Source organism: Takifugu rubripes, chromosome 2 (genome assembly GCF_901000725.2).
Source record: "Takifugu rubripes chromosome 2, fTakRub1.2, whole genome shotgun sequence".
In the NCBI taxonomy this organism is placed as follows: Eukaryota; Metazoa; Chordata; class Actinopteri; order Tetraodontiformes; family Tetraodontidae; genus Takifugu; species Takifugu rubripes.
Window position 1 is genome coordinate 7,242,258 of NC_042286.1, and position 248,817 is coordinate 7,491,074.

The 248,817-nt window shown below is 44.3% G+C and overlaps 18 protein-coding genes and 1 long non-coding RNA gene across 44 annotated transcripts; 10 read left to right on the forward strand and 9 right to left on the reverse strand.

Annotated features, from left to right (window-relative positions):
* Positions 1-799: 799 nt before the first annotated feature.
* On the forward strand, positions 800-8,566 carry e2f2 (E2F transcription factor 2). The gene is made up of 7 exons (XM_003962726.3): positions 800-1,553; positions 4,960-5,059; positions 5,179-5,398; positions 6,151-6,312; positions 6,427-6,541; positions 6,636-6,831; positions 6,969-8,566. The coding sequence occupies exons 1-7, from the start codon at positions 1,281-1,283 to the stop codon at positions 7,223-7,225; spliced, it is 1,323 nt and encodes a 440-aa protein (XP_003962775.3). The 5' UTR covers positions 800-1,280; the 3' UTR covers positions 7,226-8,566.
* A 3,261-nt stretch (positions 8,567-11,827) lies between these two features.
* asap3 (ArfGAP with SH3 domain, ankyrin repeat and PH domain 3) lies at positions 11,828-27,783 on the forward strand. Its single transcript, XM_003962725.3, has 26 exons — positions 11,828-12,194; positions 14,495-14,567; positions 16,399-16,544; positions 17,685-17,759; positions 18,535-18,584; positions 18,839-18,962; positions 19,589-19,674; positions 19,935-20,010; positions 20,550-20,636; positions 20,953-21,062; positions 21,603-21,672; positions 21,774-21,861; positions 22,047-22,095; positions 22,671-22,837; positions 22,958-23,091; positions 23,172-23,263; positions 23,348-23,528; positions 23,957-24,042; positions 24,133-24,248; positions 24,334-24,401; positions 24,796-24,903; positions 24,982-25,204; positions 25,311-25,572; positions 25,664-25,874; positions 25,968-26,099; positions 26,219-27,783. Exons 1-26 carry the CDS (start codon positions 12,069-12,071, stop codon positions 26,291-26,293), a joined length of 3,015 nt encoding a protein of 1,004 aa, XP_003962774.2. The 5' UTR covers positions 11,828-12,068; the 3' UTR covers positions 26,294-27,783.
* A 627-nt stretch (positions 27,784-28,410) lies between these two features.
* Positions 28,411-33,953, reverse strand: LOC105418801 (TMF-regulated nuclear protein 1-like). The gene has a single exon (XM_029827148.1). It carries the CDS (start codon positions 31,600-31,602, stop codon positions 30,970-30,972), a length of 633 nt encoding a protein of 210 aa, XP_029683008.1. The 5' UTR covers positions 31,603-33,953; the 3' UTR covers positions 28,411-30,969.
* A 140-nt stretch (positions 33,954-34,093) lies between these two features.
* rps6ka1 (ribosomal protein S6 kinase a, polypeptide 1) lies at positions 34,094-61,503 on the reverse strand. Of its 4 annotated transcripts, none has more exons than XM_011618279.2 (22): positions 60,871-61,503; positions 56,394-56,438; positions 40,659-40,775; positions 40,044-40,125; positions 39,604-39,684; positions 39,408-39,487; positions 39,225-39,331; positions 38,667-38,704; positions 38,303-38,445; positions 38,132-38,202; positions 37,960-38,048; positions 37,786-37,850; positions 37,592-37,694; positions 37,371-37,501; positions 37,170-37,295; positions 36,986-37,075; positions 36,752-36,910; positions 36,373-36,534; positions 36,213-36,289; positions 36,016-36,133; positions 35,783-35,920; positions 34,094-35,703 (listed from the first exon to the last, which is right to left on the reverse strand). In XM_011618279.2, the coding sequence occupies exons 1-22, from the start codon at positions 60,931-60,933 to the stop codon at positions 35,581-35,583; spliced, it is 2,208 nt and encodes a 735-aa protein (XP_011616581.1). In that variant the 5' UTR covers positions 60,934-61,503; the 3' UTR covers positions 34,094-35,580. The 4 variants fall into 4 exon arrangements, with proteins under 4 accessions (XP_011616581.1, XP_011616575.2, XP_029682999.1 ...); XM_011618273.2 differs by lacking the exons at positions 56,394-56,438; positions 60,871-61,503 and adding exons at positions 42,847-42,930; positions 43,578-43,733; XM_029827139.1 differs by lacking the exons at positions 56,394-56,438; positions 60,871-61,503 and adding an exon at positions 43,578-43,732.
* A 3,581-nt stretch (positions 61,504-65,084) lies between these two features.
* On the forward strand, positions 65,085-81,020 carry cnksr1 (connector enhancer of kinase suppressor of Ras 1). Of its 4 annotated transcripts, none has more exons than XM_011618303.2 (21): positions 65,085-65,340; positions 66,077-66,234; positions 67,847-68,049; positions 68,318-68,402; positions 72,055-72,099; positions 72,173-72,292; positions 73,445-73,504; positions 74,902-74,970; positions 75,066-75,191; positions 75,908-76,011; positions 76,930-77,075; positions 77,154-77,308; positions 77,414-77,447; positions 77,839-78,014; positions 78,095-78,168; positions 78,449-78,520; positions 78,745-78,812; positions 78,975-79,033; positions 79,127-79,214; positions 79,471-79,643; positions 80,058-81,020. In XM_011618303.2, exons 1-21 carry the CDS (start codon positions 65,289-65,291, stop codon positions 80,472-80,474), a joined length of 2,484 nt encoding a protein of 827 aa, XP_011616605.2. In that variant the 5' UTR covers positions 65,085-65,288; the 3' UTR covers positions 80,475-81,020. The 4 variants fall into 4 exon arrangements, with proteins under 4 accessions (XP_011616605.2, XP_011616593.2, XP_003962772.2 ...); XM_011618291.2 differs by having other exon boundaries at positions 65,086-65,340; positions 77,154-77,320; XM_003962723.3 differs by having other exon boundaries at positions 65,086-65,340; positions 72,058-72,099; positions 77,154-77,320.
* Positions 81,021-81,257: 237 nt separating this feature from the next.
* cldn23l (claudin 23-like) lies at positions 81,258-83,795 on the reverse strand. Its single transcript, XM_029832657.1, has 3 exons — positions 83,364-83,795; positions 82,280-82,409; positions 81,258-82,203 (listed from the first exon to the last, which is right to left on the reverse strand). Exon 3 carries the CDS (start codon positions 82,152-82,154, stop codon positions 81,396-81,398), a length of 759 nt encoding a protein of 252 aa, XP_029688517.1. The 5' UTR covers positions 82,155-82,203; positions 82,280-82,409; positions 83,364-83,795; the 3' UTR covers positions 81,258-81,395.
* A 124-nt stretch (positions 83,796-83,919) lies between these two features.
* Positions 83,920-92,181, reverse strand: grhl3 (grainyhead-like transcription factor 3). Its single transcript, XM_011618260.1, has 15 exons — positions 92,041-92,181; positions 90,605-90,779; positions 90,455-90,516; positions 89,424-89,700; positions 89,098-89,337; positions 88,445-88,556; positions 88,269-88,363; positions 87,583-87,741; positions 87,433-87,499; positions 87,221-87,345; positions 86,428-86,453; positions 86,229-86,314; positions 86,045-86,130; positions 85,887-85,951; positions 83,920-84,893 (listed from the first exon to the last, which is right to left on the reverse strand). The coding sequence occupies exons 1-15, from the start codon at positions 92,055-92,057 to the stop codon at positions 84,776-84,778; spliced, it is 1,710 nt and encodes a 569-aa protein (XP_011616562.1). The 5' UTR covers positions 92,058-92,181; the 3' UTR covers positions 83,920-84,775.
* A 10,563-nt stretch (positions 92,182-102,744) lies between these two features.
* nipal3 (NIPA like domain containing 3) lies at positions 102,745-107,505 on the forward strand. The gene is made up of 12 exons (XM_011618250.2): positions 102,745-102,805; positions 102,908-102,961; positions 103,246-103,314; positions 103,689-103,860; positions 103,971-104,030; positions 104,990-105,135; positions 105,578-105,674; positions 105,781-105,916; positions 105,991-106,079; positions 106,166-106,229; positions 106,429-106,523; positions 106,683-107,505. Exons 2-12 carry the CDS (start codon positions 102,926-102,928, stop codon positions 106,859-106,861), a joined length of 1,143 nt encoding a protein of 380 aa, XP_011616552.2. The 5' UTR covers positions 102,745-102,805; positions 102,908-102,925; the 3' UTR covers positions 106,862-107,505.
* A 1,468-nt stretch (positions 107,506-108,973) lies between these two features.
* Positions 108,974-136,209, forward strand: rcan3 (regulator of calcineurin 3). Of its 2 annotated transcripts, XM_011618230.2 has the most exons (5): positions 108,974-109,126; positions 109,814-110,025; positions 131,080-131,253; positions 131,588-131,759; positions 133,704-136,209. In XM_011618230.2, exons 2-5 carry the CDS (start codon positions 109,822-109,824, stop codon positions 133,856-133,858), a joined length of 705 nt encoding a protein of 234 aa, XP_011616532.1. In that variant the 5' UTR covers positions 108,974-109,126; positions 109,814-109,821; the 3' UTR covers positions 133,859-136,209. The 2 variants fall into 2 exon arrangements, with proteins under 2 accessions (XP_011616532.1, XP_003962549.1); XM_003962500.3 differs by lacking the exons at positions 108,974-109,126; positions 109,814-110,025 and adding an exon at positions 119,952-120,209.
* A 3,182-nt stretch (positions 136,210-139,391) lies between these two features.
* On the forward strand, positions 139,392-145,912 carry ncmap (non-compact myelin associated protein). 2 transcript variants are annotated; one of them, XM_029832828.1, is made up of 4 exons: positions 139,392-139,695; positions 143,459-143,558; positions 143,866-143,950; positions 144,720-145,912. In XM_029832828.1, exons 2-4 carry the CDS (start codon positions 143,465-143,467, stop codon positions 144,988-144,990), a joined length of 450 nt encoding a protein of 149 aa, XP_029688688.1. In that variant the 5' UTR covers positions 139,392-139,695; positions 143,459-143,464; the 3' UTR covers positions 144,991-145,912. The 2 variants fall into 2 exon arrangements, with proteins under 2 accessions (XP_029688688.1, XP_011616521.2); XM_011618219.2 differs by having other exon boundaries at positions 139,392-139,627.
* On the forward strand, positions 145,699-147,737 carry tmem234 (transmembrane protein 234). Of its 2 annotated transcripts, none has more exons than XM_029832829.1 (5): positions 145,699-146,021; positions 146,339-146,490; positions 146,599-146,665; positions 146,970-147,038; positions 147,188-147,737. In XM_029832829.1, exons 1-5 carry the CDS (start codon positions 146,009-146,011, stop codon positions 147,295-147,297), a joined length of 411 nt encoding a protein of 136 aa, XP_029688689.1. In that variant the 5' UTR covers positions 145,699-146,008; the 3' UTR covers positions 147,298-147,737. The 2 variants fall into 2 exon arrangements, with proteins under 2 accessions (XP_029688689.1, XP_003962769.1); XM_003962720.3 differs by having other exon boundaries at positions 145,866-146,021; positions 146,946-147,038.
* An 869-nt stretch (positions 147,738-148,606) lies between these two features.
* Positions 148,607-154,731, reverse strand: dcdc2b (doublecortin domain containing 2B). Of its 7 annotated transcripts, none has more exons than XM_029832824.1 (19): positions 154,638-154,731; positions 154,319-154,462; positions 153,920-154,250; positions 153,723-153,844; positions 153,113-153,504; positions 152,232-152,508; positions 152,105-152,156; positions 150,669-150,739; positions 150,454-150,585; positions 150,246-150,380; positions 150,132-150,171; positions 149,983-150,048; positions 149,706-149,871; positions 149,525-149,634; positions 149,382-149,450; positions 149,235-149,306; positions 149,086-149,166; positions 148,940-149,011; positions 148,607-148,833 (listed from the first exon to the last, which is right to left on the reverse strand). In XM_029832824.1, exons 6-19 carry the CDS (start codon positions 152,495-152,497, stop codon positions 148,777-148,779), a joined length of 1,389 nt encoding a protein of 462 aa, XP_029688684.1. In that variant the 5' UTR covers positions 152,498-152,508; positions 153,113-153,504; positions 153,723-153,844; positions 153,920-154,250; positions 154,319-154,462; positions 154,638-154,731; the 3' UTR covers positions 148,607-148,776. The 7 variants fall into 7 exon arrangements, 6 of the variants coding, with proteins under 6 accessions (XP_029688684.1, XP_029688681.1, XP_029688683.1 ...); XM_029832821.1 differs by having other exon boundaries at positions 152,232-152,791; XM_029832823.1 differs by having other exon boundaries at positions 152,628-153,504.
* Positions 154,732-154,935: 204 nt separating this feature from the next.
* fancm (FA complementation group M) lies at positions 154,936-179,098 on the forward strand. Of its 6 annotated transcripts, none has more exons than XM_011618159.2 (23): positions 154,936-155,701; positions 155,777-155,949; positions 156,345-156,422; positions 156,516-156,674; positions 166,347-166,478; positions 166,929-167,061; positions 167,216-167,308; positions 167,420-167,524; positions 167,795-167,973; positions 168,382-168,588; positions 168,677-168,917; positions 169,013-169,326; positions 172,306-173,932; positions 174,020-174,114; positions 175,510-175,572; positions 175,751-175,867; positions 176,094-176,259; positions 176,331-176,437; positions 176,522-176,994; positions 177,113-177,206; positions 177,280-177,604; positions 177,676-177,970; positions 178,043-179,098. In XM_011618159.2, the coding sequence occupies exons 1-23, from the start codon at positions 154,975-154,977 to the stop codon at positions 178,167-178,169; spliced, it is 6,030 nt and encodes a 2,009-aa protein (XP_011616461.2). In that variant the 5' UTR covers positions 154,936-154,974; the 3' UTR covers positions 178,170-179,098. The 6 variants fall into 6 exon arrangements, 5 of the variants coding, with proteins under 5 accessions (XP_011616461.2, XP_011616468.2, XP_029688881.1 ...); XM_011618166.2 differs by having other exon boundaries at positions 174,020-174,105; XM_029833021.1 differs by having other exon boundaries at positions 174,023-174,114.
* On the reverse strand, positions 157,520-163,825 carry soul3 (heme-binding protein soul3). Its single transcript, XM_011618143.2, has 5 exons — positions 163,217-163,825; positions 160,382-160,476; positions 159,745-159,886; positions 159,335-159,518; positions 157,520-159,247 (listed from the first exon to the last, which is right to left on the reverse strand). Exons 1-5 carry the CDS (start codon positions 163,446-163,448, stop codon positions 159,076-159,078), a joined length of 825 nt encoding a protein of 274 aa, XP_011616445.1. The 5' UTR covers positions 163,449-163,825; the 3' UTR covers positions 157,520-159,075.
* Positions 159,873-160,321, forward strand: LOC115248914 (uncharacterized). Its single transcript, XR_003887642.1, has 2 exons — positions 159,873-159,908; positions 160,020-160,321. It is a non-coding gene; the product is annotated as an uncharacterized lncRNA (long non-coding RNA).
* A 350-nt stretch (positions 179,099-179,448) lies between the features above and the next one.
* On the reverse strand, positions 179,449-185,168 carry slc25a29l (solute carrier family 25 member 29-like). Of its 3 annotated transcripts, XM_029833024.1 has the most exons (5): positions 184,676-185,053; positions 183,435-183,478; positions 182,869-182,912; positions 182,469-182,552; positions 179,449-180,777 (listed from the first exon to the last, which is right to left on the reverse strand). In XM_029833024.1, the coding sequence occupies exon 5, from the start codon at positions 180,775-180,777 to the stop codon at positions 179,980-179,982; it is 798 nt and encodes a 265-aa protein (XP_029688884.1). In that variant the 5' UTR covers positions 182,469-182,552; positions 182,869-182,912; positions 183,435-183,478; positions 184,676-185,053; the 3' UTR covers positions 179,449-179,979. The 3 variants fall into 3 exon arrangements, with proteins under 3 accessions (XP_029688884.1, XP_011616496.2, XP_003962766.2); XM_011618194.2 differs by lacking the exons at positions 182,869-182,912; positions 184,676-185,053 and adding an exon at positions 185,061-185,168; XM_003962717.3 differs by lacking the exon at positions 182,869-182,912 and having other exon boundaries at positions 184,676-185,054.
* Positions 185,169-186,151: 983 nt separating this feature from the next.
* wars1 (tryptophanyl-tRNA synthetase 1) lies at positions 186,152-189,793 on the reverse strand. 3 transcript variants are annotated; one of them, XM_003962716.3, is made up of 11 exons: positions 189,707-189,793; positions 189,210-189,334; positions 188,557-188,770; positions 188,350-188,458; positions 188,084-188,203; positions 187,775-187,957; positions 187,593-187,693; positions 187,370-187,482; positions 187,116-187,289; positions 186,897-187,037; positions 186,152-186,753 (listed from the first exon to the last, which is right to left on the reverse strand). In XM_003962716.3, the coding sequence occupies exons 2-11, from the start codon at positions 189,318-189,320 to the stop codon at positions 186,595-186,597; spliced, it is 1,425 nt and encodes a 474-aa protein (XP_003962765.2). In that variant the 5' UTR covers positions 189,321-189,334; positions 189,707-189,793; the 3' UTR covers positions 186,152-186,594. The 3 variants fall into 3 exon arrangements, with proteins under 3 accessions (XP_003962765.2, XP_011616437.1, XP_011616434.1); XM_011618135.2 differs by having other exon boundaries at positions 189,659-189,738; XM_011618132.2 differs by lacking the exon at positions 189,707-189,793 and adding an exon at positions 189,506-189,652.
* Positions 189,794-190,079: 286 nt separating this feature from the next.
* wdr25 (WD repeat domain 25) lies at positions 190,080-205,126 on the forward strand. Its single transcript, XM_003962715.3, has 7 exons — positions 190,080-190,120; positions 190,762-191,494; positions 194,249-194,396; positions 199,968-200,098; positions 201,511-201,681; positions 202,109-202,249; positions 202,689-205,126. Exons 2-7 carry the CDS (start codon positions 190,769-190,771, stop codon positions 202,908-202,910), a joined length of 1,539 nt encoding a protein of 512 aa, XP_003962764.3. The 5' UTR covers positions 190,080-190,120; positions 190,762-190,768; the 3' UTR covers positions 202,911-205,126.
* Positions 205,127-205,542: 416 nt separating this feature from the next.
* On the reverse strand, positions 205,543-227,235 carry begain (brain-enriched guanylate kinase-associated). 2 transcript variants are annotated; one of them, XM_029832603.1, is made up of 7 exons: positions 227,089-227,235; positions 218,705-218,929; positions 217,184-217,345; positions 216,284-216,350; positions 210,675-210,782; positions 208,958-209,041; positions 205,543-207,151 (listed from the first exon to the last, which is right to left on the reverse strand). In XM_029832603.1, the coding sequence occupies exons 2-7, from the start codon at positions 218,773-218,775 to the stop codon at positions 205,622-205,624; spliced, it is 2,022 nt and encodes a 673-aa protein (XP_029688463.1). In that variant the 5' UTR covers positions 218,776-218,929; positions 227,089-227,235; the 3' UTR covers positions 205,543-205,621. The 2 variants fall into 2 exon arrangements, with proteins under 2 accessions (XP_029688463.1, XP_029688464.1); XM_029832604.1 differs by lacking the exons at positions 216,284-216,350; positions 217,184-217,345; positions 218,705-218,929; positions 227,089-227,235 and adding an exon at positions 212,721-212,836.
* Positions 227,236-248,817: the final 21,582 nt, after the last annotated feature.

The window sequence follows — 248,817 nt, forward strand, 5'->3', positions numbered from 1 at the left end:
GTGATTGTTGGGAATATTTGCATTGGCCAGTGGGGGTCAAAGTATATGGCTTGGGTCTGAAAGCATTGTGTGTGGGGGGGAGGGGTTGTTTTCTTTCAATATCTCCTCTGAGCCAATAAGCAAGAGTATGTTCAGACTGAATCCAATTATCATCTACAAACTATCCCCATTAGCGCCTCAGTGGAGGCCACAGTAAACTTTCAACATGTGCAGTAAGACTTAAGTAACATTAAAAAGAAAAAGATCCAGTAATCCCACATACTGTTTAAATTGGTCAACATTCTTTATATTTTCACAGATTTTAACTTTTGCGGGGGTTCCCCTCCCTAGGTTACTGATAGACACATCTATATATTAAGATATCAAAAACAAAAGATATCAAATAAACTGCTAAACTCTATTTTGTGACGTTATTCAACACTTTACATTTCTAAACACCCTTTACTGTATTTTTAAACAGGCAAATAAATAGGAACCAAAATAGATTTTGTTCTTGTTATTGGTGAATAACATATACAAAAATGTGTGTTCGACCGCTTACATTGCATGCAGATGCAAATAGGATCACAAAAAGTGGTTTTAATGCCATTCGCGAAGAAAAAGAGGTCACATTGTCTCCTGCAGTATAAAACTGAAAGGACAAAGGTTGCCGCTGTCTCTTTAAGAGGACCCCTTCCGTCATCAAACAACTGTTTTATGCAAATATGACAAGCCGAGCGTGCCGGCAGCCAATCAGAGGCCGACTTCAACCGCGGGAGATCTAAATTTCGCGGGACCAAGTTTGGCGCTAAAAAGCTGTTCTTCTTCTTCTGCTCCTCTTGTATGGAGCGAGGAGCGCCGAGCTGGACGCGCTGGAGCCGCAGACCCGGTCGGATACCGCATCAGAGGCACGCAATAAAGCTGTAAATCTCAATGAGACCCAGAACTCTCCTGATACCGGATTTTAAAAGAGACTGCGGGACCTTTAGCACTGGTTATTTACTGTATTTTTTAGAGTCAGGCAAGTATATACTTTGCACTTTGTTGCAGGACAAAGGACCAGTCTGCTGATAACTTATGACAAACAGCGCTAATGCTTCCTCTTTCTTGCATACGTGTTGGTTTTAACAGGATGATATCTGTATGAATCTCTCCTCGCTCCTCTATCATTTTACATTTTAAAATAGATTCCACTGCATTGTATTTTAGCAGTAGCGACTAGCCCCCGTTAGCAGCCCATATTAGCCACCTCACTTGGCTCGCTTTAGTTGGGTTCGGTTGAATTTCGTTTACTCAAGAAAATGATGCGGATGCCTAAAGGCGTCTCTCCGGCGTCGGGTCGGCCGGTAGCGGGTCTCTCCTGCTCTCAGCACAAAATGAAGCTCCTATCCGCCGGAGTCAAGACCGAGTTCTTCAGTGCCGGGCTGTGCAGCCCGCTGATGAACGCGGTACCGGCCGGTTACTTCACCCAGATCTGCAACACGACCGCAGCCGAACAAAGAGCCAACAGCCTGTACTCGACCCCCCACGGTCCAGAGGCTAAACCCATCAGAGCATCCTCCGGACGTCTGCCGGTAAAGACCCAAACACACACACTTTGACATAAATGTTGGGGATGGCACTCTTTAGCATGCGGGTTGAATCCTAGCTCACGGTATGTTTGTCCGGAACCCTTTGAGCCACTTATGGATCTGCAAACAAAGCCGCAGGGATGTGCGTGCTGCTGTGTGTTTACAGCCATTTTGACTGGTCTGACACCTTTTATCCCGCAGCCCAGCTGGAGTCACTGGAGCCTGGTCACCATGTCTCTGCAATAGTTTTGTGATGTGTGTGTGCGGGCTGGGAAGTGGTTAATATTGCAGACCCATCAGATGCCAAGAAAGGGGGTATGAGTGACGCTCACAGTTGGGGGTGGTAGCTGGTGTGCCTGCTGAGTAGGCAGCTGAGGGGCATTAATATGTGTACTGTCCTGCTTCTGTGCTGTATGTTAACGACTGTATGCACAGAAATCAGGCTGGAATGGACCTGGACTTGTTATCGTTGCAACCTGTTCACCACCATCCTGTAAGCAGGGTGGACGTGCTGCATTCCTGCCATATTAAAGCTGTCTGACATCCCGTTGGGACAGAAATAAACAAAACATTTGATCAGGTCGTACAGCGCATGTGTTTAGAACTCCACGCCGGCTGCGACGGTTCTATTTTAGAACTTCCAAATGCGGTCTTTTCACTTGAGATACAATATGGCTAAATGGGTTAGGGGTTACAGGGTGTGTCCAAATCTCACACTGACCCCCTGCCCTGGGATTCTGTATTCACTAATAGGCCCCTCAAGAGGATTAGTTAGCTGTAAGCAAAGTGAGGAACAGGCTGCCAACTAGCTTATCATGGCAAGGTGGACGGGACATTCACTGATCTCAGGAAGTGGGGGTGGGGGGGTTAGGTGTCTCAAAGAACACCTACACGTAGCAGTGCTGGTGAGAACCTGGTGGTGAGTCAAAAACTGTCATTTACAAAAACGCCTGAAGTCACAGGCCTGGTTTCACAAGTTACATCAATTGTGAAACTTCCTCAGCAGTTTACAATAAATGAAGTAATTGATTCCGTGGGAACGCCCAGTTAAGTCTTATTCCCCAGCAACTAAAGGAGCTGAATCCTCTTCTGAAAGCCTTCTTCCATTCTAGCTGTCAAATGACTCATTGATACATCTTGTGTGTTTAATCAGAGATTATTATTTCTGTTTATCACCGCACTTAAAGCCAGACTGTTTTTTTTTTTCCCCTTGCACTTTGCTGATGCTGCAAATGGAGCATTTCAGGGGTGTTTGTGTGTACAGACAGGAAGTACTGCTCCTTTGTGTACTGCTCACTTCCTTTAATTTTTGATAACAAACGTGCTTTTCTGATCTACGAGAATTTATTCAAAAATGGTACGAAGGTGATCACCAGCTCACGAGTTTCGTGGTCAACTCGACCCTCTTGGTGAAGGTTAAGAGTCCAGGCCACATCGTCCTCCCTGTGACGGCGCCGCCGCAGATGAAAGATGTCTTCTGTTTCCCATACAGCCAGAGCTGGTGGCATTTTAAACAGTGACTCGAATGCACGTAATGCGGGTCTGAAACAGCGTCCTGCTTATTCGGGGTGCATTCCGCGCTTTTCATCAAACACGCAGTCTGGCATCAGCTTTCTGATTTACATGGTGGCCGGGAGACGCATTGTGTGAATCTGCGTCCCTCTCCGAGCGCCTCTGGTGTGACGTTTGTCACTCGGTCAACTGTATGCATTCTATCCCTTGTTTACCGCTGGCCTGGAGCACAGTTTTGCATTTCAAAGCGGCTTGTTGCTCCCCCATGTCCACCACCTTCTACCTGCGACAGTCTTGGCAACACTGCAGGCCGTGTTTGTCCTCAGACTATGGAGGGTGTGGTAGCGAGTGGGTTTTGTACGGAGATGTTTGCAGGCATACTGTAACATGCCTTTGAATGTGATGTTGTTTCTTAGCCGAGGTCTCGTCTACGAACGCCTTTTGCGTGCCTCTGTGTGTGTGTGTGTGTGTGTGTGTGTGTGTGTGTGTGTAAGTATTGCAGTGGCGGGAACGAGCCAAAGAATGTACAACAATCATAAATGTTCCCCGTGCGGGTCCCGGGTGTTGGCGACAGGCAGGGCGAGGTCACTGCAAACGTGAGCGGTGCGATACTGCGAGTCTTTGAGATAAAACGACAACTGGGAGTGTGTTAAGCCCCCGGCCTCTCCCATTTCCTCACGTAGCTTGTTTGCTCAAGCATTTAAAAAAAAAAAAAAATGCTGACTACGATTGGGGGGAAAACCAGGCTGCAGCATCTGTCCAACAAACAGAACGTTGTTTGCATGCTGTGGTCGAGTCAGCAGAGCGATTTCCCCCCACCCCCCCACCACCCCGGCTCTACAATACAGCTGCACGATGAAGCTGTTGCCGCTGCGCTCAGACAGGTGCAGCTCGCTCTGAATGCTGAGGTCACCGACGCTGGGGTCTCCATTCAGATGTGAAGCCTGTAAAAGTCTCCAGCCAGATGCTCTTTCACTCTATTAACTGGTTTCACTGGGCGCCACCTGGTGTTGAGGGCTCACAAGGCGTCTCAATAAATCTGCAGCAGCATGTGTGCCTTCAAGATTACACCAGCCTCACTAACAGCACGTACACTCGCCACGCCGCTCCAGATGTACGCGGCCAACAGGTGGACGTGTCAGTGAGTCACCCCGGGACAATGACGGCCTTCACCATCCCGTCACGGCGACGTCCGCACGTGGTTGGCTCGTCACATTTGAGAGTTCTTGTGGAGGAACTCATTTACCTTGAGTGTTGGAGAGGGAAAGAAAGTGTTGCTGTTGTTGAATATGGTTTGTGATGGGGAAAATAGATGAAGGGATGACAGACAACAGCACAGGAGGTGATGAGGTCACCGACTGGACGGAATCACGATGATGGTGCAACTAGATATCATTGACAGTTTTAGTTTCACTCTTACGTGTGTGTGGAGATATTTAGGTCAGTCCATAAAAATCACGCAAATTGTTTTATAGTGTAGACCAAAGTGTGTGTGTGTGTGGGGGAGAAACACACACAAAGGGAGATGGAAAAGGGAAAGAGAGGTCATTGAGGAACCCTCAAGATCAACTCTCGCATGCATGCACGCAGCCTCCCCCATTCAGGTCCATTGTTCCTACACTGAGGGGCTGTCGGCACATTTACGACACTTTATTCCAGGCTGCTCTTTAGCAAGGTCACAGTTCCGCAGAAGGGCCGGACTTGTCCTACGCACCTCATTCATATCAATCAGTCTTTAACTGCCCATTATCTGAACTGAATGGATGAAAGATCCCTGCAGAGACTATAAATCTATAGATTCCCAGAATTCAAGGAGTTGATCATTGTGGTGCTTTATTTACCCTTTTCAACTCCTTTTAAACTCCTATTAATTGATATAAATGTTGTTTTTTTTAAGGCCAAAAGGAAGCTGGACCTAGAGGACCCTCTTTATATGCCAGAGTTCCGCACCCCTAAAGGCAAATGCAACATTGCAGCCCGGTTAACAAGTCCGAGGAGTGAGTGAAAGAGTTCCCTGGAAATTCTGTGTCATGATTTAATGTTGACTGGCAGGTCTGGCTTCTTATAAGCCTGGAATGTTGCCACGAGCTTCATCTGTTAACCTGTCGTCCCGCAGCTCCCAAGTCTCCAGGCGAGCGAACACGCTACGACACTTCCTTGGGCCTGCTGACTAAGAAATTTGTGGGCCTGATTGCCGAGTCGCCCGATGGGGTTCTTGATCTGAACTGGGCCACCGAGGTCCTGGAGGTCCAGAAGAGACGCATCTATGATATCACCAACGTCCTGGAGGGAGTGCAGCTCATCCGTAAAAAGTCCAAGAACCACATTCAGTGGCTGTGAGTAGAATAAATGTGACATGTGCAAAAGAAGTAATGCGTTTAAGCTTGTGAACTTGTTGTTTTCCCCTATTGGTTGTTAGTTGTTACTGCACTAGGTATACAATAAACAATCACTAACATGTGCAGTAAGTGGATCATGGTGCACTTGAAGGGTTTACTGTTCTGTGTAAGTAGAATGACAGTGATGTTTTCTTCAAGTGCAATCCACCCCTAGCAACCAGGACATTTAGAGCACCCAGCAGCAGTTGGCAGCAACAACCAACACTGACATCATAAACACTCTCAAAAGTAAAGATGCAATTTTCGCTTTCACACCAAGTAGCAACCAGCAGCAGGAACTGAACTGAGATCCCCAATAGTGATATCTACTTTTGTAACTGAATATAAAGGTTGCCCTATTACTGTAAATAATGCAAACAAAGTACACAGGAAGCATGGATTCTCAGCCATGGCCAGTGGTGGCAGCCTGGAGCTTCTCGTCTCTGTAGAGGCCCCATGAACCCTGAACTCTGCAGACACTGAGGCTAATATTTTTCATCTTACTGGGTGTCTTCCTCCATAGGAGCAGTTTGGGCTTGTAGCTTTGTCAGTCTGGTTAACATGTTGGTGGTAATATTAAGTTACCTCTAAATAGAGGAGCCTTTATTTGAAAGATATTTTTGTGACAACTCTGTGGAATTTTTTTTAAACTATAGTAAGAAATAAAGCTTTTTGTATTTGATAACTTATGCTCATGTGTCTTCTGGTAGGGTCGGCGATGTGTTTGAGGGTGGAGCAGGAGGGGGACAGAAGGCGTGCACTCTTAGGAAGGAGATTGGAGATCTGGAGCAAGCAGAAAAATGTCTGGATGAGCTGATCCTCTCGAGTACCGGGCAGCTCAAACAACTCACCGAACACGGAGACAACCAGAGATATCCTTTACACGCATCGCTGTCTTGATGGCCCTTTGGCGCTCTTCTTGGGGCAGTTGTGCGTGAAAGATCCTAATCTCCGGTGCCGTTCTGACCCTTGACCCCAGTCTCCACGCTGGGCTATGTCACCTATCACGACATCCGCTCCATCGGCAGTCTCCAGGACCAAACAGTCATTGCTGTCAAGGCTCCAGCCGACACCAAACTGGAGGTTCCAGACACAGAAGGGGTGAGACGGCACATCTGGACCTCTGCACGACTGCCTTGAACACCTAAAAAAAAAAGTAATGACTAATTCTGATGTTATGATTTTGCTGCCGCAGGAGTCACTACAGATCTATTTGAAGAGTAAAAACGGCCCCATTGAAGTCTACCTGTGTCCAGAGGACGGGCTGGAAGATGCCAGTCCGGTTAAAAGTGTCTCTACTCCTAAAAAGGAGTTTCCTCCCACTGTCTGTACTTCGCATACGACCTCTACAGCGCCTCCTAGCTGCAGCATCAAGGAGGAGCCTGTTGAATGTAAGCTGAGCTCACTGTAGCATTCTTGTTTACTTACTATTAGAATTCCAGGTTTGTGAGGAAATATTGCTGGAATTTAACATGTATCCATTTTAATTGTGAATAAAAAGCACCTCTTGCTTTTCTCCTCATTTCAGCTCACATTCCTGCAGCAGCCGCAGCGTCCAGTTCCTCCATTCTTGACGTCGAAGGTCTCCTGGGCCTGCCCCCCAGCCTTCTCCAGATCACAGAGGACCAGCTCCCATCGGCGACCTTCACCCCAGACCCCAACACCCCCTTCGTTAGCTTCTCTCCACCTTTAGACCACGACGACTACCTCTGGAGTCTGGATGACGGCGAGGGGGTGTCGGACTTCTTCGACACCTATGATCTCGGGGATCTGTTGTCGAACTAAGGGACAGAGGGGTGGTAAACAGGGGAGGTGGGTATTTAATCTAATGCCTTCAGGAGGTAGGAAATTTACACTATAAAGCCATTACATTGTTTACTATTTTGTGATTTAACAGTAAAATTGTCAACTGTTTTGTTCATTTTAATATGATGAAATTAATTTGTAAATATGTTGACTAAAGAAAAGATTGAAGTGGCTCTGAGATTGCACTGATGTGTTATCTCCAACTGTTTGCAGTTACTAATGAAAATGTCGATTTTTCTATTTTTTTTAAACTTGGAAATGTTCTCAGATTTCACTGAAAATATGACAATTTGGAAAAAAAAAAAGAAAAAAAGTTGCTCGTCCCGTCAGCAGCAGCTAAAATCTGATGGACGGGCAGCAGGCTGTGCTCACAGCGTGACAACTCAGGATTAATGTTTCTTTATTTCCTCTTTTCTAAAGTTTTAACGTTCCTGCCGCTCTTTGGCCTGTAGGGGGCAGCCGTGTATTATGTCAGCTTTAACTGCCACGCGGCTTTTCAGGATACAATCACTGGATACAAAAAGACACCAAATGAAGCTGTGAGTGACCAGTTCATGTAGATTCGCAAGCATCTAATGTTTAAACATACTGTCTCTGCTTTTTAAAGGTGCTCAGGTCATCTGCTCTAAGCTGTGGGCCTCCGCTGGTGCTCTTAACCCTTAGTTGATATGAAAATGAGCAGGATGGGAGTTTTACTCTCATTGGTTTGGCAGCTTTACTTCAAATCCAGGTGCTCTTCTTTCGCTGTGAGTTTGCTGATTTTAATGTGGTTGTGTGAAACTACTATTGTATTTCTGAGGAAATAACCCCTAAAACACATGAAATGCAGCAATGCTGGGGAAGAATCAATGTAATAAAGATTTAGAGTAGAAGTCCCAAAACTGAATCTGTTATTGCAACAGATGTTTGTTTTTTTAAATTTTAGATTTATTGTTCCAATTTGAATTTTGAAACTGTTTCAGCTCAAGTCAGTTGTGGCTTATGTTGTGTTCATCTTTGAAATATTGCTTCGATTGTTGGGGTTTATTTTATTTTTTTTTATTTTTGGCTTTTCCCTCTAAACAGAGATAAGCTAAGTGTCCTGTCCTAACAAAACTTGAACCTTTTGTTTTTGCGTGCATGTTTGTTTCAATTAGATGTGAATTCAGAGTTTCTAGGGTTCTTTGAGGATTATTTTTTTGATGGTATTTGTACATAATTTGTATTTATACCCATTTTTGAAGTCTGATAATTGTTTTGTATGACATACAGCACTTAATATTTTGTAATATTGTGTGGTCTGTTTGGAAATGATTGAATAAATATTGGAGCCATGTTTTACTCTTGGGGCGCTGCTTCATTTTTATGTTCATTCCTTGTCATTGCAATTTAAATGTTTTTTTTAAAATATATTTTCCTCCAAATTCTATGAAAGGCCCCATGAGCGCAGAGTGTGGTGCCTAAAAGCAGGACGGCTGTGATCTAATGAGAAGTGACGTCGCCTGAAGAGGCAAAATTTGGTTGATCTGAAGAGTAACAATGTCGCTGAATTAGCAATTAATAAAACCGGACAGGTAGACAAAAACCACCCCTCATTCCTTGGGGCTCGGTTGCCTCGGAGACTAGCTCACAAAAGAGCTCAGACAAGCAGGAGGTCAAAGTTCAGTGGGTCACATACAAACCATCATGTCGTCTCCCAGAGACCAGTTTTCCTCCCGAACATCTGGTGCCGATTAGCATGAAGTGTCTATTAACAGATGCAACACAACAGCTCGTGTGTTTAACAAGAGGCCGTAAACGAAAACCTCAGACGCCACGTACATACGTGCGCTCGCCAGCTCCGTTGCATCGCACCTCCGGGTACTCGAACAACAGATTTAAGCAAATATAATTACCTGAGCTTTAGCTGGGAGACGTCTGCAGGCCCGGTAGGAGCCAGCTGACAGATCGTGGATGAATGGCATCAACCTGCGGCTAAGCCGCCTTTGTTTTAGCTCATAATGGTGGTGTTATTTTCCACAAGCGTGGCGCAGTTTAGAAGGAATGGTTGGTGTGTTTAGGACCACACACACGTTTATTTAGAGCTGCTCTTTTCTGGTGGAGAAAGGTAAGGTGAAAAGTGTGTGAACGTGAAAGAAGGTAACATGTCGCAGACATAAAACTCCTCAGAGGGGTTTGGAAAATGGACTTCATGAATCAAAGCCACGTTAACTGAAGTCATTTATCCATGAACCACTTGATGCAATTATCAGCTAAATATATATCACAAGCAAGCTTGGGTAGGTGCCGCCAGTCTGGAAAGTCTGTGTTACCTGGTTTTGATAGATGTCAACAAGAGATTGTTCTGCTGGCTCATTGGTGCCATTATACAGATCCTCCACTTGCTCTCTGTGGGGGCCTCACCTCAGTCAAGACATTTTCTCATGTTTATTTCAACCTGAAACTGAAATCTAAAGGGAAAAAAAACCCCAAATCCACTCCCTCTCTTACTCTCCCCACCCTGACCCGCATCATCCAGAAGAGGGTAAGCCTGGGCCTCCTGGCTTGACAGGGGTAGTAAATTGATAGCAGAAGCAGCGGAGCTGAGTCAACAACCAGAGAGCGGAGGGAGATTTTAAAGGGGGGGTCAGCTCCATTTGGGTGCTGGGAAACGGAGAGGAAATACTGGCAGCTGTACTCTTTCCTGGAAGATGTCACTTACAGAACTCTGAGTGTGCGTCAGAGCATTCGGTGCTTCTAACCCCTCTGCAGCCAAAAGGCTTGTGCAACGTGCAGCGACCATCAGAAAGGAGAGAAGAATGGCGATAACGAGGTGCTGCTGAGGAAGGAAAAGGGTGGGGGGTGACGAAAAGGACAATGGAGCACCCAAGCTCAGACAGCAGAGTTCATCATTCTCCCATCCTCTGTCACTCCACCTTCACCATCGAACCTTCCCCCAATCCCACTTCCTGCCAACTTCTAATGATCTTTTTCCTCCTCCCTGGACTTGTGCTCTCCTCCACATGCGAGTGCAGTGCCTGAGCAGACCAGTTTGTTCACTTTCACAAAAGGAGCCAGGCTGGAAGGCTGGAGGACGTACAAAGCCCTTGCTTCTTTACTGCAGGCTGCAAAGGAAACTGAAGGAGGGTATTGTTGCACGCAGAAAGCCCCTGCATTACATCAGCCTGTGCAGGCAAAATAATGAATGCATCAATGCAAAAAAGCATGCAATGACACATTTGTTGCACTTCTGCGCACATTCATATCTTTATCTCCATCTGCACGTTCTCCCTGTCGACACTTTCACACATAGGCCTCCGATAGAACCAGTAAAAGAATGGGAAGCCGATAAAGTGGGTCAGAGGAGCTCTTTCTGTGGCCGTGCATTGTTTGGAGTTTGTCGTGTGCCCCAACTTCCTCAGAAGAGAGGATGCTTTTTTTCTTACTTGGATACGGAGACTTTCCCATTTATTCTTCTGCCATTTCAATGGTGTGTTTCCTCAGCTTGTGCAGATAAAAGTGGGTTTGCTCTTCCAGTGATTTTTTTTGTTTGTTTCTCCGTGTTTCGAGAGGAACATGTTTAAATATTCCTCCTTAATCTTTGGTTGACAGGCCTTGCGTGCGCGTGCACTCGCTCCAAACAAGCCGTGCGCGTACATGTTGGCACGTCAGACTTATTTGTTAAGTGAAAAGCCTCCCGACACAAAAACCAGTTTGTCCGTCTGTGATTATTAAACACTGTCTGACTGTGAATCTGCAACACAAGACGCATTCAGGGACTGGTGGCATTAGGTAATTACAGAGAGCAAATAAATCCACAAAGTGAGTCTGTTTTTTCCACGGATGGATATGATTCAAACAACATGCGGATAGAGCGAAGACCAGTTTTCCTTTTAATTCAAATGTGGACAAATCTGTGGGTTTGTGGTAAAACCAAAGAGGAGCCGCTGCATTTGATGTGGTGCCCTAACATCACCCATCTACACTGTATCCACACTGTGTATTGTATCATGGCCGGAGGCAAAGCTCAGTGATACACCTCTTTCCTCTGTGCTGAGAGACACAACAATGCCAAGCATGCAAGTGATGTTCCGTCTGCAACTCTAGTAGCTTTTTTTTTTTTTTTTTTTAAAGAAATCCTCTCCAGTGCGTGTTCTCTTTTTTTGTTAACTGTGATGTCAGGAGAGGGAGAGAATGGGGAGGGAAAATATCTCATGACATGAAAAGGGAAAAGAAGAAAGCCTTTGGAGGATCAAGCCAGAGGTCCAAACGACTTAAAAGAGATTCTCTGCAAGCACCTGCGGCCCACAACATTTCTGAGCGTCACATTCCATTTTATTAACGGCATTTAAACCTGTAACTTTCGACGCTCAGCGAACGCCTCCTCAACGCAAGGCTAATCTGCTCATCTATTCAAATTCCTCTCCTGGTGCCGAGTGTGTGAAGGAGGCATTCTGTAACCATGGCGACCGCAGCGCGCCCTCGGAGCTCTGCATAGAAACGAGAAAATGAAAAGACTCCGGGAGAGAGGCTCACGAGCACTCTCTCCTCTCGCGCAAACATTCCCACGTGACGCGAAGTTTTGCCCTCCCTCGGTGGGCGGACAATCGCGCGCAGGGGAGGCGCACCTCCACGCGCACACAGACTCGGGGCGGCGTCGAGTGGGAGAGGACGCGGCACCGACTTCGGCCAACTTTATTTCAGTGAAAGGCGACCCGGCGGAGCTTCCTGCGCTTCTGACCCAAACTTCTGGGAGCACAATGGATGAGTGAAACCTCTTCCCTCCGATGGGAATTGCGCGCGCGTCGGAAACTTTGGGTCACGTTTCTCCTCAGTGAGTTTCGGTTCTGTTCGCGCTCCAAACATGCCGGAGAGAATCAGCGTTTCGGAGTTTGTGGTCATGACAAACGAGGACCTGTCGTCCCCCGGGACGTCGGGCTTTCAGTCCAAAATGAGCGACTGTCGGAACACGGTTTCGGTGGTGGAAGAGGTGAGATTTTGGACGCACGGCGCACACGCACACGCACGCACACCTTTCTCTGTTGTTTACCTGTTCGTGTAGCATGCTTCTATTAGCATTACTCGACACATATTGCAGACACGCAGCGAACTTAATAACTTTAATCAATTACTTCATATTTTTGGTTTGAGATTTAAAATAAATACAAATCTGAATCTAGATATCAATCTGCACTCTGGCTTTACCAGATTTTAGTTGAGTGTATTCATTATAATTGTAATTATTTTAACCTATTATCTACTTTAGCACAACTGTGTTGTTACTGTCTTTGTCCAGATTTAATCAGCTTTGCCAGATCTGAAAACAACTGAAGGCCATTGAGGGTTTTTAATGCAGCCAAATAAAATATAGATGCCCTGATTTATGTGGTTTTAAGCTTTTAGGCACTGCTGTTTTCCCAACTATTGCTGTGTTTGTGTGCTCTCATACCGCACACCACAGAAAGGGGGCGCAGCAACACTTGAACGTGCTTGCAGAGGACTAAGGGAGAATGATTGAAGCTGTGTGTGGTCTAGTGACTCAAAGTGTTCAAAAGATAATGGCCTTTTTATTTTTGTGCAACCTATCTCTTTAAGGCCTTTCGAACTCGCACTTTGGACCTGTCACACATCTGAGTGTGTGTGTGTGTGTGTGTGTGTGTATATGCATGCTGGTTAAAAGTTGCTCTTCCGAAAGCTCCCGCAGACAAAGGAGGGAAAAGAAAGGCCGCCATAAAACAAAACATCTGAGCAAACAGTCCTTCCTTCTTGTCTGTCTTCTGACGTAACTGTAAAGTCAAAGATTTGGGTCCAGTTACAGTTTTAAACAGTGCAAATCTTCTGGATAATTTCTCAGATCTATCTGAGAAATTAATCTTCTAAGTTTAGTCTGTGATGATCTGATTGATCCATTACCCGGATGTGTGAAAACACATTCCAAAAGCTGCCATGTTGCAGATTGCTGAGCAGGGATGGAGACAGCAGCTGGAAGATGCATTTATCTTGGCTTAATCACCTAAATATGGCCATGACATACTCAGAAATGCATAGCTGAAATAGCTACTTTGGGGAGGGCCGCGTTGGAATCCCTCACATAGTTAAACCCGAATGTTCCTCTCTCAATCTTTGGTTCTTCTGTCGGCTCTGGTTTGCTGGACCCGGCGTGATGAATGGCCTGGGCAGTGTGTGGGCATGTGTGGACGGTTCATGGACGCAGACAGCAACTCCATTTACCAGCTTGGCTCAACCGCTTGTTACTTATTACTCCCGATTAAAGCAAAGATAAAGGAGAAAAAAAAGGAAAGATAAGCAACGGTTTCATTTCCTTCAGCTGCCACCCAGAATGGGTTTAATTATTGCACAGGCACTTCTTTCCCCCAACTAAATGGGCTTAAATAAAACACTACTGATTACCGCTTTTCTAACAGTGAAACCTGTCATTGTGCTCAGATAAATGAAGGATCGGATGTCTGACGGTGGTGATGACTTTCACCTGTTTGTCGAAGATGTTTGTGTCCATTCTCTGTTTGTGTTTCCAGTGTGTGTGTGTTCCTTAACCTAGAAGCAATTTATTAAGCAAAGAAATGACCTTCCAGTCAGATCAACCACATGTGAAGCCTTTTAATTAGGGAACTAGTACTTAGGGAGTTGACTTGGAAAGACTGGGAGGCACCATCTAACTGGAGCCTCTGTTACTTACTGGCTCATTAAAAAAAAATTTCTGGTGGAGCAAAGGTGGAGCCCAGCCTGATGAAACAAGCGGCCTGTTAGACAAGAATAAACAAGGTGTGTGTGAGTTTCCAGCCTTGGATCAGAAGAGGCGAGTGACCAAAGAAATGTACAAACAATCTAGATTTTTCCATGTCCTGGGGCTGGAAGTCTTGTTTTCCCCACAAAAAAAACCAACCCATTAAAGCCTGGTTTCATTGAGAGATTCGGGCCGCTCGAGCCAGGAAAATGACAGTAGCTGTCAGACAGGTGCAGTGACACCACTCAGGGGTTGCACGTGACTGCAGAACGACCGTGGTGACTCACTGGTTCACCTCTGTCACCTGGCGTGTGAAAATGCTGCCGAGCTGAAACACACTTGCCAGCTCACACCAGTGTCTGTTTTAAACCAGTTACGACAGACACACAGACACACAGACAGAGTGTAGACGTTTGAGTGTTCTTGCATAAGACGGAAGAATGGAAATATCTTCAGTTTCTCACTTGTATTTTCCAAACATGCTTGAAATTGCACTTCCTGTGATCTGGAACCAAAGTTTCTTAAAGGTGGTGCTTTCATTGCAGTCTCTGGAGACGGACCACCTGACGCTACAGAAGATGAAGAAGATGATTAAAAGCATACACACGTCTGGGCTGTGTAAGTCTCCCTCTAATAATCCTCTGGGTAAAGTTCTGCCCATCTCAAAAGTTCTCCTTTAACGTGCACACTCTCATGCACACCCAACCCCCTGCCTCCAGCCTGTATCTTCCTTATTTCCAAACTTTCAGGTCTACTTTGAATAAGCACAAGGAAAAGCTGTTGTAGAAGATTATGGATGTTTGGCTCCAAAAATATGAGGCATGTGATGTTCTAAGCAAAGGTCTTCCTCTGTTATGGAAGGATGAGCTGTTCAGTGCTGGGGGGTGGGGGGTGGGGGGCTCAGCATAATTCACCATAAGGTCTTCTTACGATGACCTCATCCAGCTCATGTGGGCAGTGGTTTTTATGAGTGAGGCCCCTTGTTATGGGACCAGCCTCTGTGGGAGGCAGGCTGATTGTGTTTATATCCGTATTGTGTACAAGTTTTTCCGTGGTGTGTATTAAAATAAGGACTACAAACCTGATTTTGTGGCTGTTTCACACATGAGATGTGAGCGTGCCAGAGGAGCAGACATCCTGAAGTTGTTTTTCTTTTCTTTTTTCAGTGCACACTTGTAAGCCTGCTTCCCATTTTGAGGCATTGACAGTTTTTAGTAAAAGTGAGTCAGAGAAAGCCAGAAACCCAGAATTTGGCACCAGATACCGTCAGGCCCAAGACCGTTAGTGCTCTGTGACAAATCTCCCTATACGTTTTCTCCTGCGTTTAAGCAAAATCATGTGGGTTGGTTCCAGTAAAGCTGCCTCCCTCTACCGTTGTGCTCTTGAACCCCTTAATCAGCCCTCATGAATTTTAACAGACTGACTCAACATGGACCCAGAACTGAGTGCCCCCCTCCCCCCACATGGTCTGATGCTCTATTACTGTGTTGCACATGTAAAAACACACGCAGAGAAATGTTCTCTGCTTTCACTGCATGTTCCCTTAAACCTCAGTCCAACTTTTCTGCCAACACCCTGTTGTGGCCTATAAGACCAGTGTGTGTTCTGGCAGAGATCAGTGAGCAGGGTCGAGGCTCTCAGCTGGTATCTGGTAGTGAGAGGTCAGCTGTGAAATCATCCTTGGAGTTCCCACATCAGTAGCACAATATAAGATAATTATAATTGATTTATCACTCAAAGCGTCTGTAATGAGCGTCTGTAATGAAGGTTAACATTGACATGTGCTGTGCATGTATTTTTATGAACAAAATATCCGTCCTGTACTGCTGATAGTGTTTTCACACCATTTGTGGCTTTGTGAGTGGATGTTTAAGCTGCAGAAGCGCTGCTTAGATTTTCTGGTGGGAGAGTGTGGAATGACACAGCAGCTATAAATTTTATGTTGAGCTAAATTCCAGGAATTTGAATTTAAGGGAAAGGTGAGTTCTTGGCTCTAGATTGCCATGGAATTCTAAAACCTTTAAATTATTTTCCACCACAACTCATTTTTCATTCTTCGTCTCAACTTCAACATCTGTTCTCTAATTCCTTAAGTCATATTAAGTTAATTGTCCTCATGTGTGAAATATCTATTTTTGCATAAATCTCATTTAGATGTCAAAATAAACGGAGGGAATTCCAGTCAGTTAGTTTCCGTCATCTTTTTCCAACTACGGTAAATTCAACAAAGCCCATGACGACACCTGGGGAACTGACCTCTAAGCAGCAGAGAGTTGTGGGCTCCACAATGGGTGGAACCCAGTAATTTATCCCACATGCCTGTCTAGTTAAACTAATCCCGCTCCTCCAGAGCACGTCTCCTTTAAACTATCTGCACATCTCATTTCAAGTGACTTTTCTGCTTATGCTCATTTTGCCTGTGTGTGTGTGTTTGTTTGTTTTTTTTCAGCCCATGTGGAAAACAAAGAACAGTATATCGAGGTTCTGGAGAACTTGGGGAACAGCCACCTGACCCAGGATAATAATGAGGTCTCCACCGGCTTCCTCAATCTGGCCGTGTTCACCAGAGAGGTCACAGCGCTCTTTAAAAATCTGGTGAGGAAAGAGGAGCTCGAACGGTTGAAAATCCACAACCCCAAAAAGATGGAAATAAGAGCTCTAAAGTATTTAGATGTACTAAGCAGAATGTTCACAAAGCACTCTCCCAACATGTTGAGTATATTGCGTGAGCACCCTTATTACACGCATTGTGGAAATGGCTTTTCAGCAGCTGTGCGCTCGTGGAGCTCCAATCTGAAATCTGGGGCAGGCCGGAACCCTCCCACTGACAATTATGGCGCTGATAATTCATCCCAGACCTCCATGCATAACACAACACAACACACAGTCATGCGCTCCCTCCTGCGAGTCAGTCAGACCCTCACAGGGGGGGGACTGGGCCGTGCAGATGGGAAGAGGTGGGTGGTGGTGCAAAAACCACCGCACGCGCTCGCACCCCCCTGCATTTGTAGGTCGTGCACGTTCATCCGTGATGGCGATACGCATGCTGATAATTTGGTTGTAGGGTATTTTCCTGGGTCAATACTCGGGTTGTTTCGGGTGCCAACCAAAGCAGCGTTAGGACTCTGGGTCTTTGTGTCAATATAAATAGGTCAGCTCAGAAGAAATGTTATTTATGTTAACATTTAGGTTGGTTCCAGTCCAACAGGGGTTTAAAAAAGTTGCCTGAGCATATTCTGGGTTTAAAGTTCAGATGTGTAAAGAGGTGATGACGTTAAAAGGCAGAGCGCTACCAGGCTGCATACGGCCGTATTTCTGTGAGGGAAGTTGTGCTAATCGTAAAGCTGCAGCCTCTCCGGGGCCTTGCTGATTGTGCCGTGACTCACATGATAAAATCAGTTCATCTCATTTCCATCCAAACCTCAATTTAATCTCAGGTTCCACTTAAGTGTGCACAAACACTCATTATGTCACAGTCGACTTGGATCAAAAAAATTCCTGTTGGTGCCGCTTATTTTCCCGTTTTTTCTCTCAGTGACTCACCACTTCTCAAAATGACAAAATCGCAGGATTTTTTGGGCTTCCCAGAAACAAGAGTCTGTGGGGGGAAACGGGTGTATGGCAGAGTGCGCGTGCATAAATATTTGCTCAAGCTGCAAGTGATAAGAGCCATCTGTGGCTAATAATGGAACACATTTTCTTTGCTTTTGTAATTTGCTCTTTTTCTTGTTTCAGGTGCAAAACCTCAACAACATCATGGCGTTTCCTTTGGAAAATGTGCTGAAGTCAGAACTCCGAGACAGCCGACTTGTGAGTCTACACTTTGATCATTAAACACCACTATACCTGCTGGTGTGTAACAATGTATTCAGATATTGACATTTACACTATACCTGTCAATATTGTAAAAAAGACAAAAAAAACTATACATATATACATTTTTAGAATTATATTGAATGTATATTTATGAAAACTGCATATACAGTCATAGCTGCTGAAGTTGATATTGCGATTTATAAGCTTTATAGCTTTTGATGATGCATCTCTAAGGGTGGTGCCTGTAAGACCATGTCAAACATGATGTTCCAGTGACTATGGGTGTTTATAATTTTTTTGCAGCTGTAAAAATAAATAAATAAACATGTGTATCAGAGAGGATTCCCCCTTGAATGCATAATGCCTATCTGTCTAGGCTGTAGATGCAGCTGATCTTAGAAAGATTTAGAAAGATTTCAGATAAGACGCATCTGTTTATGCAGAATAATGTGCAAAGTAATGTCCTAAAGCCTAAAACCACAGTCTTGCCGAGAATTGGCCGTGACACCAGACTATTGAGTAAATAGAGGCTAATGCCTCTGTAAGCTCCAGCCCCAGCCCCGTCTCTGAAACAGCCCATCTGAGAGGCGAGTGTTGCTTCACTCGACCTGTGAAGAAAGTGCCAATGTCTGCTCAGATCTTGCTCAGTCGGAGCAAAATGTGAGGATTCGGTGATCATCGGTGAAGGCCTCTGCCAAAACCAGGTCATGTGTGTTTGGGTGTGGTGACTCTTAATTGATGCAGGTTATGTTGTCTTTCTTGTCTACAGGAGCTCAAAAAACAGATGGAGAAGAGTTGGAAGGAGTACGACATAAAAATGTAATGTAACTTTGATGAAGTTATTGCATACAGAGAACCAAATTGAAATTTTATAGCAAGGTCTGGCCTTTAACTGGGCCCCAGTACTTGGTGTAACAGCAGTTTAATCTAATTATAGCTTCCCTCTTGGCCACTCTCCATTAAATGGCCTTCAATAAAACTGATGCATGTCATTTAAAATCACCCAGAAAAAGGGAACAAATGATAAACTAAATCTTTTCCCCATTTTTGCTCGTCCTTCCCTCCCCCATCAGAGGAAAGTTGGAAAAGGAGAGAAAGGAGAAGAGCAGACAGCTGGGTCTGATCAGGACGGAGGGATCGGACGGAGGGGAGGACATGGAGAGAGAGAGGAGGACCTTTCAGCTGCAAATGTGTGAGGTGGGGGATCAGTGCCAGTCTAAACACCAAACCCAGACACCCTTTTTACACAGGCGAGGTGGGCTTGATTTGTGTGGCATGGGTGGTCTTTAAAATATATTATATATATTAGCTTATATTAGCTACAAAGCACGCGAGAACGACGGTGAAGTGCAGGGAAGACTGTTGAGCTATGCTTTTGCATACAGGTGTTGAATTCACAAGGATCTGGACAAAGCTCTGAAAAAACCTTCATCTAACCCCGACTGAGCCCAGCTGCTGAGACAAAGAGGAGAGGCAGGGAAAATGGAATTTCCACTTGCTCCAGACTGTTCCACCCTGCCTCTGCGTGCATGAAAACACAAATATACACCAAACAGAAATGCTCTGCTGCACGCAGCCAGATGGATGCAGACCTTTGTTTTATGGAGCAGTGAGCGTGTAGCTATGACATCCATGCAGGGAATAATCTTCAGTTGGCAAAGTTCACCCACTGTCATCTGTAATTAAATAAGGGATATGATCTTTGGAATCATATAAAAACCAGAGCGAAAACCATTTGTTTGTTTCCTGTCTTTGCTAATCCTGTTGCATGTTTTTGGGCAGAGTGGTTTTGTTAAACTCCAGGTCCATGTTTATGCTTCCAGTATCTGCTGAAGATCCAGGAGCTCAAAGTGCGTCAGGGCCCAGATCTTCTCCAGAGCCTCATTAAATACTTCCAAGCTCAGCTCAGGTCAGTCCCAAACCTTTTTTATTCCCCCTTTTCTTTCCTGCACCTTTGTTTACGGAGTTCTACCTAAACATTTTCACTGAACTTCTGTGGTTTGACTTCTTTTTTACAAGCTATTATTACTGTTGTTTACCTGTTAAATCAGACGTTTCCTGTTGGACTGAGCTGTTTCTACAGTTCAAGCATGTGGTGTTCTAGTTTGCTCGGACCAGGCTGTAGAGTGCCACAGTGACTCAGCAAATGCTGTTTTTTTTCTGGTTCAGTTTCTTTCAGGATGGACTGAAAGCGGCTGAGAATCTCACTCCCTTTATCGAGAAGCTGGCTGCATCTGTTCATACGGTGAGTTCCCAGGAGCTGCTGGTGGTTCGCTGACTACCTGCCTTCTGTCAGTCTGTTTATGTAAAAATCTTAGTCATCCCATGTCTGTATACAGTGTTGTTATTTAGTAACTTCAGGCAGAATATTAGTCAGGGTTAATAAATCAACTCTGTTTCCAAAAGTTAATATTAAAAATATCCCCCATTTCCATCCTTTCTCCATTGCACACCACTCTTGACTGGTTCCCAGTCAGCAGATACTTCTCCTAACTCTTTCTGGAGGGAGTTTTGGAAACCTTGATGTTATGGAAGCGTTAGAGGTTTTTCTGGTTCTGCATGGACAGCGTAGTGATTTGTTCAGGCATGCCAGACCTCAGCCTCTGAGGAGAAAATTCACACAGAAAAGTTCTGTAATGCTTGAGGTTAACTGATTTATGTTCCATTCAGAGCTGCTCACTGGGCTGCTTTAATCCAAACCGTACCTTCTCTCAGAAAAGCACGCCCCCCCACCTCTGTTAGACCTTTATGGAAACCTGGTTTGTGTGTGTGTCTTTGTTTTAGGTGCGCCTGGACCAGGACGAGGAAGTTAAAAAGCTCACACAGTTGAGGGATTCTCTCAGATTACTGCTGCAAGTTGAGGGGAAAGAGGTACGCTCATTCATAACAAACAAGCCCTGTTTACATTCGCAACGTAGTCCAATTACAGTTCAGAATCTAGTTAAAGCAAAGTTTCCAGAAATATGTTTACAGACATAATCTGCTTACATGGCATCCAAAATTTTCCAAATATAATACAATCGACGTGTTATCAGTAACTGTTTTCACAGCTTTCTTAGGCATAGCAGGGGTCATCGGAAACATTATCTTTTCTTGTTAGCTTGCTAGTTGTGGCAATCGGATTACAACCGTTTCACATTTTCATGAGCTTCAGAACTGGAATAAAGAGTTTGATCCTGTATTCCAGGAGTATCTCAACAGGAAGAACTCCGGCAATGGCTACAGCATCCATCAACCACAGGGCAACAAGAAGTACGGAACTGAGAAATCTGGTTTCCTGCTTAAGAAGAGCGACGGGTGAGTGAATGCTGAGTCAGAATTACAGCTTACAGGTTCAAACTTGCATTCCATTATTATAAAGTGATGTAACTCGGGAAAGTAGTTTTGCTAAAACTGAGGACATGAACATCGAATCTAGCGCAGTTGTACCTGGTAAAGATAAAGAACATGCAGCTCTATGTGAACTCCACCTGGTCTTCATTATTGTGAAATGAAAACTCAGGCAGTGCCCCCCTCCTTTCAAACTTTTTGGCAGACTCCACAACTGAGTGGTTCCAAGTTTTGTGTCATGTAGATACACACACACACAAGCACACACACACACACACACACACACACAGACGCACACACGGAGTTAGATTACAGTGCGACACAGGGAGAGGATGTGGTTGTGAGCGGGGAATTGGAGATGGAAGAGGCCACTGACGCATGTTCTGGGTCGTTTCAGTGCTGATCACCATTATTTGGACATTTACACTATCATCACTTAGTCCTGAACCGCCCAAGGTCTCCCTCAAATGATTTTTTCCCTCCCTTTTCTTGTTTGTTGTGCTGCAGGATCAGGAAAGTGTGGCAGAAGAGAAAATGCGGAGTGAAGTTTGGCTGCTTGACTATTTCTCACAGCACGGTGAGGATGTGCGGGCCTGTACTTTTCACCAGGCATGTAAATTCTGATAAAAGTCAGCAGAGATCTATTTATATTTTCCAAAACATGCGCTCGATTTTCAGATCAATCGACCCCCGGCCAAGTTGAACCTACTGACCTGTCAGGTGCGACCGAACCCTGAGGACAAGAAGACCTTTGACCTGGTCACAAGTAGGTTCATTTCTAATGTCTGACCCATGACACTTTCCACTCTGCATAACATCACTCAAGTGTCATCTGGGGTCCAGATGTATGTTTTTCTTCCCGCTGTTCATGTTTTCACCCCTAATGGGGTAAATTGCTCTCTCAAACTGCAGCGGCTGCATTACAACACCCTTTTTTTTGCTTCTCCACAGATAATCGAACATACCATTTCCAGGCAGAGGACGAGCAGGAATGTCTGATGTAAGTGTTGAAACAACTGTCGTTTATAATTTACACTGCCTTATCTTCTGGTTTCAGGCTGTTTTAAGCATGTTGTTACACGTCATTCCCCTAGTTTTTTAGTGCTTGGTTTTAAAAGGGAATGTACACAATGGCTGCAGTGTTATTGCGGTGAAGAAAGGCTGAGGATGTCCTCCAGGCGCCCCCTCTGACCAGCTGGAGTTGGGTGGAACTTTTTCTAGCCACTGACAGCCAGCAGCAGAGCTTGATTGTGTGTTGTGGGGATTGAGGGAAGTAGACGAATGTCTTTCTCTTCCTGCCCTTCCCCTGCGTGTGGGCCTCCGAGCAGCGCTTTTGATGTGAAGTGCTCTGAGTTTGGGGACAGAGAGATGGAAAGAGTTGAAAGGAAAAAAAGTTCAGGGTTCTGGAGATGACAGAGGTCCAGTATGAGGCTGGAAAACAGACAGAGAAAGAAAGCTGAATTATCTCCGGATACAAATTCAAAACACATGTGGGATTCCTTCTGATCCTCTCGGGAATGATGAACTTTTAATATTTATTGAAGTGCTTTTGTACTGTATGTGTGTGTATATTAGCTGGGTGTCCGTGCTGCAGAACAGCAAGGATGAGGCCTTGAACACAGCCTTGGTTGGAGACCAGCTTCACCTCCAGGACAGTGGGCTCCAGGAACTCTCTCGGGCTATCATAAGTGAACTTCGACAGATGCCTGGCAATGACTCCTGCGCTGACTGTGGAGCTCCAGGTTAGAAAAAAAGATAAATCTATTGAATTGAATCTCTTTTACGACCAATTTTCACAACTGTAAACATTCATAAGCTCAGGCAGGTGGACTCATGTCTCCTTTCTGACCTGTGCACCTCAGATCCAACATGGCTGTCGACCAATTTGGGCATCCTGACCTGCATAGAGTGCTCTGGCATCCACCGAGAGCTTGGCGTCCACTACTCGAGGATCCAGTCACTGACTCTGGATCTCCTGAGCACCTCTGAGCTTTTGGTAATACATGCACCAAACATTATATTTGATGTTCATTGAACTGCTTTTGTCTGGAACCCTCTCTTTGTATGTCACTGCAGTTGGCTGTAAGCATCGGCAACTCCAGATTCAATGACATAATGGAGGCATGCCTTCCAAATGACTCAATCAAGCCCCTGCCACAAAGTGACATGTGAGTCTGGCAGGAATTGTGATTGTTTAGCAAATAAGACTTGTCAAATGTTAATCTCTTCTTCCTTGCACACTGAACAACAAGGAATGCCAGAAAAGAGTACATTGTGGCGAAATACGCGGAGCGTCGTTACGTCATGCGTAGAGAAGAAGCAGACCCGAGCCGGCTGTATGACACTGTGAGGAGTCGTGACCTCACCTCTCTCCTACAGCTCTACGCTGAGGGAGCAGACCTCAGCAAACCACTAGTGTTGCCTGACGGTCAGGTAAAGAATAAACATTTCTTAACATGGGACATGAAAAACGGCCCCCTTTGATGTCTGTTTTTAATTTTTCCCTCATCATACTTCCCTCTTTCCTCTGCTCATTTCCATTAAGCTCCATCTTTTCTCCCGGTCCCTCTTCTGGCTCAGAATGAGCTGCACATCTGACAGTGCTGACTCAACCGTGTGTGCTTGTGTGTGTATTTGTTTGTGCTAGTTGTCCTTGGTTTATTATTTCAGCTTTTAGGTCAGAGCTCATGTCTCTAGTGGACAAGTGAGCCAGGCTCATTGAATTACACAGAAACGTCCCATAAACATACCCGTTTTGCTGTGCAAAAGCAAATATTTGGATGTGCATTTAGCCAAATCAAATTATCTTCAATGTACCGTAGATGACAGGGCTCAACTTGCCCTCTTTTTTCCCATTGAAGGGGGTGAAAGAGACGGCTCTCCACCTTGCCGTGCGCCTTGAGGAAAGGAGCTCTCTGGCACTGGTAGATTTCCTCTGTCAGAACAGGTCAGACCCTGCACAAGCAGTCACATGGATCATTCAACTTGCTCAGGAGTTCTGCTGATGCTCATCACCGTCTGTATGTTCACATCACAGCAACTGTCTGGAGAAGAGGACAGCAGAAGGAAACACTGCACTCCACTACAGTGTCCTGCACCACAAGCCAGAGTCTCTAAAGTTGCTGCTCAAATCGAAGGCATCCCTGCACACAGGTGCAATTTTAAAAAATGTTAAAGAACTTTTTTTTTTGCTTGGTGCTAGTTCACCAAACAATCCCATCTTTCTCCTCTACAACAGTGAATTCTGCAGGAGAAACGGCCCTGGATGCTGCTCGGAGGCTTCAGCACTTGCAGTGTGTCGACCTGGTGAGGCGCTTTTTAATCATCTGTACACTTTAGTTTAAAGTCATCTTCAATCTCTTGGGCAACTTAGAGGGGGAAGGGGGGGAGTACTTCCACGATTGGATAGGATTCCTTGTGATCCTTCCTTGTGCAGCTGAAGTCACTCCCAGGATAAGAAACTCTATCCTCATCAGGCCCCGGTGTGCATCATTCATAAACAAGTTTTATTTTCTTACCAGCCATCTGCCTCTCTGAATCAGACCTGTCTTCTATCATATCCTGTCTTTATGGTTTTTGTGTGTAGAGGAAAAGAACAGGAATCTCGTCCATTTACCTCAAAATTTCACATAGAATAGAAATTTTGTAACATTTTGTTTTAAAAGAGAAACTTATTTTTAAGTGTGTGTGTGTGTTTTAGTTGGAGCTTGCTCACAGTGGGAAATTCAACTCTCAGATCCACGTGGAGTTTATGTGGGAGACACATTCTCAGGAGTTTTATGACAGCGAGGATGATCTGGATGAGAGGGTAGGTTTCTGCCTTGCTGCCAGAAATATCTGGAGATTTTAAGTAATTCCACATTTACAGCTTTCCTCTTTGGAGCAGGTTAGCCCATTGCCCAAAAACCGCTCCCCGCTTTCATCTAACGGAGGTGGTGGAAGCTCCTTTGCCTGCTGGAGCACCAACAATTGTCCCAATGGTGGAGCAGGAAGCAGACCTTGTCAAACCTATGAGAATCTAGAGTTCCTGTATAGAAACCCTCCAGCCAGCAGCGCCCTGTCTGGAGCATCAGCACCTCCGCCTCTGCCAGCTAAAATCATTCAGAGAGGTGGGTTGAAATTTAAAAAGAAATCTGTTTTAAGTCAAATTATCTTAAATTCAGTGTAGTGTAAACCTGATATCAATGTCACTCTTTGACTGGGTCTCTTCCACAGGTCGTTCAGACCCCCAGATTTCGGTCACAGCACAGGAATTCACTCCAAATCCACGGCGGTCCTCTAACCCGCCCTCCCACTCTAGTCCACAAACACAAACCAGAAACACATCTTCAACCAGCACAGAAAGCCAAGGCCAAGGGGGAAAACCACCCAAGTCCCCGCATGGACAAGGAGGTCTGTTCAGGGGACAGAAGCAGAGCTGTGAGAGCCACACTGGTTCTCAAAGCTGTATCGCTCAGAACCACATTGGGCCTGTCAGGTGAGACAGCAGTGTAGAAATCTGGCAGCAGGTCGTGGTCAAGTCTGCAGACAATTTGACGGCTTGTGATTTTTGTGTTTAATTTCTGCAGTTCGGAGAAGACGACCTCGTATCGCCGCACCAGTAGCGGCGGAGGCAGCCAGGGTAAATGTAGCACACCGTCTCCAAGCTGTGTGGGCAGTCAGGAGGAGCTCTACTGCAGCTTAGTGGGAAGTGGCTTCACTCAAGCACCGGTTTTGGCACCCGCACAGCCATCCTCACCTGTCCAGGCCTGCATCCCGCGACCCCGCAGGAATGCAATGGTACACGCACACACACAAACTTTTTTTTCCTCTTGTATAGTCTGTTTTGTTTTTCTATGAATAATCAGAAAATTGAAATTGTGTGTGCTCCAGGTTTCTGGCAGCAGGCCTCATCACAAGCTGGTCAAGGCTCTGGTGGACTGCAGAGCAGTCAGTTCTGAGCAGCTCTCCTTTTCAAAGGATGAGATCATCGTGGTTACGGCCACTAGTGACCCCCACTGGTGGGTAAGTGTAACTGCAGCGTCAGGATACCCTAACTCTGCTTCCTGCAGTCTTATAAAGTAAGAAAACAACACTCAGTACGTTTATCGTCACGTGATCATTGCACCCTTCTTTCATGACAGGTTGGTCACATTGAGGGGGACCCGAGCAGGAGCGGAAGCTTTCCTGTCAATTACGTGCACAAACTGACAGACTGAAAGGACACTAAAGAGGAAAATAATTCTATTGCAATAGGATCATAACAATATACCAACTGGAAACTCTGGATATTCCCCATGGAACATGAGTTTGGAACAATACCACAGTAATGGTACAGCACTATGCTGACAAACAACGGGGGAACTGAAGGCTTTCTTGGCTACACGACTTCAAGCTTGCTTGCTCTCTCCGGTGGACTACACTTTAGCTCTAAACGCAGTTCAAATCAAGCCTATAATATCATATAGCCAACTATATAATTTATCATTCTAATATTAGCTCTTTACCTGGTATCAAAAATGGGAAAATGTCTAAGGCACTTTAAAATCTCTAAGAACTGTAAAAATGTATGTAGCAAGCTCCTTTAAAAGGAAGAAGCTTTTTTTATAGTAAAAAGATGTCGGACTGTAGGTGCCTATACCCAGATCTCTGATGAAAAGATTGTTAAAGATGAACCCCAACAGGCCCGAGGACCATCACTGAGGTGCAGGAGCCAAGTCTCGTCAGCAGCCTATGGGCACATATAGACCATCGCATTTGACTCTGGCGCTGCAGTGGTTTTGGGTCACAGTTGCAGGACAGCAGATCAATACCCGAAAGCCCTCCCGACCTGCAATATGATGCATTTTAGTTATTGTGTGAGACGAAGCATGCAGAAAGGAGCAGAGAGAGGTTTGGGTTACTGCAGTGTTCCCTGGTCTCGTCAAGATTTTGACCTGAAGTTCAGACGTCCCCAGTGAATCTGTAACTGGAGTGGCTCCGGGCACAGCTTCCTGGCTGCAACAACAGCGAAGGATCTAATTTCTGTTGGCTCCAGGCATCTGTCTATAGAGAACCTTCAATAATGACTCTGTGGGTTGTTTTTTAAAAAAAGAAACCCCTCTGTTCTACCAGGAAATGGCACTTAAAGTGAGCCTGTTGGTCACCCCTCAGCAATAATGAGTCCAGTGAACACACGCTTACTGTGGACTCACTCACACCGTCATTCACAAGCGCAATTGTACTTAAATTTAGTCTTCAGGATTATTTAGGGAAGTGAGTTCGGACAAGCGTGGCTGTTCCTAATTTTATGTTAATGCGCTCAATAACGCAACCAGGCTGTCGTGTGCACGTTTTTCTATCCACGTTTTTCTATCCATTAGTCATTTTAAAGACCTAATGGATAGAAAAACGTGCACACGACAGCCTGGTAATATGGTTATTCCAGTCCAAAGGACAGTTAGAGGGTCGTAAAAGAGTAAAGAATGGCTGCATAATCAGCTCAGAGTTTTTTTTAGTGAAGGTGAGCGTCTCTTTGTAATGGTTGTTTGCTGGTCACTGTTTCTGCTTATATTTTCACTGATAATTCAACCGGAAGACCCCAACGGGGGACAATGATAACCAGTAGCCACTGTAAAATGTAAATATTAAATTAATTTCAGTAAGTATATTTGTAACATACACATAAACCTGTTCAATAAAGTGGCAGTCATTTTTTTATAGTCTTAAATTATTTGATGTTTTTATTTAGAGTGACTTGTATGTGCTCTGTATGCACTCTCTGTCCCTTTAGGCATTTGTCCATGTCTTTCTCTGTCCCTGCTTCTCCTGGTCTGGACGTTGCTCAGCCCCATTCCAGAACGATGAAATTCCAGCCGGTCGATTACATAACAAGCCGCCTCGTCAGGCCGGTGCACAACGGCCAATACAACCCACCGATGATGTCGTCCACTTTAGTTATATTCCCAGTTGCGTAATTTATAGTAACATACGGATAATCTATTAAAAAACAAAGGTAATCCTGGAATAATCTTCACAATGACATGTTTCCCATTTCAGAGGGTACTTATTAACCATGTCAGGTTGTGATGCATCTGCTGATAGAATAGCTCAGGCTGGATATAATGGAGGCTGCTCTAAGAGCCGTCTGATGTGCCCGTCTAAAAGCTTTCTGCAGGTTTAATGCTTTTCGTTAAGTGGGCAGCAGCAGAAGCATCAGCCTAATGCAACTTCACAAACCCTCCCTGCAATTAGGAGCACTTGGAAGTGAGATGATTTTCCAGTAATTCTGCATTTTCCACCTAAACACTGTTATCTAACCCAAAATAACCCGCTGAGAAAGGAGCTGAGACTCTCTAGTAATTCTGTTCCTTTATTTTAAATTGGTCTATCATACAAAACCTGATCGCGTTAACAAGGAGATCTATTAGTAGACATTTACTGGTGTGTTGTAGCTCTGGAAATCGGAGGGTCATGGGTTTAAAATGTATGCACCGGACAGCAGAACATTCACTTTTGTACTGAGCAGCAGAAAGAAAAGCCTGAGCTGTTTCTAAAAGCACTGACTTTCAGTTCAGATGGTTTCAGTTTTAGTTTCTAATCCTGAAAAACAGCCTAATGGCATGTTGCAAATTAGGATTAAGGCTAGGGAATGATACAAATAACTCATATTAAAGTAACCCTGTGAATGGGTGTAATATTCCACAAATAAAATTAACATCCATAATAGCAGAAAAATGCACGACTTAATCAAAAATGTGTGGTGAATAAAGTACATAAACATTTGGTGTCCATCAGAAATATACATCATACGTAACAACACATCAACAGGGACGAGACAACATTCCTGTCAGTGCAGGGCTGAGAATGCACTCAAGCATTTTTAGATACTTTCTATTGGTCATGTGACCTTAAATCTATTAGCAAACTCCAGAAACGATGGATAAAACTGGATCTAACGTGGGTTTAACGATGCAGCTGCAGTGTGTGTTTTGAAAGAATAAGCAACATTGATTACATTCATTCTGCAAGTGGGCCCAGAAATCTTTGGGATTGTCTTTTTCATTCATGGAAAACAACAATAATGTGCAGTCCAGCGGCGGTGCGCGAGTTCTCCTGCTCAGATATTGGTGCGATAACCTTGGCCTTCCGTGGTTTTGTTACTTCCATTGCTCAAATGCCGTATAAGGCCTACAGAGAGCAGCCTGGCTGGCTGTATAATCAGGTACATTACAAGTGTGTACAGGCTAAACTCTAACACTATCACTAACCTGGGACCAACAGGAGGGCCTTCGAGGCTTTCTAGCTTAGCTGAGCATGTTTGAGATGTGCACAAAGACGGCGAGCAGTGCTTTCCTTGGCCATGTGGAATGCTTGTATACAGTCGAGGTTATGGACATTCAGGTTACCATGGCTATTAGTCATGAGGACATTTCGACAGTAGCGTTTAAAAAAAAAAAAAAAAATCATAGTGATCGTCGAAACTGATCGCCGAAGCCCTTATTGTCAAAACAGGATTAAGCAACTGAAGCTTTATTCTGACCCACATTTAGTCCTAGATTCGCCTCTGTTTTGTTTTTTTACTTTCTAATCAAGCAGCAAAGCCTCAATTTCCCTTTCAGCCTTGTCAGAGAAATCTCAAATCACTTTAAAATAAAGTGGAGAGCCAATAAAAAGAGTAAAAGAAGCGCCAGCCTGAGGTTGTGCAGCCAGAGGGCCCAGTAACTGTTGCACTGCAGAGAACCCACACTGCTGATGCCACACGTGCCTTTGTTCATTAAAACCTGCAGCAGGATTGGACGCGTCCCTCGTCCATCTCCATGTTCATGAGCCAAAAATAGCTATCCCTGGTGTTTTGGCTGAGCTTTTCTACGCACGCACGTATGCGTCTGCAGCACTGAACTGCTGGAATGGGCAGATACAATCAACCACCACAGATCTAAATACAAAATGAACGAAGAAAGGAAGCGAAATTAGGTCAAAAAATTGAAATCTATACACAGTCTTCAGGCACCTACTGCATAAGTGACAGATAATGTGCAACAGCCTCACGCTTATTTGAACTTCTCAGTATTCCACAACAAGTACGATGCTAATGAAGCTGCTTATGTGCATTTTGGACACCATATCTGTGACATTCCATCCAGCAGTGTTTTTCTCTAACGCATGCATGGCTTAATGCTATCTTCCGGAATCAATACTTTCCCCACACATGCAGCCAATTAGTTGTAAAGGGCTGTGTTGTGCTATCAGCACAGCAGTTTCATGCTCCGCTAAACACTCTCTGGTTTGGTGGAGGCAGATTTAGGGCAGAGATGAGCGGTTGCTAGGTGACTAGATCAAGGGAGGCCACAGGTGGGATCATCCCGGCACAAAAGCCTCCATGGCTCCCTCGCTGCCCCACTGCTGGGCTGCCCAACAGCAGCGGTCGTGGCGCCAGAGCGAACGCTCAAAGACGCCAAGGCACATTTTTTGCTACCCCTGCGTCCCCGCACCCTTGCTTTTATGTAAGGATGCGGCAGTCTACCAGAGCTTGACATTCTATCACTCTGCATGCTGCCTCTGAACATAAGAGTTGTCCTCCCACGCCACCTGAAATGACTCATCCATGCACCACGAAGAGAACGATCTCTACGCTGCAAACAGCCGAGCGTCTCTGCAAACCTGGGAGACATCCTGCACGCTTCCACTGGCGCGATGGCCGTGCTGAACAGAACCTTCCTGCAGGAACACACCGGAATCTCTGCCAGCGTGTGTGATGATTATAGGCACTCTAAAGATGTGGAGGACCAGCCTCAGGATATGAGAGCAGAATCTGAAAGCAGCCATGTTGAAAAGCAAAAGCTAGAGAACAGAGATGTGTCCTTATGTTATTATAAAGCACAAAAAGTTAAAATGCAACCCCCTCCCCCGTGATCTATTTGAGTTTCACAGGCCACGGGAGGCATGTGCGGAGTCCCAGCATGGAGGAGAAGACGATGGTGGGTCGATGCTTTTTGAACCTCAGGCCTTTCTTCAGCCGCTGGCTGTTCTCGGCCACGTACGTTTCCCCCTGCTGGACACTGCCGGATATCCGCGACACCAGCTCCCCGTGAACCACCACCTCCTGCTCGGAGCGCACGAACACCTCCCGGAGCTCCTCCAGCCGGCGCTCCATCTCCCGGATGACGCGCTGGCGCTCCTCCACTTCCAGGAGGCGCCGACGAGCCGCCTCGAACTCCATGCTGGAGCTGGGAGTGACGAGCTTGGATGAGGGCGCCGTGGCGGAGGCGGAGGCGGGGTCGGGACGCGCCAGCAGAGCCCCCGACACTCGGCGGAAGTCTCCCATCGAAATGGAGCGTCTGGTGGCCGGAGAGGCCAGGGCGAGGAGGGCGTTGGAGGACGTGGACGGCGACATGGCCGACGGAATCAGAGGAGGGGACGGCGGTGATGGAGTAGGTGAGCCAGGTGGGTGGAGGTTAGGATGCGGGTCCTTGTTTTCGATAGCCGCGGCTGACGCGATGTCGCCGCTCGTGTCCTCACCGCAGGTGTTTCTCTGCAGCCGCTTCATGGCCCTGCTCGCCCTCCTCCTGCTCTCGGTCGTCCCGGCTGTCGGTGGAAATGTTCCCCTCCTGCTGCTCCTGCGTCAGAGCGGCGATGTGCAGCGGTCCGACAGGAACCAGCTCCATTCATTAATAAGAGGTCTGAGCCGGCTGAGTGCTTGTGCGGAGCCAGGGAGGGGCCTGCATGTCTGCAGATGATTGGGCAGCTCGCCTCGTTGCTGCTGATGCTGCTGTCGTCTCTTGTTTTGTTGTCGTCATCTTCATTTTAGGCCTAAACACGCCCGACACTCATCTGCCCCCCTCTCCCTCCCACTCTTAACTCATTTTCTGCCCCCTCTCTCCTTCCACCAGCTGCTAAATTTCCATCTTTCTCCTCTTCTCGTCTGCGGTTGCCCCTAGCAACGCCCTCTCTGCATCAGATGGCGCACACAGGAGGGAGGGTTGATGCTCCAAATTCCCTCTCCCATTTGTCACTGTTGCTCTTTAGCATCCTCACCCTTCTTTGGTGTGCATGCTCTCCCACATTCATTCTGGTTCTGACCCATTTAAAGTTTCCGTTCCTTCAACAAAGCTTTAAGATTCGCAGACTGTTTGTGACTGATGCTAACTCATTAGCTCACAAGGTGGTCATACGTGAATAAGGCTTTTAGGACAGAGGTGTGTGTGTGTGTGTGTGTGTGTGTGTGTGTGCGTGTGCGTGCATCAATACAGACCTTTGAATTTTTTATCCTTCACTTTGCTCTTGGCTGAATTGCACCAACGGTTCCTCGGCTTTTAGCTCCGTAGCTCTGAGCGGAATCACCGAGACAGAAGAATTAGGGCTGCAGATGAGTGAAGCTCATTGATTAATCACTGATCCATGTGCCCGTCCCTGAAAGGTCAAAACTCGAAGACAATCACATCATTTCTTTAGCATAAACTCTGATGTGTGCAGCAGCTCTGTTTTTCAGATGTTTAATCTCCAATTGTGTAATAGATTTTAGAGATCAAACAGGCCTCAGATCAGGGTTGTTTTTTTTCCTCATGATGCCCAAATCTGGAAGATTCCTGCAGTTGCACAACCTTTAAACTTTAGACTAATCCAGTACGCTGTGCACGGATCCGCATGCACAGATCATCGTCACTGAGCTGCCCTGCTCGGCTTTGCTGCAAACAGATGTAACTGAACACGTTTTTAATCACAAACACCACAAAATGTGCAGGCTTTGTTGAATATGCAGACTTCATTTCAAGCACGATTTAATATCTACATAATGCAATGAATCAATTTTTGCTTAAATTTTTTATATATTTACTGCTTATCTGTTTATAGTCATATCTTAATTAACTGGAAGGCAGCACTCAATCTCTTGACCTCAGATTAAAGATAATCTGGGTTGTATGAAGGTATTTGCTGCCTGCACATCTGTGCCTTCACCTTGTCCTGTATAAAAATGTCCCTCGTTCACACACATGTACGTGTGTGTGTATGATCAAGCAATAAGACTATATTAGTTACATATACATTGGAGGCCGTACATAATCACCAACATCTAATTTGTGTGTACACTTGTGCTAATTTAAGGTGAATTATGGGTGACATTTTTTTATTACCAGCGGGTTGATAAAAGATAAATGGGGGCATTTTATGTATGCATTTGCAATTTTAATAAACGCACAGGGATGTTTGTTTGGTTTTTAAATCTACATGTCAAGAATGAAGCATCTGACGACACCGCAGCTGCAATCACATCCACTCTGACATGTAAGAAAAAGAAAATGACGCCTTCACTGGAGCGATGACATCAGTGAAGACAGAGACATCGACTGAACTGTTTCTCTTGTCCTCCTCGGGGACAAATAACGCCCACGATGGGACTCTTCATTTGCGTTGTCTTCAATATCAGTTGCTGCACGCGTCTTTGAAAATACAGGAAGTCATTAATTTTAATGTGAATGACTGGAAGGGGATGACGAAAATACAAAGCAGTATGCCAAAGGGAAATATATGCAAGTCTCAAATGATTAAAAGACAAATAGTTCTGAAGCAGTGTCTGATTAAGATTATGCTGCAGCGTTCAGTGCCGTTAAGTGACTTCTTGATACTATAAGGCAGATTGAGGTCCACGTCAAGACAACACAGTAAAAAGATGATGGAGAACAAGGGGGAGCTGCTTCAGGCAAGAAGACGCAGATGGAGAGGCAGGGAGGGAGTGACATTTTAAATTCAGGTGCGAGTAAATCAGTCAGCTGTGATATAAGTAAGAAATACACCGCTGCATTACAGTGTTTTTTTTTTTTTTAAAAAGATAGAGGGTGTTGCTCTTGGTCAGCTACAGGTTTTATGATCAACGATATTAAATATTGATCTTTGTCTCCCCCGAGCGGACACCTTTGGAAAAACGCATCCGTTCATAGGCCAACCAGTAAATGCTGGTCAGGTAGATTCTTAAGACGCAATTATCCATTAGAGGATATATATTAGTCTAAGACAAACATAAAGATCGAAGAAGCAGGTCATCATAGCAACTGTTTTTTTAATATTCATAAGATATAAAAATCTTCTTTATTATACAACATCTTACCATGAATTTTTTAACAAGGGAGAATTTTGCCATGAAACAAGAATTAGAATATAAGTTTGATCCCTTTTGAGGTAAGACAGCTGGTTCCTTGATGGTTCAGTCACACAGGTCTTCCCCTCCACGCAGTTTATATGAGGTCTGCCTCCTCTGAAGCACATTTATATCTATCGACTTAAATTCAAAAGATGAGTTTTCGAATCATCAACGTCAGTGGATCTCCAAATAGAACAGAAATGAAATGAGCACAGAATATGCCAGGCTGAAGGATGTTTCCCTTCCTTTGCTTATGGAAGCAGGGGGGGACCTGTGCAACTGAAGTCCACAGACTGATGCGTGTGCTCAGCCAATCTTCCATTATTTTCAAGCACGATTTTCTTTCGAAACAAATAAAAATAACTACCGTAAATCAACAACGAAAGCAGCCATTACAGGAAACAGCATTCCAAACACATTATTCAAGGAACAGTGAAAAAAAAAAAACAAGAAACAAAGCCAATACAGAATTTCTAACATGCCACATTGTTCCTTGGGCAAGTTTCCTTTCACAGAAAGCCACCTATGTTACTAGATTTGTAGTAATAAAAATAACAGACGTCTCATCTGGTTGCCAGCAGATCAACCAAGCAAAGAGGAAAAAAAGAGGAAGAAAAACAAGAAAACCACGTGACATCATCACATCACCGGATCATGCACATATGACCCCTGCGGCGTCTCAAAAGACAGTAGAACACACACGGACACGCCCACGTGCACGCTGTCAAACAAAACACAAAGCAGGAGGTCAACCGGAACCGAAACGTTAGCATCAATTAGCATCAACACTTCCTGGAATCCACCTGTTCTGGTTGTTCCAAAGAGGCAGTTATGGCTGAAATGTCTACTACTCATAAAGAAACGTTCAAAAACACTTAACAGCAGTGGGACAGAGGTGGAGCCGATGGCACAGCTCCGCTCGGCGGCACACCTGGTCATATAAAGCTCATCAACTCTACAAAAAGAACAGCAAAGATGGACGACACGGACAGGCAGACGGGCGTGCAGCAAGCTGAATGACAGACCAACCACTGCGAGGATTCGGAGAGAAAAACGGTCATCGCCACGATCAAAAACGGCGTTGTGGTAGTTCCGGCTCACACACACATTCAAGCAGCCACACAGTGCCGATACACCCAAAAACCTGCACCCTCGGATCAGCCCTCGTCCCTCCCATCGACCTTCGCCATCTTTCGCCGTTTCACCGTTGGTTGGCTGACGAGTCGGGACAAGGAGAGCAGGACGACTGGTGCCACAAGATGGGGGTGGGGCGGGGTCACAGTCAGTGTTTCTTGGCTGCGAGACGGACGCGAGGTCCCCGTGCAAGCTGACCGGGCGATGGAGCGGTTTGGGTCAGTCTCCAGTAAGCAGGTCGGTGGTTTCGAGTCTCTACAGGGACGTGGAAGGAAGCTTCCTCACACGTCTTTGGGCCAGGAAGGAGCTCTCGATGGGCTTCAGCTCGGGAGGGGGTTGGGAGTTCTTCAGGGCGGAGTAGGTGGCTGCCATCGCACCCTGAGGAGAGACAGGATCACATTTCGTTACGCAATTTGCAGTTTTACTTTGAAGTGATTTGCTGGTGCAGCTCTGTCACCTTAACCAGTTTGGGATCGTGGTGCGGGAGCTGGCTGTTGGGCAGTTTGTCCCTATGGACGATCCAGGGATGTCTGAGGACCTGCCGGGCCGTCAGTCTTTGGTGGGGGTCCACATGGAGCATCTTGGACACCAGGTCCTGCGGGAACACACCATGAATTTCACACGATGTCACAAGAGGAGCCGTCTGAAGTCGGCTTCTATTGGCACAGACACACATGACGTTTCCCAAACCTTGGCGGCGTCTGACATAGTTTCCCAGTTGCCCCCGCCCAGGCTGAAGTGACCGTTGCCGATCCTGTTCAGGATCTCGTCCGGGGTGTCCTCGGGCCCGTTGGCGAACGGTGTAAAGCTGACGAAGGAAACGAGCGACAAAGTGAGCAAAAAGCGTAGGCGGGAGAGAAGAGAGCAGCTCCAGCCTTGGGTCTCACCCAGCCAGCATGGTGTAGAGCAGAACCCCCAGGCTCCAGATGTCGCAGCCCTCGTCGTAGCCTTGGCGCTTCAGCACCTAAAATCCAGCAAACGCAACCGTTATTTCTGTCCATACCGACTTTGGTGGGAATAACGTTCAGGGAATTTCACGACGCCAACCTCCGGAGCCACAAAGTTAGCAGTGTAGCACGGCGTCATCAGCAGGCCGTTGTTAGCACGCAGCTGCTTAGCGAAGCCGAAGTCACAGATCCGGATGGACTCCGGATTTCCAGAATCGTCTACATAGAGGATGTTGCTAGGCTTCAGGTCTCTGTGCACCACCTGGAAGTCAGAAAATAAGGGGGATAAGGGCATCGATCGCTTTGGAGAGAGATGATTCTTAAATAAATAGATCAAATGGGAAATAAGTACCAGCAACCCAATTCAGGTATTTTGATTTTCATCTTTTAGATTTATGTTTCTTTGCATTTAATCTTGAGAAGAGCTCGTTATTTTTAGCATGCATGAGTGTTGTTGATGACATTTGGGCGACCCTCACCCCCTGCGAGTGCAGGTACTCCACGGTCCTGGTGATGGTGTGAAGAACAGCGCTGGCCTCTCTCTCCGAAAAGAACTTCTGTTTGAGGATCCGATCCAGCAGCTCCCCTCCTCGCATCAGCTCCGTCACCAGGAACACCTGCTTGCCGTTGTCGTACACCTGAGACGCAAACGGTCGCATTAGCCTAAACGTCACGATAGTTACGCAAGTCACGCCGCGCTTCTGTACACTCACGTCCTTCAGCGTTATGATGTTCGGGTGCTGTCCATACCGAAGCAGAATCTCGATCTCTTCAGAAGGATCCGTGCTGGTCTTATCGATCATCTGTGGAGCCCAAAAGGAAAGGTCGTGACCCCGGCCTTGAAAAACGGAACCTTTTCCATTCTCAAACATCCTTCCGTGCCGCTTGCGTTCATACCTTGACGGCGTATTCGGTGTTGGTGGCTTTGTGGATGCAGCGTTTGCAGATGGAGAAGGAGCCCATGCCGATGTCTTCCTTCAGCACGTAGCCGTCGCTGAACAGCAGGTTCTTCCCGTGCAGTTGCTGTGGAGACAGATGTTTCAGTGCTGCTGCACTGCCGCTCGGCTGCACCCGACCTGCGCCCCTGCGCGGACTCACCTGCACCACTGGGTGTGGCTGAGGCTTGGCTTGTTCCTCCGAACCTTCCTCCTCCAGCAGAGTTGATGCTATAAAGCTGAAGCCTCTGAAGAGCTGGTGGGCTCCGGCGCTGGGGGGTACACCCGGGGAGTCTGGGGATAAGGCAGAGGGTTTTTTTTTGTTTTTTTTTTAATGCTTTGATGGCTTCACAGAAGAAAACACCTCTGTATCTCTCTCCTGACCTTTAGGGGTGCGAGATGTGAACTCAGAATCAAAGTAGAAGGTATCATCCGGACGTGCCACTGCTGGCCTGAAAGGAGGCTTCATTTCTCTCCTGAAGAGTTTCTGACAAAATAAAGCAGTTTTAAATATATATAGAGAAATAATGTAACACATAATGAAAGATTTTGCCTATATTCAAGTGTTGCATGCATACATTCCAATCTATGGTGGAGAAGAAGCCATGTCGCTTGATCTCCTCGGCACCATCAGCTCCAGATCCTGCATTTAAAAAAAGATAAAAAGTAGGTTAGCAGCGTTATTCTGCCCCCCCCCCCCCCCCCCCCCCCCCCCCCCAAAGACTGATGCTGGATATGAAAACGGTCCATACCGAGCCTGTTGGCCGGGTTCCTCTTGAACAAAGCCCTGAGCAGTGACTGGGCCTCGGCGCTCAAGAACTGAGGCATTCCCAGACGTGCCCTGCAGGGGGAAAAGGAGGGACAGAGTTTTTGGTCACTTTGTGCAGGGGCAGCACGCCCTAACTGCATTTTCTCAACACCCACTTGAGAATCAGGTTCATGGTTTCTTTACGGTCCTTTCCTTGAAAGGGCAGAGAGCCGGTCAGCATCTCAAACTGGGAAACAGACAAAGTAAACAGAATTAACACTTGTTACGGATCATTTATGCGTACACAAGCCGTGTCTGAAATAACCAAACCGTTACCTCCTGCTTACCATTAGTACTCCAAACGACCACCAGTCGGCGCTGTGCGTGTGTCCCTGCCTGTTGACCACCTCTGGGGCCATGTACTCCACAGTGCCGCAGAAGGAATAGGCTTTTTTCTCGTGGTCGATGGCTTCTTTACACAAGCCAAAATCTGGAAAACAAAACCAGACCTCATCAGAACACTTTTATGAATAAAAGATCATCAGCGCCTCTTCTGTGAGTCACCTGATGCCCCATTAAATTCAAGGCTGGTTAGGGAAGATAAATGGTGGCAATCACTGACGCAGGCAGGGAGAAACTGAAACGTGTAATCAATATCCTGGAAGATGTTTCACCGCTGAGAGGAATGAAGGTCAAGTGTGGGAGACTCACCCGTGAGTTTGATGTGGCCCTCTTCATCGAGGAGAATGCTACGAAACAACAATAAAATAAATTCAAATATTTAAAGGATGGATTCTTTTGAGCTTCACAAAACCTTGCACCACACATCCTGTTCTGCTGAAGGCTAAACAAGGATCTCTTTTGTTTATGTGCAGCACAACATAAACTGCTTTTTTTTTGTTATTTTGGAAGAGTCTTGCTGGATCTCCTAACCATTGAAACCACGGCGAGAGCGTGGAGGCCAGAGACTTCACGCAACTATGGGCAGCGATATGCCACCAACCAAAAGGGGAGCGCCAATCAAAAGTGACGAGGGGTCGGAAATGAAGAAGGGGGCGGTTGGTTTTGTTTAGAAAAGATAGTTCTCACGGTTTCAGGAGGGGCTTCGAACCTCTGCGGTGCAAAACGCTAAACTAAAGACTTCAGAGGTGGCTGCAACACTGACAAATGCATTTTTTTAACAGCAACCAGGTCCAAACTGGAGCATCCATTATTAAAAAGATGCATTTATCCATATGTATAAAGTCTGGGGATTCTGTCGGTCCTTACTTCTCAGGTTTGAGGTCTCTGTATATGATGCCCAGGCTGTGGAGGTGGTCCAGTCCTAATGCCAGCTCTGCCAGATAGAACTTTACATCCTCTTCTGTAAACATCACCTGTGAGGGGGGAAAAGGAGATGATGGTAGCGCCTCATACGTGACGGAATTATTTCAGCAACGCAATCGTGTTCACCTCTTTGGAAAGCCTGGTGAAGAGATCCCCTCCTCTGAGGAAGTCCAGGATCAAGTAGAGCTTCCCTTCGGTCTGGAACGCTGCAAACACAAACGTTCAATAAGGCGGGAACAGCAAGCATGTTCTGGCATTTTCTGGCATTTTCTGGCATTCGGGAAATCGGTCATCCCAGGCTCGGGACGGGAGGCTGACTCACCGTAGTGCAGCTTGACCACAAACGGATGGTTGACGTCGGCAAGGATGTCCCTCTCCATCTTGGTCCTCACGCGGTCCCTCACTGGAGGACAAGCGAGTTTGTAAAAATAAAAAAGGAGCGTCACGGGAGAATCTCAGAGCAGCTGCTTCAAGAGAGACAAAGAAAACGCAGAGTTGTGCATAATCACAGCACATTTACCAAAAACACACCGGCACTGTGGCTTTTTGGTGGTCTTACAAACACACACAGGAAAGGGACACACCCTCCAGCGTTTTCAAAACATCGCCACAAAACTGAAAAAGCAGGTTTCAGCTCTGCGCCGGCGACAAACACAGGACATCTGTTCATCTGGAATATCCACGTTAGCATCAACCCCAGCGTTGGATCGCCAGTTTTGTTCCCGTGGCGACAACCTGTCGCCTCAGGCCAGGCCGCTGTACCTTTCAGCGTCGCCTTCTTCAGGACCTTCATGGCGTAGAGTTGGTTGGCATCTGGAGGCGTCACCTTTCGTACCAGGAACACCTGCAAGACGACAGAAAAACAAGATGATTTTCTCACAGTGGAACACCCCTACCCCTCCCCCCCCGCCCTCCACACACACACACTCCACACAACTCCCCGCGCACACATCTAAGAAGTGACTTCTGTGCACTGTTTGTTCCAGGGTCTCCACGTGACTTCTGGGTTTCACAGCTCATCAAATAACAATGTTCTGGACTCAATGTGAGATGACTCAAGATGACGGATCTGGTTGTTTCTTAATTGTAACCAGGTGACACCAACTCTGACCCCGTCTCCTCCGTCCTGAATTGGTTTTGATCTGCAGAGCTGCAGATTCTCTGTAGGTGGCAACAGCAAAGCTCTTCATTTCGAAATGAAAACTACGAAGAGTTCTTTTGTGAGAAATGATGGTTCTTTTTTTTAGGTAACTGGGGCTCTTCTGAAGTCTTCTGGGAATTACTTACAGTAAAATGGAGCAAAAGTGTGGTGAGAATTTGCATAAACTTAATCTGTAGGAAGTAGTTTAACCCACTGGGCTCGGATAAGCGACTTACTTTGCCAAAGGACCCCTGACCCAAAACTTTGAGGAGCTCAAACTGAGAAGCATCAGCCTTCTCCGAGCCCTCCTTGACCACGTGGGTAATGTTGATCTCCTTGATGTCTCCATCTTCCTAAAGAGAGCAAAACAGTAGATGTGAGAGAGTCGCAAACCCAAGGAAACAGGTTTGTACAGGACGCCGGAGAAAACGTCGCTAGCATCATTAACACTTCACCAGAAAAAGGGGAAACACGCTGAAGAATGATTGAATGCAGTTCCAGGAAGTGATGGCAGCGAACTAATGACCGTAAACTGTCAGTTCTAAAGAAGGTGCTGCTGAACGCCTCTCCAGTGTTCTACCCGCAAGCTGCTGCTGGTTTTGTGACAGCCGCAACAGATCGCTACAGCTGAGCATCAACAGGAACCAAGAAGTGCTTCTCTCTGCTCCATTAATTCACCAGCACCGGCACAATAATCACCGTTGTTTTCTTCAGGCCGTTTCCAGATGAACTGTTCCCCTATTTTCATTGTCCTTATTTTTGTCTTCAGATGGATCAAAGCACTTTAATCAACATGTTGATGCCCAAAATAATAAAAAAGGTTCTTAAACGGTCATTATTTGTCAATTATCACAAATCAGCAAAAGATTTGACTATAAAAGGCAAAAATAGTAAAATACAGCTTATCTGCTCTGAGAAGAGCGTAAAATGAGAGTTGTTTTTTTTTAGTAATTATTACACTCCTCTTTGTCCCAAACATCCAAAATAAGGAACCTATGTCAGCGTTAAACGATCACTCAAAAGAAGAGACTAATTCATCATTAGGTGAGCGCGATGCCCAGAGACAAACCTGCACTGCAGATTTAATTTGACAACAGGAAACCTTTTTCCCCCAGCAAAACAAGCCACAACAGCGCTAATCAGCTGCAGATTCTGGGCTTGTTCACTTGGCAAGTGCCGTCCACGAGTCCACCACAACCTCTCCTGAGGCCAACGCCCGCGACGCCGATGTAAATAAGTTGTGACAACTTTACCGTCCAGTCCCTGCCGGGGGGCGGTGCGGGTTCGGTGCTGGTGTCTGATGCTGGCGGCGGTCTGCAGCTGTGACAGTGAAGGCTTTTCTTATTTTTGCCCAGGTAGATTCTCAGCAAGCTGCTTAGGTTAAACTTTTTCTTCTCTTTCTCCATCTCAACATCGCCCAGACTTCTGATTCTTCATCCCAACCACGGAGCGGCGACCCGGGCGATGCCTCGGATAAATCCTCTCGAACTTCACCTCATCGCTGTCGCGCTGCCCCGATTTGTCCACTCGCGCTAGTATCGACTCTGAGCAAAGCACGTAAATATGGAAAAACCTCTCGGCCTGTTCTCTTTATCTATCCCTCTGCAGAGGCCTTCAGCAGGGGCCCCTCTGCTATAATGTTTTTATTAACTCTTCATCTTCATTTTCTCCTCCGTTATCTCGCCTGGCGTCTCTCCATTCCTCTCTGAGCAGGTCTGATCGGTCCTGCGTGTCCTCAGACACTGACTGCAGCTGAACCCAGAACCCCTGAGCAGAGCAGGAAGGAAGAGTACGCACTTATTCTCAGTCCTGCACCCAACAAGTCACACACGTACACACCAGTGGCAGAGAGAGAGAGAGACAGAGAGCGAGCGAGAGACAGAGAGAGAGAGACAGAGAGAGAACTGAAACGGAACAAAATCTAAAGTTTGAAACAATGATTCAAAACACTTTCTGATGACTCACTCGACCCCTGACCCCTGTTATACCCTATAACTATCCCAACTAGCGTGCAGATCCCTTTTCAAACATAAGCAAACACCCGAGTGCACATGTCACAACATTTCTGATGCAGGACCGCACCTCGCTCCCGCTTCCTCACGCACGATTCGAGCAGTGAGAGGAAGGAGGGAGGCAGATGGGGAGGATGAGGTCTCCCAGAGACCTCTGACAGATGATTAAGACAATCATCAGCCGATGACAGAGATTTTCCCGACTTCCTTCCCATAACAGTCTATTCCTGGCCAAGTTCATCTCCCAATCTGCAGATTTAACACGTCCTTATGAGCAACGTGCAAATTAGACAGAAGAGAAATGCAACACCGCTTTAGCTGGAAGTTACAAAGGCAGCGGTGTGATTGAGCAATCGTAAGCTGAAGCACTGGCTGAGCGGTGGAGGAGGGGGGGGGGGGGGGGTGGACTGACCTGATGAAGAGTAGAGCGGCCGGAGCTCTCCTTTGCTCTAATACTGGAAAAGTCCCGCTCTATCCAGGTGATCTGTGCGTGCCGCTGTGAGGATGGGGGGGGCATGGAGTCTCAATTCATTTACAGACACAGGGGCTGATATTTGCATTTACTTTCCTCTGGACAGAAGCACACACTCTCACAGGGGTGGGAGGGGGGGATGAAAAAGAAAATAAAAAACTCAAGGTGGTTATGGTTGCCACACGGGTGACAGGAAACCTCTCTTTCCTCCTACTTCTTACTTCCTTTTTTCTCTCATGCTGAGCTCACTTCCTTGTCGCTTTTAGCAATCAAACATATGTCAGGGGGAGCTTTAACCCCCATCTAAAAATATAAACTGTCAAAAATTTAAAAAAACAAACCCAAAACAGCACCATCTTTACTCCAGCCTCTAAACTGACATCACTGAACTGAGTTACTGATTCATAGGCTGGCGGCTAATGTAGAAATGAAATCTAGAACTGCAACTTTCTTTTAAGTCCTGAAAAGTAACCACATGCTGTGTGTCACAGGACGGAAGGATATGGAAGTTAAAACACATCCTCCACAATCTAGGATCAGGGTCTCGCATCCGCCCACACAAAGAAAAGCCCCTTGTCTCCTCCCCAAAAGACCACAGCAGCCTCCTGAAGCATCAGGGCCACACACACGGTTATCGACACACACGCGCACGAAACAGAGCGTCCACTTGCCTCTCCTGTCTGGGTTTTGGTGCGAAATAGGAACCTCCACATCTCTTTGCCCCGATGCTTCCATGTGACCTGTGCCAACAGGTGACTCACGGTGCCACAGAAAGACAGCGTCCGAGTCTGAGCGAGCGCACGGTGGGGAAACTACAGCGCGCGCACTCAAATGGGAAGTAAAGGGTGGTTTCGAAAAGACGGACGCGGCTGTGTCGCACCAGGAAGCTGCTCTTTGTGAGTTTTCTGGAGAGTTCAAAACGACCCGGTTGGGGGGATGGAGGGGGGGGATTCACATCTGGAAACTGGAACGAGACACATCGGAGGAAGGTGGGCACAAGCGCATGTGAATAGGGGCGGCCCAAAGGCAATTTCATCACGACGGGCTGGCTGGAGTTCCAGTATATCTAAATTAATGAGGCTGGAAATATACGAGGCTCCGTCCCCCTGCGACAGTCAGTCCGGCAGGTTTTTAAGTGCAGCCGAACATAAATCTGCTTCTGTCACATATTCAATACCTGTACCTAATATCTAGTAAATGGAATTCATCCAGAGCGCTAGTAATATGGGAAGACAGCTAAAAACCATCCATCTCTATTTAATAAGAGAGCATATACCTTTCAAACCTTAGAGAACCAACTCACATTAATTATCTGATTAATGTTTAGAGAACACAGGGAATACATGTGAGCTGTGGAGCTCTGGCTCATCCATCAGCTGGCGTGTTCAAAGGAACATAAATATCCAATCATTAGTCCATTTCTGACAAGTTATCAGATTGTGCAAAATGCGATCTGATTGATCAGGTGCAAATATATAACTCGGTTCCGAAGGTCTGAGAAGTCAACAGGTGAAAAGCAGTCCATGTAATGCTCAGTGGTAACCACACGGGGCCAGTAAAGGTGTGCAGACAGACCAGTGTACATGATTGATAGAAGCTGTGGCCAAGTAAGGACATGTTCCCGGTGTCAGCGCGGCTCTACTGTAAACCTTTGTGTTGGTTCTGTGACCAATTACAGCAAAGCAGAGCAGAAGCTGCCACAGAAAGCTGTGGGTAAAGGCAGAAGGTTTAGAACAAGGAGCCATAAAATGAATGGATGTACTAAAAAGGGAGGAGAAAGAGAGAGAGCTCTTAAAATGGCATGAATGAAAGAAGGATTTCAGTCTGTGTCCACCTGTTTCACTGGAAAATGGCTCCAGTAAGACAGTGAGAGACAGTGAGAGACAGTGAGAGACAGAGACAGTGAGAGACAGAGAGAGAGAGACAGAGAGAGAGAGACAGAGAGAGAGACAGAGAGACAGAGAGAGACAGAGAGACAGAGAGAGACAGACAGAGAGACAGAGAGAGACAGAGAGAGAGAGACAGAGACAGAGAGAGAGAGACAGAGAGAGAGACAGAGAGACAGAGAGAGACAGAGAGAGACAGAGAGAGACAGAGAGAGACAGAGAGACAGAGAGAGAGACGGTAGGAGGGGGGGTGCAGTGGAAGATGACATAAATAAGTAGGATGTACAGAGAGAAACAGCAGCTCCATCATCTAACCAAGCATGGTGGAGTCTTATTACTGTAACAGAGTTTATCTGCATTTGCATGAGTGTGCACACACACACACACACACACACACACACACACACACACACACACACACACACACACACACACACACACACACACACACACACACACACACACCTGGGAATAAGAGAATAATAAACAGGTATTGCATGGTGATAAAAGCAAAGCCAGTGAGCTAAATGCTTCCTTTCTTTTGAAGGCACAATTGTGCTCTCAGTTCTGCGGGCATTTAAAAAGAAAAACTTTTACAGTTTCGAAACTCGCCCAGGAAAACAAACTCATCCAGTGTTCTGCAGTTAAGACAATATTCCTGGTTGCCGAGCCATCGAGTTATATCTACAGTAATATTGCTAACATAAAATGTAGATTATAACTATCCAGCTACTAAAGCTAGTCCACAATAGGAAATGCAGTCTGATCTCAGAGAGAACGACAGGTGACCTGTCTAACACGATCAAAAGTGACTCAGGGCTGGTTAAAGGATATGGGCGTTGTCAGGGGCCATTGTTGGACTTTAGCCTTGCCTTTGACCTAAATGACCGTAAGCTGTTAGGTGATAAAGTGTTAAGGCTTTGGAGTTATGACTGTTCTATCCTTCAGAGTCCAACAACTGACATTCATCAGTCTCTCAGCACTGCAGCGTGCACAGGGCAGCAGTTTTGGACCCTTCGTCTTTCATCATCTCTCATTGTTTCTGTCTTCCCGGCACCCTGCTCATCTTTTACAGGAGCAGGGCTGAGTCATTCACACTTTTGCTTCAGTCCTTAGCTCTCCACATCAGCCACACACCTCTGTCCAACATTTAGCACATTTCCTTTGACTCCTTCTACCCCTTCACCTTACCTTCCATCACAGACGTGTCGGGGTTTCCCGGCAGATGTTCGCCCTCGCGGCTGCGCCATCGCGGTGCGTTCAAGTCTTTGTAAAGGATTGTAACCCTAAACCTCACACTGCTGAACGGCATTACCCCACGTTTGGTTCTATCCCATGAAAAGATGACGGGATGAGCTTTAAGGGATTAGTTTAGCAGTTCGTGATTAGTGCCAAGTCATCCGGCAGGGTCGAGAGGTGACCATCATGTCTTTTGACCTCTGACCAAGGTTAATACCCGTTCTTTAGCAGACGCTGCCATCTGGCTCCTCTGTGACAGCAATGGGATACACAGGCGCACGTTCAATGCATTAAAAACAGATAATGACCAATAACTCAGCCTTTGGTATGCTGAAAATCACCAAATGACACAAGGAAGTGTAAAGAGACACGACCGCTTTAGACAATAGTTCAGGAGGTTAGATTTAGACGTAGCACAGGATTAGCGTGGATGCTACAGGAAATCCCATGTTGGCATCTGTAATATTAATAGCAGCAGTAGTAAGATGATAGGCAGCTCTGCGTTGCACCGGTTGACAGGAGGCCTTGATGGGGTTGTGTATTATCTGCAGTGACGGAGACGGTCAGAGGGGTCACCCAAATGTCAGGAAGAAGCTAAAGGGAAGGAGAATAAGTGGGAGAGATGGATGAGAGAGGGAGGGAAGAAAGATGCCGCTAATGTACAACATGAGGTCATCGCTGTGAAGCTAAGCTGGCCGTCTGCTGGGAAAAAGTGCAGGTCTGCAGCGTACGTGGAGGTTTTCAGGTCATAAACACGCATACAAAAGCTACGCTGGAGCATCATTTCTCTCGCCGTTTATTTTTCCATCATCACGTAATCGCTCCCACTCTCAAACTCTTTACACCAGCCGGAGAGACTTTAAAATAGTAGCTTTGTCTTAGTCAGCTTCCCGCTTTCTCCCTCCTGTGGCTTTGCACTTCGTATAAATATCCAAACTACAACATTTGTGACTCAAAACAACGTTGTAATCCTCCAGGAGTCGGACCACGCGACTCGTCTGACTGTTGTTTACATATGGACTCATGGTAAAGCCACATAATATTCTTCTTTTTTAAACCAATATCACTACTAACTTAGTATTTCTGTGTCACTAATTAGTCAGCGTGGATGTATCATGGCTCATTATGTTGTTATGACAACCGTTACCGTAGTAGAGCATCACCATGCGTTGATATTCACTCGTACCCATTTCAACACTGCTTGACATCAGATGCCCATCCTGCTTTTCTGACTTGTAACCAGAGAGGTCGGGAAAAAAAAAAATCCCATTCCAAGCTTTGACCCGAAACCATCACTAGTGACACCTAGTGGTGAGGTTGCATACTTTACATAAAAAGGGCAAGATGAGGCACCTGCCACCATCAGTAACATAGCATCACACTGATGTATATAATGAATAGTTATCTTAAATGGATTTCAACCTGCTGTTCTGCAGAAAAAAACAGTTTTATATATCCATCCATCCATCCATTCTCTACCGCTTATCCGGGTCGGGTCGCGGGTTTATATATTGATATCTATCTATATATTATTTAAATTACTAAGAAAATGCACATTTTTTAAACTTTCAACAGATCTGCAGCATTATCTGTCATTTGTGAATGTTCCAGAAAATGTTGTAATTTGCATTTACGTTCCCTGTACTGCATCCTAGTGCTACCATGGCAACAGCGGTCAAAGGTTACATGTTCCTACTGTATAGGAAAAAAAGGAAGGGGGGGGGTGAAAATGAAAAAAATAAACCAACAAATGTAGAAAAAGAGAAACCTCCAAGTGGAAATGTGAATCTGAATTGATCAAACATGTCAATGAAGCCGTGCTTGAACGTCTCTCCTTGATCAAAACCGAGACAGGAAAGAGTGAAACTATGGCAACTGTGTTTCTTAATCTCCGTCTCCCAACATCCTTTTATGAGACAAAATCAAGCACCCGTGGCAAGGACGCGCACAAGAATACGGGATGCATTATTTGCATGATGTTTCCAGGTAACATTTCTCCGGCCTTCATTTTAACAATAGGAGGGTTTTTTTATTTTTTATTTTTTTTAACCTTTGAAACACCAGTACAGCATGTGAGTGCATGCCAGAGTCACCACCGTGCACGGGTCTATTTGTATTTCTCCTAGGAAGTAATAATGATGTACTACATCATTGTGGCCTTTAAATCATGGAGCCGGACTAACATCATTTCAGAATGCAGAGATAAGAGGCAGAGCGCATGCATGCGCGCGCCATGATTAACGACGCTGATTTGTCGGAGTAGCCCTGCTCATGTGTGACAGTGTTGGGAAACAAATTGAATTTTAAAAAAAATCTTTAAATTATTAATGAAAACCATGTAGGTGCACAGTCTTCACCAAATACCTTAGTGCTCTCAACAGCACAAGTCACAGTCTTAGCACAGCTTAGCAACACTAGCAAGGGCACAGTAACCATGACAACAAGGGACCACAGCAGACATGAATGGATGGAGGAAGGGAATGAAGTGAATCTACAGATGGACCAACTCTGTACATTCTTCTAGTCAGACTCCTGATGATTTAACCTACAAAAGGAAAGAAGCGAATCAGCTGCAGATGGCAGATTTGTAAACACAGCACAAAAAAGGCAGAAGCACAAGATTTACAGCACCCTTTACACACAGAGGCAGGCTGGGAAATAGGCTGTAAACTATGTCCCCGCCTTGCTGCGTGTGGTGCATGCGTGTTTGGAAGGCAGCCATCACCCCCAAGCCTCCAAACTACCAACTGCCGCCGTTAACGTCGATGATAAACCCAGATAAGGGGACCCTCACTTGGCAGGCACTTCACTCAAACAACCATCTCCCTTAAAAAAAACACACCTCCTGGGTCTGCAGACGTTATCGCTTTGTAACAAGGTCGGCTGGCGACCACGAACAGTTGCGATACGTGCTAAAACCCTTCTGGAGAGGCTCAATTAACGTGCAGAAACACAACCCCCTGACTCACACTACATGCGATCAAGCATTTATGCGCTTTTATTGCACGTGTCCGCGTACAGATAAGCCACCATAATGTCATTTTCTTCTTTGGGCTGTAACCAGAAGCTCATGATTGGGGCGTGCACCTCCGTACATTTGTCAGAGCAAAGTCCAGCCGGCTTGAGTACCAAAGCTAATTTCCCATCTGCCGCTCTTGCTCACTGACTGGACCGGTTGGGTGACATTTAGACAGAACTCCAGCTTTTTAAATGATTTACACGGCAGAAAAGTGAAAGTTTGCTTCAGAAACTTTGAGAGTACAAAAGGTGGAAGATGGTGAAATGTGGTAGGACAGTCAAGGGCGCTCGAACCAACAGAGTTTAACAAATGGTATTAAAGGAAAAAAAATAGCTGGCCTTTATCAGGCCTGCAAGACAGAATGATAAATTAGATTTCTAGGAAAGGTAGTGATGGAAGATTAAGGAAGCAGCTGAAGACGAGAACAGGATGATTTAATGGAATGTTGGGGTGAAATGATGGTGGGCAACCAGAGGAGAGAGGGCATCTTCAAGCCTCGCTGCTTCTCCTCATTTAGAATCCGCATGTGTGCGAGTGTGCACGGGGAAGCGGTTCTCTCGTGGTCCTCGTCAGAAGCGCTGCTGGACCACTGCAGGCCTTTCAATGCAGCGCCTCTGTGGTGTGATCAAACAAAGGCAGTAACTTCCAGCTTCAGTTGTTTCCTACAGTGAGCCACAGTGACACTGAAACAGACACTCGGAAATTTCATTTTGATAGAAAACAAATATTTATCTAAAAGCACAGAGAGTGAGTCTTCTGGGCCTGTTGTAAATGATCTTCTACAGCAACCAGAACTCAAATATAGCCTCAAAACGAGGTGGACAGTCCTGTAGACCCTGCCAGTCATCAAATAAAAGACTACTTGATGTCTTCTGCTGTAGCAGATGCTGTGAGCGAGGACTGTAATTAACTTCCTGAGTGGCAAACACTTCAGATCGACGGTGGCTCTGCCACACACGGCTCCACACAAAAAGAAAGGAGCATTTGGGCAGCTTTTAGCTTCAGCACTTATATGGGTATGAAACAATGAGAGTAAATACTTAAGCAGGGTTCTTGAGCTCACCTGAGCAGTGTCAACCTATCCCCCATATAAAAGACACTTATTTAAAAAGAAGCAGAATTCCTTCTCAAAACCTGGAGCTTCTTTGATGAAAACTGCAGACATTAGGTCGGCTCCTGTAGCCTTCTTGCCATTAAGAATCAATTAAATAGTCCCTAAAATCAGCATCTTGTTTCTGTGCAGGCAGAAAGAACCTTAAATTTTCTGTCCGCTTCATACAGGTTAAGTCAGGTCTGAAGAGGTTACAAATGACCTCATACTATTAGCGTTGATGTGAGGGTGTCATTGCAGAAAATGTCCAGTCATTCTGACTCGGTAACATTATGTTAAGGTGAGACTTGGAGATTTCCTTAAAAAAAAAAAAAAAAAAAAACACTGAAAAACCAAACATGAAACAAAACAGCAATACAAAGGCATAAACAGTAGCGGCGCCATCCTAGAAGTGTTCCCTATCCTAAACACACTTATTGCTATTCTCTTCTCCACACCTGGTGGGGTTTTTTTGAACACTTTCCCTTCTATTAACCAATCCTGACACCAACATGGCTCCCGTGGCCTCAGGTGACACAGGCCGACCGCTAATGCTGAGAAGAAGTGACCAACAAACAAACAGCTGGCCAGAAAATGGGCTTTTTTTGACATGCACAGTTGTTCTGACTGGTCTAATTCCAGGATAACTAATTACTGCCATTAGACAACTGCTGGAGAATAATTACAGTACATTTTGTAGATAGCATTCGTGTGGAAATCAGATTAAACAGGGTTGTTTTGACATTTATTGTGATTACATGCTAGCATGGCCACTGGTTCTGATGAAAGCGGAGCGCAGCAGGCACACTATACGAGACGCCTTCGTGACTCAGTTCGTGCAAAGGATTTCATGATGACTCCAAATACAGGATGTTCAGACACCGAGATCCGATATTCCACACAACAAAATATGATTTCAAAAGAGGCGTAATGTTTAATCAAAAGAAGTGATGAAACAGTGATTAAATATTTAAGAGTAACAGATGTATGCTTCCCAAAGTGGATCCCTAAATATCTCCCTCAGCTAATTAGTGTCATATCTATCTAGGAGCGTAACACACGCAGGAAATTAAGGGAAGTGCTGAGATATTAATGGCACTGTTGCCCAGGAAAGCAAAGGAGGCCAAGACGGAACAGTGAGGCATAATTTGAGGGTACTGCAAAGAGCACCCAAATGTCAACCTCGGAGTGCCTCTCTGCTCACCACCTGAGTCATTTTTGAGCCAGAAAATGGAGGACTTGAGGAAGAATGAGCAGCCTGACAGCAATGAACATTCTTATAGATTGGAGGCAGACGTCCTGAAGACAGCCCGCCGCTCTGCGACATCTAGGACCTGCGACGAGTGCGGATTTGGGATGACTCCCATACGCCGTCACAGGATGTAGTTGTGTAACACCAACCATCTCTGATGCTGTCAAAGCCACCTCAGAGTCTGTGCCGCTGTGCTGGCATCAGCGCAAGCTAGCAGTTTTGATTTCTGCTCCTGTGGCATCAATCAAAGGCAGATTTTTTTTTCATTTTCTAAGGAAAACACTCACGTGGCAGCCTGGTGGTGTGAGACTGCTGTAACGTTGTGCTGCTTATATTTATCTTTACTTTCAGACAACAGTCTCTGGCAATGATTTCATCTCATCTGTCACACGCCATTTGTGAGATTTCTGCTAAAATCTCCTGTGGTTAGATAAACTCAATGGAAACTGTACCTATCGATCGAATTTGGACAAAAAGCGGCGGCAAATGAGAGAGCGGAAGTCTTCTTCAGATGGATCTGGATTCACTCTTCACTTCCTGTCCCTCTGCCGACGTTACAAGCTGCAGTGGAATGTGCAATGTTTAGCTCAGTGAAGCTCCGAGGCACGTCCATAGTTGTTATTACAGGCCCTGTCGAGGGGGCAAGGCCCAGCAGACGCCCGTGTGACGCATTATCTTTTAATAGTTTTTATTCAGTCACAGAGCTGCGAGTCAAAAGATTATGTTGGACGACAGCCCTTTTATAAGAAACGTCAAATTCACAGTTAATTTTCGTCAGCTGCTGGTTTGACCTGAACTCCAACTACATAGAGAGTGCCTACAAACGGCACAGCGAATGCAGCTCGTGTCCACAGAGGTGTGCAAACAAGTAAATATCGCTCTGCTGATGGGAACAGCTTCAGGCAGGAATCAACTCTCAATTCCAAATGTTTTGGCAGAAAAATTGTAGTATTAGCAAACCCAAAGGGACAAAGAAGCACAGTCAGATGCATCTCATCTTCAAAGAGTCTCCAAAGAGAAAAGATAAAAGGAATCTGCAGACACTACGTAAAGAGGTAGGTACATTATTCTGCCTTGAAGCAGAGTTCAGTCAGGTCAAAAGACTGAAAGATTTCTAAAGTGGAGCAAAGTCCATTGAGTGCTATTTGTTCCTTTATCCTCCTCTGTATTCCAGTGTCTTTATGTAAATCATGTGGAAACAATGCGCCAACAACCTTCCCCACATTAGGTCTTAATGGAGCGGTTGCAAGCTGAGGTCGAGGTCACACCAGAGTGACATTGAAAGCATCGTCTCCAAGCTCAAGAAATGAGAAGAAAGCTCAGCTGACAAAGCGTTCAGATGCAGTCACCTTCATCATCATCATCAACATCATCTTTGTGTAACCTTTGTGAAACTGTGAGCTAAACCATAAATAAGCTGATAAATGAGGACAGCTCAGTGTATGTGTGTGTATTTAAATGCAAGTGCTTCTGCATAAATCGACTTCCAGCACGTGACCGCAAAACAAAATGCAGTTGCTATGCCAACACCATGTATGCACACGCGGTTACACGGGCCACAAGGTTGCACTCGCGTCAGCTATACCACTTCCTGATTCGGCAGCCCAGAGGTCAACAAGCTCGTTTGCGAGCCGGCGTACGCACTCTCATCACTGGTAAATATTTAATCGCTCCTGGAAACACTCAACACCAAGGCTGCGACCAGCCTGCCCTCTGATCAACACGAACAAAACGCCGTAGCGGGCGTGAACGCCGACGAACTATCGAATGACCACAGATATCCCTGCAGTGCCACTTTATTCCGCCTCTTCTTTGTCTCAAGTACAACAAGGATTGGACAGCAGTGACACACGGGGACCCCTAATGTTCTCCTACAGTTCCCCTCAACCTTTTGCTCCGCTCCTTCTGTTCCCACCACTCACCGCCCCCCCCCCCCCCCCCCGGGTCAGTGCACACTGCAGCTACTGTAACTCCAGGAAAGAGCCACAATCAACACAGAGAAATGTGACTGACCCTACTGGTAAAAATGTTTAACCCTTTTGGCCCTTGGGCACCACGAGTGGTAGTAGATAATGAAGTGGATGAAACCCGCGGAAACTCTCCACTTTACTCATTTCTGCGATTTCCCCGTGTGGGACAATAAAGGATCTGAATCTGAATTGTTCGGGGATTATTTACTGTGAAGCTTTGCTGCTTTTCTTAAATGTGTCTTAATGACAGTCAATGGAACGTGAAGCTCTTGGGACAAATATGTGTTTATCTCTTATTTTTTAGATGTTAAATGCTACACAAGTATGAGTTTAATAAAGAAGTGCAGCAGCCCTGCTAGGTTTGACTAGTCTGTGAGGGAAACATCAAGGAAACCTTTAAAACATCTACAGATATGTGCAGGAATTGCACAATTCTGCCATAATGAAAACCTCGTTCTTGAATTAAAGAGAACAGAGTAACGTCATCATAACAATACCCTTCTTACATTGTAAGCGAGTGTCCTGTAAATAAAGAAAAAACGGATGAGAAAGACAACATCATCTAGTTTAGTTTGATGTTACTTGTGCGTCACAAGCAGCGCTTTGTAAACAATGGAATAAGATTACATATTTAACCGTAACTCCTGAACCCTCAGCTGTCCATACAACGTTAACGCCTCCAGCTGCTGCTGCTGTCCTCCCAGTTAGCCACTAACTCCGGCTACCTGCCTCCAGAGCTCGAACAGCTCGCCATCCCATTCCCTATAAAACAGCTCATTTGCCACAGTTTCCCCATCACCTCCTATGCAGGAGTGAACCTAGAGACGCTGCCCTCATCATGTCCGTCCAGCAGCTGAGGAGTAAACGTAATTTCCTGCATGAATGAAGACAAAACGAGGGGAATGCGAAGATGTGTTGCACTGCTGAGGCTGCGGGAAATTCACCAGTGTACAAATGGTCATAAACAAAACAAGAAAGCTCGGAGCACTTTTGTCTGGACCGGGTCGATATGCCCCCAACCTTTAGAGTAAATCTAGCAGGTCGCAAGGGCAATGGGGATGATGAAATCGTTGGCTGAAATGGACCAGTTCTCTCACTTGTGTGATTGTCAGCCTGGCCAGAAGGGCAGGGAATAAGGAGCAGGGTAATATCATCCCCCGTCTGCAGAGGGGTCATTCGAGCAGCCTCTTAGGTGAACGCACGAACACGGTCAATACGCCTCACCAGAGGCCATCAGAAGCCAACGACAACAACAACACAAGTTCAAGTTCAATCTCTGTTGAACTGCAAAGCAAACAGAAGTAAAGACGTTGGGCTTTCGTTAGTGAGACACTGTCACGAATTGAGCTCTGCACCGAACTGCCATCCGGTTTGTTTTGACACCTTCTTCTGATCTACCATCAGAGGCAGCACAGCGGCAAGTTCCAACACTGGCATCATTCAGCAAAGCGTGTTTGAACCAGACAGATTCCACAGTTGATCCCGGTAATATTCCGAATCCATTCTGTCACATTAAACCCTCCTTGAATCCAAAGAAGTCGACATGCTTTCTCATCAAAAGTGTGTGATATTTTCGCAGGAGCAGCCGCTCTTTTCCCTTCCTCAAGCATGATGTCCACCACCCCCCCCCCCCCTCCCACTATTAGGTTTTTGGAGCCAGGTAACTCCCATGGCTGGAGTAGATAACAGCATCCATTATCGGATTCCCAGCATTTACACAGCAGCTCCGCATCGATCGCTCCAGCGACAGGTTTCAACGGTGCCGGAGCCTAACTGCATCTGCAGCGAGTGCCACCTAGCGCTCCGCCGGCAGGAGAATATTTATCGTATCAGCCAATGTCTGCGTGTCGTTCCTGCAGCCGCGTGGGGAGAAGCGACGCAAGCTGTCTGAGGACATCTTGATTAACAGCATTACATAAGTCATCTAATTACCAAATTACTCGGCAATCAATTAGGTCAACAGGTAACACGGCACCAACCCGGCCAGACTGATAATTGAATCGAGTCAGATTGCAAAAATGTGATTAGCAAGGTACCAGACCCAGACAATATCTGCATTGATGTGAGCGGATTATCTTGGGTTTCAGTTTCAGAGCAGTTTTCTTCATTATTATGTGTAATCTCAGGATTCAAACTATCTGGCATCAAATATCAAATCTGGTGATAATATATGAGATAACGTTGGAGGAAGGAGTCTATGGTGATGTATACAGCACATCTGAAAGTACCAGTTTTTCTTAAATTAGGCTCACATTATTCTGAAACTGCACACATCTAAAAATAAATAAATCTGATAGACATTGTCCTCATTCACTTTCCCCATCAAACATTAATGCCTTTGACCACTATGCACCCCAAAGACTTCCTTGACTTCACAGCAGAACGCTCAGTTCTTACTCACATTGTCCTCAGCTGAGTGTAATGACGACACGCTCCCCAGACTCCCGTGAGATCGAGGACAGAAAAAAAAAAAGGAGCTAAATGCGGGGGAATGATTCAGTCTCCTCAGCTACACGGCTGCAGCATAATCGCTTACGGGGGGGGATCGGGTTTCGGTGCCGGACAATGAGGCAGGAAAGGAGCCGACTCGACGATTAATGGTGCATGTGCTGCTAGCTGTGTGCGCTATGAGCACATGTGAAGGCGTGCGGCATAATTATCGGAGCCTTTTACCTTGATGCAGGTGAAACACAGGGCCAAACAGGGTGACCATCAGCAACACTCAGACAGCATTCAACACATTAAACTCCAGCCGGCTAATGTCCTCTGAGGGCTTTCGATTCAATTGAAAGAGAATTAAATTTAACAGTAAGTCACACTGTCGTGCATGTGCACCGTCTCTGCTGTGGAAACTGCTAAAAGTGTAGAATAATTTTGTCCTTTCCGTGTTATTTTGCTTTTCTGCCGTTGGCATGAATAATCGCTGGGGTCTCATTTCAAGTGTATGAACAAGTGTGTGTGTGTGTGTGTGTGTGTGTGTGTGTGTGTGTGTGTGTGTGTGTGTGTGTGATGGAGATGCCGTGCACGCTACCTTAACAGCAGGCGTGACTCCATCCTCAGTGGTGCTCTGCCCGTTCTGTCAAGAGAGGAGCACAGGAGAGACATAGTAAGAACGTGCAACAGTGCATTTCTCATGCTTGCGTGCGGCTGGGAGACGCCGATAGAGCAAACATCGGTAAGGCCGCGTGGGCGGCAACGGTCCATTTTCTCGAACACTTTGCTCCTCAGTAAACCTAATAATCTCAGGCTGACACAAAACCCTGCCACCGCCCTTTCTCCACTAAAGCGAGTCTGCCCAAAGAGGAAAATGATTGTTATTTGCGAAACAATGGCGATTTGAAGCAGAGTGTAAACTAGACATGGTTTTCAAAGAGACGCATGCCAGTACAATGACATCATTCAGAGTATAAGTAGGGCTGAGAATATAATTCAAAGCTACTTTGACTCCCCGGAATATAATTTTTGTCCTGCACGTTTGTAAAACCTCCACATATTTCAATGTTATCGTGAGGATTCTACAGTTTGACCATCAACTTCAGCCTATGGTATGATAGCCAGCACCTTCCAAGAGTTCCACACGAGTGTGAGAACAATCTCAGCGACGCAGCCTCTCTTTTTCCGCGCTTTGCTTTGGTTTTCCACTACAGAGAGGCGACCCTGAGGATGTTTACTTCCTCTGTGCCCGCGCTCTTCCCCTCTTCCTGTTCTTTTAGACTGTGAGGGCTGGCAGCACAATGGAAAGCGCTGCCCTTAACCATCAAGCAGCTCAGGCTGTATGTGGCGAACAAATGAAAAAAGCATTTTAACTGAAAGAACTGAGGACGAGTAAAACCTACTGTTACATTCTGCATTTGTGCCAACAGCAATCTGTCTAGCAATGCAGTGGGCTCCCTTTTTGGGGACCTTTATGTCAGTAATAGATATAATGAGATGGGCATTTTTGCAGACCAATAATCAACCCCTGATGCCTCCATATTGTTGGTGTTTAAAGCTACATGATGAAGACCAGCAGTGGGCACACTACTCTGGTGGACCACTGCATGGTCATCTTATGTGGAGCTGCTTTCTCCAAGAGTGTATGATGGTGAGGTAAATGTCTTTATTCCAGCGCTCCTCACTAGCATTTCCCCATCCTTACACAAAAGATGGCCGTCCATGCTACATTGCTACACATGCTAATCACGTGAGAAAACAAGCTCTTACAGGAAGCAAACTGTTGGAAATTAGAAGTGTTTGCTTCCTGTAAGATCTTAATGTTCTGTCTCCACAGTCTACACACCTTTGTCAAAACTGGTCTATTCACTGGTCTCTTCCAGTAAAGGTCATATGACCACAACCTGCCTAATCCGGAAAGAATAGGAGCTGGCTGAGCATATCCAATGTACTGTAACCTATCTAAACGGTGCTGTTTCTCCCCCATTCTAAAACCAAAACTCACAAGGATGGATGTAGCCCGATAAACTGGAAATGTTTGGCAATGATCGTAAAAGCTAACACGTGGTCGGCATGGCATTCCTCGCGATGCAGCTCGACACATTTCAACCTCGTTAGCTCTGCGTGGTCGATCCAAGTGGCCCAGTTAATTGCGTGTTCCCTCCCCTGGGCTTCCTCAATGAGAGCACAGGCATGCACGCATACACAAACAGCCACATAAATATGGCCAAACTTGCCTGGATTTACATGTGGACCCATGCTGGGGCCCAGCAAGGACCCTGCTATGCAAATATAGGCGACAGCGCTTTCACTACATAGGCACTGTTTGAGATAGATCAATCTGTGCTTTAACAGCAACAAGCAGCGCTGCCTTGTAACTAGGCAACTAGGAAATACAATCGCCATTCACTTGTCCGTGCAATCCTACCGGACTGCTTCCTTGTCATTGCAAAATTCAATAAGAACAGAGAGCAGATCATTGCCAGAAAATGGACAACAAGTTGTTTCGGAGCTTCTTTTCGGGGGGGGAGATGAGCTGCGAAAGAGTCACTCGCTGGGCCAGGGTTGTGTTATCACACGCTCACCCAGCCCTCCTCAGGTGTTCCCGCACGTCACGCCCAGATTAGCAGGGGCGAAGCCCATGGGCAAGCGCACACTTTCATGCACGGGCAGACTCGTCTGAATTTGAGCCCACTCACAAGGCTGGTGGAGTTTACACTGGCTTGACCACGCCTGGCCCTCAAACACGATACACATTCCATGGGTTAACCCTACTTTCCCCTCTGCAGGGACAAGTATGTGGTGAGTTAAAGACTCTTTAGCATCTGGAATCACGGGGTTTTGCTCCTAAACTCTCCCCGTGTAAACATGTTTAGGATGACCTCATTATTCATTTTTTGGAGCCAAATAGGTGGAGAAAGAATTTTAGAAGGATATAAAAAGTGACTTTAACACAGCCTCTTAGGAGCAGAGAACGCTAAACATCTGAGCTTGGAATGATTCTCAGAAATAGCAAATGAGGGATGAGGGTGTATAAATTCCCAGAGGGAAGAATTCCTCCGCATTCTTTGAGGATTTTCACTATCCAAGCTGGCAAGGGTTCTCCAGGTGGCAGCGACCCGCCAGGAACAGGATGTAGACAGCCTGTCTGCCATTTATCAGAGGTGATTCACCGAGAGGTTAATTGATAACAGACCTGATTCAGGGATGCGTTAAAGTGATCAATCAAACAAATATTTGCCGAGCAGCTCTCTTGACACATTTACTCCTCACCCGCTTTGTCAAGACAAAAGGCCTTAACCCGATTCCCCTTCATTACACCCTTACAGCGTGCAGCGATCTGAGCAGAATTGGTGTGTTTCATTTCCCCGAATTTAACAAAAAAAGCAGAGTTGCTCCACTCGTCCCATCTGTCCACAGGGTAGAGCAGACTTCCCACTGTTGTGCATCTTCCAAAACATTTCTGATATGGCCTCCAGTTTCCCTCTTTCTGCTCAGTCAGGCTGATCAGGAACCAGAGTGTGCAGCTGGCTGGTAGGTTGGTGAGAAGAAAAATGGCACAGATCCTGCTGTGAAATCACTTACAGACGCTGGGTTCTAACAGCTAACGCGGACCCACGAGGACAAATAAGATGTTTAATGCATGAAAATCTCCATGCACTCTGTAGTGTTAGCGATGATGATCTTGGCTCTGAATAGCCGTAGCTGTTTGAAGCCATAGTAGGTTTTTTTTAGCGTTATAGAGTTATATTTCACAGGTTGTGCAGCTCCATCTGTTATGCTCTAACATGCTTCGTGGTAAATAGCAGCCTGAGGGACAAGAAAAAATGATGTTTTAGCAATTATCACTTCTGTCTCCCATCCAATTAACCCCCGACAATGGGATCTGCACAATCAATACTCTCAAAATACGGTTGTAATAAGCACCTCAGTGCACCGAGTCTCATTAACTTGTCTTTGCTATCCACCTAATGAGCAGATTGATATTCAATAAACGCCTCCATTTTTCGGGTACCTGGAAAGAGACAGGCAACCCAGACTGTGAGACAGGGAAATGAGCCTGGTTTCTGATCTGAATGAGCCTCTCGAGGTCAGCGTGTGATAAAGGTTCTGAAGCACAGCGGCACCAGCCTAATTCACCTGCTGAGGGCTAATTGAAGGGGGAGGGCAGAAGCCTGACGTGCCACAGGTTGCATGCGCGAAAGTCCGAGTGCAAGTAGCTCATCAGCTGCACCGGATCAGAGAACCAGATCTCCTTATTTTTCCTCCATTAAACATGCAGCCTTGCCTCAAACCACCATCATCTCCTGTCATTGATCATAAAGCATCAGACTGGCGCGGTAAAAATATACATTTACTGTTCTTAGTTAGGGCTAAATGAGGTACAACAGAGAGTAAAAAAACGCCCCACCCCTGCAACCCTGCAGCTAAAAATCACAAAAATGTAAGGTTGAATATCTGAATGTTTAAAATGCTCCCTTCTTGAGGCACAGTGGGTTTAAAAAACAAAAGCAGCCTCTGACCCAGGTAAGGAATAAGTCAACAGACAGTGGATGGATGGGTGGACACCAGAGACAAATCTGCAGAGATCAGTCACAGTTCTATGCCTCTCGCCTTCTCTTTTCTGGTTCAGCAGTAAATCTGAGCTGCCCAAGCTTGGTAAAGTACTCTGAATAAATAAATACTATCCGAGACCCTTAAAAATAAGTGTGAGTAATTGAACATTGGTTAAAATGGCCCCTACTGCTCCTCAAGAATATGAAGTATGGGACAAAAATGGCCTTGAAAAATGCCAAGTCATCATATATATTGATTGTCCTGATTTTTTTTTTTTTAAACAAATCCATTAAAGTCACGGCCGTATATTTAGTTATTGTTCTCTCCAATCTTGCAGTTTAAAAAGAAATTGACTGAAATGTATACGTCTAGATCACTTTCCCCCTTCAGTGTTAACACTTAACGGGGCCAAACGAGAGGCACGTTGGTCATTTTATCGCCTATAAATAAAAATCAAAGCAGAATAAGTGATAAACTGATTAAGAAAGACACGCTCAACACATATCAAGTCTCATTACCTCCGTTTCGAGCTGCACTAGTTCCATCGTGGGCCATGGCTCCGCAATCTGTGCCAGAGGCATTTTCGAAGGATTTTCTCTTTCCCCTTCAGCGGATCAAATTCCCTCTCCTGAGATTCCTTTTTTTCCCTTTTGGTGGAGCTCCTGTCAAGTGCCGCTGGTTGGAAACCTCCTTCTCTCGGGTCCGAAGTGCAGCTGGAGAAGAACGATCAGCGCTCCGTTTGGGGGAGACGGAGAAGGAGCGCACGCAGACGCCGCAAGCTTTCCAAACAATTGTAATCCCCTGACTGGACCTCAGCGCCGGCTGACCACCTTGCTTGTTTCCCCTCAAAGTGATTGTCCGACCGAAAGCAGCAAGAACCCCCCTTGTCCTCCCAGGTACGCGCGTTGGACACTCGGAATTTGGGTTTGACAAGCACGCAGAGGAACGAAGCGCCGTGCACACCAGTGTGATCCTTTAATGGGGTTGCGCTTCGGTCTAATACCACCTCAAGGTATTACCAGAGTCCGCGCTGTCTTTGCAACCGACGACGGATTCAGACCTCCCTCCGTGCTCGCTTGCTCTTCCCTCCCTGGTGGACAGGCAGGACTTCTTCACTCCTCACTTCCGACAGTGTGCGATGCGCGCAGGGACCGCGGTTCCGTAGTACGAGCACGCTCCAACTCGGGCTATTATTGGCAGACTCAAGCTGAATTTTATCCGACCACCCCCCCCTTTTTTTCCCCATTGCCAATTCCGCCCAGGTCCAATCGCGCCATCATCCGGCGGAGAGGCGAGCTGCAACTACGTAATGCAGAGAGGTGGAGGCTGCTGCTCGGGAGCCAGCTGCTCTCTGCCATTCAACAGATGCAACTGGGACTGAGATGCGCACGCTGGACAAGCGCACTGGCCGGTGAAAATGAAAAACAAGATATATGGTTGCCAAATATATAGGTATCAACTAGAGTGATTTGTCCTTTCTGTGTGGAATTTCATGGGAATATACCAGCGCCTTGCCACCAGAGCCCCCTCTCAGGCACTAGATGTCTTTGTTTTTTTCAATATTACATAACACATTACACAATAAACACAACGTAAAGAATAGAAGGTTAGAATTTGGACCGTGCCATTCAGACAACAGCCCTTGTGCTGCTGCTTCCAGTCCTCAATATAATGTTCCCCTCCAGCCTTCATGGCCCTCTTCATGCTTCATTCAATTCCGAGTGGATTTCGCAGGGAACTGGTTTGGTTGGCTCAGTAATGAAACCTGGAGTGTGTCAAACTGCCTCAGCCCGGGCCGGCAGACAGCCCTTGAGGACACTGAACGTGGGTGTGACTGACAGCGCAGCTATGGAGCCCTGCCTGGACACGTGAACAGGTGACTTTTGGACTCTGTGTCCTCGAGGCTTGGGAGCATATCTGCAGTAGAAACCCGGTGACATGTTGGTTTAGACCGTGCCTTGGTCGAGTGTAAAGTAACATATTTATAATCCCCCTTTTTTTGCACAAGTCTCTTCAAATGCAGGACAAATAAGCCAATGGAGACAGAAGTCAGCTCATTTCCATACAGACGAGCCAATGGAGGGTGGCAGGAAGGTGAGATGACATCACTGCCATTCGTCCCTCACTCGTGATATTTAAAGTCGCCACCATCCCTGAGCCCACGATGACCGGATAACTGCTTGATGATGGATAAGCAGCTTCCATTGGAAGCCCCCCGATGCGCTGCCTCATCTCTCATCCTCTCTATTTTTTTAACAGAAGCTGCAGATTGTTCCTGATGGTTTATGGCTCCTCCAGTGGGAGCTCATAAATATGTACGTGCTGGGCCACAGTGGGGCCCATCAAAGGCTGTAATGCAGGCAATATCTCATGGCAGGAGATCCTCCAGCTCTTTTAGACAGTAATACATTCTTCCTGTTCTATACGACAGGTCAACATAAGAAAACAACTTGTTTAAAAAGTTAAAAGCGAAGGAATACTGATATTTTGCTGCTGGAAACATTAAGTCGCCCCCCCACCCTCCTCCAACAGCAGGGGGACCTCTGCATCATCAAAGGACCCTCCGGTGACGTCACAGGCAACAGGGATGACTCAGAGGTGTCTCCCATGTGACAGAGACCTCAGGGATACCCTAACACATCTCCCCCAACACGCACACACACACACACACCGAGCTACACAGAAAGCATCCTGGGCAGCGACTCAGTGAGGCGAGACTGCACCGTGCAGCACCTAAAAAGGCGCAAAGGACAGGGCAGAAATGAAATGACGATACGGCTGTGTGGCAGTTTGACTTTGCAGCAGGGGGAGGAGAGGGATGCTGAGTGTGCAAAAGAGGAAGCAATGAATCATGCAATACATAGTGCCGTGCCGTGCTGGGCACACACACACACACACACACACACACGCACACACACGCACACACACACATAGTGTAAATACTGCCACTGTTTTATACATTTTGAAATACCTTCAAATAATCCAGCGTTTAGATGTTTCCCTGCTTTTATTCATTTAGATATTTAAACGAAAAGAAGGTTCACACCTGCATTTGCACATCTCTATATTGATTTTTAGTGTCTGACAGAAGGTTAACTGGAGATCTCTATGAATAAACACTCACCAAAGAAGCAATGTGCCATCATGGCGTTGGATGAGTTGCATAACCTCGGTGTGTTTTTGCTTCCCTGACGCTACGGCAAATGTACAAATTGTGCGTAAAGCAGATTAGATCCGCGAGTGTGCTTTAAATAAAGTTTATTTAATGCAGGGGATTAAAGCGCTGAGGCAGCATGGCCGCTGAGCACTGATTCCACTTAAGTGCATCCTCATGGAATTTCCATACATACTGTAGCGTCAGTCATAATATCCGAGCACACGTCTGCAGTGCATGAAAATTTCGGTGGGGCTGCACTGTGCAACAAATGAATTAGCTCAAGCCTGCCTCTGTGCCGCACGGAGACAAGGAGCAATCTGGATTCTTGTATCCTAGACATTAGTGGCGCTATCGTTTGTCACACAGATTAAATGCTGAAGGACTGGGCCGAGATTAGCCACTGTTAAAGAGAGCAGAGGAGCAGGAGGATGGCAGCTGACATGTGTTTTCCACCCAAGCTTGTCAAATTCAGCCTCATCCCCCTGTTGACACTTTGTTTCGCAGGAAACCTCATAATCCTACATCTGCGGCGGCAAAACAGCATGTTGGGACTTGAGGCTGTTTCTCTGGTATCTGACATTTGGGCTGGGCTGCTGAGAATTTCAGAAAGTAATCTGCTGTCACCGATCGTTTCGTTGGGATGGATTAATCCAGAGGGTTGGACCACTCCAGCACACAAGATGCAGATTATATTAGGTGATTTGACGCGGAATCATCACATCATGGAGGCCCAGAAAGAGTTCTACACAGTTCACCCACATATCCCTGCTGTGTTGCCATGGATGTTCTCTGATTATTGACAAAAATAGCAGGTAGCACGCATACGCAACACGCACGCTGGCGTTTTCTGCCAACCCTGACCTGGCGTTTCGCCCTCTTTCTGCTGGTTCAAAGAGGATAACAGCAGGGGGTGCCAGATATCAGAGGGCAGCTCTTCCGTGGCTCTAAGCTCTCTATCAGCTGCTGCCCTCTGCCTCCCGATTTACTATAAACCCCTGACAAGGATTAGCTCAACATTTCACACCATCAGCAGATGACGTCTGCCGCTGTTATTCATGTTTTTGATTCATGTCTTTTTAAGTGAATAAAGTGATCAAAGACCCTAATGAAGAAATATAAATATGATACGCTTTTGGACCCAATTGCTATATTCTTAAATTGATAAGTACTGTCTAGCCCATTATTAATTTTAAATGCCTGTGTATTATACACAATAAGAGAGTTTGTTTGTGAAACACGGAGCCATTTCCAGAGAGTTTCAGGGCTAAAGAGGATTATACACACACAGGCACAAGCTGATTTCCTTCCCTGGAAGGAATGGACTTTCAAGAAATGCGCACAAACGCACCACGGATCACCGTGGTGATTACAGCGTTATTACCACATGTTGACTACAGCAGACTGCAGTTACTACCGCGTTCAGGTGTTGCCTGACCCCACCCCTTCTGCCTCCACATGTTGCGCTTGTCGTCTTGCGCCGCCTTTGAATTATGAAGGAAGTTATTAAGCACCACCAGCACAACTCCTGCAGGTGAGGGATTGGGGGAGGTGGTGGGGGAGAGCGTGAGGGAGGGGTCTTTGCTCCCGGCCGAGCCTGACATCCCCGCGCCATTGGCTGACAGCAGGGAGACTCTTACCTGTACCTGTGGGTGGAAGAACGATTCGTCATCGTCCGATCCCAAGTCAGCGTCAATTTTTTCTTCCTCCACCAGCCCGGAGAGGTAAAAGTCGGCTAGGACGGCTGGGAACTGAAGGAGCGACTGTAGCAGGACTCCGAGCATGGAGCCTATCACTGCGTGGAGCGAGGAGAGAGTGAGCCAGTGGCTCCAAGGTAAGGAACGCTCTGCGCGTTTTCTCCCCACCCAGCCTGATCGTCTCACGGGGCCTTTTTGATCGGACTGGAGAGGACACAAATAGACACGCCGCACAAATCCTCTTGGAAGTGAAAGGTGAAGGTGGAATGAGGAAGTGGCCCGTGTTGTTGAAGAGAGGAGCCACAACAGTCGAGTGGTTAAGTAAGGTGCAGCGGTAGTGGCAACAACGCAAATGCAGGCAGAATTTTCTCCGTTTCGACATGTTGCGTTCAAGGCCCGAACATTAGACATGTCCTCATGCGGCAGCATATGGAGCATATAGAGAAAAGGCCTAACTTAGTTATAGAGGATATATATCTGGATTAGTTATATCTGGATTTAGACACTTTGGTATTAACTTGATTTAGTTTAGCAATTACCAGTCACTCTACAGAATAGAATCTGCCCTGCATTGTAAATCAGGACACTTTATCACCGTGTATCCAAAGTGAATTAATTGATATACCAATGGGTTCCACATTCATATTAACACTGAAATATTAATGACATGGCAGAATTATGGGTTGCTGATTTATTTAATTGCAATTAGACCTTTCAAGTTACATGCATATTTATGTAACCTAATTTTTGTTTACCACTGATCCCCTCTACTCCCGCTGCATGTCTCCACCTGTACACGTGTGTTCATGTGTGTGTGTGTGTGTGTGTGTGTTTAACCTTCTTTGTTATTAAATCCAGCCTATGCTCTGCCAGGTTTGGACGCCCCCCTCCAGCAGTACCCCACCTCCGCGTGGCATTTAACGGGCATGGATCTGCTGCAACTGACGTCCAAGGACCTGGAGAATCTGGGAGTCAATAAGATCGGGCACCAAGAGCTCATACTGGAAGCTGTGGAGAAGCTCTGCTTTCTGGTGAGTCGTGGCGCGGTCGTGTGCATCCTCCGGTGTACCTATACCTGCGCGTCATGTTTGCGTCTTCCGCCCCGACACTAATGTTGTTGGGTTGTTGCTCTCTTGCAGAGGACAACAGGTCCAGCCAGAGCACACAACCACTTCAACTTTATCACTTCATTTTCCTCCACTTTTACAGCAGGATCACTCTTTGCTTTGGTTGCACTTGAACCATGTCTAGTAATATAATTTTGCTGCAGCCGATTTACAGTTAAAAACGTCAGCCTGATACACTTTACATGCAAATGTCTTTTTGAAAAGCCTCTCCTTGAATGCTCTGCTCTGTTTTTCCTCCGCTGCATTGAAGATTTTCTTCGTTCCAACATTGAAACAGAGTTTTAGAGCACTTACTTTAAGTAGCTGCATATGTCTGTGTGTTGCTCCAGAGTGGATGACTTTTGTTTCTAATTGAAAAGGACAGAACCAGGCAGGGTTCCAGCGTCGGCGGTGCAACAGTCTGTGAGGATAAGGCTAACAGCTCAGGGTGCTTAGACTGCTTGTTGGTTTCCTTTCCTGTTTTTAAAAGAAGAACGGTAGCAAATTTAGAAACCAATATGGACAGAAACGCTCAGAGAAGGTTTAACACTTAGTGCGGAGGCATAAATAAAAGCCAGGAGCATCGAGTTGTGTAAGAAAATAACTCCCCCCCAGCCAAATATAGAGGCATATTTGTATTCAGTGTTTGTGTCTGCCTGCCTTGGTGCACCATGAAGGGCCAACACTGAGTTCATTCATAGAAAACAACCATCAGACACTCACATGGAAGAAAGGAACACGTCTGAGTTCACGTTGCTTACGCAACTAACATCTACCACCTCTGCAAGTGACCATGAAATATTCATGATCGCATGTTGACGCGCAGGTTGATGAGCATAACAACGCCTGCCGGGACTAGAACCTCTTGACCACCGCCGAGTGGGCCACATTCTGTGTAGTGTCGCCATCGGCACAAGGGAGCGATGTGCGTAATATGTGGTATTTAGCTGCTATAAATTAAATATTAAAACCACTTTCCTGTGTAATGCAACACTTGAGGCCTATCAAGGTTGCGAAACCTTTGAAACATTTTATTTGTACATAATAAAGAGGCAGCAGAGTGTAAATAAGGAGATGAAGGACGTACGACTTCGAATTATGTACTTAAGAATTACTGACAGAAAATGGGTGGCTGGATGCGAAAAGCATGTGTTGTGTTGCGCGGACAAGCTGATCTGGATTTTAATCGGGACTGTAGCTCTGGATTAGGTTTCCAACCTGATCAAAACAGGAAACTAGTGGAAGTGCTAATGAGATGTGACGTGAGAGGTGATTTTAGTGCAGCGCCTGTTTGCGCCTCATTCCTGCGTTCATTTCAGAGGCTGCAACAGAACAGGATGTAAAGACGCGGAAAGTAGATAATAAATGCTAATTCATTCATTTTGCATGGTTTTCAGCTGCTTGAATAACCCTCGCTGCCTTTGATTCCGAGGCCACCGGCCAAAGTGGAGCATTTACAGAGATGGCGTCGCTATGCAACAGTAACGGTGGTTTCGGGGCTTGTCCTTTGACCTGTCTCTGTGTCTGTGCTCCCCAGATGTACGGCATAGGCGGCGAGAGCCTGCGCAGTGTAACGGAAAAGCTCCGTGCCGTGTCCCAGTCCCTCCAGATGGGCATCCAGAGCCGCTGGCGCATCAATGGCTACGACGGCGGCAGCACCACCAAGCTGCCGACCGGCGTCCTGCAGCTGGTGGTGGAGCTCATCACCTCCGCCAAGGGACTCTTCTCTTTGCTCAACAGGTGATCGGAGAGGGAGTTATCTAACCGTTACATGTGCACCACTCCAGCTTCTATTTTCTCCGCAGTTGTGTTGATGTCAGGAAGTGATTCTTCACGAAAATAGCCGCGGGTGCTTGTGTTGCTGCAGGTTTAAAGTGTGAAAAGAATAGCGTGGGATTGTTTTGGGGGGTTGGTCAAACCTCCAAAAGTAGCACCGCACTTTTTAGCACTGACATGCTGTTAAAACACAGCGCTCAGTTTCTAACTGGAGTCATTGTTGTCTTTCCAGATATCAGTTTTTCCAGCTGAGTGGGGGCGCTATCAGTAAGACCATATTCAGCTACTGCAAAGAGCTGGGAGACATTGTCAACAAGGTTGGTCCATTGTTTTGAATGTAATGTGGAAGCATATGTGAGGAGTGTTTTTATTTTGGGTGTCACGCATATTTAACTCTCAAAGAGGAACTACGACCTTTTAGGCAGTTAGCGGTTTGTTTTTAACTCCTGTTAAAATACAACAGGTAAAGACACAGACACACACTCACACACACACACACACAGTGCTTCCCTGCTCAGCTTAAGTAACATCTTTATCTTTACATTCCTGGCATAGCTGGAGGAGCTCAGGGAAGCTTTGGGTTCGCCGGAGACGATGGTTTGGGTTTCTTTACCTCTACGTCGCTGTGGAGGCGCGGGAAACTTTCTGCAAGTGGAAAGATGAAGCAATTTTTGTCACTAGGTGAAGTGTGAACTGGGGGGAAATTGCGTTAGCAGGTAGAAGAAGGGACAGGCCTGGATATGTTGTAGCGCCTGAAGGAGGGGCGGAGGGAGTGAGGGAGGAGGGAGGAGAAAGAAGGAGGAGTAGGAGGGATTGTACCATGACTCTTTAATGGCTTGTGACTCCTGGGGGAGTGCACGAACAGACAGTGGGGGAGCAACAGGCACCTTATTGTGGCACCGTTGTGAAGCCGGAGATAAACATCCTCATGGGGACAAAGAAGTCTGAGATAAGAGACGATTAAAGGGAGGTAGAGAGCCCGTCATGGGGAAGCTGTGAGAGAAAGAGGACGCTCAGTGAGAGGCGGTTAAATATAGCAGCTCTGGACACCTGCCCAGCACGACAGGTAAAGTCCTCACCTCACTGCCGGCTTAGCGCTGTACTTTACCTTCACTTTAAACGCTATAAAAATCCTAATATGTTGGTGATATTATTGACATTATTTGAGGTGTATCAGCAAGTTTGAGACACTTTTGGTGAGAAACTTTTCTGTCAAATCACTTGAACCTTGTGGCCTCGTTCCTTTTGACTGCAGGGAACAGATGCACTGTTTGGATTTTTGGCATCAAACCTGAGCCCGGCAGGATGTTTTTACCGCTTCCAAATGAATCAGGTCCGTTTTTATTCACAGCAGCGTGGCGCTGACCGTGCGATTAGCGAGATAAAGCCCTCGCGGCCTTCGTTGTCAGCCTCTCTCTGAGGCTGATCATTTTTTGATGTGGCTGCCGCTCGCTCCGTTCCTGCTTGTACTGTATTTCAAAGACTTGTGTTTTGATCATTTTGACCGTGAAGGCAAAAAGGCCAGACTGTGATTGGCTCATAGTCCACCTGGTGAATCATTGAATTGAATTGAATGATTCACCGCCAGCAACTCAATGACCCCCCACCCCTCTCCCCAGAAACAGACGGGACCCTTTTCTTTCATCGAACCCTGCGCAGTATCTGTTTTTGCAGGTGCGCTCGATGTCATCAGGGGGGGTGGCCGAAAGGTCAGTTTTGATGGGTGCGGAAGGTTTTACACCTGCCTGACTGATGAGAGAGAATGAGAAATATGTCCGGCCTCCCTCCACCGGACCGTCATCACAAAGCCCCGGGCCCAGAGGCGGAACAAGCGGTTTCACAAACGTGTGACTTCACATCCACTCGCAGAATAAAAAAATTGCTCGGCGCAGTCAGTTATGTTGCTGTGATTGTTCTGAGCTTTGTTCACTTTTAAGAGGCAGAGTAATCAGAGGCCTCTGGGAGACATTATTGTTCAATCTAGACATAATAGATGTTCGGTTGCCCATTTTATTCCTTGATTAATCGTTGCGTTAGAAGGAAGTGCAGCTACTGTGACAAATGCAAGCCCTTGAAGCATGAAGAATGCAACAGAAAATAAAATGGCTGAAGCTAAATAAGACATGTACTGATGACAGATCAGTGAAATAATAGAGCGCTTGTGTGCTGAAAGACAATGATGGCACAAAGGGTCGGAAGAAATATTCTATTTGGAGGAAAAAACATGGAGATCAGATGGACAGCGGGTGTCAGAGAGATCCGATGTGTCTTCCAGGCTTTTTATAGCCAGAATTTGACCTGGGGGTAAATAGAAAGCTAGCTGGGGAGTCCAGGTTTATAAACAGGCTGTGACACGAGGACAGTAGACTGTCGCACCAGAACCTGCGGATCACGATAGAAAGGGGTACGGTGCGTTCACGTGTCCGTACGATTCTGCACCAGTGTGCGTTTGTCCAGTATGCACACGTCCATTCGCATTTCTTTAAAGAACGTTACGCCCACGTCACAGCGTGTCCTTTGTTTCCAAGACAACTATTGAGAAAACAGCTTTCGGGTACAGGCCGCTGCAGGAGAATTAGTGCACCGCCTGATCGAGCCACACACCAGTCCTTCACAACACAGCACACAAGAGCTTTCTTCTCATTCAGCAAAGTAGATGGAAATCTTTTCCGCAGAATTTCTGTATGGGCGTCTTCGAGCGTGGGTTTCACACTTTTATTGGCTTCTATACTCCTCTTGCTTGATATAAAAGCACGATCGTGAAAGTCGTAATGTGGCTTTAATCTTTGAAAACATATGACAGCCCTATTTAGAATTGTTTGAAGGCCTTGGGTGCTTCAGTATTTGAACACACCGCACCTGAAGATGTCCTGATGTGACCTTGTTTACAAGGAAGGACACAGAGAATGTCTTATTTCCTGTTCTGTAGAAGTTTTGAAGAAATGTAAAACCGGTAGTGCTGCTGTGGTGAAGAACCCAAAAAAGATGGCTTGGTAGCAGAGCCGCTCAGTTTTACTGTGACAACGCTATAATAACTTCAGCATTATCAACAACGTGGTTGGTGTCAAATGCTAATTAGCGTGATATCAGTTAGCATCGTAGCGCTGTCACAACAGGCCCGCTGACATTAGCGTCAAAGCCTCAGCATGACTCTGTGTCATGCTGACGAATCTGTTGTGCTACTATCATGTGGCACAGACTCTTCCTAATGGCAAAATCTTTTTTTAGACGTTGCTGTGAAATCATAACATGTCGATGGCAATGTTAGCAGTCGGGTCAGGGAGATCAGCTGGCTGGCTTATAATTAGCCCCACCATCACTCCAAGTGTTTTTTTCCAGGTTGAGCGCCATTGCTTGGCTAAGCTTTGTTTTGGGCTAATGCGACGAGATCTGTTTTAAATCTACATCCATCACAGAGGGGAAGATGGCAGCACAGTCACACACAACAAACACCAACCGCCCCCAACCACACGCCTCCCTGCTTCCTCATGCCAGAACCTTTCACTAGCTGTGATTTCTTGTTACATTTCAAAGGGATTAACACTTTGTTTTACTCTGCACACTGACCAGCCACCTAAATGAGCTTCAGTTGTTCCATCTGCTGCTCTCAAGTCTGTTTGATCTTTATCACCCTCTCCCCCTCTCACAGATGAAGCATCTTAGCTCCAGCCTGTTGGTTATTGTGCGTGTGACACTGATAAGCACTTCCTATCTTTGTTTGACATCACCCGCTAAATTAAGTGTAAATGTGTATTTTTAAGAGTCTTCGTCACATGTCTGTGGCCTGGAGTGACGCACAAGTAGAGATTCGAAGATAGTTGTCTTCCATTTCCTGCGAAGAGGAAATAGGATGTATGTGGGGAGGACAATGAGGTCGTCACCATTTCTAAGAAAATAATCAATAGCAAAGTTAAACTGTGTCACAGGCGCCCAGTTCTGTTTAAATTCTGTCATCTTTCGCTCATCCAGCAGGACTCCACTGTCTATGAAAAGGAGAAGGACATCATCTCCGTGGTGAGTGCTCTCTCTTCCGTCACCCGTGCGCTTGTTTTCCAGTACACTCGTGTGTAATTGTCTTCTTCCGCAGTGTCGGCAGGTGACGGCGGCGTGCGACGACATCTTGACCACCAGCCCCGAGGCTATTCTGACCCACACCGCTCAGCTGGAGAGCGTCGATTTGGTGCCCGTGTCGCCCGGCGACAAGCTGGTGAAGCTCTTTATTCTGTCGCTCTATGGTTGACGTATCAGTTTGGACCTAATCTGGACTATCTGGGGATTATAGTCTTTTTTTCTTGTGGGAACATGAAACTTTCCATTTACTCTGCATTTATTTAAGGGCTACTTACTCTTTATTGAAGCTTTTCCTCTCTCATTCTCTCTCCTTTGTGTCATTTTACCAATTTCCTCCTATTTTCTTACTCCTCCATCTTTTTCAGCTCGGCCTGCCCCCATCTTTGCTGGGACGTTTCCATTGCCGCTTTGTTCCACTCACCTCCTCTTCAGTCTAATTCAAGGTCCTCCATTTTCGCTCTCTTTTTTCTTTGTTATTTGCAGACCACCCCCTACCCCTTCTTTCTCATCTCTCTCCTCTTCACAAGGTACATTCAGTCCAGCAATTATGGCCCTCTTCATGTGCATCATCACTGCGTCCTTTTGATTTGATTTCTATGAAACAGGCTGCATCTCCAGCTCCCATCTTGGTGTATTCGTTATAATTCTCAGTTATTTCATAAAGGTGTGGACATTTTCTTCTCCCCTTGAATGTTCTCCAACATTTGATGCTTTGCAGCGATGCACAAAGCAACTGTGGTTGGTTGCAGGAGTGTAAGTGCAGTGCTTCGCCAAAAAATAATGTTTATACAGGGAAGCGTTTATTCTAGATTTGCTGAACACGAAGCAGTAAAGAGAAAAACTGACCGGATCCCTGAATTCTTCTGAATGATTCAAAGAAATAGGAAGTAAAGAGAGGAATGTCACAATAGATGCCCTCATTTCCTCTTCCCTCTTAATTATCCTATCATTCAAGTTGCAGCCACCGCAGGAAAGTCCACAGTTTATCAGCGCATTCATGCACAAGACCTGTCATTAATTGAAAATTCTAAAAAGACCTTCGATCAACTCTTTGTAAGATACACTGTCAGCTATTACTGGCTTTTCCCCCTGGATTTATTGGTGTGTCGGGGCCCGTTCAGCTTTTTTTGACCAGTATTGATCGCAATTGAAGCCTGACCCATTGATGTTCAGACAGGCGCCAGTCTCTGTGCTGACGATAACGAGACAGCGCTGTCACATTGTGCGTTTGCAGCTTTGTCGGCCTGGAAACGTGGTTAACATCTCTGTTTTTTCCCCCCTGTTTCAGGGGATTGAGATAGCATCGACTGACTCCAGTAATCACTACGTGACTGGAGCTGCCGCTGAGGTAAGGCGCGCTCACTTACCCTCCCGCGGCCACCTTTAGCTCGGCTTCAAAGGCCGACCCTGTTACATTCTTTGTTAGTGCTGCTTCACAAAACCCAAGCCCCACAGATGATCAGTCACGACTGTGGTCCTCAACTTTATTTGCTCACTGGGGCTTTTTGGGTCAGTCCCACTGAGATTTGGCAAAAAAAGGACATTTTGTGATTCTGCAGAAGGTGAACTGGCTAAAGAAGTCAGGCTAACGTCAAGTAGCAGTGGTCCAGTCCAGTATTCTTTGATATGATGGGCCTAAGAAGTGCTAATCAGTTCTGGAGGATGTAAAATGAGCTGGACGAGTGTTCATCAGTTGGACGAGTGTTCATCAGTTGGACGAGTGTTCATCAGTTGGACGAGTGTTCATCAGCTGGACGAGTGTTCATCAGTTGGACGAGTGTTCATCATGCGTGTTAAGCAGGGAGGGAAGCTCCAGCTCCCTCCAGGACTGTAAGGGGGAGACGTTATTTTTCCATGATGTCAACAGAGGAGCATCCCCGACTCCTCTGCTACTGCACAGGCATCGCTGAGATTGTCTGCTCCCCAGTTCTGATGATTGTGGAGCTTATCTTAGACGTTACGGGTGGGGGTCAGGATCCAAACTCCTCTGATAACCCTCCGGTGTGGCCCCGTTCACTGAGGAGTGAACTCCTCAGATATTATGGGGAGTCATCATGATGTTAAGTTGCAAACACTGCTAGAACGTGTACTTTTTGCCACTTTAATTCCATCCACTGGGGGCGCTATTTTAAGCTGCAGTCACGAAATCTACCAAAATCACATTTCTTTCTTTGTCGGGTTCACGTAAAATTGCTGTTTGGGAAAATTGTTTCATCACATTGCAACATGTCTGTGGGTTGTCCTGAAAATTGTTGGTGCTGAACAGATTAATGTTGCTATATGAAGAAAAGAACAGTTTTGTAGTTGTACAATGGAAACATCCATTTGCTCCGGGCCACATTTTCCTCTGAACAGCAACTTCCAAAGAAAAACCAGACGACTTCACTAAATGCCGAGGGGCCCAATTGTGTCGTTTAAATGAGCTTTATGGGAAATCAATGTCAACCCATCAACGCTCTATAACCATTATACGTGTTCATCATCATTCATGCATTAAATTACTGGGTCGTTTTAATTATGCATATTCCTGAATCCTGTAAAAAATGTGTAACTCATGATTGCCTTTAATCATGGGAATAAGTAATTCAATAATTAAGTTGTTCACATTTTTTTTTTTTTCACCCAATCCTAAATGTCACCGTAACAGATGTATAATTAACCTGCTCTAGGTAAACGCTAAAGCTGCTCAATCAATGTAATTCACATGGGAAAAGTACAATTTTTGCGTCCTGTTTACCTTCGCAGCCATCCTCCGATGTCTACCTGAAGATTTTGGCTGGCGATGAAGTGATTCAGGTCAACGACCAGATCGTGGTGAGAATGGCTGCTCATGTTCGTGCTGCTTTTACATTTTACAGTGTTGGAAAACCTTCAGATCAGATCCCGGTATCGCTTTCTTTCTTCATCAGGTGGGGTGGAGCAGAGCAAACCTTATAAAGAAGCTGCAGGAGAATCCCAGCGGAGTAACTCTGGTCCTGAAGAAGATCCCAGAGTCGGTCCGACGTACGCATCCACTCCAGGTTTCATCCACACAGGTCAGGCACTTTAAATTAGATTTAACCTGTTGGTAAGGATTGGTTTTTAAGTTTTGTAGCTAATATTATCAGGCTGATTTAAAGGAAAACCCAAACAGTGGTATCCAGTGTCCAGACAGAAAACAATAATAGAAACTGGGCAGCCGATAAGGTTTATGTCTAAAGTATCTACACCTGCTTTCTATTTAATATCACCTGGGATCTGTCTCCACAAACACTGCATGCTGACAGTATATGTCGCTATGGTGATAGCTGTTTTCCTTTTGAACTGTGTGGTTACAAACTGCAGGGGAGCACGCGCGCACACACAAGCATTTATTCCATCAATGTCAGCACTATACAAGTTTGCACAGAATAAGAAAATTTAATAAGGAAAATCTTCAGGGATGGTGTAAGAATCTGGAGGACAGAGGGCTCCCCAAAAATAAAGCTGGAGAACCGAGAGCGCCCTCTGGTGGCTGATCGCTTTTACACGCTTTTTCCCAGAATTGCCAAAATGAGTCTAAAACTTCAAACATTTCTAAACTGTGTCAGCCATGCATCACTCCATTAAATGTGTGTATATACTATGTTTTTTGTTGTTTCTTTTGTCTTGTCTAATCTCCTTAAACCCAAGAAAACACGGAAGGCGTTCATTGCAGTCCTTGTGATATGTTTGCTCATCCTTTTGTGCGCTCCAAACGTGCCTTTATTGATGTCTAATGTTTCTGGTGCAGAGGAAGGCAGAGAGTTCAGAGGAAGAAGAGGAAAAGGATGAAGAGAATCTGAGGCACTCCTTATTTGAGAGGGTCGCGGCTTCTGTCAGGTCGCTGTCTTTTAGGTAAGAGTTATAAAAATGTGCAGACTGTGACAAAACCTCACTAAAAGTAAGGTCAAACACAAGAAAGGAGTGCTGAATCATCTAAAATAAGACAACAATCTGGCAACGGAACCATGGAAACAAGAACTACACATTATTTACATTGGGAAAGGGGCGGAGCCATTGGCATCCAGGTCGGTGTGGGGGGGGGGGGGGGGGGGGGGGGGGGGGTGATGAGACAGGTCAAGGAGGGGAGGACTAAACTTAAAGGAAGGCAGCAGCTGAGAGGAACTCAATACACAAATACACAACATTATGAGTTGTAAATTTGCATTTGTGGTTAGGCGCTGACTGCAGGTACCAGGGATCTATGCAAATGAGTGTCCACTTGTCCCACCATCACTCAAATAAACTCTGATTTTTGAGTCCATGCATCAGCAAACATTGGGCTGCTGTTGCTCAGGAAGCGTAAAAACATTTATCACAGGGAACTGGACTCGACTCTGATCCAATAAACTGTCAAGGCTTTAGAGCAGAACCTCCCAAGAACCCCGCTGACCTCATTAATCCACCGCCAAGTTTTGGATGAGGTCACATTGCGAATGCCTCAAATTCCACGATGGGCAGCCGCAACTCACGACTGACTGGAAATGAGAGAACAGGAGGGCCACGAGGAGGAGATGAATGGGTTGTTGGAGATGAAAAAGACAATGAAAAAAGAACACAGCAACGAAAGAAGCAGAACAGTAATGGCGTTGCATTGTGGGAGTAAAACAAATGGTAGGAGTAGGTGGGAGGCTGAATTAAGTCTGTGTAGAATCCTGGTATAAAAGTCCTATTTCATCTTTTTATCGGTCATTTCCTTTCAAATAGTCAGTTTCAGGAGCTCATTTATTTCAGTTTGTGCTCATTTATGTCTGTTTGTGCTCTGCACCACAGGAGAGCGATCCAGGGGCCAGAGGCACAGCAGCAGCCTATGGGACAGGAGGAGTCAGAGTTGGCCTCTGACTACGATGCAGAGGAAAGTCTAACTCTTACGTCATACCAGGACCACCAGGGTGAGGTGTCACCTCTATCAGCCTCAGGTGAGAGAACCCAAAGCTGCTTTCCTCTTAAACGTCCTGAACATGGTGCGACAATTGATTTGGACTTCATTCCCTCAGGCGTGTTTGACAGCCTAAGAATCTCTCCGAGACCAGGAGAAGGCCGGTCCCCGTCGCCGTCGCCCAGAAGTCCGTCTCCCTTCCGGCCACTCCGAAGTCCTTCTCTGCAGGAACTCAACCAGGACCGGGCGAGCATAAGTTCCTGCCCCGAGATGGTGGGGCACATGGTAGAGAGAAGAAGAGAAGTGAAATATTTTAACTCATGAGCTGATGTTCTGACCACAAACTTGAAACAAAGATGCTTTTCTTTCTGTTTTCAGGGGAAGAAAGACAGAGAGAAGACATCTTTGAAAGGTTTGCTTTGTGTGTGACTTCTTTGTTTTTAGGGCTTTAGTCTCAAACACCACAGGCCGACCACGCTGCTGATATGAAGTTGCTTTTGTTATTATTGCACCCAGTTATTTATGTCATTGAGTAGCCTGTGCAAGGCTGAGTGTAGCAGCTGTGGGAAAAATGATCAGGTTTACCAAAGTCCCTCCAAGCAGTTTCAGGTGGTTCAATTCCCCGTCCCCTGTATAATTATTTAAAGCATTGGTGAGGAAGATAGTTCACCTCCAAAGCGCTCCAGAAGCTGCGTGCTTCATAAATTAAGGATTGGTTGAAGCACTAAGCCACAGCACATTTGTTTTGGACTCCTCTATAAAATCATCACTGCTTTCCTATTCACACATTCTGGGCTTTGCAGGACAGACAACGGCCATGAGCCGACGCCGGGTGTCGTGCCGCGAGCTGGGCAAGCCCGACTGTGACGGCTGGCTGTGGAAGAAGAGAAAAGAAAGCAGCGTCTTCCTCGCCCAGAAGTGGCAGCGTTTCTGGTTTGTCCTGAAGGGGCCGGCTCTGTATTGGTACTCCAGCCAACAGGTGGGACTGTCAGTGTCTCTGACGCCCCCAAATTAATGACCATGATTCACCGAGTTTGCCTAATCAACTTTTCTTTGCAGGATGAGAAGGCAGAAGGTTTTGTCAATATATCCAGCTACAGCATAGAGAGTGCTGGAGAACACAAGAGGAAATAGTAAGAAGGGTCTTTTGTGGTTCGCTTCTACAGTCGTCTGTAATTTAAACTAATGACTAAATACATAAAAACCTAGTGGTGTAGCTGTTGTTTTGTAAAGAGAAGCTTTATTACTCCATGAATGGTGGATTACTCAACCTAATTGGGTTTGCTCTTTGGAAAAATCTTATGAATAAGAATCAAGCTGCAGAGTAAAATAAATAATTTGCAGTGTTTTATTATGCTTCTTCTCTTGTCATTTGTTTTCAACTCATGTTGGTCTGTTTTTCTCTCTCACCAGTGTTTTTAAAATGTGCCACCAGCGGTTTCAGAACTTCTTTTTTGCTGCTGACAATGTCAACGACATGAGCAAGTGAGTTCGGTCCAATCCCTTCTATCTGTTAGCAAAAACGTTAGTGCAGAAAAACGTCAAGTTCTAAAGTCCATCCGGAGGCTCAGGGACATAAATGCAATGTGATCGTTCTTCTCTATACAACACTGCCCCCTGCCGGTAGATTTGCGGTCCGGTTTGTGTGCAGTTTAACGTTCTCCATTGCAGACACATAATTGATACTTTCTGGTTTGTAACTTCTTTAGGTGGATTAATTATTTGATTACAACGATTCAAAAACACAAGAAGCAGAAAGGGCCCGATAGTGAAGAAGGTACGTCAATCATTTGCTCTCCATTACCTTGTTAATAAAACTGTCTTCATTTACTATAAATGATCATATTCATTCTACAAAATGGGTTCATCAAAAACATTCTTACAGATCATGCATTTGCAGTGTATTTGTATATCCAGTGTATTCCTTTCCATCTGACAGAATGTTACAGCGAGACTGAATCTGAAAGCGAGCGATCACCCTCACCCCGCCGAAAAAAGGTCACTGCAAAGTTCACACATTGAGAAATCTGTTAAGATTTGGAAGCGTTGGAAGTAAATCAAGATTATTACGTGTGCGATTGTGTCTCTCAGAAAGTTCAGTCCAACACTTTACCTCGGCAAAAGTGGAAGAACAGGGCGCCGTTACCAAGTCCACTGACAGGGAGCAGCAAAGGAACAGGTAAAACTTTACCAGTTCTATTTCTGCTGTTTCATTCAACACAAGACATATTTCTTTACTCATGGTCCTTCTGACATGTGGTTCATCCAAAATTGGAAATTTGTTTCTTAATTTTCCCCCATGACACTCATTTGTGATCACATGGATAAACACACGTGTGACATCAGCCCAATGTTTTGTTTGTGCTTGGTGCTGTTACGTGATGTTTGCCTCATTAACGGCGTTCTCGTCTGTCCGCGCCATCTTTATCAACCAGTGGATGAGATGGGTGTGATGATGAACAGCATAAAGGAAGGAGGCGTGTCTCTGACGGGACAGGAGCAACCGTTCACTCATGACCACTTCAGGAGATCTTTCATTCGACGCTGCAAGAACCCGGTCATCAATGAGAAGGTTCACACTCTCCGGACCCTGCAGAGCACCCTGAAGGTGAGCACAAACAGAGCAGGTCAAAGGTCAACCACTGTGCCACAGGGTCTGTAGCGGATACCTGAAGATAATTGTCCAACTCCAATATTCCCTCTACATCAAATAAAAATGGTTTATGCTGTCTTATTTTTAAACAAGCATTGCTGCTGGTCCTTATTGAAGCAATGTCTCACTGTAGATTTAATGTGCTGCTTACGGTGCGACAAAACCATTAACCCCTGATTTGCAGAGAAGTACCAGCCCGATAATTACGTGATGTTCCTTGAGAGAAAATGTCAGGCCTCCTGTGACACAGTAGAAGGAAATGACTTGATTAAACAGCCATTGAATATTCATACAGCCAATCGAACATCCATGTTTGGCAAAGCGCGTTCGGTCAATAACCCCCCCCCCCCAACTGCCATTTCTCTTCAGGCGAAAGAGGCGGAGCTGCTGCAGATCAACAAGATCTTAGACGATTCAGAAGTGACGGCATCAAAGTTTCGTCAGTGGAAAGAACAAAATGAGGAACTGGTTCAAGAAATTGAACGAACGACCTCACTCAAAGCCTCCAAAGATGGAGACCCAACAGCAGAGAGCTCGCCCACAGAGGAGCCGCCCTCAGAACCGGGCGAGGCAGGGACAGAAGGCGCCTACAGGTGGAGCCTCAGCGACGGGGAGCAGTTAGTGGATGCAGAACCGTCTGACGTTCTTCTGGAAATGGGTTCTCCAGGTTTAGAGACCAGTCCCATGCTGGAACTGTCACTAGGGTCGCTGCAGGAGTCCATAAACAAGGAGCTGAGTGACATGGCCGTGAGCGGAAACTCGACCGAAAATTATTTCTTTATCTGAGCAACTGTGGTTTTACAATCATGCAAATGGGAAATTGTTCTTGATAGTGTTAGCTAGAAAATATTTGATCGATTTTCCTTGACTGCACTTTAATCACACTGTGTATCGCAAATTTAGCCCTTGAAACAAAGACATTTAACTGGTTTACAACACGGAAAAGATGCAAACAACAATTTGCTAAGTGTCACTGTGACATCAATGTATATTTATATTGATTTTTAGTCTGAATTGTGGATGAAATATCAAACTTTTCTTAGATTAATTAAAGTCTGTTGTAATATATGTACATGTAAATACAGAGCCATTCTCAATACCGTAACAAGGGTATACTTTTGAAGTATTAGGCAGAAGATTTGCCTAAAATTTAGTTCTTATTTAAATCTTTTATGTATTACGCAGCAGAGCCTATTTACAGCTCTACACCGGTGCCCGTTTCTCCTATACGACCTGAATGCAGCACTTAAACAAGAGTGGTGTTTACTTTATTTTATTCAATATACCATCAAATGTCAACACACATAAACAGTAAATAAATGAGAAACAAGATCCCCGCTGTACATCGCCAAGTTAAGTCGTACCACGATTCACCCGGACACGCTCGGAAACGTATACGTTCTCATTCACTCAAAAATACACTGTTTTAATATATGTCTCGACCGGCCTCATGGGTAACAATTCTGTTTTTTGCCAGGATATAAAATAACAGTACAAAGGCATGGCTACAAAGGCAACACAAAAGGACGGTTTCACCACACGTTGCAGCAAGTGTTCCTTCTTCTGAACTAATCTGGGCCTCTGCTCTACCCTTTAATGATAAAAAGTACATCCCTCATCTGGATAATGTAAAAGCCCCTAAATCAGGTGTTTTCCTGTGAGTCAGCATCATTTCTTGAGTTGGAATTCACCTCATGGATCTGACTTTCAACAGCTGACCTCGTATTCATCCGTGTCGGACTTTTTGGTAAACTCTGGACATGAACGACAGGCAGGGTGGGCGTGCTGGCCTGGGCAGGAGGGGCAGATTGAGCATCGTGGCTGTTTGAAACTGAAGAGAAGAGCGCCTCCTCCCAGCATCTGTAAGCACGAGCCCAGCCAGCCAAAGTAGAGCGATCCGGCTGCGTGGAGGCTGAGATGGGGGAATCTGGGGTTATTGATGCCCTGATTCGAAGCCGCCACCCCCAGTTTATCAAGGTTGTGGGTGTACACCCCGAGTGCTGTCAAGCTGAGCAACCCTGACATCACCACCAGGAGACCACCTGTAGCTGCCACCCCTCTCAGGGGTATATCCGTCCAGCAGCGGACTCCAATGCATGCAAGTACAATACCGGTGCCGCAGAGGAACAAAGAAGTGAGGACTAAGCCTTGTGCTAGACGAACTCTCGAATCTTTCTGATACGGACCCGCCACAGGCCAGCACTGCTTCAGCTCCAAGTGCTCCACCTGCAGGCAGCTCTCCCAAAGTCCGTCAGAGCGGCGCAACAGCAGGGCCTCCGCCGACCCAGGACGAACCCCCGTCCCGTGACTTTTCACTCCCGATCGAAGAAGCAAACCCGGGGCTGCCGTGCCCAGGCGTGCCCGTCCCTCTCTCCACTGAGGAGTGATGGCGGCAGTGAAAACAAGGACCAGTCCCAGAGGGGCAAAGACAATCCCCATCACCATGGAGGCGGGGGTGTGCATCATAAGGGGTACAAGCCTGATGCCTTTTCTTGGGGGGCAGTCAGTTGGTTTTCTGTAAAAATAAGAAATTAATGGGCAAAGATCTGGACCACATAAGACATAAACACTCTGTGCAGTTTATTCCTTACCTCTTTATTAAGCATCTCCAGTCCGACTGGCTCAGAAAAGGGGGAGATTCTGTTGGCGTCGGAGTGATGGAGCGGCCCAAGATGAGGAGCAGCGATGAGAAGGAGGACGTCTGACTTCACAGCTCGTGCGCTAGACATGAAAAGACTGAACAGTCAGTGCCTTACTCTGTTGCTAGGAAACCAAAACTTGGCCAGTCTCCCCACAACAGCGCATGTGTGTGTTCACCCATCATGAGACCCAGTTAGGCTCATGCACCAGACTCTGGTGTAGGCTAATTAGGTGTAGTCTGGCTGATGTTTTATTGTGCCGACGCCTGACAATCAATAGTCAACTGTGACCTTGAACAGATTCTGTTGGGGTAGTAATTACGTAAGGGCTGCGTCTGAACCACAGTCTCCGTTCTGAATGTTAAAAGTCCAACTAGCAGCCTCCTGTGTTTCAGGAGGAGGGTGACGAGGAAAAAAAGCCCTCAGGGATGGAAACAAGAAAACCCAAGGATGTATAAACAATATTGTTTCAAGGGGTGTTTTCTTGGTCACACAACAGTCTTTGATAAAACATACTGCATATGGCAATAAAGTCAAACAAAAGCTTCAAAAAAGTAAAAAATGAAGAAATGGATTAAACAGTTTTAGCTGGAACACTGATATTTGCCTGTTTGCTTCACCACCACAACTCTCATGTCTCTCGTCTATTGCATTCTGTCTCACATGTGTGTTATCACACCGGCTCCACTCGCAGCATCCATCTGTTCCTCTTCTGCTCTGAAATGTTTTGATGTGACTGACGTGATGGAGAACAGAGACCTCTCTGCAGTCACCTGCATGCCGAAGTCACGCTTTTTGAAAGCATCTTATTGCATTTGCACGATGTTTCACTGACGGCGACAACAACGAGCAGATTCTTTCAGCTGTGAAGGTGTGGAAGAAGAGAACGTGCCCGGTGGAGAATGAGCCCGGTGGCGGCTGGACGCACTGTGAATCATTCTAGGTCATTAATGAATCCATCAACTACAAACATACACACACGCACCCCCACACACAAAGAGTCCATGTAATCAGCACTCGGGGGACTGGTGCTTACCAATGGCTGGCTCTCGCGTCCCATCTGAATGGCGACAGCGTGTTTCTCTCAGTAGCTGCAAATGGTGCAGCCACCTCTTCATTATTCCTCTCCCCCTCATCAGTCCCTCCTTAACAGATCTCTCTGCCTCCCTTTTTGTCTCTGTCCTTTTGTCTGTCCCTTTCTCCGCCTGCTAGCCTTGCCGCCACATCTCCCTACGTGCCTCTTTATTTGACGTATTGGACGGTGCCTGTGTTTTGTCGAGGACAGAGTGCCTCCCTGCCTTTTTTACCCCCTGAGTTTGTCACCAAATAGGGAAATGCATCAAGCTGCGTGCACGGGTGTGTGCGCGCTCTATTTTTGATGCTGAAGTGCGTTTTGGCTTTTTTTTCTCCGCTTCTTTTATTAAAAATGTACGCTTACCGCATATAAGAGACGCAGAATGTGTGGGATGTCTGCATTTTCCACAGGCACTTTCATTCAAAAGTCTAATTTATCCACTATTGTTTTTGTCCCCTGATGCACACCTGCTAACAGATGTGAATGATTGGCAGAAATAAGTAAAAACCCCACAATCTCCAATACAATTTCTTTATTTTCTTACAAAAAGGGAAGACATGTTAATACAGCCAGACTTGTCATAGCATATTCATGAAATATTACAGGGTTGTTTTGAAATGAGAAGAAAATCCTACACACATACATACAGTCACACATTTATACTATGAAAAACCTCTGGCGGGCCTCGGGATTTGGTGATGTTTCCAGGAAAACTCTGTGGTTACACCATGTAGTCAGGAAATGTCCAGATAGGGCTAAATGATGGCCAATACTCACTCCTGTTGCGGTTTAAACGGTGGAAATGTCTGACTTTGGTTGTGAATTTAACCCATTTTTGGGCTGTTTTACTTCTGAAACAAGCAGGAACCGACTCGTATGAAACGCAAAAGGAGTTTGAAAACAAAACGAATGTTTGCAGGTTGTGGATGGATTAATGCAAACGAGCCTTGCAGAAGAAATGACGAATACGCTGAAAGTTACAAGAGTAGCAACCTCTGGAAATAATGCACACAATGTGCACAGAGCTCTGTAAAGTTAAAAATAAAATAAAATAAAAACAAACTTGAAATACAGAGCTTTTTATGGGGAGAACCAGGTTATAACATGTCGACTTCACAAACACTGTGTTATTAAAATCTATTTACATTATGTATGTACAGGCTATAATTGCTCTATATGTATGTTACAATATTAAATTCAAATAAATTCAGAACCAGTGATAGTGGTATTTACAGAATTGAGAAGCCAACTTTTTTGAGCCAAAGACTCCCTTCAGTTCTCTTTGGTTTTAACCATCTACAGTTGCTGCTGTAGCGACTGGGCAGTGCTCTTAGATGATGCTTCAAACTGGCAGCCGGAGACGGACGAGACTCTCATACTTCAGCCAGAGTGACCTGGAACTGGCCGCCGACGGGCTCAGAGATCTCTATTAGGAAGGCCGACTGGTTGGTGTAGTGTTCAATGATGTTGTCGTCCATGTTGACGAGAATCCTGATTTTAAAAAAAGAAACAAAAAATCATGAAGATGGAGAATGTGGCATCAAGTCAAGCGAAGTTCCACTGTGTATTTGTCATTTTCACTCGAGGATAAGAAACGCAGCAGCGTGCCAGGTTCCTAATCTGCGACTGTATCTCTTAGCCGGGGAAGCAAATAAGGTCACTAATCTCCAGGCATTCATGTATTTAATGACCTAACCAACCACCGTACATGTCTGCAGTGACAAAGCTGACAGAGGACAAAAGCTACAGAGGAGGGAACTGCTGGGAGAATGTAACTCAACCTGTTAGCTCAGCTACACCCCCTGAAGCCCTGGCTGCCAGCGAGCAGCAGTGGAGGAAAAAAAAAAAGCCCAAAGGTGCTACAGTCCCTGACAAAGTTCTCCTTAACATCTACCCTTGGATTGCCTCTGTTATTTCTATTCCAAGTTCTGATCCAGGCCATCATCAATGTGACAGTACCTACTTGCGTGACATTCAGTAGAGGCAGTATATTTTAATTAATACAGGCTGCGATAATGATCACTTTACAAGCAGGTCTTTTATGAATCAGCAAGGACAAGGAGGCGATCGTTTATATCAGCACTCGAAAATGGAACAATCTCATGTGACACCTGCACTTTTAGCCCATGGAAAAGTTTTGGTTGGCTTGAAAGGACAAAACAAGATATATCTCTATCATGTCTCAATGAAAACAAAAACCTGAACAAAAAGACGTCTGTGACGCATCGGCAGCACTTTTGAAATCTTTCCATCCTGCTTCAGTCACCTGTCATGGAGGAGCTACGATTAACGCATTCCTCAACCTACCAACCCAGTCAGTCAACATTAGCTTCCCCAAAGGAGTACGAGATTAAAGCCACAAACTAAGCCCTAAATTTACAGTTAACGTGTTATCTGGTGGTAGACTTTGCAGATTTAACCCAGTTTTCAGATGGTGCAGCTCTGTACGAGTGATTCTGCAGGCAGGCCGAAAACACAACTCACCCTCTTTTGCATCTCTTGTAGATTTTCCCAATTGTGTCTTTGTGCATTCCGTATTTTTCTGAAACCTTTGGGAGGAGAGGAATGACACACGAGTTAACCTCGGCTTCAAGGGAAAACGATACTCGTGCCGATACTTGAATCTCTGAACGTTAACTTACAGCTTCACGGAGGCTTGAAAGTGTCGGCGCGCTGAGCATGAGTGCATCAAAAACCTCTTCAGAGCATGATCTCACGTACAGGAGAACTGAATGAGGACAAGAAACAACTTATTTAGCATAGGAGAACAACAGAAGCATAGAAAAAAAGAGGCGATCATTTGCTCTTTTATGTTTTTTAATCCACCTCTTTGGGTGTCGTCTCTGCGGGCCTGTTTGCTGGGTGGAGAGCTGCTCTGTTCTCTGTCCGGATACAGTCTCTTGTGAGCACTCCTGTTAAAAACAGTCAGACATTTACGTAAGCACAGGAAGCTCGTCATCAATATGTGGAATAAACAAATCCAATTTTTTGGTCTTTTTTTTTTTTAGTAATCATCCAGGCTTACCTATCAGTGTCGTCCATGGGGGTGGCCTGCAGAGACAGAAGGGAAAATAAGATCTGATTAAACACCTTTGCCCTCATAACAGGATTGCCTAATGGTCCCTCCACCCCCACCTCTGTCTCCACCACCTTCCCACCGTGTCTACGCGTACAAAGAAGGAATGTTATCATTACTTTAAGTTGCGTTTTCCCATAACCTCGTAAAGAATTGCAGGCTGATGGACAGATGCTGATAGAAGAATCTCTTACTTAATCTTACTGACCTAACGTGGAAGGGTTAAAGTTAGGGCTGCAGCCACACAGTGAACTGGTGTTTTATTAGTTTATTGTTTATTGTTTTGTCTTTACGTGTACTAAATGGGAAGGCTTGGGGCGTCTATTCCACACTTTCTCAGAGATGTCCCACTTCACTCTGTGGGAACACTGGCCTGTCTGAACAGCACTCCCACCTGGCTGTTTTTGCCCTCACGTGCATGTTTGAGTAATGGGGGGGGGTGAGGGTGGCGCATATTAGTGTGTGTCAGGTATCTGTGTTCACCAGGTGTGTGTCTGCATTCACACAAGCCCCCATAGCCGAAGCTTGGTGTCAGTAGCTGTAGCGGCATGCACATGCGGCTGGTTTCGACTCCAATTAGCTCATCTGATCTTTGTTGCTTAAATCTGCTGACACCATATCCTCCCCTTCCCAGCCCACTTTCCCACCGGTTTTCCCCCATGCCTGTCTCATGCCTGTGGGGATGCAGGAGTCGGAATCACGGCCGACTCAGGAGAGAAAAGTTGTGTAAATTGGGACCTACCATGCGTTGCAGGCTTGAGATGTGTGTTTCTGGGATGAAGAGAACCGGCTGGGTCATATGGTCATCCAGAGTTTGGAAGAAGGTGCATTCGCTGCTGATAGAGCTGCTCACGATGGACTTGTGTACTGGGAAGATACACAGGATGGCCCAAAGTGTTAAACTATTCTCTCCAAAGGCTACTCTTCAGGAATTCATCACCGATGTAAACTTACCAGCATCATTCTTTCCCCTCCTTTTGCTTCTCTTCCTGTCCTCATCTCGCATCTTCCTCTCTGCACCCTGAGAAGAAAACAAAAGTGTGGTTACATTTTGCACCTGCCAGATTTTTAGTTTTGTGCATAGGATACGGTAAAGAGACTTACCTTATCGCAGAAAATCTTGACCTGGCAGGCGGCTCTGTGTATGAGCTGGTTGGTTCCAGAGCTGATATCGTAGGTGTCGATCTGTAAGTTCAGAGGGAGACCTTTCACTCCCTTCTGAGAGGAGAAGTCCGTGCTCAGGGAGTTGATGCCAATGTACACCTGGAGGAAGGGGAAAATGGTCACTCACGTTTTTGTAGAGACTCTGTCAACCTTGGATACAATGACCTGGATGACTGAGAATTTACACAGACATTTTGTAGAGACATTTGAAGGCCAATTCATCCCTTTTCACTCAGCTTTTAGGTGCGTTTCTTTCTACATTTTTTTTTTTTTACTAAATTAAGACTCAGCCTTGGGCCTTCCTGTCCTCACATTCTTTTGAGAATTTCTTCTCTCCCTGCTCCTCCACCTGCAACAAGTTTGGTGGCCCCACCTCGGAGCCCTTGAGCCACATGAATAAGCCATCATAGCTCACTCCTGCTGTTGGTGACAGGAGCCTCGGGGCTAAACACATTTCTGGGATTCTTCCAGTCCCTCTGCCACCACTCCCTTACTTGCCACCACCTCCCTTTTCTGCCTTTCCTCACTACTTCTTTGAAATCCTCCACCTGTTGTGTTCCTTCCTCCTTCAGAGGAACGTCCTTACAGAAAAATTCCCCAACATAGACTGACAGTGATCTGTTTACCTTGGCTTCCTCAGTGGGGTTCCAGATAAAAGAGAGGGCATTGAACGCCACCTCCTCAATATTGCTGATGCCACTGTATACTTCTTTGTAGTCAGCTGTAAGAGAAAATAAAACATTTTAACTCTCTATCTGCCGAACAGGTGAGCAAAGACCTCCTCCATTTACGAAGCATGCACCTATGTCGATGACCCTCTGTTTCACAGTCGGCTGGCGCGCATGCCAGTGATTCCAGAAGCGGAGCTGCATTTCTGGACTCTTTTCATTTTCAAAAACGGCCATGATCACCGTCTGCAGGAGGCAACGAAAGAAGACTGAGCTGAAAGGCATTCGTTAAATTCTGTGACTCCTTTAAGAGCCGTCACATTTCATTTATCACTCCAAATCCCCCTTTTCTCCTCACAGTGTCATAGGTTATTTGCAGTGAGTAGGTGTGTCGTGTGTATTCCTATTTGATATGTCTAACAAAGAAACGGATTGTCACATTTTAAAACTGCGCAGCAGTCCACTCCTTACTCCTCTCTTCTTTCCATGTGCTCGTGTCAGACAAATGGAGTTTGACTGAGTCTTGTCAAACTCTGGCCTCATTACACCACTGTAGGAATAATTTGTGCTCGCAAGACTGTTGATTCAATGGCTGTGGCCCTGCGTGTAGGGTGTCAACGTGGAATTAGTCAGTGTTTCTTAGCTGGTGCCAAGGGAGGGACAGATATTTGGGAAGGGCTGGCTTGGTCACACACAAAGAATTGATGCAACTGGTGACCTTTGTAAATACAACTGTGAGATGAATAGATGGAATCTTTTACCATTAACCCCAAATGTCTAAACTTACCTTGACTTTGGTGACATTGAGGCACACACTGCTGTCCACTCCATGGAGAGTGATGGGGTAGAACTGACCCTTGTTCAGATAGACCATGGGCACCTCATTGGACTTGTAAGGTGAAGCCATGGGAGCTCCCAGGGAGAACTGGAACTCATTCCTGAAACTTTCCGGTGGGGAGCCAGAGTACGAGCCAGAGTAAACCGGGCTGGACTGGTGCTCAGGGAAAGGATTACTGTAGGAGAGCACCTGAAATGCACAAAATGAGAACAGGGGTCATCAAAAAAGACCAGTGAAAAAACCAGAGAGCACAGAACAGGTGGCACCAAACAGACCTCTGAATTGGGATCAGAAAAAGCACCCGTGTCCGGCCACTTTTGCAGCAAGGAGTCAAAGATGATGTTCAGCTCCTGCTTGTCGTAGCTGTCTGTTACAACACTAGTCAGGGTGGCATAGGTGTCCGAGGTGGCAGGAACAGTGCTGGGCAGTGATGTGTGTAGTTTGGAACCCAAGACCTCCTGAGGGTGACTCATGGGAATGTTTTCAGAGAGGATCTTCATGACGCCGGGGGACGTCTCCAAATGCGCAAAGTCATTGGTGCTGGTGGAAGTCCTGTCGAGGTGGGGAAAGTTATTAAAATATCAGGCGGGAGAACAGCTGATCAAATGATGAAATAGACACGTGAGATCAGCACCCAGATAAGAGGAGATTAAGAATACAAACTAACTGTAGTGCATCTTAAGCGGTACAGAAGCCTGCGGGCTGCCAGCGCAAACACACCACCTGCGTAAGAGTACTACTGGTCTATAAACTTTCGGCACACACGGCTACTGCAAGGGTGAACTCACAGAAAGACTGGGGCCGAGTGTGGGTGGCTTTTATTTGTTTACTAATCCACCTTCCTTTCTCAGCCGTGTTTGAGTTTCTCCACTTCAAATGTTTGAAGGGGAAACACTGCACCCCCCAACAATGGCCATCTCTCACCCACCCGGTAAGCAGACAGGGGCGAAGAGAAGAGTGTGCTCAGAGGGAGGGAAAAACGAGTGTCTGTCTGTTGGGAAACTCTTTAAAACCGCGGCAGAGGGGTGATGATGGAGGGAAGATAGATGGATGGAAGCATGTTTGGCTCCAGGATTACCCAATCACCCGTTTATGACCTCGGAAAGGCCAGCCCTTCTCTTTCTAATTGCTTAGTGATTATTAATTGAATTCTACTTTTTTTCTTTTTTTCTTTTTTTTTACTAATTTGTCACTTTTCAAACACAGGAATGTTGTTCCTTGTAAAGGTTAATTCAAGTTTATTTTCCTCGCAATGACACCTACTGTATATTTCTAGTTACAATTTAAAAAAATAAAAAAATCGTACTTTTCTGTTTTGCAGATGTTGCCTATGCGGTTGCATGCAACAAGCTTCTGGTCTTTCTGGCTCTGAAATAATAAAGTAGAAAAGATATTAACAGCTTGTTAAAAAAATAATAATTCACTTTTTAAATATGAGTTATTGAACTTTATATACCTTGCACTGTTCATAGAGCATGGTTAAGGCTGCCAGGTCGTCTCCTGGCTGAAGTCTGGGTTTGGAGTGGTTCTGCTCTGGAACAGGGCTGTCTATGTAGGACCAGGGGTCCATGATGAGGTTACTATAACGGTGAAAGTTGAAGTTCTCGCTCTGAAAAACCAGTCCCAGAGTCCTACAGAAAGGACAGAGTTAAATGACAGGGACAGACAGATTTAGAAATGTGGGATTATACAAGTCAAGTGTGTGGAGGCATAAATAGGAAATAAATCATTCAACTGTAAATATTTCTCAGTAATTGTAAATAGACCCCAGTACACTGCACACACTTGCCCCTGAGCAAGGAAGGTTTCGATTGCAAAATCACAGGGCTGACTAACACCCAACAGAAGCTGTTGTGTCAAATCACTTCAAATGGCCACCCACTGCTAACCCCCTCAACAGGGCCCCCCAGCAGAGGCACAGCTGCAGTGCTGTATAAACTCTCATGTTTGCCCTGATCTTTAAGAAGCTGATTTCAAACATCAGTGCGGATCTTCAGATCACATGTCAGAAATGAAAGAAAATCGGAGGAAAGTCTGGATTTGAGACTGGAGATCTGTTTGCAGAGACGTTGACATTGCATTGTAAATATCCTGCCCACCAGGATAAGACCCTTTTTGAAACGTAGGCCGTGGCAGCTAATGAACAAATAGCTTTTGGCTTACTCTGGGTCAACAGCTAATTAAAAGTGTCGACAGGGAGAGAAAGAACATGTGACAAAATGTCTCAATTTCATACAGGGATAAATAAAAGGTAATTAAGGTTGCATTTAATAAGACGGGGAAACTAGAATCACCACATTTGGGACATGAGCCAAGTAACCTTCATAGACTTACTTTCAAATACACCTGTCTCTACCTTAACATTACATCAGCTACAGGAAGTCAGCACCACTCCGTCCCACCAACAAATCCCCATCTCCCCCTAAAACCACCTGGCTGCATGTATAGAATTTCACCATTATGTAATTCAATGCAATACATGCTGTCATTGCCCCCTGATTGTCTCCTCATGAGCAGATTCTTATTTCCCAAGTCCCCTTTTGTGCTGTGTGGCCTCTAGGTTAGTGATAACACCCGCCGAAACAGACCCGCAACCACCGCCGTCACCTGACCGAGTGTATGTGTGTGTGTTTCAGCTATCCGTATCAGTTTCCTCTGCAAAACACCCCTTTCTTAAAAACCTGGATTTTTCACATGGGGGTCTCATTGCAGCTAAGAAGGATGGGAGTTTCTCTCCAAGAGACTAGACTATAAAGACTATTAAATGGGACCAAAATATGGATGTCAGACAAAGCAATATAAAAGTCTAAGTTCTCATGTGGTTATAAGCACCATTTGATGAGAAAGGATCAGATTTTCAAGGCAAAATAAATTAGAATTCCTCAAACTTACTCAGTCTCCTTGGTCATCTCTCTCGTCCAGGTGAGATGAATAATTTCCTTTAATTTCAGCTTCTTCTCCTGAGTGTCAGTCAGCCGTCAATTTTGGCAGAAGAGAGCGCTGACACACACTCACACACACGCAGATGAGTTGTGTTGTGATTCCTCAGATACGGCCCAGATTTATTTCATGCCAGCAAAGTTTTCCTCTCTCACCTGATTGGCTGACTGAAACAGGTGTCGGATAGGACAGGTGTAGAATCATTAACTCTTCCCAGGCTGGAGAGAAACTGGCTGACATGTGCGTGAGGGTGATCATCCTTTGCAAGACAATCCAAGGCAGGAGGGTTTTGAATCTCATTATCAGCCTGCATAAAAGAGTGAGATCGGGAATCTAAGAGGTGTCAATGGTTTACTAATGACCAGGAACTCAGCTTTAATATGTTAATGGGTTCCAGTATCATTTTTCACTCTACCTCTCGATTTCCATGACATGCAAAGGTTTTGGTCTTTTTATCTTCACTTAAAGATGGAAATGTGAATATTTTAGTGAGACCAGCTGAGACCAGCAGGAATTGGGATTGACATTAAAATGTTTAGTTGGTTTCACAGTTGTTGACAACCATGTAGAGTTTTAAATCAGTGAATTATATAACCTGTAAATTCTTATGATGAATTTTCAATGAAAGTTCCTATTTAATTCATTCCAATTTCTGCCACAAATATTTTCACCCTGAAATTTCCCCCCAAAATGTCAAATTCTAATGTAAAGAAATGTAATTCATCAATTAAATAATTTTTTCACTGTTAATGTTGTACAAATGATTCAGATGCAACATAATTAAAACAATACTATAGTATACTATAAGAATATATAACATTTTAAAATAAATCCAAATTAAGCTCTGTCTGTCTGTCTGTCTGTCCTGAGGCGATCTGGTGTGGTATCTCCCAAAAGTGCATGATCATAGTAGTTTGCCCACACACACTCACACACCCTCTGCAACTAACACGCATGCATTTGCAAGTTTGCACGAACTCAAAGAAAAGTGTGTGTGTCTGTGTGTGTGCCCATGTGTGTGTGTGTGTGTGTGCACCAATCACTGTGTATCCTCACAAGAATGAGTAAAAAAAGTGTCTCTTAAACTTTCCAAATGTGGCTAAATGGAACCAGATTTCCACCGTTGGTCTTCAACTATTTAGATCAGATGCGGCAGATCCGAGACTCTTCTGGTGGCTCGTTTAGGGCGTGAATGCTCCGTCTCACCTGAGGTATCTTTGCTCTCTTCGACTTTCTGACATTTTACCTGGCAGTGGTGTGAAAGCTAACGCTTGAAAACATCCAGCTCCTTTGTTCTCTCCTCAGTCTTATGTCTTTCCAAACCCGCTGATGCACGAGTATGCAAAGAAATTCTGAGTCAATCCAACAGTGTGGGAACGACGGCGAAAGGAGGATAGATGTTCAAACGATTGCCTTTCATGCCCTGAAACTCACTCAGACTGGATAAAAAAACCCAAACCCCAGTGTCATGTGTTTGGGTTGTTGTCTGTGACTGATCTCTCCGTGTGTGTGTGTGTGTGTGCGCCATGCATGGTGGCTAAAGAGGCACCAGCTTCTGCTCCACGCACCACTGCTGCTCAGAAGAACGTCTCTCATCACCTTTTTCCTCCCACTGTGTTTCTCTTTCTCTTTCTCCTTCTCCTGGCTCCTTTCACCATCTTGTCTGGTTCCTTGCTTTGTGTCTTTATGGCTAGAGTCTCACCCCAGAGTTAACAGCTCAAGGACATTTTGATCAAGCCTCAATCTCCAGGAGGCTGCAAGTATAAACAGTTGAACTCAAGTAAACATGTGAAAGGAGTTGAAGAAATAAAGCGGCTACAGCTCTTTTTAAGAAGGCCTATCTGCTCATCTTTCTTTATCTCTAAATCTTCCTGGTGTGTCATGGAGGAATGTGTCATGATTTTGACATAGTTTATGGGCCCCAAGGCACGTTGATCTCTACCTACAGTGCATTGCATTCTGAAAATCCTCCACGGATGCACCTGTTTCCATAAGGCTCCGCCACAGTTATGTAAAGCTGCCGTGCTTCCCCTTTCAGTTTGCTCCGTTTTCTTTCCGTAATATCTCCTTTTTCAACACTGTCGTCGGCATTGTAAAACAATGATTCACGCCTGAACCACCTTATTACAAAAATCTGAATTGTTGAGCGAAAAGGCACAGAAAGGAAACTATTGGCCGGTCAAAAACTGTTTTCCTATTCCTGATCACAATTCTCTTGAAATGCAATAAACAGCATAAAAATGACAAATATGAATAAAGACAGACATCGGACTTTGAGTCAGGTATTTTGCGGGTTTTAGACATTTTACTGATACTGCGAAATACAGATTTAACTTATTCGTATGAAGTCTCAGCACCAGAGTTTTGAGCATGAAAACCTGAAATTTGAAAAATGGAAAAGTGTGCAAGAGTGCCGTTAGCATTCACGTGTGCAAACAGTGCGCACAGCTGCTGTTGGTGCATGTGCGCTTGCATTATTTGTTGACCTCTTCCTGGATCTTTGACCTCACCGGAGCCACGATACTGCTGTGGAGGGGGAGACCTCTCTGGTAGAGTCACTCTTGTTTGGCATAGACTAGAAGAGGCTCCAAGAGTCTGGAGGGACTCTCCGACACCCCCGCCAATAACACCAACACCTCCTTTACCTCCACTCACTTTTTTTAAATTCACCTCATATCAGCCAACAGCAGCCACTCCCAGAAACTGAACATAGCCCAGAGTAAAGGATCAGGCTGGAGGGGGAGGAGTGCAGGTGGTTTAGGAAAAGGGGTGTTGGAAGGAAAGGTAAATTGGAGGGCGTAGGTGGGGTCTGCTTGAAAGAAGAACAGCAGTCACATTGATATTAATGTGAATAGAGGCAGAGAGAGCATGAAGACTTTTGGAGCTCTGCCCCCATTGTCAGAGTTTCTGTGATTTTATATTTGCATAATGGAAGAACTCAGGACGGCACTTACCTGGGGCAAGGGGAACCTGCAATTCTCTTGCCTAGTTTAGCCTGAGAGCCTTGTGTCCTGAGCCAGTAGTTAGAGGGGAATTTGAAGAAACAAAACAAAATGAAGAATCTTCTGGTGTGTCCTGAATATAAAATGGACTATTTATCTATTTACAGCTGCCTGGGTTATTTCTGAAGCAGCAAATGTCCATCCGCTACCTGCTTTGGTCCTCATGACGATGGCTCTTTAATTTCTTTGTCAAACAGTTTGGTATGGAATGACTATGAACAACAGAGCAGGTATGAAAATAACAAATGATGACATGTAAATGCTGCAGGCACAAAAAAAGAAGCACATCTTCAACAAGTGGAAACCTACACATGCTTACAGCGAGACACAAATGCAAACTAATACTGCAGATCTGGAGGTGTCACCATTTTATCTCTGTCTCAGATCGACGAATGATCTGCATCAAAGATAAAGTTATAGAATAACGCCGGCAGTCCAGAAACCCAAAATCCCAATCTTTTCACACCTAATGGGAGAGAAATGTGCTTGACTGCACTGCGACCGGGATTGATGAACCACTGCCAGTATGTCTGTGTGGACATTGAGGTCATTTCACCATCTTTGTGCATTTTGCAATATTTAACTCACATACCATGAAAATGCCACAAAAAGGTTTGCTCTGTTTTGATTGATAACCAGAGCTATTCTCTTCAAAGCATGCACAATTCACAAGAAATAAATGCTCTATTCACCACAGTCAAAAGCAAATCAGGCAAGATGATCGTCCTGAGCAGATAAAAAAAACATTTTCAGAGAGGGCGAAGGAGCATGATAGAACTCCAGATATGGTGAAAATATTCATGGGAAGAAGATTTAATGTTCACTGAGAACATTGTTTAGCTTCACCTCTGAAGGACTTTGGGTTAGCCATGTCACAAACGCTGCCTTTGTAACCAGAATAAAAATGATTGAAAGGCTTAAATGAGTGCTGATGTTGCTTGATTGTCAGTCATAATAAAAGGTCAGTAAGGTGTCTTCAATCCTCCAGAAACATATTAAAGAGGTCTTTACGCTAAGCTCAACAAGCAACAGCTTCACAGCTGAGGCTGCATATCCACATGGGCACACTGGGTTTCAGGATTGGGGAGTTATTATTGACTGAAGAAGGAAAGTGGAGTGTGCACGTTTCCAGTGGAGGTGAAATTTGTGCATCAATTTCACTGCGTAGGACCTGTTCTTTAAAGCTGCATCGGGAACTATAACTCAGAGGAGGTCATGCTCTGTTCTTGTTCCTCAGGGAGTTGTAATAACTTGGATGACACACAATCAGTCTGTCACAGGAGCCTCAAGCCCTCTGTACCCTGGAGAGAATCGGGGACTGAAGAGTTCCTGCAGGCGGTAACACAACACACGCGGGCCGTGAAGCTGAGGCAGATACACTACAGCTCAAATTCCACAGACGACAACGTGAGCATCAGCTTAAATGTTTCAGATGTCTGCGCAACTCTTTGGCTGGAGACTTCAGCTGTGTGACAAAGTGGAAACTGAAGAACATGAGGGCGAGAATATGACACTTAAACATCCCTTCACAAACGATAAACATCTCCCTTCCTTTCCCATCCAACATCCCATCACCACTCTCCTCCTCCTTCAGTTCATCCAGCCTTCATCCCTCGCTTTCCCTCTTTTCAATGGATGAGTGGTGATATTCCCGTGGGATAGTTGAGGAGGAGAACTTTCCAGGAGATGTTGCTTCATCATGCCAAATAAAGGAACATGTTCAGACCACCTCACATTAGGTGCAGCGATGAATCCCTCACACAGAAACCAGGCTCTTGCTTCTAGGCAACACGTTCTTTTCTTCATTTAAAATGAATATTTGATATTTCCCAATTTTTCACTGCGGCTCTTCATCAGCTCCTAATTCATCATGTCTATTTACAAAAATAAATCATGACGCCGCTTTGCCATTCAACTTTTTATTTGGATGGTTCTACAGTTTATTATTTAACCAGTAGCCTTCATATCAAAAAGAAAAAAAAGGAATACATTAAAAAAAAAAAACCTGACAATATATAAGGAAAAAAGGTTCTGGGCTCAGCCCAGTGAAGCGTGAATGAAAGGAAAACACATTTCACCTCTGATACTTCCCCACAACCCTCTCCCTCCCTGTTCCTTTCACCAGCTTGTGCCCAGTTTCAGTCTACGTGTCTCAGCTCGCCCGAGATTTAGAGGAACCACGCACTCTGTTTCTCTTCAGTCCTCCGGAACAGTCACGGCATGCAGTGCTCAAGGGCCGCGACAGGGTGCGCCTCATGGAGGGCCGGTGAATGATAATCCTGCCAAATCCTCATCGCCTCTAGGATTAATCCACCAAAGTAACCAAGTTCAGCATCATTAAAGATGTTCCTTTAAATCTGCTCATTTGTTTGATAGAAGAAAATATTTAGAAATTTTTGTCCTTTTTAATAGTATTACGATTATTATAAACTCTTTTTACATCAATCACAGCCTCCAGATTTTTTCATTAGCACAGATTTGTGACACGATCTTAAATATTTTTATGCACCTGCAGATGCTCTGTGGGTCTCTCGTGTTTTTTTAATGCTTCAGGTGAGTGGTGTTGACATGACAATAAGAAGGTATTTATGATACATTTGAGCTGTAATTATCCGAATAAGATCTTGTGCAACACTTGCCTCAAACCAGATAGCTCGAAGCAGGAAGTAAGTGAGTGAAATGTCAGAACTGCTCCAACAATTTGAGCAGTAGCAGGAATAAAACAGGAGTGCTGCTGTGAAATACAGTCACAACAGAAACATATTCAATAAATCAAAAATGTACATCTTATTCAGGCCTTATTTGCATTAAAGATGCAAAAGTCAGATGCTTGGGCTTAAATCAGTCGATCTCCACTGTAATTCTGCGGTGGTGCACCTGCCGACACGTCTCCTCTCAACCAGAATTCACCTGCTGCCAAAGGAACGTGGGAGGAGAGGAGGAGAGGCGACGATGGAGTGAATGGACGTGACAGTCTCGCCTGCAAGACAAATGCGGCCTGTCACCTGTTAAAAAGAGAGAACGCATATGAAAGTGGGTGCGTGAATGGAAGACGGAGGAAGATGTGAGGAGAAGGAGGGAGGAAGGGTGGGAGGGGATTTGTCTCCTGCAACAAGTCTAACCTGAATCCAAAGCTAACAAGATGCCGTGATTGCAGGGTGCTGAAAATATGAAGGAACTACTAAAGACAACAGAGGAGGGGGAAAAGAAAATTAAACACAGTCTTTTGTTCCCTCTGATCTCCTCGCGCTCTCTCTCCCTCTCTCTCCTCAGATTTCACAGACAGCCAAGCTCTCTCTGTCTCTCACTGGCAGGATTGAGTCCCTTGGTCGTAACGCAGTACATATAGGGACACTTATCACTACGCCCTGTGGAGGGAGCATTCTAAACCACCCTCCACAGGGTCTAAATGGATTATTATTAATGCATGAGCAGCAGGTGATCCCAAATAAAGACTGCAACAGCGTCTGAGTAATAATCTAAAACTGAAACAAAGAAAATTGTCTACCTTGCCTGACACAAGCTCAGAAAATGTATCTTACACCATGACACTGAGATGTGTAATAAATACAGTTCACCGGGGTCGAGAGTTGAGACAAAGTTTTAGTTTACTCGCTTCGTAACTGCGGGTTTAAAACTAAAGAGAGCCGCAGACCGTGAGAAAAGCTGAATGTGGGTTCTCACAACATACTGGGGTCGGGGGGTCAATCACATCAGGATCTATGAAGTCACATTACAGCAATGCATGGTTAAAACACTTTAACATTAGGTGAACTGCATAACAATTCAGTTCCTGTTGACATGTTCGCATCTCCTGGAGCATTTTAATCCCCATCGACTTGCTGTTTCACGTGAACGTACATTGAATGCATGCACGCTCACTAAGGGAAAGGTGACAGAGGGATTAAGCTGCCATGGAGCATTTGAGGGTTCAGTCCCTTGACCAAGAGTATCTTGGCAGTGCCTTGAAAGTGTCCTGGAACCTCTCCTGCGACCAGTCTATTTTCCAACTGGGGCTTGAACCAAAAACCCTATGCCACTAATCATGTTTTCATGATTTTATTGTCCAAAATCTCATTTTGAAGGAGCTTAAATGCAATTTACATCTGTGCAATATATATCTAAAGGCAGAAGGCAGTGCAAGGTCTCGGCTGCTAAAGAAAATGATCACTGTGACATTTATGAAAACAAATAACAGCTTCCATATTAGAGGCCAAGGGCTGCTGTAACAAGGTTATTGGAACCGCTCTGTGCAGCACATATAAGATTTGTCTGTCAGTGGTTGAGATAAAATCCATCCATTCTTTTATTTCATTTAAATTCATTTATTTAGCAGCAACAAGCAATTCAAATTCTAAAACATGTGAGAGCTGAGATGAAATATGAAATGTCACAGTTTCAAATCAGCGTTCCATTAGCGAGACTGTGGGTGCTCCTGGGAGACAGGAAAATGACATCGGTCTCTGGTTATCTTCCTATACAGCCAGAAGCTTTGGTTTCGAGCTGATTCGCCATCAGTCACTATCACACCCACAGTTGTGAGCGCCCATTCATTAATCTCAGCATTAATGTAGACCGGTGTCATTGTCACTCGGTCCCAATGTTCCCAACAAGTCTGGGCCTGCAGAGGGTTTAGGAAAAGCCTGCTCTTCCACCTCCTTTTCATAACCTGTCATAACATTCCTGTAGATGCGGTATCACCTCATGGCTCTGATGACTTCCTGTTGCGCAGCACCATATAATAACGAATGTGTCCCCTTCAATCCCTGCTCCAATCTAACGTACACACATTCTTCAGTCATTACAAACGGCTGCTGGTCTGTTTGGTTTTTTAAAACAGGCCTAGCTGTTTCTTAAATAGACTTCCACATCCTTTACTAACGTCTGCACATTCCTCCATGGCGGGTGGCGCCCACGAGGAGAAAGCCAATTTTGTTGTGTGATATTGAGCGAGTAGAAAATGCGTGATATTTTTCACTGAAAAATTCACCTTTCTATCAACAAAGATAATTATTACAGATGCAAATTACAGGATTTGTTGGCTGTATAAGCCTGCCCCCCCGATTCATCGTTTTCAGTTTGGTGCCAGAGAAATCTAAAAGCGGCTGATAATTACTGCAATCAGATCTGGGGAAATGGTGAGTGAGTCAGGCGATCAGAAGATAATCTACATCTTTGATATGGTTAATTATGTCATCTTTGAAGCAAATAATGGAAAACATTCAGTAGTTTTTGTTTGTAAATTTACTTTGTAAATTTAAATTGTTTAAATTAAATTCACTGCTGTGGTTTAAATTACTGTACAATGTTGCATTTGAAGAAATGTGACAATTTGGTACACATTTGCAAAATCATGTTTTTTGGGTGTTGGCTGGAAATTCATGGGGCATTTTGACAATATCTGGGAGACAACTCTCTTCTCATCCTGACACAAAAACACACAAAAATGCCCGCAAGTGCAGCGGTGGCTGTAAACAGGTCTGTCCACTATGAAGGAGGTCTGGATGTCCTGCAGTGAGGCCCTGGGATGGGACACACCTTCCCACAGAACAATACAATTACTTATAACTGTAAAAGGAAAGAGGTGCATTTGTTCTTGAAATGCTCCATATAAAATTCCATCATCTCATCAGCACTTCAACATTATTAGGAAGTTTTACACTTAGTGAACTGTAAAAAAAACAATTTAAACCTGAATAAAACCAAGCTAACTAAACAAATTAAACCTAAACCTAACTACGTTGAATTAAATCATTTATAGTCTTTGACAACAGTAACAATTCTAATTGAAAGGCCTTTTTTCTTTTTCATTTGTTCATTGGAGGTGTTTTTACTGTCATGCCTCTAAATACAACAGTTAACAGTGTGACAACAACCCTTGTTTGACACTTTTACAGCAGAAGCTACTACGTTATAATCAGAGTATGTCTGATAACTAGCTACAGGCTGTACCACAGGGTTTCATTCCAACATGTCACGAAGGTTGTCAGGCGGGGCCAAAGCTCTGAGGTCAAGAGGGAGATGATGTTTAAATGATAACCCTTTCTGAGCAGCTTCTCCCCTATCGTCACGCATGTAAATAATAATGGTGGGTCATTCTGGACTTTTACAGTCCTTCAGGATTGGTATTTCAGTGCATATGACTCCAAGCCACAAATGTTTCACTGACAACTTGATCCAGCTTCATCAGGTCAAACGTATCAGGCCAAGCAGAAAGTTTATCCGGTAAATAATTTAAAAAAAAAATAAAATAAAAATAAAATAAAATTAGGAAAGTCCGTTGAAAGGAAACAAAGGACCAGAGATAAAGCATCTTATCATCTGTTAGGCCCAGCTGGGCTGCTCATTCCCTGAAAGATTACTTCCCTAAAATACTGTATTACAGCACATTAACACAGATTAACACAGACATTAAATAAGACAACTATTTCTCATGAGGTGAAGTTTATGGGGTGTTTGTTTTGGGTAAACTCACCTGATATGACTGAACAGACTAAAGAATATTTTTTCCTTGAGTTACTGTGAATAGAATTAGTCATCTTTAACAGTTTTTTTGTTGTTTCTTTTTTTTACATCTTAGATCAATGATCCACCCTCATACTTCAGAGAGGCTGACCTCAGCTGTGATGTTTTTAATTACTTTAAGATAATTGCTATGAAATAGAATAATAGAAGTGCTCAGAGCATCCGTCCATGACAGCATATTAAAAATCCAAAAAACCTTCAAAAGTGCCTGGTTAAGTTAAGATTTTAAAAACAATATATAAGGAACTAAAGTAGAAAAATTCGGCGTTCTCTAGTGGTCTACTCTAGTAGAACGTTTAAAATGTCAATTTTAACAAGCTACTTTAGTCAGATGCAATTTGTAAATCACTGAGATGGAGTGAACGTTTATTTGTTTATTTTCTTTTATAAAATATGAATAGTAAACCAATCCTTCAATAAATGCCCATTTATCTATTTTTAATTTGATGGAATTTGAAGAGGTGGTTAATTATCAATTCTACCAATCTTAATCATTTGTTACTGAGGCTGTATTAATCTACGGGTCGCTGGACTCACCGTGACTGTGCCCTTATTTGCTGTTAAGAGTTCATGACTCATTGGTAATAAAAAAAGAGAGAGCTGTGCCAACACACAACACTGACCTTCGGTGAACAATTGTTGCTTGGCTCCTGTTAATAGAAACAATGTTGTTGACGTACTGTGTCACTCCTTTACTGTCGTAATGGCACAAATAATAGGAGAAAAACATTCCATTCCCGTTCGTCATAATATCAATGTGATGTTGGCATAGAATTATTATGGCACCATAGGGACTTCACACGAAATTTAATTTTATGATGATATTTATATACCTTTGTACATATACATGCACAGCTCAAAGGTTTCAACTTGACGATTCGGTCTGAGCCGCTTAAAATCTGTAAAATATGGCTCGATAGCCCAACCTGCTGTTTTTAAGTGGTTCTGCATTTCAAAATAGAAATGAAAATGAAACATAAATTGAATAAAACGAATTAACACGCTTGCGTGACTGTTATCAAACCGCAATGACCTATATTTCGATCCATGCGTCTTATTATTTTGTGATATATTTTATACTTTCTTTTCGGAAAGACAGTGACGCTTACGTCATTCTAACGTATTGCGTCACCACGCAATATCAAAGCGAGGACAACCCGGAAGTGAGGCGCTTCTCTTCATGAAGCAGCGTAAATAATTACCATGAAGTGAACGTTACACATTCTTTACATTAGCGGCGAGGTGAATTACCTGGTCTGTGAACTCATGGCTACAATTTACAATTAAAATAGCGCCGGAAGACAATCGGGATGGACAGCAGCCACAGCGACGCAGGTTCATACACGGTGAGGCACTTTGGTCCACGCTTTCTCCGGAAAATTGTTTGTTTTCTTTTCCAAAAAGATTAAAAAACAACAACTTTATATTTTATGGACGACGCCTGCAAAAGTATAATATAGATTTCTGCTCGTGTCTATAAGATATCCGGGAGGTTTCAAGGCTCTGCTGACAATAGAATAAAATGAAAGATGTTTCATAATCGTAAACATTATAGTGATTTGTATTTTTCTGGTTTTTAACATAAACTAACTTTTTTCTTCCTCTTTCTTTCTTTTTTTCCTTCTTTCAGGATAACCTTATTGGAACTTTACTTGCTATTTTTGGGAATGTGCTTGTCAGCATCTCTCTCTGTATTCAGGTACACAATAAGCTCTCTTTAAATTTTAAAATATTTTGCATTTTTTAATTTCTGCTCATCATTTCATCTGATGTAGTTGTACTGTCAGTGTAGCTTCAGGGTCCCTTCATTAGAATAGGTGTGTTTACATTTCATTACAATAACTACACTGAGTTTTGCATTGGAGACCTGCATTTATCTTTATTAAATCAGCCTGATTTAGAGTTTGGTTTAATACTCGGGTCATTGTATTTGGCTCTGTTGTCTTTCTAACAGCATGTTTACTATGAAACCAACTACCGCTGCATGCATTAGGTGCTTTTATGTTTGTATGAGTTTTAATATGATACTCTGCACTGAACATTTACTCGTGACATTTTCTCTTACCTACACAGAAATATAGCCACTTGAAGTTGGCAGGAGCCAAGGACCCCCGGACGTTCTACCGCACTAAGACCTGGTGGTGCGGCTTTATTCTTACCTGCTTAGGAGAAGGTGCTAACTTTGTTTCTTATGCCTTCGCTCCCCTTTCTCTCATAGCTCCTCTTAATGCGGTGTCTATAGTTGGTGAGTATTGAACCGTTAGTATTATTGATATAATTCTAGACTGTTGCATGAATATTAAAAATGTAAACTTTATTTTTCTCCAAATCTAAATATATTCTTTGTGTCTCCAGCAAGCTCAATTTTAGGCCTTCTTTTTTTGCTTGAGAAGTCAAAGACAAAGGACTTTTTAAGTAAGTTCAGCATGACCGTGTAACTGTACGTTTCTTACTGTGGCTCACAAGTAACACATCACATCATTCACAGTTTTTGCTGATTTCTTCAAGACACTTGAGAAAATACACAGCCAGATGTCAGATTTTGCTTTGAAATTGTCCTCAAAAAAGGTCCACATGACTCCTGTTCTATCTATTGCTTGTTACACATAGGTTTTCCCTTTAAGATATATTGTCCCTGCATGTTTCCTGTCCCTGTATCATAATGTCAAAGTAATCCCAAGTGTTCTGGCTCTGGTGTTATGTGGGATGTAGTTGTAACCCCAGGCTCCTTTTGAACTATACTTAACCCCACCAAACCCAGGAAGTAGTACCCAAACCCAAGAAGATGTAAAAGGACTAAAAATTGAGTAAACCATCTCAATTCCTATGGCCATTCGATAGTATAGTTTAAGGCTTTTTTTTTTTTTTTTTTACTTTGAAAACCACTCAAAGCATCTTGCTGGTTTATTTAAGACTTCCCAGACGCTTCCTCAGCTCATAGTGACAAAACACTCTGGGCTGTGGACACTGATACCTGAATTACAGCAACTTCAGGTTCATCAAACACTCACAACTGTAGGAAACTGTTATTATTTCTCTTCTATTTTGGTACTTGGCTGGTGTTGGGACTTTCAGTGGGTATGTGAGTCTTCTGATAGATCACATTTTAAAATAACTGAATCTTAGGACTACAATAAAAAATATATATATATATAGCCCCTTTTTCACCAACAATTCCAGGAACTTTTATTTCTAGAAATTAGTTTCCCTGGGCTTATGATCTTAATACATGTCTGTCGATGTTTGTTAAAGTACAATTATTTAAATCCACTGTCAGATTCTAACAGTCTCCATGAACCATGCTAATCTGCTTTGTGCATGCACAGCGATGGTGACTATAAAAATCTTGAATCCTGAAACCACTGTCATTTCAGAGCGCTACGGACTGTCTTTCTTTGGCTGCGTGTTAACCATAGGGGCCATTTATCTCTTTGTGACATTTGGACCAAACTCCCATGAACAACTTAAAGCAGAGAACATCGTCAAACACGTTGTAGCATGGCCTGTTCTCCTGTACCTGGTAAGAACATCTGCTCTTTTAGGAAGTGTCCTGTGGAACAGAGTTGCTGTATGTCGAAGGAGAACTGATATAAAGCTGTTATGCTGTTCACTCTGGTGGTGAAAAGGGCACATTTATGACTCCTTTACATGTCTGTCTGTCAGGGGTGTGTGCCAAGTGCCTGATCTGTCACAGGATTGTTCACAAACGAGTCCTCTGAGAGGCATTTGCTGAGCATTTATGAGTGTGCTATGGCTGGGCATCACAAACTCCTTGTTTTATGCTGGTGGTATCATTAAAATTGTTGTGATATTTATAACCCTGCAAGTAGTAAAATGAGTAAAGTCTCAGCTGGAGCCAAAATTTCTGATTTGATAATTTACGTCCATTCTATTGTGTTTAGTCAAATGAAACATGCAGCTTTTTACTGACCGTGTCCCCTATTTATGATTTAATTTGACAGCTAGTGGAGATCATCACATTCTGCTTGCTTTTATACTTCTACAAACAGCATCGGGCAAACTACCTCATCGTTATTGTGCTGCTGGTCTCTCTACTCAGTGAGTCTGTCGATTAAAGCCTGAACCTCTTCAGATTTTCAATAACGTCAAGCTGCTGCTGCCAAAAATATTGACATCCTGTGATTAAACGTGTGTTTGTGCTCAGGCTCTGTCACAGTCATTACAGTCAAGGCACTCTCGAGCATGCTGGTCCTCACCGTCAGGGGCACCATGCAGCTCAACTACCCCATTTTCAGCGTCATGTTAGTGTGCATGGTGGCCTCAATTGTGTTCCAGGCTCGGTAAGTCAGAACAGCAGCACATCACCACCTTACATCTGAGGTTACCTTATAAATATCCACGTCCCTGTTGTCAGATTCCTTTCCCAGGCCTGTAAGCTGTTTGAGCCCTCTCTGATCGCCAGCGTCAACTACATCCTCTCCACGTTCTTTGCTATTGTAGCTGGTGAGTAGTCAGATGCTGCCTCGCAGAGTAAATCGAAAGTGAGGCTCTAAACTGTAAACATCCTGTTGTTGAATTTGTTTTTCCAGGCGCTGTGTTTTACCTGGAGTTTAAAAGTGAAGATGTCCTACACATCTGTTTGTTTTTGCTGGGGTGAGTGAGACATCATTTACATAGGACAACATGCAGCGGCACACCATGACAAATTCCTAGTTTGTGTAATACTGTGTATTACATGAACAATGGCAATAAACCTTCTTCTGATTCTGATTCTGATTCTGATGATTTTCTTTCCTCAGAAAATGATTATAAACAGAGGAATTTCATTGGAACTATTGTGCTTTTTCTACAGATCTGCTCTCTGCTTCCTCGGGGTTTTCCTCATTACCAAAAACCGGAAAAACCCTCAGACCTTTGAACCTTTTGTCACTATGGATATGGCCAGTGGTACGTAAATGCCTGTATATCTTGGATATTAAGTTAGACTGGCTTTAGTTTCAGTCCCTTCTTGTTGTAATTTTTAGTTGTTCTGTTTGGCCAGTTTTTGGAATTGCACTAACAGCACTGTCACATATGAACCAACCAACTTCCCCTTTTCAACAAAAGGTGTCCCAACTATCCACGACAAAGGCCTGGTCGATTTCAACGGCTCCTTCTCCTACGGAACTCTGGTAAACGAGGATGGAGTGGCTCGGACCACGTTACCAGTGAAACTGGACCAGCCACCAATCAGGTCGAGATCCACTGATGCAGCTCGCGGCCCACTTGACTTTAAGACTAATTGAAATCCTCTTCACTTTTTTTGTGAACCACTGAGATGGAGCTTCCACCTCATTTAATATGTTCTCCATACTTTTCCCCTTGGAAAGCAGAATGCAACCATGTCAGACTGTTTATTATGACAACAGAAGCTGCTGTGGGCTTAGGTGGATCCATAATCATGGCTGCAGAGAGCTGGGAGCAGTGATGTGCTGTGCCTTCACTTACTACCTGTTTGTATTTTTAGACTTAAATGATGACTGTTGTACATTTTTCTCTTATCGGAGCTTCCAAGGGGCCTTTTCAACAAGTATGAACTGGGTTATTATTCTTGTCATTGCTCTTCTTAAAGTGACCAAACAACGGGTGCACCTGATTTTATTTATTGTATTTATGAATTTAAATTAATTTTAATTCACTTTACACTGGATAATCTATGAGGAATCCTGCTCGTTTCTTGATATCACTGACTGTAGAACTAGTTCAGTGTTTCCTACTGAGGATATTTTATTTTATTTTCTGCTGAATCAAAGGCCACGAGAATCAGATTCTCTTCACAACTAATGTGTGTATGTGAAATCAAAACTGCTGCAGAATGAAAACGGAGCAATGTTTGCTGTACTGTAAATTTAGTCCAGCTTGGTGATAAAATAAACGCAGTTTATGGTAATTGTCATGTCTTGAGCCCAATCTTGACTTTTTTCTTTGCTTTTTTAACCTTAATGTGTGTAAACCTTGCATTATTTTTATATATAGTTTAAAAACAGTTTTGGTTCTAAGTGGATTCCTCAACAATCAATCCGCACCAAATAATATTAAATATTCACATTCATCACATGACAGTTATTCTATGGCACAATACACGCTCCAACTAACTCATACAGTATATATACTGTATATATAATTTTGGAACAAACTAAATTCCTCTATTATGTACACTATATTGCCAAAAGTATCTGCTCACCTGTCCAAATCATTAAATTTGGGTGTTCCAATCAGTTCCATCGCCACAGGAATAAAATCACGCAGCTTTGCATGCAGACTGCTTCTCGGTCACCCTCAGGATAGGAGCCACTTGAACGACCAACTTGAATGCACAGAGGTCGCGAGCGTCCTGCAGAGTCAGTAACTACAGACCTCCACATTCATGTGGCCTTCGGATCAAGGACAGTGCATAGAGAGTGTCGGAGAATGGGTTTCCATGGCTGAACAGCTGTGTCGTAACCTTCCATCACCAAGCACAATGCAAAGCGTAGGATGCAATGGTGGTGTGCTGCGGTGAAGAAGTGTTCTCTGGAGTGATCTGTACCACTTGTATCACTATTGTGCCGAGTGTAAAGTTTGGGGGGGGGTTATGGTGTGGTGTTGGGATTTTGGCTCGGCCGCTCAGTTCCAGTGAAAGGGAGGCTTAATGCTTCATTATACCAAGGCATCCTCAAACTCCCGACAGTTTGAGGATGGCTCCTCCCCGTTTCAACATGATTGTGCACCAGTACCAAAAGCAGGGTCCATAAAGACATGGATGAGGGAGTTGGTATGGGAGAACTTGACTGTGGTGCACAGAGTCCTGAATTTAAACCAATAGAACACCTTTGGGATGAATTACAGTTAGACCGTGGGCCAAAATCATATTCTTTACTCTAAGGATTGAGAAATGGTGCCACTGAAGTTTCTATGTCGGCATATATCATAAATTCATATTGTTTTTGGCACTTTGGTGTATTTCTGCAACAGGTGTATGCAGACATTTAAAATATATATAATTTAAATCTGTTACATGTCAGATGGCTTTCTGGACAGACTGATACTGTAAAACACGACCTTGTCATGTAAAAACACAAGTGAGACCTTTCATCCTTTGGTTCCCTTTTATATGTTCCAGATGATCCCAATCTGGTGCAGCCAGACAGATGTCTGTGTCGAATTTGTGATGAGTAGAGGTTAAATAATACAAGAGGACGAATTGAGCCTTCTGGGTTTTTATTTTTCTGCATAAAATTTGCATCAAATGATTCAGATCGACAGTGCTATGCATTTGAAGCTTCTTTGAGCACCTCAGGCGTGTGTTCGACAATTTTGTTTACATTCGCCTTGCTCTAAAGATGGCGTCGTGGCCCCACAATGCAACGCGAGTGACGTCACCTTCACGCTCTCTGCAATACCGACGCGTGTGACGTCATTTTCTAAAATAACAACAGGTCCAATAAACGGGATTAAGCGAAATCAAAAGAAAAATCCCGCTTTTTGTGCATTCGTGATGGGTCACTTCCGCCTTCGCTGAAACTTGGGAGGTGAGTAAAACGACTGTCATCGCTTTCACGCAGATTGAAACCGCCAGTCGCTCCTCGTGTCAGCAATTCTGTCTTCGTCACAGCTATTTGACGTGAATTTAGCAGTGTTTCCATAAATAACCATGATCTGACCACAAACTCATGTGATTTATTATTATTATTGCGTTCACGGTTCCATCACGTAACATCCAGCTGTTTCCAAGACGCAAATAATGATGTCGAAATATATCACGCACCCATTATTAATGCTATGGCGTGTTGTGTTTAATTGTGTGGAATTAAATTTGACAGTCAAATGTTGGGATTATTGTCGACAAGTATACTGCATTTCTGTTAAAGGGATTAGTCAGAGTTCTTTTTCGTATCGTCCACTAGATGGCGCGCTGATTCCACTAAAGTGACAGTGACGAGCGAAACCACGTTCAAAAATATATTGTAAATCATAAGATCTAAGTGTGAACAAAATATGTTTAAAGCATGCAGTCTGTGTGGACATTGTACTGTATTGTAACATTGTAATAATCTAGTTCAAATCTAATGAATAACAGGGCCTTTTTGTTCTAAATGACATTTTGAATGATTTCCAAGTGTCACCAAAATCTATATCCTGCAGCCATAAAAGAAAACTTGATTTTTCTCCCTCCTACTATTTTTACACCACCTACCACCACAACTGTCCGCTGAAAGGCTTCAGCATGCTCCGAGAGAGCTCCAAAGCCTGGAGCAACGGCTCCGAGGCCTACAGCAGCGACCCCGATGAAGAGGAGGAGGAGGACATGCTGTTTGGCGAGCCAGACCAGGATGGCATGGCAGACGAGATGATGGACCTGAGCGACCTTCCCACGGCACTGTTTGCATGCAACGTCCACGAGGCTGCGTTCGAAGAGGACGCACACAGGGTGGGGAGCTGGGAGCTGGGGTGGGGGGGCACTCACGGGGTCACGCTCTGCTGCAGTGAGCTCTGTGGTTTGATGTCTTTTTGTTGAGTCATCCTGCTGAATGTGTCACCGCATCCAGGATTGAATGAGCAACAAGTGCATGATGTCATCTGCAGCGCCGGCTCCCGACCTGCACAAATCGACGCTGCCTTTTGTTTCTCGTGGCCATGCGGGCTTTTGGTTTGTGTTTGGATCCATCCATCCATCCTTTATGAAACAGCTCTTTTTATAATACTGCATCACGTTCAGCTGTAAGCGTTGCCCTTGTATGTGTTTACATTTGTTCCTTTCGTGTATGTGGAGGGGCTAAATGCGGCACGTATTCCAAATCCCTTTAAACGGATCGCTCACGCGTTGTCAGGCTGCTGTCGGAACACCCGTTGCTCGTCGCTGTGGACCGCGCACCCCCCCCTTTCTCCCCCCCACCCCCCACTTCCTCACTTCATTACCATGCACGCTGCAGCTTTTAAGTGGAAATGCCTCCCACGCTCCCTTCAGTCACGTCAGTAGACTCCATATGGTTCAATTAAGACGAGCTGCCGCGCTAAAAATAACTTTTGACATTCAGATAAAGTTTTGCCAAATGAGGACAGGAAGAGAAGAGAGATGAAACTTTTTTTTAATGTTTGTAACGTTGTGGAATCACAAACGGGACTGAGGTTGTTTTTCTGGGCTTGTAGCGGTGCTTGTTGTTTCCACGTGCTATTACACATCCTAGCATTTTAGGCTGTACAGACCAGGGACATGGCAACCTACATTTTTCTGTCTCCGGGCTCCCCCTCATCACCGTCTTTTACCTTCTGTTAGTGTTTTCAAAGACCTGCTTGCGGAGAGAGGAAGACGTATTTATAAGAAGCTCTTAGTGAGCTGTAGAAGCCTTCCCCTTTATTCTACATCAGTGAAAGGGAAGTGGAACATTTTATTATCTCATATGAAATGCTTTGCTCTCCCCCCAACCACCAGATTTTAGGTGATATGGAGCGTAAATTAAGTTGAGTGATTAGAATGGAATGTCTTAAGGAAACGAGGCTCTTCTGGAAACTGTTGCATTGGTTTAAAACGCCGTGACAGCGTGCATGCTTTGTTTTAAACGTGCTATTATATGCCTCCAGGTTCAAGTGTTGCACCTGAATACTTGTATTAGGTTTCATAAAAAAACCTGCACTGAATCCGTGCTGAATCATCATGGTTTGAACTTTAAAAGTGCTGAGTCAACCCTACTGCTGACGTGTGAATGGTTCTCCCATTCATCCAGAGCACAATCGACTGCATGTTGGGGAGCGGGGCATCAGCCCGGGTGGCTTTGATTTATTAATTGTGACATGATTTATTATCTAACCCCCTTCTAAGGAAGTTTGACCAAAAGTTGTTAGCTGGTGAGGAGATGGAGACGAGTGGGGTCGGCGGGGCCTCTGTTGGCCCATCTGAGTTGGGCCACAGAGCAAACCTTATTACTGCTCCTGCTGCCGTCTGATGAAGCTGCGTTCAGTCCAGAACCAGACAATAACCCTGATCAAAGAAGCTCTTTTTACTAATGTTTTAGTTTATTTTTGCCCAACTGTCACCATTATAGATTTGCCACTGGAATCAAATGAATATTTCTTCTGGTGAGATCAGAACATCCAAAAATGAAACAGAATGCACATTGATGGTGGACCAAACAAGCACTCTATACTACCTTTATTGAAGTTTTAAAGCAACACCACATCGTATTTAACAAGTGCATTATGCAGCTATAATGGCAGTGTTTTAGAGTTTTAGAAGACATAATTATCACAAAAATGAAACGACCAGAGGCAATTCAGCTAAATGACCAAAGCAACCTGGATGATCCTTTAGGTGAAGACAAATAACTACATTTGAAACCTAAAGCACAACAAGTTATGACTGTATGCACAATTTTTCTGTTACTGTAATAATTCAAACTAGAATCTTGCACCTTTCTTATGACAATCCAGTGCTGCCTTTAATAAAACCATCTTTACCCACAATTCTGCACCTGCCTGCACTTATCATACATATGCATGAATAATGACCCTGACCTAAGAGCGAACTCCGTTTCCATGGACAACTCCACATCCGAATGATTGAACCCATCTAACTGTTGCTGTTGGAGGAGCACTGGTGATACGTTGCTGCAGCTGCAGGTTGGGGAAAACGATAACCGAAGCACTTCTGCTCACTACGAAGAGCTCAAGGCCTGGTGCCTTATCCGAAATGCAGAGTCAAACTGCACAGCCATGAGCAAACATCCCACCGGAGGAGGTTCAGACCTCTTGTCACTTTCAAGGAGACTAATAGTTACTAATTCTGGGGGTTGTTTTGTAGGTCTCCAATAGTGCACTTCCTCTTCCCACAATCCAGCTGTTGGGTTCACGACCATAGCTCTCCCAAGCAGTGGTCTCCTACCGTGTGAGGAAAAGTCGTCAATCCACACAAGCCACCGACTAGATAGAACAGAGAAGAGGTGGAAACAGATGAGAGAAAGAGAGAAGAGACAATGAGACCAGGGTAATGAGCAGAGGTAGCAGGAGGCAATGGAGTTAAAAAAAGATCACTAACAGAAGCCGAAAAGATTGATGGATCCGGAATGAATAAAAGAAACAGATATATAGCTGACGCTTTCATGAATAAGCAATTTTAACGGCGGAGGACAACATCTGAAGGGCTGCCCCTCTTCTGTCTAACACGTCTAATGGTGTGACTCACATGTCTCGGGCCATAGTGTAAGACAGGCCCAGAGCAGAGAGCAGCATTAACTGCATGGGGACTAAAGGTAGTGTAAGAGAGGATGTGAAAACCGAGCCGAGAAGTGACTGCAAGCGGCCGGGCGTGTACATAGAGCGTACTTGCATGCACGCGTGTGTCAGACCGTCTATTTTTGGGCACCACTGCTGGGTGGTGAACGTGAAGGAGCTGGTGCTGAAGGTCAGACATGATGCAGCGTTGCGGTGAATGAGCGCCGTGGGCTCGTGCTCCTGCTGTGGCCTGGATATTATTCTGGTGCGCCGAGCAGGGTCGTCTCGCCGACCTGCTGTGCTTGTTTTTCCTATATCAAGCTGAAATAGTGGAAAGCAGCCGACAGCAATAAAATGTGCAATTTTGTCGCGTCGAGCTGTTGAGGTACAGATATTCAGTAACGAACGGCAAAGTGATTCTGATGTGTTTTGATGCTGAAGTCAAGGGGGAATCTGCCAGTGGTCCACATTTGATTTCAGTCTGGGAAGCAGAACATTCCAATATCACTTTGTCATCCTTTGCATGTTAAAATAGGTCTAATACTTTGACGATTGCTGCAGATGATGTCTGGCAGCATTTGACCGGAGGAAACATTGAGTCCTGGAGCAAAACATCATGCAGATAGTTTTGGACTAAAGCGTGACCTCTTTGCTGTCTGTTGCACAACAGAGGAGGGTTCTTTTTTACATCCACACCATATAAGGGCACTTTTACAACAAGATAGTCTGGGAACTCAGCTTGATCGGCTGAGCAATGCTGAAAAAATCCCACACCTTCACTTTCATGCTGTCCTTTTGAAAGTGCTCGGACATCCTGCAGTTACCACAGTTGTCCATTTGGGGCGACGTTGATCGAAACAATCCAAAAAAAGAAAAACAAATTTCTGGGCATCTAAAGTGGACCAAACAGCTCTGGCTCTGATATGAGGATGTATTAGGTCAGATCTGCTACTCTATTCACACGCAGCTGCTCCCAGAAATATTCTGGCAACAAGGTTGCAGGTTTGAAGCAGAAACAGATTCATCTGAGAAATCTGCTGCGAGCAACAATATAGGCCTGGTTGCACTGTGGGTGGCCAAGCAGTGCCGCGGTCACCTCATCTCTCTGTTCTCTGGTCCACACTGAAAGTTCACTGAAGAGGAGAAGAAGAGTTTGCTGTTGCTGTGGATGGGACTGTGAACAGGTTGACAGCAGCTCTGCTTGGTTTGTGGAGCACATAGAGGTGTTAAATGCACCAGTATGTTTCAGCTAATTAGCCTTGGGTGGGTGCTGTTGGACTCCAGAGTGGCGGTGATGTGCGTGAAGCAGCTGTTGAATCAACCGGTGGATTTTGGCTTTCCAATGTATGTGTGTGTCTCTAGAATGTGTGTATTTTCTACCATATGTTTCGATGTGCCACTCAGAATATTAAATAATATCATCCTTGATGTCCATAAAAATCCCACTGAGCTCTCTTATTGACTTGTGGATTTATTGCTGATTTCAGGATTTTCAGTTTTGTCTCCTGTTACCCACTATTTTAAAATTAATTTGCAATGTTTCAGATTTGAAAACAACCGTACTACCATGACAGTGCTGCTGTGCATTTTCTGTTAGGGCTTCACAGAGATACAGCTTCCCTCATCTGTATGCGAGCCCGATTGGACTCAGAAATGGTTGTTTAACGATAAAAGAGACGTCTCACTCTCTCTCCTCACAGCAGCTGATTACAAAACGCTTCAGAATCCACAGCAGGATGTTATTTGTTGTCTGACTATTCTATTTAAATCACAATTATCCAGTTCAGCCTAAAAATAGAAATGTGGCCACTTTCAAATGCAGCAGTTCCGGCTTCATTGCAGTGAGCCGTCGCTGCATTCACACACTCAGAGATGACAAAACCCAACTTATTATTTGAATCTACTTTCTCACATGGTCCAAACAGTTCACTACAAAAATATTTAATAATGAAATATATACAAACATGTTATGTTTGTAATGCTGAATATTTAAATTCAGTTTAGTTGAACGGAGCAACCATACTAGAAAGGCATCGTCAACACAAGTGAGATTCACAAGATGGGTGAGAAAGAGGGTTTACCCGCTCCCCTCGCCAGGTTTTAGCACCCAGGAAGGGGAGCGGGTATGATTAGGTCTAGGTGAGACACATGAGCATAATTAGGTTTGCTGGAGGAGGGTGGGGGGACACGACCAGGGAATCAGAACACACATCAGGCAGATTCGAACAGCCTAAACTCTCCACGTCAGCAATATGACCAAGTTTGACGATCAACAAGGAAGCAGCTGACTGAAAACAATCATTTTAAATGGCAAAACGCCGATTACATACTGGAATTTCCCCACAATAATAGGGGATTAATAACGTTGCCTGGGCAACATGCTGACTGCTAGAGCTGAGTGAAGCAAACTACTGTAGTGATCATTCTGGTGATTATCTGCTGCTCTAGTTTCCTTTTATTTAAATAACTGTACTGGAGATATTAAGAACATCTCACGCCTTTAACCCCCTTTGTTGTGTCTGCAGTGTGGGCCTATAACCCGTCCCAAGATCTGACCTGATTTTAAAGCCTTTGGCTGAGGGAGATGATGGTCACGTGTCACTCGGTGCCTCCCCGTCCATCCCTCCATACAGGAGCCTCTAAGCTGCTGGATGTGCTTAAAAAACCCAACAACTGCTGCTGTCCCACCAGATGTGGGCCATCCCAAACAATGTCTTTGAGAGGCCATGTGTGCATGTGCATTTACTAGATGTAATGAAACATTGTAGTTCATTAAAAAAAGGCCTACTTTCACATTTCTGATGCACTCATGACACTATTTAAATAAACTGATAATATTGTAGTAGTAATTGTAGTAATATTGTAGCTCAATGTTTTTCTCATATATACATAAAGTTTGCATAAAAAACTTTTTAACAATTTGGGATTATTCTGCTGCATGAATTCTCTCAGGAACAGAGAATCTGCAGCCTCAGCTAGCAAGTAGAGCTAACTGTTCATGCATCCGATCACCTTTTCACCTGAGCTCCCTCGACTACATTGAGACCCCCGCATCATAATAATGGCATGATTTTCATGATTGGTTTTATTGCTCATTCCGCTTGTGCAACAGCGTGCCCACGTAACAACAGGCTTGTTTCTGTTCATTAGGAGGAAAAGGGTAGCTGTTGTAGATGGTCTCAGGGAATTGTCTATTGCAATTAATTACAGCTTAGTTGCCAGAAGTCATGTAAAACATTTGTGATGATCTTTAGTGCACACTCAGGCCACGTGACCTACCGAGACCACGCCTCCTTCCATGTCCCACTCATCCTCTTACTACTTTCTATGCCCTGGACACATCCATCCATCAATCCAGCCATCTTTTTTTGTTTTTGCAAACCCTCCCTCTGAGGGTCTATCTCCTCAGCTTGTAGATGTTCTTTTATCCCCCCTACCCCACCCACACCCTCCGTCTTCCCCTGGCTCCCTGTGCCTGTACTTGGCTGCTTGCTTTTATAAATAGCTTGGCCTAGATTACACCAGCTGCATTGGCGCTGGCACCAGGGTTGGCTTTGGCTGGGCCAACTGAGGTAGCATGAGGTTGAAGGGATGGATTGTGTGTGTTTGTGTGTGTGTGTGTGTGTGTGCATGAGAGAGAAAGATGGGGGGGGAGAGAGAGAGAGGGAGTGAGGGAACAAACCTGATCATGATGATAATGCAGCTGCAGCATGCCTGCAGTGCAGGCGCTTTGGAGTTATTCCCGTCATTTCTATTTTGGTCAAATTTGTGTAAAGTGAATAAATATCTGTATGTGTGTGTGCATGTGTGTGTGTGTTCAGACTGAATTTAGTTTGTGGACTGACTGTACAAACGCACACAGGCAGCAGATTTGCATATTTGGTCACGTGTCTGTTGGTATTTGCTCCGGCTGGACGCTAACCGACACGGACGTGTGCTTTTGAGCCGACCACGATGATCCACTGCCCTGATTCCCTCTGTTCAGCTTCTCTGCAGAGCACTGCTTCAGAATACAAAGTCCGCTCATCACTAATCTGGAGACATGCCGCCATATTGCTCCTCATCTCTGTTTTTAATAAAACAACACTATATTTTGCTTCGTCTATGAAACACCATGTTGTTTCATCACAGTGAGTCATCGATGAAGTAGTTTGTTTTGGAAATGTGACAGATGGGGGTCGTCCAGGCTTTATACTGCTACTATCTCAAATGTAAACTAGTGAAATAGCTTTCGACACAAGGAGGGCAGAATTTGAAACTTCACGATGGAAGTCTTCTCGGCTGCGCCTTCACGCTTCGAATCAATAAAAGACCTGCGTCACATTCCCCTCCGTAGAGTCCTGCGCTGGTGGGTTAGGCGAGATCTAACGCAGGGAACTGTAAATGAGAAAAGGAGAATTGAGAATGAGGTGGATGAGCAGCAGCAGGGGGAGGCGGAGGGCTGCAGAATGAGGACAGAGGAGAAGACAAGTGTTTCATCATGCACAGCCATCCATCTCTGTCAGATCAGATGAGGCAAAGGCGATCAGAGGAACGCATCGGCAACACGCGCGAATGACAAACGTCCGATGTTTGTCAGCGGCTGCAGCAGAGAGGCGTAAGGAGATCAACAGACTAAAACATTGTGACGATTCTTTAAAGGGCTTGTTAATGTATAACATATAAAACAATCATGAGAGGAGCTTAATCTGAAATGATCTAATATCTCTGTGGATGTTGCAGGGATAGTGTAGCATATTAGCATGTTTATAGGTTTCAGCTGTCCTTCCTGTGGGAACTTTGGTGTTTTTGTAGCAAAGGTTCAATTGAATTTGAACTTTATTCATAAAATGCTTGTTACAGTCGAGATTGTCTCTAGGCGCCTCGCAGAATCCCAGAGTCTGACCCCAAAACTCCCTTTAAACAGGAAGAAGCCCTGGGCAGGACCAACCAAGATGATCCTAAATTTCAGACGACCCTGTTCTTACAACGAGCAGTAACTTAGCTACAGTAACAGCTGTAGCTCTTATTACTGACCTCTTCAAAGTACGGTAGATTTTCTTTTAATATTAGCAATCATTGATGAAAAATGTGGAGTAGGAAAAAGATTATTTTGGAAAACATCAAATGCAGTATCTCTTTCTATCTTACAGTGATAAATACTGGATCATATCAAGACTGTATCTCTGCAGCAGAATACCTGAAGTACTGTCAAATTCTTTCTAGTTTTAATGGCTCAAATGAAAGATCTGACATATTTCATAGTTTTCAACTCATATCATGTTTAATAATTATAGTAGTTTAGATTCTTAGAACTGGCGGGCAGCTGAGGCAGTTAAATGAATTTACTTTATACTTTTCATTATATTTTGTTATTAATTTATTTGCCATTCATCTGTTAAATCATCCATCTGCTGCTCCTCTGGTGTGTATCCAGCCCACTGGGTCCAAGTCAGGGTTGAGCTGACAAGCCAGTCAACAAAAAAAGTTGGGACATTATGGAAAAAAGCAAGAACAAAAACAAAAACCCGTTGATCACTATCAGCAAACGAACCTGCTGAATGTGTGCTTCAGTCTGGACTCGGGATTTGAATCAGAGTGGGCGCAGCCTCCGCGCTGCTGATGAAAAACAGCTTCATCGGGTGATTTTGTATCATTTTTACCCCATTTTCAATCCTGAACAATGAGTAAACATCGCCTCAGAGGTAGTGATGGATCAGGTTCAGATGGGTTCAATAAACGTGTGATAACAGAAGGTGCTGAGCTGAGTTTTCCCTCAACAGGACGCTGACTCTCCTGCTGACCAAGACTTTGTAAATAGGGGCAAGTGAACAGAGAATTTTTGAGCGGAGCATAAATAAATCATCATGGTTTGTTTGTTTTTAACCCAGCAACAGCTACATCAGACAGCAGTAAGAAAAGGTGGATGCACTCGGTGCATCCCTCATTTTTAGGGTTGTTTTGGAAAAACCTCAGATCTAGCCGGGCCATCTCTGGCGGTGCCTCTGCATCCCGTCTGTTTAACAGATGAAGCAGCTGATGGTGGCGGGCAGGTTTCAGCAACCTGGACATGGCGTTTTTGGCAGTCAGATGTAGATTCTTCCAGACAGGGAACAGCCTGACCAATGCTATCTGATGGAGGAATGTCAAAAATATCTCCATCTGCACAGCACGGACAATGACTGACACGCAGACAGAAATAGCTTCCGCCGCCTAGAGCCTCAATATTAATGGCTTATGGGGGACTTAGCTGTCTCAGCCCATCAGGCAATTATCGTTATGAAACTGAGAGAGAAAAGATTGATTGGAGGAAGACACTGTGTGATTCGAATGTTGCGCAATGACCCACGAAGCCTGTGGAAATTTCATTTTAATTTAGCTCCTGCTGAAATGGAGACCTTAAGCGCAGCTTCGTGTTTAAGAGAGACCGAGCCGCGGCTGCATTTAGCTCCGGTTTTGTTGCGATAAAGAGCCACGGTACACTTAATCTCCAATCAACTAGTCAGCATTAAAAGTTACATTACAGGCTGCAGCTGGCTTAGAACTTTTTCGGGGGGTAGCTCTCTCCAGTATCAACAAAGCACCCTGCCCAAAGAATCCATTGCCTAAATTAGATATTCATCTCCGCATCTGCCAACTTTGGCGGTGAGCGCATCAGAATGACTGTCGTTTCACCATGTCTGCACCTCAGAGGCCACTGGAGTCAAATAAGCCTGCACATGTCTGACCGACGCTGTTACGCAATTACTGCAGGACCAAAATACAATGATGGGATCTGTCAGGGGTCTGTTTTACATGGTCACAGCTGTGATTCACGAATGACAGCCTCCGCAGGTTCATCCAGATGACCTTTTACCCCCGATGATTGATAAATGAGCTGGCGTCCGTTCATCACAATAGATATTTCTTGGCAAAAACTCCTAATTGCATTAATCCCTGGAGACCCGACCAGCTTCCTACAAGAAACGCGGTGGCGCAGCTGAGGCTTGAAGTTGAAGAGTGACTCCAGAAATAAATCATATGAAGCGGAATGAACTGGAATCAGGCGAATTCTGCAGTGCGCGCTTCATCTGGCCCTGTAGTGGCGTAAAACATGAACGTGAAGATAGAAATGACGTCAATGTGGAGCCACAGGGGGAGGGAGAGCAAGAGAGAGAGAGGGCGAGAGGGAGAGGGAGAGAGGCTGCGGCAGCACTCTTGTCGGCGCAGCGAAGAGTCCGGCAGCAACTCTCTCCTCTGATACAAACCGAACTGAACTGGACCTAACGTCGCCTTTCTGTACAGAATCTTTACCCGACAGAGACTTTTAATCAACCCCATCGTTTCCGACCGCGAGGGGGAATGCCATCGATAAATATGAAACTGGAGATGGTGACCATCATCGCTTGTGAAGTAGACACCGAGGTATTTACGTCAGACAAAATGCAGGTACGCTCTTTCCTCCAGACGATGCCAGTGCACGTTTAAGCCGCATGGATCCGACCCATGCCGCGGCTGCATGCCATGCTTCACACAAGCGCATGCATGGCTGCGTTACGTTGAATGCAGGGTTTTTATCAATGGGAGCCGCCGGATCGCGAAGACGCACGTCCCGCGACGCGCGCAACGCCAAAGGGAAACTGCAGATCTGGAGATGAGATACGCTTGGTTAAATCCCCGAAGTGCAGCAGGCAGAGGTTGGAGCTGGCATGTATGCATTTTTCAGGGAAAGTTAGGAGGAGAGGGGCTCTTTGTGTGGGGGGTGTCGAGATGATGCGCAAGCAAGGGTGGGATGTGTGGCATTGTCCATGCGAAGCACATACAGAGAAAGTGAGGGAGACGCAGTGTGGACAGTCACTTTCTTCATTACAGCTCTCTCCTCATCCCATCAGCACTGTGGGTGCAGGAAAGATGGAAGCACCATAACATGTATGACACGCTCTGATGAGACTCTTTGTGATTATTCTAAACACCAGTCTTTTTTTAGTTCTCCTGAAGGTTTCAAGTGTTTGTCCAAGGGGCAGGACAGCGTAGACTCCTCTTTCCCTTTGCACTGCTTTGGGGGCTTGAAAGCTGCGCAGATATCCTGGCAGAGCTTGACTCACCTTCACCTGCTGCTTGTTTTATTTGACTCATCACCAAAGAGCCAAAGCGAGGCAGCAGAACAGAGAGGGAGGGCACAACAGAGCGACGCAGGAGCTCGACACGAGTTGAATCATCCAGTAATTATAATCAGAGTAGGTGTTCATCACAGTTGGGGTGTACGCACGCCACCCTGGCCTGTCTCCCTCTCTGCTGGTGTGCTCTGCAGACCAAACCGCTGCACCCAAAAATGCAGAGATTTCACCCCAGCAACGATGTAATATTGATCCAACACACAGTTTCTTGCAATTCCACCCAGGTCTTTGCTTACATGTGCAAGACTAAATAAAACTACAATACATTTATGTGCTCTGTTACCACAAACATGATGCTTATTGATGATTTCCAATATTGTACTGTTAAATTGGGCTTCGTAGGTCACACGTGACGGTCGTCAGACACCAGACAGGCCAGTTTTCACACATTCCCTTTAAAAAAGTAGAATATGATCTCCTTGTGTGTCTGTGTGCATAATTAAAAGAGCAGAAGGACATTAGACTTTGGAATGACACAGAGAACACCACTAATCCCGGTTTGTGGCCCACCGAAGGCAACAGAGATCACTGAGAGCACAAGATTAAAGGAAGGCACGTGGGGGATAGGCTCGGACTGAGCTCACCTCCCCAGCAGCCCCCATTCCTTTTCCCCCCTTATATCATTGAACATGATCTTAATCATTTTCTAATAATATCTCTCAAATCTGAAGATGAGAAACAACAATCGCGACATCCTTATTTCCCTCTAAAGCATTTTTTGGGGGGGAGATAACATGTGGATTGCTGCTATTTATAGACCCTTCCGAGGAAAGATTAGGTAATGGCTGTGGTGCTTGGATGGGCAACGCGGAGATAATCAGTGTTTGGTGGGTTTTTAATTAAAGGAGATGCCGCAGCCGTTCTGTCGGAGCTGTTGTTTTGACACTGTTTAAATGGCTGGCCCACGCCTTGGCTTCGTCCCAGCTGGTTACATCATTAATGAGCCAAGCAGGCAGGTTGTTCGAACGCTGTTCGAAGCTTTCACAGAAAACCGCTTTCTAACCAGAAAAGAGAGGCGCCGTCATTTTTTGGTTTGAAAGGTTCCGGCGTGGGCAGGCGCCGCGGAGCGGGAATGTTGTGTCACAGTAATTACCTGGAAGAACTACCGGCAACAGCAGATGACAGCACAGGACACACGCTGAAGGTCACAGAGGCAGTGAATACATTCACAGATCATGATTCAAGGCTTTGCGCTCACCTTGATTTAAGGCCTTCGCCTATAATTTCGCACGCCTCCTGTCTTTACCGGCTGTTTGGTTATTTGCTTTAATATATATACTTTAAAAAAAATTTCAGGCTCTCTTGTGCTATTTCTGTCCAAGAAACGTGTGGAAATAAACAGGATGTTGCGATTCATACTTAATTATAGAGCCTCTGAGACCGCGCCAGAAGCCGCAAAATGATATTTTTCAACTTAATTTCGCCCTCTCACTCCGAGACGCCGCACCGACACGTTCCAGCCGCAGCTGTGAGTCAGCAGATAAGCAAACACCTCCGTCGGCGAGCCGATGGAAAAGTTTCCGCCTCGATGTTTAGCCGTCACCGGTGTCACGTCTCCTCCCAGGACTTAGCGGCTCAGAAACGGCGCCGGTTATGAGGACTCATTTAGCTGTTTCCTTATTCTTTAATGCCACCGTACACAGTGGCGTCATGATTGTCAGCCGCTAAATAAGGCGTAGCGACAACAAGAGCAGGTCACAGTGAAGCTGAAGGGTTTTTCAGGGCCTCACTGCTGAATCTATTAGCTGTGCGGCAACAGAACTTTCCCATTTTTTCTCAGTGTCTTCCTCTGCAGAAGTTACATTTATCATTGCCAGAAAGTTGGCCTTGGCTCTCCTTCACGATTTAGATGTTTATCAGCATATCGTTTTAGTATTTCATCTTTAAAAACGCCATTTTTCTTTGTGTGTTAGAACAGGCAGCGTGCCTTACGCCACAAGCGGTTCCCATTGTCGCAGTTACGGCGCCCTGCAATGCAATGCCGTGGCGAAAATGGTCGTTCCTGCGTTGTGAATACAGACGAGAACGTTCCTTCTGGTAAACGGTTCTCAGAGCTTCCAACGCTTTTGATTTTCAGGCAAGCAGGCAAAGTTTACAGTTCGCTATCGTGACTCATTGTCTGTGTTTTATTATTTAGTCCATTCTCATTAAAGTTTAATCAGGCGTTTGAACTTTCACCTGACTCAGCATTTTTAGACAATATGATGGTGATGAACTCTGACCAGCTGTTGGGGACAAGGCGAGGGGCAGAGGAGCAGAGGCAGGACCAGGACCAGGACGGGGACAGTATCAGGTTCTGAGCTGGACAGAAACTAGATCTACATCCTGGCAAGGTTGAGCGGCTCCAGGCCCGAGCATTGGGCTCAGGTGTGCCTGCCCCCCCCCCCCCCCCCAATCTGGGCACTAAGCAGGGGGAGATGGGCAGCTCACATTGGCCTGAAACCTTAGAGAGGCGGCGGGCTCAGGTGTCAGCTAAAGGTTAACACTGTGTCCATTTGCCTGACGCACAACAAAGGACAGCCGTCTCCCAGGCGGGGGTGTCTGGTTACCACATGGACCAGGGCCGTGTGGTGATAAGATTAGAAACAACACGAGAAAAGAATGCCACTCGCAGTTTTCTTGGCAAGAGGAAAGGTGCAGAAACACTGTCACGCAATAAAGGACCTTTGTCGTCGGATTTGCTGTTGGAACACAATTTCACCCGCAGAATTTCCAGCGCAATTTTCAGCCAAGCAGAACTCTTAACAAAACAATGCGGCGCCTGAAATAGTAATGGCACACCAGCGACCTTTAAAACGATACGGCAGAACTTCGGCCGACTGGGAGCTGACATTCATATGGTACAAAAGCAGGACTATTAATCAAATACGCCTCGTTTCATTTGACGCCATCCATTCGATTTCAATCTCCGACTGAATTTTTGGAAGAAGGAGATTTCGCGATCATCCGCAGAAGCCGACCTGTGAAATGCCGGCGTGCAAAAAGGGTGGCTCCCGCCCCAAACTGCGTGCGGCGCCCGCTGGATTTTGTGACTTACCCGCGCGACCCTCGACCTTTGCTGCGCTAATGCGCGTTCATCGGTCAACTCAGCGGGTGACGCAAGAGTTGCGCATCACCGGCTGAAGAGCGATCTCATCTGTGCATATGGGCCCATGACCTCCAGGAAGAGCCGCGGCATCCTTTCAGCTTCCTTATGTAATATTGACTTGCTCGCTGAAATGTTGTCGTCCCTAAAGTGTCTAAATCTGCGTGGGAGACGTTGTGGTTGCGAGCAGAAGTGGCCTAAGTGCTGTTGACCAGCAAAAGCTCCTGCTTCAATAAAAACCATAAAGACCAGCTTGGCGGTAATAGGATTAATGTGTCCCCATGCTGTAAACTGATTTAAATCTATGTGCCGCGGACAAACTGTCCCGGAGGGAGCCGCGATGTAGCGCCTTTCAGTCGGCCCCCGTCGATACCACTCTGCGCTCAAGTTATTGATCCCACCCCCAACAATTACCCGTCCGCACGGCTTCCCGTCGGTTATACGGCCCTGGTGATCTGTTAAAAAGCTCCCGATCATGTTCTGTTTTTGAGTTTTGAGGTAATGAGGATTTGCGAATGCTAATGGCTGCTTTGCGCGAGGCAGAGGGAGAGTGCCGGGTCACCACACACAACCTTCAGAGTTTATCCACTGGTAATGAGCAGGATTCTCTGAGGCAACCCATAATTACTTCATCAGCTTACAGTCATTATAGTGCTGAACCGCTGGTCCACAGCTAGAAAGATCAGTGAGGTGGCTGCAGCGTTTTCACGGGCAACATTGGAAAAACACAATATCTGACATTTTCACGCATGTGATGAGCATTTGCTGATGACTTGAATAAGCTGAGGAGGACTGGAAAAGAGGCGGAGCATAGAGGTTTTTCGCACGCCGCATGCACAATTGCTATTGGTTGAGTGAGAGTGGAGGTTCACCGGTAGTTCACCGGTCTGGCAATTGATTCATTATTAATTATTTTATCCTTAATCATGCCATCCTAGTTTGTGACTAACTCTAACCCTAGAGGAGGAAGAGCCATTTTTACCACAACTTGTAATTGTTGGTGTTGTTGCTGGATTTTGGATGTCCTTACCCTACCTACTGTATTATTATTATTTTATGTTTGGGCAGCATCTTATAAACGTCATAATGGAACATTGCTTGACCATTTGGCCCGAGGAGGGACTCCCTGGTCAGCACGTTCACCTGCTTTTCAAGAAACACGGTTTGAATCTTGATTTTTTTGCTTAGAAGTCTTGAACATCGGTACTTGAAATGCACCGTCGTGGCTGATGATTGACCCGTGACAGTGTTCTCATTGTACCGGCCCACAATGTGCTCCTCAGTGCATTGTTTAATTAGCTTGATTTAATTTAATTTAAAGTTTAATTTCTATACCTTGCCCTGGGGTCATCTATTTATTCTCCGTCCCTGTTGCCGGGTCACCAAATGATGACGAACGCAGTCGATAAGCATTATTTTAAAAAGGGCTTATCTCTCCTCTGCCTTTTGATTTTTCTGGTTTCTGGCGTCCGCGGCTGCGAGTGAAGCATCTTCACACAGGACCTCTGTTGTCCTTAAACGCATCCCACCATTGCTGGTGACTGCATCGGAAAGTTGGCTCCGTTTTATGGAAAAATCGTGGAATGTGATAAGCCTAAATGTGCTGGAACAAACGTGCACCGGGGTTTGATTCATCATCCAGCTCTGTCTGTTATCACTGTAATCCTTCGCTCTCATTTGACCTCATTAGACTGGTTCCAGTTTGGCCCTTTAGGGAGACGGATAATTAAAAATGACCGTCCTCACACTTAAAGAATTTAATTTTCTTAATTACAGCAACGCGGTCTATTTTTACTGTAATGCTTTCAGTGTCTCACCCGGAGGCTCCGTGGCCCAGTTTGATGGTTTTTCACCCAAATCCCATTCAAGCACGAGGGGTCTAGATTAGAGCGTGCTAAAGCCGCACACGTGTTGTAAGGAAAGCTGAGCGAATCGCGAGACCTTCAGAGAAAAAAACTCCCAAAACCTCGCCCAATGACCGTTTTATTTTACATCCCAATTAGGCTGGGTTAATCTTTTCCTTTTGATCCAAATGGTGTAATTCAGTGTAGAATTGAACTAGCGTGCGGATTACTCTCATGGATTTGAGTATCCAAGTGCAAATCTGATTTAAACACTAGCTTAAATGCAAAGCCGCAGCAAAAATAAAGCATTGTGAGTCGGTCAGTCGGTGTGGAGGAGACAAGTGGTGTGTTTCCATCACAAATCAGCATTTATTCATCCATCAACAGGAGTCGTTACCTTAATTTACCTGCAAAAATTTATGAATATTCCAATCAATTAACTTTGTACCCTGCGATATGTCTACCAATCTATTTTAATTAATCCGGTATTTCTGAGGACAAATCATTATAATGCTAATGGTGTTTTCTGAGTGTGTGTTTGTGGATTTTTCCTTTTTTTTCTTTTTTTCTTCTTCTTCCGTAATGGATGAGGATACAGCAGATATAGATTCTGGTCTGTCCTGAAACACTGCCACCGATCTCTGCGCGTTGCTCTGAAACACAATTCCGTCTTTACATAACACGGAGAAGCACTTAAGTGGCGGTCATCTCTCACGGAGTAACACTCAGGTCCAGCACTTAGCAAATTCATTACCTGAATAAACATGCATTCTCCCAAGCTGCAGCCCTGCACCTCAGAACCTTATCTTCCTGATTGTTGATGATCTTGTCAGGATGGCTCACCACTCGCTCGCTGCCTCCAATCATGTCTGCAGACATGTCCCGCTGCCGCCGCAGCCATGCTCTTTTTATTAGTGTCAAGAACATAACTGCTTCATCCAGCCAGCTGAAAGATGACATTACAGTCACTGCTGCACTGGTAGCATCGCGCTAGCAGCGTTTACATCGCTCACGGCAGGGTTTTACTGCTCCGCTCTTCTTTATGTCTATAGTTTCCCCTTCAGCTTTGTCGCATCTGTCACCAGAAGGAAAGGTGGATTTATTTTACTACTTTCTGTCAGCACCACCAAGGAGGGTGGATGAATAATAGCAGCAGCAATGCTAAAAAAGTCAAAAATATAATATTATTCAAAGTTAAATGCCCATTCTATCCAAATTTAAAGAGCGTCTGTCCATATTTTGACTAAAGGATGCACAAACGCTTAGAAATGGAAAAGCATGTACACAGTTTCAGCTATTACTTCATATCTAATTTTTGTGTGAACAAATGGAACCGGCAACATCTTTTACACGCTACGAATGAGGAAATAATCTGAAATTGACTTTCTTTCCCCCCGGTGGAAGAGTCTGTCTTTATTTCCCCACGGATAAAACAAACTGCTTTGATTAATATAATGTGTCAAATCTAATTTGGGTTGGGTGGAGGGGGGAGCAGGCATACAGGCGTCATGAGACAGTGGAAGGGAACTCAACCTGCAGAGGCTCCTCCTGGCTGTTATGTAAAGGTGACACGGTGAGAGGGGCGAACAGGCGGCCAGCATTAATGGCAGCACTTGGTGCTTCAATCATGGCACCTCTTCACAAGCGTGTCCACCCTAAAACACGTCACTGTCATCGGGGTTTAGACACAAGGGTCGAGTGAAACTGTGGAGAGGTAGATGATTGTTAGCGGTTGGGAAAGATGGATGTTTTGATTGAAATGCACATTCAGTTTCCACATTTTCTGTTGCGTGTCAAATGTTTTGTGTCCCATTTTCGCCCGTCGTCAGAAGTTATTTGGACTGTTGGAAAGGAAGATCACGGTGTTCTTTCTCGCTTGTCCTGGCTCGCTGCAGATACAGTCAGAGCAGGTGCAGGGTGTGTGTGTTTGTGTGTGTGTGTCCCTGGACAGATGAACCACTGTCCTTCAGTTGTGCTCACATTCTGTTCAACATTAATAGGGACTGGGAGATTACCTGACTCATACCATTACACAGACGTGTGTGTGTGTGCGGTCCCAGGCCGTCGGGACGACTGCTGTACATTCTCGCTCCTTGGCATCAACAGAAACCTCCACTCTTACTCTATGTTAGTTAAAACTGACAACGCCGGACTGAAAGAAAGTACCTAAGCGTTCCTTCTGACTTCCAGCTACACTTTGGAGAGGATTTGTGTCCACATTTCATCTCTCAAAGGTTAAAATGTTTGTAAATTATGGACCTTGGCCTCGTGGCTGGCAGCAGTACCAGTTCCCAGACCATTACTGAGAGCTTTTACAGCAAGCAGCTGCCATATAGAGTTCATATTGTAGCCTAATGTAAACCTCTGTTAGAGGTTTTCTGTGAAAAATATACAAGTAAGATTGAGGGGAAAGAAATGCTGTACATGTTTGTGAAACAACATCGCCTTGATGTGTAGACATTTTCATGTCCCTTATTTGTAATGTCTCTTGTAAAACAATAGGGGGCTCTACACCTTCTCCAGTTCACCTAAAACGAATAAATAATTGACTGATCGATATGACCCAGCATGCACCCGATGTGAGTTTAACAGATTATTCCAACAGTCAACAATCCTGTGTTTTACTTTTACTTAATCATTGGTTGATGTTTGTGGGGTCAGTGAAATAGAGCAGAATTTACATAACCACCTCTGCAGCCAACCAGGCTAATAAACCTCCTTTAGAAATAAAAAAAAAAAAAAAAATGCAGCCGACCATTAAAGTCACATTCCACTAGTGTGTTTTATCTCTGAGGACTGATAGAAGATAAAGTCAAACACTCATTACCTTATTTATTGTAACATCTGAGCTTAATAAAGGTAGCTTATTTTGTCAGCTGCAGTATTTGTGCCTTTTAATTAGCACGTAGCCTCAAATCTGTGACAGTATTGTGACTCTAATATATATATGAAGAACTCTGAATCTATTATGCACATACAGCATGACACACATTCATTTATGTAACTCTTGCACACATGAAGGGAACAAAAATAATTGCTCGCTGAAGAGAAAACTGCAATGGCAGCTCTGCGTAACCAAACACCCCTCGACTCCACCTCCTTCCCCCCCAACGCTCGCTCCTGGAGAGCTGTTACATGCCAACGAGATGTGAACCTATCAGCAAAAAAGCATAAGGTGTTAATATGGGATTTGATCTGGGAACCTTTATTACACTGCTCCTCGTGTCTATATTGCTGAATGGTGTGTGTGTGTGTGTGTGTGTGTGTGTGTGTGTGTGTGTGTGTTGTACTTGCTACATATTGAGTACTGAAACGTGCATTCTACCAGCAAAGTGAGGACATTTTTGGGAAGTGAGGAAATTGTTGCTGGTCCTCAAAACTTCAAAGGACTGTTTAATGGTTGGGCTTGGTTTTTAGGGTGAGCTTTCAGTTGGGTTTAGGTTAGGGTTAGGGTTAGGGTTAGGGTTAGGGGGTGTGTATGAGAGAGAGATTGTAGGCCTGTCATCCATAAGGTCATGAGGGATTCAAAATGAAAAATAAATATCTACTGATTCATTTTTCATTTTGCATAAACAAAGTGTCTGTTATGAAATGAAGAACTCTTAATGGCAACTTGTGAAAAAAGGCTTTGAGGTTGTGGGTGCTAACCCCAGCATCATGGAGGCCAGATAAACTATAAAGTCTTCTAAAAAAAAATGCCACAAAGTTTCCCAGCAGTTTATTTCAAGTTGGAAAACAACATGTTGAAATTTGTGAATAAAAATGCCAGAACATTGTGTCTGGTTTTAATGCCATTAAAAGGTCACGTGACATATTCATCGCTGGTCCCAACGGAGGCCCATCACATCACGATTTGAGCGGCAAATCTCAGAGTTTTCCAGAAACGCTGAGTTCTGTCAGAATCCATCAGCTTCTCGTTTGCATCAACAGCACCCCTGAAGTGGTCACTTAAAACAGTAAAACAGAACATTTACGCCATCTATGTAGGAGCAAAGCATCCCAACATGAGCCTCCTCTGCTATCCCACATCATTCACAGCATTTTTTGGCATTCTAGTTAAATCTGCAGTGGGTCGACCTGCCCTCTTTCCCCTGCTGCCTCGTTTCAGTGCACATTTCAAGGTGCCCAACTAAAAATGGAATGCCTGAAAGTCTGAGGGTGGAGTCCAGGCAGCTGCTCCAAGGGGCAGAGTGCACGTGAAAGGATGTGTGGGAGAGGCTGAACTGGGCAGAGACCTACTTGTTCTTACAGTGTGAATTGTTCTGCCATGGCCAGCACCGCGCTGCAGCGACTGTGGGTCACCAGTAGCTCGGTCATTAACCACCCTTTGCATTAGGTGGAGTGAAGATATGAACCCCCCAGAGCACCCACCATTCACCTCTGTGTTTTCACTTTATTTCTGTATAAAACACTGTTATAAACATTTTTTTTAAAAAAACCTAGTTTGTTTCCGTCCAGCCAAAATATTGTATAACAGGTGTGCCCCCATCTTTGAATTGGTGTTTTCGCTCCTCTGACAGTGCTGACCCTGCAGGTTTCACCATTATGAGAGCAGAGACAGGTGTCATAGCCGCTCTTTCCACCCCGTCGAGACTTGCTGTGTCAACCAACCATGGGAGGGGTTGCGGGAGCCTCCCTGCCGCACGTTTCCCACTGATAGAGGACAATAAATAGCTTAGACAGGCTGGAATTGTTGCCACGGGGTGGATAAAATAAGTCTCACGGGGCTGTAAAACTTGATCTCCCACGGTTTCTGACAGTCGCCTCCTCGAGATGGCTGATCCGCTCCGTCTCCGCTGCTGCCAAGATCTTCCCAGAGTCGCGTTTTGTCTCGTGCTGTGAGGTGGTCGGCCGGGAGACAAACAACCACCGATTTTTCCGAAAGCATCTTCATTGTTCCGTCAATGCTCCTGCTGAGCTGTTTGATTGTGCTCACAGCTGAGACGGGCCAATTTGATGCCTGTGGAGACAGGGGGGATAGGGGTATATGATAAAGGGACAGTGTTTTTGAAACGAGAGTGGAAGAAATGAAGCCTGTTATTTGTAATGTCTCCACGTGTCATCAATAAATCTTAAAATAGATAATGTTGTGTGGGAATTTGCTAAATAACGCATTCAAAATGTGCTGTTTGTTGGTGATAAGAAAAAGATGCAGGCTGTTCAAATGTTTGTCAAATGTTTCTCATCTTATTTCCTGTTTTTAACCTGTACAGGAGAGGTTCGAGGCCCTGTTTCGGATCTACGACGAGCACACCACCTTCCAGCTTTTCAAAAGCTTCCGTAGAGTCCGGATAAACTTCAGCACCCCGGAGGCCGCCGCCCGCGCCCGCATCGAGCTGCACGAGTCAGAGTTCAACGGCAGGAAGCTCAAACTGTACTTTGCTCAGGTGAGATTTGAGCACACCTAAGTAAGTAGAACGTCCGTCACTGGCTGCTGCAGCTTCAGACTCAGGATCCAAAAGGTCACATTCCCACATGCTGTAATGAGTCAACTCTGACGGAGGCTTAATTTATCCCAAATATCACCCATCATGACTCCTGCTGCACATCACAGCACGTTGATGTAAGAGGATTACGGATTTCACCCTCACACAGATGGCACATGTTGATTTAGTAATTATGACAATTAGCAGCTATCAAAACCCCCGAATCTCATTGTGAAAAGGAGTGTAAAGGCAGTAAGTCTTCATGTCGCGTTACAGCCTCACGGTCTCTCCACAGATCCAGAATGGAGACGAGGACATTGACAAGTCGTACCTGGCCCCTCCGCAGCCCGTCAAGCAGTTTCTGATCTCGCCACCTGCCTCGCCGCCTGTGGGCTGGAGTCAAAGCGAGGATGCCACGCCAGTCATCAACTACGACCTGCTGTGCGCCGTCGCCAAGCTCGGTCCTGGTCAGTACTCGGAAAAGACGTATTTGCCACGTTACATACAGTTTAACCTGCTCTCAGACACAGACCATCAAAGTCTATGCAGATGCCCAGAGAAGGAAAACATTGGAAAACGTAAAAAAAACAAGATCTTGAGTGAGTCATCCTTGAGTGGCACGCAGCACAGGAAATGATTCTGCTCCTCAGCAGGCAGGCAATTTATCTGAAGAACTCACAATACTTTTATTCTTGAATTTTCCCAAAGTTCATGGATGCATTTTTATTTCGGATAGACATTTTACTGTTTCTATGTGAGCCCTGCAAAGTCGGTACAGAGGTCAGTACGCAGCATGCTTGCATTGCATATTCATTGGGAGGCACCATTAAATAACTGCAATTGTTAACCAACTTATATTTAATAATTCTGTCACATCTGTATTCATTGTCTGCCCATCCAATAATGAGCAAAGGTTTATCATCCATATCTTATCACCGGGGGGCGATAGAGGTGCTTTTAGAGCCTTTTCATGAAGGCCATCTTTAAACATAAATGGTTGTACAATCTGTTGGAAGAACCAAAATACTTTAAATGAGACAAGTCGTTCGATTCATTCATTTATCATACTTAAATTAGATAAAGTCAGTTGGATTTAAATTCAAAGTGAAGAGTACTTTCAGCTTCTCTGCATCGAGATTACCGCCATCGACTTTGGCAAGATTTTAGATTACAGCAACCTTTCTAAAATGCCACCTTGCACACACACTCAGGCACACACACACACACACACACACGCGCGCAGACACACGGGCACGCACACACGCTGAAATGCGTGTCGTGTCTGCAGTGGTTGTTGATGAGGTGGGAAAACAGCGCCTCTCCACTCAAACATCAATAATCTTTTCCTAATATCAACAGAAACATGGTTTGGCTCACGTACACCCACACACTCACGCACAGACACACACAGAGTGGCACGCTCTTGTTGTTCAGCTTCTGTTCCCTAGCAACACGATGCATCAGGAAGCGGCTTTGTTCTCCGCCTGGCGTCTGAGGTCAGAGTGGTGCAGCGCTGCAGCGCGGCGTGCTGACTCCCTCTGTCAGCGCGCCGCAGCAACAGCAGGGCTCCATTCATTGCTTGTCTATCTATTTTGGCACCACGTTGAAACGCAAGCTGACCAATTTCCTCCCCGTCCTTGTTCCGTCTGATTCTCATCTCTGTGGCAACCACGATAACATCTAGCGCGTCTTATCAGCTGCTTTTGGCATTTGGACAAATGAAGGGAAAGTCTGTCCAATCTGTTTTAAGTCAGGATCTTTACAGACGGGCGCTGTTGGTCAGCACAACGGAGGGACACACAGGAGAGAAATTTGTGTGGCAGAAATATCCTCCATCTATCTGGAAACAGGCCAGACTTTGCATTAGCAGGCGCATTTAACCGGAGCATTTCATTTTTTGTTGAGTTCGGCTCAAACTATTCAGCATTATATCTTAAAACTCGCTAGTGGACCATCCACAGCGGCGACACGTCTGCTGCTGAATATTTAAAGGTTTTAATATACCTTACTGAAGTGTCACAGTGTCACAGATCACACCTTAGTGATGCTTTAATAAAAATGTGTGTTAATTGCGATTTGACGCTGGAAATAAGGAATATCTTTCATTTTGTTTTGCAGCACCAACACCTGCAGCTAAAAACGTAGTATGACTGCAACTAACCTTAATTTCCTCTTATCATTATATACATTTTTTAAAACCTGCTGATGATTATCTTGATTAATGGTTTCGTTGACGGCTTTATAAAGTGTCCGGAAATGGCTGGGTTGATTTGGGACCAAGATGACGTCCTCAAATACCCTCTTCTGTCCAAAGAAGTTAGCGGAAAAGTTAGAAATTGTCTGTCTGATCTGTTTTAAAATTTGGTATGGCCTCCTCTGTGACCTCTTTCCACCCATCCTCCACCTTTCAGGTGAGAAATATGAACTCCACGCGGGGACAGAGTCCACGCCCAGCGTGGTCGTCCACGTGTGCGAGAGCGAGACGGAAGAGGACGAGGCGGTGCGGCCAAAGCAGCAGATCGTCCAGACCAGACGTCCCGATGGACCCCCGAAGGTCTTCAACTGAAGACCCCCCCACTCACCTCCACGACAGTGGCGCGGCCTTCTCGACCGCCCTTTTGAACCTGTGACACACCCGCCCTCTCTCTCTCTCTCTATGTCTCTCTCTCTCTCTCTCTCTCCAGTCTCTGCGCTCACGGAGAGCATCTACGCCCATCATTTCAGTTCAACTATAAGCAAAAAAAAAACAAAAAACGACAAGCATTTGCTGAGAGACGGCGTGGGTGGCGAGCATGGCGTTGGAATGAGGCGGCTGGATGCGAACCACAAACGCACCCATCACATTTTGCGGGGTGCGGCGGGGAGCGGCGGGCAAGCTGGGCCTCCATCTCACCACCCTGCTGACACAGACGGGTGGAGATAACTGTCCCAACGCAGGCGCCCGCCACCGAACACACTGTCAGCTCTCATCGGTCCCGCTCCAGTCTCCCAGTTGATTCGCTGGTACCTCTCGACAAAGACATTTCTCACCCCCCTGGTATTTTACTCAGATCCGTCTCTTTGGTCCATCTGTTTTCATATCTGCGGATCGAGCGTGTGCTCACTCTTGTCTGCATGTATATACTGTACTACAATAAAAGAAACATTAATGCAAACAAAGTATATCAAGAAAACGAAGCTACTTAGCATCACGTGCAGCACGAAATGCCATTTGTGACTAACAAAGTTGTGGTGGTGGGCTTTTTGTTCTTGCATTTTTCGGGGTCGTTTTTCTTTTTTTTACTCTTTTGCTAAATTGTAGCCGTGTATTCCTTCTGTGTATTTGATATCCCAACACCTTTTTGCATGCTTAGTTATTTCTGTGGATAAGAAACTAAAGTGTTTTTTTTCCATTTTGTTGAAACTCTTTCATGCGGACAGAGAACGGATCCGTTTCTGAGCGTTGAATTGGACAGCAAGTCCAATTCAGCGCAGGTCGTCTGGGTTTTTAAGGGTTTGGGGGCGTCGATTTCTGTCGTGTCGAACCTCTCGTTCGAGCGTTCTGTTCTTCTGAGTCCTACTGCTTGATGTGCTGCCCCACATCTCATAGCAGTTTCCTGGGGCTCCCTCGCTGCTCCTGACTGTAAATATCTCAGCTGTGGGTTTGTTAAACCTTTTAGATTTTCAAATTTAAAACATTTTGCTACGGTCCCTGGGATGTCAACCAAAGCATTCATTTGCTCTATTGCGACTCTTGCTCTTTTTGGTTTTATTTTCTACAAGCATTTGCGCAGTTCAGCCAGATCTGGAACAGACGTCCAATGAAAATCATGACTTACTTGAATAGTTCCCCCCTTTTTTTTGTTTGATTCTCTCCACTCATATCATACGATGGTTGTACTAGAGTACACAGAGGGCTTTTGGCCGAGTCTGAACCTCATTTGTGATTCGCCAGCACAAAATCCGACACATGTTTTGCGATGTAACAATAAGCAAAAGACAGTTCTGTCTGCATGTGAGCACTTTATTGTTGTTTTTGTTCTTTGTATCAAGGCAAACTTGGAAGCACATTTCTTTGACGTGTACTTGTCTTGAGCTGAACACCTTGTTAGCCTTTTTTCACCAGCATATTGCAGCGAGTGAAACGCTCCACTTCGTTTTTTGCAGCCGAAGCTTTCTGTTGGTGGGTTTTTTTCTTTCTTTTTACGTTTCTGGATCTGCAGAAGAAGGGGAGACGGCCTCAATCTTTGTTTTTCTGTGTCCATCTCATCTTCTGAGAAAAGGTTCCTTTTTTTTTGTATCAGCGTTGCAGCAAAGCTGTCAGAAGAATCTGAGGAGACGGTGTGTTGAGCAGCAGGAGGAATACCTGTAAAGATTTTATACTCTCTGTGGTCATGGAGCTCAAAATACAAATGAAAATGTATATTTATGTACATATGCCAACTTTATTTTACCTGTTATTTTTTGGGTTTTTTGTTTTGTTTTGCTGAGACCAGTGTGCAGTTTGTTACAGCTTCTCTTGGCAATGTTGTAACAGGGGGAAAAATTATATATATTTAAAAAAAAACATGTTATACGTCCTGAAAATGCTCAATCAAGGGAAAGAAAATACAAAAAAGTCATCGTGTTGTGTTCAACATGGACTCTGAATGTTTATTTTACTTCTGGGTCTACAAAAAAAAAGGTCAAAGACACAGTTTTGTCACTGTTGTTCCATTTCTGTTGAATATGAATATTGTGTCTTGTTGGTGGAATCCAGAAAACAACATAGCAAAAAAGAAAAGGAAAAAAAAAGCAATAATTTCCAGTTACCGGTATGTGTATTTTCACGTTCTGTACTGATTTCTCAGAAATGGTCTCTGTCTCATCAACTTTCTGCTTCTATTTGTGTAGTATGCAGCCATTCGTTTCACATACATAAAAAAAATTCTTCCTAAACCTTTTGTTCCCTGTGGTTTATCTGGCAAGTTTCTAATTTTAAAGGCTGAAAATGCAGCCGATGAGACCGATTCATCTATAAACACAATTGCTATTTCATTTATAGGCATATGTTAACAAGGTTGCTCACAAATTATCACAATTTTCCTGCAAAACTGAAGGATTTTACGCTGTAAATTCAAGGTGTTGGCAGGAAAAGCTCCCTTTCAACAGGAAGAAACCTTGAGCTGGACCGGACTCATATGGGGGGGGGCCCTCTTGCTGATAGTTGCCTGAGGAAAAGAGGAGAAGAGGAGATGGGGCAGGGGGGGGAGGATGGAAAAAGGGAGAGGAACAGACACATACATCGTGCATGTAAATACATTAGTTATACTGAAGATTCAGAACAAAACCTGAGCAGGGCAGTGGGGTCAGAGGTCAGCAGGGGTCAGTGTGTAACTAGGGAGTCACACTCGGATGGCTAGAATGTCTTCAGGGTTCACTCAGGTATTGATGTGAGTAGGAAATGGTTAAAGTAAATATTTCAAATATGTTCATAAACATAACTACAAAACAATCCAAAGCAACTAAACAGATGTCAACACTGTTGCTGTGGGCCAGTTAAGTTAATTCAAAGAATATTTAGCACATATCTGACATTTGACTGTGAAAATAGAGAATGACACGCTTGCGTTCAACATAGAATCGCCGGTTGACCTTTGTTCTTCTATTTCCACATGACCTAATGACAGGCGTTTATCTATCCGACACAACAGCAACATCAGGGCCGAGTTAATCATTCCTTTGCTGCGACTGTATGTGAATTTGTCACAGAAAAGGTGAAGCTATTGTGCGGCGCCGGCCTTCAGCACAACAGCTCATTGAGTTCTGCAGCTGCTGCTGCTCAGCCGTGAAGCTGCGCTGGGTGGCTGCTCCTGAAGGAAGCGGCAGCTCACTCTCGTGCAGTTCCCTCAGAAACAGGAGGAAAAGCGAGAAAAAAGGTTCCCGACTGTCAGCACCTTTACCAAATGTGGAGTTGGAGGGCACTAACATGTCTGCAAAGGTTATCCATGTGCGATCAAGGGAAATTCTGCAACCAAACCAGACTATAATGTTAATGTAATCTCATTAGATGACTCTTTTAACTATTTTACCACCATAAAAGGGGGTCAGCATCTAAATCATCCAGCAGCTGAGAGATAAAGCCCACTTTGTGTTGGCCAGTCATCCTCTCCAGGCCACAAAAACCCTCTCTTCATGTTCAGGAGTGAGGAATTCCTCCACAATGACCTTGACTGTTGAATGCAAAGATGCCTGTGCAGCGAAGAAGTAAGGATCAGGTTAACGTGGCCCTGGCTGCTGTTAATGGACCCAGTGTCTCCAAATAGTTTTGCATAAATGGCTCCATCGTAAGCAAGAACTTTAAGTGAGGTATTAGAAGTTTTTAAAGTCAATATGGAGAAAAGTTCAGCCCCAAATGAAATAAATTGGAAAGAGGTCAATTTAAATCTTTTAATATGTTAAAGAAGGAGACATGCAGGTTAATATTAGAAAAATGAGTTAGGTAGCAATGCGATCTTGACAATGGCCTCTGTTCTGGTTTCAATTTAATGTTCATTTAGCATCCACTAGCTTATTATCAACCTTATGTTTTAATTAGCATGCCTATTCATTTCATTTTTGAACGCACAAAAAACTGATAAATGGATGTTGTTTTCAACTGCTAGCAATATTATAGCTCTTATCTTCTCCACTATAAATGGATCACAAATAGAAAAGAGTTCTGTGTACAAATATTGATGACACACTTACATTCAACTCTAACATTGATCAGATACTAAAAAAGGCTCGGTCAAAAGATTGGTTTTCTTTACCACAACAAATTAAATATTCCTTTAGCTTGTAGAAAGAGATTAGTTGAAGCTGTTTTTATGTCTGTTTTAGATTATGGTGATGTATTTTATGCACATGCCTCTGGTTTCAATCCCAAACCTCGAGATACCATTTACCATTCCACCCTTAGATTTATGGTGGCACATCATTGTGCAGCCTGGTGGGGTGGTCCTCCTCAGCTCACAGACACAACTTCTATTTGCTTTTATTCATTTATTTGGCCCTCAGTGGCTTCCCATTTACGTCTCTTCATATACTTGTTCAGTCCATGAATACTTATAGCGCCCGTTCACGCAGCTTGTTACAATAAAAAGCCACGAATTCCATACTGATCTTCAGTTAATTCTTAAACTAAACTCATTTGCATCTCCCAGTCAATTCAAATAAATAACCATCGATTTCCTGGCTTCCATTTGTACTTGTTTCCTCTTTTTTTCATTTCCATGTTTTATTGCATTTTTTTTATTGCTGTTTTATTTATTTTTTTAAATAATTTTTCTGTGATCACTTATTTATTTTGCTTTCTTTTTTATCTTCTTTAGTTTAGATCTGCTCTCATTTGTTCATCTGCACTGTAAACTAGGCTTTCCTCACTGTACTCACAAGTTAAAAAAAAAAACCTTTGAATTTTTCATAATATATTTACAATGTCCATCTCTGCCACAATTGATCCAGAGCACACAGGAACTTAAGAAGCTACAAAGACTCTTCAGAAGAGGAAACAGAAGACGAGCGCTCACGTGGTGAGATCAGGCCCTGACACTGTACACGCGTGTGAAAAAAAACAATAAACCTGATGCTAACCCTTCACTAGCAACTTCACTGCTATTCTCACCATAAACCTGTGTGCTAATCACCTGTAATAACACCCAAAAAAGGTTCTTCTCACAGTTTAGATGATGTCCTTTGAGCAAGTTTTGTAATTTCCTGTTTATTTTCAACCACACACATCTCATTGCAAAGGTTGACAAGTTTGTGATCAGCACGTTCTATGCAGACATTCAATCCTTAAACACACGAAATTTGTGTTGTTTTCATTTCTTTTGACAAAACGCACAGAGCTCCATCCTCTTCAGAATCAGAGGCGTCCGCGCTCTTTTTGATCAGTGCCATGGCACGCCTAGAGGGCCCGAAAGATGGACCTGAAAAACCAGCTGCTTTGGACTTTCAATGACAACAGACTTAGGGAGGGACAATTGAGCAGAGTCTCCGCCTCTGTGCCATCCTCCTGCAGTTTACCTGTGATTCACACACACACACACACACACACACACGCACGCACACACACACACACACACACACACACACACACACACACACACTCACACAAAGTCACTTCTGCTTGTTTTCAGACTATCTTCCTCCTCTGTCCCATCTGTTTGTACCTGTGGGACGGCTACGGCAGCAGCACCTGGGACTTCTAACGCTCTTGGAGGTCAGTCCACCTGTGGACTATGCCCCCCTCCTGCTGAGGGAGGGGGCTCGTGGGCGGCTCAGGCTCCCGTCTGGAGAAAGCTTGAGCTGAAATCAAAGAGAGGCGCGTTGGGTAAGTTTACTTTGGTGTGTGATTTTGAGAGGGACGGGGTTCTCTCAGACGCTCTGGTGGGACGGCAGGTGAGTCTGAGGCGAGAGGGAATAGCTGGCATTCCAGAGAGTTTTCTTAATTCCACAGCAAGGAACTAGTGTGATGACATGTTTTTATGTCTGTGCTATGACAACCAAGGTTTTCCAGTGCTGGCTACCTGTCAGCGGCTGGGAAATGAGCGAAGGAGCCCGCAGCCGCTGATTCACAATGATTCACCTGCGCTAGTTTTCTGATGAGGGACACTCATTTTCTCAACAGTTTCTGTAACTAGTTACACAAAATGTTGCTTTGTTTTAATAATTAAAACATTAATGAGATGACAGAAACCATGTTGTAACTTTTTATAAACCCTCCCACCCATTATTGGGATGAAAACTTAGATAAACTGGACACTGATTGGACACTTTAGGAGGACATTGAGTTTGCTCTTTTGGACTCCACGGTCTATAAATTCCCTCTTAATTCTTTTCATTCTTTATTCAGTGTGAGATGTGTTGCCATCCAACTGTAACAGTGCTCTTTCTGATATTAACAGGGATGTTTATGTGTTTATTGCAAGGTGTGTTCAGTCCACCCAACATGAGTGGCTACTTTTTTCTCCAAGTTATTTGTGTTGGAAGATTCAGTCAGATATCGCATCAAAAGAATACAGGCTCTGTGATTTCACAGTAAAGGTATCAACATTTGAGATGGCATTATTATATCAAAGGCATCACATTATGAATTATGATTATTGAATTAGAATTGCAGATTTAATACAAATGAATGAAAAATGAAAGAAGAGTCGGGCCTATTTGAATGTTATTCAGTACTAATTTTACAATCAAATCAGATACAGGTGGCAAAAACCTGTAATGTAAAAAAAACTTTTTTTAAAAATCCTCAAATCTTTCCTCAGCATCCAGGACACCAAGGTGGAAAACTGACACAGATGATGACGTTCCTGCTGTTGATATAAGCGTGACCTTCAGGACTAATGGCGACCTGCGCCATATTAACCTGCAACAAATTGGCAGCTCAAATATTGACTCTGGGCTGACGAAGGTCCCGCTTTGAATGTGTTTGTAAATGCGTGACCAGGGGCTTCGGCGTGTGGGTGAAGCTGTGCAGAGGGGAAATGACCGAGTCTTGAAGCTTTGTGGGTTTACAACAAAAAAATAGGATCAAATTTTACCAACACAGGACAAAACGGTTTGTTTGACAAAGGCGGAAGAAAGGATATTAAATTGACTGCATGAGCAAATAGCAGCAATTTGTGGAACAACAAACAAAGTATTATTACATCAAGGAGTCGACTGGCCAATATATAGAAATACATTACATAAATACGGGAAGCTTGTTCGCACTGAACTATATTGAATGATGCCCATAAATGGTGAAAGAGCAGCAACGATGTCACTCTGGACATCAATATTGTTCTTTTTGACAGGGAGGAGCTAAATATATATACCATCAGCCTTCCTTGTATTGTGTGTGGTTATCCATTTATACAGAAGATTACATCATCACAGGTTTAAGAGCTTTGTTCTGTGGAGAACTAAGAGACGCTTTGTTCTTCAAAGAATCGTTTCTTTTTTTACGCCACTTCTAATATCAATAATATTAAAGGGAATTTGGGAGAGGAAATTGGATCTAAATAAGAAAGGACAAGAGCATGAGTTAAAAATAATAAGAAGAAATACTTCTAGTTCTGTAAAGCCGCAGGTACTTGAACATGCAACCTTTGTGTGCCAATACTGTCAGCCTCAAATGGCACAGGTAGCTCTCATGCTCCCGCTGAAAGATTGATCCTGTAATAAGAATTGAGTGGCTGTTTTTGGTGTTTCACCGTGTTCAGATCATCTCCGTCTTCCACCCAGCGTCAGGTGTCTGGGCCATTGTCAGCGCTGCAATTCAAAAATACCTCGCCACTAACACAAAAGAGATTCTATACCTGACGCCCACATTCTCCAGATACCAAACAATTTTGGGAGTGTCCATGTAAATAAGGAGTGTTTCTGGGCATGAAAAAAGGGACGGCAAAAACGGGCCTGATAATCTCTCTGTGCCACTCTGTTCAAATGTTGCACAGAAGCAAAAGTTTTTCTTGGTGTTTTGCTAAGGAAGTAGCTAAGTTAGAGTCAAGCTAACAAATGAAAAGTCAGCACAAAATGGTGGACGTGTGAATAGCTGAGGTTTCGGCCAGCGTCGGGCGCAGACTGTATTCTTTTGTTGCCAAAGCAATGCCGACCGTCTAGAGGTCTTATCAGAAGCTGTCGGCTGTTCAAACAGCTAACTTGATATATCTGCGCAATGTTTGCCGTTGAGAAGGAAGCAGGATAAGATGTACAGTACACACAACTATCGAGGCCCAACGACGCAACAACGATGTCAGTTCTGCAAATGGCATCGTTTTGTCCTCAAATGCGAAAGATATGCAGGGTCCGAGGATCGCTTGGGGCATGTTTGACCTTTAATGAAAACATTGAATGTGATGGCTCTGTTCTTTGTTTTATGATGGGAAGAAAAGTTGATGAAGTTAGAAAAAGGGAAAGAGGCGTGCAACAAATCGTTAGCGCTATTTAGCAACATAGTGACGATGGAGATGAGGATGCATTCAGAACAAGAGCGCACATGACTCCTGAGTCATGGCGACTCTTTGTTCTATGTGGGTTATGAGAAAAGAGGATGAGGAACCTCTGCCGTGACGTCTGCAGCAGGAGACGACGGGTGACGCCTCTGTGGCTGTAAATAATGCTGCAAATCATGCGACGGAAGGGTTTTGTTCTGTAGTTAATTGAAGAATGAGGTGTTCTGGCCTCAGATTGTGCCGAGGGGGTTCGTTCGAAGGACGTGTCTGCAGCAGGGAGACTCATTGTTAAACACTAATCAGTGGGCGGTGGGAGCTCAGTCTGTTGGGAACTGGGCGAGAAGCGGCAGCCTCCTGGTTTGACTCCCAGGGCAGACAAAACATGGACCTTCTATGCTTTGTCTGTTCCATCCATGTTCTAGTAGGGGAAGGTACCAGAACACTTTCAGGGCATTGCCCAGGTACCCTTGATCAAGGTACCAAACCGTGATGAACTGGCGACTCATCCAGGTGTATGTCCTGCATTTGCCCATTGTGTACCCTCCCTGTGACCCTGGAACGGTTAAGAAGACGAGACGAGACAGTGTCACCGAGGGTTTCCTCTTGACACACAAGTACAGTGCAGGTGAAACCGTACATGATGCTGCTCCGAGGGCACTTGAAGCAACCTGACACCTTTTGTGACTGACGGCACACATTCTGTATTCCTGCGCGATGCCTATCGGGATTCCAGTTTTGACACGTGTATGGAATGCCTGAAAAATGTAAAGCTTCTGTTGAAAGACTGGAAATGTTCAGTGTTTCATGCTGAAACTGGTGCTGGGGTCAGAGGTCTCTGTGTGGTTTGAGGTTGTATGTAGGGAGCGGAAGTCTTTAGGCTATGTATTTATGTGTATGTATTTAGCTTTATGAGGCTACGAGTTATGTACACAGACGCACTGATGTTTCATAAAAGATTCTAATAAGATCGGCTCTTTGAAAGCTTTGATGATCGCCAGGTCATTAAGGTTACACATTAACTGAGCTTTAAACCAATTCTTTTACCAGCCTGTATTAAAACCTGACATCTGTGCCGCCGTCGGCTGTTGAACAGGAAAAAACTGCTGTTTTTTAGCTTTCGGTCCCACATTATTAACTTGTTATTTTCTTGTCGATGCAGCCCCATTTCTTTACGGTTTCAGTTGATGGCGTTGATGGTTTTCCCCCCTCGTGTTTGTGCCTAGGTGAAGATGCAAGCCTCAACCGCCTCGCCTGTGAGCAACTCGACAGTACCCTCGAACACCACGACCGTCACCAAGTCTAAAGAACAAATACTCATCCAGAGTGAGTGTGGTCGCACGTCTCATCTGACTTCATGTTTCAATTTAGCGTCAATGCAGTCGAGAGATTTAGACCAGGGCTTATAAATGTCAAGTCTGTTCAAAGTAATCAGCTTGATATCCAGAGCAGTTGCAGGGACAGATTGTTTTTTTGTGAGCAAATTTGTTGCTAAGCTACTGCAGATTCCCACAGGACATGAGATAACCTGTACGACATGGGAATCTGTGAAACGTGACATGCAAATTTGAAGCTAGAACAGAAAAACAAGCAATTAAAATGACAGCCACTGTCTCCTCTACATCTGCCTCAGGTTCTGGGGCAATGATCGCTCTCATTGTCATCGGTATCATTGTCATCCTCGCCATTTTGCTGATCGCCATGAAGACGTATAACAGGTAACGCCGCATTCCCGTTTGATGGCACGATTTCAGTATTGTAAATGTCAGCAGCCTTGGAGAGCACAGTCAGGCCACGTTGTTTAAGGGCACGCTACTTTTAATCTTTCAATCAAAACTTAAATAAAATCCTGCACAATGCTGCAAAAATGAGAAGTGTAAACAAAGAACACACCAGTATTGTAGAACTGATACAACATATACTGCTTATGAGATAATAAAGGAATGACAGGATCTGCAAAGACATAAACTAGTTTCATATGTTTAAAATGGTAAATTAGAGGCCCCTTTATCTATCAGTCCTGTTATTTTTATTTGATATTAATATGTTCTCAGGGGGATGTGTGCCTGTGCCTTTTACAAACTGTGTAAATATGTACAAATCTGTTATCAGAAATTAAATACCACACATAAATGCCTTTTATAGTATCTAATACCTTAACCATTCTGGTTTGCTTACTTAAGATTAGGATATTTAAATAGATAATGATGTCTGTGTGTGCTACAATGTTGCTCCTTCTTTAGAGATTTCACTATCATGTGGTATTTATCACATTTACAAAATTAAAGAAATCAGGTAAAATTACAGGATAGGAAATATTTCTAGATGAAATTGTAGAAAAAAAACTGCAATCTTGCAATATTGATTCTCACCACTAGGTGAGACAAACACTCGACACTGGGACGTTCGTTAATCAGCTACATTAACTCTATAATTTCTGTTTCTGTGGTGGAAGGATAACTAACATCATGCGGTGAATTCTTCCAGGCGTACTCATGTGTCCAGAGTCCTAGGACCCAGTAGTGGTTCCAAACCTCGTCAGAAGAGGACCCAGAGTACCATGCCACTTAATACCATGGGAATCACCTCTGTATCAGGCAGCATTGCCAATTCAAGCCACCCAGCCTTGGAGAGCAGGTTCAGGCTACCTCGGGTCGAGCTGAACAGTGTGGAGGAGAACCGCCCAGAGCACTTCAGCACCACCAGTGGGTCCACCGCAGTCACCATACATGACATTCCCTCAATGGAAAACACATAGCAGCCAAAGACTATGTTCAAAGACTACGACTGTGCTGTTTTTCCTCCATTACCACCAACTGTGTGGTGACTGAATCCTTGTACGGGTTCCATCAATGATGTTTGCCACCTGAGCTAATATGGCTTCTGCCATTTTGGCATGGAAAATTTACACAATGTGAACAAGATGGTACTAGACAAATGGATCTCAAGAAGGATCTTCCTTGATGGAAAAAGAAAACCCTTCGAAAACCCTTTTTTTTTAAACTAAAGTCAGTGTTCAGAGTAAACATGCTATGTGTCCCTTTCTGCTTTAGTGTAGTTTCTCATTAATCAGAATAAAATAAAGAAATTGGACCGCGAAGACTGTAGATGCTGGTCAGCATTCTTCCTAAATATTGCTATACCTATAGCTTAACCAATGTTATGTAAAAGAACGTTTGATGGGGGTAGAAATGTTTCCCCTCAATAAGTTGATAGTTAATTTTTTATTTGAAAAAAAAGCCTTTCCCTATTTGTTTTTACCCTTGCAAAGACACCTGATCGTTTGCCTAAAAGACTAATGTGAATGTGTTTTGCTTTGAAACCAACGGTTATAGCACTTTATTTGTATTGTTCTTCGTGTTTGTATATTGTTTAAATGAAATGGCAATAAATTTGAGCATTGCTAATGATGATGATAATAATATGTGATTAAGTTATGCACACATCTACCGAGGATCCACAAAAAACGTGTTTAACCGTGTTATGTTGAACAAGTACTAGCGCCATCAGCTGGTGGATTTTGGTTCAACATTTTTTAAGTGTCCAGCGCTGCATTCAAAAGAAAAAATCTTGCAAAATGTGTTTGTATACGATTTAGGCCATCGTCATTGATATAATTCTTTTGTGATTATTTTAAGCTGCGTTCACGTGTCATAATAAAATATTTTGCTGTCCAGTAATTTGTCAATTCACCTTTTGGTGTTTCTTTGGGGAAAGGGAAGAAAACAACAACAACCTGATTTACGTTCTTGAACGGGACGCCACAAGGTCATACGATGGTGACCGTAGGTGAGTAGCTAACGTGCCAATTTATCAAGTAAAACTCCAATAATTGTACTTATGTTTGAAATAGAATTTTCATTGCAAAGAAGAATATATAGTCATAACTCTATAATTCCTTTCTAGTGTCAAAAGAGAGTATTACGCACAGGGATAGTATCTTTCAGCGAATGCTAAGGAAGTAAGCTAGCCGAATGTCCCTACCGCTGCTAAAAGTTGACTTTTTTACATAGTGGTGAGCTCAGTGGTAAAAAGAAAGGAGGCAGAAAAGTGTTAGCGATGTATCGTGGATATAAAATTGGGGGGGGGCATGTCTTGTGTTGCAGCGGAGCTCCTGAGTCTGCTGCTGGTGTCTGTGTTGTGGGGCTGCACCAACCCTCTCCTGAAGAGGGGCGCCCAGGGGATAGAGAAGGTGACCAAGACCAATAAAGTCTCACAGCTACTCGCCGAAGTCAAGTTTCTTTTCCTAAACTTTAAGGTAAAGCTCGAAATCTGGCTGTCCTCTTTATGTTATCTCGTAGATTATTTCCAACAATCATTACATCTCATAATTAATCACCGCACCCCTCTTGTGTTGTTGCCCCAGTATCTGATTCCATTTCTTCTAAACCAGTCTGGTTCTTTGGTCTACTATTATACACTTTCCACAACAGGTGAGCGACATAAATAGCGTCTTCTCTGTTTGTGCCCTTTTACCAATCATGCAATATTAATGTAGTCCAATTTCAAAATTGTCATGCCTCTGTTTATAGAATGTAATGCTCACATTTATGCAGTTTATCATGCCAAGATTCCACACACAGTGAATTTATTTAAGGATATTTGTTTTGCAATGAATTCCCATGAAATATCTACTCAACGGGCTACCTGAACATTGAACTGATCCAACAGTGTTTGTGTTTGGATCTGCACGATCTTCTTGTCTTCATTCAGAGCTGTCCTTTGCTGTTCCTGTGGCGAATGCTCTCAGCTTCCTGTGCACGCTGCTCACTGGGAAGTTACTGGGTGAAGAGTTTGGAGGCAAGAGTAAGTAATAACCATTGTTTAATTACTAGTACTTTACTTTGCCCCTGTACTAAACTTTGCCTGCAAGGGTGGTGACCAACCTTGAGAAAAATTGTATGGTTTTAGCTGATGTCCCCCCCCCCCCCCCCCCCCCCCCCCCACTGCTGCAGAGGCTGTCGTTGGAATGGTCCTCACCATGGTCGGCATCACCCTGTGCGTCATCAGCTCCATCGATGAGCAGGATCCCAGGGAGCAGAACGTGACGCAGATCATACACTAATGGAATTTGGGATTAAAGTGAATTTTCCAACACCTTTTTGGATTCCATGGAGGAAATAAAGAACAGAGGAGGATTATAGAGGGCATTTCAGAAGCAGCGGTTGACCTCTCGGAGCAGAGACCTTGGTGACCTGTCTGGAAACTTTTTCAGCTCTAAAATTAAAGTGTTTTCCCAGAGTTCCCCTCAAGGCTAAACTGGATTTATGGCGCTGCTATGAAAGTTAGCTGCTGTTAAGCTTGAATTTAAAGCCCTCTGCTGTCCCACCATGTGACTGGTGTCGGGGATTAATTCAGACTGGTTTTTGTCTACTGTGGCATGTTTTAAGATGAACACGATGGAGGAAATACGTGTTAAACTTAAATTTACGTTTGAGAACAGTCCAATTTTCCCACTTTTGTATTGAAATATCTAAAAGTGAATAAAAGTAGGGTTGGAGCGCACTGTGGTATCATTAATCAAAAAGGATTATACTACAGAAAGTAGGGTGTTCCTATAGAAATGGTGAGAAACTATTTGAGAGAGACCTCGTAAAAACATTACATGTGATATGGACCTGTCATACCTCGTAAAAACACAAAAAAAGAAGGTCTGTCCTACAAAGAAATGGTCAAGAAAGGCAAGGTGTTAGTCATTACAGTTTTCTTTGCCATTAAAAGACACTAGGAAACTGGGGGAAACTGTCAGGATGATCTGGCTGACTCAAGGCCACAACAGAGTTGGAAGAAAAGCTTCTGACAGACAACTGTACTCAAGAGGTGCTCACATCTTCAGCTGTCAACAGAAGACTGGGAAGTAGGTTTGACAGGTGGAGGAAACCATCGCAAAGGAGGCAAAATAAGAAAATGAGGCTTGTCTGGGTGGCCAGGACTGAGCCAACAGGTGACTTCTGACTGGGAGATGCTGCTGTGGACCGACGAATTAAACTGTGACATCTTGGATTCATAATGCTGGCGCTTTGCATGCCGCTGAATAGGCTAAATGATGATTCTGCTGTGGGTTTAATCAGTGGGTTCAACTGGTGTGGACAGTGGATAGTTTGATGGGTCAAAATTTTTAGAACTCCTTTTTTGGTTTCTAAATTGATGCTGCGATTTTGTCAGCAAATCAGGACGCAGTGAAGTCATCAAGTTAGCCATTTTTAATATAAACGTTACACATGGAACAGAGTACCACTGAACATAATCACAGTATGTCTATTGGAACTGAACAACGTCTTTACAAACACGCTACTTTTGGGAAACCTGTGGTTATGTGATTACGTATATGCATAGATAGATTATAGTACTATAATAATATAGCATACAGCAGATTTACATTAATGTCTTACAGTTTCTTCCAAATCTCCTATTTAGAGGAATTATAGAACTTATTGACAACTGTTACATTTTTTTTAACACAAATGAATGTTGCTTGGCTCATTACTGCATCTATAGTACTACAAAGATTCTTTTCATCTCCCGTGGCCTTATTATGGGATGGTTACGGTGATGTAATCTCCTGATGGTGCTTCTGTTGCCCCGTCATTATCTGGGCTTCCTAGTCAATCAAAGAACAGAAAAGGGTAGAAACAAGCAACCAATATTTTGATTAAGACTGAATAAATAATCTTCATTTTATTTGGATGTAGCCTGGACACGCTTGCCTTTTCCTCATCATCCCTGATGGTTGATGACGAGGGCAGCGACGATGAAGATGTGTGGTTCAGCTCAGACTCCTTTTGGAATAACAGACATGATTACTGCCCTGATTTTTGACTGAAATCTGTCTCTTCAGGTGTGCGGAGCGTACCAAAGTTTCAGCAGAGGTCTGCTGAGATGCGGGCGCATTTTCTGTTTGCTTTGGTTGGCCCTGCTCTGAGGGAAGCTCCATCTGCAGGGCATAAATAAAAGACGATCTTCATCAGGACCTGTATTACATGTGATATGGACCTGTCATACCTGCTCTCCATTTTGTGTGTGTTGGCATCTGCCGTCGTTGTGCTGCTCAGGTGTTAAAATCTGTTTGTGCCTCTGGAGACGTAGAGAAAAAACGAAATGTGAACGACTTCAATTTGATGCTGCTGAACTGCAGTTTCCTCATCCTACCTGCTGGGAGTTGTCTGTAGGAGCACCTCGGGTGTTTATTTCCTCATCTTCTACTATTTCTGCAACTCTCTGAGTTAGAGAGCAGAGGGGGGTTTAGATTGTGTAACATAGAATTTACACAGCTTGTTACAGGGAGGTTTAACCTGGTCGACGGGAATCTCTACAGCTGTGTTTTCATCCTCGTGCACCTCCTCTGCGCCTGGTGCCTCCTCTCCCCTCTTCTGTGCTGCTGTCTTAAACATGTTGGGCTGGACTATGATGATCAGATCAGGATTATCAGCATTATAATTTGAGTGTGATGCCATATAACTGACTGAGCCTCACTGGAACCGTTGCCCATCGGCGGTCTTGGCCTTCTGCTGTGACCGATCTTGGCCGGCTTGGCGAAGAACACAGAGGACTCATCGACCTTCTGTCTCCTGCTCCTCTGCGGTGCCACTGCAGGACGTGCAGTGTTGTCGCCCGTCGACTTTATCCTCCGACCGTCGGACTAGAATCAAAAGTCAAACAAGGATGCGCCCATGGGTAACACACACCAACATTTAGCATATCTTGTGTGCTGTGATTTACAAAGTGGAGGATGTTTCTCTCAGATCTGTACCTCTGGGGAGTCGAGGAGAGCTGAATCGCTGTACTGGTCTTCTGGTCTGCTTTCTGCTTTCCTGTTCTAACACATGATATTGATATCTTTTAGAGCCACATCTGCATCTTCCTGATTTTTTTTATTTTTGTAATGAGTTATAATTTTACCTCATTTCTCCTTAAAAGCCTTCTCTTATCTGGGTGATATCTGCAAAAGTTGGAAATTTAAAACCACCTCAAAGTGTAAATTGTGGTCCTGTTATTGTCCTGATGTAACAATACCTCTCAGTGTCTTTGGAGAGCAGCAGCTCCACATATGGAAGTTTCTTCAGCCTCTCGGTTCCCACAGCAACGTAGTAGTGGCCGGTTTCCAGCTCAGCGGCCGAGGACACGGTCGCTCCTTCCAGCGTGCACAGCCTGGAGGAACACAGGCAGTTCTGGATGATGCTTCATTCTCAGCTCTCTGTGTCTCTCCTCCGGTGTCACCGACCTGCGCACGGCTCCGGTTCGTAAGCTGACCTTGTCCGTGATCAGACCCAAGATTTGCTCCAGGTCTTGACGCATACTCCGAGGAATGATGAATCGGAATGGCGGGCACAGGAGGTCTCCGTTTCTGAAAACACTAAAAAAAGACATTTTTAAATAGAAAGGTCAGATTTGTGGGCTTACAGATTCTAAGGGTATGTCTGCATTTGCAACACTCACTGTAAAATGCAGGGTACAGGTATAAACTTCCTCCACTTCGCTGAGACGTTTGGCCTTGGGATCACTTTGGCCTGCAGACCACATTGCACGGGTCAGATTCGGGGCACCGTTAAGCCATAATGTTGTCAATTGTACAGTGATGCTTGAAATTCTCCCGGTCTGTTTCCCATCACAGATATCCTGCACATCAGTTCTGCTGCACGTCCCTCGCAGAGGAAGCGTTCATTCCAGCAGTGTAATGACTAACTAACCATTCTGCTCATGTCAGCTCAAGTACTGCCCCCATGGAAACTGACGGCTCTGGTAGTACTTTCACACATCTTGTCTGATCCGAGGGCTCCTCTCAGAGCTCTTACACATGTTGTCCCATATCATTAAAAGCTTGTGCTGAGGTCTCTGCAGGACTCCACAGAGCCGAATCAATCAGATGTCTTTTCTTATTATTCTTATGCCGAGGAGGACAAAGTTCACGGAGGCTTTGATTAGGTCTCTGCAGGCACGCCCACACCCCTGATAAGTCTGCGTGGGAGATTAAGTCTGTTTCTAGAATGGAATTAAATATGAGTCACGTCTGCACGGCAACCACAACACAAGGCCAGAGTTTAGAACCAGATGCACAGCTCTCCGAAATGGCAGAGGCCCAAGGCACACATGTTCCAGCCCCTCTTTTAATGTTTGACATTTTAATGTTTGACATTAAAAGAGGGGAAGATGGCGTAGATGGATAGGGCAGAACCATGAGATGCCCGTCACCTGCTCAAAGTACAAAGCACCGGTGCATCTGCTGACGTGCACTGTATCATCAGACTGTCGTTTAGAACTGGAAGCCCAATTGTATTTAAAAAAAATAAATGTCAGCATTTTGATAAAAAGTTAAAAATCCATCATATTAAAAAGGTCCAAATTAGTTTATGAATAAAATATCAATTATGTGAAAAACAGTGACAAAGGCATAAGGTATTATGTGAAAATGAGGGATTTAAACTCATTTTTATGACTTTGAAAACAATCAAACAATGATAATTAAAATAAGAATTTGTGATAATGAGATAAAGGCCAAATATATCATGAGTAAAAGAGATTCTAAAATAATTTTATCCAGTAATGAGTTAACCTTCATTTTTACAGGAATAACCCCTTGGGAAATATCACACTGTGATGACAAAGAAGAGTAAATTTGACCTCAAGTCACATGACTACTGAAAGTGCTCAGTGCATAGTGGCCATTGTTGATATGTGCAGTACAAGCATTTTGTGCTATTTTGTGTACAAATTGCAGATTTGGGCCAAAATGACAGCGTGAGCCCAGACACATCACATCTCTCACGTCGCTTTTAGCATTTCAGATTGGCTGCATTCCTCCTGGTTAGCCAGATTAATAAGTGATGGTTTTCTGCTCTTCATATCAAACTTTGTGTGTGAAAACAGAAGCATACCTGTGTTTCTTCACGAGCTGTTGGATGCTTTTTAACCCCCATGTTTAGGTAACTGCACACAAAGACAATAAAGTGTTTTTTCTCCATCCCCAGGTCCTCGTGACTGCGCCATCTGACATTTACTCACTCCATTTTTTTGAACTTTTCAAAGCCGGCGGCGACGTACTGAGCTCCTGTCTGGAGATGCTGCAGGTCAGAGACCCTGTGACCTTGTCTGGGGGTGTACAGGGTCCTAATGGCGAGCGGAGCCCTGATGCTTTGGGTTACTTCGTTGAGAAAGGCCTCCATGGTTGCCACCTGTCTCTGGTTGACCACGAACCTCCGCCCGGTGTAGAAGGGGTCCCCATTTTTGTACACCACCACGCTCTTCACTGGAGGCAGCACTGAAGCCATCGATGAGCCACCTGTGAACACACACCTTAATGCTTACCAGCCACATTCCTTGACTCATACTTTTTTAACAACCACACACACCAAAGATCTGATCCATACACACACACACACTGCTCAGCGACTCACCGACCTGGTGAACTATAAAATATAAAATTCAGTCGGTTTTCTTGCCGTCTGTGCCTGGACTCCAGCTCGACACCTTCTGCTCCGTTAAACCCCCTTAAAACACACGCTACTCCACTGACGGTGGTGAGTATATCCTAGTTGCTATGGCAGCATGACAGCAATGACTGGCTTTGTGGGCCAAACCATCAGCAACCACAACAAAAGAGGCAGATAGAGGGGGGGGGGGATTGGGCACTTCAGTGTTGTAAGCTAAATCAATAAGATAACCTTTACATCACATCTGTGTTTCTACACATAATAATTAAGACGCACAATAGATCTTTATGGAAAAATCACCCAAACAAGTGTTAGAACTAGTTAATAACATTAGCACTCATATATGCATTTTAACTAACGCAAAAACACAAAGAACAAGGTTATTGCAGCTCAGTAAACAGTAAAGCAGACGCTTAATAGTGTGTGAGCTTCCAGGCAGAACCTCTTACGCACAAGTGATCCTTCATTTATTCAGATCCTGATGGGACATTTGATCTTCCGGATTGCCATGCACGCTTACGTAGGGCTGGGGACTGTCATTTAATTACACTGAATGGAAAACAGCGACTTTGAGAAAAGAGAAGATCATCAAAAGCAGACAAGAGTTTTAAAAAAAAAAAAAAAAAATAGTAATTTATTGTTATTGTCACATCATTAGAAAAAAATTACAATGTGCAAAATGTTACGAGAGTAGCAATTATATTACGGTCCACATTTGCAAATAAAACAGACAGGTGTGAGTTGAATGAGATCAGCTGCTTCTGGTCTTTGTCTCACGTCATCAAATCCACTCTCGAATACGTCGACTGTCATGAAACACTGAGCCTGTTCTTCAGCGACAAGTACTGTAAAAAAAACACAGATCACGACATGCATGCTTAAGTTGGTCCCCTGTACTCTCCATGGAAAGGATGCTAAGACTCATTGGGCAAAAAGAAACAGTAAATGATCATAAAAAATTATTCTACACACCTCAGTCAGTGTAAAGGAATTTAAGCTTTTCCGTGTACAGCTTTGATTTAACTAGTGTAAACTTTAGCGGTAATGATGGCCCTTTTTGTACCTTCTTCCTGCTGTCAATGGCCTGTTGGAGCCACAGCAGCTCCATGATCAGGGCGTTTCTGTGCAGACGCAGAGCCTCTGGGTTGCCGGGGATGTCCTCCGCCAAGCAATACTGCCGAGAGCCTTAAATATTCAAATTCAAAATGTCAAATGTCTCTGACGCAAGACAGAAAAACAAACCATGTCCAGAACTCTAACCTTTTTGTTTGCGACCACAGTTCACGTCCAGCTCCAAACTGCTCCACACAGTAGTGGAATTTCCTGCACTATCAATCATTCTGCCACATTTAAAGTCCAAACCGGTTTCTTTCTGTCCTTCCAAACCCTCTGTGACACTGCAGGTATTCGTCGGTTGAGGAGGTTCTTTTGTCCGTGAATCATCTCGTTCTGCCTCCGTCCTGTGTGCACGATTCTCTCCCTTTGCAGATGCTGGCGCTCTTTCTGATGAGATCCGCAGAGGGTGAAAGACAGCTGGTCCAGAATTTGGAGGCTTGCTTGCAGCTCTGTTGGTCTTTATTATAGGGCCATCCTGATGACGGATAAACAAACGCGTTAAAAATGCACAAAGGGGGCCTAAACCACATCATCCTGACTTACTGTGTCGGTGAAGTGGGGGACGGGGATAATTGACTTCTTCCAATGTAAATGCGTCAAACCGCCATCAATCTCTTTCACGACGGCTTCAAAGTCCTCTCTTGCACGTTGAACTTCTTTTCTCACCAAGTATCCACGGGCATATGCCTAAAGAGGGGGACAGATTAACTGGGGATACTAGCGATGTTAACTAGCAGCTTTCAAGGGTTAGCAAAAACAGTGATCCTAGCCGAAGTATAACAACACAATAACCCGAGTTCTACTGTGAGAATGAACACGAATATTTATAAATTAAAACAGATGTAGTAACTACCGCCCGTACCTGGAAAGAAGTAAGTATGTGCTCTATATTGCTTCTGTCCATTACTATGGTAACATTATGACAGCTGAGCGGGAGAGGAACTAAAAAAATATTTGCTTCCGGTGTCTTACTCAAAACATTAAAAGCTTCATTGCAAAAACTAACCACGTAATGTTGTTTTTTTCTTCTGTAATTTCAATAAATTTGCATAAATATACATTAATAATGTTTTAAAAATAAAATATATGTGGAAAAAAGTTGAAAAAGAACATTTTATGTAAACGGTGTTTTGCTTTGGTAGAACCAGAGCGGAAGTGGTCTGTGTTTGTGTTCTTGTTGAAATGCTGCTACTCGTCACATGGGACCTTTTCTCAACCTTTTTCCACAGCAAATAACAAAAATGAGTAAAGGTTTGAATCAAAGAACTTTATTCCAGACTTGGGGTGGATCCAATAATCAAAGTAAAGTTGTTCAACCGACAAAGGATGGCAGGAAACCTGCCGGAGGACCTCAAACTACCCAGAGCAACACAACAGAGGCGGCTAAAGCAAAACCTACTGGAAACCCTCTTTGGCCTGAAATAAGCCAGAGGTCCGCACACGCATCTGAAGATCAAGTGAGGACAGAGGAAGCTTATCCTGCTTTTGAAGACGACGACGACGATCTCATGGTGGTCGCTGTTTATGAGGCCGAAAAGAGCTTGCAACATGATCGTGGACATTCACTTCAGCGTGACGACTCTGCAGGGACAGGGAGCAAAGCCTCACCTTCAACTGAGACGTACCAAGACCTTCCTGGATTTGACAGCTCTTCAGCTAAAGTTTGGATATACCCCACTAACTATCCAATCAGGGAGTACCAGCTGAAGATGTCAGAAGTTGCACTATTTCAGAATACACTGGTGTGTCTCCCCACTGGACTGGGAAAGACCTTTATAGCCTCTGTGGTTATGTACAACTTTTATCGCTGGTATCCGTCAGGAAAGATTGTATTCATGGCCCCCACCAAACCTCTGGTGGCCCAACAGATTGAGGCCTGTTATAAAGTGATGGGCATCCCTCAGGCACACATGGCTGAGCTGACAGGTGAGCCGATCATGACACTAGCATCATATATTCTCATTAAACCGTCTTTACAGAGGTCCATTTTGTGACATGTAGGCAGCACAGGAGCAAAGCAACGGCAGGAGATTTGGAGGGCCAAGCGTGTCTTCTTCCTCACCCCTCAGGTCATGGTGAACGACTTGTCAAGAGAGACGTGCCCTGCCCAACAGGTCAAGTGCGTGGTGATCGACGAAGCGCACAAGGCGCTCGGCAACCATGCCTATTGTCAGGTGAACAGATCTGTCATATACCGATCAGAGACTACCTTTGCAAAGGCTGTTTCTAGCAAGTCAGGAGCTAATGCACGAGCTATACTGTACTAGGCCCTCACTCGCCCAAAAAGAAAAGGAGAGACAAATATGTAAATTTGCTCTCACGTGTTCTTAAATTTTGACACTCAAATAATTCTTCAAACATCATTTATTGTGTCATTTATCATATATATCCCACTCTATGCTGTATCTCTGAGCTATGTTGCCGTTGTTATCAGTGAAAGCTGTTTATCTGTCGTACCCCACACCCAGGAACTCAGGAACACCATCCATCCCACAACCAGCATTTTTTAACTTCAGGCAAATTGCCCCATTGATAATACCCTGTAATTACTCCTCTTTCTATCTCTAAGGTGATCAGGCAACTCTGCAGCCAGATGCTGCAGTTCCGCGTCCTGGCTCTAACTGCTACGCCAGGAGGAGATGCAAAGGTGACTTTTATCTATGTTGTTTCTTACAGAACGTGCATTCTAAGACTGACATTCATGCTGTTTGTTTTTTCTTTCTTGCTTCATTTTCTGCAGTCAGTGCAGTCAGTGGTGTCGAACCTGCTCATCTCCCATATTGAGCTACGCTCAGATGAAAGCCCAGATATTAGGGCCTATTCTCACCAGCGCAGTGTAGAAAAAGTGGTGGTTCCTCTGGGAGAGATCCTTTCTGCACACCAGGCACGCTACCTCCAGGTAGGCACGATCCAAGTTGCACCTTGTAATTTGAAAATTCTATTCGGCCCAAGAAAATTAATTTCACCATCAGAGTTTAAAGAATATTAAAATCACTCTGACTTATGATCTGAATACAGTTTGCATTTACAGTCGAGCTCACAGGGCAAGTTTAGTTGAAGTGTGACAACGCATTAAAGCGTATCCTGTATTTTGACTCTTTACTGACACCTTGTGGTCATTTACAAATCATTTGGAAATCATCAGCTCCCATTTTTAGCCTGAGGTTTTTTCCTCTTGTCGGTTCGACCGGTTCAGTTAACATTACTTGAATTAACTTTTCTTGAAAGCAGCGTCCTGTCGCAATTGGCGGTCTGGTATTCAGCTCTGGAACGTTAACAAGCTCTGCTTGTCAAGTGTCTATACTCAGCTGCTTCTTCTGTGGTTTTAATCTGGCTGGACAGCTGGAATGTGACAACAGCAAGGGAAAGTTTCGTGCTATTGTATGTTTATTAATTATTCACATTGATTTCACACCTTGTTGGGCATATAGCTTTATTTATTGCAGTTTGTTGTATTATCTGAACTTTATAGAAAAGCAAATAAGTGAAAAGTGTGAACAATGATGGATGCAAGCATTTATTCCGATTTTATTAAGTTTATTTGAAACTATACTTGGCTATGTGTTATGTTTGGCTCATTAACTATATAATACTGCTTTTACTTAAAGTCTGGCAGAAACTAAGTAAAATTTTCCTTGCTGTTTGATGTGTTCTCAATCGACACTATATCTGCACCCTGATTTATTGAAATCTGCCCTTCTGTAAGGATTCATATAGATGACGACAACACTGTGTAGGTATACATTTTGAAAGACAAGAGACAATATTTTATTGAACAAAGACGTCCACGACAGGTCATGTTGTTGCACTTGAACTTTCACATTTGCACAGCACGCATTTGCAAAACACTAAAAAAAAAGCAGCGAGACAGGAAAGGGGAAATTGAGACAATTCTGAAAAGGAAAAATCAGCACACATCATGGCTTTGTAAGTGTAATAAGAATATCTTTACGGTCTCTACAAAATGCTTAATGCAAAAGAAATTCTTTGGATTTGTTGTCTCGACGTCAACCAGCTACTATTGTTGCCTCTTCCCAACACTAGCTTTAACTCTTTAATTTATATATATATATATTTCCTTTACATGTTTATTACGCATAAAATTACACTTTGAATAGACATCCTTTATTGTCCACTTTATTATGATCCCCCCCCCGAAAAAAAACAAAACCCAAAAACCTCAGATATTGATTTTGAAACCAGTAAATAAGGATTTTAACATTAATGCTGTTGCTGGTCAGACATATATCACTTTATACATGCTGCATATGAGAAAAATATGTTCACCATGAATTCATAGACTATTTTGATTGGTAATAGAATGTTAAACAATCATTTTTATTTTATAATTATTTTTATAATAAACTAAAATATGCACATTTCCATCACATGTTTGAGAGAATAGTCAGCGTATACTGTACAGCTTAAGTGTGTGGTCCGTCTTCTCTTGCTTTTATGCAGCAGCAGGAAAGAGTAAATGCACACGTTTGCCAACATTCACACAGTAGCAGGTAGAGAAAGCATGAGAAAAGGGAAGAGAGGTATTTTCTGTACATATGGTTACCCTTAGCAACTATTACCTGAAGAGAATGTGTTTCGAATGCAAGTAACCTGATTGTCATTAAGCAGTAAAATCGTTGAGATTCCAGCGGTTTGTATTACCGGGATATTTTTTACAGCTTCTCCTACCTCATACATTCACTCATTATACCCCTTCTGAACAATCATTATAGGCATGTTCATCTGTGATGCACATGACCTCCTCTGTGCAATTTTATCCATCCATTAATGTACTAACATGCTGCTGGATCTGCCATCTGGTATATATTGCACTTATTCTTAAATATAAATATGCAATGTGACATCACGTAGAATCCTAACATAGTGCAGAGATGACAGCAGAAGCAAGCATGAAGAATGCCAGCAAAACAATATTTCTGTTGTACACTGACCTTTACCCCAACACGAAAGGACAGCGTAGCTGCAACGCGCACACCGAACGTATAGATAAGGCTGGATGTCTACTGGGAACCTGTTTCTGCCATTATGAGGTTGTTGAATGTCTCTGGCAGCACTCTGTGGTCAACATGTATGTAGAGCGCTGCACAATAGGGAGGAAACCTGTCTGCAGTTATAGGCCACGGATAATCTGACGTGTAGTGTGCTCGGCTGGTGGTCGTTTCAGGTATAGGCGGTGAATGAAACTGTACTGGTTTTGCGGCAGTGCTATTGGAGTCTTAATTAGGCTTGAGGGTCGTACAGTTGATAATGCTAAAGCCCCCCCCCCCCCCCCCCCCACCTCAGGGTCGCTCTAGAAACCAGATTTCATTGGCCCGATTGCTGTGGGCTGGGTTGGTGTAGCCAGCGATGATGAAAGAGTCGTTAAAGCACAGGCCAGGAGAGTCTAGGAGCTCCGCCATGGTATTGATCTGGTCAATGATGGTGACCTCATTAGTGGCACCGGTAAAGGCCCTGGTGGACGAAGGCATGGTGCATTGTTATGAGCATTGTAGCTTGTTGACAACAGAAGAGTACCAGCATTTTTCTTTATTCGCCCACCTTGTGTACACAGTTGTGGCGGGCCAGATCTCTATGAGGATCTCACTGTCGGTAGGTCGTGGTGGCTGGGCCTGATGCTCAGTTGGAAGAAAATATGCAACAGTAACGTCGCGGGATATAACGGAGTGGTTCTCGTCCGTGCGCACCACTGTGATGATGGGGAGTGTCATGCCTAGATAATCTCCTACAAAGGAAATTCCATAAAGGTCGAGCGAAGCGTCAACTGGACTGTTGAAAGCAACTGGAAGACGTTTCGCCTCTCATCCAAGAGGCCTCTTCAGTTCTTTCATTACAAATGAAATTGTTATTATTTCCATGAAATGTACAGGCTGAAGATAATCCCAGGCAAATTAAATACATAGCAGGGAAAAGGGACTGTGCACTATGCTTTAAACATGCTTTAAACTTACCTAGGGAATTCTGCTGGCAGATGTATTTCATTATCCTCATAAAACCGTAGCAGATGCTCTGTTCATAAGTGTCCTCACGCATCATTATGCAAGCCCAGTGGCCCTTTTCATACGTGCGTTTCTCATACAGAAGCTGCCCACACTGGCGGGAAAAAGGAAGACAGGTACGAAGTTATCATTAAATATAGAAAAACAAGTCTAAGCTTTTAGAACTAGAATTCTCTCTCTTTAAAAAAAAAAAAAATCACTTTTTAATTTCTCACATGCATCTGCAGCTCAGGTGAACGACCTTCAGTGCAGTTTGAAATCTGCTGTCATCACACCAGCTTTACCACAGCTCTGGAACCTGCACTAAGAATAGTCTTCCATGATTGTCTTTGGTTCAACTGCAGGCTCCAGCCAAGATAAAATGAACCAGATACCTCAAGTTAAGCCAATTAGTCCTCTTTATTTATAAATCTCCTTAAGGAGCTTGAATGGCTTTTAGAGGTGGCTGACCTGATCATCATAAGTGCCTGCTGACATGCATAGACGTTCCCCTCTCACCATTAAAGACCCATCCGTCCCTTCCCAATTAGAAACGTCTATTTTCATTTTAAATCCTTAAAGATGTTGGGGTGATCTCGGCAGGGGATACCTTCTCTTTGCGTGCGAGGAGAGAGAAGGGGACGGGCTCTCTCTGACTCTGCCCCTGGTTGTTGGTGGTGAGCTGTTGAATCGGCTCTGCCATATCTGTCCCAAACACATGTCAATAGGTTAAACGGTGTTTGACAGTCCAGATATACACATATTCTGAAGCGCTTATTACAGTTACACCGTGGTTTGATTTTTTTTTAACAGCACTCTTATAATCCATGCAGAATGCCCTCTGCTTTCACTAATCTGCAGCAGGCAGTGTTTGTGTGTAGAAAGATTGCCAGATGGGCCGAGTGCAGTGCCAGGATGTTGCAGTGAGCTAAACCTCTAATAGACTAAAGCTGCCTAAGACCAGGAATAGATGTATTAGCAAAGATCGACCAGAGCGGCAGTCTGTGCCGTTCAAAATACTGAAGCATGCGGCATTAACAAAGTCTGTTATATTGCTGAATTATTAAACATGTGGGGCTCCAAGTGAACCCTGCTCAAGCGCAGTTCTTTAGCCGACATGATGGAGGACAATGGGGTCAGAGACATCTGTGCCGTTTGCTCTATGATCAATCATGGGATGATTAACAAAGCTGCTGTCGGGTATCCAAAGTTTTCACACGGTTGAGGCTCTGTTCATGTCTGCTTAGGATAAACGACTCAGGGCGATCAGGGCCGTGCACAATACACACTTGAAAGGAACATTTTAACAGAGGAGACCAAAACATGACACAACACAAGCACGGCTGTAGTACATATCAAGGCACGTCCTATCGATGTAATTTCTGTATTATGTGTCTTAACTGGGGAAAATATATACAGATCTGATTTTCATGTCATAAACCCCAGACGAACAACCAGAGGTGGTGTAGAAACATATTTGCTACTATGAAACACATTATTTACGCTTTTTTTTTAATAACCTATGAGGCCTCTGTGCATTCTCTTTACTTACAATGGCCGGCTTCTCTGATCAAATATAGTCAAGATATCAAAGTTGATGATAAATCAACTGTAAAGGAGCAACACAAAAGTGGCTAAATATTTTAATTGCTTCGGTTTGTGTGGGTAGGGTTAGTCCGCCAGTGTTCCTGACCACAGAGCTTGATGCGATATTGCCTCAAACTTTTTAAACTAAAGTTTAAACTAAAGTTTAAAAAGTGTGATTGAAACATAAGACAGCACAATGGGCTCAGTCCTGCCCTCCCAATGCCTCGGCAAAAGAAAAAAAGGTTTTCTTCTTCAGACTTGTACAACTTTTCTTGAATACCTTCATACTATTTCTATTTTCAAAAAAAATAAAATAATACAATACAGGTCCATTTAAGACAGGGGTTTTGGTTTTTCACCTATTAGTTTAGAGCTTTACAAGACACAACAAGATTTTGTATTCCTGCAAAGCAAAAATTAATATGATGAGGTTTGCTAGTTTAAATGGACACGTTGTTCAGGTTTGTGAATCCAGTATTGGTGATTAAATGGCACTTGTATGTAGGAGTGTAACAAAATCCTGGAAGAACGGGTTGTCCTACACCTCACTGTTTGGGACACGTGGTTCATGGATTTAAAAAAAAAAGAAAGAAAGAAACTGTGATGAAGAGCTTATGAAATGCCCCATTTTACCCCTTTATTCTGGCTACAATTAAAGTATATTGTGAGCCTGCTGTTTGCCAGAGATCACTTCCGTGTCAGCCTCTTTCATCTAAGAGATGCAAACCTTCCTGCGTCACCTTCTCATCTTCATTTAATTAATTAGTGAGCGCCACTGTCGCCCCACTGACGTCACACTACTTGGGGAGCTGAGGAATTAATTGGCGTCCAGCTTGGACGTTTGGCACGTGGCTATCGCACCGTGCTGAGATCCACCGTCAACAGAAAGGCTGCTTTAGCTGTGGTGATTCTAAGAAGCTGGGGGACACAGTGTGATTGCAGATGTACAAAAAAAATAGCCCATTTTAAAAGGTGTGGTAAATATAATTGAAAAGACTTAGAGAGAAAAATAGTGCAGTCAACATCAACAGAGTATGGGGACTTTCAATTCTTAACATTTCTGACAATAGGCTGTTAATACAGTACATTTACGAAAGAAAACAGACTTATTGAGGCCATGCAGGTGTTAGGCTAAAAGAATAGACTGAGCAGCTGCTCAGTGTCGGAACCAAGCGCATTCCACTCAGCTTACATAGATTAAACACACTGTGAAGTGAAGAAAAAACATATAGAACACCAGTACACGTCATTGCATATTAGAAATAATAGATTGGCCATCGAAGCAAAACAAAGATACCATTAAAGAAAACTTCTCTTATATATATAATTAAATCATTGTATAGCTATACCTGCCCCAACAAAACCAGGAAATACATATATAGTTCATTTATGGAAATACGTTTTCGCTGAAACGTCCAATAAGATTTACCTGTACAAAACGTGCGTGTAAACTCGTTGTTTTATGTTATTAATTGCATTAATTAGATGCAATTAAATGAACTGCAATTCACAACAAACCCGGAGACTGACAGTCCTGACTTCCTTTTTACTTTCTTTAGTGTCGGTGTGCTGTCCTCGAATGCTGCAAAAGTAATTTGATTGGATTTTTCGAAGCTTTAACTCGTGTTTACAGGAGACGGAAGGATTGTGCTGCTCCGCGGTGTATTTAGGTCACCGTGCGCAGCCTTGCACAGCGGATTGTATGTCAGACATGCCAAATTGTGATTGCCTCCTTTAATTTTACACTCATCACATTATACGTTGTTAATTAATGGCTGCGCTAAACAGAACAGTAAATTATTCATCGACACGAACGGGTTTTTACGCATGAGTTCCTCGTCGTTTTTAACATTTTTACCTGGAGAAACTTCTACTTGGTGTCCTCTTGCTACGTCCTGCCAGTAGCGCAGCAGCCGTTCGTCGTCTTCCTCCATGGTCTCTGCCTCTTCTTCCAGGCTGCCGTTGCCCGAGTCCGACAGCTGGTCTTCGGAGAAAGACTCAAGGTCCTCCAGCGTGATCATCTCGGGTTGGTTGGGCTCGATGCGGCCACCGCTACCCCCGCCGCTCATTTGACAGCCACCGCGGTCCATTTTTACTCGTCGCAGCGGTGATCTGACACTTCGCTTTGGAAAAAAGGATTGTGATATTTGATGTTGAGTTTGAAAGAAACAGCCTTTCAGCGCTCACTTAATTTCGCGTCTTTTGAACGCCGATGTGTTGCGCTCCGGACCTCCGCGACTTTTTCCGATTGGAGTGCCGCTACTTTCTGCTGTAGCAACCAATTATTACGACGCTTTTCTCGAAAAAGCTCGCCATAGTCGCGTTTCTAACGCTTTAGACTACCTTAACGCACACTGACCCCAATTGAAGGTGCACCTAATTCTCTTTTTAAAGGCGGCAAAAAAATCGCCTGCGTCGACTGTGCGGAGGAGCCTGGCGAGACTGTTTTTGAGGCCTGAACGGCGATCTGAGTTGTTTACGAGGAGCGACGATAGACCACGTGATCAGGCCACTCTGACTCCGCCTCTTCCGGTCGGTCGGAGCGAAAAATAAGTCATTCAGCCGTAATTAATTTACAGTCATTACAGTGACCCGAATCATGGGTTTGACTTGCTGAACGCAAATGATTTGCAGCCATGTATTAAAAAGTGAAAGTTTGATTTATGATTGTTTATGTTTGTCCCAACACCCCCCCCCCCACACGCACACACACATACACTGTTGTTTCATTTAAAATCTTTTGTGGTGGTTTATAGGGCCACAAAAATAAGAACTGTGTTGATAGGACCACGTTAACAACAAATACTATTGTTTTATGAGTTTAACATTTTTACCTGGAGAAACAATCTATCCACAAACCAACTGTAGGTCAAAGGATTAAATAGTAATCAAAATATATGATAACCAGAAACCACAATGAAATTAATTCAATTGAAATCAATTCTAAAACACTTTATTTCTTCCCGCGGTGCAGTTTAAACAGACTAGGATTGTAGATTTAAAGGCAGCAGTCACAGATTTAAAGGACACCACAGTCAAACAGATAAAACATACCAAAACAGAACCCCTTAATTTAAAACCTTAGTATCTTAACATGAAAACTCACTGTGATACCCATCTTTATTTTTCTTAGATTAGTATTAATTCTTATGATCATTTAATTACTGTGAATATCAGACATTTTTGCCATGCACACAGTGTGAATTGATGTAGCATTGTATACCTTTTAAAAGCTTTAGCTCATCTGAAATGCCCTGCTGCAGGGTAACATTACTGTTATTGAACTGAACAAGAAATGAATATCTTAGTAATAATAATTTGGCAGTATAGTGTAAAAAAAACAAAACAGGATAAACTATTTCTATTTGTGCCATCAGTTAATTTTGTGTTTTTTGCTTTGGGTCAATTTTTTTCATGTTTTGTTCTATTGATATATTTTTTTAATGTTAGTTGTGGAAGACAAACAGTTCCCTTGTAGAGATAATGAACTTGTTCGCTTGAGGGCACTAAACAAAATTTTGTATGTCATCATTGACGCTCCAGCAGCCAGCCACCATCTTGCACCCATCGATGTGCACGTAGCAAAGAGATTACGCAACTATCTAGTCTGCGGGTGAGCGTGGATGTAAAGCTTTAACATGTATCGAAAAACACACACAACACTCTATGGGGAGCCATTGACCTAATAGCCCCCTGCCAAACAGTGGACCTCAATATTAATCCACCCCCACACACACACCACAACATGCTGATTGCGTTTGGCCTTACATCACTGGCACTCGAGAGAGGATACTTGTGTAGTCATAGTTCTTATTCAGTCATTAAAAATATAGCTAGAGTAACCTTTTCTCTCGTCCTGTAAACAGAAATGTATGTGATGTCCTCTTTTAAAAATACTTGTTGCTCCTCAGGTCCAGCTCCATCATGCATCATATACACAATATATTTTGATTTTATCCTTTGATTTACAAGTGGTTTGTCAACAGATTTGGTTAGGCAACCGTCCTTTACGTACGGTTTTGAATGAAAAACCTTTCATATGAGCTGACTCAAAGCCCTAATAATGGACTGACCTCTTTATCTTCTATAGATGGATAGTTTTGAGCTGGTTGATGTACCTGTCGAATTCTGCTGAACATTGTTTTAAAGGCTAAAGGAATTAAAGGCTGTTATTTAACCCTTTGCCTTTATCTTCATAAGCTTGGTGTAGAATCAAATTTCTCCCATCTTTTGAATGAATAGAAGAATGGGGGCAGACAGCTGGTTTCACGTACTTTTTTTAATTTAGGAGTGAAAGCGTGTCCTAGTTTATGTACTGTATGATCAGAAACAATCAGTGTTATTGCACCTGAGTTATATTGCAAATGAACAATGAAATTAAAAAAGCATTTTGTAAATTTCAAGAACAAACACGATGCCACACAACAATGCTCTGTTTTCTCTCCTCCACCATTTAAAAACTAAATTGCATCACAAAATGTAAGCCCACTTACTCACATTACATCTAGCCTTGTGGATGAATAGATGTTACAGCAGTGTGCCACAAAAATGGCTTCCATCTCTCCTCCATGTATTAGTAGATGAGGCTGGAAAAAAGAATAGGCCCACTCATTTTTAGGCTGTTGATCAAAGTGAGGCTATTAAATCCATTCTGTTTAAGAAGTATTCACATTATTGTGTATAATAAAGATGATCCTGTCTCTGATATTCTATCAATATGAGGACCAAAATAAAATATGAAGGACTAAAACTTGTTTTAATGTAGCAATACATCCTTCATTTGTTTAATCAAAATCAGTCACAGTTTCAGGAGGGATTAAGCTTCAAGGTTTGGCTGCCAATGTCACAATAGGGATTTGATTTGATATTTATTCATAGTTGGACTCTTTTAAAAAAAAAAGCATTTCTCAATATGTCGGTTTCATGCCTCATGAACTCAGGAAATGGCTCTTTAGTTATGACCTGACTCCTGTCTGTGCCTCCTGCAGGTGCTCGAGAAATTCACATCTCGCCTGGTTCAAAGCAGGGTGATGGCGCACAAGGACCTGCGAACTCTCAGCAAATATCAGCTGATCCTCGCCAGGGATCAGTTCCGCAAGAACCCGCTGCCGCACATCAAGGCATGGACTCTAAGCACCCATTATTCAATCAATTTGGTATCATGAGCTTGTCAGCATAAAAAGATTCACCAGGTTTTTGCAGTGAGGCATTTTGAAGTATGCAGATTATTGATATCAGCTGCACTGGCTGATATTTTATAACTATATAGATTTTTTGTGCACAGTGGATTTGCTTCTGCCACAAATTACAATTGATTGAGTTGTGTGTTAAGCTGCCAGTCTTCTCAAAGTGGATTGTGAAACAGTTTTACCTCAATTTAAACCTCTCTCATTGTTCCTGCATAGTTGGAGAAATGTGAATTACTGTAAATCCTGTGGTGGTTTTGAAGGGAGTTGCACTGTACTTGTTAAACTGAGCTTGAAGTTTATGCTATAATCTAACTATTCTTGTTTGCTTATATTTTTTCAGTGGATAGTGGGGTTGATAGTTGAGAGTTCTTCTCTCCACAGGGTCCTCAGCAGGGAGTTCTAGAGGGGGATTTTGCCCTTTGCATCAGCCTGTACCATGGCTATGAGCTCCTGATGCAGATGGGGCTCCGATCCCTCTTCCTTTATTTCCAGGGGATCATGGATGGATCCAGAGGTCAGTCGCCTTACCTTCAGGCTGTATTAGCGTATTTCTTCCCCCACATTTGCACGCTTCTTTCATCAGTGCAGTGTTTCGATCTTTTAATAACAACCTATGTAGCATATTTCAGATTTTTTAACACATGTTCCCTGCACTTGGTGGGACACAGAAATGTCCAGGGCCAGAAATGAGCTGCAGAGAACTCCTGTATTTATGGATCTTTACCAAGAGATGGAAGCAATGTTTGTAAAGCAGTCTGCTGGTATGTGACACATCAGATATCCATATCTGGGGCATCCAATTAAAACATAAAAACAAGGTCCTTGGAAACAATATATGTTTGAATAACATTCTCTCCTCCCAATACTTGTAGAATCAGACGAGCCATTCATATACAGTCACCCCAAACTGCAGAAGCTGGAGGACGTGGTGCTGCAGCATTTCAGACTGCGGGCTGGAAGCTCCGCAGACAAAACCGGTGAGGTATTGTTGGAGCAGGAGAAGGGATATGACTCAGTCATGCAGGAGGAGTTCAAATTCAAAGCTGAGATCTATAGTTCGCTTAGTGTTCTAAAACAACAAGGAGGAAACTGCATGGTGCTTATAGTGCAACATATTAACGCGATCTTTATAGCCGCAGGTAGTTCATATCTAAATTATGTTTAAACTATTATATTGTATTTGGAGAGCTAAGCTGTGTCTACAGTACTGCAATAAATCTTTCCCCATTCTTCTTATGCATTTCCAGATTGTGGCACGCAGGAGGTGAGCACGCGCGTGATGATCTTTTCATCGTTCCGTGAGAGCGTACAGGAAATTGCAGCTATGCTGAACCGCCATGCTCCGCTGATAAGGGTCATGACTTTTATGGGTCAAGCATCGGCTGGGAAGGGAGTCAAAGGCTTCACCCAGAAGGAGCAGCTGGAGGTAGAAATGCTTGTTTGAGAAACACTCATTGATCCACTGAGAATTACAGCAAATGTAATTGGCAATCATGTAAGCCACAGTGTGGTAATCGTGCTGTGGACGTGTGTTCTTGTAAAACTACTTACTGTGGCCGCTTTTCTGATCATTTTCCTGCTGGTTGCTTAGCAATGCATCTTTGCAGCCAGTGACATTTTCACAGAACTTGCAAAAATTGATGCTTGTGTAAAAGGCCCTCACCTGAATACATGTGGGGATTTTTATCTATTAGAAGGCTTCAGATGACAAAGTTAGGACGTATATCTGGAAACCAGAAATGACTAGGGGATTTTATGGAAATGGTAAATATTGATAAACATTTTGCCTTAAAAAAATCCTGTCTTTTTTTGTGTGTCTATTCTTGTGTTTAAGGTGGTGCACAGGTTTCGTCAGGGAGGCTTCAACACGCTGGTGTCGACCTGTGTCGGAGAAGAGGGGCTAGATATCGGAGAGGTCGACCTCATCGTTTGCTTTGATGCACAGAAGAACCCCACTCGCCTCGTGCAGCGAATGGGCCGCACTGGTCGTAAGCGGCAGGGGCGAATTGTTGTCATTCTGTCTGAGGGGCGTGAAGAAAGGGTGAGTGGAAACCAAAGGTTTGATGCACCTCGACATGATTAACTTGCCACATCAGAGCTACTTCCAACAAACTGTTTACCTTTGTCAGACGTACAACCAGAGCCAGAGCAACAAGCGCAACGTGTACAAGTCAATCACTGGCAACAAATGCAGGTTCCACATGTACCCTAGTAGTCCCCGCATGCTGCCCCAGGGCCTGATCCCAACCCTTCACAAGATGCACATCACCTGTGGCCAGTTTGACCACCAGGAGAGCAGCAGGCGATCCGTCAGAGGAAGAAGGTCGCGGTCCGAGGGACGGGCGTCTCTCATCCACCCTCAAAACTTGAGTGAGTGAGGTGGCGAGTGAATTCCGGTTAATACATGTTCTTATTGGAGCAGCCGAACATGGAATTTCTCAAACTGTGTCTGTCCTATGTGCCAGTTCACCAGGAGAGCACAGCATCAGATGGTTTTCTGAGCAGTGCTGAATTTTCCAAGTGGGCTTCCACGGTGAGACTGCGGGAAGATGAACCTCATCCAGTCCTAAAACAGTCACAGTTCGTGTCCCTGCCTGCTGATCCCCCAAAGGACAACCTCTCTAAGACTCAGAGGTCGGTTTCCAGAGAGCTGTCTCTGTCTGAATGGAGACACTGGCAGCACAAATCACTTCCAACCCATGTGATTAATCATTCAGCCCGCTGCCAGCACTTCATCGAGGTGATGGAGCTCATTGACAATATGAAAGAGGAAAATGAGGTAAGGGTCAAATGTTTATACCATGTGATCACATTCTTGGATCGAAAAAGAGTAGAAATGGCTATTAACAGTCCCACTCTCACAGCAAAATGTAACTGCATTTATGAAACAAAAACAGATTTATAAGCTCTGCAGGCTACAAAGAGTCAGCTGAGCCTCATGTGAACACTCAACTGTGTCTTACTACATTCATCAATTAGGCCTCGAAGGCACATTCCGAATGTGATAAACAGGCTCCACGATGTTGTTGTCGTCATAGTTTTTACATTTTTTTTATCTTTAGCAGGATTTTTTCAGGCTATTGCTCTTTATCTGATTTTCTCAAACAAAGTTAAAAAATAACAGAAATAAATATAGAATAAAAAGCAAAAGCTCTTCTTTTAAAACAGAAACCACATTACGCAGCAGCCAGGGTCTAATATAGATGAAACACGAGGGCTGTGTTGTGGAGCTGATGCTAAAATATTTGTAAAGTTGGATGACCTTGATTATCCCGCTCATAATTCTGGTTTAACGGTACTGTCATTTTACTGACCGTATTTTACTGGACTCGGCTGCTACATGTTATAGCGGCAATGTTGGATCGGTAATGTCAGCCAGGTCAGGGGGTCAGCAGGAGCTGGGGAATCTTATTCGGTTTCTCCAGAATCTAATCGAGCAAGAATGATCTCACCATTGTGTATTTTCTCAGGTTTCTCAGGTTATCTGACACAGGTAGGTCATAATTAAGCTCCTGCCCAAAGATGATATCGTCAAGCCTCTGCTGATTATATTTTATGCAGTAAATAAGTTTAAATTTGTGATTTCTGTTTTACTTAAATATACTGCGAAAAAAAGCACCATACAGCACAGAATTTCCAAATGTGTACAAAATGTGGATAATGAAGTTGCTTCTTGCTTGTACACTTTGAGAAGCATAACCTGCAACAGCTTACCCACCTGACCTGAATTCGCAAAGAGGCCATTAAGGGCGAACAAAACAGATTTACAATAAAGCACTTAAATTCAATTCAATTTTTTTTTTTGGCCCGGTCATACCCCTTCACTTCACCCTCTGTTTGCCCGAAGCCATCCTTCAAATTCGAGGCACTTTTCTCCCAGGTTGCGTTCACAACCACCCTGTTTTTCACCGTCTTGCTTTTCACTTTATGTCAGGACACAGAGCACACGTACAAGCGGGCGGCCTCCTCTGCTGTGATTACGAAAGGCTTCTCTGAGCCATTACATAAAACCAGGAAGCTAAAAGTAGGTCAGGTTTTGTTGGCCTACATGCGCAGCGTGCTGACGGAGAAGATGACAAAGACAAATCAATCTAATTTCTTAAGTGATGAAACCGTATGCAACGGCATATTCCTTAATGGGTTCTTTGTTTCTTCCGGGATGGTGCTTTCATGGGCTCCAGTCTATTAAATCAGAATCTGGATTAAGATGTAGGAACCAGGTGAAAACCTTGGTTTCTGCCAAAGAGGCCCGGCTGCAAAATTGCTCAGCTCATGAGACGCATGAGAACTTCCAAGACCTGTGGCATCCACTGCCAACCGCTGTCGATGTCTGTGAGAGTTTGTCTCTGAGGGTAATGTCCAGAGCTGGCATAGTAGGAACCAATCACTCACTTTTAGCTTTAACTGCTGTGAATAGAGAGATACTGGCTTCCTTTAACAGGTTATTTCACATGCAGGTAACCTGTTTTTAGCCATCACTTTGGGCTCAGTCAAGGTCCTCTTTCACAGTGTTGGATGTTTATCAAAGGAAGTTCAGATCTCTAATTCAGTCAGCTCATCCTGCACTTTGGGGGAGAATATCTAACCTTTCCACCACACTCGCCTTTTCTCTGCATCCTCGTGATTAAGTTTATTTCAGACTGCAGCATGTCAGGATCCAGGACCTTAATCTGATTATTAATTAAATGTGGGCCAGGGGTTAAGGTTAATCCTACAGCAACTGTTCGAGAGTGCCTTAAAGTGAAATGGGGTCTCATGAGAAAAGAGAAGAGAACAAAGTTGTCATTGATTTTGTTTTCATTTTGTGATCTTCTGTAAAGACGTATGTATCTCTTTTTAAAGTTATTTTAGGTTAAAATAAATCACTTGACATATTAATTTTCAAGTTTAGTTAGATTCAGATGCATGGTAGATCGTTTAAACATATTGCTGGCTACAAATTTGAATTAGTTGTTCATTAAACAACACTGATATGCAGTAAATGAATTTTATGAACGTGTGTCATCATATTGTTAAAAGAGTAATTGTCGTACATATTAAGAGCTGAACTCTGGTACAGCTATTTCCACTTATATTTGAAAGATGTCTACCTCTGCAGAGTTTGACCCATTAAAGTCCGATTTCTGCCTCTGCATGTCTTTGTCCAGGCTGGCTTAGCCGTACTTTCCAAACAAAAGCAAGACTTTTGAAGTGCATTTGATTTGAGGGAAATTTGTGGGTCAGAGAGAAACAGCATGTTGTCCACTAACAACACGCTCCACTTGTCAGCACTGTACCCCTGCCAGGAGTGTATAAATGTTGACCCGCAGCATTTATCACCAGGAGGTGGGAAGACTGGAATAACATACTCTCTTCATGCTTGATCATAAAATCAAGGAATGAAATCGGGCATTTTTACACTTTAGCATCAGTTTAATTACTTAGAAGTGTGACTGGAATACAATGATGTGGAGGGTTTTACGTGCTGGTAGGATTATGTGGGCTTTCTGCTTCACAGAACATCTTGAGCCTGCTGACCACAGGTTTGATGGCACCCTGGCAGTCCCTGCAGGATACCACTCTTGTTGAATCATTTCCATGTCATGTGCTTTGCAAATTTGACAGAGTTGTGTGTATTGGGTTCAAATGGAGAGAATATTGTTTTGGCTAATATTTACGATGAAACTTTGTGTAACTATGTGCCTTCATTTGTGCTTTTGATGGATATTAATGTTGACTATAACACACCGGTATCGTTTTCCATGTTTCCTTTGTTTAGGGCGAATGCCTTTATGAGCAAGACCTTCTTCCTTATCTCCACCAACCCGATGACCATATTAAAAAGGGACAGAAGATGAAGAAGAACTCAAAGAATTGCCCCAAATTGATCATCAACAAATGTGAACCAGCTCGCTCCGTGTCGTCAGATCTCAAAGGTATCCCTGAAAGGCTTTCTGGTGCATTACAACAAAGACCTTCACATCCTCAAGATTCAAAGGACTCCTATGATGACCTCACACACGGCCCAGGACCTGTGGAAGGTTTTCCAGAGGTCGATTTGTCTGATGATGTTATCATCAATGAGCATGACACAAAAACGGACGGGACGATGGTCGAGCCTGTACGTTCAGATGAAGATTTTGATCTTCAGACAATGTTCTACCTTCCTAAATGGAGATCAGCATCTTCGCCCCCCTCGGCTAAAATCAACCCAGGGGGAGACAAGAATCTGAAAGTCATCCTGGCCAATGTTGAGGCGCTCCTGTCTCAATCTCCTCCATCACTGATTGAACACTTAGACCCGGACGTGACCGCTCCTCCACTGTTTTGTCTCCCTCCTTTTCCGGTTAGCTTTACGCTGGACCTTGAAGACGTTGACGATGACGTGATGGCGAGTGATCCTGAGCATGATCCCAAGACGTCAGACTCAGCCAAGTGTTCTGTGGGTCAGGAGAACAGAGAAATCCCCCAAAGTCAAGCTCACGTGGAGCAGAGCGCCAGCAAGGGCAAAAAGCCAGCAGGGGGTCTGACCTGGGATGCAATTTTTGATGATGAAGATAATGAAGAAGAAAATGACTGCGATGATAGCAAACAAGTGGATCAGATGGATGAAGAAATAAAAATCGCACGTATGGCCGAGGAAAACCCAAGCTGTGGGGACGACATGAGAGACGAGGAAGTGTGGGAGTGGACAGATGGCGTGAAAGATGACCCACAGATGGACAACAGCCTGGACCTGTTTGGGGACGAGGAAGCCTTCCTGCAGATGACAATCCCAGATGTCCCCACTCCTGGAGTCAGTCCTAGGATGTCCCCTGCAAAACAGGCAGCTCACAATCCCTGCAGATCAACAGAAATGCACGGAGACGATGCGGCAACTAATCCTACAGCTGACGCTCTGCAGGTGAGGGCTCAGACAGCCCAGAACACCACAGACAACGCGGTCACATCAGATCTACAGGGGCAGCGGAGTTCATTTGACAAGTCTCACGACCTCTTCTCTGTCAACTTTGACCTGGGTTATTCACTGGATGACTCCGATGAAGACAGAGAGGACGATCCTGGCCCTTGGGCCTCTGCCTCCGCACTGCCTCTAAAGCAGGCAGACTCTTCCACACCATGCAGTTACTTTCACAAAAGGCCAATACAGCCAAATGAACCCAAGTTATCGACACCACAAATGTCGTCAGAGCACAGGAGGAGGTCAGTGTCCTCTTTCTTTGCTTCCCCACCTAAAGGCGATGCTTTCCCATCCCCGATCACATCAACACGAGCAAGACGGATCATCTTGCCCAGTCCTAGCAGTCCCCGCACCCCGTCTGTGCTCTCCAGCTTAAAACGGAGGCGTCTGAGTGATCAAGTGAACCAGGAGTCTGTCTGTGCAGAACCTTTGCCTCCTCATCCACGTAGGTTTTCCCCATCAAGAAATTTCCTGACTTTATGGTATTTGCTTTGCGGCGGCTCCTGAAGTCTGAACTTCATCTCTTTCCCAGCAGAGTGCAGCAGTGACAGTGAGGATGAAGTCGCGGTCCATAAACGAAGAGGACCAAAGAGGGCCGACCCGCTGGCATCCCAAAGGGTAAATAAGGTTTGTCACAAAAAAATCGAGTTAAAGATTTGCTCTGTAAAAGGTCAGGAAATCTTTTTCATGACTCAAGAGTTATACAAGTAGAAAATGGAATTTTAACAGACCGAGGCAAAGCTTTTATTACATTATAGGATTGTGATCTTTATTCACTAAGTGCACAAAGTACATCTCAGGACAGGGCAAGATTGTGTTTACATACTGTAGCAATAAAAGAATGGACTTATGGACTGAGGGTATGACTTGTGGAGTTCCCCGTGGGTCCTTTATTGGACCTCTTTTATTAATATCTACATTCTCTCTCTGGCTCAGGTTATAGAATAATGTAACATCTGCTATCATAATTCTGCAGATGACACAACACTTTATACCACTTTCATCTAATTACTGCAGGCACTTATATTTGCCGAGGAAATGCATAAATGAAATCAATGACTGGATGTGTCAGAACTTTTTGCAACTGAACCCAGAAAAGACTGAGATAGTTGTTTTCGGCCCCAAAAAGGAGCAGTTAGAAGTCAGTTATCACCTTGACTCCGTGTCGTTTAAGACAATGAACGGGCCAGAAATCTTTAATCATGGACTCAGTCCTGAACCTTAACGACCACATTAGGACAATAATACAATCAACTTACTGCCATCAAACAAAATGTTAAAAGAATTAAAGGATTTCTAACTAAAAATAAGATTCAGAAAACTTTTTCATGCATTTGTGTTCAACAGGTAGGATTATTGCAATGGGTCTTAGGAAAAAAAAAAAAAATCAGCCTGACAGCTACAGCAAGTCCTCACTAACACGGAGAGGGTGTTAAATTACTGCATTAGCTGCCTGTTTGTCTAAGAATTGACTATAAAATCTCACTGCTTGAAACATCCTGACCTCTCACGTCCTCAGTGAGAGTTTTAATCAGGGTTAGCAGGGTCAGGAACAAACAAGGTGAAGCAGCTTTTAGTTTCTATGATCCTTCCTTGTGCAAGTACGGTAACTTCCAACAATTGAAGTCTGCTCTCTGCTTTTTCTTTTAATGTGATGTTTTTATATATATGTATTTAATTATATGCCGTATAGCACACTCTGTGTAGCCTTGTGTCTAAAGAGACCTATATACATAAACTAATATATATTGACATCAATTTTGGTATAAAAACAGAAAAACACGTGATACAGAAACAACAAAGTTTGGGGTCCACGTGTGTTGACAGCTTGTGCTGCCTTCGACCTTCATTTATAAACCATCTGCAGTTGTCATGGCAACTGGGTTGCAAGCGGCAAAAGAAAAAGCACTTTCCAATTAGGCCTTGAAATTTCTCCCGAACATATTTATTAGACAAAAGCCGTATTGACCCATGCGTCTGAAAGGAAAGTGCAGATGGAAAAACGTATGTTGTCTCTGTCAGGTGGAGAGCGATGTGGACTCCCCAGTGGTTGGGAACAGGAAGCGTTTGGCTGCTTTCCATACAGTAAGGTGTTCTTCATTAGCGGAATGTTACGACACAGGGACCTATAAGCGCATCTGATTTGATTATAACATGACCCGTTGTCTATGCATTGTTTCTGCCAGCTCGTCGTAAATGAATCATGTACCACAAGCCAAGACGTTAACAGCACATGTTTTTTAATGCTCCCGTTCTAATCCAGCCTGAAGAGGTGGCGGGTGGCGCTCTCTCTGATGATGATGATTTCCAGGATGAATCCATGTTCACGCACAGAAAGCCGGCAGCTGCAAGTGAACCAGTTCATTGGGAGAAATTCAAGGTCTGTGGCAACAGGTGTCTGAAGAAACCACTGATCTGACACTGAATACATATTTGTCATTTATTCTGTTGTTTTTATCAACGTGTGAGTGAATAACATGTTTACTGCATGTGTGAGCACAGCATTTGGAAAACCTGTTTGGATGTTTGGTTTTTGGTTTCACTTCGGAAACATATTTAAATTTAGCTTGATGTAGCATGACCTGACCTTTTCCCATCTTTTTTAGGGCCCAGTTCGCCAAAAGGTACGTCAGTTCCTGGACGAAGAGGCAGAGCTGTCAGAGGAAGACGGAGGGCAGCATGTGTCATCGGATGAGGAAGACGGAGAAGAGCTGAATCACTCTCTCGAAGGCTTTGTGGTCAACAACACACACTGCTCACAGGGCCTGAATGGTGGGTCAAAATGGGACAGTAAATTTGCATGGGGGACTGTTGCACTCAAAGTTTGTCCTCCTGTCCTGCAGATTCAGAGATGCACTGTGTTTATTTGAAGTCAGTGAGAAGCCCTGCAGTCCAGGGCAAATTCAAAATGTCTTACAGAAATCATCACAACGTGGACATATTTTCCCAGGTATACGCTCAATATAGTCTTTTCATTTTAACAGCATTACATATTTATCTAACCAGCTTCCGTGTTCTGAACCGTTGGTCTCAGGTGCCTGAGATGGATGAAACATATGCAGAGGACAGCTTTGTGGTGGGCAGTGAGGCGGAGGAGCTAACGAGCAGTGAAGAGGAGGCTGAAGATGTTGATCTTTTGCCCGAGGTCTCCTTTGTAGACGGGAAGAGGCAGTATGCCACCAGACGGCGTGTTTTCCTGCACAAGGCCAAGATTGCAGGCTCCAGGGAAGCAGCTGAAGCTCTGCCAGAGCAGAGAGCTGGCGGAGAAACCAAGAGCCGCCGCATCATACGCCCTAACGACTCCAGCGAGGAGGAGACGGAGGAAGTTTGTGAAAAGAGTCTCGCGGCAGAAAGTGGTGTTTCTGCCCCCTTGTGGCCGAAGGAGGTACAAGCAGAGTTCAGCAGGCCGCAGCTGTGTCAGGGCGACTCCGACACATCGGCACCTTCATCTGAAGTCTCACTACTGCCTAAAACCCGGAGAGTACCTGAGAACCAGCAAAAAGAAAGGTTAAAATAAGAGTATGAGCTTTCATCCATTTAGATTCCACAATGATGTTTTAAGTTTTGGTGGGTTAATTAAACACAAGTGCAAATAAAATCTTTTTAACCCTTTTTTCACCTGCAGGTGTCGCCAAAGGTGTGAAAGTCAACATAAACTCTCCGATGAACTGGACTTTGTGGAGCCTGACCCAGAGTTACTCTCCAAGAAGCAAACGGAGGTACAATATTTTTAGTCAAAGAACAGAAAGCTTTTGATTCCAGGCCAAGTCAAAGTAAAAAATCTTTTTCCAGATGGCCCCAGCCACCTCCTCAGAACCCCACAAGTCTGAGTCTCCGGCTGCGCCCGGACCTGTTTGCATCGTGGTGGACAGTCGCTGCCTCAGCAGCAGTGTGGAGCTGGTGACCAGCCTGCGCCAGCGCCACGCCGTCACGGTCCACGTTTGCTCACTCGACGGCGGCTACTTCATCGTTAGCAACCGCATGGCAGTGGAGAGGTATAGCCAGTCAGACATGGCTGCCTTACAAAACCGGAAGCGACTGAGCGAGAGAGTAAAGAGCCTGCAGGGTTTGTTTGAGCGCATTTGTCTGATTGTGGAGAAGGAGAGGTCCAAATCTGGTCAGTGGGCACAAATAGTATTTTATAGTTGACAGGTAGATTAGCTTAATAATGCAGCCCCTCTGTTACAGGGGAGGCATCACGTCCCTTCCAGCGGACACGTTGCTATGACAGAACCCTGAGCTCGCTGGTGCGGACCGGCGTGCGTTTGCTGTGGAGCAACGGGGTTGAAGACAGCGCCTGCTTGCTGGCTGATCTGGCACGATTAGAGCAGCGTAAGGGCCAGGGCATCTCGGTTCCTGTGGAGGTCAAAGGGCAACACAGGGAGCAGGCCCTGCAGCTGTACCTCAGCCTGCCATCAGTCAACTACGTCCATGCTCTCAATATGAGCCACAGCTTCAGCTCGGTTGCTCAACTTATGAACAGGTAAGATTGCAGGTGTTTCACGGTAAAGAAAGGGAACAAGAAGACATCACCTGTGCCCCATTTTCCCTGCAGCTCCATTGAGGCCCTACAGAAGGGAGGCTGCATGAGTCGATCCAGAGCGGAGGAGGTTTACCGCTTCCTGCGTCATTCCTGTGACTCCTTCTTCATGAACACACCGAAGTCAGCAAAAAAGAGATAGGAAAGAGAATGAAGTACACTTTATTTTTGCTCTCTCTGAACAGTCTAATGCTACATTGTGGTAGTCAATTTTGTTCTCTCCATGAGAGAAGAGCCCCAGGGTCAATTTTGCACAAATTCAGAGAGAACAGAGTTTACATGATGTATAAATACAGTGTTTGATCTGAGGCAACACTCTTTTGTTTAAAATATCCCCATTTTATAACTTCTGCATGAAAAGACTTGGCAGAGGAAATCAATCAGTATATGATTAAATAACTTATTTTCATGATGAAAGATATATTTTCAAAATTATAGTCAAAGAGGTGAATTTTGTGACAAGCTCCTTAAATAAAAAACATTATTTTTGTATTTTTTTCAATGTTTTCTTCCTTTTTGAGGCATTTTGTCAAAAAATAACTACCCTATATCACCACTAGAGGACAGAAAACAACGGCATATTTAACACTCGCATTTGTCATTTGCAATAAGTCTTTGAATTTTCCCAATTTTATGTTCCCATTAACATTTTTAAACTCAGAAAACGTGTAAACAGCTTTAGTTGTAAGTTTTATTATGTCAAACTTTACAGTATGCATGCAGCTGTATTACAGGCAAAAAAATCATTTTAGGCAAACATCTAGGAAAACAAGGCATCAAAAACATGATTATTCTGAAGATCTGAGCACCTGTATTTACAAATACCTCAATACATAAAAGACTATGTACATAGACTTCAATAGAATAGAAGTCAATATTTCAACAGCCCTTGCACACACATTAGAGTTTAACTTCTCTTTTGAAACGGTGTAGTTCCCCCTAAACCTGCCTGCATGGCGAACGTATTACTTAACTTCATAAAGGTCAGAAGTCAGACAGAATCGAGCAGTACAGAAGCCGATCCTTTGAAGTTTGAAACTTTTTAAGGCTAGTGTTATGGTTTCACACTTCCAGACACCAAACATAACCTCAATTACAGCACCAATGACCAGTTTTACATAGATAACATCAGAAAATCTGTGATAAGATGTGGTGTATAACCATATATATATGTATATATATATACATATATAAACACATCTCAAATACCTGCTGGGTGCAGCCAGCCTTTCCTTATAAATGGAGATTTGATTTGAAACATTCGTTTTATGTCTGCCAGGATGTCCTTGCCATCAGCTTATGCTGACACTAAACTCGTGATGCAAACGCGTGTTGCGTTTACTTTTGCATCTGAGGGCAAACAAAGAAGTTTGCTTCCTTTTTGCTCACAATTCAAAAGAAAAACATGTTCATGAGTTCAGTGACAGGAGTGAATTCAAGTTTGAAGCTTTAATTACAGTTTAAAGAGGGACAACAAACGGAGGCCATCAGATGAAAAGAACGTGTGTGTATTTTCATAGGGTTTATTGTGTTCCGACACATTTGTGGCAAAAAAGAAAACCTGATTAATCGATGGAGAGGTTGACCAATCCAGCTCCCCCAAAAAAACCCTGACGTAAAAGAGACCGTGCAGAGATAAATGGCTGCCAGAATTCTTTTTGTAGACCTTTATGCTAATCATTAACGACCACCAGAGCAGTTGCCAGAAGCCCATGCTGTTTGTTTTGCTAGTATATATTTCACACATACTCTTAAGTGGCCAGAGATTTGGATCGAGACGTCTGCAAAACTCTGGTAGTGTCGAGTCGCCTAAATGACTGGAAAAGTGTACAAAAGTGAGCGTTTATCTCAACATACATATATATTAGTTAAATACTACACGTGTCTGCAGGTGCAGATACAGACAGCAGTTGCCCTCGCTCAGTGTGGACAGCTGTGTGAAGCCCTTGGCCTCATTGCTGCGCGATGGCCTGCATGTTCTCCGAAGGCGGCTGCAGAGGCTGCAGCTGCGCCGGCTGCAGCTGCGCCGGCTGCAGCTCAGAGTTCGGAATGCTGCACTCTTGTCCCTCGCGCATGTACAACAGAAACAGAGTCACCGTGGCGAAGGTGGCGGCGTTCACCGGGAACGCTCGGAGCAGGGTGGACACGAGTCCGCGGGAGAACACCCTCCAGCCCTCCTTGCGCAGGCTCTGTCTCACGCAGTCCATGATGCCGCTGTACTGGTTGACGCCGCCGACCCCGTCTGCTTGGAGGCGGGACTTGATGACGTCCACGGGGTAAGTTGAGATCCAGGAGGCGATGCCGGACATTCCGCCGGCGAACAGCAGCTTTGGAATCATGTAGGGGTCTTCCGGTTCGCAGCTGAGCGACCGCGTCAGTAAGTCGTATGCGAGAAAGTACACGCCGAAGCCGGGCGTCTCGCGCATCAAGGTGGTCACCATGCCGCGGTTGATGCCTCGGAAGCCCTCCTTCCTATAGATCCTGACCAGACAGTCCAGGGAGTTCTTGTACAACTTCCTCTTGGACTTCTTCTCACCGGTCCCCTGGAGCTGCATGCGTGTCTTGGCGAGCTCCATCGGGCAGCAGATGACGCACTGGATGGCTCCCGCGGAGGCCCCGGCCAGGAACTGATTGAGAGGCGTGTCGCAGCCAAGCCGGCGCATAGCGTTGCCCTGGACACCAAAAACTATAGCGTTTATGAAGGTCAAGCCCATCATCGGAGAGCCGATGCCCTTGTAGAGCCCGAGCATCTACAGAGAGAAGAAAGACTGGATTACCGTCCACTCATGGACCTTAGCTGTGTGTTTAGGGTCCTGTTCAAATCGAGAGGAGAGGAGAGGAGAGGGAGAGGAGAGGGAGAGGGAGAGGGAGAGGAGATACCTGTAAATGAATAGGGGGGGGGGGGAGCAGAAAAACTACACAGGAATCAGCATATCTAGTCTGCTTGATGAGGAGGAGGAAAGGAGAGGAGAGGAGACCATGACCCAGTGGGGTGACAGAGGCCTGTCAGGTGATCATGTTTCCGGACCCCGGCAGCCTCGGCCTATAACAGCATAACTAAGATGTGACCTAACGATTAGACGAAGAACTCTGTCTGATCTGATTTTTGATCACCTGGAGGCTTCTTAAAGAGTTGTTTGGACACCCTAATAATAAAGAGTTACAGTAGTCCAGCCTGGAAGTAACAAATGCATGGACTAACTTTTCAGCATCATGCCGCGTCAGCAGCTTCCTGATCTTTGTGATGTTCCTCAGGTGAAAAAAGGCACTTCTAGAGACTAATTTAATGTGTGAGTTGAAGGAGAGATTTTGATCAAAAGTTACTCCTAGATTCCTCACAGAGAGACTAGATGTTAATGAGATACCATCTAGAGTGATCATGTGATCTAATCTATCCCTGAGAGGTTCAGGACCAAACACCATGACCTCAGTTTTTCCTGTGTTAAGGAGGAGGAAATTGGAAGACATCCAGGACTTTATGTCTTTAAGGCAGGTCTGAAGCTTCACTAACTTCTCTGTCTCCTCTGGTTTCATGGATAAATAAAGCTGGATGTCATCAGCATAACAATGAAAATGTATCTGTTGGAAGGTGAACTCTGAGGTCCTGACAGCTCTGGCTCAGGTTCCCTTGAAGTATTTGATATACATCGGACCATTTGTACAAACTCCAGCTCAGATTAGTGCAGCGCTGCCAGTGACCCCTGAGTCATGTCTCAACAGGACGCTTTCCCCACATTTGCCGTGCGTGTGGACAGCCAGCTGTGGGACAGAGTCCTGGTTGTTCTTCCACTTCACAAAGTTGCAGCCACTGTGCGCTTGGAAGCCACCCGTTTCAGATCTGTGCCTCCACAAAATCCTGTTTCTGAGCTCTGGAGGCAGTGCCGGCCTCACGGGTCGATTTCTACTCTGACGTGGTCAGCTCGACACACGTGGACGATAAAGAAGGTACACAAACACATTTCAAAAATTCACATGAGAAGCAGACTGAATGGCTGAAGGCTGCAGCACACGCTGAAAAAACACCTTAAAACCGCACATCTTCATACGAAAAAGGAAATTTGTTTGAGGAACAGCAGTTGTTTTTTTTTTTAATTCCATGACTTGATATATAAAGTGCTGAGAACAAACCAGTTCTATAATAATTATTGATCTTGGCTGGGGTTTGTGATGTCAGACATGCTGGAAAGCCGCCAGAAATGCGAGACATTTTCTCTCCTGGCAGCCACCAAATATACTGCGCACGTCTAAAGCTTTTTTTAGCCCACACGGGACTCGGAGACGGTGCCGTAACCGGACACTGTACAGTGAGGAGATTCACACTGGCAGTCAGCAGCACACGGCAGAAAATAAAACACACGTATTATTCCACAGCTGTGACATTTGCAAGCGTAATCTAAGAAAAATCTGAACGGGGGGGGTCCACTGGGGGGCTGAATCTTACCGACTCCTGCCGCACGATTGACTGGAAGCAGTGAAAGGTCCCGCGGTACAGGGGTCTGTCCACATTTTGAACCTGAAGCCTCACCTGCAGACAACAAGAGTTACGTTAGCAACCCGACGGACCAAAGAGAGCAAAGATGGACGCAGCAGGTGTAAACGACAGGTTGCATTGCAGGCTTAAACGTATATAAACAGGCATCAAGGTTTCAGACAGTAAATGTTCTCGTCAGGGTGTAAAGAAAGATAGTTAAGGGGGTGCAAAATTAGAAAAAAAATAGGGGGGGACATCTACGGAGAATGAAGTTAAACAAGAGCAAACTGTCCTCTGTGCTTTGTATCTCTATACATCAAGACAAAATATTGGGTGAGAGTGGGGAAGAAAAGACCTTGACCATACTTACTAGGTCACATTTCCATGGAGAGCTTGTTTATGTCTCTCTCTCATCTACAACACAGTGACACTGCTGCTGTTAAAGACAGCCTCCCCCAGACACCAGCTCAGGGAGAGACGACAGTAAAAGCACAAGTACACAAGAGCTACAACCAAACCATTCACCATCTCTGTGCATGTCAGCGTGGCGTGCAAAGGCTAGCAACGGCGGTAACAAACAGAAGCAGCCGCCGGGGACCTGAAGGCATCGCGATGATAGGAAAACATGTGACGTTACATGGATTCAAACGTTCTGCATTATTTTAGAACGCGTGTTCGATAAACCCCTCTTGGAACGTAGGGATCATCTAGTTGCAGCAATCAAAGGCCACAACTAGCGGAAAATAAATGTGAAATAAAATGAGTAACTCTATTCTGATAAAAATTTGCATTTGATGGGCAACTTGATCAGTGACAATTTCAACCATTATCCGGAGTCAAGCGTTGCCAAATGAGCTAATGACAGCAAATTGGAGGATGGTGCGACTGCCTGATGTTAACGCCGAGTAAAAGACGGTGGAACACGCACACACCCACCTTTACAGTGTCAAATGGATGTCCCACCAAAACACCAGCCGCACCTGGAAAACAAGGGTTTCAAATTGAGCGTGAAAAATAGGAAATCACTCATCTGCTAATTAGCGCTTTATGCACAAAGCGTGTACCCAGCGGAGCACACACAGTGCAAACATGGTGTCTGAGGACCAGGAGAACGTCCTGCAAAAGCAAACAGCCCGTCAGTACTATACCCGTGTCAGACGTACAGTACAGTGGCCCTGGCCTTTAACTTATGCCAACGACCCAAAACAATCCTGCTGCCACAGCCCGTGTGTCGTATTCAAAAGGCAGAGGCGGCAACTAGGATGGCAAATTCATATCTGGTGTAGCAACATGCCGGCCGATATGTTGTGCGTCATTATGGATCATGCAAAGCACGAAAGATATTTAAGTTTCCTCGGTCAACAGTTGCTGCTGCTGAAATTCAGAGATTCTAATTAGATTAAGGCCCCTGTGGTTGAGGTAGCAGGGCTGGGCATGTATGAATCACTGAACAAATACCAGAACAGTCTAAGTCAGAAGATATCAGCGCCACGGATCTGTTGTGGATCTTGGACATGTTCTGGTATCTGAGATAAACCAGCTTCCTAAAAAGGTTAGACTGGGGCGTTTCCTGGGGGAAAATATGAGCATGAAAAGACATCTATTCAAAGAGGAAGGCATGGGCTCCATGTGTAGGCTTTTTGTCTGCACGGTCACTCCCTGATGAGGAATGGACAACGTCATCTCGGGACAAAAACGACAGACGAGGACGAGCAGAGATTTTACAATAATCGGGGGTGAAGCATGCATTCATTAGTGGCGTATAAAATGCAAAACGTACTCTAAATTGTCTATTGGTTTTCCTTTAAGGATCACGTTATCCTTAGAAAATATTGGGTGAGAGTTGGGTAGAAAAGACCTTGACCTTATGTCCCAGGATAGCAGAGTTTAAGACCGCTATCTCCTGTGGAGGTGCACTAGAACTTGAAAGAAAAAACTTACATCCGGTTTTTTTCCCCCCACATTTCATGAAAGAAAATGTAACAGCTACAGCTTTCATTTGCATCACACTGCTGCATTTAAACCTAATGATAACAACAGCTGATAAGGGGAAAAGAACCTAATTTAAGCCCTTAAATATCCGGGCGTCGGCTGAATAATTAGGCAGGAAAAAACAGGTAACTGGTTAACGTGGCTAGTTGGCTAACATCAACATTTGGGCTAAGCCCTTAGCTTACCTCCCATACAGCCCGCAACGAAGTCCATTGCCATTCCCTCAGAATTTTTATTTTTTTATTTTTTTTTAAAAGTCAGGCTAACTCGACGAATGTGAGTCTTTACAAATCCTCAGGTGGGTCGTTTGTTGGGAGAGGGGGGAAGAATCCGGAATATTTAGTGCTAAATCAAAACCCCCGGCTTGGTATCGATCCAAGCAGGTTAGCTCTTCCTTCGAGGTTGCTGATGCTGAGCGAGAAGAGAATCGCGAATAACGGTGAACTGGAAGACCGACTTTTGTGATGATGTGTCCGACTCTATAGCCTCGTTCAGCCAGAGCAGTTCTATTTCTGCACCGGACTGGGAGGCGGGGGTTAAAAGGGGGAAAAAGAGAAGACGAATGTTTGCCTTTTTCTCCGCCGCAGCCCAATCGGGAAACCTGGAGGAGGACAACTCCCCTAAAGACGACCGTCCGCCCCTCGCACCCATTGGTCGGTGCGGGACAAATTGTGGAAGGATCGGTGCGGGTTCTCCTGAACCAACAGGATTATCGAGCTGGATGTCGTCGGCGTGTACCGAAGTTTGATGACTACACCGATATGTTGTGTCGTTATTTCGCCTTCAGTCTTGCAGTTATAGTGTGTGTAACGTGTGACTTTGTCAATAAAGTTTTATTTGCGTTGCTTCTGCTGAAAATACATATGAAAAAACCCCACGCGCCCTAGAGTCGTTTACGCAGCACGAGACAGTAAATTACAAGAACACGTGACACGCAGTTGTTCCCTCCTCGCATTAAAAGCGCATTTCAAAATGTTTGTGCAAACTGAGCACACAGAGTTGCCCAATTTACTGAAGAAACATTTTTAAAAGCTTTAAATGTTTTAAGGTGTTTTTGTAGTTTGCATTGTCAGGGTTTATGTATTTGATGTGCCGTTCTAGTTTACAGTTTTATATAAGCAGCGATGTTACTTATCAGTGTGCATGCAATTAATATGAATAAACTACTGTATAATGTGATAAACCTTTGTATCTTTATTGGTGTGGCAAAGTATTGAAATGCTGAACAAAACATCAAATTCTGGGTAAAGGTCACATGAGGAAGGAAATAGAGTTTCCCTCAAAAATAGAAAATATTTACTGATATTCAAGGATTAAAAAGTGAAACAGTAGAACCACAGGCATTAACCTTGTGTCCAATTCTACTGATCACAGAAAATAGAAAAACATGACTTCACATTTCATTTGGTTTAATAAAATGATATAATTATATTTAACACATTTTCAATAAGTTTCCAACAAATTACTCAGTAACTTTAGTGGTTTTGTTGTCTAATATGGAGGTGCATTCCAGACAAAAATGAAAGCTACATAAAGTGCACAAACATCTAGTGTTCCATGTTGTTACGAAGAGCAAACAGTTACATAATGGATTTTAATCTTAAGTAGTCTACTGTTTGCAATCTTGATAGCTCCAATTTTCTTCAGAGTGATGCTTTTTATTATTTTTTTTAACCAGATATCTCATGTCTGTGCCAGAAGTGCCCGATCCCTCAGGGTAACTAGGGCAAGATTATCTAACGAGTAAGGTCCCATGTGTAGACAACTACAAAGACTAATTTTTGGTTTACAGGATGTTTTCCAAGTAAACAAACAAGGCTTGAAGGCATTTTTGTCTGAGCAGATATGGACTCCAATGCAGAGCTTTAATCAACATTCACCCTGAGACCAGCAGTCAGGCTCATGACACATACACTCGGGCTGTAGACACAATAAACTCTATAAGATAGAGATGTACATGCTGCTCGCACGTAGGTCCAATCTGGATGTAAAATGTCCAGCTTCCACTTTCACGGTAACATAAGAAGCAACAGAAGAAGGAAAACTGCACGTTTCTTCTGGTACATAGATCAGAGGCGGGGGCAACATCGGCGTCGGTTTGAAGTCAGTGTTTAAAATTTAATGGCCTGGGTGTCATGAACTGCTTGACCGTTTCGTCCGTAACCTGTTTGCGCCGCTCTTGGTGCTGGGCAATCATTGGTTGGAGGGTGTCAATCAACATCTTCTTCAGTTCTCCTGTTAGGAGAGCACCACTGGCATAATCCTAGAGACAGAGTAAGAATGAAAGTGAGGTGAGGGAATGATAAACAGGGATAATAAATTAACAGAAACACAGTCAATGTTGGTGAGGTGCAGAGGAAAAACAGAAGATAAAGCATTTTGTCCCTTCCTCTGATCTGCCCTCACCTGTCTGATCTTTTCCAGCTGTTCATCATCCTCCAGGAAGAAAGTCAAGTACATGAAGGAGACATCAACGTCAGGGTTTCCGCCGTGCTTCCTGTGCTCTTCCACTGTGTCCTTTCCTCCCGAAAACGCATGCTTGTTGACCTGCAAAGAACAGTTTCGCGAGGCACAATTATTGGTCTGCGGTCACACGCGACACAATCTGACCAGTAAAAGCCGCACCTTGGTTTTGATTTGTTTGGGTGTGTCCGTGAGGAAGATTGAGGAGTTTGCGTCGCTGGCGCTCATCTTGGTTTGTGCCCCCTGCAGGGCAGGGAAGAAGGTGGAGTGCAGCAGCGCTGGTTTGGGGTAACCAATCCTCGGAGCAACATCTCGGGTCATCCTGAAGTAAGGATCCTGCATGAAGGAGATGAGCACGACGGTTAAACATGACACCAGCAGGCTGTATCAGCTTGTCACAGAAATATTTTCCTAACCTGGTCGATGGCACAGGGGATAAGACATTGGATATCTTTTCTACTTCCAAAAATCTGTGGGAAAGAGTTACTGAAGGACGGTGCTGCCTGGATGGCTGGGAAGCTGATCTTTCCTGGAATGACAGCAAAAATAAAAAAGATGAAGAGCCAAAATATTCCACTTGGAATCACAAAATACAGCAAATAACCTTCAAGCTTTTTTTTTTTGCTAGTTTTGACTTACCAATGCAGTCGCTGTCTGTAAATCCAAAAATGCCTTTGACCTGGTTAAACGTTACATGCTTCTCAATCTTCACCACATTCCTGTAGAACTCAGGTGATGCCCTGCACAAATTAAAACATAGATAAAACACAATGAAAGCTAAATAAAATAAGATGTGGAGCCTGCTTAGAAGATCGGATTACCCCATGTAGTCAAGGTCAGAGAAGATAAACGTCTTGTTGACATCGAAACCACATGCAATGATGTCTTTGGCGTTCTCCACGGCAAAGCGGTGGCACTCCTCTATTGTTAGATCCTTCCACAGGTACTTTTCATCGTCGGTCAGTTGAATCACCAGAGGGATGTCAAAAACATCCTGAAGCCACCTGAGAGGGAAAAATGAGTTACATTTATGAACATTGCAGAAGTCTGCAAGGCTCATCATGTATCCACATGACAGATCCTTCACTCATATCCTCACAATAAATACGTTTACAGAGCAAATAACCCACTTGGTAAAGATGAATGGGATGAGATGACCGACATGCATGGCCTCCGATGATGGACCTCTGCCGGTGTAGAGATAGAAGGACTTCTGCTTCTCGTATGCATCCAAGACCTGGTGCATGTCTCTGTCAGTGGAAAGCGGAGCATTTGGAATGAGTTAGAGTATTTTCACAATTTGCTTCCATAAACACAATAAATATTTGGTGAGTATCCAACTATGGAACATAAATATGAATCTAGAAAACATTGTTCTAATCTAACATCAGCTGACCTGTGTGAAAAGAAGATTCCTCTTCGTAGGAAGCGGTGGGGTTTTTGACCTGAGACTTTCTCTATTCTGTCCACTAGTTGTTGGTCAATCTTGCTGCTTCCAAACCTTACTAATCAAAAACAGGAGAATATAACATTCATACCTTCTGTATATAATCCATGTCATATTATTACACTATGCATTACTTATAAAATAATCCCATCTCACCAATGAGTTTGTCATAATCCACTCCTTTGGCATTGGTGGTGGAAACGTTCCACGGGTCGACTGTGTCTTCATCATTACTGCCATCTGCTGTTGCCCCATTGAATGGAGCTGAGTTTTCTGAGGGGGGACTGCCTGCTTTATAATCCTGACCGGTCACTTGTTTGTATTCCAGTTTCATCTTTAGCAGCAACTGGACGGCAGCATCAATCTCAGCCTAGGAAACAAAAACAATGCTAGTAGATATCACTCGGAGGAATTTCAACAGAAGCAGGGAGCGGATTCAAAACTATTCTCATTCTATTTCCCAAATACTGTTCACAAATCTTTCTTCTTTTTTTAAAAAAAAGGCATTTTACTGTGGGCAATGTGAGGTACACCTGTGCAATTAACCTGCTGTCGACCCAGCACATTGACACACATAAAAAAGTCTTAGACCTTTGGATCAGCTCATGAATCCCAAAAAAAAGAGTGTTGCATTAATATTTCTCTTCAGTGTATAATAAAAGTGAATTACTTTGTAACTTCATGATATGAAAGCTAGAATTGAAAACGGGACATCACAAATAATGAAAATGATGAGTTAGGTAGGTCGTTCTTGGAATTAAAGAGGTAAGAAGACAAATAAATATTTTGTTTAATTCAGTAGTACTTACTTTGTCAGATTTGGCTGTTTTCAAAGCCCTGACTTGGTCTCCTTGTGCTGTCAGTTTCTCGTACAGTTCCAGGGGACTCATGGTTCTTTCAAAGTCTGGACTGTCGGCCATCCTCTTTACATTGGCTGAATGACACAAAATGTTCAACAATTTAAAGATTTAACACATAATACAATTCATATAGAAGTTGCATATGAAAGAAGACCGTCAAGGAAGGATAAAACGGGATTATGGAGGCTATAACGATACATTGCAGCTCCTTCAACAGCAGTTGTGAGAACCATATGTGAACATACCAGAGCTAACTTGGCTACTTATCAAGCTAATCACGAAATACAGCTCAAGCGACACGCGTTGTCCTGCTTTTTGTGGAGGGATGCAACATACGTTGATCGCGAATCGCTTTACGCGGATGCGATTTTTAAAGAAATATTAAAGAACACGCATACCAAACAGTATTGTACACACACAGCTGACAGCTTTCTCATTCAACTTACATCAGCCTATCTGAGGCAGTGTTTAGCCCAATGTATTCCCCGAAAACAAGATTGTTCTAATGGTCCGGTGTTCTGGTGTTGTCTATTAACGCAAAGGGGCAGCGTGGTATATTTCCTATAGTAAACTTGATACACACGATATTACGTTTAATTTAATTTTATACATACAGGCTTTGTGACGTAGTCATAAAGTGGTTACATTAAATAAAATATTCCGAAACATCGGACCATTGACTGTGGAACTCGCTCTGTTTTCCGCTGAAAATTTCATAATAAAAGATTACAGTCTTAAACACATCGTGGAGTAATTGTACTTATTGGTACGATGCTTTTAATCTGAAATGCTTTGTCGGGATTTTGAGATTGTTGTGTTTTTGAAACACTTCCGGCGTGGAACCCCTCACCAAAAGACAGGTACAACCATTAAACAAGATTGCTTTCATGGTTTAGTCAACTGAAATTTACATCTTCTTGTTTTTTTCTCTGTCCTTTTCTTAGAATTGGTTGTAGCTAGATGCATGTTTTGTTCATTATTCGTATGCCAGCTTGTGTTTAAAGGTATAATTGAGGTGTAATGGCTTAATCGTAGGAAGCAAATGATAACCAGTAGTTCCAAGTTCTCTTTGTGAACTGTCTGAATGGCTTTAAAGACGTCAGAAAAATAAACTATAAAATAGGAGTATGGCTAAGATGCCTGGATGCTGATCTAATTGGTTTTTTTTTGTTGTTTTTTTTAAATCTTATTTATTACTTTGTTTCCTATGAAATTAAAGAGACGTTGGATGAGATACTGTTTGAGACAAAAACTGATTAGTATTTAGGGACATTTAAATCATCTTGTGAAAATGCTGTTGAACTATTTTCTCACCTTAATGAATCAAACTTCAAGAATTCCTAATACCTTCCCAAAATTCGCTATCGGTGCACTTCATGGCTGAAGTCGCTTTTCTAAAGTAACTAACACATCGGTGCAACACACTAAATAACCACTGAGTGTCACTCTAGCAGCGCAATTTTACGAAGTAAACTAATTTTTACCCTCTAATTTTCAACAGGAAGAAAATGTCTTCGCTAGTTGCCTATGAAGATTCAGAATCAGAAGATGAGAATTTTGAACTAAACATGGCCAGGACGTCTACTCAAACTGAATCTTGTTATGAAAAGCAGCAAGTCACAGCGTGGAAGTCCTCTGGCGTAGAACCAAGTCTTCACAGCTTCATACCTCAGGCAGCTAGATCAGCGCAGGACTTTCATAAAACTATCCCAAAAGGAAACACATCTTCACTATATTGCCATTCACAGCCTTTGAACTTAGCCTCACCATATTGCTGTGACAACACAGCAGCAACTCATCTTTGTAGTGATTCTAGGGCACCTCTGAATGTAGGTGAAACTGAGGGAAGGCTGTCATCCCTGCAGAGGCTTCCTCACATCATACAAAGATCTGATAATAGGTTGAAATCATCCAAACGACTTTGCAGTGACTTATCTGGTGTCAGACCTTACATGCCTAAAAGGCAGAGACTGGGCACCGTCGCAGCCATGGAGGACTCCAAATTTACAGGAGAGCAAACCAAAAGCAATCAAACAACAGAAAGCCCGATTTTGTCTGGCGTTTCAGAGCGAATTAGACACTATATTGATGAAAAACTTGGCGTAGCTGGGATACCAAGAAAACTTCTCATGAGCCTGGGAGGTCACCAGGGTCCTGTGAACACTTTGCAATGGAGTCCAATACCTCATCTTAGTCATCTGCTGCTGTCTGCTTCCATGGACAAAACATTTAAGGTATGTTTCATCCACTCAGCTGAAAGCTGTGATCAGGTTTTTTTCTTGTGCCTCCCATAACAGGTTTTCCCCCCCACATATAAATATTCATTCAGTAGCAGTTTTTTATTTCATAGCAGGGAAACAACCCCTGATTTCCCTATCCTAAAGGTCAGGTCATGTGGGTGCCTCGCCAGCAGCTAAATGTTACCATACCAGAAGGACAACATGCATTCTACCAGCATCCCAAGAGGGCTCAGAATAATTAATGCATGAGTTTATTTGCATGATTATACAATTGCAGCACTAAGGCTGCCTGGTTTGGCAGTTTGTGTAAGATGGTGCAGATAAGGTGAGCAGATTTCAGTTATGTTTGTGCTCTTCTCCAGTTTACCAAGCTAGCTGTAGCGATGCAGACCGGAGGACCTGCACTTCATTTAAACCCTGAAGATATCTTCATTATCCGAAATCTCCTTGATTTCATGGCAATTTACAGGGTTTATCAAATGGAACAATATCAAAGCAACTTTAAAACACACATACACACACACGCCCTTACTGTGTTTATTAAAACATATTCAGCCCTGCTGCACCACTTTATTATACTCTAATCACGCACTAGAGATTTCTGGTTAAATGGCAGAGAATAGGATTAGCTCCTTATCAGGATTACTTATTAGTTAAAGTTGAATGAAGTTAAATATTCATTCCAAAAATGCAAATATCTCTCTTCAACTGAGATATTAATCATTCTGGAGAATAATGAACTAAAAAAAAACCTAAAAAAAAGTACCTAAAATGCAATGCTGCTATTTGTATTAGTAACACTTCTGCTACTGCCACCAGTAAGAAAAAGGCAATGCTAATGTGTTTTTATACTTTGAAATACCGTGTCACCTATGTGTTTATTCATTGTTATTGTTGGATTGGTTATTTTGCAGTGTTCATTCCTTTCATTTTAAACATATGTAAATTGAAATACATGTTTTCTTTGAACATTGTCCATTCTGAATGAGCAAACCTGATTGCATAATTATTAAGAGGCTGCATGCATTGTGGTGTTCTTTGTTCTGTGTGTGAAGAGACAGGAGCCCTGCTCTGTGAAGTCTTAATGCTCCAGTCTATGTGTATCTTCACAACTGTCCCCCCCAGCGCCACTGTCCCCACCTTCATCCTCTCTGTCACTCCCTCGCAGGAACAGCGAGAGTCACGCTATTATTATTCCAGCGTGTTTGCAGCTGTCGTCACCATGGCTACAGCAGGTGTGAGGCAGAGGTTCTAAGTTGATAACACGAATACCAATTTAGCTTTAATTACCACCAGTCATTTAGGAAGCTGATTAGCCCACTGAGTCATTTGCACATATCCATTCTGTGTGTCTGCCAAGTGAATGGTGAAATTGGAGGGGATGCAAACAAACAAGTGTTCATTGACAGAAGCCCAACATTGCTCAGGGTTATTACAGGGGCTTGTTTTCAAGTTGTGCTGTAGTGATTTGAAGAAAAGGCTGAACCAATGTTCAACATTTTCAGTCTGTGTGGATGTGTGAGTGACTTAGAGAGCGGATTCTCCATTTACCTTGAGATGGCAGTGTTTCCCCAATCTGTTGGTGAATGTTTAGAAATGCACGTAATCAGTTCTTCACTTTCACTCTTGTCTTTGTGCAATTAACAGTGCAGCTCTTCCCTCTTCTCTTTGCTCTCCCCGGTGGCTCCTGCGGCATCTGTTTGTTAAAGCATCGCCTGCCACATTAATACGACAACCCCCCTCCATGCGGCAGCAGCCCCCTCCCCAGCCTGGCTCTTGTAGGAGAGATGGCTTGGGCTGACTTTCTTATGCTGTGTGATGGAAACAGCTTTAATAATGAAACACTAAGAGAGGCTCGTGGAGGGATCTGCAGAGCCTCACACTAGTCTTCAAAGTTCCTCTGTGGCCCAGTCGCGACCAAGGATTTTAAACAAAAGATGACTTTGTCATTACTGTAATGAACCTTAGTCAGCAGGCAGAGGACCACCAGCCATTTTTCTCTGCAGGAGTTTTATGGAAAGTTTTCTTTCTTGTTCTCTGAGAATTCTACTCCCACTCATCTGTGAGCCAAATGCTGGTTTAAGACACCATAACATCAACCAGTGCCAAAAAAATAAAAAATAAAATCAATATTAGTTTTAACAATTCATTCATAACCGATTTTTCTGTAGGGTCTGATTTTGGCGCACTTGCAACAATCACATCTGATGAAAGAGAAGCTTTGTACACTGCTGTCTCCATAATCAGCAGACTGATCTGTGACAATAGAACACCTAAACAATAGAACTGATTCACAGGCAGACTCAAAGGTGGATTGATTCATCTTCAAAGATTTTTTTCCCTTGCAAATTCAACAAATAGGCCTGATTGTGTAGATCTAATGGCAAAAATGGAGCAGCATTCGCTAGTCATTTGATTTCACCTCATAACAATTGAGTTCAGGTGAAGAAAGCTAGGATTCTATGTGAAAGGGAGGCAGAGGTCACTCGCAGTGCCTCATTCTCGCAGAAGGACTTTCAGGGCCAGAGGATACAGCGCATTCTTCCTCTAGAAAGAAAAACACCACTTTCTATCTCTTTCAGTCACAAAAGGTGTGGGGAGTTTGTCTAAATGTGTAAGATAAAATGTTGCTCTTTTATTTTAGTCTCAGTTTGAACTAAATGCATTAAAACCTGTGTGGTCTGACGGTTGTGCATTTAAAATCAATTGCTGTTGCTTGGATTGAGGTGAAGTCTCCATGCGTGGCAGGTCTGGGATGGAGCAGAGAGCGGCCGATGCCTGAGAGCTTACACCTGCCATACGGGAGCCGTGCGAGATGCCTGCTGGACCCCCTGCGGGCGGCGTCTTCTTACAGGCTCGTTCGACAACACGGCTGTGATTACAGACGTGGAGACGGGTGAGCAGCAACATTTCAGACTGATCTGATGAAAACAATAATCTCAAAATACCACCGCACCAAACTAATTCTCATTTCTTCTGTGCTGATTTTTGCAAGTTTTTTTTAAACTATATTGTTCGTATTTGGGGAAAAAACAAGACAAATTTTCAGTAGGCACTGCAGTCGGTAATTCATGCCTGGAGTGAGTCTAAATTGGTATGGACCAAAAACCCTCATAACTGTATAAATTGTACTTTATTTACGCTTGACCCTACTTGACCTGGAAAATGTGCATTTGTCTTAGTTCAAATACCTTTGAAATAGTTCAGAGGTATTTAACAAAGTTTGATTCAAAGTGAACTCTAAGAAATCTACAGTTGTGCCATCAGGCTGTTAAATTATGGGCTGGCATTTGATTGATGGTGTACATTGTTACAGCGCAGATTGTCTCGGTGCATTACACTTAATACGCATTATAATTGGATCTGTTCGTCTTGTCCACTTATAGAACATGAAACAAATGTAGCACGTTGTTCATTCCAGAATGGGCTACAAACAGACCACCAGGATAAGCACATGGACCACAAACCTTGTTTTAAAGCCCCTGTGGCAACAACATCTTTTGGGTCAACACATGGCTGTGATGACGTGCTGCTCTTTGCACTTTCGCTCTCAGCATGTCAGTCAATACTGCCGATAAAGCCTACAGATAATTTCATGGCCAACCCATTAAATGCACAGGCAGCTGCAGGAAGGGGGTCAATAATAAACACGGGATGGAGTGAGTGAGACCGAGAGAAAGAGAGGGGGAGAGAGAGAGAGAACAGAGTTATTCCTTCCACCTATCTCAAAATGGCAGGAGGTGGCACGGGGCTGCTGTTGAGATAGGTCCTCGGTTTCTTCATGGAGGAGGGGAGTCCATCTTCAATTATAAAAGTTGGTTTAAAATCTATATTTAATTGATCGAAAGACTCTGGCATCATAGTAAAGATGTAAGAAAGAAATGAGGCTTTGAAAATAAGTCTCTTGAATGCTTCTGCAAACTGTCGTCCACCAGTGGAAATGTCTTGGACAGACAGAGCAAGATGAGTCACAGATGGGTCTATACTCGAGGTATTTGAACTACTGCTTAAGAGAGGGAGAGACTTCAAAATGGGATTGTTGTTGAGTTGTGGTTTCTGGAATGGACCTTTAGGAGAACCAGTGGGTCGCTCGAAGACCAGAAAATGGCTCAAAAAAACATCCAGGAGATGCAGAGCTGAAAAAGAAAGAGTACTAATGAAAGTCCTGGGAAAACTTAGATGAGGTGGAGGCAAGCTGGCAGAGGTGGCCGGCAGGAGAGACGTACATGAGAACAGCTGGAGGAGAGATTTGAGGGAGCGCAGCAGAGTGAAGTGTAAGAAATCTCGCTTTCCTTTACTTCCCACACAGTCTTCCACTTCAGATGAAACAGAAATACAAAGTCAGCTGTCACAGTAGGGAAATGGAATCTACCGATGAAGACGTCCACCTTGAAAGTAAAAAAAAAAGCTGAGAGAAAAGTTGATGAAACTCCAGCAGAAGAGAAAGATGCAACACACAGCTAACAGGGTGGATCCCCGACAACCTGGATGACAAACACATATCTTCATATCTCTGCATATGAGCGCTGGCTGCTCTGCAGGACCTAATGGTCAAAAAGGAACGTCCAAAAAAACGGGTCCAATAAATACACAAATAAATTGTGGGAGCAATTTGTACCCTCAATTTTCTTCTGTGCTTTTTTCCCTCTCTTAAAACACTCTCTTTATTATCTGTAGGTTCATCATATCTGAGGATCAGGCTGTGCAGAGGGGTTCTTACTTATTAATACAAGTAGTCTGAAGTGTCTGACATTTCTAATCACATACAGGAATATTCAGTTTACCAAGACATGAAACCCAAGTGGCATCCATAATGAAAGCTAAGTTACTAAGGGATTTATATCACTAAAATATGATTCATTGTTTGCTTTCACAAAACTAACAATGTCTGAAGTGCAGTAATTTCTAAAAACTAGCACAGATTACAACATCTCTGCAGCAGACCCTGTTGGTACAGTATATCTACAGAGACTGATGGGACGCTGATGTGGCTCTCTAATGAGGGGGAATGTCATCTTTATGCTCTCTGCCGGGAAGAGGAGCCATTGATCCCCATGCTTGACCGCAGAGTCACATAACCAAATGCTGCGGCAGCGGCCGTGTTTACAGAAAATGGATTTCGAGAGGAGGCCAAGCATCCGGAACAGCGTGCGGGTCCATTTTCTTTGCCGGCGTTTTCAGTTGTTTCCGCGTCCAATTTAATTTGTAAAATCCTCCACCCGCTCCCAGCGGAGCGCAAACGGTGTGTCACTGCTGAGAAGCAATCGGGAGAGGGAGAGGAGTGTATCGGGCGAGAGAAGCATATTGCAGGAGAAGGAAAAGGGAGAGCGCAGCAAAAAGGAATGGAAAGAGGCAGGATGAATTCAGATGAAGACCAACGGGGAGAGCAGGAGTGGGTGAGAGGAATAAATGAATTTCATCTGGAGGGCTCTAGTGTGAAGTGGCAGCTGTTGTCAGCGTCTTCCCTGGCTGATTGGCAGAATAAGATATGCCCATGACGGGCTGCTACAGGTGGACATGTCAGCGTGTGCTTGTGTGAGCAGGTCTTGGCTTCTCTGTCCAAATCCCTTCCGGCACTGTTGGAATGGAAGGTTTCCAACAGAAAAGAAAAAAAACCCACAAAGGAAGAACCAGCACTCATGTAGAATCAGCACATATTACGTCCACCTCGTACTTTGCAGAATAACACACGCTATTGTCATGAATTCATTTTTTTAAACGAATGACCTGCAAGCTGTGTGCACCAGCACTGTGCACGTCCATCCATTTACTATACCTGCTTATCCTTTAGAGGACCACAGGCGCTGGAGCTGATCCCAGCTGACTTCCTGCAGGCAGGAGCACACCGTAGACAATTAATCAAAGCCCCGACAGAGAGGCACAGCCGTTCACTCTCGCCGTTGCACCTACAGGCAATTTGGAGCCTGTGCCAGTCCAGCGGGGAGCAGAGAGAAAAAGAACTGTGGCTGAGTGGCTGTGGGTCATTCTGAGCAGCAGAACACTGATTTTGTAACATCACATGCAGGACTTTATCTCAACAAAGGATGTGATGTATCAACGTGCTAATGAATGTTAAGAATATATGTGAGCTAAAGGCTGAAGCGCTGCACATCCTAGGACAGGAACTGCAGGATCTTAACTGGAAGCACTTACCTGCACTGCAGCCTCTGAATGAGTCTCGGTAAACTGACACTTTTGAGAGGCGTCTCTCCTCTGAGAGAAATGAAACAAACGTCATCGTGGGTTGAATATCTGTCATGTGTGAAGCATATTCTCCAACGTTTGTCAGCGTCAGCAGCCCTTAATGACACAGAGGAGCAGCGAAGTGATAATAATTCAATACAGTGTGATGATTTGGCATTCTTTCCACTTCTAGCTTATCAATCGATCCGAGATCTCTTCACCAAGTTCAATGTGCTGTTACAGGACATAACCACTTCCTAAACTTGGGAGGTTTTTATCTCATAAATACAGTATTTGTCTCTTGAAACTGAACACAAACTTCCGTAACATGTAGAGGTGTGCAGTTGCCATGGTGATTGTTGTTAATCAAGTCGGTTTTGAGTTTTGCTCTCCTCCTCCTAGAGACTTTTCTATTATCATTATTTACCTAAACATGATGAACATTTTTAATATTTATCAAATATCTGCTTTAGCGCATTCACCTTCTTTGAGAATCATATAAACCAAACCATTATGTTCCCTTTGAACAAGGCGTGCTTTTCACGTTTTTTAGTTGTTTATCATGACTTCTCCCTCCCAATATCTACTTTGAGATGCCTGTTTAAAGCAAGCTTTGCAACCTACATGGGTGGGTCAGTTAATGAGGAGAAAATCTACAACGTCCCAGGTCCCCCTCTGCTGTCAAACCAGGCTCATCCACGTCTCTGTCACTTTAATGTCAGTTCGTGTCACTTTCTGGGCTGCAAAGTAAACTATGGTGAAGCAGGGACCGATCACTGCAGCCTTCCCCTTATCTTCCCTCCAAAGGAGCCTAATTAATCTTGCTTAATTAAAATATGACAGGGCCCTACTTACTGTGAGGGGAAGGCTGATGTTCTCATCGCCTTGCCAAACATGAGTTTTAAATCTCAGTGACAGATCTCCTGCACATCACCCTGAGTAAGCTAATTAAGGGGTAGCCCAGAGAAATTGGTTGTTAAAACTTTGGATTATTGCAGTTCAAAGTCAGGAGCGTGTTCCCCCACCCTGTCGTCAAATATGGACCTTTTTCGGTGCAGTTTACAGCCCGTGACCCCCCCGTAAAAGAGTATGTGGTGTGCAGTGCAGTGCAGTTTGTTGTGGGCTGTCTGTGACTTTTTTCTTTCAATTATTTTGGAGGGGGTTGTTGGCTAAATTAATGGGGAACCAGTCAGCCCCGAGCTGCTCTACTTTGCATAGCGATCGCCTGAGCCGCTGGTTCGTGTTCATCTGGTTCCTTTTGTAGCCCTCCTCATTGTTTTCCAAGGAAACTAGCCTGTCACTTTTAATCACATTTAAACCCACCATTTTTTTTTTTACGCTTTTAATTGATTTTGATAAAACACCCTAAAGCCATAACAGTGTTTTATATGCCGCTTTTTCTTTTTGCACTATAGCTGCCATATTAATTGGAACTGAACGTGAATCAAATTACCTACCTGCTTGGCAGCAGATGTGGAGCAATGTAGTCACATGTTCCCACGCACACAAGGAAAGATTCAGTCTGCAAGATCTTTGTCAAAGATGAATGAGAGACAGACAGAAAAAACAGAGCTTTTATCTGATAGCTAGAAAGTGTCTATAGACCCGTGAGGCATATTTAGTCAGAATATCACCAAAGTGACACACACACACACACACACACACACACACACACTTCAAACAATCAACTCCACACATCTTTTCCTCTTGAATTTTTGACGGCCCGTTTAGCTGCAGCTCTCATCAGTCCTCAATTCACTTGTTACCATCAAAGGAGGGGTCTCGGTTTAATTACACAGTCTTTACTGCACAGATGTCTAATGGCTGCTTCACAAGGGGGATTGGCTCCTCACAGTGTGCACAATTACCAAACCAAAGAGGAAACAATATGTAAATGTATCTATTTAGTTTAGTCTTGACAACCTTTAATACAGAAAAAAAATCCAATCAAGCTTCCCAAATAAAACAAACTGCAGCAGTTTGTCCTAATTCATTAGTTTAGTACTCTAAAGCCTTTATTTAAGTGAAACAAAGTCAATTTGTTTCTGCTGTAGTCTTTTACAACAATAGGTCAATGGTTTTATTATTTTTGGAATTTTAATAGTTGTGGAAGAACTAGTTTGCTTCCTTGTGATGAATTTTGTATTTGAAGAAGAGTTGGAGAATAAAGTGTGCAATTTCTCTTCGTATAATAGCATTTTGTGAGCCAGGCGGCGTTTCGATATTCAAAAGGACTCATTGATCTTGTCCTCTCGATCTGCCTTTCCTGTCTTTTCATCTGCAGGGCAGCAGGTGGGGAGATTTGACAACCAGTTCAAGGTGATGTGTCTGGGCTTGCATCCCAGCATTCCAGAGACGTTCCTGTGTGGGGGTTACAGTTCGGTGGTCAAGGCCTGGGATTCTCGCTGCAGCAAGGTCAAACTTATCAAACTCCTTGGAGACGGTTTATTGGGTTTTATTGACATGGCTTCACCAAATTTGGCCTTTCCTAAATCGAAAGCAGCTAAGCTTTGAGCGCATGCCTTTCATCCACAGACGAGATGCAGGCCACCACCATGCTGCCAGATATTTAGGAAAGAAAACTGTAGATAGTCACCTCATTTTAAAGCAAAATTAAATTCAGCATTCATGATTCTTTCCCCTGAAGCTGCAGCCTGATATTGTTATTAAGGTTAATGGACTCTTTTATGTGATAAGCCTGTTTTCTCTCTCTGAAGCTGAGCCCCCACATTGATTTTTCTCCCATCAGCAAAGCAAGCAGAGGGAAACAGTCCTTTCTCTGCAGGGCTTTTTTTAATTAATACAGCAGGGATCACTTCTGCCAGTAGGTGTCAGTATGAGTGTAGCCCAGCCCAAAGCAAATTGGCTGGAGCACTCTGCGGGCGTGTCAGCGTTAGCCTTGGGCTGTGCGGTTCTCGCTCTGGGGTGAAATTACCCCATTAGACAAAAAAGGGCCGCCGCTCTGAAAGACACAGCATTTTCCCATTAGCCTGAGGTTTTTCTAAATGGGCTCGCTGTTCAGTTGCAAGATTGTTTCAGCATCCTATGTTTTTTTTATGTGAACAAAGCTCAATTCTGGGTTCAGGATGTTCTCAAACATCCTGTGAACAAACTGATTAGAATTTTTAAAAAAAACCAAAAAAAAAAAACCCCAATGAAGTCTAAAAACTCGGGCTTTCGCCTTTGTATTTTCTAAGTATTGATTTAATTCTTTTCATCATTCATTATTGGCTGATTATAATCTTTTCAAGAGAATCTTGTCTGAACTTTGTATTTCGCCTCAAAACAAGGATTAATTTCCATCAGCAAAACACTGAAAGAGACAGAACTGTTGCCTGCTCTTCTGAGGTCTGTAAATAGGTCAGTTAGAGAGGACAAAAAGTTTTTTGGGTGGTGTCAACTCAAACAGCAACTAACTGAATTATGCAGAAAATACCAGGTGCAAGGATCAGTGTGTCCAGGCCGTATCCATCCCAACACCCATGTGTCAGGGGTCGACTTCTATTTCAGAGCCAATGCAAATATATATTCATTTTTATAAGGCCAGCTATTAAGGGTTATGCTACAGCTACACTACATCGCAGGTTTCTGAGCTATAAATATCATCCACCAATCAAACAAGAGTGGTTATTAGCTTGGTGAAATTTATTTTTACTTCTTACTAGGTTTAGAAAAATGGCAGCTTTTTACTGTTAAGCACTGTACAATCCCAGTACCAGTAAATGGGATTCAGGTATCTTTGACACGAGCAATTAATAGAAAATGTTAGCGCACATGATTTATTAGCATTTCTGAATTTGCATGCCTGTGTTTATGCTGCCGTCCAGGTGGTGAAATTGTACAAAGCGAGTATCCAGCAGACCTTGGACATCCTGTTTCTCAGAGGTGGTGTGGAGTTCATAACCAGCTCCGACTGTGTGAGCAGGGACTCAGCAGACCGTACCCTGATTGCCTGGGACTTTCAAACCACAGCCAAACTCTCCAACCAGATTTACCACGTAAGGATCTCCTTTTCTATTCCTCTTAAATGTCTATATAAAGTAATTGAGGTTTTCTTACAGTACATCCCTGAAAAAGTTGGATTTGAAACAGACTGAGTAATGAGCCTTGTGAAACCGGCGCATTTTGACAGTTATGCAGTGCAGAGCCAACTGTGCTTTATGATGTGTGATACGTGGCCCACCTGTTTCAAACGCGGTTTCGTTAACTGTTGTGGGTTTTGGCACTGAAAAAATTCACTCGAGTCTGAAACGCCTGTGCACATTTTCCGTTGGTTAAAAAAATGAAACAACACACCCTTCAGTAAATCTAATTAATGCTCCTCGTTAACATGCAGCTCACTTCCTGTTGGGGGACAAAAAGGAAAGGTCAAATCATGAATTAATTTCTCTCTCTGGATTCTTTCGGCCATTCATCTAAATCCAGGAACGATACACATGTCCCAGCCTTGCTCTTCACCCACTGGAAGAGGCCTTTGTCGCTCAAACCAATGGGGACTACATGGCGGCATTCTCCTCCCAGAAGCCTTATAAGATGAACAAGAGGAGGCGATATGAAGGTCACAAGGTGAGAAACAGCAAAGATGAAATGGAATGTTTTGACAGGCCCGGTTGATGCAAAATTATTATTATTTGGATTTACACGTCTAAGTTGCAGTTTAAATGACCTTTGTGGATGTCTGTGCTTCAGTACTTCCAGAACTAGACGGTTTTTAAAATGACTAAAACCAAAAAGTCCAAAGAGAATTTCCCCTATTCTTTCGACCCAAATTTAGACCATCACCCCAAAATGCAGAGTAAACTCGACAGATATGCCGACATCACGCTTTCTCAATGACTGACTCAGCTTCTTTGTGATCACATGCCCACAACATTTAGGCTCCAGAGGTCTGCAATCAACTAAACGGCAATTTGGTTATTGCGCTGACATTTTATTATGCTAATGCTAACATCACTCTCGGCGGAAGGTTAATGCGTCGTGACTAAAGCCTGTAACCTTGTTCCAGGTGGAGGGATATGCGGTACGGTGCCAGTTTTCCCTGGATGGAGGCATCCTGGCCTCAGGAAGCTCCACCGGCTCTGCTTACTTCTATAATTACCACAATGCTCATTTGCTGCACACCCTCCACGCCCACAGACAGGCCTGCTTGTGTGTGTCACAGCATCCCGTCCTCCCCGCCACTGCAGCCACCTGCGACTGGGCCGGAGAGATCAAGGTCTGGCACTAACCGCCCTCGCCGAATAAGCAGATTTGCACTGCAAAAACTGGTGCATATTCAAGACTATCTCAGATAATCTCTTAGCATAAGACCGTAAACCCTCGGCAGAGATGCTGGAAGTCAACTGATCACAGATCCCTTCCTGCACACTCGGATTTGGCATTCCCTCTAAGCATGTTAACTTAAATAGTTGTTGAAATCGCAAAGTTTTGCTGCCCGAGAGTAAAGTAGCTTTATTGGCAGTTTTGAATAAGTGGGACATATTGTTATGAGTTTTATCTAAAGCGGTGGGCGGTGTAATGGCAGTGTTTCTCCCTGTGCATTATATTCAGCTTTGCCCTCCAACATAAAGTTTTTTTTTTTGCGATAACAAAATGAAAAAAGAAATCATATGTCTTTTGGGATTTTTATATTTTATATTTTTTTATATTTTCCCCTCCAGTTTCTGCATGCACATCGTTTTTCTCCATGCCTTTTTGTTCTTTCTGGCGCCGATGAAAGATTTTCTTTCACGCTGACAGCTTAGAGAATCAAAGAGTGAGGCTGAATGGTGGAAACTAAACCAAAATATGCAGACATCTGTCAAGGCATTGCCAGGTTCTTTCAAAACCTTGACACTGAAGTGCACACAGATGCTTATCAACCAGTGCAACAGATCTTAAAAACCCAAGAAGAAAACTCTAATACCTTAATACAAACATGAAACAATAGAGATACCAAATGACAGAAAAGACAAAAAAAATTACAATCAACTGGATCCACCAGCGGAGGAAGCAGTGACATTTTGGAAATATCCTTGAAATAAATGACGTAAATAAACCTTGGCATATTTCCCAACACACGTCTTTATTAAATAAATAAACATACAGCAAAAATATATAACCATGCACCAGAGACAAGCATGTTGACATTTGGACTGCCGGCCTGTACCTGGAAGAGACCTGGAGGTAGGACAGGACAGAAACGCTTCAGCATTTTCATCCAGGGTCAAAACATTCCATAAATATAAAGTAAAGCGGATAAAAAATAGTCATAGTGTAATATCACTTGTACGCAGTGCCTACCTATCTTCATGTCTCTACATATTTTGCCCACAACAAAACAATTCTACATTTTCTCGGTCGTATATACAGTGGATAAATTTCATTCTAAATCAATTTAGACACACTGTACAAAAGATTACGATTGAAAAATCTTTTGCGGCCTGTGTGGGTGCAGTTCTACCTTCATGACAAGGCCAGAGGGGAGAAGAGCAGCTTGCAAATCTTAAAAAAACAGCCTGAAACCAGAAATATGCAGGAATATGAAAGGCATCAGCGCGACCTTCCAGACAAATGGAGATGTAACTTATTCACCAGCCTTTTCAGATCGACTCACCCACAGAGGCAGGAAGAAAGCCTTCAAAATGTATCATGGAAGAGGTCATGCACACATCTGAGCGCTGTCGCTTTGTCCTCATGTGTACTTGTGAGCGTAAACCATTGTATTATAGGAGGGGAGCAGAAAAAAAACCCTCTTATCTACAAGGTCTTTTCACCAACATATTTACGCAGACAGTCAAATTTCACAATTTCTTCTAAAATAGCTTAATTGGTCATGCTGGTTTCAGAAGAACACAGTGGCTGTCAAGAGAAACGTCTACCTTCATCTCAGTGAGTTGTTTGGTGCATACAAGGTTCTGTTCCAGCCATCCTGGAGAATTTCCTAGTGATCTTTGTTGCTACAAAACTAGAAGAATGGATATTTTTCCACATGATTAATGCACCTAATACATCATCCTAATTTATTTCAATGAAGGTCGATGCTGGAAATCAAGCGGCATTAACCCCGTCGTCTAAGAAACTGCTGTGTGTTACATGTGAAGCGACGGAGACTACGGCTTACAGTTTACAACAACAGAGCAGAGAAAACATCCATGCGTTAAAGCAGAGCTCTCAACTAGTTTAAGGCAATCCCCCACCCCCCCACCCCAAATTAAAAATGCTGTGGTGTCACGTCATGTCCCAAATCTGCTTCTGATATAAAAATAAGAAAAATCCAAGCTAAGTTTTTAAAAAGTCTGCTTGTGTTGAATTATATGTTTTATAGGTACCTAAAAATCATATCTGTTGGCACTGTTATAGTATGATCTCATACCTATTCTATACCATGTGATTAAAATACTTATATTTTTATATATAATAGATGGCCAGTTGTCAACAATAATAAAACCACTTGTTTTGTGAGCAGTGTTGGGTATATTTGTCCTGTCTAAATGTGGTTAGCCCTCTAAAACAGCTTTCCCCCCCCCCCACAAATAAACATTGAATTCCCATCAGCTTAGATTCATATAAATACGGAACCATACATCAGCCCATTAGTGTCCTTTACATACAGTGTCTTTTCTGTACAATAGAGCTGTAGTTAATGGGCTTTTGCTGGTTTTACTAACAGTGCTTGATGACAAAATAAGGAAATATCACAGTATGTTTATGAGTGTCATTACTGCCATTAATAGTCTGAATAGCTGGCCTTGGGTACTGTAGCTACACCGTGATGTGTAACATATCATAGAAAAAGTGTTGCGGTCTGCATTAAACATGCCTTGGCTAAGAGATACATAAAACAACACCCCCATCACATAAAGAATGTGCTCCAGGGAACTTTTAAGACATACAATTAGGTACTTAACAGTAGTAATTGTCACCATGCATAACGTAAAAGTATCTCTGTCCGTCGGCTCAGTTCAGCAGGGTGCCGTACAGCTGTGCCTTTGTCAGGCTGTCCTTTCTTGTCAGTCCCGTGCTGCCAAATTTTTGGTATCTTGCGGAAGTCTTCTTGGGGAGTGCGGGGCCAACGTTGAGAGCAGAGCTGGAGCTCGGGCGAGGCCGCACAGCCGGCCTTGGACTGGGGTAGTGCTGAAGACTTGAGGCTTCTAGTGAGCTTTGGTGTAAGGACTCAGCAGAGCTGTCGACGCTCAGGTTTACGTAGTCCCTCATGGAGTCGCCTGCCGCAGCTGCGATCCCACCGCTGTCCTTCTCTTTAGAGCTCCCTGAGAGGAACAGACTGCACTCGGAGTCTTGACTGTCGTTCTTGGCTCGATACAACACAGAAGTTGCCTCTTGCTTCCGATGCTCAAGAGGTTTTGAAATGTGGCCAGGAGAAACGGAACCCACGAAGCGCTGGTCCAGCATGTGGCTGTGGAAGACGTCATCTCCTTCTTGTAAGCTGCGGTAGAGGGAACTTTTGACCTTCTGGGATGGGGCCATGGCGAAGTGGCACTCAGAGAAACTGTAGGGAGAGACTCGCCCCGCGATGTCGCGGTAGGAAGATGAGAACGTGTTGACATCTTCCACGCTCAGCTGTCTCCAGCGGCTACTTAGGTCATCCTCTGAGACTTGGTTGTCACTTGGCCTTTCTGGAATTCCTCTGTGGGCCTGGCTCAGCCCGGTCGTGGAGCCCATGCTGCGAGAGGAGGACAGACGAGGTGTGCCGGACTGGTATGATTCGCTGAAGCTTGAAGCTGTCCTTGTGTACGCTGGTGAGCTGCTGTTCTGCGGGCTCCGGGGTGGGACCATGTGCTGGATGCTGAGAGATTTGGGAAAGTTTAGGCTCTCTTTATTATAAGGGATGTTTTTGTTTCCGTTGTCCGCGCATCCCTCATCTCTCCAATCCATATAGAGACACTGGTGCGAAGAAGACAAATTGCCGCTGGCAGTGCGACCACAACCGGCGCCAACTCCCCCCTTGTCATCCGAAGCGAGGCTAAAGCTGGAGTAGGAGCTGGAGGCACGGAGGCTCCCAGTGCCAAACTCATCCTGCTGGTGGAAGGTGGATGGAGACTCGTGGGAAAAAGCAGCCGAGTGGTAGGCCTCTTCTTCTGGGTTGCTGTCAGTGGAGTTTTGTGCGTGCAGCTGGAGTAGACTGGTCCCGTGGAAATCGACACTTTGCCTGCGCTCCGAGTCCTGCCAACGCTCGGGGCAGTAAAGCGCCGTATCACTGCAGTACAGGTCAGACGTCTTGTACGAAGAGCGGCGGTTCAGATCGGAATTTCCTGTCTCCGCAAGAAAGTCACTGTCCTGTGGCAGCGGGCTTGGGGAGCGTGTCACGGGGCAACTGCTTCCGGGTTCAGGCTTTTCCAGGACTTTTGCAATTATGGCCGTTGGTATAGCGTCAGCGTAGTTGGAGTGGCACATGGCCATGGTGGTCCCACTTCCCCTACCCTGCTTCTCCATGTGGCAACTAAGGCGTTCCTGAAAATCCCTTGGTAGCTAGAGGAGAGACACCAAGGCAGATCCAAAATAAGTACACCAAGAAAGACTGTTAAATCTGCTAAAATGCTTTTATTTTAACACCTTTTTTGAGGATCTCCACAGGCTTCCAGTGCAGAAGCATAAAATGGCAGAAAATCCCACCTTCCTGCCAATTTAACTTCAAAGATGAGTTAGAGCTCAAAGATGGTGAGATCTCCTCGATGCTACGGGCAGCAGGAAATCGATAATGTGACTTATACTGCAGGGAACCTGCCTCTAAACGATGTCAAGGGGGCATCAAAATGGAATTGATCGTTTCCCAGACTTCACTGGCTTTAGATTTGCTTCTTCTTACCAAAGGGCTTCATATTTTGTCACAAAAATGTTGCTTACCATTTTTGATCCAAAAAGAAGTCTGTTTTTTTTCCCTATGAGTGTTTATTTTTTAAAATCTCTTGAGGAGGTAGTAAAAAAGGAAGTTTGATTGGGTAGACGACATTGGCTTTTTTTTCTCTTGGTCTCATTCTATCATCCCATCACACAGAGAATTGTCAGCTCCTAATATGACTGTTCCCCGTTACTTTCAGACAGGAACTTTGTGCCTATTAAAAGCGGTCAGGGTCAGCAGGAACTGTTCTTTCTGCTCAGAGTTCTCCCTTTTCTCCTCTCTTTCTTCTTTGTTTCATCTTTCTGTTGTGCCTTTGCACTGAAAAAAAATCTCTCATTCCCTCGCCCTCTGTCTTTTAACTCGCAGCCTCTTTATTCTGTCTATCATCAAACACATATCAGTTCCACAGGGGACGGCTTAGATTCAAATTAAACCGCCGCCCTGGGCTTCCAGCTGGGGATAGAAAAAAAGATAAAAATACCGACTTGGCTTTGTTAAGAAATAGAAGCTTGCCTCGGCATAAAATAACCTGCATTTTTAAAGTAGGTCTATTTTTAGCGTCTACTGCCTCTCCCAGGGGGAATAGTGATGGAAAGTAGGTGAGGATGAGGTGGGGGGCCCAAGATAATGTACACACTGTGCTGTGAGTAAGCTAGCTCAGTAGTGGCATATATCTAGGCGAATCTTAATTAACAGACACACTTTTTCCCCACTTTATTCCATGACGGTAAAAAGATCTTGCTCATATTATTAGAATAAGTAGTTTACTGCTGCAGGAAGGAACTAGCACCTATTATTTTAGTCTTTCCAGCAATTTCTAGCTGCTCTCTAAAAGCTACTTTTCCACCAAGGTTCCACATTTAGAGTGGATTTTCCTGGGTTTTTTTTTTCTTTCAATATTTTAATTAAGGCTCTGTTAGTAATGTGCCTCCTCTCACATGTCGAGTCTCCCCACAGAGGATGTTCAGCTTTGCTTTTGTGCCCAGCACATATACAGTTTCCAATTATAAAAAGGGCGGATTTAACGTTCTGTAATTGTGCAGTCTTTCAGGCCTCGATTAGATAACAGCAGCAGAATGAAGCTGAAGCCAGTTAGTTCAAGAGCCAAGGAAAGTGCAGCATTGTTCACGTGCTGCTGGGCAGAGTTAATTAACCACAGCCCATGGTGGCAAGTAGTGTATGCAGCTAACATTGGACTGGTGAATAAAAAACAGAGAAGCGTTTGTTGCGTTTGATGCAACATTTTGTAGCGGTTTGCTCAGTTATTGACAGGGTTTAAATTTTTAAGTATTCAAACTCTATTAAGTATAATCCATGGAGTATTTTTGGCTCTTTTATATGACCTGTCTAACAGTACTCCTCCAGTCTTCACTGTGCACGTTCTGCTGAATGAGTAAAGGTCACAGTGGGCAGGTCAGTAGTATTTCAGCGCTTACCTCAGACATCTTGTGTGCTCTGTAGTGAGATTTGGAGCACTGCAGCAGTTGTGCTGCCAGGTTGCAGTCTTTCCTGTAAAGGTCCTGGAAAAAGCAGGAATCACAATAAGCAGCAGCCTCAACACAGTTTCATCTTTGTTATATATTTACATTATTTTGAGAATCGGTAAGAAGAGAAGTTATGTAATGTTGCAATATAGCACAAATGTAAAATATGGCATTTATAAAGCAGTTATTGTTCACACAGTAACAAACTGTCTTAAACATTTAATAACATGAATTATACATTAAAGGGCATTTATTCTATTCGCTGCAGTCTACTGGAAAATTTGCCTTTTGCTTCTGATTTAGTGACCCATCAGATCTAAGAAAGAAATTCATCTATTAAAGCTCATCTAGGTTTTAATTAGTTAGCATGCATTTTTCATTTTGACAGAGTTGACACATTTTTCATTTGTAATACAGCTTTTTATCTTCTCAGAACGGCCTAATTTTATTCGAGTGCATGAATGCGGCATGGAGTTATCTGCACCTTCCAGCCTGGGGACCGTGTGCATTATTTATCCGCTCTCTTTCTGGCCTCTCTATGATGAATTGTGTTTCGGTTATTACTTAAACTTCAGGGCAGAGTGAGGGTATTCTACTGGCACGTTTGTTTCTCAAGGCGTGTGTGATGGTTAAGCTCCCGTTCTCACCTCCTGCCTGTGTGCAATCATTCTGCGCATAAAGGTCAGTCGTGGCTGCGCCGCATCCTCCCCTCACAAACCCTGACAATGCTTCGCACAGCATCAAAGGATTTTTCTTTGATGGCCCCCACCCCCCCACCAGTTACCAGCGAAAGCTTTAAAAGATTCTTTGTTGCCAAGGGTTATGTGGGCACCCCGTAGTTTGACTAAACCCTTTAGCCCTGTGTTATGTTAGTATGTGCTGAAGGTTATGGAGTAAATTTATTGTATAAATACTGAAAGAGACTTTGCTCTTTATGTTGATTTACATGAAAATTCCATATTTATGACTCAAAAGTTCTTTAAATAGCTGTTTTGTCTTTATTCTGGACTCTGCTCATTTTATATAAAAGGGATTCATATTTCAGCATGTATTAGAAGCTTTGATTCTTGGAAGGACGTCCGTGCCTGGCTGCTCTCTGTGCAGGGACCAAATCTCCACCCCCTCCTAAAAGAACCCTGAGTCCGATCTGCTCGCCCAAATCTGAGAGGATTGGCAAAATGCTCTTTAGCTTATCAGTGATAGAACCTGCCACAGACCAAAGAGAGAAAAATCGAACCCATCCCGGAGGCTCCCCTGCAGACAAATCAGTGAAATCACTTCAAAGAAAAAGGAGACATTTCATTGCATAATTTCCCCCTGCTCCACACAGCCCTGGCCCCGCAATTTCAGAAGCCCCTGAGGTTGCCTGTGCACTTCGGTATAATCGTCCTAAAATACCCGGTGGCTGGGCATGAACTCTGCCGTGTCCCACTGGCGCCCAGATATCCAGGACTTTTTGGGCGGTGGTTTACCGAAGCGCTTAAACAAACCAGAATCTAAAAATTTGAACAGTTGAAGGAGTGGGAGCAGCAACCCCGAGACTCCTCTCACACCCAGAATATCTAATCTTTAATTTACTGGTCTGAAAGCATCCGAGGATGTCTCCTCACACTGTGAAAGTTCAGATTTGTGGCAGTCTGTACCAGACCAGGCAGTTGTGGACACTCACGTTGTCCTCTCTGAGCTTATTGATGGTGATCTTCGCCTCCATGAGGTGGTTGTTGAGGACGATGATTTCTCCCCGGAGGGCTCTCTTTTCCTCTTCATGGTGGTGGGACTGTCATACAGAAAAGAGGACAATCTTGTAAAGGGTTATAGGAAAACGTAGAGAGGAATATGAGGGAGGCAAAGTTGGAGGGAAGAGAGCAAGATGACACAGGGAGAGGAGGAAAATTGAGAGCACGAGTGGCCCGGGCTGCCGTCAGTATGCAGCCAGTGCCAACAGCAGGTCTTAATTAAAAGAAGATTAAAGTTGCCAGCATTCATATCATATCAATTACTCTGGGAGCTAAAAACAGGAGGAAAAATAATAGCGGGCAAAGACAGACCCAATCTATCCTCAGCGAACGCTGTCAAAAAAAGAAAAAAGAAAATCAAAATAACTGCTTTCCAGTCTAATCAATCTTCATTATTTGACCAGTTGGGAATGGGGACGTGAGGATTAAACCACTCTGTTCTCCATGTGTTCTGTGCTGTTTCTTATCACGTTCCCGTGGCGTTTCATTAAACACATCTGTGTGCGCAAGTGTGATGAGAATACAGGAACCCGACTGTTGCGCCGATGCTACCGCTTCATTTCATAGCCCCGGCGTCTTCATTGGATATCGACGCCGCTGTTGTGTTGTCAGTATTCTAATATTGCTCCTCTCTTTGTTGGCTTTTCTCTACCATGCATGGACACACACACACACACACACACACACACACACACACACACACACACACACACACACACACACACACACACACACAGACAGAAACACACGCACAAAAGTAATTGCAAATCTGTCACACCGCACCAGCTGACAAATGATACACTCTGAGCACTCACTTGGCCTCCCACCCTTCTCCCTTTTAATCTCTCAATGCTGGTGATTGTTCAGAAATACAGGGGTGCACAGCCAATCTAATAGGTGGCAATTAATGTCAGCTTAAGCACTGGGGCCACAGTTGATATCGAAATTCAATTTCGTCAGGGTCTCATTAATCTGCTGTCCGGATCAGACTTTCTCATTACTCCGGATTTCTGTTAATATTTCAAAAATGCAGATGCCTTTGGTGAACAAATTAGAGCCCTTTTAAACCTGGATATGCAATAGTTCCACATTAAAACAATCTAAATAATAACAGCAATCATACAGTCACATTGATGAATGTGCAGTAGAACTATTAGTGTTTCATAGCGCAGGTTTGGTGTCTGCTACTCTAATTCTTGGGAAATGTGTTGATTTTCAGCTTTTTTAGTTTACATTTCAGAGGAGCTTGGCCCTTTTTAAACGTCATCCATGTTCATTAATTGTAGGAGTCAAGGTCAAAACTAAAAATAAGGTTTTTCAAAAAGGTTTTGTGAAACTTTTATACCACATGAAGGTATGAAATTCAGTTTTTTAGCAACAGGTTCTGTCAGTTTTGCCATCTGAAGTGCTAGCCTGTTGCAATCTAGCCCAAATCTTACTTGTTACTTCTAAATAAATATCTTTGCTCACCCTCAGTGTTGACAGATTCTACTAACATTAGTCTCACTTGTACATTGGAGGTAGATAAATGATAGAGGGGGGTGTGGTGTCATCTGATAGATTATTATGTTTGCAGTGTGGGACACAGGATCATAGCTCTAAATTCAAAGGTTGAGGTCAGCAGGTCACGGCTGTGCACGGTGATCAGTTGGGTGTTTACTGTACAAGCTGTCACCATTGCTCGGTACCAATAGTGCTCAATATTGTATGTTGGACCACTGGATTATATTTTTCAGCACAGTGCAGGTCAGGAGCTGCCAGCTGGCCTCCTCCTCATCATCCTTAAATAAAATATGTGGATTCTAGTAGTAACGAAAAATCTACTGGTCTGACAGTCGGAAGTAAAGGACCAAATAAACCAGAGCCAATCATCTGAGCTTATTTGAGCCGTTTAAATGTACAGTGTGCAAACTGTCATTTTCCTGTGACTAGCCTAGTTTTCTGTCCAGAGGAAGGATTTTAGCTGAATGTTCTCTTACCTCCTTTAGTTATGTTTGCCGACCAACCAACAAAGCGCAAATCCCACGACGGGCACTATTACCGGAGACCGGTGCAACAGACCTTGCTCCGGTTGAAATAACATCTTATTTTTCAGCCGAGGGACAAAAGAAAGAAGTGAGAGTGGAGTAAAGGGTTTTTCCTGTTTTTTTGTTCTCTTTTTAAAGCCGCGTGTTTAATAAAGCTGTATATGTGAGGTCGCTCGCCTCCCACTCATGTCCTGTCCATGTCAAGCCTGTTTATGACTGAAGACTAAACCTCCACTAGAACTGCGGATCAGCTGCAAAAATGTACCAAAAAGGCAGGTTTCAAAAGAAATATCATATTGAAAGTCTTTCATCAAATCAACTTTTAGGATGATCAAAATGGATTTGCCAGGCAAATATGAGCAGAAGCAAAACAATTGTTGTTCCTACTGAGCATTTTCAAGCATAGGCGAAGCCAGGCTGTTGCTGTTTGCATGTTCTTTGGGGGGAATCTGAGCGCTCGAAACAAAATAATTGCTCTCAGTTTTGAGTGATCAACCGCAGGCGACTAAAACAAACACATTGATTAGCGCTAATGTTCATTCTCTCCATACTGACATCAGTGTCCATTGTTTCCTCTCTTTGCAATAAACAATTTGATTGCATCAGTCATGCTAAACTATCCTGCCAACAAGGAGGTGATTAGAGACCCCAGAGATTAGTCTGAGCCTGTGTTTCATTAATAAACACATAAATAACTCTGAATGGCCGTGACAGATGATAAATGAATATATATGGATTTAGGACACAGGAGACAAAAACGCAGCCGTTGGGACAGAAGCTTTCGTCATCGATCATTCTATTGATCAAACCTTTCAGCAAACTATCATGTACATATGAAAGGTAATTAGGATTATCAGTCAAAATGTATCTTAAAGTGTTCTGGATTTGCAGCTTTGTGTTCCCCCCTGATCGTGTTACATTAACAAAGATTGTGTTTCTTTACATTTGCCAGCTGGGACACATCCAAGATCAGCAAAAGGTCTAGCACTTAGAGGTAAGATTCACCTAGTGAGGGGGGGCATTTGAGTAAAGCTTTTTGACTTCAAGACAGTTTCAGGGTGGCTGAAAATCGACCCTGAGGAACGCTGACGACAGACGTTCAGCACCATAGACAGCTCCTTTAAAACTATGGACTATATATAAGGAAAATACCTATACAATATCCTTAAACCTGCCAGCGGTGTCAAGTTAGGTTTGGTCTTAAAAATGTTTTTAACACATCTTCTCCTGTAAATGTCCACATTCTACAGAGGGACGATGTGTAATCTCATCCGCTGAAACACTTTCAATTGCAGGCGGTGCGCATATTAAAGCAATCTTCCGTTTCTGGTGTGCGTACCGAGCACAATTACTCCACTGTCATCACAATGTGCATCTGCCAGTCCTTCCAGCTGCTCTTTCCTGGCTCTTTATGAAGTAGTTTTATGCGCCGACGCTTTCCACTTGACCGTGTCAGATCGGGCCGCTCCGAACTTTTAATTACGTGTCTGTTTCCATTGGCGCCACCTTGGTTGCCGCCTGCCTGAACTGTCTTTTACAAAAGAAACACACCTCCCTCTTGAAATCTCTTGGCATGACATGACATCAAAAGAAACGGCAATTCCAATGGGACAAAAATGTCTCCTGTCAGGGAGACATAATTGTTACACCGAAGCCCTCCACTCGACAGACAAATCCTTAAAAATGACATTCTTTTTTTTATGTGATGGGTGTGACTGTAGAAGAGGAGCGACCCGCTGGGGTATGATGGCTTGACCCACCGTAAGCAGGCCCAACAGATGTACAGATGTCAGTGGGTGTCGGTAATCCAGGGCTACCGAGATGTGGCCCAGTCGCACACACAAGACAACGGAACGATTCGCCCAGATAATCTAAGTTGTTGACTGCAACGTGTCATCTGTAGCCACGCAGGGTTGGTAGGAAATCAAATAAAAGTTTGTGAGAGATCTAATTCCTGAGCACAGCAGCACAAATCCAAAGGTTTCTCGACCATTTTTGAACTGTGCTTGAATCCGATTGAGTCACTCGTCTGTTAAACCACGATGGTGACCTTGTAGACGGAACCATCATGTGAGAACTTTAAAGGAGTTCGAGTGGAGCGATGGCGATTTCTCAATATTCAGTCTGACACGGGTCAATATGGACTTTTTGTCCAATATTGCAGCTACTTTGGGTGTTTTCAGACCAAACCTCTGATGCTGTTATGATACACTGCCTGATTCCCTGATGAATCATGAAGGTTCTGAAGGATGCGAGGGAGAAAACCACTATTCAGACTGAAGCGACTGGACAGCTGCCGCCGAGGTGACTCCAGCAGCTATAATGGTTTTCTAACTGGGATCCGTGGCAGGTAAGACCAATCACTGTGGACATTGATTGCTCTGGCTGTCTTTGATCACGTAATTGCTTTGAGAGAGATGAGAGCAGTTGTGCCGCTGAACAGGCGCCTTCGCATCGATTACAGTAGAATTCTTCTGTCCAGACACGACACAGTGGGAGCAGTGTAAATGCTGCCATCGCTCCCGCGTCATCTCCTGAGACGTGATGTCATTCTACGTTAACTTGGAACAATTCTTTTTAAGGCTTTTTTGTCGTCCATAACAACATCAGCTCATTTAGGATTAATGCTGCATTAGAAACGCTTCAGACGGCTTGCCTATTCATTAATGAGTTTATTGATATGCAATTCCGCCCCCTTAAAATTATGTTCAAAACTAGTTTTTGATGCTGAGCCACAAATGTGTTTTTTCTTTAAAACATTTGGATAATTAATGCTTTTATAATAATCTGTATTCTCGAGCTCCTCTGGCAGTGAAATAGTTCTGAGGAACGGCTGCAGATTTGGTTGACACTGCTCTGCCCACGCCCGCGCTTCCCTGCTGCGCGCTGCATGTGCGAGCAGGCAAATGTGAAGATAACTTGTGACACGAGTCTCAGGAGAACCTCCGGAGCGCTTATGTTGAAGAGGTTTTAGAGATTCAAGAGAATATCATCAGAAGCACTTCAAATTCATCTGCTCTGACTTCTGGCTGTCGCATCCGTTCGGGTCTTCTCCCACATCTGTTTAATTTGGATCATAACCTTCATTACTCCTTCGACCGCGGGACAGTAAAGGAAAAATAGAAGTTGCTGCCGAAACAATAACTTTTTCTTATTAGTGAACTTTGGCCGTCAGTTGCCGCTATAATAACTGTGAAATAAAGGCGAGTTCATATAAGGAACTCTCGAGTGGTTTCCTGGGTAACTGCTGGATTTTTTGTTACAAGTCTAGGGCGAGTTCTGGGTCAGGAGCTGCATTTCCCCGAGTGTGTGTGTGTGTGTGTGTGTGTGTGCATATGTGTACGAGCACGAGCATTTCGGAAACCCTGTCGACCTTCACGCATCTTTATAGAAAGACTCTTCAACCCTGCAGACGCTATCAGGATTTTGCACCCCCCCCCCATTATTCATAATTCATGTGAAGGTTATCAAAACAAGTCCTTTGTCTTTAGGCTGAAATGTTGCTTGCTTCTTACCGTTCTGTGCATTTTGTCCTCCAGATCCTGGTTGATCCTCTGAAGAGCCGCATAACTGCTCTGGATCCTGCACAACATACAGATCAGCGTGAGCGAACATTTGATGGTGTCTGACGTGCAGCGGGGCCGTCTCCACGTGCATGTAGACGAGAGGTAGCGAACTCTGAGCTTGGAGTGCTGGTGGAGAATCGTCAGATTTGTGGGAAAAAGGCTGGTTGAAAGCATCAAAATGAGTCGGTGATACATTCAATCAGCCCAAGCGAGTTGTTCCAAGGAAAATAAACCTTGAAAGCCGATAAAACACAAGTAACCATGCAAACGCAGACCCAGCGCCTCGAGTCTGAGCTGAATACTAACATAAGGCAGTTTATTGATTTATATCTCCTGTCTGTCTTTTGTTTTATTTCCTCATACCCTTCACTTCATCCTGTCAGTGCTGCTCGTTGATGGATCTTTGGGTGCATTAGTGAGGTTCAGGGGGACTATTTGTTTACCTGCTGCTCGTGTTTCCTTTCAGAATCAGATTTTGTATTAGCATTGTGCGCGCATTGGTAAGAGTGCATTTATGGCCCCTTTAACCCAATCGATGGAGGAGTGAAGGCTGAAAAAGAGACCTAAAAGCAGATGTACAGGACGTCATATTGATTGCCCAAGAATGAAAGATCAGAAAGAGAAATTCTTTTTTCTCCTATTTTAACCTCCTCCTGGACAGATAACCTATGTTACCATGGCAACACGCCCCTAGTAAGAAGCACATACAGCTTTGTAAGACTGAGTTAACCCCAGAGTCACCTCAGCTGCAGATGATTCACACCACTACGTGATCACCACAGGGTAATGTTGCATTTGTGCGAGTCGAGGCAAAAAAGATTTGCAGGTGTCGAGTGGCGCGTGACACACCTGCGTAGTTTCTCTGTGAATTTCTCCAGTTCCTCCTGGGCCCGGCGCAGCTCTGTCTCCAGGTATTGCCGAGTGGAATCGAACTCCATCTCCACCATCTCTAGCTTGTGGGTGGTGTAGGAGAGGCGCTTACGGAGGTCATCCTTGTGGTCGTGGAAAGAGCTGAACGTGCGGAGAGGGGGAGGGTTCAGAAAACAAGATTTGAGGAGACCTGGTCAGACACAATGTCAAAGTTTCTCTGATTCATGGAAAGGCAGAAGAAAGCAAGGATTGTATATGTGTTTATGTGTGGGAGGAGGAGGAAGGGTGAGGTGTAAGAAGTGAGACAAGTCAGGCAGGGTGGGAGGTGGCGTGTCTGATGGAAGAGCAGACAGATGGAATAGGAATACTAATCATTTTCCATTCACAGGGATTCAAGCATTGATGGGAAAGTAGCTCCCATCAATGTGATGGTAAATTCCATCATTCATACTGAATCCCTGAAAGCATAAGGAAATGATTGCCCTCCTCCACGGGAAAAATAGAGCTGAAAATATAGAATGAGCCGTGACGTTGTGCTTTGAAAGAGGCTAAAAGAACGTGAGAATTCCTTCAGCACCACCCAACGGCAGCGACTTGGCCCAACGCAGAGCAGTTTCTGGGCTGCTGCGAGTGCGGAAGATGAAAACACAGTGACAGCACAAACCGAGGGAATGGATGCGGTAATAAATGAGGAGCAGGGGCAGCGTGCGCTCCGGGGGATTTAGCATCTCGCCAGACTGATGGATGCTTGGCTCTCGGAGAGATTCGATGGCTCCGCGCTGCCAACCAGCAGGCGGAATGAGTCCAGCTCCGAGTTCACATGGCTGAGAGCTTCAATTAGGGAACTGGCAGTTAAGGAAGAGGAAAAGAGGTGGCACCCTCAGAAAGGCTTAAAGATAGCGCTGCTTTAACACAGCCAGGGCAACAGACTACCTTTAACATCTGGAGACTTGGCTAAAGATCTCCAAAGATTAAACCTTCATCAAGCAAGTTCTATGTTAAAGCTTTGGTATAAGCAGTTCTTATCAGCAGTATGTTCTATATGTTCTCAAGTGGCATGTTGCTAATCTCGCAGCGTCCACGTGTGTAATGAAGGTTCGAATTTCCGCTTTAGTCTTGGGCAGTTCAACCAGATTTCTTTTCAGTGTTGCCCCATTGTGACAAAATCTGACCAGTCTTTCTGTGTCTTGCCCAGTAAGCTGCGTGAAATCTGTGTTGGGTTCATTATTATTTAACGTTAAATTTGATTTTACAGCCAGTGATTAGTGTTCAAAGTTTTCCAATGTTCTCTCAGCATTCAGATGTTGGTAAAATGCAGCGCTGTCTGCTGATGCGTGGTCAGAAATGTGACCATGATAAATGGGAATGAATGGATGTTTTAATGGGGTTTTAATGGAATTGAAATCCTGGAGAGATTTCATTCCCATGTATTAATATGTATGAAACTGATCCTCCTGTAATGAGGCTGACACAAATGTGCAAAGACCCTCCTTTTCTTACCTTCTTTTGGGGTGTTTGCAACCGTTTCTCTGTGTTTTGAGGGCAGTTTTGCCAATATAGATCTTTTTCATATTTTTCTCTCTGCCTTGGCTCACATGTGTCTACAGTTGCTGCTGCCGGTCGGCTGAACGTGGAAGCCGAGTCTGAACTCGAACCACAAACCCACAGTCAAAGCGTTAAGTCTTGCCTGGGGAGACAGATAGGAGTTGGCTATCTGTGATGACCCTGGCAAGAGAGCAGAGAAAAAGAGTCCCACTGATTTAGCAAGTGCTGATCACGGTGTCCAAGCGGCAGAAGCGGAAAAACAGAGAAACAAGGAGCTAGAAATGTCTTTGCTGTAATTCTGTAACCTGAAATATGTACATTTGTAACTGTGTGCCCCTATGAGTGATTCAAATAAACCCCTGCCATCAACTCTGGCTGTATAAAGATGAATTTCATTTCATTCAAACGGTATTTTCCATCAAACATTCCTCCTGCTTGTTGGGGGCAACTGAATGTAGCCACCATAAAGTGCCGGGCCCCTGTGGAATAGCCAGCTATTGACCGTCTGACCAAAGAGGTTATGCCTCAATAAATCAGTGTTATGATAAATGTGTGTGTTTCCATTTCCATCCTTCATCGTTGCTCTACAGTCCGGCGGACTGAACTCACGTCTCGTGCGCTGTAAGAAGTTAATAACCTGCCACCAGCGAAGATGAAATTTCAGAATAAACCTTTCCATTTTTACGTCTTTGCTCGTGCAGCCACATTACGGTGGTTGATATCAAGTGGCCATTAGGTAACAATCAGAGCGAAGTGACATAAACCGAGAAACTGGGTGATCCTGAAAAATGGATGGGCTATTAAGAAAACAAACAACTGAGTATTTGCTATAATCACAGCCGCTAGCCCAGTCTGTCATACTTAGCTTTCTCTGCTTCTTGACAAACATATTTCAACACTCGGAAGGTTGTGTTTCGGTGCAAATATCAGCTGATATTTACAATAGAATCTAGACTTTAGTCTATGAGCTGCTTACACTTTTAGATCAAACCAAGTATGATCCCATCTGAGTGCCAAAGGTCTAGACCTAGACCACCACCAGGGGGCAATCATAGTAATTAGCTTTGCTTTGCCAGCTAACTTATAACCTAAACTGCGGCCATGACGCACCTGCAACTCTCCCAACCCACCCTGGGGCTAATGTCAAAAATGTAATTATGGGGGCGGCAACATTGACCTCTCTGATTGGTTGGCTTGTTCAGGTCACCCCTAAAGTCAGGGTGCACGGACATAGCGGCGGGAAAGGCTTTTACCAGGACGTGCTGCATCAGCGACAACATATGGCTCAGCGTAAAGCCTATGCACAAGCATAAATCTGCAGCCAGTGAGCGCTCGTCCATCTTCCCAATTAGGTTCTACTGTACTCACTACAGTCCATATGTATATCGTTGACCTCATAACATCGCATGTTTAATTAATGAATGTTTGCCTGCAGTTTAATTCTTCTAAAAGCCCTCCACTGGAGAGGCAGTGCATTTTTTTGTGAATGTAAGCAGCTGCATGTACTGCAGTTTTCCCTGTAACTATAATGAAGACCTCACACAACATCATGTGACACCTTTAATGCCCAATTTAGAATTTATTTGTAGCATAAATGAAGTAGAGGTTTCCAAGGCTTTTATTGGGTGCAGCAGATTACCAGGCTAGCAGTTCAGCAACTAACTAGAATGAATCCTTTGTTGCCCGGCGACATTTCTAATAGCGACACTACTTATTATTTTTAATCTCCCTCAACAGTGGTTGAGAAAACAATGGCGGTTTCTGGAAACTATGGCCGCCGCCACCTTCTTATCAGCGCGTAACAGTGGGAGCGAGGAAGTGACAAAAGGCGGCAGAAATAGTTTCTGAATTGGTTCGGAAATGCACGCGTTATAGAATGAATTCACACAAACACAAACTTCCCTGCAGAGCAAATGAAGTGCTACTACCCTCACTGCATCATTCCACCCCCCCCCGGGGGGGAACAAACAACAGATCTTGGTGCCTTAGGTGTTGTTTGGCAAAGTAAACACCATCCACATGAAGGAAGGAAGTATCCTCAGTTCTCAAGTCCTCGGAGAATATTGTGAAATGCTCGCTGCTGCCAGGGAATCTCAAAATAGCCAAGATATATAAATCAAGCACACTTTCCTCCTCGGAGTGCTCTCTGACAGTGATCAACTAAATAATTCCTCGAGGGGCATCATCTCATAATGATCAGACAATGCAAACAGCAGATGGTTGTCCCTGCAGTTTCCATCTTTAAATCTGCCCCCCAGTCATTTCCCGCTAATGGCTCCAACAGCCACCGTACTTTAGATTAGAGGCCTAATGTAAAACCAACTAAAGGTCACAACTACCAAGCATTTATCTTGAATCTATATGGGGAGCTTTTATGGTGCCTGCAGGTTGATTTACTGGTAATGAGCCGCGAGAGGTGAGCAAGGTAGAGCGATTAACAGTAACAAAAAGAGGATATTAAGCTCTAACGGCCGCAGCACATCCCTCCTGTGATTTAAGTGCATTTTGCCGAGGAACAAACCATCACGCCTTCATTGGTCTGGAGGGGCTGCTTCTATTGTTTTAGCCGCCGTCACGTTTGTTGCCATTACCCTGGCAATGCAAGAAGTCTAAACAAATTAAAATAACCTGTTGCTCCGGCCCACAAAACCAGTATGTGGGTCCGTAATGGTGCTAATAATGAGGATCCCGTGCTAACAAATGGTGACTTGGACAGATGACTCATCTGGTTCAGACCATGAAACTTGGCCTGGATGCAGGCGCTGCAATGGTGCCTTCAGTGAACGCCGGTAACCGCAGCTGTGACACCAAACGCGAGCAGCGATCACTCCACAACAATCTTTCCTAGTGAAAGTAGTTTTCTCTGGCAAGATCTCTCCCACTTGGGTTGCAGCTCGTGTTTCTTCTGACGCAAGACTCCAGAAACACAGCGGTCTCCTGTGCACGCTCCAGTACCGGCGGCCAGAAGAACAGCTCTGTGGATTAAACCACCAGAGCACCGATGGTGACGAGTCGACACATTCTGCAGCCCCGAGAAAAACTCTGCAACCGCGCTGTGCTGTTTATCACTCGCCGGATTTTCCATTTACATATCAGAAGCTGGGAGAACTTTCTCTTTATCCTCAAACTAAAGCAGACCTTTGAAACCTGTTGGGGTTTTATTTTGCGAATCAAATATTATGAGAGCGTCGCACGTGGAGCTGTAATCGGGAATTTGTTCAGTTGAAACAGAGCTTCTGGTTCTTGAATTTCCTGCCCGGCTTTCTTCTGTTTTCACAAAGAGAAGCTCCTGGGGATAAATTAACTGATAATGAGTAGCTTCCTCCTGCTGCGCTATGAATCCCTCCGGTTCCTTTATGTATTCTAGGTGTTTTAAATGGCACGTCACTCATATCAGTGCGATTTTGTTAGCACCGGCGGAAAAGTGGCCGCATTTGCTTAGATATTTAGCATCGGAAACATCGCTGTTCACTCGGCTTTGAGACTCTGTAGAAATAATTTGCACCAGTCCTGATCACACGAGATCACATCAGGGGGTCTGGCATAGAACTCCCACAGGGGAGGACGCGCTTACATTACACATGCTGAGCGTATCAGTGACAGTGAAGTCCTTAATGTAATGAGACGGCTGCTACAGGTGTTTAAATGCAGTTTGAAGATAGCTTGATTTAAATAATTCACGGCTCAGAAGCAGACCGGCCCCGTCAGAATCAATCACAGCACATTAGTCAGGAATGAATAAACAGTATCGTCGATGTAAAGCACACACCAGATTCCATTCAAAACATAAAACATGATGTGAGTTCTTGCACCAATTAAAGTTGACAGCGAGCGAGCCGCCGTTCCACTTCTGACTGCATTTAAGATAAGTGTCATAAAACCCATTTTATCTCGATGTCACGCGGTAACGGGCCGAGCTAAAACACCGGGGAAGCTTTAGGACGCACTTTACATTTCAAGTCGATCGCTGCCTTGTCGGTGACCCACTGTTATCAACGTAGGCTGACTTCCCAGCAGCACTGGCAGCTCACAGCTACTCACAGTCCAATCGAAAGCTCTTTATGCAGCGCACCTTTGGGCCGACTGCATTAGCACCTGGCACCGACAAGCACGTAACACGGGGCTAACAGGTCTGTAATGGCCGGAGACAAGTGTGCAGTGGAAACACTGCATTTATTCAAGGGAAATCTGCTGAGTTTGCATGTCAAATGCGACTTTGTGGATGGTGTGGTTTAATAAACTCCAGCGTGTTCTGGGATGGGCTCAGGTTTTTTCATTCTTTTTGGTGAGGAAATCCAACTCATACACTGTGACACCATGAGATTTGCCGGAGGCAGAAACACTGACTTTGTCTTGCTTCTGTTCTTTTATTCCATCAATGACAGTTCGGCAATTAAAGTCCAAGAACAATTGCTATCCAAATCTAAAACTAAACCCACCAGGAATCTTTTTTGGGATGTTTTTTATGCCCCTGAGACGTGGCTCCAAATCAGTGTTTCCTTTTTAATTCACTGAGTTGAGTAAAGAATTCTGTTTCTGCAAGTTTGAAAAAAGACCATTTTAGTTGTATTCTGGAAATACTTTTTTCCCCACTTTTCTGTCCTTATACATTAAAATCCTACAGAACAATGACAAAACTCAAATTTACTGACAGCTCCAAACAAGCTCTTTTCACACTAGCAGTCAAAAATCCATCCATTTACTTGACAAGTCCCTTTAAAATGGACCTGCTGTCTGGTCTAAAGGACTCAGAGCAGAACATCTATTCTGACATAAACGACATTATGGCTTCTTTTTCATCTCTGCACAACCTTTGGAACAGGCTAAAATACGTATTTAAACACACATGAAATCTCCACCATGAGACATGTGTGTTTTCTTTCAAGTTATTGCAACGTGTATACAATACGTGTTTGCTGGATTTTTAGATTTTATTGCAGAGTTTGCACATAGATAACCTTGTGCTAATTGCTGTATATGATTCCCTGAACTAAAACGGGGCTCCTGCACATATGCCTCCTTACTATGGCATTCTGGGTTATGGATTTCTTAAGTAGCTTTACTCATAACATCACAACATGGATGGATAATCAATATCATTTCAAATTGGATTATGATTATAAACCAGCTAAACTAATGACGATAGATAACAAATAGAAAGCTACAGATATATTGTGAAATTCAATATGTGTTCTCATATTACTATGTCACCCTGGCAACTTGGCATTTGAATTCAGCTTAATTACATTCAAACATTAGTTATTTAGCATCTGTTACAATCAGAATTGTCTCCTGGCGCTTTAGAGAAATCTAGAGCCTGACCTCCAGTCATGAAATGGTGGCTAAAAAAAGCCTTCCTTTCACCAGGAAGAAACCTTGAGCAGGGCCAGGGTCATGTGGGCGACCCTCCTGCTGGATGTAAGAATATCAAGTGAAAAGAAACAGACACGCCGATGTACGTTATCTTTTATACTCTCGGCCTGATTTAGTCTCCCAGTGGTTTTTGCTTGTTGAGAGTCTATGTATATTCTTATTTAATGAGAGAGAATAAGCGTGATTACTTTTTCTTCCAGATTGGAAATGATCATGTTAAATCTGGTGTTGATCTCCTGAGAGCTGATCTTTATCTATATGTGCATATGCTCTATGTCTTTATCTAAGCAACCGTGGTGGAAAGAGGTTATTAATACAGTGGAAGCTAGTGAGTGTGTTTGTGTGGAGAAAGGTCAGGGTCCAGGTTAGAGGCCAGCATTATGTGTGAGGTCATCATAAATTAATCATGAGGGAAATTCTGTTGGGTAAAATTACATGTAGTGGGGGCAATTATTGTAAAATATCAGCAAATGTGATGCAGAAAGGGATGGTACAGGGCTACCTTGTGTATAATTTTGCCAACATTGCAGGGTTTGGATCAATATCTGAATTGTTTTTCACTTTGTGTTACTGCAAGCTATTGAATCCAAATGAAAGAGACCTGCTCCTTTTAAAGCGCGTACAGGCTGTACAGTAGCTCAGCCCGACCGCGCCGGAGTACAAAGAGCTACAAAGAGCATGACAACTAAATTTCACCTTTGAAGACAGACTCCTTCACTTTTCCCCTTTGAGCCTTTTTCTCGTTATCATCACAGCGCAAATTGAGCATCTGAAGATCCACCATGCATTAAGCCTCAGGACAGGTGGGTGAGCCCTTTGCATGTGTAGGCTGAAGATAGGGTAGCGTGCACGGCCTTTCCTTTGCACAATCAAGTATTTACTAAGATGGAATGAGTGCGGTAACTAGAGTTTGTTGCAGTCTGTAAGATTGCTGTGTATTTAGACGAGGCCTCTGCCTCTTAACACAAAACAGACATGTTGGTAAATAGACTAATATGAGGAAGCGGCTTTATCAAAAAAACCCTGAAAATAATTTATTGTGGCCAATAGAAACACAACTGAGTCACGAGCTAAAACTCTGTGGTCTGTGTGTGGCATTCAAACACCACGTTGATAGTTTTGCATGCAGTAAATGGACCCCATGGGTCTACAGCACAGGCTTAAGCTGCTTGGCCTGTCTAGTTGGCCTTGACAGAACCATGTATTGTATGTGCTGGGTGATGGACAGGTGTGCCATTTATGGTCCTGAGGTGCTGAGAGATTGGACAAGGAGACAGTGGTCTCAAGGCTCCAGGGGTCTGATTTAGAATCAGAAATGATGTATGCACGTGCAAATCAAATTGTTGTATACGCTGCCAGGCGTTTCCCCATGAAGGACTTCAAGTGGCTACGGGATCCTTCTAAACAACTGGCTTCTGCATGATTCAGAATCTCAAATATAATTAGGCAGGAGGATGAGAGCGCACAGGGGTGGCAATCTGCTCCAGGCTAACCTGAAGCAAACCTCCTTACAGTGCTGCATGTGCTTTTGGATGATATACGTGCACAGCTTAAGATGAACTGACAAAGCCTCTTTGGGGATATTCCCCAAAGACCGGGTAACTCTCAGTGGGTGAGTGTTTTATCCCCCAGGCTGCTGCAGGATCACAGCGTAGAGCTGAGGGAGGTAAGCTGAAACATTTGTAGAGAGCTAATTAAAAGTCGCAGAGAGTGAAATGAAGAGAGTACGGCTGTTTTCGCGCTCATTAATAAACCCGTACATTCGCTCTGTGCACTTGGGTCACACAAATTAAAGCTCTGCTGCTCTGGCTGCGTGTTTAAAGTGGTCAAACAAACCCTGGATGTTTTTCAAACTTCTAAAAAAGTGCTTCTAAAAAAGTTTATTCAGGTCCATATATCCTGCGCACACTCCCGATTTCTTTCCTTTCAAGGCTCTTCTTGCATAAAGATTTCGATTTTCTAGTATTTCAGTGAAAGACAATCTAAATTAAATAGAAAGTTAAATGCAGGTTTAATTTGGGTTGCAGGTGGATAACATTCAGGGGTTCCATTGATATAGATTTGTATCTCAGAAAAAAGCGATAAAGCAAGGTCACATTTGCTTAAGTTTTTTGGTGGTATTTTGTTACTAAAGCGATTTTATATTAATTCTGGTCCATTGTGTTTAGCATTTTTAAATTAATATCACCTGTGCTGAGTGCAGCACCCCGTTTCACCCTGAGGGAATGATACATACAGCCACATTAAAAACACAACATCGCTGTGGCAAAAGGCAAAATCAGTTGTATTTATTCCCTCAGATCAATTAAAGCTCATTGAGCGGCGAGTTTCAAACTCACTTCAAAGTGTTAAGTTTCCCCTCTAAAAGGCCCCTTATCTGAGGAGCTGTTGGTTTTAATTATGTAACAAGAAGATGCGATCATTTGCAGAAATCAATGTGTCCACACTGGCTGCAGGTTAACCCTGGAGAAAAGAGCAACTCACTTCTCGATGATGCGGTCATGATACGCTGATGCGACGACTGTGGATGACCCTAAAGGCAACCTATGCTGGAAAACTTCCTGATTTACTTCTGGGACTCAAAGGCAAACATGGAGGCGTCCTTCTTGGTCCAATATCAATATAAACCCTCTATCCAGACTCAATTCTGTCTGTCCAACTTCTCAGTGAATGACAATGACAAATGGAAAAAATACCCCTGAAGACTGGTTTAATTTCACTAAACCTCGCTCTGCTGCAATTTTACTATGCCAGAAAGCACCACTTGTATTCTCCAAGCGCGTAGCTAAGAGGCAGCTGTCAACTCACCGAGGCTTCACGCGATGCAACACATGGGCAGAAATACATGGAACACTACAGAAGAGCACTGACAGCATCATCTCACATGTCTCTGTATGTCTAAGTGTGACCAAGCAGTAGAAATAAATAACAGCAAATGAAAGCCACCACCTGCCCCACAGTCTTACCGTTTAAATGCCTTTCGCCTCATTTTCTGCAGATGAGCTCACAACATTCAAGTGGCTGTGCATCCCCCCTCAAAGCAGCATGCATTTAAAAGCCTCCTCTAATTCTGACTGGAGACAGGCTGGTCGGCAGAGCGAGGGAGCGTGCAGAGAGAGAGGGAGAGAGAGAGGGAGCAGAGAACTGAATGGAGCAGGAGGAGGTGTTTGAGGGAGAAAGGAGGGATTATGGGAGTGATGGAAAAAGTGGCAGAATGAGGCAGAGAGAGGGTGTGAGAGTGGAAGAGGCTAACCTCGCGTCATGTTGCATCTCCCCGTCGAAATCCTGTTGGGAGAAAAAAAAGAGTGTAGAATGATTACAGTAGATTCATTTTTCAAGCAGATTTATCTGGAGCGGCTGACACAGCACTTCATGGAGCTGCTCTTATCTGGTGTTTAACAAGCTCTCCGTCTCAGCAAATAAACATATTATTTTACAACCACCCATACATATCACTGAGAGAAAAGAAGTGATGAGAGAGGGAGATACTGAGAGAAATGAAGAAGGCGGGGTACAAAAGAGATGAAAGAAATGGTGCCTGGGAGCAGCCAAGATAAAAATAACCCACAATCACTGAAAATATTTACTTTTGCTATGTTATACGTCCGATAAGAGGTTCTAAAATTGGGTTTACACCAGCGTCAAGGGGGAAGGAGTGAGTGTGCCACTGATTAGAGTTAACAAAATTAAACTTTAACTGCACCTGTAAGCTTTAAATCTTTTTGGGAGAGCGTTTGCAGTGTTCATTACAGCTGCCATTTCCGGACTGCTAATTAGCTTCCACTATTAACATGAGATTCATCACACAAGCCTGAAATAAAAGAAGTAGCGGAAGTACCCAAATATAGTTTCAAAGTGTCACCTCGCTCCATTCACTTGTCCCTGGATGTCCTGAAGTGAAACGAGATGAATGGGCACGAGGACCTCATGAATTATGCATAACAAGCATCCGATGAAGCATTTGCCATTTGAGATTTAACTTCATTTCTTGGTGCAGGACCGACGGCTCCCTGCATCCGCCGGACAGATGCCGGCGTGCAACGTGATGGACTCCCAGCTCTCACCTGTTCTGCTGATTTTGTGCATGCGTTAAAGCTGCAGGAGGACGGCTGATGTTGACCCGAGCCCACACGTCCCAAACAGCAGACGGGATAGAAGCTTCAGCACACAGGTGGTGAGGGCAGCTTGTGTTTGTTGTGCTGGGCTCTGTGGTGTTGCATGTGTGTGTATGTGTGTGTGGGTGGTTGGTTGGGGTGGGGGGGTTCCAAACGGCACGAGTAATGCAGCAGGATGACTCATACAACCGCTGAATGAGACAGCGTTCAGTAATCTCCTCCATCCATCCCTGCTATCCCGGGAGGGGAGGGCAAGCCCAGGGAGGGGGAGGAGGTGGAGCAATGGATCGGTATTCCTGGAGGGTGTTGGTGAATTATCTCCTACTGGAGCAACAGCAGATTCATTCAGTGAAAAATATGCCCTATTACCGCTGTTTTGGTGTTCAGAGGAGGCAGGAAACACACCAACAAATGATGCTGATCTGACCAGCACACATCAGCTGACATCAGTTCACAATTAGGGAAAGTTAGTGTATCGTTGTTCATAACCCTGAGGTGTCCCTCGCCTCTGTCATGGCCTTCTCACAATAGGACTCTAATTGTAAGATGGACTGCCTTGGGACAGGAAAACAGCTGATCATCCTGTACTTTTCCTTTCAGAGACTGTGGGTTTATTTTAGAGACAGTCCAGAAATTTCTCCCTTTGTGAATTTTCTCCGGGTTGCCTGTTATGAGGTGGGAATGTGTTTTTCTACTGAAGCGGGGTAGTTCCCTCAAAATCTAACCTACTTCATAGCAAACGCATATGAAAACATTCACTCGCATACGATGGCTGTCAGGGTAGCAAAACGGATTTTTACAATCTGCATCAGCCTTCAGTCCAGCTGCTCATTGCTGCAGCTGACGTTTACCAGTTAGTGATGGAATTTGAGAGTTATTGAACCACATTCATGTCCGCATATATGTTCAGTTTCTGATAATGCAGTGTTAAAAGTCTTAGACAATGGACCTTTAATCATATGTTCCATCAATGCTAACATCTTTACACCTTCATTTTGCCTGTTTTTGCGATAATTACCCCTCTGTTCAAAGCTCTCATGCAGCAGTGAGCTCCTTTCAGCACCCACGCATCAGCTAAACTGTTGCCAGGATCTGCCACCCAGACTACTCATTCTAATCATGAAACCGTGTCTCAAACGTCTGCCTGCTTTTTCCCTACCACATTAACCAAGGTCTGCTGCTAAAGTTTCGTAAAATGGTGCAGCGTACGGGTCAATGTAGTCCAGGAAAGCGTTTAACTATTAATGTTGTTGTTACCTTCACACAGACAAATGGGAGGGGTAGAGACGGTTGTCTGGAAGCCTAAATGCCATAGGCACAGATGTTTTAAAGGAAAGAAAGATACTGCCACACAAACAAGTAGCAAATAAACCAGAATACCACTCTTTACGAGGTTAATCCTGGTTATAGAAATGTTTAATGTGAAAAAGTAATAACGCAGATGTCGGTTCTCTATGATTTGAGTGCATGTCAGTGAGTGAATGTTGATATTTCTATGAATTAAACCCTTCAGGCTCTCCAGTCAGATTGCATTAATGGTAAATAATTGAAACTGATTTTGTTTTGGTTCTCACAAGTGGATAATTAACCGAAGCATCCAGCACCTATTCAGAGTTGTCAGGATAAATATGATGCAATGCACCGTCAAAATGGTGAATAAAGATTGAGTGAAACCCTCTGACGCTTGTTATTTGCTGCAGCCTGCATCTGCTCTGGATCCACTTTAAACCACGTGTAGGTTTAAGTTCCTGGAGCGAAAGGTTCCTTTGACTTTTAAATAGAAGCCGTCTGGCTTTTTGGCTTCAGAAGGTTGTTGCCAAGGCCTGTTTCCAGAGCCACATCTCTACCGTCTACTTCGCAATATTCTCACTTCTCATCACAAAAACGATATGGAGAGAGTAACGATGCCAAACGCGCGTCTGATGGTTTAGTGGATTCTGCAGATGGTTGTTTACACCTTGCTGTTGCCAACAGAAGTGTTGAAAGGAGGAGCGATAGAGGAAAGCAGTTTAGAGTTTAGTGCAACTCAGAATTAACGCCTTGGAACATCTTGTACACGTAAACCCTGACCTCCACAACTGTCCTAACAGGATCGATACTGCAGTTACATTGACGATCGTGTGGTCACAGTTGTACTCACAGTCACATTAACAGGGCGGGGTAATGAGGTGAATTTGTAGGACAATCTGGGGAATCCCTCAGCCCAGCTGAAGGTGGGGCAGGGGTTACTCTGTCCGCTCGAGATGATTTGAGGAGGAGGTGGAAGAGGAGGAGCAGAATGTTCATAACTGTTCAGGACTACTTTCTTCTCTTTCTCTCTGCCCCTTTCCTTCCTTTTGTCCTTTTCCCAGCAGGGCTTTTCACTCCTTTTTTCGTGTTTCGTCCCCCTTCCAGCTCCTCGGTCTCTCTCCCACAGGGTTCCCCTTCTCTTCTCCCTCTCTTTCTCTCTCTCCACAGGCTTTTCGAGTTCTTTCTTATTACTCTCTTTCCCCAGGGAGCCATTAGATACCAGCTCATCAAGTTGTCGCACCCTGTCAATGTCTGTCTCTAGATAAAGCCTCCCGGTGGAGGACTGGGCCTGGAGCTTTGTACATAACTCCAGGTCATGCTCTGGGTGTGCGAGACTTTCCACGGTTACTTTTTGTAGCACATCCCCAGGCTCCAAGATCTTACAGCTAGGTAATGTTTTGCTCCAATGGTGGATGGAGTTGTTAATCTCCTTTGAGGCACACTCCTTGATGGTTTGGAGGTTGGAGTTTGTTGGACTGTACCACAAATTTGTTGCTGCTGGTACCGGTGGTCGGTGTGGGGGTGGCGAATGCAGCGCGGTTGTTAGCGACGAGTGGGATGGAGTTGATGGCGGTGGCGGTGGAGGCGAAGGGTAACGGTGTCGAAGCGTCATGTATTGTTGAGGAGGTCCGTTGTTAGTTTTCAACACCCTGAAGCTCACCTCATTCAGAAACTGTGAAAACCTGCGCCTGTGCTCCGTGTTCTTGTCCCGGTGTTGCGATGAGGCTGATGCCGGGTTCTTGCTCAGGCTAGATAAGGCAAAACTTTGGGTTTCTGCATCTTTTTTCAGTGGAACAAAAGTCCTCTTTAGGCCTTCTTTACTGTCGGTTTTAGCTGCGGGCCTTGTGAAGATAAGGTTTTGGTAAATGATCTCAGGTTCATCCATGCTGTTATCAGGCTCCTGGTTGGTATTGTAAGACTTTTCACCTGATTCCCCCGATTCCTCAGGTGGATCTTGCTTCACAGGAGTCCGACGTAGGCAGGTGGCCCCTGAACTCCAGCTGTTAGTGTCCCAGCTGTTATCGTCATCACTGGAGCTGCCGTTGCGACTCTGTAGGCTGGGGCTGATACTCCTTTCACTCAGAATGGGGCTCGAGTTGTCCAGGCTTCCCAGCGACCGCCTCTTCAGCCGAGAAATTGAGCCTTTCAGGTTGCTTAAAGGTTCCTTAAAGCTGGCCAGAGATCCTCTTAGGCTAGGCAGGGATCCTGGAAGGCAGGGATCAGAACCCTGCAGGCTAGACACAGATCCTTTAAGGCTTTCGCTAGCAGAGTTTTGTAAACTGGAAAGAGATCCTTTGAGTAAAGGAGAGGACTGTCGCCTTAGCGGTGGGTCTTCTTCGTGGTCACTGTAAGGTCCGGAGAACACTGGGCAAGATGCTGTGGAAGAACAGGAACCCCGATCCTGTCGAGAAGACCCTGTCCTGGATCTCATCTGGCGCCGCAGCGTAGCCATATCAATTAGCTTTTTCTTCCTATTTTGTGGGGTATTTGGGCATCCTTTTTGCACCGACACGAGCCTGACACCATCATCCGAAATGGACAAGCACAAGTGAACCATGTCAGGGGGAGTAGAACAGATTTCCAATTGTTTTCTGTCTGCTGGCTTTGCCCACTTTCAATCGTCTGCCCTACTTGTCCAGCCCACCAACGGTGCACTCAAACTGTTGCAGTGTGACACACTTTCACCGCGGCAGCTCAGTGCACAATGGCATGTAAAAAAGTTCGACTCTGATCCCATTTGTCAACAAACCAACTTAATCCCTTCGAGGTCTCTGTAAGCATTGATGCATGTAAATCATGTCCCATGGACATGTGTGTGTGCTGATCAAAGTGACCTACAGCCCCGTGTGAGACGTGTTTGTTTGGGTATACAAAAGTGAAACCAACAGCAGGCGTTAGCTTCTCCGTGTTTTGGCTTTAGAAATTAAACCACAGCAATAGCACATCACCAGTATTTCCTCTCTGATTCCCAGTAATGAACTTGTTTTATTGACAAGGATGGTGTTGGAAATCAGTTGGATATGTAGGTCAAAGATATTGAGCGCCGGCTACCACGAGATCTGCTTTGTGGGCCACAAACAGGCCACAGATCAATCAGTCACACTCGGTACATTTAGTGGAGTTTGTTCCAGCGAGGCATCGAGTTGAATGTCTAAAGGGTTCCTTCATCAGTACAATCCCAGTAGATGCACTTGACACTCTAATTCTGATTAATTTGTCGCTCCCACGGTCTGGTTTGTCTGATCGTAAAGCATCTCCACAGGTGTGGTGTGGTTGCCGAGGTAGCATCTGGTGACTTGCCAGGATGAGAGAAGAAAAACCCAGGCAGATGTTAAATGGTCCAAACATCTGGCGTTTAAAGACGCAACTTTATCAGAGGCGTCGGCTCCACAGCTGAGTACATAGAAACAAGTGACTGTATTTTTTGCTCTTTGAATTGCTTATTTGGGCTCCTGTAAAGACAGAGCAAGTTTTCTGTCTCATCCTTGACCATCAAACAGGATGTGAAAGACTTAAAATGAAAAGAACTTTATATATATTTACAGCATTTGCAGCATAGTTCCATCCACCCCGTAGCTGATTTCCTTTGATAAAATGACAGCAGAGTCAAGAAGAAACATAGCCCTTTTACATTAATGCTGTGCAGCACGCCCACTATATTCAATTCTTTTTACGTGTATAGTGTCTGTTACAAACAAAATTGTCTCTCGGCACTTTGCAGAAACCCAGGGCCTGACCCCCAACAAACAACAGATATTACAGCAGAACACATAGACTGGTTATCATTAGGCTGCATACAGTAGGTGTGCCTGAGTGCAAGCAGCACACAATAAATTAGAGAAATAATCTCTTCCCTTGAATCAATTCCATTAAAACAACCAGGCAAATATTAGTCGAGTGGGTGGATGAGCTCTTTTAATGGAGGTGCCAATGCAGGTTTTTTTATGTTTACCTTACAATAAAATGATCAAACAACTTTTTTTTTAAAAATTGCTAATTACCTCTCATTTTTCCCCTGTCTGCTGCCCTTTTTCTCCACAAACTGCACAGGGATGATTTAGGCAGGGCGGAATATTGTCAGTGGGAAATTGGCTTTAGGCAGAAGGTGGAAACATTCCCAAGTGCTGTTCGCTCTTTAAGAATTTATACAAAGGAGAATGTGAAGGTGGTGCAGAGAGGAATGAGGCAGCCAGAGTGGTCTAAGAAGACTGAGGAGTGACTCCCTGACCAGTAAAAGTTAATAAGAGGATTGGTCCGCGTGTTGTCACAATTGCAGTCCTCAGTCCTCAACGAAGGAGATAACAAAGTCAAATCTCTATGTTAGCATTCTGATGCTATAGCTTGATGCTTCTGGGCTAACAGTGCACTGAATTTGCACTACTTTTTTATATTCGGATGCGCATTCAGTCACTCGCAGCCCACAATTAGAGCAAGCTTTAGAAACACGGGGGACATGAGAGATGTGTGAAGTGAGGACAATATACCTTAATTGCCCTCTTGTGGCAGGTTGCAGTAACAAAACAAACTTATCGAGTTTCCTAAATTTTTCTTTTTGTAGATCTTCTGCAATTTATGTTCAAGTTAAAGTTTTGGATTCCTTTATAGAAAAAATAAACAGATGAAGCAGCAAAAGTGTTGCGTCGGCACACTAAATGCTACTGATGTGCTGTTGATAAGAGCTAATAAAAAGACAACAATAAAAAGATCTTATGCTCCTCACAACAGATCTGATATCACTGAAGCTTCCGGAAATGAAACTGCATCAAGATTTAACGTGAGCGTTCCCATGGCAGATGCATAATCAGTGAATTTATTCTTCCAGCCTATTCTGTGCGATAAAAAGGAATTTTAAATTGGCCTCCCCCCAGTGCTACAGCTGGCTTAGTTTTACCATTAATCTCACCCAAACGGTTTTCTGCCATTAGTGATGCTGTCAATGACCTGAGCACTGATTCTAATCTGTAATCCATTTTATTTCTGTCCAGGTATACGCCAGATAGATGGGTATAGCTTTCCTCCTAAATGCCAAAGCAATAACACACACACATAGAGGAAATGTCAGCGGTGCAAACCTAGGGGCTCCCGCAGCCATCAGAAGCAATATGTTTTTATTTCCATGTCAAGGGGTGCTTTGGGCTGGTGAATCTTTTCCATTCCCTGACAGGAGACAGTTAAGTGACAGCAAATTGATACAAATAGCACTGAAATCTTCGTGCAAGAGGTCCTGAGCGACGTTACCATAATAGAAACAATTTAGTTTTACACATATACTGAAACGTATCAATATGCAAGGCTCTCAAGGGAATAAATCAGAGAAAGAACCCGCCCAACTTTGTATTTTTTATTTATGCGTGCACCGCCGCCATCTAGTGGTCAAACTGTTGAACTGTTGCTGGTTTTCAGCAGATGACGTCATTATCACGCAGCAGATGTAGCCATGAAACTAAAGAATGTAAGTGGGGTTTTTATCAGAGTTTGTTGCCTTGCTTTCGCACCAATTCTTCATGAAATGGAATTGAGCCTTTGAATAATTGAGCCTGTAAAGATTACAGCGAGAATAACATAAAAGACAAATCACGCTGCATGTATCCACTTATAAGTGGTGTTTTTACATCCATTGACAACACGCAGATATTGAACTGTGGTCTATTAATTTAATGTTCCTATATTTTAATCCTGCCGTTATTCAAACATGGAATGAGTAAAATTTATTCACCGACACGTTTGGTGTGAAGTCTTGTATTAGAAGGCACTGTAGGAAGATAACTGCCCCCCCCAAATAATGTTTCTTCTCTCGCCTCGCTGATTTTTGCAGTATTAATGTTAGACGCCACATTCAAATCAAATGTTATTTTCCGTCTTGTTGGGTCTTTCTGATGAAACTGTAGATTGCTAGTGGGGGGGCGCATCCCAAAAACACAACGTAGCCCTAAATAATGTATATCTGCATAAATAGTGGTGGGTTTATATTCATGCTGCATGAATTTCAAAAAGGAAATAGCACACAGAGGACTCTCACATGATAAAAAAAAGACAGAAGCAGAAATCACTGGCACAAAAACGTTGTGTCAGATTAAAAATGTGCATCATTAGCCTGCAGAATCTATGAAGTCACCCAGCCCTCCCCCACCATTCATTTAATAATAATTATGTTACCATTATTCTTCCAAGGAAATTAATGCAATCCATTCTGTCCATTATTGGGCTAAACTCTGCGATGGTACCAGCAGCTGCATACTTATTCATCCTGAGTGGAGCGTGTTTAACATTCTGAGCGGCTTTCCAGGACCCTCTTATGTTCAAAGATCACAAGATTACCACAATTATGCATTAAGGGTTTTGGTCTGTCTTTTTTTAATCTCTTTTTAAATGGCAGTTTTGTGGCTTCAGATGTGGCATCCTGAGGGGGAAAATGAAAAGAGAAAAAAACAGTTTAAAAATGAAAAGGGAGCATCCTGAGTTTCAAATTTCTCATGGTCGCACAATTTGTTGCCGCAAAAACGGCGTATTTTGTACGTTATTAATAACTGTCTTTTCAAGAAGTTTAAAGTGCTAATTTCAGCTGGAAAACCTGTTTGATTGCAGGCAACAAGCCTTGCAGCGTTCCAACATTTGTGGTCAGGGATGACAGCGGATTGGATTTCCACTAATATTCCGTCTAATTATCACGATCACGGCGACAGTAAATGAAGCCCAGGCCGCAGAAACAGTGGCATTAAAATTGCTGCAGGCAGACGGGGACGGGGGGCTAGCTCGCCACGTTGTTTGCTCCAACTTTAATTAAACCTCGGTGCTGGAGTGAAGGATGTAAAGGTCAGACTCGCTGTTGCTGCCGCCTGCAGAGATCAAATCTGAGCATATTCTCACATCTGTGCACCAAACATGCAGATTAAATGCATATTTTTACAACTGCAGACATTCATGGCGACGGAGAGACGACTGTAAAGAGAGAGCGATTAACTTCGCTGATGGGTGCAGCTTTTTGCTCCGGTAAAAATTGGGATATCGATGCAAAACCGTTACCATGGATACAGTAGAAATCTCTCCGTGCGTATACAGCAGCATGGCGGCTGATGTGCAGCCACTGAGGGACCAATTATCTGTTTCTGACTTGATCCGCTGTGCATATAGAAGTCCATAGCTTGTAATTGTGCCGATTATGAGGATGTGTCTGGAATTATAATCCACGGAATCCTCAGGGTTTATGATGAACTGGGTCAGCGTTGTTCTGTTCTTGGTCTTTCTGACAACTTTTTTGTGGCAACGAGAAATATTTTTGTTGGGAATTTAAATGCAGGTCAGTAATAACATGACACTTTTTTCCCTATATGTGTGACCAGGTATATCGCTTAATAATGCATGATAAAACAATCTGAAACAGCTCGGCCCTCTGATAAAATGTAAAATTCAGAGCCCATCCCTGCTGTCCCCTGAAATGGCCTCTCTTGACAGTTAATGAGCGATGAAGCTAATTAAATGAAGGATTTAGCTCTTGCAGGTGAAGTCTGACGACCGGACCTCCTGCTGCATGACTGGCACCGCAGATTAAAGTTGCGCAAGCGTTTGACATCAAAGCTGTGTGCTGCTGTGTGAAAATGTCCAAAAAAATTAAATACAGAGTTCTCTAGTTCAGAGGAGGACAGCTCCTGCGGCTCCTCGGGTCTTCGGGTGGTTCCAGAGACACTGAAGGTGGTTGTCTGCTGTGCCTGGGTGGTCTGATGTCATCGGGCTTGATTAGAATCTGAGATTTTCTGCTTGATTTGTCTTGCAAAGTGGAGGATTTCTTACTTCCTGACTGAAAAAAGGAAAATGCGAGTTGACTTTCGATCAATCCAGTCTGGACGGTTCAGAATGAGTCACAACTGCAAAATAAAATTCACACTCCACACAGAAGGGCCTCTTTAGCCGATTTTCCTGGTCTCCAAAAACCTGAATCACTCTCTGCCGAAGAAGAAGAGTGTACCGTATATAAAAGAGAAATGTTCTTCTGAGTCCTAATTATCTCCCCTCCACATGGTGGAGTTCTGAATTCTCCCCACCCTGAGGCTGAGGCATCCATAACAAGGTAATTTGGACATTTGGGGGCCAGCGTTGTGAATGAACCATCTGCTGTACCTTTCATTTACATTTCTCCCAAAGGAGTTTGGCACAGAACCCCTGCGCATATGTCAGAGATGCGTGCAGCCGGTACAGCGTTGCAGGGTTTGCAGCGTTCCGCCCGGGTTGTGTGTCGGTGCAGGTACGGCCGTTTCAAAGAGGCGACTCCCCTCTGTGATTGAACGGCACGACTCCGAGGGAGATGCACAGTCCCACTTTGGCCACAGACCCACTGAGGCCCGTCAGTTAACAGCCTGAATAGAGGCCACAACCACGTGCGCACCTACTTTTACAAACCCTCAGAGGAAACACGTGAACACACAGAACACTCAGCTGAGATGGATCGCCATGTTTCTACTTTCCACCGTTGTTTCTCTGCAAACAATGTTTTTTATATATATATATATATATACCAGGAAACTGATGTCTCGATTTTGTAATGAAAGACATAAAATACCACAATGATGACTGTGGTTTCGTTGTTTAATGATTGAGATACTTACTATATCATACTTTAACAATTTGAGCTGATCTTTCTAGTCAGGTTTGTGATGCCATGCCAAATATTGATGTTTAGTTGTATATATTCTAACGCTAACCATGGTAGCCAGAGCCTGTCCTACAGTTCTCTTAGCCAGCTGTGACGTAGTGGCAGCACAGTGTATATTAAGATGACTGGGGTTCACGGTGAGTAACATCCCGACTGATTTATCTGTGACACATTTGGCTTCCATGGGAGAGATTAGAACCTACGCCATAATCTCTCCAAGTGTACACAGGAGCTGAGAAGGCAGCTTGATGGATAAAACCATCTGTTTCCAGGCAACAAAGTAAAATGATTTCAACTTTACAGAGACTATAATTAGACTGCATGTCAATCAATTCCAGTTTCCATTCTGGTCTCAACAAAGAAAGTGACACACTCAATGAAGATCATTATCATTTTCTGCTCTTTCATCACTTGTTTCAGGCAAAGGCATAAATATAATAATACCTGAGCAGATCAAGCGATTAATGCAGAGATTTAATTAAGACACATCTGTGTCTGGCCGCTCTGATGGGCGTTAATTGTTCTCGACTAATTGAAGATGTGTTTTCCATGTTTTGTGATGTAAATCGACACACACACATTGGATGTGTGTGATTTTTCTGATTACCACGGGGGAGCATTCAAAGGCCACTCAGTGGACGCTGTGCCAAACATGCGTCGCTTCGAGGACAATGTGATCACAGGGTCGGGAATAATAACCAACAAGCTCATCGTGCACCTAATGGATGCTCGTGTGAGAGTCCGACCCTGGTCCGCACCGAGGCTTCTGCCGGTACAGGATGAAAGCAAGTAGAGCGCCCTGGTTCAGAGAGTTGATGGCCTTTTGGAACACGGGGGCTATCGTTTAGAAAGAAGACTGCTTTAAAAGGACCTCCGTGCCAGTGGGAGGACTCTATTATGAAGCCCAGCGTGAGTCCTTGTTTCAACTGTCCCATGTCTGAGCTTTCATAGGAAAAAGGTATTCCACCAAACAGAAATCGGAGCATATTTCACAGTTCAGATTCCATGGTGTCTGTTTTTGATGTTTTTCTTTTAAATTCCACATTCTTAAATGCCATTTTTGTAATTCTCTTCATTAGTTTCCGACTTTTGAATATAATATAAATATACAATATAAAAGGAGTTAGGACCCTAAGACACCATCAGTTGGTGACTTCGTTTTTTTTATATATTAAAATATGTGCAATATTGTTTTGAATTGGAAATATAATGCAGCTCAGGAAGCTGCAAAAGGAGCTACTTTAACTGCAGTTTCTTTGTGTTTGGATTTTTTTTCTTGAAGTAACTCTTGTTTCTCGCTGCCATTTTCCTGTGTTCCTCTCTCATGGCGATTATTCCCTTTTCTTTGTCAGCCGTTACCTTCAACTAAACAAACCGGAATCTGTCCCCCACATTCATCTCTTTCTCTCCATCCTCATTATTTCTCAGCATCACCTTCCTACTCTGCTTTGTTCTGACACAAACACTCTGTCCTTACCCTTTTCCCCTCCTTTTCATTTGTCATCGGGTCCATGCTCTGTTTTTAGACTTAGTCTGCTCCTATTCAGAGTGGAGGTGGAAGAAAACAGAGGTGTAGGGGGGAGAGACCCAAACACAACAAGTACAGCAAGGTCAGCCTGTGCCTGGCATATTATGACTCAGTGATACGTTCATTTTTGCATCCATCTACTCTTAAAAGTTGTATAAATCAACCTACATTTTCTTCTCTAATTTTGTTTCCACTTTAATTCTCTTTGTCGAGCGTCTTCACCATGGAAGATGAGTCATTCCGTGCTTCTCCTTTTCTGAGAGAATTGCCCTCCCGTTGCATCATGGGGAGAAAACAACAGGGTTCATTAGGTCCGTCGTGTGTGTTGGCTGCGGTGGAAGTAAAAATCTGGGTGCAGAGCCTGCGAGGAGAAAAAAATCCCATGAAAGGACAACAAAGCAGCGCTTTTATTCAAAGGGACTGACCCAGAAACCGTCTGGCTTTGGTGGGCGAGTCGGCGAACGGAACAACAACAGCAGAGCTGCAGCCGACGCGTGTTTCCAGACTCATTATAACTCGGGGTGGGTTGAACCTAAAGGTTGAGCATGTCTCTGCATCTCCAGGCCTCTGTGAACGTGTTAATAATTCATAAAGTGGGCGAATGGGGACGAGCAGAGAGGCAATATCAACATGTCCTAAACCTTGGTCTTTTTTGTGTACCGGCAGCCACAGGTTCCCGCTGAACGTCGAGATTCAATTAAATCAGGACGGGAATATCTGATCCGCCCCCTTATTCTCCCCTTCTCGCCAGCTCAAGGGCTGAAGGAGGAGAGGATTACAGTGACCGCTCATGATAAATAATACAAGATGAGCGTGCTCAGCAATATGTCATCAGCAAATATGGAGACACAACGTGTGAACGTGCAGCGGTGTCGATATTTCACAGTGGCTGGGTTCGTCGTCACGCTTCATCATGTTTACTGTATAAAATGAGCATTATATCTTGAGCTCACATTTATTCTACATCTGACATTTGTCTGCAAATAAAAGAGAAACACTTGTTGGCGCGGAGAGATGATGTAGGTCTTGATTTACTCTGAGTCTTAAACTGCAGCATGACACACAAAGATGGGAGGTGAAGATGACCCATGCAAAGGACGTCCTTTGGGCCGTTCGGTCTCTCGATGGGGGGGCACCAGCACACGCTTCTGTCCATTTCCCCTTCTCATAGACACCAGAATCACGCGGGTGTATCCTTCACTGGCATTTTCAGCTGTTGGAATATTGCTCTCATCCCTCTTCTCTCCGTCGGAGCGCACTTCAGCTCTCTCTGATCTTTGAATAACTTTGCCCGGCTGTTTTCCTCCTCACAGTATTTGCATTTCTTTGTTGCCGCGTCTGTAACCATCACAGCCTGAGTACCTGCCTGGTTGCAACCGGGTTGTGATGGTCTATCCCTGTTGTCTAATGGCAGCTACACACATGCTGCTGAAGGCTTGCCCCTCCCATAAATGTCCTGTAACCAGGATAATTAGAAAAATGAGTCTATAGATGACCACATCTGGATGTAGCTCACATGTTTGTCTGATCTGTGAAAAACATTAATGATGGCGCTGTTTTAAAGCAACTAGATGTTTAACCCACCCCTCTGGATTTCATAGGAGATTAAATCTGTTATAAATCTGTTATTGCTGTGTTTCTAACACTCCAGGACCCCTGCTGAGAGTCTCATTTGTGCAAAGAACTAATTAAACTGTGATTGCAACAGAGTTCAGTTCAGCAGCCATTTTGAAAACGCTATTTCTCTTATTTGTTAAGGGGGTACACATGCATTCCCTTCACATCTTCCTGTTTTCTAGATTGTGCAATTGTTTATACTTTAAAGTGGTTCACACGGGCTTCTGTCTGAGAACAACTGACCCTGGAGCAGTTATTGATCTTTCTGCATCACCGTCTGCAAATGAGAAATCAAGCATTGTTTGCCTTCAAACCAGGTGCTCTGTTTTTTGTTTTTTGGTTTGCCTCCAGAACCAAAATACAGACATTTTTCATCTGTTTTTAGGGTGTAGAAGCATTTAGAACAGGACTCTAAAAGTTCATCTCAATGAGCGTCGACAAATTCCTGTTTTCCTGTGATAGACATAACCCTGGTCGAGTGTGTGTGTGTGTGTGTGTGTGGGTGTGTGTGTGTGCGTGTGCGTGCGTGTGTGTGTGTGTAAATACTGGGTAAACGCAGATCACCTCCTAACCTCCTGTTTACGCAGTGATTGATGCCAACAAACACTGTTCAAACACTCGGGCCCCTGAAAATGAAAAAGAGGCTTTATGAAATGTCTAAAAAATGTAGAGTTTTGTAAAACCACTTTCCCATCCAAGCTTAATGCCCATGCTTCTCTCACATCCCCATGGTATTGTGTTGGTGCGTAGAGTGTGCATTTTTGTCATTGATGCGCTGTGGCGCAGAGCACTTAAGAACATCACACCCGTGTGAAAACGACAGTATATTATCTGTTTATAAGGAGTTGCTACATTGATCAAGACAATCTATGTGGGAGACAGACAGAATTTAGTCTTGTTGAGCTCCCTCAAATCTCCTGTCCTCCCACTTTCGCTGTGTCTTTTACCCGTCTGTGTGTGTTGATTGATAGCAGACAGGTTGGTAATAATAGAAGGTGAAGATCAAGGGCGGGTGGGGTGTGTGTGTGTGTGTGGGGGGGGGGGGGGGGGGGGGGGGGGGGGGGTGCTACGCTAACACCATTAATCTCTATTATGTTCTAAAGCACACGCTGGAACAAAAATGACAGCAGAGCTCCTCCAGGAGTAGAGAACGGGCCTCACATTAATAAAACAGTCAAAGAAGACACAGCTGTATAAAAGTAATAAAGTTTTAGCCAGGGTCGGTCATGCCCTCACCTGCACTACACTGATTCACTGACCTGATAAATTAAAAAAAAAGGCTTCAACTCAATGACCTTCGTCAGGGTCGGTGATGAAAATCAATGATTGTTTTTCTTTTAATTAAAGTGATCTATTTCGTAGATCTTGGTGATGCAGACAGAAGGTTGCAGCAGCTTTATTAGATAGCATCTGTTGCCATGGCAACAAGCCCGGACAAAACTGGCATCAGGTGAGCGGGAGATCAGGTGAAGACATCCTGCACTCGTTCCTCGCAGTTCTCGCTTTTCTCTCCAACGCTCCCGCGCACTATCAGTCTTGTCAATCTGCCTCCCCTACTACCACAGCATTTTCCAAGCAAACAGATCTAGCCGTTGCTATGGAGATAACGATGGTGCTATCTCCATTAATGAAATTTAGCTGAGATCTCTCACATCCGAGCAGATGGCACATTCCGCAGATATCATCATTAAGGTTCTGTCTCTTGCACCTGGCGGGTCCTAAACATCATGTAGCTTCAGTTAGTCACAACCTTTTGGACAACGTGTAGCTGTTATTTTAGATTAAATATGATTAAAACTGACAAAATGAGTTTCTGCCTGAAGTAATGCCAGGTTCAATCATCAACCCATTACATGCTCCCGCTGAATAAAAAAAGATTTGATGAATTAATATCAGTGAGAAACGGGGCCGAGCACCATTAAGTTTTGTCTGAATAATGAAGGAATGCAGGCTAACGGGGCAGAGGGAATATGTTTCAGTCTGTGTGTGTGTTATTGATTTCAGAGGACATAACCGACAATCAAACAGCAGGCGGAGGAAGTGACATACTTGGGAACCGTGAGGTCGATATCTAACAATTAAATGACTCATTGCCTTCAAACGTTCCAGCCAAATCACCCTCGGGGCCGTGTGCTCTTTGTTTGTAGTCTTAAATGGCCGCACTCTATAATGAGCAAAATATTTAGTCTTTAAACTTTAGGTTTTTTCATTAGAGGAGGGGATTCTGCGGCATGGAAACCAAGAAATCTGAGGCTGTTTGAAGTTCTTCCGATGCTTAGTGGGCAGTCGCCCTTGGGGATAGAGCATGGATGATCCATTAAATGGCACCAGTCAGTTGGAGATGGATCGTCTCTTCCCCACCTCTCATTTAATTGGTATATACGAAAGAGAGAAATGTGCTGATGTCTCCGGCTGTTCGGCTGAGATTTCTGCAGTAGCAATCACGCTAAAAGGAGAAGGTAATTCTCTTGTCTCCCTGGCATGTTGACAACAGGATAGTGATATATTATCCGACTGCACCTGGGCTGCGGGGTGAATGCTACCATTGTCATTTGGCAGTAAAACAGCAGCTGTGAGCCTTAATGTAGTATTTATCAGACTACCTTAGGGTCTAATTGAAGGACACGCCATATGTTCTGTAGCCTATCTGGCGAACAGAGCTGGAAAAACAGACCCTGACGTTAATGTAGTCAGAGTTCCAAAGCAACAAAAACAGGGGCCTGTATCACTAAGGAAGGGTTTATCTTCACCCTTTTCTCTTATCTTTGCTGTCAAATAACCATTTCCCCTTCTAGGCAAAGACTTCTTTCCCGTTTAATAATTAATGACTCGGAAGTATTTGGAAGTTGAGAGTTAACCACATAGCTAGGAGCTGGTGTTGCGGCTCCATCATGAAATCCTCATGGAGTCATGATTTCCCTCCCCAGTCCTTATTTTGACTGTCACAATCACAGACATGTCTACATTATTAAAATGCCTGAAATGTCTTTAAAACTGAACAGTTGGAGCTTGTGACTTCCTGCTGGGATTGGGAAATAGGGGAAATATGTAAGCCTTAAAATTTAGCAGTGGAGCTGCAAACGAACAAAAGGCAAGTGTCTGTGTGGAACATCAAAAATTAGTTTAATGTGCTTTTGAAGTATCGACGGCCACACTCCAACATGATGATATTACAATTACTACAGAAACAAAACTCAGCAAAACAAGAGAAGATGAGGAGATTATTCCCTGGAAGGCTTAAAATGGATCATGGTGAAGAAAGAGCAAACCACATGCAGGAAATAAAAGAGCACAGGCAGGAGCTGGCAGGCAGGCAGGCAGGCAACACAGGGATGTGCATCCTGAGTGCACGCTACACAACGCTTGCGGTGCAGGATTGTCGAAAATGACAAAAGCAGGGCAACTGCAGTCCAATGTCAGAGCCACGCTTAAAATCATACTGGTGTTAGCTAATAGGGTGCGCTGTTATATCTGCCTGTGCATGGCAGGCTCAGCAAGTAGAGTTCCTTGTAGGAACATCCTCCATACAGCCTGAGCATATGTTGGGAGCTGAGACAATAGATTTACACGTTTTGAAGTGCTCAGGGGTAATCTTTAAATGAAGCGCAGGCATTTCACCAGTTAAAAATACAGTACAGCTAAAAATATTCCTCCTCTCAGAGATGCTTTTAGTACATTGAGAAATATAGAATGTTTTACAACCTCCTCACTACATTGTTTCTTACATTAACATGGCTCATATGGCCAGATCATAATTATATTTTATTGGAATGCAATGTGTTGCCAGATGCTCTAACCATTTTTAAAAAAAAGCTAATTATTCTAATGACATGCGCATTTGTCCGAGTGATGTACGCGTGGTGTGCCTGCGGTGGGGCAGATTGACCATTGTGCACTGTCACTGTTAAGCGAGCCTCACTAAGCCCCGCTGGGTGTGACTGTCTAATGATGCTTCCTAATGATGTGCTCAAAAACCACCAGACAGGAACGAACTGTGCAGCCGACCCACACGCTAATAACCAGTTAATAGTGTTCGGGATTGCATGTTCCGGATTAATGTCCTGCACCAACACGTACCATCTGAGAGCTGCGACGAGGTGATCTGCACTGTGGCTTGTGTTTTTGTCTAAATGAGGTACCGACAAAGCCCCTTTGCCTCCGTGTGCCTGGAATTCAGATGAATTCACTCCAAAACTCCAGAAGTGAAACAATCCACAGCTGGTAATGTGTCTCCATTGCATGTAATTATTCCTCACCTGCATGGAGAGGTGGGAGTCAGGGTGGGAATAACCTTCATGAAATTAGAAGCAGGGCTGCTGAATTACTGAGATCAGACTGAAGTGCCCTCATGCTGCAGATGCATAATTAAGGGGAAATGAGGTCTGTTCACAGCGAGAAACATTTACCTGCAATATCAGTTCACAAACATAGAAGGAGCTGCCGCCCACTCATTAATTTCCACTTTGGTGAAGCAATCCCCCATTATATTCATAAACAGAAGAAAACTGCTCGTTTTGATCCCTTTATTTTAGTAACAGAGAAAAAAAACTGTTCCTGGTTAAAGATGTCTGTCTGTCTGACCGTCCTTTATCCATGAGTTTTGGCTCTGCAGCCTGAGCCTGTTTCTTCCTGCTAAAAGGGATTTTTTTTCTTGCTACTGTTGCATGTTGGTGGCTCAGGTTCTGGGTTTCTCTGAAGTTCCTGAGAATGCACGCTGTATAAATATAGATGAGTTCAGTGGAAGTTAGAAAAAGCATATGTTGTTAGTGCAATGCTTATCGTTGTAAACCCAAATATCAGGGCCTGAAAGGTTGCAGATGGGTGAACAGAACTGGGATGGAGGCAGGAGGCAGGGTGTGACTGGTTGGACGAAGGGACAAAATCCTATTCATAAATCGTACACGTAAAGTTTAAGTGCCCACTACCAAGTTACCATGTAGGATTGACACCAAAATGGTGAAGACTTGAGAGGAGGACCAGACTTTTAGGTAGCAGCTGATCGATGTGGATGAGCTGAGGCAGAACAGGTGTGCAAAGACCAGGAGACCGAGGCCACGCCCACTCAGGCAAAACCAAACGATGGGGAGTTGAAGGAGCGAGCACAGGGACCAAAAGCAACCAGCAAGCAAATTCCTTACCAAAAGATTCTTCTCCTTCGAAATCAGGATATTTCCTACGTCCTCTGGTGAAAGGATACAAATATGCACATTCACGCATATTACTGTACGTACATGCCCACATAAACATGCTCCAAACCTTGAGAGAACTCGGGGGGAGGTTAAGCAGAGAGAACATAAACATCATAAATAAATTTCAGGAGATGCCTCTCTGGATAGGTGGAAGTGAGACGACAGAAGAGCCAAGAGTCAATCTCAGGAGAGCTGGCAAAAAAAATAAATCTTTCTGTCTGTAAATAATGGTGAGGTGAATAAAGCATGATGCGAAAATATATCACTTTCCTCCATTCCTCCACTAAAAACTGGCAGAAAGCATCTGCCTGGTGTTAAAGGGATGCTCCTTAATCATCACAGCTGGCTGCACCGGCGCTCCAGCCGTGCTTGTGCTCCCCAAGAAAAGGCTCAGACACAAGACACTTTTTACAAACGGGCAGCACAGGACCCGGCGGTAATATTTACCTGAGGCTAACACACCTGTGGTCACCTGGTGCTCACTTTTAAAGCCAAGTGCAGATCCAGCGACAGGAAGCTGGATGACGATTTCAATGAAGGGAGCGAAGGGAGCGAAAAATGTTCACCTTCCTGAGACTAATTCGGAAGAATTAAGTTTGCCACTTACCGTGGCTCGGTGCGCTGGAACCTGCAGAGCGTTGTAATGAATTTTAGCACTCAGCTAGCTTCACTCTATACAATCAGGCTGCAGCTCAAAAGCCAAGCGCAATCTTTTGGCGTAGGATAACAAAATTGTGTCGTCATCCTGGGCTATTATTTACTGCGTTCTGTCGCTGTGTTGATTAGAGGGTTTGTTACTATGGACTACATTCACAATGCCTTGAAGTGGAGCCTTTGGAGAAGCTGTGATTTTATCAAAGTGTCTCTCTTGCCTCAGTTGTTTTGGTTTCCTCTCCTTTAGTGAGATCACTTGTTCTTTTCAAGATGATGCCTACATAAGCGCATCCTCCTCTAAACCTAACCTGTTTGTCTCCCCATGATACCCGAGGTGCAGCCACAGAAAGGTAAGCTTTACGCATTAAAGGATGCTTATCGTGTTGACCGCAGTTGTAAGGGTATCGTGGGTGTCTGGATGATGTGTGAGGCGCACACCTGGGAGGAAAATGTGCTTTTCATTTGCAAGCATGAAGCAGAACCTACGCAGCTGCCAGAAACATGTGGACCCCCCCCCCCCTTCCTTCAGAGAGTCTGGGTTTGTTCAGTGTAACCTTCGACCGTGACACAAAGTCACAAAACACACGCTCTGAAATCCATGATATCCAATTTATACCTGAAGCACCCCAAACCGGAGCAGATTAAAGCTCAGATATCAGAGAAGATGAGGTCAAAGCCGGGTAAAAAATAAATCTCTGGGCGATTCCATCATTTTAACGTGCACACAAACCTCAGCCATCCCAATAAAAGGCGCCGTCTGTGGCAGGGAGACCATCACCGTGACTCTAATGCCGTGCTACAGCTATCAGCTCCGTCTCTGGAGATTTGGAAATAAACACATGAAGCCGGGGGAATGAGCCGGGGAATATGAGCAACCTCACAGAAAATTATGTCAAATCAATTCTCCTCTTGTGACACCGGCTCACGACTGCTGTGTTTACACCGGCTAGCTCCTCATCTACCAAAGCATGGCAGTGATGTTATCTGCAATATTGTGGATTCATCTGCTCTTCTCACTGATATTCAAGCCAAAGGTTGCACCTCAAAGACCCACATGTGCCTATTGCTCAGCCACCATTTTCAGCCCCTGCTAAAAATCCAATAATGTCAGAACGGATTGAAACTCATAATTAGATGCCTAAACTGCTCACCTTGTGCATTGTGGGAAGGAAAATACCATTCTGTGCCCTTGGGGAAGACGAAGGGAGACTGCGGACAGCAATAAGCTGCCTAAGAATAGAAGTGGCCTTATTATGTATGATAGGTGGGCGCTGCCTGAAAGACGTCATTCAGTTATTTCATTAAGGTGGTGTGGGGGTGCAGTCCGAGGAGCCTTTGAGGGCATTTGCTTCTTACAGATGTATATTCATACCGTAATTATGATCACATTCAGCAGAGACTGGTGGAGAACTGTGAATGTAAATATCCTTTCAATATTTGGGATTTGAAAGTACCCTCCTTTCCTCCTCCACACTTGTTTGTCATTCTTATACTCCGCTATCGATTTGAAGTCAGTATTTTGCTGCCTGGCGCTGTCAGTTAGCACCATCAGCTCATAACAAGAGGGTTTGTGATGGACCGGCGACATGTCCGGCCTGTATAGTGCTGAGATCAACTCTGACCCCAATTAGGAGGGAGTGGCTGATGGATGGATG

What these genes read in the sequence shown, in the direction of transcription:
- e2f2 (XM_003962726.3), top strand. Translation starts at nt 1,281, where the DNA reads ATGATGCGGATGCCTAAAGGCGTCTCTCCGGCGTCGGGTCGGCCGGTA. An exon ending in GAACACGGAGACAACCAGAG is followed by an intron (nt 6,313 to 6,426) that starts ATATCCTTTACA and finishes CCCAGTCTCCAC; the next exon opens with GCTGGGCTATGTCACCTATC. An exon ending in AGGTTCCAGACACAGAAGGG is followed by an intron (nt 6,542 to 6,635) that starts GTGAGACGGCAC and finishes TTGCTGCCGCAG; the next exon opens with GAGTCACTACAGATCTATTT.
- asap3 (XM_003962725.3), top strand. Translation starts at nt 12,069, where the DNA reads ATGCCGGAGAGAATCAGCGTTTCGGAGTTTGTGGTCATGACAAACGAG. An exon ending in CAGCGCTCTTTAAAAATCTG is followed by an intron (nt 16,545 to 17,684) that starts GTGAGGAAAGAG and finishes TTCTTGTTTCAG; the next exon opens with GTGCAAAACCTCAACAACAT. An exon ending in AGGATGATCTGGATGAGAGG is followed by an intron (nt 24,904 to 24,981) that starts GTAGGTTTCTGC and finishes TCTTTGGAGCAG; the next exon opens with GTTAGCCCATTGCCCAAAAA.
- LOC105418801 (XM_029827148.1), bottom strand. Translation starts at nt 31,602, where the DNA reads ATGAAGCGGCTGCAGAGAAACACCTGCGGTGAGGACACGAGCGGCGAC.
- rps6ka1 (XM_003962724.3), bottom strand. Translation starts at nt 41,828, where the DNA reads ATGGAGAAAGAGAAGAAAAAGTTTAACCTAAGCAGCTTGCTGAGAATC. An exon ending in ACATCATAACGCTGAAGGAC is followed by an intron (nt 36,911 to 36,985) that starts GTGAGTGTACAG and finishes TTTGCGTCTCAG; the next exon opens with GTGTACGACAACGGCAAGCA. An exon ending in CTCTACACCATGCTGGCTGG is followed by an intron (nt 36,134 to 36,212) that starts GTGAGACCCAAG and finishes TTCCTTCGTCAG; the next exon opens with CTTTACACCGTTCGCCAACG.
- cnksr1 (XM_011618291.2), top strand. Translation starts at nt 65,289, where the DNA reads ATGGAGCCTATCACTGCGTGGAGCGAGGAGAGAGTGAGCCAGTGGCTC. An exon ending in TGTCGCCCGGCGACAAGCTG is followed by an intron (nt 72,293 to 73,444) that starts GTGAAGCTCTTT and finishes CCCCTGTTTCAG; the next exon opens with GGGATTGAGATAGCATCGAC. An exon ending in AGGTCAACGACCAGATCGTG is followed by an intron (nt 74,971 to 75,065) that starts GTGAGAATGGCT and finishes TTTCTTCATCAG; the next exon opens with GTGGGGTGGAGCAGAGCAAA.
- cldn23l (XM_029832657.1), bottom strand. Translation starts at nt 82,154, where the DNA reads ATGATGCACACCCCCGCCTCCATGGTGATGGGGATTGTCTTTGCCCCT.
- grhl3 (XM_011618260.1), bottom strand. An exon ending in TCAATGTCACCAAAGTCAAG is followed by an intron (nt 88,557 to 89,097) that starts GTAAGTTTAGAC and finishes TGCCTCCTGCAG; the next exon opens with ACGGTGATCATGGCCGTTTT. An exon ending in CAGAGACGACACCCAAAGAG is followed by an intron (nt 86,131 to 86,228) that starts GTGGATTAAAAA and finishes GTCCTCATTCAG; the next exon opens with TTCTCCTGTACGTGAGATCA.
- nipal3 (XM_011618250.2), top strand. Translation starts at nt 102,926, where the DNA reads ATGGACAGCAGCCACAGCGACGCAGGTTCATACACG. An exon ending in GGCCTGTTCTCCTGTACCTG is followed by an intron (nt 105,136 to 105,577) that starts GTAAGAACATCT and finishes TTAATTTGACAG; the next exon opens with CTAGTGGAGATCATCACATT. An exon ending in CACTATGGATATGGCCAGTG is followed by an intron (nt 106,524 to 106,682) that starts GTACGTAAATGC and finishes TTTCAACAAAAG; the next exon opens with GTGTCCCAACTATCCACGAC.
- rcan3 (XM_011618230.2), top strand. Translation starts at nt 109,822, where the DNA reads ATGCTCCGAGAGAGCTCCAAAGCCTGGAGCAACGGCTCCGAGGCCTAC. An exon ending in TCAAACTGTACTTTGCTCAG is followed by an intron (nt 131,254 to 131,587) that starts GTGAGATTTGAG and finishes GTCTCTCCACAG; the next exon opens with ATCCAGAATGGAGACGAGGA. An exon ending in CGTCGCCAAGCTCGGTCCTG is followed by an intron (nt 131,760 to 133,703) that starts GTCAGTACTCGG and finishes TCCACCTTTCAG; the next exon opens with GTGAGAAATATGAACTCCAC.
- ncmap (XM_029832828.1), top strand. Translation starts at nt 143,465, where the DNA reads ATGCAAGCCTCAACCGCCTCGCCTGTGAGCAACTCGACAGTACCCTCG. An exon ending in AGAACAAATACTCATCCAGA is followed by an intron (nt 143,559 to 143,865) that starts GTGAGTGTGGTC and finishes CATCTGCCTCAG; the next exon opens with GTTCTGGGGCAATGATCGCT. An exon ending in GCCATGAAGACGTATAACAG is followed by an intron (nt 143,951 to 144,719) that starts GTAACGCCGCAT and finishes GAATTCTTCCAG; the next exon opens with GCGTACTCATGTGTCCAGAG.
- tmem234 (XM_003962720.3), top strand. An exon ending in TTATACACTTTCCACAACAG is followed by an intron (nt 146,666 to 146,945) that starts GTGAGCGACATA and finishes GTCTTCATTCAG; the next exon opens with AGCTGTCCTTTGCTGTTCCT. An exon ending in TGAAGAGTTTGGAGGCAAGA is followed by an intron (nt 147,039 to 147,187) that starts GTAAGTAATAAC and finishes CCACTGCTGCAG; the next exon opens with AGGCTGTCGTTGGAATGGTC.
- dcdc2b (XM_029832824.1), bottom strand. Translation starts at nt 152,497, where the DNA reads ATGGCTTCAGTGCTGCCTCCAGTGAAGAGCGTGGTGGTGTACAAAAAT. An exon ending in GCCGATGGGCAACGGTTCCA is followed by an intron (nt 149,635 to 149,705) that starts GTGAGGCTCAGT and finishes TGATCATCATAG; the next exon opens with TCCAGCCCAACATGTTTAAG. An exon ending in AGACCTCTGCTGAAACTTTG is followed by an intron (nt 149,012 to 149,085) that starts GTACGCTCCGCA and finishes TTATTCCAAAAG; the next exon opens with GAGTCTGAGCTGAACCACAC.
- fancm (XM_011618159.2), top strand. Translation starts at nt 154,975, where the DNA reads ATGGGACCTTTTCTCAACCTTTTTCCACAGCAAATAACAAAAATGAGT. An exon ending in ACCAGGCACGCTACCTCCAG is followed by an intron (nt 156,675 to 166,346) that starts GTAGGCACGATC and finishes TGCCTCCTGCAG; the next exon opens with GTGCTCGAGAAATTCACATC. An exon ending in GAGAACCAGCAAAAAGAAAG is followed by an intron (nt 176,995 to 177,112) that starts GTTAAAATAAGA and finishes TTTCACCTGCAG; the next exon opens with GTGTCGCCAAAGGTGTGAAA.
- soul3 (XM_011618143.2), bottom strand. Translation starts at nt 163,448, where the DNA reads ATGGACCGCGGTGGCTGTCAAATGAGCGGCGGGGGTAGCGGTGGCCGC. An exon ending in TCCTCGCACGCAAAGAGAAG is followed by an intron (nt 159,887 to 160,381) that starts GTATCCCCTGCC and finishes TTTTCCCGCCAG; the next exon opens with TGTGGGCAGCTTCTGTATGA. An exon ending in CTGCCAGCAGAATTCCCTAG is followed by an intron (nt 159,519 to 159,744) that starts GTAAGTTTAAAG and finishes TTTCCTTTGTAG; the next exon opens with GAGATTATCTAGGCATGACA.
- slc25a29l (XM_003962717.3), bottom strand. Translation starts at nt 184,709, where the DNA reads ATGGCAATGGACTTCGTTGCGGGCTGTATGGGAG. An exon ending in CGTTGCGGGCTGTATGGGAG is followed by an intron (nt 183,479 to 184,675) that starts GTAAGCTAAGGG and finishes CTTGTTTTCCAG; the next exon opens with GTGCGGCTGGTGTTTTGGTG. An exon ending in CAATCGTGCGGCAGGAGTCG is followed by an intron (nt 180,778 to 182,468) that starts GTAAGATTCAGC and finishes TTCTCTCTGTAG; the next exon opens with ATGCTCGGGCTCTACAAGGG.
- wars1 (XM_003962716.3), bottom strand. Translation starts at nt 189,320, where the DNA reads ATGGCCGACAGTCCAGACTTTGAAAGAACCATGAGTCCCCTGGAACTG. An exon ending in GGATTATGACAAACTCATTG is followed by an intron (nt 188,459 to 188,556) that starts GTGAGATGGGAT and finishes GTTTTTGATTAG; the next exon opens with TAAGGTTTGGAAGCAGCAAG. An exon ending in TCCCCTGTGCCATCGACCAG is followed by an intron (nt 187,290 to 187,369) that starts GTTAGGAAAATA and finishes TCCTTCATGCAG; the next exon opens with GATCCTTACTTCAGGATGAC.
- wdr25 (XM_003962715.3), top strand. Translation starts at nt 190,769, where the DNA reads ATGTCTTCGCTAGTTGCCTATGAAGATTCAGAATCAGAAGATGAGAAT. An exon ending in GGGATTCTCGCTGCAGCAAG is followed by an intron (nt 200,099 to 201,510) that starts GTCAAACTTATC and finishes GCTGCCGTCCAG; the next exon opens with GTGGTGAAATTGTACAAAGC. An exon ending in TCTCCAACCAGATTTACCAC is followed by an intron (nt 201,682 to 202,108) that starts GTAAGGATCTCC and finishes ATCTAAATCCAG; the next exon opens with GAACGATACACATGTCCCAG.
- begain (XM_029832603.1), bottom strand. Translation starts at nt 218,775, where the DNA reads ATGAAAAAGATCTATATTGGCAAAACTGCCCTCAAAACACAGAGAAAC. An exon ending in TTCACAGAGAAACTACGCAG is followed by an intron (nt 216,351 to 217,183) that starts GTGTGTCACGCG and finishes TATGTTGTGCAG; the next exon opens with GATCCAGAGCAGTTATGCGG. An exon ending in AGGACAAAATGCACAGAACG is followed by an intron (nt 210,783 to 216,283) that starts GTAAGAAGCAAG and finishes TCTGTATGACAG; the next exon opens with TCCCACCACCATGAAGAGGA.